Source organism: Euprymna scolopes, chromosome 5, assembly GCF_053919585.1.
Source record: "Euprymna scolopes isolate OS-2025 chromosome 5, ASM5391958v1, whole genome shotgun sequence".
In the NCBI taxonomy this organism is placed as follows: Eukaryota; Metazoa; Mollusca; class Cephalopoda; order Sepiida; family Sepiolidae; genus Euprymna; species Euprymna scolopes.
The window spans coordinates 38,071,461-38,347,774 of NC_136486.1; the positions used below are offsets into that span (position 1 = coordinate 38,071,461).

General features: G+C 34.1%; 1 protein-coding gene and 1 pseudogene across 1 annotated transcript; one reads left to right on the forward strand and one right to left on the reverse strand.

The window, feature by feature from the left end:
* Positions 1-44,547: 44,547 nt before the first annotated feature.
* On the forward strand, positions 44,548-225,579 carry LOC145276771 (uncharacterized). Its single transcript, XM_080128027.1, has 17 exons — positions 44,548-45,469; positions 170,595-170,726; positions 176,011-176,079; positions 177,782-177,811; positions 180,465-180,650; positions 182,548-182,643; positions 187,398-187,518; positions 189,456-189,564; positions 191,064-191,157; positions 196,673-196,777; positions 200,581-200,695; positions 204,380-204,504; positions 210,623-210,710; positions 211,610-211,679; positions 215,005-215,072; positions 216,937-217,106; positions 224,172-225,579. Exons 1-17 carry the CDS (start codon positions 44,990-44,992, stop codon positions 224,208-224,210), a joined length of 2,097 nt encoding a protein of 698 aa, XP_079984153.1. The 5' UTR covers positions 44,548-44,989; the 3' UTR covers positions 224,211-225,579.
* Positions 225,580-246,741: 21,162 nt separating this feature from the next.
* Positions 246,742-246,906, reverse strand: LOC145277194 (U2 spliceosomal RNA; annotated as a pseudogene).
* Positions 246,907-276,314: the final 29,408 nt, after the last annotated feature.

Here is a 276,314-nt window from a genome sequence, read left to right on the forward strand (position 1 = left end):
AGATTCTATTGCTGGCATTGGTTTTCCCGATATTTTTCTAGTCAAAATTCTTTCTAGAAAGACATCAGGTACTTGGGGGAGGGACCACATGAAGGTTGCGAACATCCTAAGTGAAAATGATTTTTATGGAACGGACTGGATTTGAACTTGGGACACCCAGGTCATCAGTCTGTGCCGTTAACCACTGAACCACCTTCATCTTCATTATTATTAGTGTAATTGCAAGAGGTCAGAATGGATGAAATAAGTTCAGGAACTTCTGCCATTTCTAACCAATTTCTGTTCATCGTAAAAGTTATATTCACTCTATCTGTCGGTTTATATACACTAACATTTATTTATCAATAATTTAATACCCAACTATCCAACACTGCTATTAATGCTGCTGCTGCTGCTGCTGCTGCTGCTGATGATGATGATGATGATGATGATGATGATGATGATGATACCATCATCATTATCATGACAACAATGTTTTTGTTTCTTTTCTTTAGTTTGCGTATTTTGTAGCAATTGATTTAATTTTTTTTTTTCTAAATATAACATTTTTCTCCATCATTATTAACAGAACATGCATTTATACAAAAAAGGAGACTTAGTTGCTCTGGTAATTTCCACAAAATACTCATTCTCTGGAATGCAATATCTATTATTATATGAAAGCTGAGTTCATGAACATTTGTTTTCTTAAGGCTTTTTTCGATGTGTTTTAATGACACAAAATGCATGCTAAAAGATGCTTTAGTTCTGGAATTGAGTTATGTTTGCACCTTATCATAATAAAGGTCCATACAAAATTTAAGCCAGATCGGTCGAGTAGTTTCCAAGAAAACTTTTAGAGTAAATGTGGTATTGTGGTGGCTAATCCCTATTAATCCCTAACTGTGCATCAAACAGGTACCACAATACTTAGTATGTTGCACTTTATCATAAAAAAGGTCCATACAAAATTTCAGCCAGATCAGTTCAGTAGTTTCTGAGAAAAAGTGAAATAGACGGACAGACAGACAGAATGTCTGATAGAAGGAATGACAAGATTTCTGAACCCAAGATTTATTATTTATTGTAAGAATCGTAGAGTTTTACAGAGAAAAATGGAATTAGAGTGATTTTATTTCTTGTTGATTGATGCAAAACGGTGGAAACAGTCTCTCCCCCTCCACCTCTCCAAAATCTGACTCTTTCTCACTGTGGCTAGTTGGTAAAAATCCACAAGAAGTCAAGATCAAGCTCTTTTGAATTGAAAACCATGTTTAATTTTAGAAGAGCTTCCGATGAGTAGCTAATCTGCATAAGATCTGAGACGAAGATTAGAGTTTTTTGTTGGGTAGGTAATCTGTATAAGTCTTGAACTGTAAAAGTTTGCAGATGAGGAGCAAAATCATTTCTTGTATGGACACGAAATATGATTTGTGGGCATTCTAAAATATCCAATATGGTTTATTGAGTGATTCCGGTTTCTGATTCGTTGCTAGCAGAGCATGGCTCCATTTGATTTTGTCAGTTCCTATCGCTAGTGTCTATAAATAGAACCTTCCATTTTTCTTTAATCATACTCTTCCATTATAAAAAAAATATTGCAAGAGGATCCATCAGCCTCTTGTGACACAAGGTCGGGAAAGTGGGATTTGAAAATCCAGTGTGAGAAAGAGCATGCTAATGCAGAAAAAAATGCCTGGACAGACCCATCAGCATTCTCCGGTAGGAATGCCTCAGGCAATTTGATGCCTCCGTTTGGTCTCGAAAGACAAAGGATATCCCTTGTAGGGGCAACTGCACGTGTAACTGTGTGGTAAGAGTTGCACAATCCTCAACCATACCTCACCTAAATCGGTACTGCTTGAGTCTAGTGGCAAGGAGAAGTCCAGGATGACTGAAAACAATGCCGAGATAAGCAGAGAGAACATACACCACCTGGAAGTCCCAAATAGTCACCCGTCTGGTACTGGCCCGGCTCATCGGTGCTTAACTTTGGTGATCTGATGGTAACTGGTGTGTCAAACCTGATTATATTGTATACGCAGGCAATTAGCAATAAACTAATTCTTCTCAAAGAGTAAAAAGGTAAAGTTTAGGAGAGTGAAGCTCCTAGAACTGCACAGGATGCAGAAGCATACATCTCAACCAATAGAGAACAAACCATATTGATAATGGTCTAGATTTTGTTGGTTTGGAGGCTGAGGAGATCTTTGACTGGACTCCGCGTGTGGTAAATAATGATGTGTTAGATATAGAACCACAAATCTACACAAGGGAGATAACTTTTTCGCATGTACAACAGCCTTTCTTTTGTGTGTTCTGGGCAAAGCCTTTCTCAACTTTGTATGTAATGTATTGTATTGCAGCTCTGAATGTTGAGTAAAACAGCCTGCAACCTTGCAGATATATTGAACTAGGAGAGAAATGCGACATTGTAAAGGATTGAATTAGCATCAACAAGCGTTCCACTCTTCCAATACTTTTATTGTCATTAACATCAGTCAAATTGCCCATTTTTCAATCTAATCAATTGATTGCTTGCTCTAGTCAGGGACCCACCATGGTGCACCAAGAGGAAACTTCATCTTCCTCCTTGCAGTGACTTAGTCCATTATACACTCTAGTCTACATTGCACTGTAAAGAACTCGATGTTAATTTTATAAAATTATTTTTATATAATAGCTTGAAGTAAAGTTTAAAATGCAAAAGTCAATGGTTCAATTGTGCTCTAAACAGTAACATTTTTTTCGAACACGCTCCTGTCTTATCAAAGAACCAACTGTTGATTATATATTCCAAGCCCTTCTGCTTGTGTAGTGACAAAATTTTTCACATACATTTATGATGTTAGACTGTATAAAAGTGTTAACTTTGATCAAAATCGAACTGTTCATTCTTTAGTCAGATTTTTTTATTATCAATTTTTTATACTTATCAGGAGCATTCCGATACAAAACAAATCTAAAAAAACTGCCAGACACATAAAGTATATTTGTGTGAAATTTCATAAAAATAGGCTCAGCTGTTTCTGAGTACCTAGGGAACGATCACACACACACACACACACACACACACACACACACAGTGCCTTTTATATATAAGGAGAGATAACTATGACCAATGTAGAGAACTTCATGTAGACCAAATAACTCTTAGGCATGATTTTCATGAGCTCTATGCAGAAGTTTGATTGGCTCAATAATAACAACAACAGCACCAACAGTGGTATTTCATGCATCTGTTGATAAAATAAGTTATGATATATGTAGCAGAAACAAATGGAACCTTTTTTCTTCCACGAATCAATGCCCCCCCCCCCGTGCTATTTGGCCACATACTGACCAATCAGGGGTACGGCGCATTGATCCTTCCTATCCCCTAAGGAAATCGGCCAGCATCCGGTTTGAAGAAGAACAACTCGTCCTTACTGAGAGAGACACACCAAACAGAACGGACCTCCCTTTTCTTCTCTCTCTCCACCTCGGTGATTTCTAACGGTATCGACGATTCCACAGGGAATAACTACAGGTGGCCGGAGTCCAGCTTTTGACAAAGAACATATCTCCTTAATAAACCTTTTCTGTGTTACATTTTATGAAGTTGTTGCGTTTGTCATTTCAGAAGCTTGTATTGAATTATTTATTTTATTAGGTTGTGCCCTAAAAGCATTAAAAAACCCAAAATGATATACAAGCAATTCTGAATGGTGAGCCTTTTTCTTCATTTTTTGTAAAACCTGACACAAAATCAGCGAGCTAAAATTTGGCCCCAAAAAGCGAACTTTTCAATTGAAAAAACAAGTGAACTACTACTGACAAGTAACTCAACAAGCAACAATGGAATTAAAACCTCCTTTTTTCCTCTTCACGCTAACGGACCTCGTTTTTCCAGAACTCTTTTCCTTTACAGACAACCGACACATCACCCCATTATTTGACTAAAGACAAGCAACGTTGGGTATACAGATGGCGAGGAAAAAGAGAATTTTGCTGGCAGCGGACTAAGAACAATGACAAAACCCCTCGTCAGACTTGGCAAAGAAAAATAAACACGGAGCTGTTGACTTCATATCGAATTTTTAAAAAATTCAAGCTCAACAAGAAAAAAAAAAAAAAGAAAAAGGCGCTATTTCTTTTTTACGCTATTTCCTTGTATTGCTGTTTTCTTAAACCGAGAATAAATATATACATAAAAATATTTCAAGGGGTTAGCGCAACATCTTTTGACGCATGTGGTCGATATATTCTCTCAGGAAAAAATGCGCGCTCACATTAGCATTACAAGCGTATGTTGTATAGCTAGAGTCCAGCTTTTACCCAGGGATAATATCTCCCTATGAACATTCGCCTGAATAAACCTTTTCTTTGTTACATTTAATGAAGTTGTCGCGTTCGTCATTTCAGAAGCTTGTGTTGAATTATTTATTTTATTAGGTTGTGCCCTAAAAGCATTTCTAAACCCTAAATATACATTCATCTCATATAGGGGAGAGGTGATGGTGGTCTAGTGGTTAACGACACAGACTGACAACCTGGGTGTCCCAATTTTGAATCCAGTTCATTCCACAAAATTCAGTTCCATTTAGGATGTTGGCAACCTTCACATAGTCCCTCCCATAATCCCAATGTCTTTCTAAAAAAAATTCTGATAAGAAAAATATCGGAGAAACCAATACCAGCAATAGAATCTTTGGATCCATACGATATGATGATGATGATGATGATGATGATGATGATTAGCTGTAATCACTTATTCAAATATTGGATATTAGTGGCTATCTGAGCTAGTAGATATATAAGTTAAAAATATACTATGCAGGTTCCAGCCATAAACAGGATGTATAATAGATAGAGTCAGCAGCAGTCAAGCAGGCAAGGTTTCAAGCAATGGGCTCTGCATTACAACCACAAACTTAGCAGAACTTATGTAAAACTGTTAAGTTATATATTTTTATTCTTTTGAAAATTTACAACCGAAACAAGAATAAACTAAAATTAGGCACAAGACCACTCAAAAATTGGGGAGGGGTGTCTATGGTCATCGTCGTCACTGTACCTTTGCTAGGCTATGCTTGATCCTAGCTAAAGTTATTATTCACCACAATACCTCAAACACACCGGGGGGAGGGGTCCTACTTAAAATCTATCTATCTATATATCTATAAAAGTGAACGTGTCTGTGTCTGTCTGTCTACATTTCCCTACGAATAACTCTGTCAATTTTTAGTCTACAGACTCGAAATTTGATATACAGGGTACTGAGATTTGGGAAAATCAATGTGATCAGTTTTCGGCCAGAAATTTAGCTGTTAAGGGGTCAAAGTTCAACGATTTGATCTTTGAGAACTCTACCAAACTCCTTCGAGAAAAGGAACAAAAATTAAAATTGTTTCAGTCGTGGAGGATTTCTCCTTCACTGGCAGAGAACAAGAAATTGAAGTGCAGCATCTGAAAAACAGATACTACACTTTGAGTTATATATTTTTTTAATTTACTCTGAAGAGTCTACAACAAAACAGTAATAAACAAAAAATTAGGCACAAGGCCAATCAAAAATTGGGGAGGGTGTGTCTAAATGGTTGATATTAGTAAGGTTGCACGCAATCATATTGCTTCTTACATGCTGAAGCCAGTTTTTCTTCAGTCTATCTTGCACCGTAGTGTCTGGGATATCCACACACATTATGACATTGATGCAACAAGTGATATATTGTTTGTTGCAATGTTTTTGATTAATAATAGGGTATGGTCCTGTAGCAGCCGCTCCAATAGGCAGAAGCTACTTCAAGATTTGAAATTCAATTCCTCTTGGCTTGTCCAATCACAAGTCAGCTCTCTATCACGTGACAGAGTATATAAAAGGCGAAACCTGAAACCATTAACTCTCTTTGATCCTGACCTTGCCTGGGAGCAGACTTCGCCTGGGCTGCTGCCCCAGGCAGGACGTGAGTACAACGAGCTAGCTATATATTTCTTCAAACTTACATTTATTTCCATGTGCATTCTTTGTCATGCTAAAGAACTGTCCTCGTTGAGACGACTCACACACACTCATGACAACACGACAACACACTGAAGTCTTTGCCTTTTCTTTCTCTTTTAACCGGTTTCCTTTGTTCCAGCAACTACTAACTATGAACATGTGCGCGCCGAACACTAAACTATCGTCTCCCTCAACACGCCGGCAAATATATTAATTCTATCTTTAAATACATGGAACACTTTTCTCTCTATCAACGAACTCTTCACGACTACTATAAATACACGTGTGTGTACGAACAATGAAATCTCTTACTAACATGTTTCTCTCTTGTACGCTTCTGCTAAACGCCGCTAACGAAAGTAACAAATAAAGTTTATTAATATAGAATGAAACATCCATTTTGTCGTGGTTTCATTTCTATAGTCCCTCACAGTTGGGAGATTCTATTTATAAATGATGCTGCTAGGAACTGACAAATCAAATTAATTAATGTTTTGCTACCAACCAATCAGAAATCAAAATTACTCCATAAAAATTAAACCTTTTCTTTCGCAAGCTTGCATATGTTTTCTTTGTGTCAACATGGGAAGAATCTTTTGCTCCATGGCTACAAAAATTATAAAGTCAGGAACCTGAACAAAAGAACTGTCTACTGAGAACCAGTCACCTCTAGGACTTGTATAGAACAACTAACCATCGGAAACTGCTCTGAAACTAAACATGGCTTCCAACTCAAGATTATTCATGGCCGAATCTGTAATTCATAAAACGCTAAAAAACAAATAGCTATAATTTCTACACTTTCTTTCCCTGCTTCATTAGAATTCGCTATCTTCCTCACTCCCCAAAGCAAGGAAGTTTTCACAGAAACATATGAACCAATAAAAATCGTTCCAAACCCCAAAAATGTAACATGTACAGGTGAAAGTAGTAAATCAGTGCTAACTTAAAATATCCTACAAATCCTGATCAACAAAATCAGTTTTTCTCCAGATTTCACCAGCTGCACCTGCATGAACGGAACTCCAGAACGTTTGCACAGAAAGGACTCAATGACTCACGTACAAGCCTTATTTGTTTCACAGACACATGTTTACACATTAACAAGAGTCAGGCAAATAGGAAAAAGTTACTACCTACTTACATCCACAAACAAGAATAAGGTAAACCAATGCATACACATACATAATGCCACGCTGCCAAATACTTGTATACTTATATCACTTACATAGGTATATAGTCACACAATGAACATTTTGACTTGTGACTCAACTTTCTTCAGCAAGTACCTGTTTTATGTTGACTGAAAATAACTTTTATATTCTTATCGCTTGTATAAAAATATTTTGTTATAAAATTTCGTTTGCTCAAATTTCTCTTTTACAAAGCTCTATTTATGTTTTAGGTAGCATTTGCTACCTGGTGACCCTTCTATTTCTTTAATGTTTCATTTTATTTCCATTTTATTATGCACACTCGTCAATATCTAAGCTTCCTTTTATTTCTATGCTAAAACATAGCATTTATACCAAAATTATATTACTTGTCAGAGGGTTCTTGGGCATACTCAAAGATGCTATCATTGCCCAAAATGACCCTATCAAAGCTAAGGGCGATGCCACAAACTGTTAGATATTGATCAGGCAATACCGAAGGGGTGCTGGTCGATGATTATTATGATTGTTCAGGCCAAAAAGTTTTGTCAGCTGAAATATGTTTTAGAATAATCAAAATCTAATTTATAAAACTCAATATATCTGTCTGCCTGTCTGTCTGTCTCCATATTTTTAAACTCTATCTCTTCCGAAACTGAAAGTCAAAGAGCGGTGCTAGGGGCCTCAAATGATTGGATTTTTTATGGACTGTTATTTTATGGGTCTTTAGTTGGTTAAAATAGTTTTTAAGGGGTCAAAATTGAAAAAAATCGTTAAACATTTTGTAAATCCATCTTAGTTTAGTTTTAATCAATTCATATGCATGTCATGTTGGTACAGTGGTAATGTCACCAGTTTTGAATGCTACAGTTTTGCTTCCGGTTTCAATTCTTGCTGATAGCACCCAAATACCATACATACTTATGTATAAGTCGATTTTTTTCAGTTTTTATTTCTGTTTTCCCTTTTGCTTTTTTTTTTCCTTTTTCTTTTCGTTTTTAATCACTCCGAATCTTCTCACAAAGAAGAGAAACAAAAAGTAAAAAAGAAAAGAAAAAGAAAAGAAAAATATATACACAAGTATATACAGTACTTTTTTTTTGCTTTTGAAATCACAACTCCATAATAATATACACGAAATCTGGACAAGTTAAAATATCATATTTAAGTGTATTTTATGGGTGGGCAAAGCTGAGCACACCCTACCCCACTAGTATATATATATATATATATATATATATATATATATATATATATATATATATGTATATATATATATATATATATATATATATATATATATATATATATTTACATTTAATACTTATTAGGAATGTAACTTAAAAATGTCATCAAAACAATTTAGTTGACAACTTAGAAATAATGACATGTAAAAACATCAGGTATCTTAGTAATGTATACTAATGACGTCGTTTAGAGGGGGAGATGGTCTTTTTGAGATACATGGAAATGGATTAGTGTTTAGAGCTTGAAAGAGACAGGTAGAGAGTTGAAGAGCTGACCGGTCATAATGGCTTGAAGTACTCCGGGGGGAAAACAAAGGGTTCAACACCTATCAAATGTAATAATAAATGTAAGGGGAAAAAACACTCTGGAATAAAACATTGCTGAAAATAAAACCTGGGGCTCTGTTGTTATTTGGAGAGAATCTTGTTTGCAACTTCCTGACAAACAAGACCAAAGATAGACCAAATATGGTCCTGATTAGCCAGATGGTGGGATCCTTCTACCGCTCCAGAAGATATCTCACTACTGATGCAATTCTCTATCTATATAAAAGCCAAGTACGTCAAAGGATGGAGTACTGCTGCCATATCTGGGCAGGAGCTGCTAAAAACAGCCTATCCTGCCTTGACAGAGTACAAAATAGACTTCGTGGCTTAGTGGGGGATGCCCTTTTCTCTTCCCTGCAACCTCTCTCCCACAGAAGAGACGTTGCGAGCCTATCTTTGTTTTATCGTTATTTCCATGGCAGGTGCTCATCTGAACTCCAATCTCTGGTCCCTCTTCGCCAATCTTTTACGAAAAACACCCGTCTAGCTGAATCCACGGTCAAAAATTTTCCCCACTCTTTATTTGTGCCAAAATCAAAACGTACATTCCATGAACAAAGCTTCTTTCTTAGAACTGCACGCCTGTGGAACTCTGTTCCGTCTGCCTGCTTCCCACCTGGCTACAACCTGGATGTCTCCAAGTTCAACATAACCAAAATCATATGAACCGCCCCCTTAAGTAGACACTTTATTAAATCTCCACACTAACGTACTGTACTTGCAATAACCCTTATCCCTGAGTGGCTTCCGGGCCTTGATAAGTGGTGACCACCTTGTAAAAAAAAAAATAAATAAATGTTGAAACCCTAAATAATCGTTATTTGTCATTTATATTATGAAGTTATTCATGTATATTATTGTCCTGTCATGAACTGTATTTAAATGTACATACACACATAATGAACTTTAGCTAGACGGTCACTGGTCACACGTATATACACATGTATATACACTCACATATTCTCACGGCATTTTGATACAAAGAGAATCTCTGTTATTTTCATCAAAATCAGAAATATTTTCAATTTTCCACCAACTAGAGGCAAATAATTCCACTGCCTTGTAAATGTGTGGGTAAAGACAAAGGCTAAGAGAGTAAACCCTGACAAAAAATCCAGTTTGGCTTTTTGGTGTTCTTCCACCCTTACTTTAAGGGGGCGGCATGTTTCACCCTTGTAACGGAAGAACACCAAAAAGCGGTAACTAAAGGGGAGATGGAAAAATCGAGTATAGCCAACCCTGTCTGGATGGAGAGGGGGGACCATCGCCCCCTATGGGATGAAGTAAAAATAATAAACAGAGAGACCCACTGGAAAGTGAGAAAACTTAAAAAAACAGCTCACATGCTCGGACATAGCAACCTACTGAGCAAACCAAGCATAGAGCTGAATGCAATTTGGACACCTCTGATAGAGAGAGAAAACCTTGAATAACAACATAGGTTTAACATTAACAAAAACCAACTAAGAATTGTCCTAGTGACATATGGCCGAGTGGTCCAGACGTTGTATCAAAGTTTACAGTTACCCAAAGGTGCTGAGTTTAATCCTGAACGAAGGCAGTGAAAAAGTAACATTCAAAACAGAGAATCAGCAACTATGTCCCAAAGCCTAGATGGAGTCCAAACACGGTACCCCCGTAATAATAATAAAGGGTTGGGTTCAAGACTCCTAACAAACGGTTCCCCAGTTCGATACAAAACATCTGACGAAGGCTGACTGGGATGCCATTAGAGATCACATCAGAGATGCTCAATTTTCTCTTCCTGCAGAACAGTGCAAAAATGAGACCACTGAATGGTTCAAAGCAGCAATTGAAGCATATGTTCCCACATGGAAGTTCTATAGCAAATCCTACTCTCCCCAATGGTTTACTTCTACTTGCACAGTTATTATTGCTCAGAGACAACAAGCATGCCACAGATTTATACGGCATAAGTCCGGTACAAACAGACAAAAGTTTATAGAAGCTAGAAGTAATTGTAAGAAAGAAGTAGCGACAGCTAAGAGAGAATATATCGAAACCAGCAGAAATTGCATTGAAGTGCAGAAATTAGGAACTCGTGATTTTTGGAAAATCTACAACAGTGTAGTAAATAATGGGCAAGCAACAATTCCCCCACTATCTAGCAATCATGAGGTTGTTTGCATAGCAACCGAGAAAGCTAGCATGTTTGCCTGTCAGTTTGCCTCAAACTCTACTTTGGACCCAGCAAACCACTACCTCCCTGATTTTCCTTTGTGGACAGAAACCACACTAGATGATCTGAAAATCACCCCTTCTCAAGTGCATGATATCATAAAAATCCTGGACACCTCAAAAACATGTGAACCTGATCTCATCTCGGCTGTACTATTAAAAAAAATGCTCCGCTCAGGTTACTTCAGTTCTCTCCAAACTCTTCAACAAATACCTTAACAAATCATACTTTCCTGACTACTGGAAAATTGATTCTGTGGTACTAGTTTACAAGAATTCTGATGAAAGAACTAACCCATTAAATTATCACCCCATTAGCCTTCTCCCTCTTTACACCAAAATATTTGAGTCCATAATTAATCAAACTTTAGTCCACCACCTTACAGTTGGTAAACTTCTGTCAGACCATCAATATGGATTTAGGCAAGCCCGTTCTACTGCAGATATTTTACCTATGTAATCTCTGAACGTGTATACCATGCAGTGGATAAGGTAGGAGGGCAGTAGTCCTAGATATATCTAAGGCTTTTGACAGGGTCTGGCATGATAGTCTTCTCATGAAAATGAAATCCTATGGTATTATTGGACGAATACTTAACATAATTAAATCCTTTTTAAATAAGAGAAGAATCCAGGTTGTCCTCCATGGTTATACGTCTAAACAATAGGGGTCGATCCTTGGACCTTTATTATTCCTGATATCCATAAATTACCTCCCTGCTAAAATAATCTCTGAGATGGGTATATTTGCCGATGACACCACACCCTATAACAGGCACGAGGGGAAAACGAATGAACACATATCGCAATGTCGGCAACTCTAGAGAATGACTTCCAGTCTGTAGTGGAATGGGATCTAATATGGATGGTAACGTTCAATACTGTCCAAACTAAGCTCGTTTCCTTTAATAATTACAAGAAACCATCTCAACCACCAATAGCTATGGTTAAAGATACATTACCTGAAAGTACTTTGTTCAAACTCCGCGGCTTAACGTCCATGGGGAACATGAGTTGGAACAGATACATCAAGAGCATCGCCAAGGGTGCTGCGAAGAAGGTGGGCTCTCTCTACCATGTTGAAATATCCTGTACCTCTACAAAGCCATCATTTGCACATGTATGGAGTATTATTGTCACATTTGGGCTGGTGCATCTGTTGCTAGTTTTTCACTTCTGGACAGGGTTCAAAAGAGAGTCGCCAACCTAATAGGTCCTGAACTGTAATCTAAGCTTCAACCTCTGTCTCATCGACGAAATGTTGCATTCCTCTGCCTGTTTTACCAGTATTTTAATCGTGGATGCTCTGATGAACTACAAGTCCTTGTACCCCCTTGATGTAAATACCCCCGACAAACCTGACAAGCAGCAAAGTCTCACCCTTACACAATAGAGATCCCTAGATGTAACAAAGCTTTCTACTTTAATAGTTTCTTCCCCAGAACTGCTAGATTTTGGAATTCCCTTCCGGGTTCCTGCTTTCCCAACTGTACTGACATGCAGAAGTTCAAGTGTAATGTGAACAGACATATTGCTGCTAATTCCCTATGTAGTATCCTTGCAACTTATGTCCCTGATAGTAGCCCCCTACATCAAAGTGGCACTGTGCCTTGTTTGGGGTGAAAATGGAATTAAGAAAAAAGAAAAAATCATTGTCTGCTACAGAAAAGTTTGCTTGTCTGTAGCAGACAATGATTTTAAATAACTTTTTTTTAAAAATAACTTCATAATAACCAGCAACTTTCTTTAAGCTAAAAATTATATCAAAATGATTTACTAGTGCTTGTGCAATATAATGGAATTTCAAATAAATGCATTTTATGTAGTAGAGATTTAGAAGGCTATCACAATGCGAGGAATGAAATATAGTCGTTGTTGGTAAAAGAAGACGAGAACAAGTGGCGATTTACAAATCAACAAGTATATACATATATGTCTTAAAAACACAAGTAGTTGCGTGTCATTTTGAAATTATTTAAAAAATTCAAAAATATTATGAAAAATGATCAAGTAGAAAAATAATTACATGTAAAAATAAAAGTTATTGAATTATAAGAGTTTTATCATATAATGTTGAAAGCTACTACTTAAAATCCAGGGGCGGTAACTGCAGTCTATGATTTTTTTTCAAAATAATTGGAATCTGCTATTTTACAATAGAAAATGGTGTACTGTTAATATATACATTTTTTTTTTTTTTTGTAAAAAAAATAGTTCTAGCTGATCTTCTACTCAATCATTTTTCGTAATTGTTGGAATCTCTGATTATTTTTTAATATAAAAGGCACTGTGTGTGTGTGTGTGTGTGTGTGTGTGTGTGTGTGTGTGTGTGTGTGTGTGTGTGTGTGTGAAAGAGAGAGAGAGAGTTAGAGTTTGTTCCCTATGGACTCTGAAATGGCTGGATCGATTGTTTGGAAATTTCACACAAATGTTATGTGTCTGGGAGTGTCCATAGATAGGTTTTGTGTCAAAATGCCTCCGATAGTTAGCGAAAATCAATGATCAAAAAAATTTGAAGATGGAAGAGTCTGATTTTATCACAGTTGTTAATGTTGAAGACTTTTTAAAATCTAAGGGAAATAACTGCAGTCTATGATTTTGACAAAATAATTGTGATCTACAATTTCAAAATAGAAAATGGCAACTGCTAATATGTATGTTTTTTTTTGTTGTTGTTTTTTGTTTTTTGTAAAAAAATAGTTCTCAGAGATCTTTTTGGAATTTTTGGAATTTTTACTAATTTCCACATGACATAATAGTGGCTTCACCTAAAATGCATTTTTTGAAATTCCATTAAACTGTGCAAGCACCGATTTACTTCTTACAAATAAATTTTTATTTCAATCGAAACCAAGATTTTTTTTTTAAATTTGTAAGTCTTTTTTTTTTTTTTTTGTCTCTGAATTTCTGTATTTTGAAATATAAGATCACCATGGCTTTAAATATTTTTCAGAATCATATCCGAACGACAGTTTAACACTTGGACTACCTAATTTACAGCATTGAGCATTCACAAGGTCACCCAAGTACTGACCAAGTTCTACATTCCTTAACCTGGTTACAGTATTACGCATAAGGAGAGACAAATTACTTATACATTTTGCTTTAGGAAGCAAATTTAGTTACCTCCCCTTGATTAACAATTGGTCAATATTATTCATTCTATAATAAAGACAAATGTGTATTTATTTGTATATTTTTATATAAATAAATATAATACATATACAAAAGTTAGCAAGAAAAAAGTGCCTTTTACTAGCTGCCAGACGAAACCATATCAAGTGTTGATAGACAGTAAAAAAGCAAATACCAAGTCAGACACCCCCTGCCATCTAAAATGAATTTGAAAAGAAATCCTTCATATTATTTGGATTATTCTCACTACTGTTTTGATCTTGAGTGTTATTTTTACAATGTTTCAGCTGATGTAACCTCTGACCTTCTTCAAGTGTATCGTGTCAAACTTGTGGAATCTTTCGGTTGAACTTGGGAGGGATTGTGGCATAATAAATAAAGTACTTGGTAAAATTCAGCTGTGAGTGACACTCTTCTGAAGGTTGATGGTTCTATTTTCAGTAGGGATGATACTCAGAATACAATTGTCAATTACTTAGGACTTCTAATCAGTCATGGTTGCCATAATGAGAGCATGCTGCCCTTGTGGATTAAATAAAGGGTTTGTTTAAAATTCCGTACAGATTCCCGAGCTCAACAAGATACATGTGGCCTTCAATCATACCTGCTCTGTACAAAATATTGAGTACTTTCTGTTGTCTAACATACACCACTCAGACAATACGATACTGTACTATTATTACTATGTCTTCCAGACAAATTTGAATAGATCACCTGCTCTATCCTGGATACTGAGCACTTTGGATTGACTAACTTAGTAATAGTAAGAGTAATTACTATTACTGAAACCACTCAATTAAAATTAAGTAGGTCTCCAGAGCACTTCTAAATTCAACATTACTGTGTTTCTTCCTCCTCCCTTTGCCCAACCATAATTTGAAAACAAAATAAATAAAAATACGATCATACTATGATGGGTGTTCACTGCAATTTTTCCAAAGAAAAGACAAATTCAAACGAGGTCAATAAAATCGATACTTAGATACATCTTTCTTTCTCATATTGTAACACATGCGATAAAAGGTGGGGATTTAAGCAACAACTAAGCATAGGGGTATGATAAGAAATTTTCGAGAAGAATGAAAATTGTTTATTTTTGTGACACATTACCAGAAGGGGAGGGGTACAAGGGAATTTTCGGGAAAGCAAGATCCCAGTATCTTATCGCACATGTGACACAGACAAAAATAAAGGCATGAGACCCGGGACCTGAACACGACAAAAATGCGAGAAGGAACGAAACAAAAACACCAGGGGTAATATTTTCGAAATTAAATCTTATTATAAAACAATGAACTAACTATGGTAGGAGAGGAATAATGTAAATAAGTGAAAATAAAAAAAAGGACAAATTATGAAGATGGGGAGGAGTATTTTGTCTACTATTCGAAGATGCCAACGAGAAATATATCAAAACAGAAAGTGTATCTTGAGTGTAAACAAATGATGGCAAAATGAATTCAATGTCTTAATATATGAAAGAGGGAAATATTCACAGAGATGACTTACTGAGTTTATTCTTTTTTTTTTATCTTTTCTTTCTTTTTGTTCCAAGCAGTTGGTCAAAATGTCTTTAATATCCGTTCCTCCTGATTAAGATGCATGTATGTAAAGTTCGCCGTTTACTGCCGTCAAGGTCGCATCCTTTCGCCGTTGGCATGGAGTTTCTCCCAGGTGTTATCTCCTTTTGCTCTTGGTATGGAATTTCTCCCAGGCATTACTTCGTTTCTTTCGCTGTTGGTGGAGTTTCTCCCAGGCGTTATCTCCTTTCACTGTTGATGGAGGGGGGGGGATCGATGCCTCCTATCTCAACAGCATCGCTACCTCTGTCGCTGGGGTGGGACTTTTGCACATCCGTCTGTCAGCGGCGACTGTTTTACCAAAAAGGCCTCTTTTCTTTTTTCTTTCTCTCTCTCTCTCTCTCTCTCCTTCTTCTCAGTATCTTTCTTAGCCCATATCTTTCCTTTATTCTTCGTTGCCTAGCAACCCGTACGGGTCGATAGGTTTCTGGTCAAATGACTCGGTGATCTCGCTAGCTTGTGTGTCAAAAGGCTTTTCTCACCTCTCTCTCCTTCTTTCCTATACTCATTGCCTCTTTCTCTCTCTTTTTAGGTTTAGCCTCTCCCTCTTTTTTCCTATACTCTCTTTTTCTCTCTCTCTTTTATTTGCCTCGGTGATAAGATAAAATAAAATAACAAAAACGATACATTTTTCGTTGGCCCGAAATTAAATATTTCAATTTTTAATTAATTACGTAATCCAAGTCATGGATTACGTCACATCATCCCACCAGAAAAAATGAAAAAGCGTGGTATGACCCGTTTTTTCATAAAGTTTAGGACAAGTGGCACAGGCGATTATCACAATCCTCCTGGTTTTCACCGCCTTGCAAAACGCTAACTTGAGTGGGAGTGCCTCCAAGTATTTATCTGACGAATGGCCTTTATACCAATTTTTATGTCGATGTAAATTATCTCGCTTAGCTTTATTCTCATAACTGTCAAGGTCTTCATCATTGTCATCACTTGGTATATCTTTATTAATATCACATACATAGTTGCCGTCATTATTCTCTTCCCTGTCATCCTCACTATCATCGTATACCACATCTTCGTTTCTCATCTTGTCTTCATGATTATCACCGTCTTTGTTAAACTCATCATTGTCGTAATCATTATTACTGTCACCTTCACCGTCAACATTATCGTCATTGTCCTCGCTACTACTATCGTCGTTTATGTGGACTTCATCAGCCTTCTTTCCAACACAGGAAAGTTTAGTCTCCTTGGCTTCCTCAATTAATTTCTCCCCCTCAGATATTCTTTTACTACCGCCGTCCTCATAATCATTTTCATCTAGCTTATAACTGTCGTCCTCCTTGTATTTTGATATATTATCGTGGTCCTTATCACCTTTATCATCTAATTTCTCCTTAATGTCGTTCTTAGCTTTTTCTTTCAAATTATTCCCACTAATATCACCGTCTAGTTTATTTTGTTTATTCCATCCTCGCTATTGCTTGACTAAACTGGGTTAGGACAAACTAGTCGGGGTGGAAAGTTTGTAGAGCTATTTGCAAACATGGCTATTGCCCCAATATGTTCGTCTACTATCTCGTTTATTTCTTCGGTACTCGTCGCTTATTTTAATATTAGTTTTCTCTGTCTCTATGCGAATCTTCTCTTCAGCTGTCGGTACTAATTTTAACGCGGCTTTATCGAATATTTTATTTTGCACTAAGTATATTGTTGTTATTCGTTCCAACTGCATCTTCCGCATACTGGGCATGACAGCTAGGTTATAACGTTTTCCTATGACTATAATATCGTCCTTTTTCAAGCTAAGTAGTCCTTCGAATGTCGGAGATTCTATGAAGCTATCTACTCCTGTCATAACGTTTTTATTTTGACTATTAAGATACTTCTCTATTATAGGAATTAATTGTGCTCTATGAAGAGCGGGTCTAACATTTAGTCCATAATGTCTTCCTATTGTAACGATATCATCCTTGGGTAATTTTTGAAGGCATTCGCATGAAGGCGACTTTAAAAATACTTCTACACTAGTAATTTTTCTATCCCCTAATCCTATCACTTTCATTATTTCTCGCTTGTGTTCCTCTATCCTGCATGTCTCATTCACAAACAGATTATATGGCTCATAGCCCCCAGTCATTTAACTCACAACTAGATTCAAATCCCGGACGAGCCCCCATTTGTAACACATGCAATAAAAGGTGGGGATTTAAGCAACAACTAAGCATAGGGGTATGATAAGAAATTTTCGAGAAGAATGAAAATTGTTTATCTTTGTGACACGTTACTGGAAGGGGAGGGCTTCGTTTCCGGGCTTCAGGTTAGTGGACGGGGAGCACCCATCGTTAGTACAAATTGCCAAGCGTTGTGAGGAGAGGGTCCCTATTTATGTTCACCCCTCCTTCTATAGGGCTATTAAGCTGACGTTCCCCTTGGACGTGGGGGGGTCTAGTCAGAAATGGATGGCTTATGTCCGACCTGCTCACGGGCAGTCTCGGCCAGGCCTTCGACGTCCTTACTCCCGAGGATTTCAGACCCTTAGTTGACGAATACTACTAGTTAGGGAAACATGGCCACAGGCTTGAACCTATCTAGTTTGAATGCGAGGGGCATGAGATCCCGAAGCAAGGCTGCTCACAAGCTGAGGGATCTCGTGGCCCTTGAGGTAGACATAGCAGCACTGCAGGAGACCCACTTTGTTGGGGCTGGGGACTGCGATGTGCTGGTAAGCGATTTTGACGTTTACTCAGCATATGGCAGCCCCCAGAGGCGGGGGTTTCTGTACTAGTGAGTCGCACCCTGTATGCGAGGGTTACCATTGTCCACATGGACGCTCATGGGAGGCTGGTCGTAGTCGATGTTGCCGTTAAAAGCGGCGCGTTCCGGATCGTGGCAGTTTATGCGCCTAACATCCACAGCGAGAGGCTTTCCTTTTTCCGGTGGGTGGAGGTGTTTCTCTCTTCGGGTCCGGATCGGGTAGTTTTAATGGGGCACTGGAATGCCATCCCGGACCCCAATATAGATAAGGTCGGGGGGTTTAAAGGGTCGGATCAGTGTGATAGCAGCCTGTCTGACCTGATGGCCTTATGTGATCTGGTCGACAGGTTCCATTTGAATCACCCCGGGAGGGAGATGTGGACATGGCATGGTACTTCGGCCATCTGTCCGAGCACATACTTGGACAGAATGTTAATTAGAAGGGGCGACGTAGATTTCCTATCTTGTCCCACGTTCCACTGGCTAGGTCATTCGGACCACAAACTTGTGTTGGCCCGTTTGAAATTAGGTAATAGGCCTAGGTTGGCTGGCTACTGAAAGTTAAACGTCTCCTTGTTGGAGTCGAATGACTTCCGGGAGCAGCTGACGTCACTAATTCAAAGGGAGTTTGTGGGGGCGGTTACTGGGAGTAGCTGGTGGGTTAAGCTTCAGCCTACCATTAGGCTCTTTTGTGTCCAATATAGCCAATGCCTCGCATTAACTAGGGCATGGACCAAAAGGCAGCTAGATGATGGACTGACCCGGGCGATGGCAGGGGGGGATTCCCTAGAGCTAGCTCTACTTAAGGGGGACCTGAATCGCTTGGCTAGCGAGCAATATGCAGGTTAAGTAGTTAGAGCTAGGTTAAAAAGAGTCTCCAATGAAGCCGTAAATGTTGACGCTGTTGAGCGTAAGGCCGCCCTAAGACGCGGCTCGGATGGGTACATTCGGGAGGTGAAAAACCTGGAAGGGCGCTCTCTTGTGTCGGCACGGGAGATCTGCAATGGGTTTCGGCAACATTTGATGGAACGCTTCACCCAACTACCCAGATGCCGCGGCCAGGAGTTTGGCAGCTATTTAGCTGGCTCACCCCGCCTTACTGCGGTCCGGGTGGCTTGCTGCAAGGGCATAGTTATGAAGCGTGGGGTCATTACTGTATTGAAGCAGGTTGGCCACAACAAATCTCCAGGGCTCTATGGTTTGCCCTACGAACTGTTCTTTAGGCTGTCGCCCATGTTTGTGCCCCTTCTGACGGGCGTGTTTAACCACTGGTTTGCCCAGGACTTGATCCCGAGGCAGGTTACCAAAGGAGTGGTCAAGCTTCTGAAGAAGGGGGATCGACATGGAGGGGGGAATCTAGACAATTATAGACCCATAACTTTGCTCAACGCAGATTTCAAGATTTTATCCCGTGTTCTTGCGAACTGACTGCAGGTTGTTATCGGTGACTTGGTCGAGCCGGATCAGAACTACGCTGTGAAGGATCGATCGATTCAGAACAATTTGCACTTGGTGCACATGATCATAGAGGGTTTAGAAGCTGACACAGAAGCTGTGCTGATCAATTTAGATCAGTCCAAGGCGTTCGATAGGGTTGCCCATGGGTTCTTGAGATCTGTTGTGGAAACCACCGGCTTTGGTCCGGACTTCCGCAAGTGGGTTTCTGCTCTGTATTGTGATCACGAGGTAGTGGTGCAAGTCAATGGTAGGTTGTCAGAGTCCTTTGGGGTCTCTCGGTCGGTGCGGCAGGGTTGCCCGCTGTTGCCTCTGTTATATGTCCTGGCGTTGGAGCCCTTCCTTCGCAAATTAAGGGACGAGGCGGCAAGACCAGTCCTGCGCGGCATAGCTCTACCTGGCAGCAAATTTACCAGGGTGTCCACATACATCGATGACGTCACTGTGTTTGCTGCATGGCGTAGCGACATTGAAGCGGTGATAGAGGCGATTGCTGAGTACGAAGTTGTCACAGGGGATGTGATCAATCATAGCAAGTCCGTTGGCCTGCGGTTGGGCGCCTGGACTGGGGTAAACTCGCTTCCAGGTGCGTTCGGCTGGACTGATGGCCCAGTTAAGATCATCGGAGTGTGATTCGGGCCGGACTTCCAGCTGGACAAGAACTGATAGGAGGTACAGACGAAGGTTGAGTCGTCAGTAGGGACTTGGATTCGGAGGAAATTGTCCTTGAAGGGTCGTGTGGAGGCAAGTGCAACGTACATGTTTGCGCTGATCCTTTACTGCTTGTCTGTTCTTCCCCTGCCTGTGGATCGCTGTAAGGCTTTAGAGCACCTCCTGTTCAAATTTCTTTGGATGGGAGGAAAGCCGTATGTCCGCAGACAGGTCTGTATGCAGAAACTCAGTGAGGAGGCTTAGGAATGCCTGACTTACAAAGCCATAAGCACGCTGAAAGATTGGTGTTCCTGAGTTGGACACTGATGGAGGAAATGCACTGGGTACCAGTCGTGTAGCAAGCCTTTCCACGGCTCATATCCGACCCCACCGCTGAAGGTTGCAGAAGTCCGGTGGGAGAACAGCGTTTCCTGACCGAATGCCGAGTCGCCCTTAGGGCATTGCCAGGGTCCAGTGACCTTGCACGGCCTAGGTGGAGGCTATATGAGGAGTTAGTGGCGGGTACCGCGAAAGATCCGCTGGTGGAGCGGCTGCATCTGTCAGGCGGGGGGGGGGGGGGATCTCTCTTGCTGTGGAGTTGGGCGCCTGCCAATAGTTACATAAATAATGCAGAGTTTTCCGTCACATAGATGCTAGTTCGGGACGCGCTGCCACTCTTCGGCAGACTAGTCGGAGATTTCAGGGATAGTGATTATTATTATCCCCCATGCCCATGCTGCAATGACGAAGAGGAGGATGAAATAAAAGAATATGCATTCTTTCATTGCAGCAGGGTTCAGAGTCTCGCATCAACCCAAGCGGTCGGTGCCACTTGATTTAACATACGTCGTTGACAATGTCGACCCACCGTTTACCAGGGAGAAACGGGAGGTGTTTCTAGCAATCCTAGCTGTAGCTAGATTAGTGACATGGGTTTCATGTCTGGGCATTGTCTATGAGGGGCGATCTGATTTGGATCAGGATCTGGTCGTTTATTTTAAGTATCAACTTAAAATAAAGATCAGATGTGATTGGAAAAGATTGCACCGCATAGACTTTGATAGGAGATGGGTGCACAACACTAGCTTATGCATCCGACGAGGCGCTAGGTTCAAGTTCGTGTTTCCACCCTAGTGGTATTGGTCCTGAGGTGCTCGGTTTTTGTTTTTCTCAGAATCCAGCCCTTTGGTTAATACAAAGTTTTATTTGTACTATGGGTAGAAGCTAGTTAATTAGGCATGGTAACCACCAAGAGTGGAAGATGAATTCTTTATTAGGGCCTAGACTAGAGAAGTAAGTGTGTCAATCCTGTCCCCGAGTCTTTATTTTTCATTGGAACTAGGAGAGCTCCAAAGATGCCCAATCCACCTGTTTGTTTTGTCCCCCGGTCTGTGTTTACCCATTATGTATTATATCTTGGAAGACGCCGTCCATCCCTGATGACCCCAACCCTAAGTTATTTCCGCGGAAGTGCTGTCCTTTAGATCCTCCACTCCCCATTAGGGAACGACCTGCTTGCTTTCATCTCTCCCCTTGGGGAGGGGACCGAAAGACAGTGGGCATTCCACTGGATGATTAGCAATATAGGAAGGGAGGGTCCCCTTACTAACCCGCCCCCTAGGCATTTTTTTTAGTTGTTTTATTTTTTCTTTCTTTTTGGGTGTTTATTAGTTTGCCCCCCCTCCCCATCATCCCTCCCCATCATCCCCATTTATAAAAATAAAAAATAAATAAATAAGAAATAAAAATATACTTTTGTTTGTAAATATATATTTTATTTTGTTTGCATGTAAATATTATTTTTTCAACAGAATGTATGAAGTCGCCTGCCATCCCGTAAGGTGGGGAGATGATTTTAAAGTAGGTCCTGGTAAGAATGAAGGTGTATTTAGCATGATAGATCGCTAGTGTATAAAAACTAATAAAGTACTTGTCTTTCGTACAAGTCTGGCATAGCTTTAGCAAAGACCCGGTTTTTTCCCCAACCCCTCTTACTGGCCCTGGTGTCTAAGCTCTTTCGGACCCTAAATGAGGCCTTGGCAGTAGATAATGCCAAGGCCGGGGCCGAAAGGCTAAATAACTCGGCTTTCGCCAAGATCAAAGTGAAGTATCTGTTCTCAGTATACTAACTTTGCTTAGCTCAAAGACCGGCAACGACCACCCACTTGACCAATCTTTGGTCAAGTTCAAGGATTTATATTGTTTGGCCTCAAAGGGCCGACCCCATTCTTTGGGTGAGTGGTCCTTAAGGCATTGTTTTGTTTTTTGTTATTGTTATTCACTAATTGTTTCGTTTTCTATTTTATTGCAGATAGTCTAGTGTCTGGATCCGACTTTAGCAGCCAGCCGGGCTAGGGGAAACTGATGTGCCTTTTTAGGCGAAGGTCCCCCCTAGTTTCCAAATCGGCAGGTCGGAGAAAGGCACTGGGCCAACAACTAGAGGGGGCAGGCCTCTGCCTCTGCCACCATGGAGGACGCCCCTGGTCTAGGGACCGTGTCAGGGTGTGATACCCCCCGATGATACCCCGATGCCAAGCTCAGCTTCAGGGTCCGAGTCGGGAGATATTGAGGGGGAGTTTTTTCAGTTCGCATCTTCAAGCGACATTCCGTTGTCAAATAAAGTGGCAGCAATGGCAGAAAGCTTAAAGAGCTGGCTGGAGGAATCTTCTGGAGAGATATGGCAGTTTCCAAGGAGCTTTAGAGACAGTGGTATGTATCCATCGGCTGAAAGAGAGGCACGGACGATGGTGAGGTTAGCAGGATGCAGCTCATAGAAGAGGCAAGATCTCAGGAGGTGGCAGTCCATACGGCGACAATAAGAGCGGAGGCAGGTTCATCAGCATCAGAGAGGGATGCTAGTAAAAGTGAGGTAAAAAAGGCACTGGAGGAGGAGAAGTGGACTAGCCTGGTACAGGAAAGTAGTCCTGGCAAAACTCTGTGGGGCCCAAAGGCACAGAGGACCCCAGAGGAATATAGAGAATTATTCCATACCAAGTACCAAGCCCTGACAGAGGGAAATGTGATAAGACCAGAGCCAGGCACATTAGAAATCTTGCGCAGCAGGATTGTGTCATTTGGACAACTTCATCAAGATGTTGGTAGATCAGAACGTTCTGGCCTTATACTTTGTCAGGCACAGTTATGCAATGTGGGACGTTCTGGTGAATACCAAAGAAGAAGCGGAGAGGCTCGCAAAAGGGGACCTCATCTGGAAAGGAATTAAATTCAAACCAGAATATTTGGAGAAAAGAAGGATGCTAGTGTCAGTGCTAGGGGTCCCATGCGGTGCGATATTGTCACAGCATGGAGACGTTGAGGCGGTTACCTCAGTCCGTGGCCCGAGGAATATCAAGACCGGGGACTACCACATAATGATGAAAGTCGACAGAAAAAGCTTTAACTCCATCCCTGTGCAGCTGAAGTGTGAAAGTTGGATGATATCCTTAATAGTGGAAGGGCGATGACCACATTGCTGACACTGCCAGAAGCCAGGCCATATGGCAAAGGCATGCCCGCTAAAAGCGCCAGCAGAGTCCAGCAAGACGAACCTCCAGGCTGCTGTTCCTGCAACAACCTCGGCGCCAAATGTGGCGACCATAGCAGATAAGGAGGAGAAACCTCAATCCGACTGGAAAACAGTGGAAATTGGTGGTTCCTTCCTCAGAATTGGAGGAAGAGAAAGAGAAAAAAGACCAAAAGAGAACGCAGAAAAAGGCGAATGAAGATAACACCCCTGCTCCTGAGAACACCCCTAACCTCACACCCCGGTGGAGCAGAATACCCCTCCCCTCTTAAACACCCCCGTAGTAGTAGAAATGCAGAAGCCACAGGAGGAGGAAGCTGAGGAGGAGGTAGCCTCTCTGAAACTGACAAGAACTGAGAAGACAAGAAAGCTGCCCTTTCTGCCGGGGGTGAGGATCTGCGAGGCGGACAAGGCGGACGTACAGGCAGAGTTGAACGGGAGGCAGAAAAAGCAGCTAAAGCAGTTGGCAAACCTCTTGTATGTAGATAGAAAAAGAATCCAAGACCCAAGAAACTTCCCTGAGGCGCCACTGTGTGTCACCTTTGTCAGAAAAGACAAGGGCACACGGGTCAAAGCGTTATGGAAAATGCTTAGGGAGGCCAAAGAGGCAATGCAGGACTGAAGATAATTGAGGAATAGCATCCCTCTCTGAATCAGATTATGGCGAAATGCAAAGGGAGGGTCCCGATATATTTTCACCCATCCCTGTATAGAGCATTGAAAATAACATTTCCCCTGGACGTAGGAGGCCTGGCTCGGGATTCTCAGCCTGCAGTGGTGCTGTTGACTGGCAGTCTCAGCCAGACCTTCAAGGTCCTTACCCCCGAGGACTTTAGACCCGTGATAGACGAATATTACTAGTTAGGGACACAATGAACTTGAACCTAGCTAGTTTGAATGCGAGGGGCATGAGATTCCAAAGCAAGGCTGCTTGCGTGCTGAGGGATCTCGTGGCCCTTGAGGTAGATATAGTTACAATTCAGGAGACCCACTTTGTTGGGCCCAGGGATTGCGATGTGCTGGTGGACAACTTTGACATTTACTCAGGATATGGCAATTCTTATAGCCGTGGGGTTTCTGTACTAGTGAGTCACACCCTAGCTGCGACGGTTACTGTAGTTCACACGGACGCTAATGGAAGGTTGGTCGTGGTCGATGTTGCAGTTAAAAGCGGTAAGTTCCGGATTTTGGCTGTTTACATACCCAATATCGCTGGGGAGAGGGTTTCCTTTTTTCGGCAGGTGGAGGTGTTCCTTTTGGCGGGTCCGGAGCGGGTAGTTTTAATGCCATCCTGGACCCCAAGATAGAAAAAGTCGTGAGGAATAGAGGGTCGGAGAGGTGTGAAAGCAGCCTGTCTGACCTGAAGGCTTTGTGCGATCTTGTCGACAGGTTCCATCTGGATCACCCAGGGAGGGAGATGTGGACATGGCAAAATAACGTGGCCTCTGGTCCAAGTACTTACTTGGACAGGATGTTAGTTAGAAGAGGCGACAAAGATTTCTTATCTTGTCCCACGTTCCACTGGTTAGGTCATTCAAACCATAAATTAGTAATGGCCCATTTGAGAGTAGGTAATAGGCCTAGGTTGGCTGACTACTGGAAGTTGAACGCCTCCCTACTGGAGATGAACGACTTCCAGGAACAGCTACTATTAGGCTCTTTTGTGTCCAATATAGCCAACACCTCGCGTTAACTAGGGCACAGACCAAAAGGCACCTAGATGATAGGCTGACCCGGGCGGTGGCTGGTGGGGATCCCCTAGAGATAGCAGTAGTTAAGGGGGACCTCCAGTGCTTGGCTAGCGAGCGTTACAAAGGTCAAGTAGAGCCAGGTTAAAAAGAGTCTCTAATGAAGCTGTGAACATTGACGCTGTTGAGCGTAAGGCTGCCTTAAGACGTGGCTCGGATAGGTACATTCGGAAAGTGAAAAACCTGGAAGGACATACCCTCATATCGACTCGAGAAATTTGCAATGGGTTTTGTCAACATTTGGAGGAGTGCTTTACCGTACTACACAGACTCCGCAGCCAGGAGTTTGGCAGCTATTTAGCCAGCTCACCGCGACTTACTCCGGTCCGAGTAGCTAGCTGTGATGGGATGGTTACGGAACGTGAAGTCATTACTGTGTTGAAGCAGGTTGGCCATAACAAATCTCCAGGGCTCGATGGTCTTCCCTACAAACTGTTTGTTTCTCTTTTGACAGGTGTGTTTAACCACTGGTTTGCTCAGGGATCCATCCCTGGGCAGGTAACCAAAGGAGTGGTCATACTACTGAAGAAGAGAGAGCGGCATGGTGGGGAGGACTTAGATGATTATAGACCCATCACTCTGCTAAACACAGAGTTGAAGATTTTGTCCTGCATTCTTGCAAACCGACTGCAGATTGTTATTGGCGATTTGGTCGAACCAGATCAGACTTGTTCTGTGAAAGGGAGATCGATTCAAAACAACTTGCACTTGGTGCGCTTGATCATAGAGGGGTTAGAAGATGATACAGGAGCCGCGCTGATCAATTTAGATCAGTCCAAAGTGTTCGATAGGGTTGACCATGGTTTCTTGGAATCTGTATCATAATCCTGCGATAGCGGTACAAGTAAATGGTAGGTTGTCGAAGTCCTTTCGGGTCTCTCGGTCGGTGTTCCAGGGTTGTCTGCTGTCGCCTTTGTTGTATGTCCTGGCGTTGGAGGCCTTCCTTCGCAAATTAAGGGACAAGGCGACTAGACCAGTCTTGCGCAGCATAGCTTTACCTGGCGGCAAATTTGCCAGGGTGTCCGCGTACGCTGATGATGTCACCGTTTTCGTAGGGTAAAGGATCTATATTAAAGCGGTGATGGAGGCGGTCGCTGAGTGTCACAAGAGCCGTAGTCAATCGCAGCAAGTCCGTTGGCCTGCGGTTGAGCGCCTGGACCGGGGTAAACTCGCTTTTAGGCGGGTCCGGCTGGACAGATGGCCCGGTAAAGATTCTTGGAGTGTGGTTCGGGCCTGGACTCCAGCTGGACAAATAAAAAAAGAAAAAACAAAATTGGTCGGAAATACAGACGAAGGTCGAATCATCAGTAAGGACTTGGATTCGCAGGGGCTTATCCCTGAAGGGTCGTGTGGAGCGTGTCAAACTTACGTCTTTCCGTTGATCCTTTACCACTTGTCAGTACTTTCACTGCCTGTGGACTGCTGTAAGGCTTTGGAGCAACTCCTTTTCAAACTTTTTTGGAAACGGGGAAAGCCGTATGTCCGTAGACAAGTCTGTACACAGAAACTCAGCGAGGGAGGCTTAGGAATGCCTGACTTGTTAAGTCATAAGTACGCCGAAAGATTGGCATTACTGAGTCAGACACTGCTTGAGGAATTGCACTGGGTACCAGTTGTGGAGCAAGCTTTTCCACAGCTCTTATCCTCCTCTGCTGCTGAAGGTTGCAGAAGACCGGTGGGGGAATGGCAATTCCTCTCCGAATGCCGAGCCGCCCTTAGGTCATTGCCAGGGTCTAGTGACCTTGCACTACCTACTAAGGAGGCTATATTGGGATTTAGTGGTGGGGACCACAAAAGATCCGCTGGTTGAGCAGCTGCACATGTCGAGGGAGGAGGTCCTCTCTCAGTGGAATTGGGCGCCAGCCAGAAGCTTTTTAAACAATTCAGAGTTTTCCATAACATGGAGGCTTGTCCGGAATGCGCTGCTAGTTTTTGGCATGCTTGCCAGGGACTGCAAAAGGGATAAATACGTTCCCTTTTTCCCCCACTGCGAGGATGACGAGGATGAAACAATGGATCATGCCTTTTTTCTTTGCAGTGGAGTTCGGAGGCTCTGGAAGTACATCAGAGAGGTAACAGCTTGCATTGACCCCGAGCGGTTGGTGCCACTTGATTTGGCGTATGTCATCGACAACATGAACCTGCCGTATACTGGGGAGAAACGATTGTTGTTTCTCGTGATCCTAGCTGCAGCTAGATTAGTGACGTGGTTTACACGTCTTAACATTGTCTATGGGGTGTAATCTGTTTCGGATCGGGATCTGGTCACTTACTTTAAGCATCAGCTTAAAGTAAAGATCAGATGCGATTGGAAAAGATTACATCGCATAGACTTTGATGGGAGACGGGTGCACAACACTAGTTTGTGCATCCGACGAGGCGTTAGGTTTAAGTTTGTTTTCCCACCCTAGTGGTATTGGTCAGGCGGTGCTAAGGTTCTACAGAACTCAGCCCCGAACAAAGATTTTTAGAGCAGGAGTAGTTAGGTTGTAACCACTGAGTGAAAAATACTTTATTAGGTGCTAGACTAGGGCAAGTATGATAGTTGATCCTGTCCCCGATTTTATTTTTCATCAGCACTAGGAGAACTTCCAAAGATGCCCAGTCCACCCTTTGTTTTGTCCCCAGTCTGTTGCCCCTATATGTACATTTATCTTGGAAGATGCCGTCCATTCCCTATATCGCTCATCCCTATCTAATTTGTTTTTCGAGATATCGTCCCTAGGTCCTCCACTCCCCACTAGGGAACGACCTGCTTGCTTTTGACCTTCGGGACCGGAAGACAGTGGGCGCTCCATATTTAGAAGTAGGTTGAGAGGATCCCTTACTAACCCGCCCCCATAGGCATTTTGTTTAGTTGTTTTTCTTTTGCTTTCTTTTTGGGTATATCTTAGATTGCCCCCTCCCCATCATCTCATCCCTCATTTAGTTTTATATTTTTTATAAAAAAAAAAAAAAGATCCTTTTGTTTGTACATATGATTTCATTTTTGTTAACATGTAAATATTAATTTTTCTGAGTGTATGTAAAGCCGACTCATACGCTTGGGAGATTTTAAGTAGATAAACCTCATGGTAAGAATGAGGTATTATGGTGATAGTGTTGGGAACTTAATAAAGTCTTCTCAAAGACCTAGCTCTTAGCTTAGAATGACCCTCGACCCCCACTTCTTCCTACCGGCTCCATGCCTAAGTGTTTTGGACCCCAAATGAGGGCCTGGCAGTAGATAATGCCAGGCCCGGGGCCAAGCAGTAAATAACGCATGTGTTCTCGGCTTTCGCGCCGGAACGTCCAGAAAACAAATAAGGTTTTGATCAATGCAGTGAAAACCGTCATATCAGACAATTGCTTTCATTTGGACACCCCCATTTTTTATGGGGAGCTGGTTTTCCACCCAATATCTTGGGGAAACAAAACCAAAGCAAACTTAACTGCGGGATTGATGTTTGACCTAATTCACTTTTTAGTGAAGTTATCAGGCTTCTTTTTTTTTTTTCGTTTTCCCCTCAAGTATTAGGGTTCGAGCCTACCTCCCTCTCCAAAACTTTTTTTTTTCAAACACCCTGGCACCGTTGGACCATTCGTATTGCATCATGTTCATTTTTGTAATAGTTTTTTTTTTTTTTCCCGATTTTTTATAGAAGTTTTAAAATTGTTTTTTTTATAATATTTAAACAGGGTTATTACTTTGCTTAGTTTTGATTTTACACCCTCACACACAGACACCTCTAAACCCTCGCTAGTCTATTAGTGCATTTCTTTAGCTTACATTATAAAAAAGCGAAACTGAAAGAAATTGATCGTTCTCGGCCTTGCGTGGGATTAGTGTAGTATCTGTTCTGACAGTATACATAGGGTCTTTTTTTTTGTATATATCTCTAAATATAAAAGCGAAAATGTTTGTGTGTGTGTGTGCGTTTTCGTGTATGTACAAGAAAGGCTTTTTTCCAAGAATCGATCGGTCACCTCACAACTTCTTAAAACTTTTTATATCGTGCCTAAATGATAATATCTACGACTTAACAACTGGGGTCGCCTGTCTATTTAATTTGCCTGACTTTCAAAAGATAAATATTCAACAATTTTTCGATCGCCGCATGTGCATTAAGCTTTTTCATATGAAAAAAAGAAGTGAACAGACTCGCGGTAGTTGACGTCATTAACTCATCAAAAACGGGCACCTGCCAAGTCGCACGTTTTTTTCACACTTTATTATTTTCCAACTGTGCGTCAAGGCTTCATTTTTTTTAAAACAACCAACGATTTTTGTTTTCATTTACCCAAAAACACACATACCTCCAAACACCCGGGTAACGCCGGGTACCCCCCGCTAGTATATGTATAAAGGGCAAAATGTGTGTGTGTTTGTATGTTTTGTAAAAACTTTCAACACAGGTGACAGATCCTGACCATTTCAGTATCACTTTGAAGCTTGTCTTGGACGACAAATATCAAACAATTGGCCCAAAACATTAATGCCTTCACCCTATACTCGGACGTTTTTTCACCGACATTTTAGCAAGTCATCGTCTTCTTTTCGATTGACTATGCTTTTTGGTCAGACGATGGAGACATCGGCTAAGATGTCACGTTCTTTTTAATCTTTTTTTTTCTCCTTCGCGTTCGCCTGCCTACTACCACATTTTTTTTAACACCTCTGCCTACTGTTATTTTGATCCCCACTCCCTCCACTACCACTTTTTTACCCCCCCCCGTCCCCCGGGGTTCCTTACTACACCACCTACACACACCCAGGCACCTCTCCTACTATTGTTTTGACTCCCCCACCCCCATGGGTCCTTACTACACTACCAACGCTTGGCACTCCCACTAGTATATAGATAAAATAACACTTCAATCAGTGAAGTTAAAGCAGAAATAAAAGAAAGAAAAGAAAACGTCTCAATCCGGAAAGTTTTTAAAAAGTAAAAAGAAATAACAGTATCAATTTATCTAAAAAGAAGAAAGGAAAAAAGACAGAACAGTCTCATTATAAAACTAGTATGAAAGATTTATTTCTGAATTCACTGGCAGTAAGAGAGATCCAAATTTACTCCTTGCTTTCACCCTTCCCCTAAACACTTGAAGTTTTTTACTAATTTATATTTGTGTGACATGACAGATATATATTCATTAAGGGTCATTCCAAAAGTAAAGCCTCCTATTTTTTTTTTTTAAATAAAAAAAATTGAAGAGCTACGAAGACGGGAGTGGTACCATTAAAATGAGCAACCTTTTGAGCACCAGAATTTATTTTTCTACATAGTCATCAGTATTGTCAATGCACTTTTGCCAAGAATTCAATGGTGTACCTCTGCTTCTGATGCACATCCATGATAGTGGTTGCTTTCTTAGAGTCTAACACCATCACTATCTGCAACAGAGAGACGAAACTTTCAGGTCATGAAACTTTTCAGTCATCATAACCATGCAATTTGCAATTCCGTCTGATCCATTTTGGCACGCTTCTCGTATATAAAAGCATTGGTCTTATTAAAGAGTGAAGGATGTTCAGTGAACATTGTTGTGTGCACCCCCTCCCTCTCTATTTTACTTCTTACAAACCATCGTCAGTGTATGTTTATTATTTCTTGCTAATTTCAGTGTTATGTGACCAGTAGTTTAAAGGGTTTATTGGTTAAATATTTACAGACACACACATTTAGCAGGTATTTAAAAAATATGAGAAAAAGAAAACAGATCCTCTATTGAATATTTATGTACAGAGAGTACTGATTTCAAAAGTTGGGAAAAAAATGATTTAGGTACCATCAGCTAGAATCAAAGCCAAAACATTTAGCGCTTGTTGTGAGTTTAGAGCGCTAGTGCGCATGCGCACCAGATGTTTACAAATAGAATGAAATTGGCGCCTTTTCCCAGCTTAGTCGTTTGTTACCGACCATGTTGTTGTACCTGCTGAATTTTATGTTGAATAAAACCTTTCTAATATCTTAAAAGGTCTTTATTTTTTATTACAATTTATTCAACATAAAATTAAAAATTAACAGCAACAATGGATGCTATACTGAGACCTGGTAAATTCGAAGGATCATCAGATACAACCGCTGACGAATGGAATCATTGGTATCGTACCCTCATCAACTGCATCGACTCTCTCACAGTCACTCATCCTCAAAATCCTCCGAATAAGTTAAGTATTCTGATTAATTTCATCTCACCGGAGGTCTATTCTCTTATATCTCACTGTTCAACATTCGAGAGGGCTATTAGCATCCTTCAAGCAACTGATGTAAAACCGGTAAATTCTGTGTTTGCTCGTCACCTTCTCGCCACTAGGAAACAAAATCAAGGTGAATCTATTGATCAGTTTCTCCTAAAGCTAAAGAATCTTTCTAAGGATTGTAAATTTGAAGATGTTACTGCCTCTCAACATGCGGAGCTAGCGATACGTGACGCATTTATCACAGGTCTCACTTCCTCAACTATTAGGCAGAGATTACTTGAAAGTTTTGAAATTAACCTAGATCATGCCGTAGCAACTGCACGAAGTCTAGAAATGGCCCAACATAATGCAGCAGCTTATGACACATCAACTGTAGCAAAGGCATCTATTCATGCAGATGAATCTGAAAATAACTCTAGTTTGGAACTAACTAATGAATGTGCTGCTGTTTCCAGAAATAATCAGGCGACTCACTTCGCCAGATGCCAATTCTGTGGACGAGAAAATCATCCTCGAAATATTTGCCCAGCTCGGAATGCTGACTGCCTTAAATGTGGAAAGAGGGGCCACTTCTCTAAAGTCTGCCGATCTAAAATAAAACAAACAACTTATAATACCAGGACTAGTTCTGCATATATTGCCCTCACTGCGTCATCCCAATGCACTCCATGCACACAATATTCTGTAGTAAATGCAACAATTAATAGTACCTGTTTGAAAGCTATGGTAGACAGTGGAAGCACTCATAACTTTATACGAATGAATATCGTGAGATCACTCGGCCTTAGTATATTACCTTCTAATGATACGGTAAGCATGGCTTCCTCGAATCTCACGAGCAAAACCTTAGGACACTGTGTTGCGTCCATCGCTGTTAATGGACAAATTTACACTAATATGCGTCTATCTATCCTTCCCAACTTGTGTTCTCCAATTATACTAGGACAAGAGTTCATGCAATTGCATAACTGGGTGGAATTCCGTTATAACGGAAAGATACCATCTTTATAGATTTGTAACGTCACTCAGATGAAAATCGAGTCACCGTCTCTTTTTGCTAATTTAGCAAAGAATTGTAAACCCATCGCAACAAAAAGCAGAAACTACTCAGCATCGGACTGCGAATTTATCCGGAATGAGATACAAAAATTATTAAAAGAAGGTATCATAATCAAATCGAATTCCCCATGGAGAGCCCAAGTATTAGTAACTAGAAATGAAAGACATAAGCGTCGCATGGTCGTTGACTATTCTGCAACTATAAATCGGTTTACACTTTTGGATGCTTTTTCACTTCCCAAAATTTCGGATATCATACACCAACTATCACAGTACAAAATTTTCAATAAGTTGGACCTGAAGTCTGCATATTATCAGTGCCCTATACGTAGAGACGAGAGAATTTACACAGCATTTGAAGCTGACGGAGGACTATACGAGTTTTCTAGGTTACCTTTTGGGCTAACGAACTCAGTAGCTGTGTTTCAACGTATTATGCATAATCTGATTCAAGAACATGAACTCCAAGGTAAATTTGCCTACATTGATGACATTGTCATCGGAGGAAAAACTAATAAAGAATTAAACGAAAATATGGAAGCTTTTAGAAAGGTTATCAACCGTCTTAACTTGCAACTAAACCCTGTAAAATGTGAATATGGTATGATCAAACTAAAGTTTCTAGGACACTTATTGGAAAATGGAGCAATCAGTCCTGATCTAGACAGACTTACACCACTAAAAGAATTACCGATTCCGAACTGCAGTCAGTCACTCAGGCGGGCTCTAGGTCTCTTCTCATACTATTCACTATGAATAGAGAATTTCTCAGATCGGATTTCACCTTTATTAAACATTACGTCCTTTCCTATCACTGAGAAACTCAAAAATCAATTTCAAGCCATGAAAGATGAAATTTGCAAGGCTTCGGTTGCAGCCATTGAGGATGAAGTTCCTTTTACGATAGAAACTGATGCATCTGCGACAGCATTAGCAGCCTGCCTTTCCCAGAATGGACGTCCAGTCGCATATTTTTCCAGAACCCTAACGCAGTCAGAGTGTCGACATTCAGCAGTGGAACGTGAATCGGCAGCCATTGTAGAATCTGTGCGTAAATGGCGTGACCTCTTACTCGGTCGACACTTTACCATTATTACTGACCAACAGGCTGCATCATTTATGTTCAACACACAGACACCAAATCGTATTAAAAACGATAAGCTGCTTCGGTGGAGACTTGAACTATCAAACTATTTTTATGAGATAGTATATAGACCAGGTTCTCTTAATAACTCTGCAGATACCCTTTCTCGATCATGCTCTGCTTCGCGCTTATTATCACTAAAGGACCTGCACGCAGCACTTTGTCATCCTGGAGTAGCGAGACTCTATCACTTTGTGAGGCAGAAGAATCTACCATTCTCCATGGAAGATGCTAAGCGCACCTGCGCTGAATGTCAAATATGTGCTGAACTAAAACCAAGGTTCTTCAAACCTCCATCAGGTCGATTAATCCATTCCCGATCCCCCTTTGAACGTCTTTCAATAGATTTCATGGGACCAAAACCATCTACGAATAATCTCAAATACCTACTCGTGATTGTAGATGAATATTCACGCTATCCTTTTGTCTATCCATGTCAGGACATATCAACAAAAACTGTTATAAATTGTCTCCAGAATTTATTTACCTTTTTTGGCTGCCCAGATTCCATCCATAGTGATCGAGGAAGTCAGTTTATTTCATGTGAACTAAAAGAGTTTCTCTGGCAACATGGAGTTGAGTTTACCCACTCAACTCCATACCATCTAATCGGCAATGGACAATGCGAGAGAGTAAATGGCACAATCTGGAAAACGATCAAACTTGCACTCAAAACCAGGCAATTGGACGAACGTCACTGGCATGAAGTACTCGACATAGCTTTGCACTCTATTCGATCGCTACTTTGTACAGCAAGTAACTCAACCCCACACGAGAGAATGTTTAACTTTTCCAGAAGGTCGGGTACCGGATATACCTTACCCGAGTGGTTGCAAGGAGGACCGGCCCTCCTTAGGAAGTTTGTCCGCCAACACAAGTCAGATCCCCTAGTGGAACCAGTAGCTATAATATCTGCAACTCCCAACTTTGCCAGAATTCGTTTCCCTGACGGCCATCAGTCAACAGTCTCAACAGAAGACCTAGCCCCCACTCCTGTCACTGACCCCTCCTCTACAAACTTGGAATCTCCTGTCTCCCCTGATCATGGTACATCACCAGATTCTACTACTCCATCAAACATCCGCGAACCAGAGTGGATTGATCAACAGGAGACCCCAAAGAATAATACCTCACCAAATGGAGAGTCTTTCTCTTCAGTCGACAAAACAAAGTGTTTAGAAATAGAAGAGCAGCAGCAACAGTCTGACTCGAAGAAGGGCGTTTTCAAATTTCTTCCAGAAGCTACAAAAAGGGGAAGGAAGATCACCTGCAACCCGAAATATAAATAAAATGTGGTGGAGAGTGTTGTGAGTTTAGAGCGCTAGTGCGCATGCGCACCAGATGTTTACAAATAGAACGAAATTGGCGCCTTTTCCCAGCTTAGTCGTTCGTTACCGACCATGTTGTTGTACCTGCTGAATTTTATGTTGAATAAAACCTTTCTAATATCTTAAAAGGTCTTTATTTTTCATTACAGCAGCATTCCCTAATTTAGTGCTCCAGTCATGTTCGCCACCGTTTAAGCTAAACTGACAGATAGATAAGAAATTTATAAAATTAAACCACTTTTAGCCATGATTAGTTTACATATGTGCAAGCTAATAGAAATGTCAGCAAGTTCAAATCAACATTTTGCATTTCAACTTGCCGACTTCTGTACGTGTTATTCATCCATCCAACAAAAGATTTTATTCATTATAAACCATCTTTCGTGTATGATTACTATTTCCTATTAAATTCGGTGTTATGTGCTCAGTAATTTAATAGTTTAATGGTTAAATATTTACACACAGACAGACACACATACATCTACTGTTTTATTAATATAGATATATATTTAAAGACTAGTTTAAAAAAGTCAAACAAACTATAACTTAAACGGTTAAACTTTTTATTTGAATTTGTTTAATAAAAATATGTTTATGGAACGAAGTTTAATAAATCAAATGTCTTTAAAAAAACGTATATTATACAAAATATTACCAAAATAGTTATCTTTGGAAAACCTGTTGTGGTTTGCCAGCTAACCACTCCTCTGTTTGTAAACAAAAACATGCTGTCAGCTGAAACTCGACACTCCCAGAAATACGCCACGACCACATGTGCTAAAAGCAGCAACGACAAACACAAAAACTTAATCTTTAACAAACTTAACAAAAACAAATTATTATTTCGAATCTAGATTAAAATAAATACAGTTAATAAACACAGAAGACACTTTTAACTGTAGGTAATATGGTGTGAAATTAATCATAGTCATTCATTGTTTAGTGGCATCATCACTGGCCATGGAGCCTATATCAAGAACAACTTTCCATAAAGCTAGCAGCTTTCATAGCAAATACTTCGGTTCAGCTTGGGAGATAGGAGCACTCCCATCTCGACTTGACTTTTGTCAAGTTGGTATTCTTGGCATGGGAATCAGGATTAGAAGAACGCAATGCATACTTCACTCTCCACTGCTGCCTGCCTCTTGGGTCTCCCTCTCACAGCCGACCACTCCAATTCCTGAATTCCTGAACCTGCTACAACTCTGGCTCATTTCCAGCGATTCTAGATTACTCCTGTAGCTTTCAGCTCACTTCTGCAGCTTTGACTCCATCTTACTTCTTCAGTGACTCCAGCTCACTCTTGCATCCCACTGACATCCAATTACCTGTACCTGTGTCCACTGATGTCTAGCTACCCGTACCAGTGCCCACTGACGTCCAGCTACCTGTTCCCATGCCTATTAATTTCAAGCTACCTGTTATAATGCCCACTGACGTTCAGCTATCCATTTCAGTACCCACTGACGTCCAGCTAAGGACCCCAAAATTTTAACCTTGCAACTGATCTGTAATCCATTGCTGTACATTTTACTTTTATTCTGAATAAAAAATACAACACAATACATGTCGTCTTTAACCGATCATCTGTGTTTGCCATCTTTCTTTGCCATTACATTTTTGCCTTGTGTCTACTTTCTGTTTTGTATGGTTGATTGCCACTTTCACACTGCCTTTCTGATAATTAAAAAAACAGAAGGGTCTTCACTGCTTTCAGGAACAGACTCGCAGAAAGCATTTGGTGACTTTACTTAACTATAACCATATATCTTCTATATATATAAAAGGCAAACTGTGTGTTAGTGTGTGCACATTTTTTGTATGTCTGGCAAGGGCTTTTGGAGGGGGTGGCGCTCGGGGGTAGTCACTATTTCTTAGAACTTTATATACTACTTAGATTATAATATCTCCGATTTATGAAAGGAGGTCGTGGGTATCTTTTATTTGAGCGACTTTTACACGCTATTTTTGCAATATTTCTTATTCTCTGCGTCTTTGTTTTGTTTTTCAGAATAAAATGGAAACTAAATACGAACAAAGGAGTGTACCTGGCACTTGTGCCAGGAGGTCCAGAAAAGCAATGAACCCGTCATATCAGACAATTGCTATTCATTTGGACACTCCCCTTTTTATGGTTTTCCCCAACATCTTGGGCCCTGTCGGTGGGGCATTAGAATACACCGACTGCCCTCCTGCAGAGGGTAAAAGTCCCTCAATGGGGGTCCTGGATATGACCTTAAACTATATCCAGTGATGAGGCCCCAGCTTGCGGGCTTTGGGGAGTGTGAAGCCACCCTTTAATTACCATTGCTCATAGTTCCACTCTGACTCAGAGTGGTAGTACCTGTTAGGGTTCCAGCTATGGGTTAAATAGAAACCGACTTGAAAACAACAAATATATTCTATTAAAAATTTTTTCTTCAAAATCTTTGGATTCGGCATTAAATAACCCGAAAAGGGTTAATATGCCGTAAAACAAAAACAACCAACCAACCAACCCAACATCTTGTGGGGAAACAAACAAATATGCAGAAACTGGCTTGCAGCCAAAGTTAAGTACGTGATTTCATTCCCGTATGAGTTGATGTTTGATCTCATTAAATTTATGCACCTGTCACTTAACTTTTTAATTGTTAAATTAGAATGCTTTTCAGCTCCTGTCCTGTTGTGGCCGAGTGGTAAGATGTCAGTTTTTTTCACACTTTCTTTTCCCCCTTTGTGTCAAGGGTTCGGGTTCGAGCCTACCTTCCTACTAAAACTATTTTTTTCTCAATACACCTACAAACGCCCGGGTGATGCCAGGCACCCACACTAGTCTAATATATAAAAGGCAAAATCGGTGCGAGTGTTTGTGTATGTCCATATGTCCATGAAAGGCTTTTTGGGTGAGGGTTCTCGCGTCGGTTAGATTCCGCGAAAAGTGTTTGCATACTTCCTAGATCACAATACCTCAGATTCGCAAATGGACATCGTCTCTATCTTTTTTTTGATTGAGTTAAACAAAATTCTCACCATGTCTGTGTTCGTTACAACTCTACTTTCAACCGAGTCGTTGTTTGTTTCATTCACCACACTCTTTTCTTCTACCTCTTCTTTTACACACGTCCGTTCGCTTTAGTGACTAAAACTCGTCTGTCCTCCCGCTTTCCTTTCCTCGTTATTTATGGAATCAGGGTACGAGATTCTCCGAGATTCCCCAAGATTCCACGAGATTTTTTTCCACATAAACGCATGCGGGCACCATCTTGATTCTCAATTTGTGCTTTTCATGCACAAACGTGCAGCCGCTTTGACGGTAAGCCACTTCTTTCTCCACAATGTCATCGTGTCGTTTGTTTGTTTGTCTTTTTCGTATAAATAAAGTGAAACTATTTGAACGCCAATGCCAATGCCTGTCCTCGGTTAATGTAGGGGAAACCCTTCATACTGAGACAATTACTATTTATTTGGATACTGTCAGAGCGTCCCCTTTTTGGGGGAGCTGGTTTTCCCCCACATTAAAAATGACCTTGTGTCTAATTTGCTGTCGTGGACGGTTTAAAAGCAACGCCATCTTTTATTTTTGATTGACTACGTTAATTTTGAATGCTTTACACTTCTGGTAGCGTCATGGAGTAGAGGTAAGACATCAGACTTTCTTTTCCGCCTTCATATTACGGGTTCGAGCCTGCCTGCCTGCTACCACTTTTTTTTATGCTCTCAACACACATCTCCAAACGCTGGGGCTAATCTATATATATAAAAGGCAAAATGTGTGTGACCATTTCGTGTATGTCTCGCAAAGGCTTTTCTCGCACACGCTCCTGTGGGGGGGGGTCCGATCGCTTAGAAGTATTTATATAGGCCGTAGATAATAATATCTAGGATTTGAGAAGGCATGTAGCGTATAGTTTTATTTATGTCGATTTTTACAAAATTATTGCTATTTCATCCCGTCTTGTGTTTGTTCAGCTTTTTCGTATAAAAAGCGAAACTAATTCAAAGCTAAACACAGTTCTCGGTATCGTGCCGGGAAACGTCCAGAAGCAATCAGCTTTGATCAATGTGGGGGCAAAACTTCTCTCATATCAGACAATTGCTATTCAATCTGGACAATGGGGCCCCCTCCCCAACATCTTGGGGAAAAAAACAGTCAAAGTTGGGTAAACAAACCCAAACGCTACCCCGCAGCAAAAGTGAACTGCGTGACTTCTAACTGACCTCATTAATTAGGTCAAATGGAAGCAGCAGAGTTAACTTTTATTGCGTCCACATGTAGTTAAATAAATAAATTCAAACTTGTTTCAGTTGTATGTTGCAGTGGCCCAATGGTTAACGTCGCACGTTTTTGTTTCACACTTTTATTTCCAACTTTGCCTCAAGGGTTCAGCTTCTATCCTCATACTCACCTACCAAAACTTTTTTTTTTATTTTAACCCCCTCCCCCTCCCCGGAGTTTTGATTTACTCAAAACCACACACACCTCCAAACACCCGGGCAACGCCAGGTAACCCCCCCCCACTAGTATATATATTAAGAGTAATGACAATATTTAATGATTTCAATAATTTTCAAAACTCGTCTGTGTCCCGCTTTCCTTTCCTCGTTATTTATGGAATCAGGGTACAAGATTCTCCGAGATTCCCCAAGATTCCACGAGACTTTTTTCCACATAAACGCATGCGGGCGACAAAATATTGTTAGAAATTCGCTCAATATATGTTACCATGACATAAATTGACATATATTCGGTGGTTTTTTAATAGTATTTTGTCTAGTTTATTATTTATAAAACCTTTTCCCAAACATACCGTGTCAAAGAGAGAGTCGGGCGGCATTTTGAATTTTCCAATACATCGATAAACACTGCATGTTTTTCGAACTGAATAAACATGTTACATTGAATAAAAACACAAAAAATATATCCAGTTTGGTAGAAAAATAACTTATCTTGCCTTTGATAACATTTATTTGTTATATATTTGTTTTTTGACAACTTTTTTGAATCTATGTGTACAGTAATACAAACCCAAAAAATTACACAATGGCTTGAATTAAAGTTTATCTGGCAGAAAGAGGGAGAAGAAATGCGAAAACGTCTTTACCCACTAGATTTCGAAGACGTTTTTGTACCCTGCCAATTCAAGAAAGGGTACTCATATCAGGTCCTCTCCAAATGTTGTGATAAAAGATCTTATCAATTTCGTATCGTTTTCGCACTCACTTTGGATGAATTGATTGTTTAGCTTAAATTCTATTTTCAGTCATGAAATAATATTCTAATTTTCTTGTAAAAGTGTCGAAATTTTAACTTTTGTCAATATTTTAGTCGATGGTGACAACTTTTTTTTTCTTTCTTACAACAAAAATATTTCTAATTAAAAAAAATGTCATCACACAGCAAATAAATTTATTGACACTAAATAAACTTTAAACATTTTTTTATATATACAAAATTACGTTTTACCGGAGTTTAACGAAATAAAAAAAAAATTGTTCCCTGTCCTTCAACTATAAAATTATTAATTTGAGTTATGTGCCCTTAGCCTCGTTCTTCACATGTTATAAATATGGCAATTTCATTTTCGGTGTTTCATATGTATAATTAAGCTTACTATAACTTACGGTTAAATTTTTAAACCTAAAACTAGAGTTATCTTTACGATTACTGTTTCCCCATCATTTCCGGTCGCTTGGTTTTTAATTGTTTTTCACGGTATCTTTTCTTAAATAAATTGTTAGGTGAACGTGCAGAATACATATAGAAAGCCTCGCTTTCTCCGTATTACGAAAAAATATTAAAAAAAAAAAAAAAAACACCAAAAAACGTTGTTATTAAAAAAAAAAAATGACCATAACATGAGAAGGAGCAACCGGAAGTGAAGTGGAAACAGTAATCGTAAAGATGACCAAAACATTCAATTAAAATAAATTTGTTTTGGTGAATAATACCAAAAACCCCATTTCATACTTTATGTGACTAAAATTGAATTTTATGTAATAATTTAATAACAATTGTCAAAATAAATAAAAAATACGGTATTTATGCAGAATACGGACCGTGCTGAAATAATAACGTTATTCTTTAAAAACCCATTCTTAACATTGGGATGAGGTGGGCCTTCCGTTTGGTAACTATTCTGTAACAATTTAATAAACAAAAGATAACGTAAAACTTTAATTTAATTTGAAAAAAAGATTTTTAAAAATAGCGCTGTCTGTATTGGTCATAGGAAACAAAACGTACATAGGAGTCAATAAAAATAAATAAATCAAATTTCAAATTTAAGGCGTTTAAAAGCAAAGTAAAATTTTATTTTAAACCTAAATCAGTTTTATTCAAAACGTATGCAAGACCGAAATAGATGCGATTTTAAGGGTCCCTATTCTATAATTGAACCATGCCATAGTTTTATATCGAATGTGGATGCTAAAGTTAAAACCGGTTTTAAATAATATCTTATTACAACAGGTTTTCGTTTACGTCAATTTGGTCAATTTCTTCCTAATGAATGGCACACACTGACTGACACACGCTACTTAAAAAATATTTCCTACAGACCTAAAATAGTAGTGTCACACTGTTATGCAATAATCTACTTACACTTTCTGACTAAAAAAAACAACTACTCATTACAAACATCAAATTAAGCCTTATATTTCTTTTTGATGTTATTGCAAGCACTAGGAATTGTTTAGTTCAATCAAGTTTGTGCCCGTTGCGGGCCTCCATAGTTTTTTCCCTATGTTAAACTACTTTATTTGACGTCACTTCCTGTTGCTTTGTGCGCACAAACATTCTGCGCATTTTGAGTAGACCACCGACAGTTAGCTCGTGTGTGGCTCCCTGTCGGCCTTAAAACCAGCTTGCCACTGCTGTTGTTTTTTTTTTTTTTTTAAAATCAACTTCACACGTTGATTTGCTTGCAAAGTCGTCCATGTCGGCTATTATGAGAGCTACTTGAACGTCGTGCATGGATGCATTCGGTCGCCGAGCGGGCGCAAACAACCGACCAGACCCTCGGAATTAGTGGTTGAGGAAAAGGAGTCGAACGGCAGTAGGATTGCAGTGGTAACAGCAGCAGGATTACAGTAGTGGTGGCAGGAGGAGTCAAAGAGGAGGAAGGAGGAGGAAAAGATGTGAATGTATGTCATTGCCTCGTTATGGTGACAGACAGACAGACTGACCAGAGAATCCTTATTCATTATGTATTACTGCTACTACGATCGGATAATATTTAAATAGCGGAGTGTACAGGTCTTCTTACTTTAGCGGAGAAGCCTAAACCAAAATTATAAAAGGGGCTGGCTGCCCCCTTCCCCCCACTTTTTTTTTTTTTTTTTTTTTTTTTTTTGACACCAAGATTCTTCATCCACGGGGAATAAAATAATAGGTTACCGTGGTCTGGTTTCTCTATCTCTCCCTCCCTCTGTCTATCTGTCTATTCTATTTTTCCAGTTCAGTACTCTTTCTTTTTCCTCTAGTGCAGGAAGCTGGATTGTTTTTGTTTTTTGTTAAATTTTGCTGTGTGACACCCCCATCCCCCCAAAAAAAACATGACCGTTATATAGGGAAAGTGATATTACTACAATTGCTCGTTTTTTTTTTTTTATTTGCCTCCCCTCTTTCAGTACTGACCGTACCAACGCCTTTTTTTCATCAACACCGCCGATAACAGCATCCAACTTGCCACTATTTACTATCACTACCGTTTATTATTATATACTACTACTATTACTACTACTATAATCACCATCACTACGAGCATCATCATTATTACCCCCCCCCCAAAAAAAAAATAATAATAAATAAACGACCACTACTGACAACAGCAACAACACCAGCATCTTTTAAAAAAGAAGAGAAAAGGTATACCCTTACTACAACACAACCTCAGTTCTTGGATGCCCGGATGTTTTCACTATAAAACCCAGGAAATAATAATTTTACAAAAAAAAAAAAAAAAATTACGAAATCGGATTAAAAAATATTTTAATGCTGTCATCACCACCGATTAGGAAAACATACCCCCACTTAAATTGAAAGTTTGAGGTAAAACAAAACCATATATGTCATTTATATTTAGATTTATTTAGATATACACAAAGGAAACTCATGTATATATAATACCTTTGTATTATACACATATACTTTTGTTTGTAAAAAAAAAAATAAATAATTATGTAAATGGTTAGTTGTGTGAGTAAAAAGAAGTCGTTCGGTTTTAAAAACAATAAGGGAATCGTTATTTAAAAGAGCGATTTCATTGTAAGTTTTCGGATTTATTACGATCGATTCGAATATCTAAAGATATGTAATTGCAATTTTATTATTTAGAAGAAAATCTCTATGTAATCTTGATTATATTCTCTTCCTTTCTCTCTCTCTCTCTCTCTCTCTCTCTCTCTCTCTCTCTCTCTCTCTCTCTTTGTCGACTTTTCTTTCTCTTTGCTTGTCCGTGTTGGTCCGTCTGCGTATAAAAACCGGAACGGAACTCTTAATATCGTCATCATCATTGTCAACATCATCTATAAAACCAGCAACCGTCATCAGTATCAGCAGCAGCAACTGCCGCTCTGTCTATCTCGTGTAGTATATATATATACAAATATATACATACATATATTATATATTCCTTTTTCTCTGTTAATCGCTTTCTTTTTCTAGCATCATCGTCATCAGTAACAATACTGGTACATTTTTTTTTTTTTAATCACTTACATTAATGTAGGTACTTTCAGAGCCGGTGGTGAAAACAAAAAAAATTCTAGTCCTTCCCCTCCCCCAAAAGAAAGGCTTTGTTTTATTACGTATGTCAAGAAAAACTGATCTTTCTACTTAGAAATATATACACATATATAAAGCTGTTTTTAGTTTGTGTACGCATTTTAAACGTAAAACGAACGTGCTGAGAGAATTCTCATGTATTTTTTAGTTACTCTCGTATATTGTAGAGAATAATAACCGATAATATATATATATATGTATATATATATATATATATATATATATATATATATATATATATATAACATATCTAGTCATTCATTCCTGTCAATCACCGATTTTTCTAATTATCGTTTTCTTACTACGACGTAACGTATGGTTATTTCATTTATTATTATTATAATTCTTAATTAATACTTCTTATTATTGATAGAGCTGCCTTCGTTCAAAACCCCCACGTTGTATCACACGGATTCCCGAGTTGGTACGCACTGAAGGCCCATCCTCACACACAACCTCAGAATCACCATCTCTTACTACTACTTAAGTTAAAAGAAGCTAGTCCTCATCCTCCTACTACAATCACGACGACTACTATTACTACCACCACCATCACCACTACTGTTATAAGTAGCCCTCCCTCCCTTCTCCAACCCACAGTGACAACGGAGTTTACTATTAGAACTACTGCCAGAAGTAGTAGTATCACGCTGAGTAGGTTGTCTATTATTTGTTGTCCCCACCTTATTCTACTACTACAACTATCAGAATCAGCATCATCGATTATCATCATCATCGTCATCGTAACATTGAAACGTCGTTCTGTTCGGATATTATCCTCCTTCCCGCCCGTTTGAATGAGGCTAATAACACAATGAGTTCGAGGAAAGGAAAAACGCGAGACGGAAGTAAATCCCGTGAAAACTCTGCCGCCGCCGAGAGGTTAGCCGACTACACCGGTGTCAGCTCCATGCCCCTGGCTGGGCACGGGAGCAGCAGCACCTCCTCCTCCGCCGGGAGCAGTAGTAGCAACAACACAGCCACCACCACTAACAACAACAACAGCAGCAATTTCGCCAACACCACAACCTCTTCTACACCCTTTTCTCCTTCCTCCTCCTCTTGTACGACCGCCAACACCATTAGTACCACCACGACCACCACTATTGGTGGCACCGCCACCGGTGCTGCTGGTGTCACCTGTGGCACGACTAGCAACCTGACCACTACGGCGCCGACGGGGTCACCCACCAGTTTGAACCCGAGCCCCTCTGGTCTTGAGACCAGCAGGGAGGAGCTCCCAACCAGCCTGGCGTCGGCTACACTTAAGGACAATCAAAAGGAACTCGTTAAGGTACGTGTCTACATTTAATGATTGATGTTTTGTATAATTTAGGGACATTGATAAATGTATCTTTACTAATTTCTGTATGAAGTAAGGCGAGATTTCCCCTATTTCATAGACCGATATAGCTTCCTGTCCAGAAGATCTGCTTTGGCACCAATATAAGCCAATTATTGAGGAGTATTTTCAGAAACTGCTTGTTTCGTCCACTCTTAAGTGATTATTTCGAATTCAAGATAATTAAAAAAAAATACAGCGCTAAAGAAAAATTTTATGTACGTATCCATAACAGAACGGAAATGTCATACTCCCAAAATCACGTAAATAGATCAAGTAGTTAAAAAAAAATCAGTTTTAAATGGTTTAAAGCGATTAATATGACATTTGTAACATTACAAGGCTGATCTCGCAAGTTTTAATTATAAATTTAATACCCCTTTTTTTTCTTTCAAGAGAAGCAGTCCCTTTTTTGCTTACTCATAAAATGTTATTATTTTTAGTCATAAAAACTTGATTTACATTATTTTTGGAATCTGGCAACTCCGTTTCGTGACGGATACATAATTTATTTTTTAATTAGGTTGAATAAGAACCATATATTAGTTTCTGCTTGAAGTAAACGATTTTTCCATATTTCACAGACCACTATAGCTTCCTGTCCAGAAGTTTGCATCGATTTAAGCCAATTAGTTGTTTTCAGAAACTATTTCAATGAAGTTTTATATTTAGTCTTATTTTCTCTTTAGATGGTCATCCATACAGGAAGTCGAATTTTTCAATCTCACAATCAGATCTATCACTCTCATCCACATACACCGGTAAGACTTTTTAGTGGACATGTTGATAGAAATATGGAATAATAACAGTACTATCTTGCTATTGTAATATTACATTGTGGAGGTCAACCTGACCTTACCCGTGGTGGTGCTGTTCAAACCTCCTCGATAATCAGTCCGACTGTCCGACATTTGATTGTTTTTCTGCCAAGCTGTGCTATGGTTCTGTGCAATTCTAGGAGGTCCAACCTTCCGGGCTTTATGTTCTCTTTTTGAGAACTTTACTGCTAATTGTCTAAGGCGTCCTTAATAGGGAATTTTGACAAGGCTGCTTAGTTTAATTTTTATTTATTTTTTTACCAGAATGTTCTTCCTGTTAATCTCCATCTTCTGACCTGGTGTCATGTTTTCTTGTATGGGAGATTGGGAGACTAGATACTCTACATTTTTAACCTAAACAAGGGATGTTCCCTCTATCTACTTAATTTTTTTTTTCATGTCTCAGAAGCGTATTGATTTGATACTCCTAATAAATGTTTACATTCTCACTTACTCGATTAAGAGATGAATAGAATTACATTTGCAGAACACGACTGGCTTCTGATCAATTTGATTGCTTCCAAATTTCTTTCAAATGTTTGCACTAAATATTGAATTTCTTTCGAAAACTTACCTGCAAGTTGAAATAATTCAGTAACAAATTTCCTTTCAAGAAATGTTAAGTGATTTCATTTCGTTGTCTTTTAACGCATGAATCTATTCATCCTATTTACTTTGATATGTACATTACAAAGAAGCACTTAACTGTTCATCATTTTTTTAAACAATTAATCACACTAAATCATAGTTAAAAAAAGTTAATATACTTTTTTGCATATAGTGGTAAAAAAGAAAATCATATTTGCATGTACTAAATATTGTCAAAAATTTAATTCCGACCAGAGTTGGGCTGGATGGTCCAAGATGGGGCCGGTATAAAGGTTGCAAAATGATATTTCACGATCCCCAACTCGGGAGTCGGTTAATAGCTAGATGAAGAAATATGACGCATTGACTCTATGGTGAGTTGTTGGACAAGCTCTGAAAAAGAACCAACTACACCTGCATTCAGCAGAGTCCACAGCATACCTCATTATCACGCCCAGACTTGGAATGGTGCATGTACGTCGGCAACCAACTGAGGTACTGTTAGCAACCTACCGTGTCACGTAACATGAATGGATGCAATATAAGAAACTACTGGGCAGACAGGGAACACTGCAGAACACGGACGACGTCGGCACCCCTTAGAACTCTATCTATGAAGTGGCATGCACCAATGGCCAACACCACCTGCCCCAAGTCATGTTCAATATATGTCCAAGGGCCAGCGCCTCCCAGTAACAACGTAAAATGGCAGTCAAAGACACCTTAGGGTAGAACCTACCTTCTCGGACCTCCATCCTCCCTCCTTAGCATTGGTCCTTCCTTTATTTTTTCCACAATATAAGCATTCATCAGCTGCATTTTTTGACTTACATGTTCATAAATTTAGTTCCTGACAACTTTTTCCAATATAGTGTTTATCGGTTGTCATTTTCCATACCGTTACTTTTACTGGATTAACTGTCTGTGATGCTTCCATTAGCAATGGAACTTATCAAAGCGGCAAGCTTTCTGTTTTGCATAAGACATCATTGATTTGCGGAAATTTTATGGCTAGAAACAAATTACATCAACAATATTAGTTGTGTAGATGAGAAATTAGTTTGCCATTAACAAAAAATATTTGCTACTTATTAGTCCAGCACATGAATAAACCAATGCTTTTTTTCTTTTTTTTTTATCACATCTGAATCCAATGAATTTACTAGCTATATATCAATCAACTGTTTGTTGACATTACCAAATTTATTTTTCTGTATCCATTCTCTCTCTTCATTATATATTTGCTTCGGTCAAAACATTTACGCACCTGTGTGGCCAGAAATGTGTATATAAATAAAAAATGTATATTATATATGAAGCATTACTCTAATGATCAGGTTGGGTCACGGTGCTACAACTTGGAAGAGTTCATCCACAACGCAATAGCTTTAAAACCACTTTAAAGTTAGCAAAGACACCCGGGAGGCTGACTGAAGATGTGATTACACACCGCCGAAACCCAACATCGAACCCAGTTCTATCTACAGGTGTACGATATTCACTGCTGGTCCCAGGATTGGCTGCCCCTCATTATCTTAACTGTTGTGCATGGTTTGTGTTCATCCAGGATGCTGTGTGTTCTATGGGAGGGGCCGGTTTAACCTATTCTGGGTGAATATTGTCTTAAGTCAAATGGATGTGTAGCAGCAAATTGGAGGAAAAGATACATGCATACAACCTCTCTTGCATTAACTTCATAACACACTTGAATATTCTACTGAACATGGTAAACCAAGAAAGACCTGACTTGGGTGCATAGGAGATAATTTGACAGCTTGTGATGTGACTGATATTGGTCCTTTAGATCGGACTGCATCGAGAGTAAGAATGAGATGTTGCTCAATTCAGACAGAGACTATTGTAACACTTTAATTATCAAAACTGGATGATGACATGAATTCTCTACAGACAGCTATTTTGCTGCATTATGACTCATCATTGTGGCTAGACATAGTTTCAAACTAAGATTTAATGTCTAACTACTTGTACAGTAGCCAACAATCTTATATATATATATATATATATATATATATATATATATATATAAATAATTGTCCATATATATGTCACACTTCGTTTTTTTTGTTTTTTTTTCTAAAGTGCATGTTAGTAACTGCTAAAAGCTACCAAATGTTGCCGAAAAGTGAGATGTAAACCTTGTATAGACAAGATCACCGCTGGACATGCCTGCATCATCGAACAGTATTACACTCCTTCACAAAAGGCCAATACAACTAGACATAGCTGCAAAACTTTATTCCGCACTAGAGTTTGATAGATAAGAAAACACCATATTAACACAATGTCAATCTTATTTGCTATTCTTGGTCATGACATGTAGTTAATATTAGCTACCCTATCTACAGCATTTTTAAATCTAAAGGCTGCCATCATGGAGGCATTCACATCTAGGGACACTTAAGTCTTGGAAGTTTTTTCAACCTTTAAAACTACATAAAAAAAATTTTTTAGTCTTTTGCTGGAAAATTATTTTGCTCCCCTGTAGTTGCTATATGCTTTTGCTTTTATGCATTCACACTCTAGTCCTAATCAGTTGTTTATCATGAGACACGTTTCAGGGATATATATTAGACTAACCTGCTTGCCTGGGTGTTAGGCAGTGCGTGTTGAGCAAAAAAAAAAAAAAAAAAAAAAAAGTGGTAGTAGGTAGGCAGGCTACCGCAAAGGAGGAAAAGAACGTGGAAAAAAAAGTGACATCTTTGCTGTTGCACCTATCGCTAAACCGGAACTGACGAATGTTTAAATTAAGACTAGTCAATCGAAAATTTTTGAAATTTTTGAAAATATTGGCAAAAAAAAAAAAAAAAAGCCCCCCCCTCTCTCTCTGTAGAAAAGTGCCCAGTTGAGAGTGAAGTAATTTATGTTTTTAGCCAATTTTTCGATATTTGTCGTCTGAAGGGTCGAGCTCCAAAACAATACTGATCTCGTGAAAATCGGTTGCTGTTGAAAGTTTTAGGCAGTCGTACAAACATACATACATGCATACAAACATACATACATTTAAACAGACAGGTGAGATTTATATTATAGATTTTTGAATGCGAGATGATATATATATATATATAATTATTTCCACAAGCAAACAATGCTACAACTCTCACAAACCATGAAAGCTACAGACCAGAAGTCCTAGACTAGAGTTTCATCTTCCTTTGGGCTTATCAATAAAACATATCCAAACTAAGGTTTTCAAACCAGAGTACCCTGCCAGTTGTAGATGGCAGGGCATTTGCCTTGCAAATGACTTTGGTTTCAAATTTTGAGTTTGGATATGTTTTATTGATGAGCCCAAAGGAGGCCAAAACTTGAGCCTAGAACTTTCTGGTTTCATGGTTTGTGTGAGCTATGGAGCTGTTTATGGACATTATTACATATACATACACACACATTTATATATAAAACATTAATTTCTCAAAAGTGGAATTGAATCAAGAAAGCTTTATATTACAGATTCATGGATCTTCTAATCTTCAGAATTTTCTTAATTAAACCTTAAATGATTTTACATATCAAAACTGAACAGAGGAGTGTTTTCTAATCCGCGTTAGTTTGAATTTGTTTGGAATTTTATTAAAACGCATCTAGTTGAATAATCCGTGATCCTAATAACTTAGGATAAGCCACAATTTATTATTGTTACATATTTATTTGTAGAAGATTTACTAAGTGTAGTTTGATTTGCATATCAATGAAGCTTTGCTCTCAAGAAAACATTATGAAAATACGAAAGTCGAGAGAGCAGAGAAGTTGAGTTCTTGGAAATGAACTGAACAGGTCGAATGTAGAAAATCATACAAATGCTGACAACAATCATTTTTTTTTTTTTTTTTTTTTTTTTTTTTAAATTACAAGCTATTTCGGCATGAAATATAAAGTCTATGCAACCAAGACGGAAATTAGACTTTATGAAAATTGAAAGCATTGAGAAATGGAATGTAGTGGTGTTTGAGAGACAATTAGATTATTTGAGATGATCTTTAAGAATGTAGTTTTGATATGCATTGATTTGCATATCAAAGCTTCAACTCCAAGAAAACGTTATAAAAAGACTAAAATCGAGAGGGCAGGGGAGTCTAGTTCTTGGAACCAACCTGAACAGGTTGGAACCTAGAAAGTTGTATGAATGCTGACAAGTCTTTTTTTTTTTTTTATTTTAATCACACTAAGAAGCCAGCAAAGTATATACCACAAACTGCTGACCAAATAACTGACTCCAATAGTTTCAGGTGGCTAATTACTTTTTGCTGTATAGTATCACATACAAATAATTTTTTCTTTGCCTTTTGCAAAACTCAATCATGTTTTGCAAAGTCAAAAACAAAAGCAACAATTTTCCTCTATAAAATAATCAAACCAAACACCATGAATAAATATTTGAAGATATAAAGCATGAAACTCTTACCAGAATTACTGGATTCAGCACCAAGTAACCTGAAAAAGTTGATATGATGTAAAACAAAACAACCAAACATCTATTTGACTATATAAAGAACTTGAAGCATAAAACCTTTTTCCAAAATAACTGGATTTGGCATTAAATAATTGGAAAAGGGTTGATATGCCATTAAACAAGCAAAGCAATAATAAATATTGCTCTTACAAACATAACTGTGCCCTTTCCTGTGTTCATGTTTATTACTCCTTAGAGAAAGTAATTGAAGGAGCATGTACAGATGTTCATCACTGTATATTAATTGGCCATGGTAGCTAAAAAAAAAAAGTAATTGGAAGGAGGTGGAGGATTACTATTTACCTCCTTCTACTAAGTGACATAAAGGTCAGATTCATATATTTCTTGGAGTCATCCCTTTCTTTCTATTTCAACTGTACATTTAATAAACTATTAATGTGCATTAGTTTTTCATCAGTATCCATCCCTATAATTTATTCCAATTTTAACTAAACTAGCAGGGATACCCGATGTTGTCCAGGATTGAATTAGGATCAACACTTCCTATATATCGAAATTGGTGAAATTGTTCATTTTTCAATCAAATCAAATTGATTGCCTGCTATAGTTGTGGACTCACTGAGAGGAAGCTTCACATGCCTCCTCACAGTGACTTGTAGTCTACATTGCACTGTAGAGAACTTACTGTTGATTTTATAAGATTGTTTTCTATAATGGCTTAAATTTAATCTGTTCCTTCTTTAATCAGAGTTTTTGCAATTATCAACTTTTGATATTTACTGGGGGGGGGGGGGCATTACAATACAAAACCTAGCTAAAAATACTCCGACACGTAAAGTACATTTGTGTGAAATTTATTTTTAAAAAAATCGGCCAACCGTTTTGGAGTCCAGAGGGAAAGCACTCTAATATGGGCTGTATTTCATTTAGTTTTATAAAAAAAAACAGTTTCCGATGGTTCGTTGTTCTACACAATTTCTGGGAGGTGACTGGTTTGCAGTAGACAGTTCTCGAGTTGGAATCCACAGAGCAAAAGATTCTTCCCGTGTTGACACAAAGAAGAAAAACATATGCGAAATTGCTACAGAAAGGTTTAATATTTATGGAGCAATTCTGGTTTCTGATTGGTTGGTAGCAGGACATGAATTAATTCAATTCGTCAGTTCCTAGCAGCATCGTTTTATAAATAGAATCTCCTGACTGTGCGAGATCATACCCCATTATAGTAAAAAATATTGTAACAGGAGTGGAAACCCTTTGTGGAAATTCAGATGTCTTTGATGTGTGTAAAATTTTAACAATATAGGATTCTTCGAATTTCAGTTTCTTCGGAATATTTTTCTAGAATGAAAACTGATGGATTTTGATGAAAATTTGAATAAGAATTCTAGACATAAGGTTTGGCATCTTGATTTATCTTATATCTTGATTTATCTTATATCTTGATTTTAATGTTTACTAGCAGATGTACCTGGCGTTGCCCAGTATTAAACATTACGTTAAATTCTTTTAAAAAAAAAAACTGAGACATGTGTATGCGAATATATTTTTTCTAAATGGTTCCTAAAGATAGTGAGTCAAATACAATAACCACTAGGCCAGTTTGCCACGATCTTTAACATAAGGAAGCTGTCTTGTGAATGATTCGCGCATGCGCAGTCATGAAACAGTTGACTGATAAAAATCTGATGATCCCCCAAGTACAAATTTTTCAATTTAAACCCCTTAGCAGCTTTTTTTTTTTTTTTTTTTTTTTTTTTTTTTCGGATGAAAACTGATTACAAAGTTTCCACATGTCTGAATACCCTATATACCAAATTTAAACTCTATAGATCAAAAATTTGTTGAGTACGTAGGTTGATAGTTGTCCTCACACACACATTCTCACATATCAACAAAAACGGTCCTCTCGTGACGACGACCGGTTCTACACATGCGTTAGATGACGTCATGACCTGATTTACTTTAAATAGTTGAAGAACTGACTAAATTTCATGTACGTCCTGTTAGCTCAGTTGGTTAGCGCGTTGGGTCGTTATCTAAACGTTTGTGGTTCGAATCGTGGTGTGAGATGTCTTTTTTTTTTCTTTTTCGATTTTTTTAAATTTAAATATTGAACCAGTGTTATTTAAGCCATTTTTCAGGTAATGTTCGTTTTTCTGTTTTTTTTTTGTTTTTTTTTTACTTCGCTTATTCTTAGGTTTTCATTAACACCCCCACACACCCAAAAACCCACCGATTTTAAAAAAATTTTCATATCAAAATTTAAGCCATTTTTCACGTTTTTTTTTTTGTTTTTAGTTTTAACGTTCGTTTTTCTGTTTTCTTTTTTGTTTTTTCGATTTTTACATTTAACATCGTTCTTTTTCCTTACGTTATTTTTTTTTGTGTTTTTTTTTTTCCGATGTTTTGATCCCCCCCCCCCCGCTTTATTTTTCAGATAAGTTTTAACGTTCGTTTTTCTGTTTTCTTTTTTTACTTCGCTTATAACAAACAAACCTAGTCATTCCGCAGAAAATGTTAACTGCTGAATAGCTATTGCTTACGTTGTCGTCGTCGTAATGCTCGCACAAAATCTTAACTCTACGACTTCCGTGCGGGCACCTGTCAATTTTGTTCTTACTTAAATAAATTCAAACATCTTTCAGTAACTCATTCTGGCTGGCCAAACGGTTCATGTTTTTTTCACATTTTATTTTCAAACTTCGCCTCAGGGCTTCGGGTTCGATCCTACCAACTTACCAAAACTTTTTACCCCCCCCCCCCTCCTCTTATTTAAAAGCACACACACCTCGAAACACCCGAGCAACGCCGGGTACCCCCACTAGTAGATATATAGATAAGATGCTAACAGGTGGTGTCATCAGGTTTCTACCCCCCTAGAAATAGCTTACTTTGCGGCAGATTTGACAGCATCTTCTATGTACTTATTCCACTTCACGTTATTTAAGAATGTTAGGCTGAAGAGTTTAAATGGTGGACTCTTGAAAAGGGTGCAATCAGCCATAAGCGTTGGCTGGGGACGGTTTCTTATGGTTATTACAGGAACAGAACTTTGGTGATATGATATCCAGTCCCATTCTACTACAAACTGGAGGTCCTTTTCTAAGGACTAAACCATTACCTTGATTGTATGTTTGCCCTCATGTTCTTATTTTGTTCTATCTGAAGATGGTGAATACGTTTGCTCCTATAATTACTGGAATGATGGAGATCTTCCTAAGATTCCAGTTTCTTTTCATATTATACATAAAACTTTGATATTTCCTTATCTTTTCCATCTCGGCTCTGTTTAACTCAGCATCATTAGGGACACTTCTACTAAGATTGTTACTTTTTTCTTGCCCCATATCACTATGTCAGATTTAATAGTTCTATTTTCTAAGTACATAGCTGTAGGAATTGCATAGTCATAATGGATGGTGTATGACTTATTTCCAACTGCTCTTTCTGGTATATACTCCCAAGATTTGCTGCTACATTCGATGTTCCAACTTTAGTGGAGATATTGACATACTCCATTTGTGTTGCATTGAGTAACCCTAGAACTGAATATCGGGTGACTCATGCTCTCTACTTCTGTATGGCAGAACTTGTACTTGTCATTGCTAAGACCACTTATCTTAAAAGTGCTCGTCATCAAGCCTTGATCTTAAGCAACCATTATAAAACTCTCATGATCACAGCAGGAATAGAGCATGGTGTCATCTGCAAATACACCCATCTCAGACACTATTGTATCAGAGAGGTTGTTTATTGAAGATCAAGAATAATGTAGATCAAAGTATCGACCCCTGACGCAGACCCACATTGATGCGGTGTTTAGATGTATGACTGTCATGAATGACCTGGATCTTTCTTTTAGCTAAGAAAGATCTAATTATATTAAATACTAGCAGTTTAGCCCGCCTTTGCTCGGGCCCTATGTACTGTCCATAACTTTATGTGCATATATATATATATATATTAAAAAGTTTGACTCGTGTCCAGGTAACTTACATCTTCATGTATTTAGACCCAAAATTGCGGAGGAGTTTGGTAGAATCTGCAAAGGTCAGTTCTTTCAACCTTGGTCTCTTGGCAGCCAAATTTTCGTCCAAAAACTGATTAAAAAGCTTGCCCTATGCCTGAATACACTTTATGTAAAATTTCAAATGTTTAGACCAAAAATTGGCTGAGTAATTTGGTAGAGTCCACAGAGGTCAATGTTTTTTAACTTTAACATTTATTGTTTTGAGCTCAAATCAAATTAAAAAGTTTGATCCATGTCCAAGTAACCTACATCTAAAATTTCAAGTGTTTAGACCCAAAATTGGTGGAGGAGTTTGGTAGAGCTTTTAAAGGTCAAATCATCGAACTTTGACTCCTTGACAGCCAAATTTCTGGCCGAAAGAAAACTGATTAAAAAGATTTTCCCAAATCTCAATACCCCTTATATCAAATCTCGAGTCTGTAGACTGAAAATTTACAGAGTAGTTTGTTATGGAAAATGTACACACACACAATTTCACTTTTATAGATATACTAACATGGGTGCCTGGCCTTGCCCGGGTATTTAGAGGTGTATGTTGAGGAAAAAAAAAAAAAAGCGGTCAATTTAAACTTTGACCCTGATTATGACCCTTTAAAATTTATTCTTTTGGGCTCAAATCGAGTTATTAAGTTAGATCCATGTCCAAGGAACCTATATCTAAAATTTCAAGTGTTTAGACCCAAAATTGTCGGAGGAGTTTGGTAGAGCTTTCAAAGGTCAAATCGTTGAACTTTGACCCCTTAACAGCCAAATTTCTGGTCGAAAACCGATCACATCGATTTTCCCAAATCTCAGTACCCTGTATATCAAATTTCGAGTCTGTAGACTGAAAATTGACAAAGTTATTGCGTAGAGAAATGTACACACACACACAGACACATTCACTTTTGTATATATAATAGATAGATTATATTGGACGCAATATATAGTAATGATTTAAAAAGTTATAAAAAAAAAATAAAGACTCGTGCGTTACCACCGAGAATCAAAACTAAAACCTTCAACTTACAACTTATGTTTGCCTCTGCCGCCAATGACTGGACCATGAAGACATATTTACTGTAATGCTAAAAATTAAAACATGAACCAATAGCTACTACATTATGAGTTCGTAATGGCGGCGTTCGACCTTCTTCACCTGGCAAATTTCATTTTTTTTTTTTTTTAAATTTTCACACTTTTGCACTGATTTTTTTCCAGGCTAAAACCCAAATATAAAGTTTTGCATGGATTCAAATACGTTATATATGAAGTTTCATGTTTGTAGACCAAAACCTCTAGGAGGAGTTTGGTAGGCAAAAGTTTTTTTAATAAAAATATATATGTATGCATAAATATATATGGAAACAATTTTTTGTTTACTATAAACTTTTTATGCAAATATTATGCAAGTATAAATCATGTAGAATATCTGCATGAATATAATCACATGTAATAGTTAACTAAAGATGATCATCCCATAAGAAAACCGAAGAAAATAATAGGGAATTAATTAAAAGGAATGTTTAAAAGAATATGTAAATTAGTTAGATCTTCTTCTATTAGATGCAATTTCATACCCCATACATAACAAAATTGTATTTTCTTTTAAAATAAATAGAGAAAGGGATTTTAATATAAATATCAATACACACGCTTGAAAAACGAATTTATAGGAGTATAGATAGATTCATTTAATAATAGCATGCAAGTTGATATTCCTGAGAAGATTTCATGTCAAAATTTGTCAAAGATCTTGGAGATATCTGATGCTACCATCCTAGTTACTTCTAATATACCTAGTGTGTGATATATGCAGTCGGAGATGAGTATTAGGGTATTCACAATAAAATGAGATAAACCTGTACTCTTGTTAGTGAAAAAATTTAGCATTTTCAGTTGCTGAACTATTACTAAATTGATCAATGATTCAAAAGATCAGTAGCGAAGAGCGAAAGGAAACTTTTGCAAAGCATTACCATAAATGCAATTTTCCAGTGACTGGGATGAAAATGAGTTTTAGCAAGGCATTGTTTGGAGGGTTAATTTTACCCAGTCTGGATCAGTGTTCTAGTATGTGTATATGTGTGATATGATGATGATTGCTGCATCTTTCCAGATGATCGCCGTCACATTGAGTTCTCCCAATCTTATCATCCATGCCCTCTCAGATGACTGCACTTCCGCCTCAGATTTGCACATCTTAAAGCAGATGTGACATACAAGTTGAGCAATTTCCATCGAGTTGACTTCCTCTGGAGGTTGAAGGGTATTCCTATGAACAATCACATGTCCTCTCAAACCAGCAATAGACTTGCAAACTTTGCTGCATATTAAACAGATCGTTTGGTTTGGACCAATACGTGCAAAATTGACTTGAACCTTGTGTGACATACATATATATATATGTATATATATCTCAAGAAGTTAAATTTTTCTTTCATGGCTCTCGTCTTGGGAAGGCTCCTTTTTTTTTTTTTTTTTTTTTTTTTTTTTTTTTTTTTTGTGACAAGCTTCTGGGTCTGACCTTTAATCCTGATTTGAAATGGAATGCATATATCAAATCCAAGGTCACTGGAAAAATGGTTGGATCATTCTACCGCTTCTGTTTATTGAGCATTATTTTATGAACACTAGTTTCATTTATTTTTTTGTTCATTGTGAAGATTCAATTCAATTAGATTGCTTTTCTGAAAGAAATTGCAGCAGAAAAATGCATGCACATATGTACTGCTTGACTTGTTATTTAGCACTTTTTAATATTCACCAGAATTCAGTGCATTTACATCGAAGAAACTACAGTAATACAATCATATACATATATACACTAGCGAGGCCGTCCAGCCTTGCCCAGTTGTAAAATATGCTTAAATATATTTTAATCCATGCAGATTTTGTTTATTATTACAGAATGAATTCTCTATTGTATGTTATATTGTACTTAGTATATAATACTGATTTCAAAAGTTAAAGACTTGAGTACCATCAGCTAAAGTCGAAACCAAAACATTTAGTGCTCCAACTATGTTCCCTACCGTTTGAACATCTCTTGCATACGAGGCAAGTACTCTGCCACTTAATAACTGCGCCACACACAAAATAGTCTTTTAAACTAACACAGATCAAGAAAACCGTGGTGAAATAAAACTCTGTCAAGGGGTAAACTATATCCGATGGTGAGGCCCCACCTTGCGGGCCTTAGGGAGTGTGGAGCCACCTTTTAATTGCCATTGCTCCCAGTTCCACTCTGACCCGGAGTGGTAGTACCTGTTAGGGTCCCAACTATGGGTTAAATAGAATCTGACTTAAAAAAAATAAATATACTCCATTAAAAATCGTTCCTCAAAATAACTAGATTCGGCATTAAATAACCTGAAAAAGGTTGATATGCCGTAAAACAACCAACCAACCAAACAAGGAGTGTGGTCATCCAACCAATAAATACCTAAGCCGATGTCTCGCAAGTAGGAATTTTACAGTTGCTAGGTGAATGGCATCCAACATGCTAACCCAGCGAGCAATTGGTCAAATAGATAAAAAAAAAAAAAATTTTTTAATTAAATTATTTGAAGCTATGAATGAATTTGCGCATGCGCAAAAGTAATAGAAATATGGCGTAAGTTGAAATGAATATTTTTGCATTTCCACTTGCAGACATATTTTTGTACACGTTATTCATCCATCCAAAGATTTTACTTGTTATAAACCATCCTTTGTGTATGATTACTATTTCCTATTAATTTCAGTGTTATGTGACCAGTAGTTTTAGAGTTTATCAGTTAAATATTTATTATATATATATATTTATATATATATATATATATATATATATAGGGTAAGCTAAAAGTAGAAAATGTTTATCAGAACTTAAGAGGCAGATTGCAAAGCTGTGTAAATCAAGAAGGATATCAGTTTGAGCACTTGCGTTGATAAATAACATTTAATTTTCATTAATATAATTGTCTTATTACATATAGTTGTAGGTATACGTGATCTAAATGTTTTTTACTATCCACCTACTTTTGGCTCACAGCGAACATTTCTGTAAAAGTCTGAGAACGCTACAGATGGCCAAAAAAACGGCCGTGTAGCCGAAACAATAATGTAACTTAACAGAAAGATAGGGTAATAAAAAATAAAACGCATATTTGCTCTACAACAGTATTGAGCATTTTCTTCAGTTTTTATTAATTACCATCTCCACTATATATATATATAAATATATATATATGGACTGGAGGATCGGTCGAAAATTATGTAATTGTAAAAAAAAGTTTTTTTAATTCTTTTTTCATAATATTATTTTGTATTCCTGCACGTCACCAATAGAAAATAAAGAAAAGTTATAAACTTATATTTTTCGTATTCTTTTTTTTTTTTTTTATACATTTTCATATATATATATATATATATATATATATATATATATATATATATATATAGTAATATTATACATTAAAGCTTTATTTTTAAGCTTGATGTTAACCATTGCTAAAAATAAATATAATAGCTATTTGAATTTATAAAAGTATAAATTCTCATTATTATTATTAATCATTAAGGAAAAAGCGATTTTTTTTTTTTCATCACATACTTAAGTATTGCTTTTCTTTAAAAGACAAAGATACTAGAGTTATTCAAGAGTGAAAACGGTGTTAGTTTAAATATGACAACTATTTCTTCTCTTGTTAATAAACATGTAAAACCTGTCCTGTATGTCCATGAAGGCCCACATTATGTTGAAATGTTCATCAGCCTATGAACATTTCTATTGATGCAATACTTTCTCATTAGGTCAATATGAAGGTGAAAGGTATAAAGATGCTATTATTGCTTCTATTATTTTTTATTTTTTTAATTATTTTTTAGTCTTTTTATCAAATACTAGCAGACCGCCTGGCGTTGCCCGGTCGTACAATACACATAAATATTATATTTTAATTCACACAGAAACTGAGACCTGCATGCGAGTATTGTTTTTTCTAAATAGTTCACTTCTTGTAAGTAAAAGACAATACTCAAGCTGAGATCGAAACCAAAAAACCTCAAGACAGTGAATTAAGTATAATAACCATTAGGCCAGCTTGACACGATCTTTAAAAAGTGTTTTCAAACCTATTTATTCTTAACATAAGGAATGTGTCATGTGAATGATTCACACATTTGTGAAGAATCCGATGACCCCCCCCCCCCCACGTTCCAATTTTTCAATTTTGACCCTCTAGCAGCCTGTTTTTTCTGGATGAAAACTGATTAAAAAGTTTTCCACGTAGTTTGAATACCCTATATACCAAATTTTAAGTTTGTAGATAAAAAATTCATTGAGTATATAGGTTGAGAAGTGTCCTCACACATATTCTCACTTTTAGAGATATATTATTATATTATGGAATCCCAAAGTCTAACAGTCCAAGGGAAGAATCTATTAGAGTGAAAGGTTTTCTAGCATCTAGGGACCTTTACAGTGAAAGGGTGGGAGTTTGCTGCTAGACAAATTTGTCCTGTGTATGTTCATTGAGGAGGTACAGACTTTTTTTTTTTTTTTTTTATTATTCATTTAAAATTTTATCATTTATTAGGATGAGTCCCAAGGATATGCATAGCATTGATGAGACAAATAGAGGGTTATAAGGTGACATAAATTGAAATAAATGTGAGTACTTTCTGTGAATCAATGAGGATTCATTGTCTGCTTCTGCTCGAAACCCCCTCCCCCTTAACATTCCGATTATGTTTTTAGTTGCTATAATTTTCAAGTTTCAAATAAGATAAAGTAAATCTTTGTATTCCTTTTTATGAATATCAAGTGCAATAATGTTATCCCTCCCTTTGATCTAAATTAAATATACTTATCCAAGTACCCTGGATGATGTTTCCGAATGAATTTCTCTCTCATATATATATATGATGATGATTGCTGCATCTTTCCAGATGATTGCCGTCACATTGAATTCTCCCAATCTTGTCGTCCATGCCATCTCAGATGACTCTGCACTCCCGCCGCAGATTTGCACACCTTGAAGCAGATGTGACATACAAATTGAGCAATTTCCATTGAGTTGATTTCCTCTGGAGGTTGAAGGGTATTCCTATGAACAATCACATGTCCTCTCAAACCAGCAGTAAACTTGCAAACTTTGCTTGTCGGTGGAAATATATATATAAATGGTCAAGCAACAACACAGCTTGCAAGAGCCATGACAGCCAACAAACCAGAAGTCCAAGACTCAAGTTATGACTCCATTTGGGCTCATCTTTTAAACTTATTTTTCAACAAGATGCTCACCATTGCTAAAAATAAATATAATAGTAATTTAAATTTATAAAATTATTATAAATTCTCCTCATTATTATTATTATTATTATTATTATTATTATCTATATAGTGCGTGTGTTATTTTCTGTGTCACGCTTACATCTGGGTCGTGTAATTGTTATGGACTTCCATTTCTTGTCATAAATAATTTTGCCAAGAATTCTTCATAAGTTTTGGTTTTGATTATGGCTGAAGGAACTCAAGTTATATATATATATATATATATATATATATATATATATATTTGTGTGTGTTTTTATTTCGGTTTCGATTCAAGCTAATGCACCCATGTCATATGGATAAATATTTTATTTTTGAAATCGCAACTTTATAAGATATAAAAATCGATAGAACATTAACTCTATAATAATATACTTAAGCGTACTTTACGACCGGGCTTTGCCGGGCGTTGATGCAGGCTTAGATAAATACTTTTTCAGTTTTAACAAAAAAGCTACAATAATATCAGAGCATCTCCATTTACACTGAACATCTACAAAATGCCAACATCATTATATTACACATGAATGAGTGCCTTGTGGAATTTTCACAGGTCCCGCTAGTTATTATTAAAGGAAAAGTGATTTTTTTTTTTTTAATCACGTACTTAAGTATTGCTTTTCTTTAAAAGACAAAGATAATGGAGTTATTCAAGAGTGAAAACTGTGTTAGTTTAAATATGACAACTATTTCTTCTCTTGTTAACAAATATTACTTTAACAGTGAATTCTCTGACGAACTGCAAGCACTTGTACCCTCTCGACGTAAATACCCCCAACAAATCCAACAAGCAGCTAAATCCCACCCCTATACAGTAGCGATCCCTAGATGTAAGAGAGCCTTCTACTCCAGTAGTTTCTTCCCCAGAATCGCTAGACTTTGGAATTCCCTTCCGGGTTCCTGCTTCCCCAACTGTACTGACATGCAGAAGTTCAAGTGTAACGTGAATCGACATTTTGCTGCCCAACTTCCTACATAGTACCCCTGTAGCTTATGTCCCTGATAGTAGCCCCCCCCCCCCTACATCAAAGTGGCAATGTGCTTGTTTGGGGTGAAAATGTAATAAACAAAAAAAATGTAAAACCTGATAACATCTGAACTCTGAATTCAAAACTAAAGTCTCTTGCATATGGGGCGAGTACTGTGCCACCTGAGCAACCGCACCACACACAAAATCTATTAACTAACACAGATCAAGCAAACAGCAGCGATATCAGACTTTGTCTCAAACAAGGGGATGGTCATCCAACCAAAGAGTACCCAAGTAGGAATTGTACACTCACTAGGATGATGTCATCCAACATGCTAACCTAACAAGCAATTGGTAATAGAATTTTCAGAATGTGAGAGATAATATAATTATTTCCACAGTCAAGCAATGTCACAGCTCACAAGAGCCATGACAGCCAACAAGCTTAAGTTTTGGACTTCCAGTTTGTTGGCTGTCATCGCTCTTGTGAGCTGCGATGTTGCTTGACTGGAAATAATTAGATCATCTTTCACATTCTGAAAATTATGTGTGTTAGGATGATTAATTGGCAAAATCTAAACTTTTGGGGGTGTCTGGGTCTGAAAAATTTGTGTCTATTTTCTGATGCCAAAAATGATTCCTTTAATTATTATTTTTTTTTATTCGATTTTCTTTAAAACAATAGTAGTAATAAATATTTACTGATTTTAAACTACCAATAAAACTTAAATGTATGGAATCCCTCCCCCCCCCACACACACAAGTGTTTTTATGTTTGAGAAAGCATGCAGATTTAACATGTTTTTATGGTAATCGGGGAGGGGAAAATAACAACTTTATAGTCAAATATTTAGAGATTTATAAAGAATGGGAATCTGATTGTATCGGAATCAGGATTTTAGTATGGAATTGGTAATTGTATTGGCATCAGGAAAAATATTGGAATCATTCCATCACTAATATATATAGTTTATTGGTTAAATATTTTCATACAAACACACATATCTACAGTTTTTATTTATATATATATATATATATATATATATATATATATATATATATATATATATACACACTAGCACGGACACCCGTTGTTGCCCAGGATTGAATGATGATCAAAAAATGTTTCACACTCCCCTATTTTTATTGTCATCCAAATCGGTGAAATCAACCAATTTTCAATTAAATCAATTAGTTGCCTACTCTAGTTGGGGACCCATCATGGTGCACCGGTAGGAAGCTTCACATGCTTCCCTGCAGTGATTTTGTCTACAATACACTGTAGAGAATCTACTGTTGATTTTATAAAATTTTTATATATAATGGTTTGATTTAATTAAAGTACATAATGACTTGAATAATCAAAGTTTAAAATAAAAAAGTCAATTATGGTGCAATAATGCTTTAAACAGAAACAGTTATTTCAAACTTGCTCATCTCATATCAAAGAAAATACTGTTGATTTTATGCCTTTTGACTTGTGTTGTAATAAAACTTCTCAAATGCACTTGCGATGTTAGGTTGTATAAAGTGTTAACTTTGGTTAAAATCGCCTGTTCCTTCTGTCATCGGGTTATTCCGATTATCGATAGTTATCGAAGACATTCTGATACAAAATCTATCTAAGAACACTGCTAGGCACATAAAGTACCTTTGTGTGAAATTTCATATAAATCCACCCAGCCATTTTCGAGCCATTGGCAAATGAACTCACACAGAATGTTTCGTTTATATAATAGTAGATAGATAGTACATAGAGGGATAGATAGATTTATATGCTATATCTACATATATATATATATATATATATATATATATATATATATGCATAAAAGTGAACGTGTCTGTGTGTCTACATTTCCCTACGCAATAACTCTGTCAATTTTAAGTCTACAGACTCGAAATTTGATATACAGGGTACTGAGATCTGGGAAAACCTTTGTAATCCATTTTCGGCCAGAAATTTGGCCATTAAGGGGTCAAAGTTAACGATTTAACCTTTGAGAACTCTACCAAACTCCTCTGCCAATTTTGGGTCTAAACACTTGAAATTTTAGATATAGATTCCTTGGAAATGGATCTAACTTAATAACTTGATTTGAGCCCCAAACAATAAATGTTAAGGGATCATAATAGAGGTCAAAGTTAAAAAAATTGACCGCTTTTTTTTGTTTGTTTTGTTTTTCTCAACAGACACCTCCAAACACCCGGGCAATGCCGGGCTGAAATGCTAGTATATATATAATTGATTGATTTCTTATATTTTAGTGAATTTTTAAGTGAAGAGAGGGGCCAAAATGTTTATACCTTTTGGTCATCAGCCATTCATTTTGCATGTACCTAGAACTAATACATTTTCTTTTTTTTTATATATATATATATATATATATATATATCATATTTATACCATTTTTAGTAGATTTACTTTTCATTCTGAAAAAAAAACAAAACTTCCAGTCTAAAAAAAAAAAAAATTTTTTTTTCCTTTCACTCCCGATTATGGTGCAGTTACATCAACTGTACTTAAATTATTCTTTTTTTATATTTTCAAATAACATGTAGGAATCAAATTAGAATTAATAGGTAAAAGAAAGAAAAGAGAATAATACTGAAACAAGTGTCAGACTCCTCACTATTTTTTTTTTCTTTTTTAAATTATTTTTTTTATCACTTTTTAGACTTATTATCATGTCTGATATTTTTCAAGATAAAAAAAACACCAAACCTTTGTTATAAAAATATTTTTCTTTTTTATTAAGTCTTAGATAGCTGCTTCTACCAACCAATTGATTACTTTTCTGAAATTGCAAGGATATTGATTAAGCAGGGCTTACATATACCTCACTCTCTCCGCATCATAATAAAGTGTGTGCGTGTGCACAATCTATTGCACGCTTGTCAATGACACTATATTTGCATCTCCCCTTTACAAATGTGCATATGCACTATTTGCAGATGCCAATTAAGACGCTGCTATTTTGTATGCACAGTTGATAGATTCTCAATACGTTGACTCTGCTATTATCTTTTTAACTAGCAGGACCTATGAAAATTTCAGTTGTATCCTTCATCTATTGTATACTGCTGTTAAGCTTGGAAGGAGTCTGTGATATGTTTCCATTCTATGTTCAGTGTGAACGCAAACCGCATAATATTTTACTGTCTTTGTTCAAACTGAAATGTACTTATCTAACTATTCCAGTTAATGTAGATTTAGAAAATATCTTGTTATGAGGACCAATCTCAAAAATCCTTGTACGATTTGGGACACATTTCCATACTATTGGCGTCCAGCGGTAAACACAAACCCCATGATATTATTGTACCATTTTCTCTTGGATAGAACAGATATTATAGTTTGATTTTGACCTCAAAACCAAGATGGTGTAATTACTTCTTTCTCCGCTGTAGAAAGATGTGACACAAGGTTGGAAGAAGGGGAAATAATCAAGCCAGCACCCCTAAAATAGGAGCATTCTGACCAATTACAGAATTACATGGACAGTCCCAGCTGCATTTCCTGATAGTTTGCCTCAAGCAGTAAGCAATAAATAATTAACTCTACCCAAAAGATAGAAAGCAATGGTCTTGGAGGGTGGGCTTCCTAGAACTACATAGAACCAGCAAAAACTTTGGTCAACAGAGAAAAGGCCATTTCAATAATGGCTCCTATGTTGGCTTTGGTGCCAAAGGAAAACCATCGGCTAGACTCTGAAAACCAGAGATGGTTTAATTTGGATGCAACAGTGACATCAGATGAAATTTTTTAAATTATTTTTTTTTTGCATTGTATCTTTGGTGATTGGGTCATTCCATCTTTTAAAAACTGGGGTGGAAGGTGATAATGTACGTACGAACATGAAAATTGTAATTGGATAAGTATATTTCATTTTGCTCAAAGGAGGGTACAGCATTATATTAATGTCTGATTTTGCACTTGATAGCCAAAAAAATAAAAAGGAAATACAATGTTTTACTTTATTTTATTTATAACTTGAAAATTGTCAAACGAAAAAAAGTAAGACTAGAAATGGTAATGTGGGAGAGGTACAGGACTTCAAGCAGTAGTACACAAAGGTGTTCATTGATTCCTGGGGCATGCCAAGTGGTTAAAGACTAAATTTACTGGAAATTATTTCAATTAACGATACCTTACTTAACCCACACCCCTTTCATCCATCGAAATTGAATATTATAAAGCGTAAAATATGAATAAAAATGGTAATATTTATGATGAGTTTAGAATAAAAAAAAACAAAAGCATAAGGTTCTGAATTCAATCCCAGGCAACGGCAGGTTGTCTTGCTAGTGTGTTATGAATTAGGTTATTTTTAAAATTAGACAATACAGTATTTAAATTTTTTTTTTTCCATTGTTGCTGCAAGCCAAGGTTATGATATTAAGATTATGAAGTTTTTTTTTTTTTCTTATTTTATTGTTAAGGAATCTCTCATTTCTTATTCATATTCATTGTTTGGCCTTTTTCTTCCATCCACAATAAGATCCTTGAATAACAAATAGCTGCATTGTTAGAACAAATATTCTTCCATTGTCTTTGAATTCTACTTAAGAACCTCAGACCCAGTTCATTTGCTCGTCTGTATTTTTTTGGTCTACGGCAGGAAAATTTGTTTAATTTGAACCCTCCTCCCCCTCCCTTTCGAGTGGGTGGGTAGAAAATGGCTTAGTCTCTCTATTTAGTGTGTAATTTTCTTGCTGCCATTATTCTATGAGACAATTTTTTTTTTTTTTTTTTGTTTGTTTGTTTGTTGATTTGAGAGAAAATTCAAGTTGTTTACACTAAAAATGTCCTTATATGGCACGGACACAAGAACGGATTTCGCCCATGAAGATTGCACGACAATAATATAACTAATCGGCTACACCTTATCAAGTGATTTTTATTTTGTCAACATGGTTGGTTTCAATTTAATCATATCAACAATTATATACATCCTCATGCGTTTCCCATTTAGATCTAAATGGAAACCTGGCGTTATCCAGGATCGAATGAAGAACCCTATATCTTTTTATGCCCAACTCATGACATCATCATCATCATATTTATTTAACATCTGTTTTATTTGCTGGCATGTGTTGGATGGCTTTTAGAAATTGACTTCCAAACTAACCTATCTCTTATCTGGTATTTATTTATCCCACTTTCTCTAAAGTTCATTATTCATACTTCCTTCCATTTTTTTTCTTTGTCCCCCCCCCCCATGAATTGAACCTACAACCGCAACTGTTCTGCACCTACTAACTCAACAACTCTCATCTGTTCTTTCAACATGGTCATAATACCATCAACACAAATTTCCTATACTATCCAGATTTTAATCCTCCTTTGAGATCATCAGATCTAAGCTTATCTTTAAAACTCCCATCACACATCCCTATATTCTTTTGTTTATTAGTTTTTTTATATTTCATATCATTCAATTTTTGGAGTAGAGTCAAAATATAATTCTCAGCATTGATTGGTTGCGACAGTATTAGTGACATTTATTAGAATATTCTTTGGTAAATTAGTAGTCTTTAACCGTATATTATTGAAGAACCCTGTGTATGTATGCTCTTAACCCTGAACTGCATATTACCATTTCTATTATTATTTATTTATTTTAATTTCTATCATTTTCAAACTATAAAGCAAACAGAATAAAGTAAAATCTATTTCTTTTTATAGATGTCTGGCACAAATGCAGATTCCACAATATTGTTTTACCCCCTCTAATTAAAGTGAGTTATATTTATCCAGATACTCTAGGTAATGAAGTTACAGAATATATACAGATGTGTCGGAATACCTCTAAAACTCTGAGTTTTTAGAACAGACAAACAAGAACTATGACTTTGTATGTGAATTTCTTAGATTCTATAAAAAAATATTTTTAAGGTATGTAGCCTTTATATATTTTTCCTATATGTCCACAACTGCAAATTCTAAGTTTTTATACGGTTCCAGAAATGTTTTTGGTCCCCTGATTTATTGGAGAGGGGCCTATGTTTTCAGTAGCGTCTGTCCGTCCGTGTCCGTTAGTCCAGACGATTGCTAGATAACCGTCCATTAGTTTTTCCTGAAATTTTGCCATAAATTATATTTCATTAAATAGATGTGCATAGTAAAAAAATCTTTTTTGCGAAAATTCCCGTTGCGTCCCTAGGGGCTGAAAAGAGGTAAAAAAAATGCCCCAAAATAACGTTTTGCCCCATAACTTTTGATCCATCCATTAGATTTTTCTGAAACTTGGCCAAAATGTGGAGACCATTGTTCTTAATATAAATTCAGTATGGGTGACCCTGGCAAAATTATGGTTCGTGTCCCTTTGGGGCTTTTAGGGCTAAAAAAATATTCCTTTTTGGGGCTCTTTTTTTCATATTACTCAAAAACTTGATATGTATGTATATATAGTGGTTTTCCATGGTGCTGAATTCAAATATACATGTCTTAAGGCATAGAACTGCACCGTTTGTCCATTTTCACTGGGATTCGGCATTCCCAGGAGCTCAAAAGGGATCACAAATGCTCCAAAATTGTAAAAAATGACACTTTTTACCCCATAACTTTTGCCCCATCCATTAGATTTTTCTGAAACTTCGCAAAAATGTGAAGGCAACGTTGGCCCTTCACACTTCTCACAATCATCATTTCTTCACTATTTTTTGTGGCGTCATTTCACATGCAGCACCAGAGTGGGACCACACATGGGTAGCTTGTTTACATTACTAAACTATTTATTTCCTTTAATGAGAAAAATCTATATTTTCTAAACTCTGTGGATTAATGTATTCGTCCTTGAACATTTGATTAAGTAATGTTAATTTTGTTATATAAATATATGTACCATGTATATATAATTAGTGACAGCAAAGTCTATATCAAGCATTGCCATCACTTGCTTATTCAATTAATGTGTGAACATATCGAACATGATTTTTCAATCCCGACAGACTCTTATATTCTCTAGCATAGTAATTACAAGCATGTTGCCCTATGCAAATTGCTGATTTGGTTTTTTCTTTTTTTTCTCTTTCTCTCTCTCTGTCAGTCTTACCTTTTTATTTTAATTGGGGATGGAGCATCTTGCCAGATGTCAGATATTTACTCACTATTTTAGAGACCTCAATTGAGAGAGCTTTTTAAGATTCTAACCATCCCTTTAAGCACAATTTTGAATCTCTTTTACGTTTGATTCACTGGGTATATTTGCAAGGCAGTTTTTTAAATTCTTTTTCATGAACTCTGTAGCTCCTATGATTACTGGAATCTTTGTAGATTCTTGTATGTTGTTGCAGATTCGCACTTATTACTGCATAAGTTTCAGGTTGCTGTTTGAAGTTCCAAGTAGATAGTTTACAAGTTGTTTTTTTTCTTTTCTATTTTATCTCCTTTTTTTTTTTTTTTTTTTTTTTTTTTAAATTTTCTTTGGTTTTAGCTGGGAATGGGGCATCCTACCAGATGCCAGACATTCACCCACTATCTCATACATTCCAACCAAGAGATCTTTATAAGATTCAAACTGTCCCTTTAAGTGAAGTCGTTTGTATTTCTCTTGCACTTGGTTCACTGAGTATATTCGCCAGGTAGATTTTGAAATTCATTTTCATGAGTCCTATAATTACTGGAATTATGGAGATCTTCCCAAGATTCCAGTTTCTTTTCATGTTGTACATAAGACTTTTGTATTTCTTCATCTCCTTTCAGCTGTTTAACCCAGCATCATTGAGGACACTAACTTCTACTAAGGTTGCTTCTTTCTCCTTGTCTTAGATCATTATGTCAGATTTAATATCTCTTGTTTTCTAGGCATGTAACTGTAGAAATTGCATAGTCATAGTGGATGGTATATAACTTATTTCCAACTGTTTTCACTTTTTGGGTAAACTGACTACTTTGCTTGGAAATATTTTACCATAATCTCTACAGACGCAGTCACAGGAAATCTCAGCCATTTTGAGTCTCCTTTCCTAGCTAATCTCTGAAATCTCTATAATCTAAATGAATATATGTGAAAGTTGAGCCAATTTTTTGCAAAACTCCCTATTTCATGTTAATTCTTTACAATAAACGCACCATCTTTTTGTATACTTATGTTTGATTGCGGTCATAAGGTTAACTATTTGCATGTTTGTTTTGAAAAGAGATGATTTATTGACTATTATTAGGTTTCTGAATTTTTGAGATGAGGAATGGTTATTTGTATTATTTGGACTACTGTTCTCATCTTGAGTATCATTTTCTCAACGTTTTGGTAAATGTAACTTCCAACCTTTTTCAGGTGTATCTTGTCGGACTCGGGAATCTGCACAGAATTTTGAACGGAACCTTTTATTTACTTCATGGGGGGTAAAATGCTCTTGTTCTGTCAGCCATGACTGGACAGAGGTCGTAAGTGACATTCTCCTGATGACTGAAAGTTCAATCCTCAGTGTAAGCAACCAGAAAAGTACAATTGCAAATTACTTGAGACTTTTATCCAGTCATCATGATGGAACGCAAGCATGCTATCCTCTTTGTTGTGCATTTATAAGAATATTAAGATGCTTTGAATGGAAGACTTATTTTGGAGAGAAATATTCAGTGTTTTACAAATACAATTTTACTTAAATTTTAAAGGAGAGAGAGTTATTTCACTGTCATTAGCTATTGGATAGATGGATAGGCAGATACTTAGATATGACGAACATAATGACAAACAGACAGATCAATGATGAGCAATAATTTTGTCATTTTGAGATATGATTTCCAGTGACTGTTCATTTCTAATTTTCACAATGGACTGATCTTAAATTTAATATTTTCTTGCCCTATTCTCCACGACATTGTTTTCCAGAGGTTATGAAATGATATACAAAGGTTCAAGTTCAAGCATCTCTGTTTCTTAGATGATAGGGATGGATGTGTTGTTGTCTAAGGATGAGTTCTGATAGGTTCTTATTGAGCATTATATCAGCGTGTGAAGTTTCACAAGGTTCTTCAGATGCACCCGATTCAAACAAGGCATCTGGTTGTAGAGATGCAGTCTCCGATGAGATAAATCATCTATAATATAAATCTTACCTGTCTGTTTAAATGTATGTATGTATGTATGTCTCTCAAAAACTTTTGACAAAGGTGACGAATCCTGACAAGATCGATATCATTTTGAAGCTTATCATCTCGGACGATAAATATCGAAAAATTGTCTGAAAAACATTAATTCCTTCACCCTATACTCGGCCGTTTTGTACAAAGAGGGTTTGATGTTTTTTGGCTGACATTTTAGCAAGTCATCGTCACCATTGGATTGACTTCAGTTAATTCCAACGCTTTTGACTTCCAGTTGTATCATGGAGACATCGGCTAAGACATCAGATTTTTTTTTTTTTCACTTTCTTTTCCGCCTTCGCGGCACAAGTTTGAGCCTGCCTGTCTGCCTACTACACTTTTTTTTTTCTTGCTCAACACACACCTCCAAACACTTGGGCAACGCTGGGCACCCAGGCTAATTAGTATTAGGTGCTAAATTGTGTTGTTTTGGGGCAAGTTGATGCAATGACACATTTTCCTCCCTTCCAGTTGGAAGTCTAACATGGGCGTATTGAGAATTGCACTCCAGCAATTCAACTTTGTCGACATCCTCAATGGTGTAAGGGAGGTTATGCAGATGTACAAAATGAGATATTCGTGTGATGCCTGGATGACACAATAAAACATGTACGTCTTATAGACTGGTTGAATTAATCGAGGAGCAAACTGCTTGAGAAAGTGTGTCTGCAGCTGCATTATCTTTCCCTGGACAGTATATTACATGAAATGTAAGTATATTACATGAAATGTAAGGGCTGATAGTTTGATTCTCCAGTGTTCTACCTCCTCATTTTTTATTTTGCTTGAGTGTTTCAGGTTATACATGAAAGCTACAGAGCTTTGGTCTGTAATGAGTTTAAAGGTGGAATTGATAAGGTAGTGACGTCATTTACACACTGCTTCGATGATGGCATGTGCTTCTTTTTCGACCAAAGAGCCAAAGAGTAATGTTGCTCGCTGACTGAAAGATCAGGAGAAGAAAGCAACTGGGCGGTCCTTCTGATTGAAAGTGGCACCCAGGGCAATGTTCGATGCATTGTTTTCTACGGTAAGGGGTATGTTGGAATCAATTGTCGTAAGTGAAGCATACTCTAGCTCTTCTTTGAGGTTGGTAAAATCTGCTAAGCATGATTCAGGTAAAGAGAAGACTTGGTTCCGTTGTAGCCATCGAATTTTATCTGAGAAACAATGAATCTATTGAGTATAATATGTAAACATTTTGACAACCCGCTGTTGTGATTTAGCATCTTGTGGTAGAGGTAGATATCTCAAAGCACGGAAGCATTCACGATCTGATTTTACAACTCCAAATGACACAACATACCCTAAGAGGGTGTCTCTCCCAGTTCGCATAATGCTCTTGTTCTCATTGAAACTTATGCTGTACTTCCTGGCAACATCTAAGAAACGATTAAGGTTTTCATCATGTTCCATAATGATGTTATCAACATATGCGAAAGTGTTTGCAACCTTCTCGTGTTTTATTAGATTGTCTATCCACTGTTGGAAACCTGATACACCATTTGTTATGCCAAATGGAATACACAGGCCTTGGGGAGTGTGGAGCCACCCTTTAATTGCCATTGCTCCCAGGTCCACTCTGACCCGGAATGGTAGTACCTGTTAGGGTCCCAACTATGGGTTAAATAGAATCCGACTTAAAAAACAAATATACTCCATTAAAAATCGTTCTTCAAAATAACTAGATTCAGCATTAAATAACCTGAAAAAGGTTGATATGCTGTAAAACAAAAACAACCAACCAACCAAATGGAATACAACAGAATTGATATAGATTTTCACAGGTTTCGAAAGGTGTGAATTTCTTCTTGTATTGGTATTTGATGATATGGATTCTGCAAGTCCAGGGTAGTAAAAACGGATTTGCGAGAAATTTTTTTTTTTTATACAAGTTCATCAATTCTTCAACTATGGTCTAACTATAATCGGTGCTAATGCAGAGGGTGATCCGCGCTATTTTTTAAATCTTATTTCCATGTTTAAAGTTTTATGATGTGTTTTTTTTATTCAATTGTAAGGTTAAAAGTACAGAATAGGTACAAAACACCCTCCTCTCCCCATCTTAAGAATGGCTTTTTAAATAATAACGTTATTATTTCAGCACAGCTCACTCTCTGCATGAGTACCCTATAATCAATGACAAGATGCTTATTGTGTCGACCGTTAGTGGTTATTAGAACCCGTGCTCTCCAAGGAGAGTGAGAGGGTTCGATAACACCATCTTTTAGAAGGTCATGAATTTTGGATTGTATAAACTGCTGATGAATCGGTATGGTATATGTCTTCTGGATTTTGTAGCAATAAGCTTGCAACCAGGTGATAAATGTTCAAATAGTGGTGGAGAAACAAGATGGGATGCCATTACGGCGCATACAGAAAAGTGACCCCCAAAGGCTATTTCTACCTTTGAGTGTAGTTTGAGAAAGTTGTGGCCAAGTAAGATGTCTGAGCAAAGAGAAGAAAATACTGAAAGTTTGAAACACAGGTAGGTAAACCCTTTATATGCTAATGTCTCATAGCAGTGACCTAATGTACTGCTTGATAAGGCTATGGACGCCATCGATATCTTCCAGCGAGAAGTTTGTATTAGCCAGTTGTACTTATGAATGATGTTCGATGATATATAGCTTTCTGAACTACCAGTATCCACCAGTGCCTCCAGGATTATTTCATTCATTGAAAGTCTAATTATGGCTTTCGACAGACAATCAGGTGATGCAGCGGTTATTATAATAGATGCGATAGATGATTCACAAGCAGAAGTCACCTTCTTAGGGTAGCGATTTGATCGGCAGACTAGTTGGAAATGTCCCCTCTTGCCACAGCTTCTATAGACCATATCATGGACAGGGCATTTAATTTGTAGATGTCATTGATTACCACAGAAGAAAGATTTTTCCCTCACTACAGCCTAAACATTTTCGGAAGTACAAAAAACCCGTCACTGATGGTGGTGCCACATGGTGTGAGGTTTATATGAGATTTGGCTTGTTTCTGGCTTGTTTCTAGAGAACGAGCTGTCAGAAACGTCTTTCAAATTGAGTGTCCTTTCTAAGAGTTGTTATCGAACTGTATGAGAGCGAATGCCTGTTAGGACATCACAAACTGCTTGGTCATGATCTTCGGCCGTTACTGCCCTGAAGCGACAATCTGCAGTAAGCGAATCTAAATTCTGAAAAAAAAAACATCTATCGTTTCACCAGGCTCTTTCCTAAAGGTTGCCAAAAGATGTCTAGAATGAACAATGTTAGAGGGCTTTATGAAAAGAAACTGGAGTTTAGCAATGACTGATTTATATGAGTCACAATTTGCTATTAATTTGTGCGCTGGATAGGAGATGTAATTGGTAAGAAAGTCTAGTTTGCTAGTTAGTGGACAGTCAATTGACCTCAGGAAGTTGTTGAATGTACACAGCCAATGTGTCCAATGGTCTGCAGAATCAGGCGCTGAAGAGTTACCATCAAAACACTGGCTTCAGAAATTGGTCCATTTTGGATTAGATTCTATATGAATAAATTGTAATGATTCAGAACATGGAAAACGAATGAAAACCAGTTAATAAGGCTTTATTCATCTTGAATCACAGGTATGCTGAAATAGAAGAAGGATGAATTACTAAGATTTTACACAAAGTAACAATGCTAATAAGACAATCTGTTTAGGTCGTTATCTTTGCCATTTACTTCCTATATTTTATATTTATATTTATTGTCTAAAATCAATGTTATGGGAAGATTGGTATTTGTTTGATATTGAGAAATCATATGTAAAGTTTTACTGTTCTTTAAATCCCAATATAGCTTAATTGCATTAGTTGTCTTTTTTAAATAATTTCAGTGTCAGAATTTACCTAATTAAACACTGATTTTCTTGTAGGAAAATCATTAAGTTTAATGTTCATTTTAAATGTTGGCATGTGTTGGATGGCTTTTAGAAATTAATTTTCAAGCCAACCTAATCTGGCCAGGTCTTTATTTATTCCTCTTTCTCTCTATCATTCTTATCATTTCCTCTCATTTTTCCCCTGTTATCTTGTGAACCTACTACATTTAACTCAAGAGTTATCATTTATTCTTTCAACATGGGCACACAATTAAGATCTTTTGTTTTGCACTTATCTCTTTATAATGTCCATATTTAATATTCCTCTGAGGTCATCAGATCTAAGCCAGTCTTTATTACTTGTCTCACATATCCATTGTATTAATATCATATTTCTCTCCATGCAATGCATGTCCTCAATGGCTTGTCAGGTTTTACTTCCATACATCATCACATTGTATGCACGATAGACTCTTGGGCAATAGTGGTAAAAGCTTTGCTGGCTGGTAATATGAGTTCTGAACTTAACTACATCAACTCCTAACCTTTGCAATCATGCTAGCACCTGTGTTCTAATAGTATCACCAAGGTAACAAAACTACTGAATAACCTTCACCATTCAGATGTGAAACAGACCATCAGAAAATCACTGGACATCAGTAAATATTAGAAAGTGACAGTTTTACTTATTTGTTTATTTATTTATTTATTTAGATCACTAAATCTAAAACAAGCTGAATCAGCTCATGTCTTTCAATTGTAAGCGTGTCCCTTTTCTTCCTGAGATTCTCATCGATAGCAGTAAAACTTCTTGGTCTTTCTTTCTCATCAAATCTTTCTTGGGTTACATATATTAGATCCATTGCTCTTTCTGCTTCTTGTAAAATCGGTTCTATCTATCGTCCTAAAAACTTTCTCACGCCTGAAGCTATTCACTATCTCTACAAGTCTACTATCAAACCATGTATGTAGTACTGTTGTCCTATTTGGCTGGTGAATCTCTCTCATTTGAGAGTTCTTGATAAGATGCAGAAACATATCTGCAATTTAATTAGCCCCACTAATTATCTTCTCTGCAACCTCTCTCTCTCACACAGATGTGATGTGATAGTCTCAGTCTTTTCTACAAATACTATTATGGCATGTGTTGAGAATTGTCTGATCTGGTCTCTGCTGCCTTTGTTCCAGCTCGTTTGATTTGTTGGTCTAGTGGTTTCCATCAATTTGTTGTTTTGATACCTCATTGTAATGCAGCTTCTTATTCCAGTAGCTTCTTTCCAGCTTGTGGAACTCTCTTCCTGCTCACTGTTTTCCTCCTACCAACAGCCTTGGTCCTTTCAAAACTAAGATCAATAAGCATCTGCTGTCTTTGTAATAATCATTTTTCGTTCTTGTAAGCTCCTTATATCAAGTGGCTTCATCTTGCCTGAGACGATTTCCATTAAAACATTGGACAAGACAGCATGCTACTTATTCTGAAACCTGATTTAAAAAAAAAATTTTTTTTATTTTTTTCTTTTTTTGTTTTGGCAACAGTTTTCTTATTGAAGAAGTACAGCATACCTAATTTTAATGAGCGTTTGAACTTGTTGGTCAGCCTTTTTTTTTTTTTGACAGAAAATTGTCCTTTTCTTTTATCTTGTGTGAACTGTAATCAATGTCCTTATGCACCACCAGCCAAATGAATTTTTTTTTTTTCTGGTCCCCCGACAAAGGAGGGATTAAACCTAGTAATTCACTCCCGTTCGTCCATTCATACTTTTCTCAATAACCACATCTTGGATTTTTTTAAATTTTGCACAAACATTAGTCATAGTGAAAGCAAATTTTTGCCAGAATGGATTTTCCAGGATAACTCTGGTTCTCCCCACCCACCCCTCCCAGAGGCCATTATAGGAGTAAAATTGCCTCAAAATTGTTCATCCATTCATTTGTTTGCACTTTTTTTCAATAATCACTCCTTGAATTTTTTTTTACATTTTGCACAAGCAAATTTTTGCCAGAACGGACCCCTCCCTCCCTCAGGAGGCATTGTAGGGGTAAAATTGCCCCAAATCATTCATTTGTTTGCACACTTTTCTCAATAACCTTGCCTTAGATTTTTTTTTTTTTTTTTTTTTTTTTTAAATTTTGCACAAACATTAGTCTTGGTGAAAGTAAACTTTTCATTCATGGAAGGGCACTCTGCATGCTCGCCTTGTTTTATCGAGTCTTTCTCCATTGCAATGACACACACAGATTTACTAATTTTATTTGTCAGATAAAGTATGATGGACAAAATTGTCCGGCAGTCAGACCTGTGTTTTCTGGTTGGCATGGCAAAGTGGTGAGTCCTGCTGCCACACATATGGCCTACTTGCAGTTAACATGACGTCACCTTAGAGACAACACTAAACTAAAACTTTTAGCTGAACAACTCTGGAGCCACCCGTTGTTTAGAGAGATGATCTGGTATTAGCTGAAGTTTTTCTCGTGGAAGAACCACAATTTGCCTGACTCGAATGGTTGTTTCAATTTGTTAATCAGTTTCTTTACATCACCTTTGACAGAAATTGTCTTTTGTTTTATCTCGTATTGAAACCACAGACGTCCTCATGCAGTATGATAGCATTTTTATCTCTGCCTGTTGGCTTAGTGTTGGTTATCTCCTAAATTTTAGTGTTCTGACGAGATGGATTTTATTTTTAAAAATTTAACTTTTTTTCTGATTTTTTTTTTTTCACTTAATTCAAACAATCTGACCATAACCCAATGGGCCATGTTTTGTTTTTTCTAGTATTTAATTACAAATAATAATAATCGATAAAATGATAATTTCTTAACTGTAAAAAAAAAAAGAAAAAAAAAAGGAGACTTTGCCGATTCAATCATGATTTGCATGTCACAACCTAGGAGAGTTCATCCACAAAGCAATAGCTCCAGGACCTCTCCAAATTTGACAAAAACACCGGGGAGGCCAATTAAAGGCATAGTTACACAGTATCAAAGTCAACATCAAATCTAACCGCAGTTTAGAGGTCTACAGCGTTCCATGCTAGCCCGGAACTGGTTACCCATGACTATCCTGGTCACTGTGGACCATCATGCGTGGCCTGAGTTTATCCAGCACGTTGTGTGTTTTATGGGAGGAGCCGACTCCATCCATCCTGGATGAATGTCCCTTTAAGTCAATTAACTGTAGACTTTCGAGACAGAATCCATTGAAGTGCCAAGATGGATTCATAGATATGTTCAGCTGTCTCATTATTAGCAACAGTTCAATGGAAAAAAATTGACATCATGTGTATCCTCACATGTCCGAGATTATATTTAAGATTAAAATGGCATTTTTAGATGCTGTATACATTTATAAAAGATTGAAAATCCATCTGAAGTTTGATATGACTTTTTCATTGTTAAATGGATGAATTGAGTGGCCACGTCTTAAGAATGGGCCTGTTTTTATTTAATAACAATGAAGAATGAAATAAACGATTCTTCATTTCACTTTTGTTAATGGAAGTAAATCAAAAATAGGTGAAACAAATACCAAATAATACAAGGTCAAAGTACAAAAGCTGCTCTGATAACTATCATAAAATACATCAGCATGATGTATATCTTTACAAAAAGTGTCTATCCTGATGTCCGTTATAATAGTTAAAGTATATCTTGCTCTATTCATTATTGAGCACTTTTATATAAACCTCGTTAAATTCATTGCTTTTTTTTTTTTTTTTTATCTCTGAATAAATTTAACCTGGAATTATATACTAGCCTGATTGCCCGGGTGTTTTGGCGGCGTGTGTTGAGCAGAAAAAAAAAGTTGTAGTAGGCAGGCAGGCAGGCAGGCTCGAACCCATGACGCAAAGGCGGTAAAGAAAGTGGAGATGTGTGTTAGGCGGTGGAAATAATGGCTTTTATGTGACATCGTTTACGCGAGCTTTGAATGACTTGCAAAAAATATCAGCGAAAAAACCGACCCTCCCTGTAGAAAAGTGCCCAGTTGTGGGTGAAGGAATTAATGTTTTTGGCCAAGTTTTCGATATTTGTCGTCCGAAGGGTCGAGCTTCAAAATTATACCAATCTCGTGAAAATCTGTCGTCTCTGTTGAAAGTTTTTGCGAGACATACATACATACATACATAAATACATTTAAACAGACAGGTGAGATTTGTATAATATATGTATATGTTGTCTGCATATTTTTCTTTTGAGCCTTTCTAATTTCTGTGTTTTCTGGCTTAGTCGAAACTGGACGATATATCTGCTCTATTTACTTATGTCCCTAGTACTTTCTGATCTGCCTGGATCCATCTTCAGTTATAGTTATCGAATAAAGAATATAGTGCATGGATATTTATTAGTTTTTGCAAGAATCACATGTTATATTAGGTACTTGTGTTAGTATTATAAGCATTTTAGTATGTTTTGACTATTATTAAAAGTACTAGGATATTAATGAAATACTAGTGGAACCTGTGGAAATATGTAATATATTGATGTTGGCATTCTGTGGATGTTCAGTGTAAATGGAGACGCTCTGATATTATTGTAGCTTTGTTGTTGAAACTACAAAAGTATTTATCTAACAGGGATGCCCGGCATAGCCCAGTTATAAAATAGGCTTAAATATGATATTTTAATTTATGCAAATCTTGTATATATTATAATCAATTTTCTATTGATTCTTATATATTATAAAGTTGTGGTTAAAAAGATATATATATATCTATATGACTTGGGTGCATCAGCTTGAATGGAAACCGAAACCACAACTTATGAAGAAAAAACAAATATATGTATATAGTTTGAGTTCCTTCAGCTATAATCAAAACCAAAACTTATGAAGAATTCTTGGTAAAATTATTTATTACAAGAAATGGAAGGTCATAACAATTAAACGAAGGTCACTCAGAAGAAAAAAGATGTAAGCGTAACACACAAAATAACACACAATATTGTATTATTATAGATGATAGATACATCAGCCAGTTCTTGCTGAAAACCAAAAAACATACAGAAATTAGAAAGAATCAAAACAAAAATATGCAGACAAACTGTCATATTTGATGACATGTTTCATCGAGAGAAAAAAATGCTCCATATGTGTGCATGTGCTATTATTATTATTATTGGTTACATATGTGCACACAGGTTTCTATTGCTTTTCCTTTAGAGAAGCAGAGTCCTTAGGCTAGATTTTTTACGATGAAACCAGATTCTAAAAATGCTTGTACGAATTAAGTACTATAATTGCACTCTGTTATTAAACACTTTTTGATAAACATTGGAGCTTCAGTGGATTTACATCTAGGAAATTGAAAGTATACAGCCAAGTGTGTGTAAATGATATTATAAAGCAAGGATGAATTAAAAGATGGTATACATTTGAAATGCTTTTTTAGTTTATTAACTTAACTATTAGCTTAACTGCCTGTTCTATGTTTAGGCTGGTTTGATCTAATAGTTATTGCTTTTGTTATGATTAATTTTCATTTAACACAAGATTTGTAAAGATATTTCACTTGTTCAAATCCTCCATTTTTTTTTTTTTTTTTTTGTTACACCCTATGAAAATTGCCTTCTGGGATGATAACACAAAATGGCAAATTTTCTAATTTTCATCAGAATTTGGACGGTCATAATTTAGTGGTTAATTGAACTACCAAAATAAGTGTGACATCATTGTTTATGTTGTATCTACATTGAGTTTTTTTTTTTATACATAGAAGTAATCAAAATAAAATTTCAGTTTAGGATAGCTACTTACATATGCATTGAAGTCGGAGTGGGGGGGGATGAACCAAATAGCCTGTATTTCTTTTTATTGCATTTTTGTTTGCAATAGCAATGATATTCTCAATTTAGATGTAGAAACTTATATAGAAAATATTTACTTATTAACCGTTTTTCCAAATAAATACTATTTAAATAATAAAAGCTATTGAATAATGTAATTCAATATGGGTTATGTTAATAATGTTGAGTCAAAATGTACTTTATTTGAGGCAGTTTTTTAATTTGTTTTGATAATGCACTTGTAGAGTGACAGTATTTCTTAAATGCATTTTTGGTTCCAATTTTCATGTTTTTAAAGACTGGTGAATAAATAAATTAAAATATATATATTTGGCTTGGGTTAAACAGTTTACATTAAATGTATAACTCCAGACATAGTAAACTTTTCTATACAAAATATACCATTTATTTTATAAAAAAATAAAAATAAAAACAACTAGAATAGCTGTCTCAGGTCGTGTAAACAGAACAATTCTGCACAATTTTTATATCTCCTGATGATGATTAAAATCAGCATATAATGATAAACCTAATGTCTAGAATCCTTATTCTGATTTTCATGATTCATTACATTATTTTAATTTTAGAAAATAGTGTCTAGAATCCTTATTCTGATTTTCATGATTCATTACATTATTTTAATTTTAGAAAATAGTGTCTAGAATCCTTATTCTGATTTTCATGATTCATTACATTATTTTAATTTTAGAAAATATCTCAAATTTCAGGTTTAAGCTTAAGGAGACCTTAAGAAATTGAAATTCAGGGAAGTAGCAATGAAAGTTAAAATTAAAAACAAAAAAAAGAAACCCAAAAAGCAGAAAAACTCCCGGGCAATGCCAGGTAGGGACACGTAATAAGTCAAAGAATACTATTCTTTTTCACCTAAGCATGGATCTGGAATCCATAGCACAAATGCTGGATGCTAATTCCTTAAATTTAAAAATGTCCAGCTCTCATCTAAAATTGTTCACAAGTAAAAGTATGTACATATTTCTATTTATATAAAGCTAAATATGTTTATATAGTTCTATTAGTATTGGGATGATTGATTTGAATCGGGGAATCAAAAAGGTTGGAGCTTTTTTTGGGATATCAGAATATAAAAAAAAAAGTGTGCCTATTTTCTGAGCCCCCCCCCCCCCCAAACAATTTTTTTGTTTTTATTTCTTTGCTTTCGTTTAAAACTTAATTTTCCGCAGTACATATTAATGATGAAACGATAAATATTTATTGATTTTAAACTACCAGTAAAACTAAAACCTATAGGTTGTACCCGTAAGTGTATTTTTGCGTTTACGAAAATATATGTTCATATTACATGGGTTTTGCCATAATACGACCCCCACACACAACATGCACAGAAAATAACTTTATATTTAGAAATTTAAAAAGAATCAGAATTGGTAATTTAGAACAGAATTGGTAATTGTATCTGATTTGGGGAAAATATTGGAATCATTCCCATCACTAATTTGTATGTACAAACATTGCTCCTAAACTAATTAACTGATTATCATGAATTTTGGAACATGGCTGCTAGATGTAAGGGTGGATAAAGTGGGCTATATTCAGTTTAATTTAGTTTTGTGCAAAGAGGAAATGGAAGCCCTTTATGAAAATTCAGATATCTCTGATTTTTGTGCAATTTATTTTAGCAATAGGTAATTATATTTGCCAAATTTAATTTTCTTTCAAGTATTTTTTATTTTCAACGAGTTTTAGGGGGGGGGGGCATAATATGGGCACAATCTTGCGGTTGAGGGAAGGCCAAAAAAAAAATGTGAGGAAATGATAGGAATAAGCTTGAGAAAGACGGATAAATAAAGACCTGGTGGAAGATTTGGCTGTTTGGGAGCCAATTTCTAAAAGCTGATTAATTCAACACAGAGGGAGTGTCTTACTAGCTCAGATGCGACAATAATACTCCATGCATGGATGAATGATGGCTTTGTAGAGATAAATGATACTGGCAGATGTGAGAAGTTTTCTAGCATGGTAGAGGGAGCTCACTTGGATTTCTTTCAACTGAACCTTTTTTTATCAGTTTTTAGAAAAAAATTATTCATTCTCTGTGGATCAACTGGGCAATTTTTCGCCAGGGAGGATCGAATTTTCAGTGTTGTTGGTATTTAATTGCTTTCTCACAAGAGCAAAATATGACACAAGGTAGTTTTTAATGTAGGGGGAAAACCAGCTCCCTAAAAAGGAACACTCTGACAGTAGGCAGAAATAAAAATTGCCTTAGTATAAAAGGGGTTCCCCTACACTAAGGACAAATTAAATAAGTGTCGCATCAAAACAGATACTACACTTGAATCAGCCTGAAGGCCAGATCCTACTTGGAAATAAAATGCTTACTCGTTCCTAGAGGAATCTTATGTGAAGGAGAGTTTTTTTTGTGTGTGGGTGTCCAGTTAAAGAAATAGACTAGGCAGGGTAGAAAGAAGGGATTAGGTGGATGGAGAAAAAGAAAAATAGATGAATAAAGAGATAAAGTGATAAAGGTTTTAATAGAAATGTGTCACACATTTACCCAGGGCAATGCCAAGTAGCCTTGCTAATTCAAACATAAAAATAAAGCTTCAGGTCATGTTTTGAAAACTAACCAATGATAGTTTTATTTATTGTCTCTGTTAACATCTCCTATATTGGCATAACATTTTTAAATGCGCTTCAGAGGAAGAAATTCCGATTTATTGATTTTTATAGTATTTGAATTTCAGAATTGATATTGATGGATGCTTTTTAAATCGGATCACCTAAAGTATTATTGCTACAATTGTCATTTCAAGATTTTCAACCTCTTATGCTCATCTTTAAGAATTATAATAACGGGACCCATGGAAATTCCACAGTTGTATCTTTCATCTGTTGTATAATGCAGGCACAGAAACTACTCTTTAAGTTATATTATTTTTTTTTTTATTCTGTAGAAATTATACAAAACAAAAAATAAAGCACAAGGCCACTCACAAAAATTGAGGAGGGAAGGAGGATTCTATGGCCATCCTCGTCACTGTACCTTTTGTTGGTCTATGTTAATTCTAGTTCTCATTCACCATAATACTTCAAAAATGCCATGGGTCATCGTACTTGAGATTCCCAAATCAAATCCTTTTTGAATAAAATATATTACATGATGGGGGGGGGGGGCAAAACGTTAGTAGGACCCTCCCAACCCTCTCTAGATGGTAGACCGCCTACTGTACTCCGTGATCCTAGTCTGAGGGCCAAGAAAATGTATTTACACAACAGCAACATCAGACAGAATTTTTTAAAAAATTTCTTTTGCATTGCATCTTTGGCGATCAAGCGATTCATCTTTTAAAAAAAAGGGGTGGAAGGTGATAACGTACAAACATGAAATTACCTGAGCATGTTATTTTATAGATAATAATGATGATAAAATCATTGTGCACAGTGCTTGAGTGCATTAACTTTTGCTTACCCGCTGGGGTTTTCAGAATATATAGAAATATATTTATATTACAAAATATTTTTAATTTTGAAGTAAACACAATCTTTTATGCAAACTTTTAAAATATTACTATATAAAACTACTCTGAAAAAAAATTTTTCAAGCAAAATCTAAAAACTTTGATTGTAACATTTTATTAAACAGGGCTCTACGGGCAAAGTTATTTTTAGTTGACTTTTGACAACTAAATATTTTCGTTTACTAGCAAAATAGAAAAGTTACTAACCAAACCCACATGATTTTTGGAATATGACATCTTCATTCCGTGATGAATACATACATTATAAAGATTTTTCTGTATATTTTTTTTAAATAAGTGTAATTCTAAATATACACCAAATTTTATGTTGAGACTTGAAAGTATAAATGTTCGAATTTCTTCAGATATTTTTTTTAAACATCATTTGTTTAAAAAAAAAAAAAAAAAAAAAAAAAGAGTATATTGTTTAAATAATTTGATTTTGCTTGTTTGATTTTAAAAAATAAAAGTTGAAAAGACATTTTTCACTCAGTAATAAGATTTGGAAGATGGTCGGTGAAAAACACAATTGCCAAAAGATGAGCGTTTTATTATTTCTAGTCACTCTTGAAAAATCATTCACAAATGCGACCGTTTCACTTGCAACATAAAGCCCTGTTAAAAATAAAACCATTCTGAAAGAGAAGCATTTCAAAGTAAAGACTAATGTAAATTTTTAAAATTGAACTCGAATTACGTAAATATGACTTCCACTAAACAAAATGTGGAGCTCAAGATTACATAAATTATTTTGTATTTAACCAAATTAGTATAATATTAATAGAAGCAATAACATAATTTCAGTTTCAGACAGATGCCAAATCTCCATTAAGTAATAGTTTTGCTTCTGAATCAACGAAAAACCATAATTTACTTGTGTGCCCCTATTGTATATAAGAACCAATTCATTTTTGTTCCCGATCCACTCCGCAAGTACACGGTGCATTTGTGAGCGTTTTATCCAAGTGACACAGATAGTTACTTGGTGTAAAAAGTGAGACGCATATATAATTTCTATAGTCATAAATATTAGCTATCATTCAGGCTAAAGTCATTCAGATTTTGAATGTATGTCTCTGCTGTATTTAGTTCATTCATGCATATGTAATACTAGCGGAAGTACCTGTCAGGTTTCTGAAATGTTCCTTAATTTGAAAGCCACACCATGAAAGTCCCTCAGTCATTAGGTGCAGGTTTTAAAAATCCCCATAAAAAATAACTTTTGTATATCAGCGACACAGTCTGCATGCATTATTTATTAACTAGATTTTTTAGCAAAAGTTATAGCGCATTGATTTAAAATGATTGCTTTATGGTTGAATATGGCTACATGTGTACTCTTTTTGCATTAAATATTAATCCCTGTCGAATGGATACCATAATACTTAAGCCATTGTACCTTATTATAAAAAAATATTTATACAAAATTTTAGAAAGAGTGACCCAGTAGTTTCCAAGAAAAAAAATGAAATTTACAAGTTTATAATTAAAAGAAGACAAACAGTTTGTTATCTTGAATTGGAAGCCATGTTTAATTTCAGAAAAGTTTCCAATGGGTAGTTATTCTATACAAGTCCTGGAGATGAAGAATTCTCAGTGGGCAGCTGTTCTGTACAGGTTCTGGACTTGTGCAGCCAAAGAGCAAAAGATCCTTCTCGTGTTGACATGAAAAAATTATATGCTGGAATGCTAAAAGATTTCATTTTTATGAACAATTCTGGTTTCTGATTGGTTGATAGCAGAATGTGAATTAATTTGATTCGTCAGTTCCTATTAGCAGCGTTTATAAATAGAATCTCTCAACTCTGAGGAGTATACCCCATTTAATATAAAAAAAAATATTGCAACATATAGATTATAAATTGTTTTATCAAGCTTAGAAAATGTGATTATTTTTGTGCCCCCCCCCCCAAAGAAAAGCAGTGATTTGAATAATTTATTTTTCATCCAGTCGTGATTCAGTTGTATCAGTATAATGGCTTCAGATTTAAACCATCTTTTAAATTATTTAGCTAATTTACTATTCTTTGCAACCTGTTACTTGGCATTTTGCCTCATCTCACTCTCTTTTGTGCAAACAAATCAGAATTATTTTTAAATTGAGCTTATATACAGGGTGTCTTCAATAAGTTTCCAGACTTTTTCGTACAGGCATCTAAATTTGTTGTAGACTCTTGAAAATTCTGTATGTTATTGCTATACATCTTATGAGATGACTGATCAATTTTTATGGTTTCAGTTTCAAATGAATAGCTACAGCAGGAATTGGAATACACCCTGCGAAAGCCTGATTGAATTGATGAATTTCAAAAATACAATCTGGACATGAAAACACTTTAGAAGAACGATATGCAATAAAAATTTGTTTTAAACTTGGAAAAAATGCTACAGAAATGTATGGAATGCTTCAGACTGTTTTTGGACCATCTTGCATGAATCGTGCATCAGTTCTTGAGTGGCAGAAGAGATTCAAGGAAGGCAGGGAGTATGTGATGGATGATGAGAGGTGGAGGAGTAATGAAGTCAGAAAACCAGAATTGATTGGCAAAATAAAGAATTTAATGGATAAGGATTATCGTGTGTCTCTAGAGACAATAAGTTCACAATTTGATGTCAGTGTGGGGACTGTACACACAATTATTTGCAAGGAACTGAAGATGCACAAGATTTGCGCAAAGTTTGTCTCCATGGTGCTCAAAGAAGATCAGAAAGAAAAACATTATAATCATCATCAAGATAGTTCTTCACCCTCCCTATAGTCCAGACTTTGCTTCCTGTGACTTTTGGTTATTCCCTAAGCTCATGAAAACCTCTGAGGTGGTTGTTATGAAGCAGTTGAGATGAAAGAGGCTGTGACGAGGGTCATTGACATGCTCACACAAGTGGACTTCCATGGAGCCTTCCAGAAGTGCATTGTAGCCAGAGGAGATTACTTCAAAGGGACTAGAGTTTCATGTGTCTACTATCAATAAAAGTACCCATATGAAAAAAAGTCTCAAACTTATTAACGGCACCTCATATTTACTTCATTCTTTTATTTCTTTATAGGTTTTTATTGTTTCTATTGCAACAATTAAAACTCCCCACCACCTTTTTTTTTTTTTTTATTAATTAGTAATTAATTCTAAAACAAAACAATTTTATAATTAAATTTGAAGGAATTTGGCCCATAGTCACCCATTGAGCTCTGGTTAAATTGTTTGAATGGGTAGGTTTTGCAAAACCAGTTGAATTATAAATTAATTTTTTTTTAAACAGATAAAATTACAAATTAATTTTTTTTTTTCTGTTTGCTATATTCTTTCTCTTATCTCTTCATACTTATTATTACTTACATCAACCAAAGCCAAAGAGAACCCCCATCCACTCCCGAACGCATGCATACTCAGCATAAAATGACCACAAGGATTGATCCCCCCCCCCACCACCACCATAAAAAAAAAAAATCTCATCTCTTTAGCTGCTGGTTAAATGAAATGGTATTACTACATGTGGTGATATTTTCCTTTGTTTTTAATGGATTATTCCAATGTTCAGTTTTATGTTTAGCTTTATTTTCATTGACTTTTTAAACAATGATAGAAGCAAGTGATATACATCATATTGAATAAGTGTTCAATTCAGCAACATAGGAGAGAGGATGAGTGATAGACTGAAACTTAAGAGACTAGCATGGGTGCCTGGCATTGCCCGGGTGTTTGTCGGTGTAAAAGAAGAAAAAAAAAGTTTTGGTAGCTAAGTAGGCTTGAACCCAAACCCTTGACGCGAAGGCGAAAAAGAAAGTCTGAAAAAACCTGACATCTTACCACTCAGCCATGACAGGACAGGAACTGAAAAGCATTTTAATTTAACGATTAAAAAGTAAAGTGAGGTCAAACATCATGCGATAGAGGAAATTTAACTTTCACTGCAAGCCAGTTTCCTCCAAGATATTGAGGAAAACTAGCTTCCCATAAAAAGAGGAGTGTCCAACTGAACAGCAATTGTCTGATATGACTGGTTTTGGCCGCATTGATCAAAGGTCATTGCTTTCTGGACGTCTCCGGCATGAGTGCCAGGGGCCTTCCTTTTGCTATGGGTTTAGCTTCGCTTTTTTATACGGAAAAGCCAAAGAAACACGCGGAGACCAAGAAATATCGCGAAAATAGCATGTAAAAGTCGCCCAAATAAGATGCATGCAGCCTCGTTTTGTGAATCGTAGATATTATAATCAAGGTAGCATATAAAAAGTTCTAAGAAACAGTGTCCCCCCCCCCGAGTACCCCCCCCCCCCCCATAAAAGCCTTTGCCGGACATACACAAATGTGCACACACTAACAAATTTTGCCTTTTTATTTATTTATATATATATATATATATATATATATATATAGATGGGTCGATTTGGTGAGTTAATTGCAAATCACGGCTGATCAGAACAATTAAAATGGAAATTTTTTTGCTTCTTGTTTAGAATTCTCTCTGTATTTAAAAAATCCAAAATAAAGAAAAATCTGTATGATGACGTGATTAAACGGAAATATCATACTCCAAAATCGATCAAGTAGTTTTATCTTTATAAAGAAAATCATTTTTAAGTGATTTACTAGAATTCGTAGACATTGCAGCATAAATCTTGCAATTTTGAATTATCAAGTTATCTTCTTTTCAAAATGCCAGACAAGACGAACATTCTACAGTTACTCTCATGAAATTTGATTTTCTTATTCAGAAATAAAACTACATGATCAGTTAACATGATTTTTGGCGTATAATATTTTCGTTTCGCTACTGCTACATACATGAGTCAGATTTTTTTTTTTTTTAATATAGGAATAATTTTGGACAACAACCTCTTTTTCAAACATAACTCAATCCAAAAACTAATATTTTAGCATGATTTAAAATGTATAGAATAAAAGATTTGAGTAAACAAACCTTGATTAATTCAGCTGCAATATTAATAATAGTTTTTACTGTTATTTTTTTTTTTTTTGGGGGGGGGGGTTAGAGAAAATTATTTTTATCTATTCTTTATATGCATATTTTATGCATTACATAAATTTGTAAGATAAATATCACATGATAATTTACACTACAAATACCTATGTATAAAAAAAATATTTAGAAAATATGAAAATTGTATGTAGTTTTTTTTTAATAAAAGTCCAATAAATCAGATGTATATAGAGAATATTTTGATTTTGCTGCAAGATTTCCATATTGGCACAGGGCCTTCTTAACCTAGTACAGGAAAAAAAATACCATTCTCATTGTATTAGAGCCAACAAGGTAGGACCATCACATGACACACAAGGTTGAAAAGTAAGAAACATTAGTCATGCTTTTAAAACTCTTCAAATGAGCTGTTTTGATGTAAGTTTCTTTTAATGCAATTTTCTTTTTATTTTTAAGAATGGTTAACAACACCAACTCGTGTTTTTGGTTAGAATCACAAGAACATGAAGTTGATATTTTTAGATGTGTCGTCTGTCACGCTCAAGTTTGAAATGGAATTTTCATTTGCTAAAAACAAGTTTTTCTTTTAAAAACTGTCTCTGTATTTTTAAGAGACTAATGTACACCTTTTCTCAAACTTTGTTGGAACAAACTAATCCGATAAAATCATAGAATTACAACAGTAATGTAAATTTTCATATACAAATTATCAAATCTGATGATATAAAAAAAATATTTAACATTGACGTTTTTGAGTGGAGAAGGTGAATTTTTTTCTTTTGAATTAACTTCAAATGATAGTGGTTATCTGATATACTATTTTGCTTTCTGATGTAAGTTTACCTAATGCATTAAAAAAAAATTATTTCAATAGGATAGGACTGAACTATTGCGAGTTTTAAAAAAATGCAAGTTATGTCTGATCTGAACCCCCAAACACCAACTTAGCCTTTTGTTTTATTTTCTTCTTTAATTATTGGCAGTTAGGAGTCCAGCTAGATATTAAAAAAATGATGCTGAATGTTTAAAAAATGTTTTAAAAAACTCAAAGACATGAGTAATTGAAACTGAAAACAACAAACAATTGTAGCTCACCTAAGGAAATAAAGAAAATGTCTCAAACTTAAGAATTTAAAGAAAAGAAAAATAGCAAGAATGCATAAATCAGTATATAAAGTAGGAAGGGGGAAACTTTTGATTCTAGAAATGTTCGCTCTTTGTCAGACAAACTTTTGTGTGATGAGATGGATATATGTAGGTTAATCATTTACTTGAAACTTCAGTTTATAGCAATTGCAATGGATAAAAAAAAACCTTTCTAATAAAGATTGTTATAAAAAAAAAAATTTAAATAATTTAAACTCAATGCATGCTTTTTATTGGTTCCAGAGCATATATAGTGTAATATAATAATTTTTCAAGTTCCAAATATCAAGTTTTCTCAATTGGTTATTTATTACTTTTGAAAAGGTAGCCATTACAAAGTTATAATGGCTACCTTTTCAAAAGTAATAAATGACCAAGAAAACTTGATATTTGGAACATCTCATTCTTTATTAAAATTTAATAATGAACCTAAAACTTGGTGGTTTGAAAGTGATAATAATTATACCTGATACATATATAATATTAATATATATTCATGTATGGTTTTAAGTTGTCTTTCACAAAAACAAATCCAAGTTGAAAACTATAGTGAATTAAATTTTAACCCTATTATAAAATTGTTTGAATCTTTGATTCTTGTCCAGAATTTCCCCTATATTAAAAATAAAGAAAAATCTGTGTATGTGTAGTCGTGACGAAACAAAAAATATTGTATTCCAGAAATCGCTTAAATTGATAGAATAGTTTTATTTTTAAATAAGAAAATCAAATTTTATGAGTATCCAAGGAATGATTGTCTCGCCCACCGTCTTGAAAACAATTTCAAAAGACAAAGAAAGGTAACTCAACAATAATTCATAGATTTATGTTGTAATGTCTACAAGTTCCCATTAATCGCTTAAAAATGATTTTATGTATGAAAATAAAACTACTAGATCAACGTATATGATTTTTGGAATATATTTTAGTTTTGTCAGAGGTACATCATACAGATTTTACTTTTTGTTTTTGAATATAGCAGGGAAAGGAGTCTGGACCAGAACTGGATAAATCTGTTGTTGTTTTTTTTTTTGTTTTGTTTTTTCTTTCTATTATTGATTTCCTATTAAAACAAAAAGCTAGTTTGATCTCAGCTATGCTATGGATCACCTTTAGAAGATCCAGTGGGTTAGCTGTTGAAATGAATTCCAAGAGGTAAAAAGATTTGGCCTCATGTTTAGGCTGACTTGATCTATAAATTATTGCTTCCATCTCTAATATAAATGACAGTTGTTTTTATGCATATTTGTATGCACAGTTAAAACTCCAGAACGCTAAAACAAATACTTATATTGGTATTTTTCTTGGCTATTTTTGCCCCAGATGAATTATATCTAAAATTTTAGAGAGAAAAAGAGAAAATTCATTGTTTGACCGTAAACTGGCACAGTTTTTTTTTTCTTTTTTTTCTTTTGGTCTTATAAATCCATGTTTTTTTTTTGTTTTTGTTTTTTAGGCAGGGGATCAGTTAAAAAATAAGTCAGTTACTTTTCTATAGATTATGTACTAAATATAGAAAAGTAACTCTGACTTTTTTAATCAAGGAATTATTTCCCTTATTCCGATTCATTCTTCGGGGAGTTGTCTGTGTGTGTGTGTCCAGAGAGAGATTGGATGAGGCGGGGGAAGGTACTGATGGAAAGATAGATGTTCTAATAGAAATATTACCATTTTACTCCGGGCAACGCCAGGTAGCCTTGCTTCTTACAATTTTCACTTACCACAGGATGACATTACATTTGTAAGGAGCTTTCACTTGTTTAAAACATTTTTCTTTTTTAGTTATACACTGAAAATTGGCTTCTGAAACAAGAGTACACAAAATTTTCTAATTTTGAACAATTTTTGAACAATCATAATTCCGGGGGGGGGGGGTACTAATTGTGCTACCAAAAAAAAAGTCAGTATCATAGTTTTTGCAAAGATTTATTTGCACACAGTAAAAGTTTTTTGATGTGAAAATAAAATTTAGGTTTGAGATAACTATTAAGAGAAAGTCAATTTAAAAAAAGAAGCCAATTGAACGTTTGCTTAAGAGTTTGCTTATTACTAGCCTGAGTGCCCGGCGTTGCCCAGGTGTTTAGAGGTGTTTTAAGCAAAAAAAAAAAAAAAAATGTGGTAGTAGACAGGCAGGTTCAAACCCGTACCGCGAAGGAGGAAAAGAATGTGAAAAAACAAAAAAAAAACGTGACGCATTAGTTGTTGCACCCATCGCCAAACCAGAAGTGACGTAGGTTTAAATTAAGACTAGGCAATCAAAAAGAGGCGATGACTTTAGAAAATATCATTGAAAAAAAGCGACCCCTCCCTGTAGAAAAGTGCCCATTTTGAGGGTAAAGGAATTAATGTTTTTTGCCATTTTTTTTTAATATTTGTCATCCAAAGGGTCGAGCTTCAAAATGATAACAATCTCGTAAAAATCCGTCGCCTCTGTTGAAAGTTTTTGCGAAACATACATACAAATATACATTCAAACATACATTTAAAGAGACAGGTGAGATTTATATTATAGATTACATTCCTGGGTGTTTGTGTAGATTGATTATCTTTTAAACCTTACGCATTTCAGGTGAAAACATTATTACATACTTACGTATCAGGTCTAAATTGATATCAATTAAAAAAAAAAAATTACAAGAAATGATCCAGTAGATATACTAGATGTATTAAAAAAATGATCTACAATTAAATTGTTTAAAAATGACAGATCTTGATTCAAATCAATTGAGATAAGCCAGTTTACCATACAGAATTGCTTGCACAATTCTTCCATATTAGAAAACTCGATAATTTGATAAATTCTATTTTTACTTGTAATGATTTTTCTACTGGACCATTTTTCATAATTTTTGGAATTTATACAAGTTTGGACATGACCCATAAATGTGTAATGTTTTCACCTGAAATGTGTTAGTTTAAGAGATCACCATTCCACACAAGCGCTTATTTCTGTGATAAATATTCACTTATAGCACTTGAATGTATGAAGGATTTTTACTTGTATGAAAGCTGACCTCTCATAGTTAAGAGGAGAGATCTGTTTCACTTAGAGTTGACATCAATCTTTTTGCAAACAGTAAGTGGCGCTAATGAATTGGACAGAACTTCTGACTTTGTTGGCCTATTTTTGTTCTTTTTTTTTTTGTTCTTTTTTTCTTTTCTTTTCATTTTTTCTTTTTCTTTTTTTTTCTTTTTTTTCTTTTTTCTTTTTTTCTTTCTTTTTCTTTTTTTTTCTTTTTCTTTCTTTCTTTCTTTTTCTTTCTTTTTTCTTTTTCTTATTTTTTTTCTTATTTCTTTTTCTTTTTCCTTTTCTTTTCTTTTTCCTTTTCTTTTTCTTTTTCCTTTTCTTTTTCCTTTTCTTTTTCCTTTTTTCTTTTTCCTTTTTCTTTTTTCTTTTTCCTTTTTCTTTCCTTTTTTTTCTTTCTTTTTTTAAGTTCTCCTTAGCTCTACCACTGAACTTATGACGGCGAGTTCAAATGAGATCTACGTTGCTTAAGTATCAAGATACGTTGGTCTAACCACTAAGCAAAAAAGGACTTTTCCTCTTTCAACTTATCTTTTCTGTTTTTGATTATATGTGTGATAATAATTAGTTTAGGATGAAACTTTAGATCTGAAAAAAAAAAAAAAAAAAAAAAAAATAATAATTCTAAGTTGTCGCCAAAAAAGAAAAGACAATAGAATCTGTTAATAAAAGGGACTATAATCTGCTGACTACTTTCATTTAGGCCATTAGACCCAAGAACATGAAATTTATTTACATTTATCTTACTATGCAGATTGCCATAAGTCACAGCAATTATCCAGTTTTACCTCAATATTCCAAACTGCTCATAAAAAGTAAAATAAAATAGCACAAAAATGTTATGTACTTAATGTTAGCTTAAAAAAGGCAGTACACCAAAATATTTTTGTTGGAGGAGGTTGACTGTCAAATTCTCTCATCCAGTTTTCGCATTAAAGTCAATGTTAAAGGGTCATAACTCAAGCTTTGAGTCAACAAAGCCCCACCCCCTTTTCCTCTCTGTTAAGAATGACCGGGTAGGAGTAAGTAATTCACAATTATATTTTGACCATCACCCATACAGGGGATTGAACTTTCAACCGCCAGAAGAGTGTAATTTACAACTGAATTTTACCAAGTACTTTGTCAATTATGTCATGGCTGACGGAATGAGCGCATGCTATTTCTGTAGATTAAATAAAGAGTTCTGTTTGAAATTCTGTGCAGATTTGGGAGTTTTACACTATACACATGTTGGAAATTACATCAACAAACGTGAAAATAACACTCAAGATGAAAACAGTAGTTCTAGGATCCAAATATGAATTCTGAATCCTTATCTCAAAAATTCAGAAACATAATGGATGCAATTTTTTTTTTTTTTTTTTTTTTTTTACTCCTTTGAGATGAGATTTCATATTTTGTGTATTCATTCTTTTGTGGACTGCTATCCTCATCTTCATAGTTGTTGTTTTGCCAGGTTTCAGCTATCACCTGAAGAAGGCCAGAGGATAAGTTGGCCGAAACGTGAAGGAACATCAACTATGAAGATGAGGATAACAGTTTGCAAAAAATGAATACATATAATGGATTAAGTATAAGTGATTAAAGTTGCTATCAACCACATGTTACACACTGAACAAGAAGCAGAATGTGTTATGTGGGCGATGGACTTTTTTGCTGATTGACAAAAACACCAAAGGCATAGAATTGTAGATGCTTTACATCAAAATTAGACAAACAACAGTTTTTTTTTGTTTCAGTTTGTTTCGTGTTCTTTTTTGTTTTACTACCAAACAATGATTATCTTTTTTTTATATAGCTTTGTTCATTAATATTAGTGAAATGATAACGTTTTCCCCATTCCTAAACTTTCTGACAATTTTATTCTCTATATCAAATTAAATAGTTTTGCAAGTGATAGAAACAAATTCTTTACTTTTTTTTTTTTGCATCATTGTAATATTTGATATCAAATTCAGAAAACAACAGTCAACAATTTCCTTCATTCGCTATCTGTGCCTAAAACTAAACGGAAATTCCATGAACAAAGTTTCTTTCCTAAAATTGTCAGTCTGTGGAGCACAATATCATGGGGCTGCTTTCCAACATGGTAGTTTTCAAGTCTAATACATATAAGTCCTTGCTGAGCCGTCTTACATAATTACAGCCAAGTTCCATCATTACTGATCATCACGATGTTGCCTAATGCTCGTTAACCCTTATCTTAGAGTGGTCTGTGGGTCTGGATAAGCTGTGAGCCCCAAGTAAACAAAAACACAATTGAAATGAACGTAATAGTATTACTAACAGATATACCAGTCCTAGGAAGATACATTTGGAAATTGAGCAACACTTTACAGTAAACTCCCCAAACATCTCAAATATATATATATATATATATATATATAATATATATATATATATATATATATAATTATTTTTAATACCTACAGACACTAGTGTTCTATCCTTCCGGTATCATTAGTGCAGGAAATATTATTGGTTGATTTGAACCCTCACAACAAAGCTTTCTCTGTCTCCATTAGTGAGGAACAAACCTCAAGACCACTGTCAACCGCAATGATATTCAAATAAAATTAAACATTATACAAGGATGGTCTACAGTGATCAAGCAAGTAAGCTGTCCAGATCTTGCACGCAATCCAAATGATCGATTTTTTCATTTAAACAGATAGTGCTCAACTGTTAAGAAACTTACTTCTTAAAGGAGCGGAAATAATTATAAATAATTATTTTTAATACCTGCAGACACTAGTGTTTCATAATATAAAATGACCATAGCATAGTCTGTAGAGAAGCAGTACTGTGCTAATGTGTTCCACAGGTGATATTTCTTGGAAATAAACTCTGTTTATGGAAGTTCTGTTAAGAGGAAGAAAACCACGTTTTACAAATCATCTGTTATGAATTGTCCATTTTATTATTGGCTATGGTTCACCAATGGGCTGGGGTTTTCCTTGGCATTCCTTATTGATTTCCACGCCGCCAGATGTAAATGATAAATCATAAAAAAGGAAAAAAATTTTTTTGCTTTTCTGACTTAAATTACTAACATCTGTTGACTGATTTATTAAGTTTATGTAAATATCTGAAATAGTTTTACTTTAACGCACACCAAATTACATGGGAATATCTGTTTGCACTTAAATCTCTATTTACATTGGCTGAACAAGAAGTAGTAGTTTATGTCTATATTTAGTACCTTCAGCCCAGATCAGAGATGCTTTCTCACCATGCAACGCATGCACTCAACTATTATGTGACCACATATTACCCCATTCAACACAAACACTGCCCTCAACGTTACTTCTGTGGTCGTAGTTTTCTTTGTTTTCTCTTTTGACAGTGTCATTGTTTCTCATATTAGCATTTTCCTACAGGGGCACGCACAGCTTTACAAGTATAAAAAACATTAAAAAAAAACACAGACACATTCTACAAATATCAGTATCATGCTGGGTGTGTGACACCATCGACACTCTACATGCTAACATCTACAGCTAGATAGTCGTCTGCTGAAGCAGTGTTTATCAGTTCATGTAAGCTCATGTCAATCTGCTCCGAACCACAATTTGCATTCAACTGTGTACTATCCTCAATTATTGCGAATCCAAGACTGTCCGTAAAATGCTCCCAAACTCATTGCCATTCCTAAAACTAACTCTAAAATATGTTCACTGATCGTTTGTTCCTGTGACTGCTACACCTTGATTAATGGTCCTATTTTAGTTTCCTTCGTGCGCGTTAATGAACAACTTCCTATACTCTTGATCTGCTGATAAACTTATTTTATTTTTTTCTTAATTCCTAACGCTTTTGAGGGGGAGGAGGCTTGATGGTATCACACCATCACTGGCTAGGTTTTGCGTTTTACTAAATAAATTAACGTCTTCATCACAAAATGTTGTTGAGGATGGGAAGCTCGTAATCTCTGTATCAATAAACAATACATTAATATGTATTAATAAGCCAGCATGCATGCAATACCGTCCATCCATGCATGGAGTAGTGTTGCCACATCTGGGATAGTGCACCTTGCACCAACCATTAGGCTCTCCCATTTAGACAGGGTCCACTCTGGGTAAAAACATTGTGTTTGGTGAAACCGTCATAATTTGCAATAAAATTTGTTTATAGCAAAAATAAAAAAAAACACACACACACAAAAAAAATAACAAAGGTGTGTGTGGGTGGGGTGGGGGGGGATATGACCTCTTCCCCACCCCTCCCCACCACAAATTTATTAATTTCCTTTCCGCTTAACTTCAGTTGAAAACCCACAAATAGTATCCAAAGTTATTTTCTGTTACTAACTTGTCACTTTCGGCTGTGGAACACAATATCATGGGGCTGCTTTTCAGCTGACTATAATATGGTCGTTTTCAAGTGTAATAATGTAAATGAGTTTTTTTTTGTTTTTGTTTTTCCATTATTATTATTGAGCCGTCTTGTATAATTAAGCCATACCTAAGTTCCACCATTACTGATCATCAGTGTTATCTCAGTGTTATACTTAACAACCTTATTAAGCTCAGAGGCCACTATAGAATAAGTGGTGATCTCCCCCCCCCTCTTCAGCTGAAAATATTTTACCTGTTACGCACTCAACTTCATTACAATATTTATGCTAAAATAAATTACATTCATCTTATTTTTTATTAATTATTTTGACCAAAATGAACATGTACTTTCTCAGTCTTATTTATTTTCACAACAGAAAAGATGATTTTAAATTTGAAAACATCTGGTCAGTATTGTTCACGTGGCTGCAGTCAGTTTCCTAAGCCCCCCCCCTACGAATGAACTTTGAAGTAAATTATAATTTGAAACCATCAATAAATTTTATATAAAAAATGTATGCAAAAATAAGCCCATTTCGAGAAAAAGTTCTAAAAATGAAAAATGCAACCATAATATATCTGGAACAATGTAAACAAGATCCAGTCATTTTGAAAAATGGCTTCTTACGGTTAGTTAAACAGTTAGAATATTGTTTAGTTTTAAAGTTAATGTTATTAAATATTATTACTATGATCGGTTTAATTTTAAATTTTCTTTTATCTCCGTTATAGTAACATTGGTCGTATTTTATTGATAACCGATTTTTTAAAGTTATCTTTTTGATTACTATTTCCACTTCATTTCCGATTTTCCCTTCTCATGTTAAGAACATTTTTTTTTTTTTCTAAATAACGTTGTTTAGAAAATCCCTTTTTAACGAAGGGAGGGGGGGGGTCTTCCTTTATCTATTCTGTACTTTCACCTAACAATTTAATAAACAAAAGATACAGACGAATGAGCCACCGGAAGTGAAGTCGAAACAGTAATCGTAAAGATAATACAATCATTTGAATTAAGGTGATTTTTTATTTTATTTTTTTTTTAAACACTAATAATTAAAAAAAAATATTTAATGACTCGACTACAACTTGCTGTAAATTAAACCCTAGTAGTGACACTCACCTCTCCCTCAATTTTTCGGGTCGTATCAATAGGCGAGTTTATAACTGGTTTATTGATATGACCTGAACATTTGTACTGATTCAATGAAAGTGACTGGAACGATCGAGCCGTTTGAGTAGGAATTCTCACTTCCTGCTTTCGCTATTGACAGTCGCCGTTGCCTACATCGCCTTCACTCTAAACAGCAGCAGCTGCCTGGTCCCCTCTCCTTCCGTCTCTCTCCATGTGTCACACATACACACACACACACACACACACACACACACGCAATATTCATCCTATCTCATGCTGCATGTAGTCTTTGCTCATTCTCTTCCAGGTTTAAATATTCTGCCTTTTTACTTAGTGGCTTTGCATAAAAACTAAGTCGTGAAGCGAGAGTAAAGTAATCACTCTAGTTACTGCCACTATATATTAATGATGACGCTAATAATAATACCAACCAGTTCGCCTTTGACCTACATAGGTCTAGTAGTACTAATAATAACTCTCTCCCCCACCCTCTTTTTCCCTCTCTCTCCCCCACCCTCTTTTTCCCTCTCTCTCCCCCACCCTCTTTTTCCCTCTCTCTCCCCCACCCTCTTTTTCCCTCTCTCTCCCCCACCCTCTTTTTCCCTCTCTCTCCCCCACCCTCTTTTTCCCTCTCTCTCCCCCACCCTCTTTTTCCCTCTCTCTCTCCCCACCCTCTTTTTCCCTCTCTCTCTCTCCCCACCCTCTTTTTCCCTCTCTCTCTCTCCCCACCCTCTTTTTCCCTCTCTCTCTCTCCCCACCCTCTTTTTCCCTCTCTCTCTCTCCCCACCCTCTTTTTCCCTCTCTCTCTCTCCCCACCCTCTTTTTCCCTCTCTCTCTCTCCCCACCCTCTTTTTCCCTCTCTCTCTCTCCCCACCCTCTTTTTCCCTCTCTCTCTCTCCCCACCCTCTTTTTCCCTCTCTCTCTCTCCCCACCCTCTTTTTCCCTCTCTCTCTCTCCCCACCCTCTTTTTCCCTCTCTCTCTCCCCACCCTCTTTTTCCCTCTCTCTCCCCCACCCTCTTTCCCCTCCCTCTCTATTTTTCCCTCCTCCCTTTCTATTTTTCCTTCCCCCTCTCTCTTTCCTCCCCCCTCTCTCTTTCCTCCCCCCTCTCTCTTTCCTTCACTCTCTCTCTCTCTCTTTCCTTCACTCTCTCTCTCTCTCTTTCCTTCACTCTCTCTCTCTCTCTCTTTCCTTCACTCTCTCTTTCCTTCACTCTCTCTTTCCCTCTTTCTCTTCCCCCCCCCTCTCTTTCCTCTCTCCCCTCTCTCTTTCCTCTCTCCCCTCTCTCTCTCTCTTTCCTCTCCCCTCTCTCTCTCTTTCCTCCCCCCTCTCTCTCTCTTTCCTCCCCCCTCTCTCTCTCTTTCCTCCCCCCTCTCTCTCTCTTTCCTCCCCCCTCTCTCTTTCCCCCCCCCCTCTCTCTTTCCTCCCCCCTCTCTCTCTTTCCTCCCCCCTCTCTCTCTCTTTCCTCCCCCCCCCTCTCTCTCTCCTTCCCCCCCTCTCTCTCTCTCCTTCCCCCCTCTCTCTCTCTCTCCTTCCCCCTCTCTCTCTCTCTCCTTCCCCCCTCCCTCTCTCTCCTTCCCCCTCTCTCTCTCTCCTTCCCCCTCTTTCTCTCTCTCCTTCCCCCTCTCTCTTTCCTTCCCCCTCTCTCTCTCTCTTTCCTTCCTCCCTACCATGCCGAATTTATACAGAACTCAGCATTGCGACTAAACACAGATGATTCAAACACCCCAATACCCCAAATAAAAATATAGCTTATTGCTAGAGATCCTTGGGATTGGATTTTTTTTTTTTTCCAACTTAACTCATTTTTTTCTGTACTGGAACCTTTAATTTTTTTTAAAATAATAATAACAATAATAAAAACAAATTGACTTTAAAACTTTATATTTATCCCCCCCTCTCTCTCTCTCTCTCTCTCTCTCTCTCTCTCTCTCTCTTTCTCTCATCCCCCCTCACTCTCTCACGCAAAATCAGAATCTTAAAATATTAAACACGATTCTATTATGGACTTTCACTTTAGGAATGTCCTTTCTTTTGATGAAAATATTTTTTTAAATTCAATTTCTATGCAATAAGAAATTTACAACGTCCTTGCGTCTTGATGTACTTTGGCAATTGAGAAAATATCGTGATCATTTTCTCGCGTGTCTATTTCTCCCCCTCTCTTTATTTACGTTATTATTTTTAAAATCTACAATTGAACGACTTATTGGTGAAAATGCAGTAGCTTTTAGTTACTTACCTCTCCCGCCCTTAAAAAAATGAATTACGAAATTAAATCCACCGGAATGCGTTTCCATTTCTTTGTAAACAACTCGGCCATTTTAATCTTTTGTTAATAGTTGGAGAAGAAAAATTACTTGTCATGGATTCAAGGTTTCGAAGCCATTTATATCCAACAATTTTTTTTTTATAAATACCAATTAAAACATTATAATAACAAAATTAGTTACAGCTTTATAAAAATTTGGTTCAATTAAGACATTTTTGAAGCTATCTTTACGGTTATTGTGTCGACTTCACTTCCAGTTGTTCATTCGTTTTTAATTAATTTTGGGGTTTTTTTTTCGCTATCCTTTGTTCGCTATCTTTTGTTTATTAAATTGTTAAATGAAAGTATAGATTAGGTAAAAGAAGCACCCCCTCTAATCCCCTATGTTAAGGGTTTTTCTAAATAACGCTATTATTTTTGAAAAGTCCTTAACATGGCGAGGGGGCAACCGGAAGTGAGGTGGAAACAGTAATCGTAAAGATAATCATTTTTTTTTTTTTTTAAGAAAGAATATCGTTATAATTAAATTTAGCTTTCAAAATCTTTTTTTTTTAAATTGTGCGCATGCATGATTAACAATAGATTATTTATACTTAAGTTAACACTTCATCTAAAAATATAATCATAAGAATTTTTTCCCTGGATATTCGTTTCTTTGAGAAGAAATTGACGTTTGAAGAAAGCCTTTTAGTATGCTTTTATTATATATATGTGTGTGTGTATGTGTGTTTATTTTATTAATAAAATTATATTCCAGAATGTTGAGAAATTATTTAAAACTATTTATCAGACGTTGATCAAATGAATGGTTTAAAACGAATTGAAAATAATGAGTTTTACAATTGAAAAATAATAATATAAAGAATTTTAAAAAATCGTTTGCCCTTATTTTATTTTTTATTTCAATAAATATTCGATTACTAGTAGGTAATAAAAATATTTATTTAATGTGTATTTATCAAAGGTAGACAACACACTCACACGATCTTTTCTCGTTTTAACCAAAAACAATATTATATACTTAATTATCACTCCGAAGATAGTAAAAATCATAGAGTAGAAATCTATTTATACTTAAAAGTAATTTTTACGGAAAATTGAGTAAAATCGCATTGTTCTTAGACCTTATAAAGTAGGCAGTGGAAGGCTAAACACAGGGGACATAACTCCGAAAGGAATATTTTAGATTACTGTGTCATGGCGGCAATATTTGTTGTCTATAGCGATAGACTTTTTTTCTTTTTCTTTTTTTTCACTAAACACAATAGCAGTTATTCTAGTCAATGAATCTTCGTAATTTTTTTTTTTAGATATATTACTATTTTCGACATGACAATTAAGTACTTAATATTGTTTATGCTGAAAACGATACATTAAAAAAATCGATTTGTCGACTATATCTTAAACAAGCACGATTAGTTTATTTCAGTATAGGAAGTTACACTGATTTTTATCGTTTTTAAAGTAAAATAATAATAATTTGAGCATTTTATTATTTATTTGTAACTTTGTGTAAAAAAAAAAAAATAAATAAATAAAAGGTATAAAATAGTCCTACTAGCTAATTTCGAAATAAATTTTTTTCGCTATATATTAATGCAGAGCAGAGCACGCACGGCGGAGCCGGAGCAGGTAGTTAGTTAAGTAAGTGCTATATTTCTAACTCGTGTCTTTTATTGTTCGTAAATATTTTGCGTTTTTTAATAATAGAAATTAAATGTTTCCATTTTTAATAATAGAAATTAAAATTCAGTAGATAAAGATAAACTATGGTTAATATTCACTTTAATTCGAATCTTACTGAATCAATAGAATTTGAATTCAGCATCGTTGATTATGACAGCATCTATAAAGTCAATCGTGGTCCCCCTCTCTCTACGGAATATATATATATATATATATATATAATGTGTGTGTGTGTGTCTGTGTGTGTCACTTGTTATCTTTACGATTACTGCTTCTACTTCACTTTCGATTCATTATGGTTTCATTTTTAATTGATTTTTTTATGGAATCTTATTAAGTTGTTAGATGAAAATTCAGTATCGGTAAAAAAAAAAAATAAATAAATAAATAAAATAAAAAAACAAAAAAATAATAACAATGCCCTCCCTATGTTAAAAAGAGCCTTTCTAATTAATAACGCTATTTAGAAAAAAAAAAAAAGCGTAACATTAGGAGAGGCAATCGGAAGTGAAACAGAAACCGATTGATTATTAATCGAAATTAAAAGTACTTTAGAACGAACTTTTTTTAAATCCTATTAAAACACATTTATAAAAATTTATCAATTTTCCCGTAAACAAGTCGAACATTTAAATGCCCTCCCACTCTTATTTAATAGTTACCCCCCCCCCCAAGAAAAAATTTAATTACTTCGTGACTCTTTGAAATCTTAGAGAAATTTGGAAGTATTTATGCTGTCAAATAGAAATTCATTTCCAACTTTAGAATTCTTAGTAAATCCTCATGCATTAAATAATTGGAAGTTTTTGAAAGCATTTGCATCAATTTATTTTATACTAAAACATTACTGTAAAATCATTAATTATGGTTGTATGTAATTTTGGTCCAATTAATAATTTATTAATCAAACAATTCCTTAATAATTAAATCTAATTTTCTAATCGTTTATCTTTTTAAGTAATAGTGTTTTTGTTTATAATTTAAAAAAGAAAGGGCGTATTTTTATTTTTATTTTTTTATTATTTAGAACATATACAAAACCGAAATTCTTAACCGGAAACATTTGATTCCCATTCTCGATATATAAGATAAATAGTATTAATACTTGTTATGATATTACCTATTTTTGATTGACTAAACAATGTTTTATTTCAGTTTTATTATCTTTGTTAATAAAATAGTGAAGAAAGCGAGTGATAGAACTGCATAAAATAAACGTGAGTGTCAAGTAAAGTACGATGAGAGAGGGTGAAAGTGATTGAAGCTTTGGCAAGCATGTATTTGCAATAATAAATTACGGTACTAGTGCATCCTTTGAACCAGACCAGGACTCTACATTGCGAGTGAAACAGTCGCAGATAAGCGTAATAAAACGCTTATCTTTTAGCGATTCTTTTTTTACCGACAATTATCCAAAGCTCATTACTGAGTGAAAAATTTTTTTAAAAACTTTTTTTTTATTAATAAATCGAGGAAAGTCAAATTATTTAAACAATAAAAGGGTTAATAGAACAATCTACTCTTTTTTTTTTTTTTTAAATGAAGGTTGTTCAAAAAAGCGTCTGAAAAAATATAAATGTTTATACCTTCCAATCTCAACATAAAATTCAATGCATATTTAGAATTACAGTTATTAAAAAAATACATGAAAAATCTTTATGATGTACGTACTCGTCACGGAACAAAGATATCATATTCCAAAATTCAAGTGGATTTGGCTAGTAACTTTTCTATTCATGTATTAAACAAAAATATTTAGTTGTCAAAGGTCAACTTAAGATAGATTTATCCATAGAGCTCTGCAGACGTAACTCTGTGTTCGCTCGGCTTTCCACTGAACATGACGTCGACAGCTCAGGTTTAGCTGCTGTCTGACGATGGCGATCACAACGCTGCACGATTAGTTTCAACTCTATGTATGTGCTACTCATGAGCAGAAGATGAGAAATTGGATAAATATTGGAAGAGAAAAAAAAACATGCCATTTCTCACATGCATGTCAATCAGGAAGAGAAAAGCAAAACATGAATTTGACCGTCTTGGGCCAACAACAGCTGTAGACACTGGACGCCGTAATTGACTTGTCAACAGCAGAAACTACTGACAAAAACAATACAATGTGCAACATGCAGCCACAAGTGCAGCCTATCAAAAAGAGGGAGCATTACTGATGGCTATGGCTTGAGATGTGAGAATATGAAGTGTCGACAGTGGACAGCAATCAAGACTGAGACCTTCTTCGCTAACTCTTGGCAAAAAAACAAAAAAAAAAAAAAAAACTAACCCACCCACTTTTGTTTTAGTATTTTTACCAAAAAATATGCGAAAAAAGATCCTAACCATAACCCGAATACCCCTAAAAAGCAAGTAGGACTTTTTTTTTTTTTTTTTTTTTTTTTTTTTAAAGAAAAGTTTGTTCAAATCTCCTTCACAAAAAAAAAAAATATTTGCAAACAAAAAGTTTTTTTTTTTTTTTTTTTTTTTTTTTCTAATTTTCCTTCAAAAAAGTTTGTTTGTTTAAAAATGTTTATAATTTAAATTATAACATTTTTAAACAAAAACATTTAAAAAAAAAATACTTGCTCCTTTGGACCTTTTCTTAAAGACATTTGCTTCAAATTATTTATTTGACAAAAAAACAAAGACACTTATAACCTTTTCTTCACACAATTAATAAAAAACTAAATATTACGTTTTTGATGTTTCTACTTTTAACATTTTGCTATTTTCTTTTACCTAGCGTTGTTATTTCATAGGCAATGCTTGGCATAATCCGGCCTGTTGATGTCATGTTCCATGGAAAGCAGAGCAAACGCTAAGTTATGTCTGGTTCAAAGGATGCACTAGTACCTAAATTACATATGATAAAATGTTCTTAGTTATATCAACTTCTCTGCTCAGTTAATGCCACAAACCATTTTACTAATTTTATTTTGTAAACAACTTATTACGAAGAGCAGTATTTGTGTTATTTTACTCATAAATGAGAGGGTGATTCATACCTTTCTCAAGTTTTATATTCAGTATATTTGATACTCGGGCAACACTGGATAACTCTGCTACTAAATATTTATATAAAAGAAAAGAATGTTAATAAAAGAAAATTCTAGAATTGTAATGTCAGTCTTGAAGGCAGGCTTAAATCTGATGACCTCGGAGAAAAATTAAATCTGGACAGTACAGAGAGATGTGGACAGAAAGGTAAGAGGTTCAGTTGGCAGAGAAAAGCCAAGGAAAACATTGCAGGAAGTGATACAAATGGGCTTAAGAGGTAAAGATCTAGAGATAGGTTAGTTTAGAAGTCAATTGCTAAAAGCTGTCTGACGAATGCCAGCATGTAAAATGAACGTTAAATCGAATATGATGCATTAGGCATTCTTTTTGAAATCCTATTTCAATTGAGAAAGCATTTAATAATAATATCTGTCTCTCTGTCTCTCTCTCAGAGCTCTATGGACAAATTTATCTTGAGTTGACTTTTGACAACTAAATATTTTCGTTTACAAGCTAAACCATGTAATTTTCAGAATAACATCTTCATTCCATGACAAGTGCATACATCATAAAGATTTTTTTTTAGTGTAATTCTAAATATGTGCCAAATTTTATGCTGAGACTTGAAGTTACAAATATTCAAATTTCTTCAGATGTTTTTTTTTTTTTTTTTTTTTTTTTTTTTTAACAGCCTTCTTTAAAAATAAAAGGCATATTGTTCTATTAAACTGTTATTGTTTAAATAATTTGACTTTGCTTGTTTTATTTTAAAAAAAAATGGTTGAAAAGACATTTTTCACCCAGTAATAAGCTTTGGAAGATTGTTGGTGAAAAAACATAATTGCCAAAAGATAAGCATTTTATTTTAGTTGCCATTTTGAAAAAATCACTTGCAAATACGACCGTTTCACTCGCAACGTAAAGCCCTGCTCTCACACACATGCACACACAGATTGTATATTTTAATACTATTTCAAAGTAAGATAGCATGCTGCTTATTAAATAGGTTGAATAATAGGAATAGCAACTTTGTTAATAAATTGGATAAATTAAAATAAAAGAAGCAATAGAGGGTCACGCAGATGAGGTTTTTGATATGGTTTATCAAACCCCTCCCCCTCTTTAAGAATGATAAGTTTACCATAGATTTTTAAATTTGTTAAACACCTGCCAGCATATAAAATGAATATTAAAACAAATATGATGGTGATGGTAACGAAGTCACACATTTCACAAATTATATATAACTATCTGTACTCTCCTGGTATTGCTCAGCATTATTTAATTTAGTTTCTAATTTTTTTAAATTGCTTATTGAAAATTTCGTTCAGATACCAGTTAAAAATTAAAACGCAACTGTATTTATGTTGACACTAATGTCTTATGACCTCATTCATATTGTGAATGTAACTTTTCTTTTTAATATTCTAATCAAGGTACTGTACTTGAAAGTACACATGTATGAATAATTTTTTAACGCTTTTACAATATCTTAAATTAAAATTGTGTTGATTTAAATGAGGGTGATTGCTTCTTTTAATTTCTTATAAAGGTAATCTATCCTTTCTACTTAAGGATGTGACTCTGCCAACGTTAAATACAAATAAAATTGCATTGCTTTTTTCGCTTTTATTACTTTATAGGGGATTAAGTTTCAGTATAATCATAATTTTGATTAAAAAGCCAAAGGAGATAAATATGTGCAAACTAATCCATAATTTAATTGCTTTATTTTCCACTATATTTCTAAGATAATTGTTAAATTTTTAGCGTTTAAATAAAAAAAAAAAAAAATTTTTTTTTTTTTTTTTATATAGACGTAACCACTTATCAAGGTCAGATACCACTCGAGGATACAGGTTAAAAGCGCACAGTAGTCAATTGGACAATATAGTAATCGTTAATAATGGAAATTCGGTAAATTTGTTAATTTAAGTGGAATGGCTCAACAAGAACTTATTTACGTTGGACTTGAAGACAACCATATTGTAGTTAGCTGGAAAGCAGGAAAACGGGAGACAATTCCACTGGCGTGCAATTCTAAGAAAGAAGCTTTGTTCATGGAATTTACGTTTAAGTTTAGGCACAGATAAAGAGTGGGGGGAATTATTGATAGTGTTTTCAGCTAAATGAGTGTTTCTTGTGAAAGTTTGGCAAGGGGGTCCATAGATTGAAGCTCAGTCGAGCACTTGCCATGAAAATAACAATAAAGCAGAGACAAACTCACAACATCTCTTCTGTGAGATAGAGATTGCAGGGAAGAGAAAAGAACATCTCCTACGAGGCTATGAAGTCTATTTTAAACTTTATCAAGGCAGGACATGTCCTTTCTAGCAGCTCTTGCCCAGATGTGGCAACAGTACTCCATCTTTGGATGTACGTAATTTTATGTAACCATGAACAAATGATAGCCTCATTATAGAAAAAATATTATTTTAAATAGTTGCTATAAGCAAAATTTTTTCCCTACTATCATGATAGTTAAGTCTATCTGCTAACTAAAGTAAATCACCAATGAATTTTATTTTTGAATTATGGCATGAGTGGATTTTTAATTTTTATTTATTTATATTTCTTTATCATAATTGAAAAATATTTTCATGTTGCTAGTTTCCCGGCGAGATCACATCATTTTATAAACTACATCAAAGTACATTATTATGGTGCCAATAATAACAAATGAAAATTGGCTAGTCAGAATGCTTAAATGCTATATAGGTCCAACTTTTAAAATCTGACAAGATATCTTTGTTAGATTAACTCCTGTCAAGGTGTAACCCACATTTATACTGTTAAGCTAATCCAGTTGTATTCTGTAGTAATAAAAATGTTAAATGCAGAAAAGAATTTCTGACAGTTTTGAGTTTTGTTTGAGGTGTGGCAAACTTTGGAAATGGATTATGACTTGTTAGAAAATTCAATCATTGTTAAAAAGATCTCAGTTTATGAATTTAATTTTTATATAAATTTTATTAGAAAGGACACAATAGAAGTCAAATTCTGAAAAATATCTCAACAAAAAGTTAATACCTTTGTGGAAAAAGCTAAAATAAAAATCAATATCAACATCTAATAATTGCAAATCTCTTAGTGAAGAAGCAATTTTTTATGCAATGTTTTTAGTGTAAAAAATCCCCGAAATATGGACGTCTCGTCATTAAATTATTTATGAATATATTTGTACTTTGTTGTGAGATTTTAAATAAAGTAAATTTGAAATATTGAATTAAAGTTTCAGTTACAACTGTTTCAACATTGCTCACAACAGAACAGGTTCTGAGTCATCTGTAATTTTAACTATTCATAACAAATTCAACCATTTAAATGGCTAAGGCACATAATTAGCCCATAAAAATTACAGTGTATATATTTTTTCTAAAGGAAATAACAGCTAGGATAGAATATGTAATCAATGAAATCCATTGGCATTTATTTTTATTTCAACAACATGGGCTGAAAATTTATGTATATGACTGGTTAATTAGAATCAAACATTAATTTTTCCAATGTAATGCCGTTTAGGTCTAACTTTTTTTATTATTTTATTTTATTTTTTATTACATTTTCACCCCAAACAAGGCACATTGCCACTTTGGTGTAGGGGGCTATTATCAGGGGCAACAACTACTGGGGTACTATGTTGGGATTTGGGCAGCAAGATGTTGGTTCACGTTACACTTGAACTTCTGCATGTCAGTACAGTTGGGGAAGCAGTGGCCTGGAATGGAATTCCAGAGTTTAGCGGTTCTGGGGAAGAAACTACTGGATAGAAAGATCTTTTACATTTAGATTATCTCTTTTCCAGCCTCGAGTACATAGTGCAATAGGCAAAAAGGTGTCTGGTTCATTGCCAAGGTCTCTTGAATTGTTTTACTGCTCCAGGTGTCTCACTCCTGATGCAATATTCTGCTTGTATAAGAATCAAATGCACTCTGGGATGGAACGTTGTTGCCATGTCTGGGGAGGTGCCCTTTCCTACTTTTATAGAATACGAAGGTGCCCTTTTCTGGCTTTATAGAATATGAAGGAGATGTTGTTAGTCTTTTTCTGCTCTGTTGTTTCCATAGTGGGTGTTTGGCTGGGTTTCAATCTACACCCCCTCCTCACACTCCCTGTGAGGCATTCACGGCAGCAAGTTATCTAGCTACAACCATTATAAATAATTTTCATTTCTATCTCTGTGTGCCTGGAACTGAGCGAAATTTTCATAGGCAATGTTTCTTTCCTAGAACTGCTTGTTCTTGGCTGACTACAATATTGCTGTTTTCAGGTTCAGTGTGAGCAGATTCTTATTGAATCTCTTAGGTAATCCATTTCTGACAAACATCGTTACTAATTCCCTATGTTTCACTGTCCACCTATCAAACTCAATAATCCTTATCGTAAAGTGGTCTTTGGACCTTGATAAACGGTGACTTTATTGTAAAAAAAAAAAAAAGTTTATAAAATAAACAAAAAATACTAATCTATATTACTTGGATTCGCCGGACAATTGTTCTCATTTTGAGTGTTATTTTTATGTTTTGGTTGATGTAACCTCCGACCTTCTTTCGGTGTATTGTTCCAAGCTCTGGAATTTACATGGAATTTCAAACAGAACCCTTCATTTAATCCACAGGAGTAGCATGCTCTCATTACATCGGCCATAGAAGCCCTAAATTATTTTTAATTGTATTTTGAATGTCGGCTGCACTGAGGATTGGACCTTCAACCTCTAGAAGAGTGTAACTTATAACTGAATTTTACCAAGTACTTTATCAATTATGCCATAAATAATCAATCCTCATCTAAAAATAAATTCAGAAACAAAAAAAATACTAATCTAAAGAAATCCTTTATTAAATTACGAAGAAGCACAGAAGATCAGTATTGTCGCTATGAGGTTGGCTTCATTGTTTCCACAGACAATGAATCCCCATTTTAATGCTGTCTACATAATGAGGAAGATTGTATAACCTTCAATTGAAATGCTGAGATAAGCCAACACTAGTTGCTCTATCAAGGCTTGGGTGTATTCTACATTCTTACTTTATTGGATTGGGGTCTTCTGACCAGGTCATTTCAGAGTTTGGTTTACACAAAATTGAAATGAATTGGGGACCTTTTTAAATATTTAGGAATCAACGTGAGGAACAAAAAAATAAAGTGGGAAGTATAAACAAAAGGCCAGAAGAAAATTGCCAGTAGTTATACTTGTTCCAGCATTCACCTGGGAGTATTTGAGCTAGCTTCATTCAGAGAATTTGCCACATTCCGAATGAATACTGACCAACCATGGCAGTCCACTGCAGTACCAGATACAAGTGTTAGTCAATCACAGTTCCAATGGCGAACTTCATAGTCGAGAGCTGAAGATCAGCTCTGTATCATGTTTCACTATTCTGAGCCAGATTTTCAGCTGATCGCCCCCCCCCCCAACCTTGACAACCTGACATAAGCAGAACAAAATAGACGACTGATGAGCAAGTAATTTCGCCTGCCTATATTGTGTAAATGTCATCAGCGATTGGCTGGCGAAACAACTTATCTGCGAAGCCTGTGGCACAAATTAGTCAATTGACCCAACTATTTGTTTACAAGAAAGTTCTCTCAATGATGTTTTTCATTTGTTAAAAACCATCCCCCCCATTAATGCAACACACAAGGCAACGTGTTGCCCAATGAGGATGGACGTCAGCAGACAGAGAGCAATTCATCATGCGTATCAGTTTCTCTAGATTCACCCATAGCTGTCGTACTTGTAATGGTTATCACCCTGATTGGGTTGAACCTGACTATCGTAGGCCACTGTTTCACTGCTTCTGAGCTAGGTCATATAATATCATATTCGAAAATCAGTTACTTGTAGGTCTGATGTGTGCTGCTAAGTTACTTTTAATTGTTGACATTCGGGTTTTTAACTGTTCACCAACACATTTGGTGGCAAGCAGGTGGAGAAATACAACCATCTCAGTGTAGTTGTGTTACTTGTATCATTGGGAAGTTTGGTTCTTGGTAAGGGTCATCCATGGTAAATTGGGTTTGACTGCAACTTGATTAAAGAGACTCTGATGAAAATCTGGAAAACAACTATTCTAGCGAGGTCAGGTCGACCTGACTCTGCATTAATGGAGAATTAAACAGAATTTTTTGTAGAGTAGAAGTTGGAACAAAGTTCCCAAGAAATTTTCTCCATGAATAAAAGCTGCAGTGAAAAAGAGATGCATTCATACCTTTCTGAAGAGTAATTGATGAATGTGATACAGTGGTAGCCCCGACAGAATTCTTACCATGTCTAGGCTGCACTCCTCATTAATAACCATTTAACTGCCAGTAATTTTTGCTATTAAAATACTTGAAACATGTATGAGATAAAAATTTTCTTTAATTCTCAACTCGACTACTTTCTAATGCAAGCTGTATTACTGCAGTATTAAAGTGCATCATATAATGTTGCATATGTATAGACATGCACCTTTTTTGTATATATGAAACTTTTGTGTGCTGTTTACAATTACATACTTGTATTGTCTGTTCTTTTTAGTACTTAAGATTAGCATATTTTGTTTTTGTCTAATGCGCTACAAATAGTATTGATTACAATTACAGTTGTACATATTTTACTCCTTCAGCAAAATGGCTGTTTTATTTTGTTTTTTGTAGAAAAGAGTATCACTTATCATAGACTTTCATGAAGATTTGTGTGTGTGTGTGTGTGTGGTAATAAATAATCTATATATTTTCTTATCACTTTGTTTTTCCTTGCGATGGGGCATTCTACCGGATGCCAAACATTCTCCCATTAGTTTAGTCAATCTTAATTATCTCCCGTTGCATTACCAACCCGACAACACAAGTGTCTCAATCTTTTTCTTTTTTTTTTAAATTTTCTTATCACTTTGTTTTCCCATTCTACCGGATGCCAAACATTCTCCCATTAGTTTAGTTACTCCAACCGAGAGATCTTTTTAAGATTCTAACTGTCCCTTTAACTGCTTTGTATTTCTTCTGCACTTGGTTCACCGGGTATATTTGCCAGATAGTTTTTGAAATTCTTTTTCATTAGCCCGGTTGCTCTTATAATGACTGGTATGATTCCAGTTTCTTTTCATGTCGTATATAAGTCATTGGTATTTTGTTATTTTCTCCCTCTCTGCTCTTTTAAGGCCAGCATCATTAGGAACGCTTACTTCTACGGGGGTTGTCACATTCTCCTTCTTGTCTCCTATCACTATATCAGGCTTAATGGCCCCATTTTCTAGGTATGTAGCTGTAGGAATTTTGTAGTCATAGTGGATGGTGTATGACTTATTTCCAACTGTTTTTTCTGGTACATGTTCCCAGGATTTGCTACTATATGGGATATTCAGGTTGTTACAGATTTTCCAGTGGAGATATTTACACACTTTGTGTCGCATTGTATAATAGCTGTCCCCGAATAGGACTTTACAACTGGATGTCAGGTGGCTCACATTCTCTACTTCTGTGTGACAAAACCTGCACTATGTGTATCAGAATTTTGGGACAAGTCGCCATTGAAAATTTCATTAAATAGACTCTGCATGTATACAAACTTCTAACAATATGAAAATGTAATTTCAAACCATAATTTTTATTTCAATAAAATGAGGAAAGACCAAAATTTAATATCATAAAAGGTTTCACCAAAAAAAATATACAATTTTTTTTTTTTTATCAGTTTTATTAAAAAAAAAAAAAAGTTCACAAAAAACAAAAAACGTAACTCGTGTGGATGTAATAGATATATATATATCTAACTGAAAAAATCACTTACCTGTTTCAAATTATTAATAATTTATTGCTTCTAATGTCCCGGTAGGAGAATTTAATTATATTTATATATTATATTCCATGTATTTTTTAAATGAAAGGATTTTTCAACCAAGTACTGTGTCTCCGACGTTTGTTTATCAGCCATTAAAATACCCGTATGTAAAAAGAATTCTCACTTTGATATGTACGGAAGTATGGAAAGGGGAGAAAAAAAAACCCGTTTCAATGATGCGTCGAAGCGAAGCAAGCATGCCGGTTTAGAAGGATATTCAATTAGGTGCTTAATTATTGTGCTACCATACTTGCAAAGTGTATATTTTTCATTTATAGATTTTGACCATTTACACATTGACCGAGCGACTTATTTTCGATTTTTTTTTTTTTATTATCTTAGAGAAATACCAGAACTTTCTTTTTAATATATTGTCAGTCTTTTACTGAGATAATTTTTTTTTAAACATCGAAAAAAACAAAACAATGACTAAAATAGAATAAAATATCCTCAGCGTCCACTATTGAATGGAAAATTATAAGCATAAAATAAACTCCAACTTAAAAAAAAAAAAATAAAAAATCCACCTGGTTTTCGAAAAAAAAAAAAAAGGATTTACACTTTGAACTTTACAGGTAAATTGGCAAAAAACTATTCTTTTTTTTTTGTTTTAAATTTGAATATTTTATTTATTGACCTTTTATGTTCAATTTGTGATATATAAAACTTTGTTACATTAATTAATTATGTAAATTTAAATAGACATTTCAAAATGGGGGGGGGTTAAAAAAAAACGTTTGTCTAAAATATTATATTCAGTTTATTGGAAAGAGCATAAAATTTCCCATTGACCATGAAAATATCGTAAAAATTGAATCAATAGATAAATTTTGATAGATTTTTAAAGTTAAAAAATTGAAAAATATTGAACTCGTAAAAATCAATTGATTTCATTACGTAAAAAAAATGGCTGCCTAGAAGTGTGCCGGCACTTTGTAAACACTGGTTTTTGAAAGATAAAAAATAATATTTTATTACTTTTTATACAACTTTAATAGCTTATTTTGGAAGTATAATCCATCAAGAAAATAAACAAACCACTTTTAAATGAGAAATTGCGAGTTTTTTTATATGTTATTCACGGTTTCGTGTTGGGGGTGTCAAAAATTCCCCCAAAATTCTGATACACCTAAACCTGCACTTGTTATTGCTGAGACCACTCATCTTTTTAAAAGCTGCTAAGAACACTCATCTTTTTAAAAGCATATATGTATATAATATATATATAATGTGTGTGTAGTAATAGTTAAGTAGTAAAATTGTACATCTAAAAAAACATTAATAGGTTTAAGGTTTTTAAAATTCATACTAGAATTGTGTACAAGGATCTGTGACAGTGGATCAAGTTCTTAGTAAGTTACTCTTTTGTGGGTTGATGGTTCAATCCTCAATGTAGGCGACATGCAAAATACAATTGCAGATTATTTAGGACTTCTACCCACTCAAGGCTGATGGAACAAGAGCATTTTACTCCTGTGGATTAAATAAAGAGTTGACAGAAAGATTCCCAAATTAAACAAGATACTCAATTAAGGTCATTGTGAAAATAACGCTCAACATGAAAAAAGTAATCCAAAGAATTCAAATATATATTTGATGGATTGGTTTATCAGAAAAAGGAAAAGTTTTTATATAGTATGTTTATTTTTATAATTCTTATCACTTTGTTTTCTGCTTTTCAATGACAGCCGAGTCAAACACAAGGTCGATTTTTAATGGGGGGGAAATCCAACTCCCCAAAATTAGATTAGGACGAAAATAAAAACAAATCGTCTCAGTTTAGAAGGATTTCTCCTTTACTGATTGAGGACAGAAAAAATGAAGTGTGGTATCAAAATAAATACTACACTTTGCTTTTAGTCAAAAGATAAAGAAATTTTAATTTTTTTGTGGAGGGAGGTGGATGGGTCTCCTAATTTAATTCTTAGTTAATGGTTTTAATTAATATTGGAAACTTTTTTGATCCAATTTCACTTTCAGATTTTTTGGAGCTGTCTTCACACTTTTGATCTGAAGAAAATATTCCCTACTCCAACCAAACTTTAAAAAATAAACAAATTTAAAAATAGAATTATATAGTAATCTTTTACTTGGATATTTTAAAGATAAATGCATGAAATCTTATATAATTAATCTGTCTGAGCTATAGCTCAAATAAAATAAAATAAAATCTCATGGATCCATTTAAAATTTTAAAAATTCATTTTCACTTATTAGATTTTCACATAATTTATTTTAAGTTAAATAACTTCTGTTATATTCATCAATTTAAAATTAGTTATTCCTTTGCTGATTTAAAAATATATATATATATATAGGTGATAATTTTAAAAAGTTTAACATTAGTGCTGAGCTGAACTAAGCAACAATTATTTTTAAAGTTAAGTATATCATATTGCCAATAACATGGTACAACAATTACAAATGAGAATTGGCTAGTCAGAATGATTTGCCAGTTTAAATGCTATTTAAGTTTGCTTTTGAAAATCCAGCAAAATAAGAGCTAGTCAGTCAATCATTAATTTCTCTTGGAAAGGTGTAAAATAAAATTTCTAACTTCGCACTATTTTCCAAGCACCAACCTCTGTCACATCACTGCAGTGTTGCATCCCTGTGCTTGTTTTACTAGTATTTCCTTAGAATATGCTCCAGTGCACTTACTATGCTTATAAACTTCCTCCAATATAAATACTCCCAACCCACTCAACTAATAAAATCTCAGCCCTTTCACCGTGGGCATTGCTGGATGTCGGTAGATTTTCTACTTTAATAGTTTAATTCCCCTGATGACTTGCCTTTGAAATTTCTTCCCTGCTCCCTGTTTGTGCATTTAAATTTAATCTAAATAAAATGTCTTGCTGCCTCAGTCCATACCTTTATGTTTCTTGTTTGTGATGAATAAAAGAAAAACAAATAACTTTGTTATATGTGTGTGTGTGTGTGTGTGTGTGTGTGTGTGTGTGTGTGTGCGCGCGCGCGGATGCTGCAGTTTGGTTGACAATCATGTTTACATAAGTAATATCATGATGAAATAATTCAATTCATAGTTAGAAACAGAAAATTCACAAAAAACAAGGAGACTTTGTTTCTTTTTCTCTTTTTCAACCTCAAACAAGGCTTATTTCCACTTGAATGTAAGGTTACTATTCAAGATCATATCTACAGTGAACTGTGGAGAGTTGAGCAGCAAGATGTTTATTCACATTACATTTAAACTTCTGTATGTTAATACAGTTAGGGAAGCAGGAAACATAAAGGGAATTCCAAAGAGTATCAGTCTGAGGACAGAAACAATTAGTGTAGGTTTTCTGGCATCTAGAGATCTCCACAGTGAAGGGGTGGGATTTTGATGCTTGCTGGTTTAGTCGGGAGTTTGTACGTCGAGAGGGTACAGGTGCTATCAGTTCATCAGAGCACATTCAATTAAAATACTTGTAAGACAGACGCAGGGATGTAACATTGTGGTGATGGGACAGAAGTTGAGGCTTGGCCGATAGTGCAAGACCTATTAGATTTGAGACTCTTTTTATAACCCTGCTTAAAAGGGAGAACCTAGTGGTAGATGCACCAGCCCAGATGTGGCAACAATACTACATGCATGAGCAAATAGTGACTTTGTAGAGATATAGGATACTCTTAGGTGCAAGTAATTTTCTAGCATGGTAGAGGAAGTCTACCTTCTTTGCAGAATGTATTTGTTCCAATTCATGTTAAAGGAAAGAAATTTAGTTTTAGTAGCATTAAATGTTACCATTAATTTACGTCCCCCCATTCCTCTACAGACTGAAGCTCATTTTCTATGGTTCTGCCATTGCCTTGGATATGTGTACATACGCTTTTCGCTCATGTCTTGTAGAGCATAGCATCATCAACAAGTATATCCATCTTGGACACAATTTTATCAAGGAAGTCGTTTATAAATATCAGGAATAATAAAAGTCCAACCTGATCGATCTGAGGGACATCTGCATTAATATCATGTTGAGATGCATGATCATTGAGGACAACCTAGGTTTTTCTCTTGTCTAAGAAGGATCTAATTATGAACATGTTTGTCCAGAAATACTGTAGGATTTAATTTTCATGAGAAGCCCTTCATGCCAGCCAAAGGCTTTGGATAGATCAAGGGATACCACCCTAGCTACCCCTGCCTTATCTAGTGTATATTATTTTGTTTCATTTTCTTTCAGTCAAGTTCTTAGAAATCAAGGGCCCCCTTTACTTGGGGCTAATACTTGAACTCTGAGATACATAGATCTCTTAAACACTGACTTCGTAAAGAAGTTGAGATCATAATTTTCCTCTCTCCAATTGACCATTTTTATATGTTAGTTATTTACAGAATTCTTTTTCATCTCTTCGTCTTACTTCCAGGACAAGAACTCGTCTAATCTGATGGAGTATCCAGCTTCGTGTTGCTACTTGAGGAAGCATTGTGGAGGACAGGGTAGCCTGTTTATGTAATTGGCAATCCCATCCTCCATGTTGTAAAGTAGGTGAAAGAAGCAAAGGTTGCGTAATGAAGACACGTCGTGTGTCATTATGTGATTAAAACAAAAGTAAATTCATTTACAGCAGAATACAAGAATAATAGCAAGAATAGAGATAGTAAAAGTTCAGTGAGAAGAGACCATAAGCAACGTTACTTGCAATTATAGTCTTTGGAGAAAGGCTAATGGCGAAGTTAGGAAACGGACTCGCCATGCCAGACCAGAGTGCGTTATTGTCACATCTTCACCTGTTGAGAGTTTGAGTGAAAAGAGGAAGAAAGATATAAAACAGGAGTGTATATAGCTGTATCGCCTCCTCGTGGCATGGTGTTACCAGAGTTGAAGGGCGATAACCGTGTTTAGTTTAAGGTCGTCCATTTGTGTCTGCGTGTAGAGAACTAAGCTCCCATAACATCACGTGGAGACAGTGCACCATTCCTCGTGTGACCATTAAAATATCTGCAGTAGAACAGGCATTTCTAAATCCATAGTGTTGGCATTATCTACACAAACAAGAGTGCCACCCAAAAAGCAGCATGATATGTACATAACATATTGCTGCAAATATATACCTTTTTTTTTTTGCGTGTGTGTGTGTAAACCTTGGCTACTTCACTTGGTCTATTCTATCCTCAATCAGTTAAGTAGAAATCTTTCTAGATTGAGGTAAGTTTTATTTTTGTTCCAACCCAGAATGCCTGTTTTTGAGGAGTTGGATTTTCCCCACATTAAAAACTGGTCTTGTGTCTAACTTTGCCCTCATGGGGAAAACAATAAATAGAAGTTCTCTCTGGAATTGTCAAAGTTTCAAGCCAACATCAACATAATTGATTCATTGAATGTATACTCAAGTTGGTGTATCAGATTAAAAAAAATATTGACATCTTACCAGGAGAACTATATCACTTATATTATTCTACTTAAACATTCCAAAAGTAATGCCTCCTATTTTTTTTTTTTTTTTTCATCCGAATGGATCAGAGGGGATTGTAAATTGCATTGTTATGGTGACGGCATTTATGCATTCGTGATCTGAAAGTTTCATTTCTCTGGTGTGAGATTCCTAAGAAATAACCCCTGTCATGGATATATGTCAGGAACAGATATGCATCATTGAATTCCTAACAAAAGTGCATTGAGAATGATGGTAACTTATGTAGAGAAATAAATTCTGGAGCACAAAAGGTCTCTCATTTTAATGGTACCACTCCTGTCTTTGTAGCTCTTCAACTTTTTTAGTTTAGTTTACTTTTGTAACGGCCCTCATATTTTAATTAACACTGTATATGAGAATACACCTATTTATCTATGCTGGAGGTCCATAATCTTGCTTCCATATCTCTTTGCACATGTTTTCCAGGATATTTCTCTGATAGCCTAATCTGGTAGCGGTATAATCTCAAGGTCTGCTTATCTCTTTTCATGACCTACCATGAGTGATAAGGCAAGTCAGTGTGACCTTCTTAGCATTAAGTCCCTAAATATTTGTTACAAGTCTTGTTTCTATTTTAGTCTAAACTAGTTTGAGTCATTCAAATTCTATCCACTTAGAAAAAAAAAAAAAATTAAATTAAAGAATATTGATTGGTTACTGCGATTAGCAAGCAATGTAAAATCTATTACAAGAAACCTTTTTATTTTTCTATGTTCCTCTTTACTTGTCTCCCTACCAGGACAGTTAGACACAAAGTTGGTTTTTAGTGTTGCGAAGCTCCCCAAAATGAGACACTTTGGCTTGAAACAAAAGTAGAAAAAAAAAATTTCTAAAAAAACTGTCTAAAATGATTTCCCCTACATTAATTTAGCACAGAATAGATGAGGTGTAGTATCAAAACAGATACTACACTTTGCTCTGAGCCAAGAACATTATTGTTTTAGATGTGTTTAAAACAAAAAGATCACAATTTCAATAATTTCGGATTACTATTCTCATCTATAGTGCTATTCACACAAGAGTATAATTGCAAATTGTTGGAGACTTATACCTATTCATGCCTGACAGAACGAGAACATGCTACCTCCATAAATTAAAGCTTTATGTTCAAACTTCTGTGCAGATTCCAGAGTTCAATAGAATGATTCCCAAGTTCAACAAGATACATCTGAAGAAGGTCGGCGGTTACATTGTCCGAAACATTATACGAATAGCACTTAAGATAATAAAAGTAGTGTGAATAATCCAAATAATTATTCCTCATCTTAGAAATGTAAAAAGACCATTCTTTTATTTTACATGCAAATCTCAAATATTCGAATCTTCAAATGGGAGATGGTGTTCATATTATGCCCCCTAAAAACCCTTCAAATTATAACAAAATTAAGTTAAACATAGTCCACATTTGTACTGCTTATGCCTAACAGCTATGTTCCAAAATTCATAATGATTGGTTAATTAATTTAGGAATGGATCCTGTTCATACAAATATATGTACTAGCATTGAGATGATTGATCGAAATCAGGAATCAGAAAAATTTGAACTTTTTGGGGTATCTGAATCAGAAAACTTTGTGCCTATTTTCCGATGCCAAAAACAATTTTTTTCATTGTCTTTTTTGTTTGATTTTGTTTAAAACAAAATTTTCTACTCCTATTAGTAATAAAATAATAAATATTTATTGATTTTAAATTAACACAAAAACTAAAATCTATAGACCCCCCCCCTCCCCAAGTATATTTTTACATTTGAAAAAATATCTGCACATTTAACACGTTTTTACGGTGATCAGGAATAAATAACAACTCTGTTAAATATTTTAGTGGGGCAGGTTATCTCAATATTCCATAAGAATCTTTCACTTAGTGATACAAGCACCAAGCGAAAGATTGTTTCAGCAATCTGTCCCACTATTTAAGGATTTATAAAGAATTGGAATCGGGGAATTTAGTATAGAATCGGTAATTGTATCAGAATTGGGGGGGAAAAAGTAGGAATCGTCCCATCACTAAAACGAAAGCTTTAGGTGTTTCATCAGTGTTGTTGCATCGCATCCTTCCGGTTCGTGTTGTTGCATCGCATCCTTCCGGTTCGTGTTGTTGCATTGCATCCTTCCGGTTCGTTAGTAGCAGTTCATCTCAAATGTTGTTTATTTTCGCTGTAACATACCCTCTTTGCAACAAACCCTCCACTCAAAACGTCTTCACTGGTTTGGTCATGTTCTTCGTCGTCACTTAGATGATTTCATCTACAAAGTCATTGAACCAGCCCCTCCTCACAGTTGACAAAGATGATACAGAGGTCAGCTGAAAACCTAGCTCAGAATAGTGAAACATTATACTAAACTGATCCTGTATCCTTGCTTTTATGGGCATTGCAGTTGGAACCGTGATTCGCTAACTCTTGTATTTTCTGCTGCAGTGAACCACTGAACCATTGCACCTGGTTAGCTTTCATTTGAGACGTAACAAATTCTCTGGATGGAGCCGCTCAACTGTTCCAGGGTAAATGCTGAAATGAGTATACAAATATTTAAACCTGCACACAGCTTACTTTGTATAGAAATAGATGAAACTATTCATTTGCAAAAGATATTCAAATGACGCAGAAAATAAGGTATTTTCTAGTACTAAAGTGTTAAATTTTTAGAATTTTTTCAAAGAAACGAAATTTCAGTAATTTTGAGATTTTACTTATTAAATGAATTTGTACTATCAAGAACAACTTTTTTGCAATACTTGAAAAAGGTAAATCTCTTCTCCAAAATATAAATCTGCCTAAAAAAAAAAAAAAAATTTCAGCCTAAATCTTTTCTTAAACTTCCTCTAAACTCACCTCGACATACTAAAAAATAAAGAATACCTATTCTACTAAGACCCCCCCCAAGAAAAACAAGACCCCCCCCCCCACTTATTAGGCCTTAAATGACCATGCAGCTGTTGATAGGCCAATAAACCAAACAACCAAACAACAGCTTTTTTACGTTAAAAAAAAATTAAATTTGGTATTTTGACATTCATAATTTTAAAGTAGTTTTTTTATGCATCTTAGTTGAATTCTTCGAACTACTGTGCTTTCACGTTTTGGTCGGTGTCACCTTCGACTTTCTTCAGATGTATCTTGTTGAATTATATATTTTATTTTTATTTTTTGTAATCCTTTGAGATGAGGCTTTATAATTTGTGTAATCCATTTTTGCTTTGTTTTTTTAATGCAAACTTTTATCCTCATCTTCATAGTTGTTGTTTCACCACGTTTCGGCCAACTATTCCTCTGGCCTTCTTCAAACACAATTATGAAGATTTTTTTTTTTTTTTTTTTACATAGGCATCACCACATTATCAAGGCCCAGAGGCCACTCAAGGATAAGGGTTAAAGAGTGTACAGTAGAAATTGGACAATATAGTAATCATTAGTAATGAAAATTTGGTAAATTTGATAACTTATATGGAACGGCTCATCAAGAACTTATTTACTTTAGACTTGAACACAACCATATTGTAGTCAGCCGGAAAGCAGGAAAACGGAAGACAATTCCACAGGCGTGCAGTTCTAAGAAAGAAGCTTTGTTCATGGAATCTACGTATCTTGTCAAACTTGGAATGTTTGTCGAACTCTAAAATATTCATATTTTCATATAGAACCTTTTATTTAATCCACAGAGTGGGGTGGGGACGTGCTCTTATTCCATCAGCCATGACTGAGTAGAAGTTCTAAGTAATTTGCAGTTGTATTTTGAGTGTTACCCACACTGAGGATTACCTCCAAGTGTGTAACTTTTTTTTTTTATTTAAAATTTTTTTTTTACCCCAAACAATGGACAGTGATAGGGGACTACTATCGGGGACATAAGTTGCAGTGATACTATGTAGGGAGTTGAGCAGCAAGATGTCTGTTCACATTACACTTGAACTTCTGTATGTCAGTACAGTTGGGGAAGCAGGAACCCAGAAGGGAATTCCAGTCTAGCAGTTCTGGGGAAGAAACTATTAGAAGGCTTTCTGGCATCTAGGGATCTCTGCTGTGTAGGGGTGGGACTTTGCTGCTTGTCGGGTTTGTTGGGCGTATTTATGTCGAGGGGGGGGGGTCCAAGGGCTTGTAGTTCATCGGAGCATCCACCATTAAACTACTTGTAAAACAGGCAGAGAAATGCAACATTTTATCAATACGACAGAGATTGAAACTTAGATGACTGTTTAGGACCTATCAAGTTGGCCACTCTCTTTTGGACCCTGTTAAAGAGGGAGAGACTAGTAGCAGATGCACCAGCCCAAATGTGAAAACAATACTCCATACATGGGTGAATGGTGGCCTTGTAGAAGTACAGGATACTGTCAGGTGTAAGTAACTTTCTAGCATGGTAGAGAGAGCCCGCCTTCTTCGCCCTAACTTGCAACTGAATTTTACTGAGTACTATATCCACTACACTAATTATATATATATCAAGTTTATTGTATTTGGATATTTTCCAGCTGGCATTTCTTCTTGTTGATTAGACATTGTTTTCTATTCTATATAACTGTGATTGAAAATGTCTTTAATTAATGTGAAACTAAACATTTTCAGTTGAATAAAACAACATTTATCTAAATTTATTCGCTTTCCAAGATTTAGTGCAATTTTTTTGTCACTCTCATTTACAAGTAACAAAATTGTCTGTCTTGGAGTCAAAGACATTGTCGTCAAATTTACACCTTTCAAACTATCGCTAACATAAAACAGTTCGTCTGTCAAAATGACAAAGTCCATCTGATCACACTAGGGATGATGGATAGCATGCACTGGGAATTTGTTTCAAACGAAACTGGTTTGTGCAGAGCCAGCTTCACTCTCTCGTCCCAACCAGCTGGTATTCCCAAATAGTTACCCATTAATGCTGCTTAACTTTGGTGATCTAACAAGAACCCATCTGTCAATATGATTATTCCATATATATATATATATATATATATATATATCACTAAATGCATGCAAAAAAGCAATTATCATTGTTTGTGTGCGTGTGTGTGTGTGTGTGTGGCATTGATCAGTTTGGTTCTACTTGTCATGATTTTCTTTGTAAAATTTTAAATTTAAAGAGTGGATTTTTATGCTAGACAATTTTATGGCAACTGAAACTAAAATTGCTTGTGTGTATGGCTGGATGATACGCAAGAAATAATACTTAACATTATTTGTTGTCTCTTAACTTTATCTATAAATATAAAAGCGAAAATGTATGTATGTATGTGTGTTCGCTTTTTTTGTATGTCTACAAAAGGCTTCTTTCAGAGAAGCGGTCGTTCGCTTCACAACTTTTTAAAACTTTTTATATCACATATAAATCATAATATCTCACCGCCTGTCTATTTAATTTGCTTGATTTTAGGAAGATTATTCAACATTTGTCGCTCGCCACATGTGGGTTAGTCTTTTTCCTATAACATCTTGGGAAAATAAAAATCCCGCTGTCAAACTTGATCTCATTAACTCATTAAAACAGGCACCTGCCAAATCCAAGTAATTAAATAAATTCAAACGTGTTTCCGTTAGCATCTCGCGGTGGGGCAATGGTTAACGTCGCACATTTTTTTTTTTTTTTTTCACACTTTTTATTTATAACTTTGCCTCAACGGTTCGGGTTCGATCCTCATACTTAGTTTTTTTTTTTTTTTTTTTTTTTTTTTCCCCACACCTCCAAACACCCGGGCAACGCCAGGTATCCCTCGCTAGTCTATATATAGGCAAAATGTGTGTGACCATTTCGTGTATGTCTGGCAAAGGCTTTTCTCGCACACGGTCCCGGGTTCGTTACTATCGCTTACAACTGTTTATATAGGTCCTAGATAATAATATCTAGGATTTGGGAAAGCGTGTCGCGTATAGATTTATTTACGTCGACTTTTACAAAATTATTCCTATTTTGGCTTCTCACGTGTTGATTGGGCTTTTTCGTATAAAAAGCGAAACTAATTCAGAGATAAGGCACCGTTCCCGGCAATCGCACTGGGAAACATCCAGAAGCAATCAGCTTTGATCAATCCTGTATATCAGACAATTGCTATTCAATCTGGACAATTGGGAGCTGGTTTTCTCCTCCTGACCATCTGTTGGGGGAAAAAAAGCAGTCAAATTTGGGTAAACAAACCCAAACGCTCCCTCGCAGCAAAAGTTAACTGCGTGACTTCTATTTGACCTTCTTAATTAGGTCAAATGGAAACTTTTATTGCGGACACCTGTTTTTAATAGTTAAATAAATAAATTCAAACGTGTCTGCGTTGTATGTCACAGTGGCTCAATGGTTAACGTCGCACGTTTTTTTGTTTTTTTTTTTTCACACTTTAATTTCCAACTTTGCCTCAAGGGTTCGGGTTCGATACTCATCTACCAAAACTTTTATTTTTATTATTATAGAAAACTAAGCCGTAAAACATACAAACCAAACCTTACGAGCTGAGTATATATCATCTTTTTTACGTCGAGAGGGTACAAGTGCTTGCAGTTCTTCCGAGCATTCACAAGGGGGGTACAAGTTCTCTGCAGTTCTAGAAGGTCCACTCTCCCAAGCTTTGCCTTCTCTCTCTGAGAAGAGGTTAGTTTATTATTCATCACCTAAAATGCTGCTACCATGGAATGCCAATACTTCTCTGGGGCGCTGGCTCTTTGACCGGATTTTGCAACTTTTGTGTCGCATCTTCCTGCTGTAGAAGGGAGAAGAATAAGTTATGTCCACAAGTGCAAGTGAAGCACTCTTTAGCATTGGTAGGCAATCACCTATAGGTGGTGTCTCTATAAAATAAAAATACTGGTTTCCATCACTCTACTAGGTTGGTGTCAGAAAAGGCATTCAATTTATAAAAACCTTTTCTCAACTAAGGAAATGACTTTGAAAGAGAATCTATCACATTTCAGGCTATGTAATTTTAAGACTTGATCAACGAAAGAAAAACAATTCTGTTTTCTTCTATGAGATATGTTGTTTCAACAATCAGTTTCAGAATAAAGAAAAATTGATTTCAATCATTACAAAAATTGTATAACATTTGGTTTTGTAAATTTTCAAATTAGAGACTGGTTAGTCCATTTCTAAAAGCCATCCAACACATGCCAGCAGGATGTTAAACCAAATATGAACTTCACGTGTGTTCATCTATCACATTGACGTAACTTTCATTTTTTTTTATACTGAGTAGTCACTAGTCACTACTTATCAAGGCTAAAAGCCACTCAAAGATAAATGTTAATTTGATTGATGGATTGTCAGTTGATTGATGGATTGTCAGTTGATTGATGACAATTTTTTGTTGTGAATTCTCTTTGTTTTTATTCAAGTATCTAGTTTGACATTTTGCTGGATAAGGATGTTTATTTTTTGTTGTGGAATCCATTTTTATTGTAAAATATCTGATAACTTGTGAGACTGTTTTCTTTTTTACTATTTGACTTTGACTTTCTAAAATATGAATTTTATCTAATGAATGGTTGCCAACTTCATCTCACATACTCAAACCTGGTTGCTTCCCCTAATAAGGTATTTCTGCAGTCCCCAAGAACTTCATCCGAACAAGGATTTTCTTTTTATTCAAGTATCTGATCACTTTAAGACTGTTTTTTACCTTTTGCAATTTAACTTTTAAAAATTTATTTCAATATGAATTTATATAAATATAGATGGTCTCCCCAACTTCATCTTGCATACCAAAACTTAGTTGCTTCCCCTAAACCTTCAGAAACAAGACTTAATTTTGAATAGACATTGTGATTGAACGAACCAAGAATCTTTTACCATTTTGGGTCTAGAGATATTTCATGGTGTCTGTATGAATATCCAAAAGAAAAAAAAAAACAATTACCATATCAGCCATATCATTTCTTTTGCCCCTACTTTTACACATGTGAAAATATATAATTATTAAAATATTGCTTAAGTGACATCTCATACAATTTACGCAAAGCAGAAAATGTTCTAAATCTGAAACCATTTGGAGTTACGTGCTCAAATTTTTAGGATTTATTTTTTTAGTTTTGTGACGTCCATCTGTGATACAAGTTAAAATAAAATTTGAGGATATGGGTTTCAAGCCCTACATGATTCGACATGGAATTAGTTCCTTCCACTTGCTAATTATGGTATTAATAATCAAAATAAAAACTGTTGATCGGATTAAATATGAAATTCATCAAAATAGATTAGAAATTAAATTTTTGTTTTTAAGAACACAAACCTATGTTTGTAAAACTTACTAAATAGTTTTAAATAATATACTTTTGCTAACAAACATTAATATCACAGAAATAAGCAGGGAAAAAACTGATTTTATTTTCCCCGTTGCATATCCAGGATATCAACAAAAAAAAAATTAAAATAAATGAAAATTCTGTCAAGATGACTATATTTTTAATTTTTTTTTTTTTTTTTTTTTTTCTCTAGGCCCTCTACTGGGCAACACCGAATTGGAAAGTCAGTATTTTATAGTTTCGAATGTTAACACCTTTGTCCTAATTCTATTCTGTGTGTATTATGTATTTATGACTCTAAAACTGCTTGCATTCAAGCAAGTGGCTACAACATCCTTGTTTTGTGAGTAACTTCCACCACAAGCCCTTAGTAATGATACTGGTTGGATGTCCTCCTCAGTACTAACTGATGCCAGTCTCCTAAAGCATGACTAACTGAAAATGGCAAAGAGTGGGGAAGGGCGGGGGGGGGGTCCAACACAGCAGTAGCAGCCAGCAGCAGTAACATACTTAGCAAGGGTCATTTTATATTGTGACCATTCCTGCTTGAGAGTGGGAGGGGGTTACTGAGACTTGTATGTTATAGAGAGCCCTACTTCATAACATCCTTTTTGCTGCTCCTGCTGATGTATCACCACATAGCTTTTTTTTTTTTTTTCCTCTCCCACATTTTTGTTTCCTTCTCCTAAATCGACCATGTTATTCTATTCTTTTTTTTGTTTTGTTTTTTTTTATATATACTTAGCATGATACAAGTGAACTAATTCCTATTCCACCCAGTTTTATGTCCAATTACTTACCTTGGACCCATCCCCAGTCCCCTCCAAGTCTCTTAAATAATGGAATAGTTTAATTTCATTTTTATTTTCTTTTACTACTATTTATTTACTAGCCTGGATGCCCGGTGTTGCCCGGGTGTTTGGAAGTGTGTTGAGCAAAAAAAAAAAAAAAAAAAAAGTGGTAGTAGACAGGCAAGCTCGAACCTGTACTGCGAAGGAGGAAAAGAATGTGAAAAAAAATGACGTCTTTGCTGTTGAGTCCATCGCCAAGCTGGAAGTAGCAAAAGTTTAAATTAAGGCTAGCCAATCAAAAAGAGGGGATGTCTTTCAAAAATATGGGGGGGGGGCTCCTTGTAGAAAAGTTCCCAGTTGAGGGTGAAGGAAATTAATGTTTTTATCCAATTTTTCGATATTTGTCGTTCGATGGGTTGAGCTTCAAAACAATACCGATCTCGTGAAAATCCGTCGCTTTTGTTGAAAGTTTTAGGCAGACATACAAATATACATACATTTAAACAGACAGGTGAGATTTATATTATAGATGTGCATATGTGAGCATAAATGAATATTTATACAGATATGTACAGGTTTTGCTACACTTGCATGACAATGTTTCGATTGGTAACTAAGATCTCATCAGGCAAAAAGTCTGGCTTTTCTTTAGGTGTTCATATTGAGAAGCCCTTTCACTATGAACACCTTTTTTTTAGTCTAATGAAATCCTTTTAATGGTGAATGCTCTGACGAACTGCAAGCACTTGTGCCCCTATGACGTAAACACCCTCGAAAAACCTGACAGGCAGCAAAATCCCACCCCCACACAGTAGAGATCCCTAGATGTAAAAGAGCTTTCTACTCCAGTAGTTTCTTCCCCAGAACCGCTAGACTTTGGAATTCCATTTCAGGTCCCTGCTTCCCCAACTGTACTGACATGCAGAAGTTTAAGTGTAACATGAACGGACATCTTGCTGCCCAACTCCCTACATAGTACCTCAGTAGCTATTGCCCCTGATATAGCTCCCTACACCAAAGTGGCAATGTGCCTTGTTTGGGGTGAAAATGTAATAATAAAAAAAATAAAAATAAATCCTTAATTATTAATAACTACAAATCGAAACATGAGTGTAGCGAAGCCTGTATAAATATCGGTATATATTTTTAAGTACTATTATATAAACTCAGTGGATATTCTCTGGATTTTTATCTTACGAATACATTCTTATATATATTTATTTCCCCTAAACCTCTGGCCTTGATGGAGAGGAGACTAAAACCTGCTGCCATGATTTCAAATGATCTGAAATAAAAGCAAGAGAACTGATTTCAAATATTTCTCATATGTTATATCTCCCCTTTTTTCGAAATAGGGTACGATTATAAATATCTCCAGTATCAAATAATCTTGAGACCCTGAAATTTACTTTATGTATAAAAACCAAAGAGGGGAGAGATAATATGAGAAATATTTGGAATCAGTTCTCTTGCTGTTATTTCAGATCATTTGAAATCATGGCAGCAGGTTTTAGTCTCCTCTCCATCAAGGCCAGGGGTTTTGGGGAAATATCAGATATTTTGTAATTCATCTGCAAAACTAGGAAAACATGACTGATTCAAACATTTTATGGTTTTAAAAAATTGCCAAAAGTAGGCTCTGGGTGATGGATGATCCCCTTAATATGCAAATTTAAAAGACAAATGTCACATAGGTTACTACACAATTCAGGTTATTACTTTCCCAACAAGCCTTCATTTGTTAAATTCTGATCATTAGTTGCTGAGATTTCAAATTTATAAAGTTGCCAAAAAAGGTGGGGTGGGGGTGTATATATATATATATATATATATATATATATATATATATAGTAATTTATAAAATATATATGACGATTAAGCTACACTGAATATTCAGCGTTTCATCCACTCTAGGATTCGTCAGGCTTATGCGCGAATTCTATGGTTGTTTCTTGTTTTTATATGGTCCTCTTCTGTTGAGGATTTTAGTTAGCCAATCAGCTTTCTAGTATCCACCGCGCCCCTTCCTATCATCCAATGGGCATGCATTTTATCGAACAAAAGATCTATTTTAGAATTAGGTTAGTGGTTTAAGGCAGCCATTTTCCTTTTTTTTTTTTATATATATATATATATATAAATACACGTGTACATACATATATGTACATATATATACATACATATATGTGTGATCGTTTATGTATATTCATGTTTATTGAAATTTATTTATTTGTTTATTTTCTATTGTTTTTGTTAGTTTTAAAGCTATTTTGTATCGCTATCCTAGAGTAAGTTTTTATTTTGTGAACACAGTTATTTGCTATTTCTCTTCTACAGTTTAATAGATTTTGGGGTTCTTTAAAGTACAGGATAGCAAATTTTTCATGAAGGCATAATTTGTCTTCTAAGTAGTCTATTGTGTCTGGTTTATCAGCATAAATATAGGACTTTACATATCCCCCAAAGACAATCTACTGAAGTTAAGTCACACAAATGAAGTAGCCAGTTGATAGGCCTATTTTGTGAATTTACTTGTTCATCAAATGTTTTTTCAGTAAATTGATCGTATCATTCATAATTTGCAAACATTGCTTGGGTGTCAGTCTCTTCTTGATGAATTCCCAAACTAATCTGAATTCAAAATAACCGATAGTTGCCAAATCTGCAATTAAAGAAAATAGTTAATTTAAAGTTTCGCCACCTTTTAAAAAGAAAAAACAAACAAAACAATTTATATGTATATCACAGCCAAGCAGCATGCAGTCACTTTTTGAACAATAATGAATATATGTAAACAAGAAAACAAACCTCTCCAAATTGGAACAGAAACGAATTTAGACAGCGAATCTTGGACAGATAATGAGTTCAATATCTTATCAGAGCAATATCAATAATTTATAATATAAATCCCACCTGTCTGTTTAAGTGTATGTATGTATGTTTACCTAAAACTTTCAACAGAGGCAAATTTTCACGATCGGTATCGTTTTGAAGTTCGATCCTTCAGACCACAAATATCGAAAAATTAGCTAAAAACATTAATTCCTTCACTCTCAACCGGGCACTTTTCTACAAGTAGGGGTCGCTTTTTTTCACTGACATTTTCAAAAGTCATCCCCTCTTTTCAATCGACTAATTTTAATTTAAACCTTTACCACTTCCAGTTTGGTGATGGACACAACGGCAAAGACGTCACTTTTTTCAATGTTCTTTTCCTCATTCGCAGTACAGGTTCGAGCCTGCCTACCTACTACCACATTTTTTTTTGCTCAACACACACTTGCAAACACCCGGGCAACACCAGGCACCCAGGCTAGTAATAAATAAAATGTATTTAAGACGTCAGTTTTACAGTTTCACCGATTATCAGAAGTGTCTCTGTCTCTATTAATCCTAGTCAGCAACATTTCGGAGATACTGTGAAACTGCAATAAAGTGTTAAGCGAAGTACATTTTCATTGCATTATCATATAAGTATATAATTATCTTTTTTAATAAAGTAGTAATTTTTATATCCATAGACATGTTTCGTGTTCTTTACGCTTCTAAGTATGAATGACATAACCATATCACTGGTTGAATGATTCAAACCCTGGAACCAAGTGTATTATTCGGTTTAATGTGAATTTTAGATGCATCTGCTTGATAACTTTTACAAATTGACTGTTAAAGTAACTTATCTCTGACTAGCTATTTTTCTTTCTCTCAAATCTAAATCCTCTTATATATATATATTTTATTTTATTTTTTATTTTATTTTTTTTTTCCTTTCCCTGCCAAGATATTGTGTACACACACACACACACACACACACACACACACACAGGTGCATTAAATAAGTTTCCAGACTTTTTTGGTACAGACATTTAAAATTGTCATAGACTTGAAAATTCAGTATGTTATTGCTATACATTATAAGATGACTGACCCATTTTTATGATTTTAGATTCAAATGAACAGCTACTACAGGAATTGGAATACGTCCTACTAAAGCCTGATTGTCAAAAATGGTGAATTTCAAAAATGCAATTTGGATGTGAGGACACTTTAGAAGAACGATTTTATTTTAAACTTGGAAAAGATGCCACAAACATGGCATGAATTGCTCCTCAGTTGTTGAATGGCATAAGAAATTCAAGGAAGTCTGTGAGGGATGAGAGGTGTGGGAAGGATAAGGAAGTCAGAACACCAGAGTTAATTGATGAAATGATTTCATGAATAAGGACCGTTGTGTGTCTATAAAGACAGTAAGTGCACAATTTGATGTCAGTGTGGGAACTCTACACACAATTATTTAAGAGGAACTGAAAATGTGGAAGATTTGCACAAATACACCAGTCTACAACTCCATCCTTTCACAGACTATTTTGACCAAGATAGGCATCAAGGCAGTTCCTAACTCTCCCTATAGTTCAGACCTTGCTCCCTGTGACTTTTGGTTATTCCCTAAGCTCAGGGAAAACCTTAGAGGCTGTCGTTATGAGACAATTGAGGAGATGAAAGAGGCTGTGACGAGGGTCATTGACATGCTGAAACAAGAGGACTTTCATGGGATCTTCCAGAAGTTATTGGAACAGTAAAACAAATGTATTGCAGCTGGAGGAGATTACTTTGAATAGAACTAGAGTTTCATGTGTGTACTGTCAATAAAAGTGCCCATACAAAAAAGTCTGGAAACTTATTAAAGGTACCTTGTGTATATAATGTTTACTTTAAATGGTGTATAAATAGAGTATATTACTATAAAAATATACTTATAACAAGCAAACTGCATAAACTTATGTTTTAATCTAAAACATCTACCAGGCTGAACTGCCGTGTATATATATATATATATATATATATATATATATATATATATATATATAATATGCATGAATGAATACACACACGTACACATGCATGCATCTATTATTACATTAGGTAATTTAAAACTTGCAGTACTATTTTTAGCTTAAGCTTACAAGTATGTTATGAAAAAAAAAATCAATCTAGAGATTATATTTCTTCTGTACTTAATACAATGGAGTGAGGGGTATCACTTAGTGTAAATTTTATATTACAAAAAAAAAATGTCTGGCTTTTAAGATGGAAGTATATAAAGAATTTGAATTCCATAGCATTACAAAATACAATCTGAGCATTCTGATCAGTGAAAATAAAATTAGGTTAAAATCGTTTTAAAATTTGGTTGGAAGTATTTTATTTTTTTTTTTTTTTTACATAGGAGTCATCACTTATCAAGGCCCAAAGGCCACTTGAGGGTTAAAGAGTGTACAGTAGTCAATGGGACAATGTCATAGTAATCGTTAGTTGTGTAAATTTGGTAAATTGGATTACTTTAGGGGAACAGCTCCTCAAGGACTTGTTTACATTGGACTTGAAGACGACCATATTGTAGTCAGCTGGAAAGCAGGCAAACAGATGTGCAGTTCTAAGAAAGAAGCTTTGTTCATGGAATTTACGTTTAGATTTAGGCATAGATAAAGAGTGGGGGAAATTATTGATTGTGTTTTCAATCAGACGAGTGTTTTTCGTAAAAGTTTGGCAAGAGGGGACCATGGATTGGAACTCAGATGAGCACTTGCCATGAAAATAACGATAAAGCAGAGACGGGCTCACAATGTCTCTTCTGTAAGAAAGAGGTTGCAGGGAAGAGAAAAGGGCATCCTTTACTAGGTTTCAAAATCTATTTTGAACTCTGTCAAGGCAGGATAAAGTTTTTGGCCTCCCGATTTATCAGAGAGGGACCTATGTTTTCAGTGGCATCCGTGTGTCAGTTAGCCCGGACGATTGCCAGATAATCGTCCGTTAGTTTTTCCTGAAAATTTGCCACAAATTGTATTTTATTAAATAGATGTACACAGTAAAAAAATTTTTTTGTAAAAATTCCCATTGCATCCCCAGGTGCTCAAGAAGTCAAAAATGCCCTAAAATGGCCCAAAATGACATGTTTTGCTCCATAACTTTTGATCCATCCATTAGATTTTTCTGAAACTTGGCCAAAATGTAGAACCCATTGGTCTTAATTTAAATCCAGTATGGGTGACCCTGGCAAAATTCTGGTTCGCGTTCCTGGGGACTTTGTGCTAAAAACGCCCCTTTTTGTGGCTCTTTTTTCATATTTCTCAACAAAAACTTGAAATATCTAACTATATAGTGGTTTTTCATGGGGATCAACTCAAATATACATGTGTTAAAGCTTGAAACTGCACCGTTATCCATTTACACTGGGATTCAGCATCCCCAGGAACTCAAAAGAGGTTCAAAATGGCCCAAAATGACACTTTTGCCCCATGGCATTTGATCCATCCATTAAATTTTCCTGAAACTTGACCAAAATGTGGAGGTCATTGTTTTTGAGGCTGGCAAAATTCTGGGTCGCATCCCTCTGGGATTTTAGGGCTAAAAAAACATGCCTTTTTGGAGCTTTTTTTCATATTACTCAAAAAGTTTATGTGTATGTCTATATAGTGGGTTTTCATGGTGCTGAATTCAAATATATATGTCTTAAGGCATGAAACTGCACCGTTTGTCCGTTTTTACTGGGATTCGGTTTTCCCAGGAGCTCAAAAAGGGTTACAAATGCCCCCAAATTGCAAAAAATTACACTTTTTACCCCATAACTTTTGCCCCATCCATTAGATTTTTCTGAAATTGCGAAAATGTGAAGACAACATTGGCCCTTCACACTTCTCACATTCATCATTTCTTCACTATTTTTGTGACGTCATCTCACATGCAGCACCAGAGAGGGACCATGCACGCACGGCTTGTTCTAGCAGCTCCTGCCCAGATGTGACAACAATGATCCATTCTTGGACGTACCTGGCTCTTATATAGGTAGAGAATTGCATCAGCAGTGAGATGTCTACTGGATCGATAGATATTTATTTTGTATTGTAGTTTTTCTTCCCTTTGCATAAAACATTGTTGATATGTGATATTATGTTCGTAGCTTTAATTATTGGAACTAAATTTGATTTGACTTTTCCACTGTTATATGAAGATTCTTTTTTTGTGTAATTTATGTAACGAAGGTTGATTCTTGAAACTTTTTGTCTTGACGTGGAAGTCACTACTTATTAAGACTCAAAGATCACTCGAAGATAAGGATTTATGATTGTCAGATGGTTGGTGAGACAGCACTCTAATGATCAGCAGTGGGGAAAATCTGGTAGAATTTGATTATTTAAGGTGATGGCTAAACAAGAATTTATTTGCATTAAACTTAAAAACAGTTTTATTGTAGTCAATTGGAAAGCAACCCACAATATGGAGTTCCACAAGCAGGCAGTTTTAGGAGAGAAACTTAGTTCATGGAATTTGTGCTTAGTTCTAGGCACAGATAGAGAGTAAGGGAAATTGTTGACAATTGTTGAAGCTAAGTGTTTGTTGTAAATGTCCTGCAGAGGTTGGGGGAAAAGATTGAAGCTCAGTTGAGCTCTTACCATGAAAATAGCAATAGAGCAGACTCTCCTACGAGTATCCTTTCCTGCCTTGGCAGTGTTCAAAACTGGCTTCGAAATCTAGTAAGTGATGTCCCTTTCTCTTCCTTGCAACCTCTTTCTTACAGAAGAGACATAAGGAGAAAAGGATATTGCTTACTAGGTTTTGAACTCTATCAAGGCAGAAAAGCCTGCTCTGAGCAATTCCTTAGATGTGGCCACAGCACTTCATTTTAAGATGCATTTAGTTCTTAGGGCTGATTCTTGAAACTTGTTGATAGGGAAGATAACGAATATGAATATTCTACTTTTTAATCAGATTCTGTTTTTTTTTGTTTTTTTTCAACAGTTAAAACTGTTTTAGAAGCTGTTAAAAGAAAAAACAGATTTCTCTTTAAATGGCTAAAGCTTCCCATGGATATAAATTTTCACTTTTTGTTGTAATTTATTTTATTTTATTTTTTTAAACAAGAAAATGCTGATTTTTGTGTTCGATAATAACTAAAGCATGTCAAGGACTCACCCGCGAATCCGTGGAAAACAATCTTGATGAAAGATGTACTGAGCTCAACTAACCCCAGGTCAATATCATTAGTTATAAATGTTCATAAAAATAATATCTAAATCATGATTTCATCAAATTTAAATGATAATGTTTGTCTATCGCCTGCGAAGGTAACTATGTTCATGCAGGTGTTCTGTGTGTTCGGAGATGGGTCGTCAGTCAGATCCAAACTCTGAAATATCTCCTGCATGTAGTATACTTATGGGATGATCCTGTAGCAGAGATGTTGGCTGCTCTTTTCTGATTGTACGTTTCCTCTTGCATTCTTCAATGTGTACAGGTTCAGCAGTCATAGCCACTTTATAGCTTGCAATATGCCAGAAACATCTGTTTTGGGCTAAGTATTCCCACAATTTGGAATACAAATGAAACTGTTTGAGGGACACTTTCAGGCTGTCCTTGAACCATTTCTGTTGCTCTGTTTTTTTTTTTGCCTTTGGACAGCTCACTGTAAAGGAACTGTTTTAGGAGTCTTGAATCTAACATACAGCATATATGATCTACCCAACGAATCTGACACTGCTGCAGCATGATATGAATTGACCGGAGGCTTGACCGGGCTAAATCTTTGTCTTGTCACTTGATTTTCATTAATATACGTAATAAACATCAGTATATGCAAACGATAAAAAATTTAAATGAGAAAAGTAACCCATGTTTTGTGAATTGCTTCATTATCATTCATTTTAAATTGTTACTCTAGGTTAAGTTTACAACTATGTCCATAGTACCATCTTGCATATGAGTGAATGTTGAGTTCCAACTAATTCTGTCTTTCTGAGGATGCAAAGAAATGACAGGGCTATGGTTCAATTGATTTGTGGTATACATCTTGACAAGTTTTGACCCATTGTTATTCAGGCTTAAATTGCTCGAACTGAAGTCAGCTCTGTTACAACCGCCTACGGTGGTATGGATATATTGAATAAAATACATGTATATACGTTATGTTTGAGGGTAATAGAAGAAAAAAAGACAGATTGAGAAAAACTTGGAATGACTTTGTTAAAGATGACTTCAAGTAATGGCACATCAAAACCAGTATAAATAACAGGGTTGTGTAGAGAAAATCACTTCATACCGTCATGGCTAACATGCAACCCATATAGGATGTGGAAAAGACACATCAAATGAAGGAAACAACAATACACCCGAAAACGGCTTGAGGGTGTATCCTCCTATTATATTAAAACTTCTATCTCCCCCTCCCTCACTCTTTCTCTCTCTCGCTCTCTCTCTCTCTCTCTCTCTAGTTGTCTCTTCATCTTTTTTCTTTCACTTTCCTCCTCTTTTTCTATCCTCCCCAACCCTCTTTTTATCATCCACCCAATCCATTCTTATGAGTTGAAAAAAAATAATGTAATTCTTTACTGCAGCTATTTCTTTTAAATGTAATACTGTAATCTTATATTTGTTGCTTCTGGGCAACTCCAAGTACAAACAAAACACAATGACATCTTGACCTCGAGTAATTCCATTCCTCCCATATGTTTATAAGTTAATATTTAAAAAATTCAGCATGAAACAAATTATTCAGAATTTATGTACATCATGACAAGGTCTAGGACAACAGCATATTCTTTTCATTGTTTTGACTCTCGAGTGTGTATCCATTGATATCTTATGTTTTTATATAGAGTGATGTGGTTCTCGGTTGATTAACTGTCGGATACATACTCGAGAGGCAAAACAATAAGAATATTCTGTTGTCATAGCCCTAATCATTACTAAAGTTATGAGTTATATTGACTTGGAAGATGCAAGTAAAGTCATGGTCACCAATGCATACTCTTGGTTCAGCATGTTGTGTTCTAGTTTCATCAAAATCATTGAATCACATCTCCCTTTCAGAAAGGTTTAACCTACACCCTCTTCCTATCCATAAGTGGACTCTCAAAACTTTGGTTACTTATATTTACAAAATAGTTGATCTGTGTTTGTGCCCCTTCCCCCAATATATTTAAAATTACAAGGCGCCTTCAATAGGTTTCCAAACTTTTTGTGTAGGCCTTTAAAATTGTCATAGACTTTTGAAAATTCAGTATGCTATTGCTATACATGTTATGAGATGACTGACCAATTTTTATGATTTCAGGTTCAAATGAACAGCTATAGCAGGGATTAGAATACATCCTACTAAAGCCTAATTGTCACAGCTGGTGAATTTCAAAAATGCAATCTGGGCGTGAGAACACTTTAGAAGAACGATATGTAATAAAATTCTGTTTTAAACTTGAAAAAAATGCCACAGAAACGTATGGAATGGTTCAGGCTGCTTTCGGACCATCTTGCATGAATCGCTTATCAGTTTTTGAGTGGCTTAAGAGATTCAAGGAAGGCAGAAAGTCTGTGAGGGATGATAAGTGTGGTGAGAGTAAGGAAGTCAGAAAACCAGACGAAATAAAGAATTTAATGGATAAAGACCGTCGTGTGTCTATAGAGATAAGTGCACAGTTTGATGTCAGTTTAGGAACTGTACATGCAATTATTTGTGAGGAACTGAAGATGCGGGAGATTTGTATGAAGTTTGCCCCAAGAATGCTCAGAAGATCAGTTGACAACTCCATCTTTGTTACAGATTATTTGACCAAGATAGGCATCAAGACAGTTCCTCACCCTCCCTATAGTACAGACCTTGCTCCCTGTGACTTGTGGTTATTTTATAAGCTCAAGGAAAACCTTCAAAAAGGTAACCATGTTAATAATATACATGGGCATAGGCAGAACATAGCAGATCTAGAGGAGTAAACCTTGAAAAACAATCCTGTTATTACCATGAGTAGCAGTAGTTCCTGTGGCACCCAACAGGAGTAAGGTAAACAGCATGGTTATGTGAATGATCATATTGACAACAGCCAAGCACAATGCCTCCGTTAGTGAAGAACTATGGCAAGATCATGTCTTAACAAAATACTCGTCCCTTTGGACAGAAGAGTATCCAGTCATAAATATTTTGCTTCAAACTATAGCTGTTCTAAGTAAGTTTGTAAACAGATGTTCAAGCAGCCACCAAAAAGCAGACTGTGCAAGTCTATAGAAGCCTGTTTACAACTACATTGTCAGTCACTCACTCTAATTAGAGTAGTAGTACGTTTCCAAGATGATATTCTATAGTGTACTCAACTAGTCTCCATGCATTCAACACTATGTAATGCATAAAACAATCCATTTTGCAGTTACAGTTTGCAGCAGCTTCACCATAGTGAATGACCATCCATGCATGGTGAAGAGTGACATCCTTCAAAAGGCAACCCTGCATGGGAATACAGAACACGGTAAATCTAGAGGAGTAAACCTCTATAAATAATCTTGGGTCACAGTAGTTCCTGTGGCATTGAACAAGTGTGATAGTGAGTCAGAGAACAACATTGTTGTGTGGATGATCATATTCTTGACAGACAAGCACAATGCCTTAGCGGGGAACAAGCGCAAGATGGTGTCTGGACAAAATACTCCTACTTTTAGAGGGGTTGATACTATGGCTGTTCTAAATAATTTTGTGAATAAATCTCCAAGCAGTCACCAAAAGGCAGGTCTGTGCAAGCTATGGAAATCTCTCTACGATTGGATAGTGAATAAGTGTTTGATATCAGGGCTAACATATATCAAGGCTCTACATTGTGAGTGAAACAGTTGCATTTGCGAGTGATTTTTCAAAATGGCGACTAGAAATAATGAAATGCTTATCTTTTAGCGATTGTATTTCTTTCACCGACAATCTTCCAAAGCTCACTACTGAGTGAAAAATATTTTCAACTTTTTTTTTTTATGAAACGGACAAAGTTAAATTATTTAAACAATAAAAGTTTAATCGAACAATATACCCTTTTTTTTCTTTTTTTTTTTTTTTACGAAGGCTATTTAAAAAAACACCTGAAGAAATTAGAATGATTATACCTCCAAGCATCGACATAAAATTTGTTGTATATTTAGAATTACACTTATTTAAAAATATACAGAAAAAAAACTTTATGATGTACATAATAGTCAAAGAACAAAGATGTCATATTCCAAAAATCACGTAGGTTTGGCTAGTAACTTTTCTATTTGGCTAGTAAATGAAAATATTTAGTTGTTAAAGGTCAACTAAAGATAAATTTATCCATAGAGCCCTGTGTATATATATATATATGATATATAAATCAAATTGGTGAGCATGGTAATCAAATTTCTATGATATCAAGTAGTTTCATGTCCGTGTGATCATCAGATAATATGTACATAAATTGATGATCATCTGCGAGTGAAAATATCGATTATGATGGCAATTTGATTTCTGTGTCTATTCTCTCTCTCTGTATGTTATAACTAGGGCTGTGACAACAGCATATTCTTTTCATTGTTTTGACTCTTGATTATATATCCATTAATATCTGATATGTTTTTATATAGACGGATGTGATTCTCGGTTGATTAAGTGTGTCTGTGTCGGATGTATACTCGAGAGTCAAAAGAATGAAAAGAATATTCTTTTGTCATAGCCCTAGTTATTACAGAGAAAAACAAAATATTTAAATGGTTGAGTCTTTTGACTCTTCCTTAAACAATGTTTTAATCAGTGAAGCCTTCTTTGAGAGTATATTTTGAGGAGTGATGTGAGCCTTCACCTTTCCATACACGCACACTAAATCATAAATTCATTCTACGAATTATACACCGAAGAAAATCTCATTGACAGAAGTAGTGGTGGATTCCAAGATTTTCAAATGAGACAGAATCTGCTCCATGTAAGACCTTAAACTACTATATTTTATACTTATTGGCACAGCAAGCATTGTTAGCTAAATGCTAGCCATTAGAAGATTCCAAACTTGGAGATATGGCATGAAGAACCAGGTTTACCCTGTATAATTTTAGATGGTATATGCTGGTTGATTCAGGTTTCCAAATGTAATTTTGTTTGTCCAATATAAACAGCATCAACTATTTTTTTTTAACAAGAAAAAAAAAAAAAACATTTTAATGGCAAAATGTCATCTTTACCATTTTCTTAAAATTATTGCTGGTTATCTCCCCCCATAATTAGCTCTTTGTAAAAATATTTTAAATCTGTCATCATAATAATACAAACTAGAAATTGTTTACCGATTAAATTTTATTTTATAGAAATGTAAATACTGGGTGAATTTGTATAAATTTTGATGTAAAACCTTTTTTAAGCCTAATTGATGCATACATAGAAAATTTTATTGTGCAATTATATTTATTATTAGGGGTCAAACTGGATAAGCCTCACAAAATCTAATGCTGTGAGAACAAATCTAAAAACTCCAAAATACTATAAGTAATATATTATTCCTTAATTGGAATTCATTTTTGAGATGAACATTATATATATTAATTTATTTTTATTTCGGATTATTATTCTCATCTTTATTAGTTGTTGTTTTTCATCTTTTATTGGTGTGTTTATTCACAACGTTACCACCTGACGAAGGCCAGAAGAATAGTTGGCCGAAACGTTGTGAATAAACACACCAATAAAAGATGAAAAACAACAACTAATAAAGATGAGAATAATAGTCCGAAATAAAAATAAATTAATGTACTATAAGTAATTTTGGACAGATATTCTAGATGTAATTCTTTCTTTTAGAATTGAATCTTCATGCTAAATAGGATTCTGTATTCTGGCAGACTGGCACTTTTTGGATTATTTAATACCAAAAATTACTGAATGACCTAGTAGCATTGCAATAGTTATCTATGCTTGCTGTGTTTGATTTCTATCAGGTGTACTGTCTCACTTTCACAAATACCCTTGGAAAAGGTATGAACCCATCACCTCCATTTAAAATTAACTCTCATTTCCCTTAATTTGTCTTTTAGTTCTCATATCTCACGAGCAGTGTTTCTGACAAAGGGTGGATTACTGTTCTCTGGGTCATAATCTATCCATATAACACTTATTGTTAGCTGGTTTTGACCTTGAAGGAATATTTATTTACTTATTTATTTTAAAAAGCTCCTAGCTCCTTTAATTAAGTGGCTTCATGCCTTGTCTGGAGAAATTTCCATTTAAAAAAAAAATAGGTACTATCACTATGAGAGGATGTACCATTCCTCACATCAGCCAGTACATAGCCATTTGGGCTTCAAATACCATGTTTACAGTAAACATGGTATAAGGATACAAGTAAACTTTACTTGTATCCTTATGTCAGAATATCTTAAACTCGTGTACAGAGAGACTGAAGACGTTCTCATGTTTTACTTAGCCTTCCCCTCTTAACTGAACCTGCTACCTCAACTGGTCTACATGATCAAACACCTATTATTTCAAGCATATCATTTATTAAAGTCTCCTGTTCTGTACACATCTACCTATATTGTACAGATTTAATCTTGTGAGGTCATCAGATAAGCCTATTTCACATTATTTTTCTCCATGCAACACATGTCCTCAAGCCCTCATTGGCCAGGTTTCACTGCCTTGCATCATTAAATTGTGATCATTAAATTGATTTAATTAACCCTAACATCTACTAACCCAACAACTCCATCCATATCATTTTTTGTTCGTTTTCTTTTGTGAACTAAACCTGCTATCTCAACTGTTCTACATCTACTAATCCAACAATTTATCTATTCTTTCAAATACCATGTTTACTTGTATCCTTATGTCAGAATATCTTAAACTCTTATACAGAGAGACTGAAGACGCTCCTATGGTTTACTTAAGCCTTCCCCTCTTAACTGAACCTGTTACCTCAACTGTTCTACATTTACTAACCCAAGAACTCTCATCCATTCTTTCAATATGGCCATACTTGTGCAATAAATGTACTTTTTAAACCAAATTTTTTTCACCTTAAAACGAACCCGTTGCATAAGACTTCTTAAAGTTTCTTTCAAAAACATCATGTAAAGAACAACTTATTTTTAGCTGAAAATATGGTCGTCAAATAAGACCTAATATGCATGGCATAATCACATTGACACACCGGTTCTTGTTAGACTATTGAAGTTAAGTAATGTTGAGCCTGGTCAGTACCAGGTGGGTGACTATTTTGGAAAACCTGACACTGTATGTTGGAGGATGGTGAAACCTCCCTACAAGAATTACAAAAATCCTGACAGGGATACACAACCAACTGGGAACCGCTTGTGAATTTGATATTCCCATGACATTTCCTCCTCTAGAGGAAGCTGGTTCAACCTGCCTAGGGTGAGTTCCACTTTGGTATGGGTACTGTATCTAATACGCAACTGGTTAATAAGATTACTATCTTATGGTAATATTGGATTAAATTGTGCCAAGATTTTTTTTTTTAGTATCCGCATTAACTGTCTTCTGGCAGTATCCGACTATGAATGTTTAAATCAATAACAAGCCAGCATCACTCAGCCATGATGGCTAATGAATAAACAATTACCTGTGGATCAGGTCATGTGGCAGTTATAGATTTTTTTTTTTTATTGCTTGTCATTTTACCAAAATAAAAGGACCATAAGAAGCAGATTGTACATATAACTTTGTAAATCAGTTTTCAGCTTGTCAAAATTTAGATGAATTATTTGCAGAAGCATCATTCTTTATCATTAGATCTGGTTTGACATTTGTTTTACATGCTGGCATGTGTTGGACAACTTTAAGAAATCGACTTCTGAATTTTTTAAATAACCATCGATAATTTAAATTATTCGGACTACTATTCTCATCTTGAGTTTTATTCGCATAACATTTCGGATGATATATAACCTCCGACCTTCTTCAGGTGTCTCCTGTTGAATGTTACAATCTGCACGGAATTTCGAACAGAACCCTTCATTTAATTCACAGGGCTACCGTGCTGTTGTTTTATTAGCCGTGACCACGTAGAAGTCTTATCAATTGTATTCTTCATATCATCCACATCGAGGATTGAACCTTCAACCTCCAGAAGGGTGTCACTTGGATCTGATTATTACTTAGCGCTTACATCTGTTAAATTTGTTCAAACAAAAAACCGTCCTCTCATGACGACGATCGGTTCTATGCATGTGTCAGATGACGTCATGACCTGATTTAGTTTAAATAGTTGAAGAACTGACTAAATTTCATGTACGTCGCGCTAGGTTCGAATCGTGGTGTAAGATGTCTTCTTTTTTTTTTTTTTTTTTTTTTTTTTTCGATTTTTTTAATTTAAATATTGAACCAGTGTTATTTAAGCCATTTTTCACGTAACGTTCGTTTTTCTGGGTTTTTTTTTTACTTCGCTTATTCTTAGGTTTTCATAAACACGCCCACCCCCAACCACACACCCAAAAACACCCAGGTACCCACCGATTTTTTTTTTAATTTTAATATTGAAACAGGCTTATTTAAGCCATTTTTCACATGTTTTCTTTTTTGTTTGTTTTTAGTTTTAACGTTCGTTTTTCTGTTTTCTTTTTTGTTTTTTCGATTTTTACATTTAACATCGTTCGTTTGCCTTGTGTTAGTTTTTTTTGTGTTTTTTTTTACTTCACTTTAATTTACCTGACTTTTACAAGCTATTTTCGAGATATTTTTTGATCGTCGCGTAGCGGGGAAAACAGAAACTGGCTTTCAGCGCCAAACTAGGTCAAACATCACGCAACTTGACATTGTCGCACCTGCTAATTTCGGTTTATAAACGTCAACTTAACACACTTATCAATTCATCTGTTCCCGTGGTCGAGATGGTTAGGTTGCAGGGTTTTTTTTTTTTCCATTTCCTTTCCACCTCCGCGTCAAAGGTTCAGGGTTCAAGCCTACCTTTCTACTAAAACTATTTTTTTTTCTTTTACGCCTCCAAACAACCGGCCAACGTTTTTTTTTTTTTTTTTTTTTTTTTTAACAGGGTTGTTTTAATCTACCCCCCCCCTTCCCACCAACACATACCTCCAAACACCCGGGCAACACTGGGTACCCCCACTAGTATATATATAAAAGCGAAAATGTATGTATTTATGTATGTATGTGTGTATGTTTCGCAAAAACTTTCAACACGGGTCACGGATTTTCACGAGATCGGTATCATTTTAAAGTTCCAACCTTCGCCCGACAAATATCGAAAAATTGGTCAAAAACATTAATTTCTTCACTCTAAGATCATCAGTTTTCTACAGGGAGGGGTCAGCAAAAACCGTCCTCATGACAAGTTCACGTCTACGCATGCGTCATACGATGTCGGAACCTGATTTACTTATTTGAAAAACCAACACAATTTCATCAACTTCGTCTTAGCTCAGTTGCTTAGAGCGCGGGGTCATTATCTAAAGGTTCGAATTGTGGTGTGAGATGTCTTTTTTCGATTTTTAAAAATTTTAATATTAAAACGGTTATTTAAGCCATTTTTCACGTTTTTTTTTGGGGGGGGGGTTCATTTTTCAGATTTTTTAACAAAGTTTTAATGTTCGTTTTTCTGTTTCGCGTTTTCTTTTTTTGTTTTTCCAATTTTTACATTTAATATCGTTTGTTTGCCTTACGTTATTTTTTTTTGTGTTTTTTTTTTTAAATATTTACTTTGCTTATTTTTATGTTTCGATTAACACCCCCCTCACACCCTCGAAACACCCGGGCAGCGCCGGGTACCCCCCGCTAGTATAAATATAAAGGACAAAATGTGTGTGTGTGTTTGTACGTCTTGCAAAAACTTTTGACAGAGGCAACGGATCCTGATGAGATCTGTATCATTTTAAAGTTTGACCCTTCAGACAATAAATATCGAAAAATTGGCCAAAAAAATTAATTCCTTCACCTTAAACTTGGCCGTTTTGTACAAGGAGGGGTCGCTTTTTTCGCCGACATGTTAGCAAGTCATCGTCACTGTTGGATTGGCTTCGCTTAATTTCAACACTCTCCACTTCCGATTTGGTGATGGAGACATCGGCAAAGACCTCACATTTTTTTTTTTTTTTTCGTCCTTCACATTACTGGTTTCAGCCTGCCTGCCTGCCTACTACAACTTTTTTTTTTAACACCTCTGTCTACTGTTGTTTTGATTTCTCTCCCCCCCCCTCCCGGTGGGTGGTCCTTACTACACCATCCACATACACCTGCCCCTCCCCGGTTCTGTTGTTTTGAGCCCCCCACCCCCGGGTCCTTACTAACACCACCTAAACACCCGAGCCACGCTGGGCACCCCTGCTAGTTCCTCTTTAAAATTAAAAGGCTAAAATAATGTATCTCTACATAAATTATCTCTATTACTATATAAAACGAACATTTTGTGTGTGAATGCATTCCTTACAGACTCTGCAACGGCTGTGCCGAATTTTATGAAATTTCACACAAACGTACTTTGTGTTTGGCAGTGTTCTTAGATAGGTTTTGTAATGGAATGCCTTTGATAATTATTGATAATCAAAAAATCCAGTGGAAGAAGGAACAGGCGATTTTGACCAAAATGTACAATAAATGAATAAACGTTTATTTAAAGCATAATTGAACCATGGTACTTGATTTTTTTCATTTTAAACTTTAATCAAGCCTTTATATATAAAAATAATTTTATAAAATAAACAATAGGTTCTCTACAGTGCAATATAATCTACAACGTATTGTGGACTAAATCACTGCGGGGAGGCATGTAAAGCTTCCTTTTTTTCCCCCCGCCCTTTGTACCTCTCACAGAGTAGCTTTTTAAATACAAGTTACATACTTAAAACTGTTGAGTCAGTTTTCGTAAAAAATCATAGTCTATTTTGTTCAAATACAAAAAAAATTATTTCCAATCGATTTCATCAGATTTCCTATTTAATCCAATCAACAGATTTTGTTTTACTATCATCATAGAGGAAACTGGAGGAACTTTTTTGGACAAGATGCATCTGAAGATGGTCAGAGATTACATCAGCCGAAATGTTATGAGAAGATGAGGACTGTAGTTGAAATCGTATCTGCGCAGAATTTGAACCAGACGTAACTGCGTGTTTGTCTTTGCTCGGAACATGCTGGCTTTTGCCGAAAGTCACCGATTATCAAAGTGTAACAATGCTACTTAAGAAAAATACTGAAGAAAACATTTAAAAATAATAAAATCACTTTGTAAAAAAAAATATAGAGCTTTCTGATATATGGTTTAAGTTGGAGACAAAAGGATCATTACCAAATTTCTGTCTCCATATAAATTCAAAAAGATAAATCGTCTGGTCCCGTTGAGATATATATATATATATATATATATATATATATATTTTCCACAATATTTTCCCCAAAGATTGTTTGCTCTTTGCTGCACATTGATCGGCATCTTAACGTCAGATTACAATGGAACCTGAGCACATGACGTCATGTTCCGAGCAAAGCCGAGCGGATGGTGAGTTACGTCAGGTCCAAATTCTACACAAGTACCGTTCGAATAATTCAAATGACATAAATTCAACCCTGGCTCCTGAAATATTTATGGTCTTGGAAATATTTATGGTGTAATGGTTATCATTATACCAGCTTAATATGAATATTAAATCGTGTTTTCAAACCAACTCATACTTAACATAAGGAAGCTGTCATATTTCATGACTGAAAACAGATAAAAATTTGGTGACCTCCCATGTACCAATTTTTCAATTTTGACCCCCTTAGCAGCTTTTTTCCAGATGAAAACAGATTAAAAAGTTTTCCACACGTCTGAATATTCTATATACCAAATTTTAAGTTTATAGATAAAAACTTGTGGAGTATATAGGTTGAGAAGTGTCCCCCCTCACACACACACACACACATTCTCACTTTTATAGATATATAGATAGATTAAAGTTTTGATTATAAATTTTTTCTAAAAATAAAATGAATAAATGTTTTTAATGTCTAATGCTGTTTTCAATTTGGTGCTACTGGCAATGTAATAGATATGGTCTTGTATTCTAACCCTGCTGAAGAAGAAAAAAGGGCAAAAAAAAAAAAAGAAAAAAAAGTGCCTTGATTTTTTTTTTTTTAGATGAGCAATGTCAGCCTATTAGACTGACAGACAGACATGCAGGCTGGTTGTTCTTAAAAAGCAGTGGTGAGAATAAACAGAGTTGTTAAAATGGGAGCCGCTGCTATAAATTCAACTGGATGACAAAACAAGATTAAAAAAAAAAAAAGTGTTATTAGGATGGTAAGTTTCTAGTTAACTTTGGCTTGGGTGTAGTATTATTGTCCAAGCAGTCACAAGTGGACCACTTCCTTCCTTTCTCTCTCCTCCTCCATTCCAATGTTAGAGAAGAGTGAGTGGGCAAAATGGTGAAGAATGGTCTTTGCTATTTGCAAATAATTAACGCTATTTCTCTACATATAAACAAAAGAACAAACTGTAATGGATATCTGTACGTTCCACTCTATTATAAAGACCAATGTGTATTTATTTGTTTTTTTTTTTCTCCCTCTTTAAAAAAGGTGATTTTGCTAGTCTCAATCTTTTTTGGTATATGTTCTTCAGAATTGTCTGATCTGTTCCCTGCTTCCTTTGTTTCAGCTTGTTTGACTCGTTGATCTAGTGGTCTCCATCAATTGGTTGTTCATGAAAAACATTAAAACTATCATTTGCCAATCAAAACCATTTCTTTTTTTTCCTTTTTTTTTTCTTTAAAATATGTCAAATCCAATTTAATTTTTAATGTTCTAATGTAAAAATTAAAAAAATAAAATTTTAATACAGTCAAATATTAAAACCTTTTGCCTCTTAAAAACAAGAAAAAAGTTATAACCCGTTGATTTAGAGTGAGTGCTTTATGCCAAATTAATGGTTGAATATGATTAAATTTGTGCATTCACTGTTACATTAAATACTAATCCTTATCAATCCCTAACTATGTATCAAACTGATACCAATAATACTTAGTTCACTGTCCTTTATAGCAAAGGATCCACACCAAATTTCAGCCAAATTAACTCAGTAGTTTCTTAAAAGACATCTAGAGTAAAATGTGGTATTGTGGGGAGTAATCCCTATTAATTGCCAACTGTGTATCAAAATGCTACTTTAATGATTTTAGGCATTGCTAAAACCTTGGGAATTTTTCTTATTTGGATTGTTCAATTTACTGTTCTCATCTTGAGTGCGATTCACACAACGTTTCAGTCGATGTAAACTCGGACCTTCTTCAAGTGTATTTTATCAAACTTTGGAATCGTTCTGTTGAATTCTAGAATCTGCACAGAATTTTGAACAAAATCCTTTTTTTTCTTTTTTTTTAATTCCTGGGCATAGCATGTGCTCTTGTTCCTTCAGCCATGATTGGGTAAAAGTCTTAAATAATTTTCAGTTGTATTTTTGAGTGTCGCCTGTACTAAGGGATTGAAACTTCAACCTCCAAAAGAGTAACTTACAACTGAATTTTGCTAAGTACTTTGGAATTTAACTAATTAAACCAAGCTACTTGAGATGATTAGCATAATGGATACCATTTGAGGACTATGGGGTCTGTAGCAAGTCCAAATCTTAGCAGCTCTATTGTTCGATTAGGTAATAATACAGTTAGGAAAGGTACGAACCTGTATATTCTTTCAGCTTTAGTTATAATCTAATTTGTGTTAAAGAATTCATATACAATTAATAACTGACAATTGTTACTGTATTTTTACTTTGAACTAGCCTGCTGAAATTGCTGAAAAGATCTTGATGCCATAGATAAAGAGCTTGATGATGTAAGAAGGAATCTTGTCAGATTTTTTTAAAATCTAACTAAAAATAAGGAAGTCATGACTATTTTTGTGCCTTGCACGTTTGTATATTTTTCCCCTCTTCATGACCATATGTGTTTTGTCTCATTTTTTACACTACTTTTTTTAATAAAAATGTTATATTGTATTTGGATTCTTTGGATTACTGCTCTGATCTTGAGGTGTCCTGTTTCGGTCGATGTAACCTCCAACCCTCTTCAGGTGTATCTTGTCGACCTCTGAAATGTTTCTATCCAGCTTAGCAATCGGGACTGAATTTCAAACAGAATCTTTTTACTTCATGGGGGTAGCATGCTCTCGTTCTGTCAGCCATGACTGGATAGAAGTCCTAAGTAATTCACAATTGTATTTTTTGGTCACTCGCACTGAGAATTGAACCTTCAATCTTTAGGAGAATATCACTTTTACAATTGATTTTTTTTTTTTTTTTTTTTTTTTTTTTCAAGTACTCTATTCACTGCCACATGGGTCATAACCAATCCTCACTTCAAAAATTCAGAAACGTAAAATGTTATATCTTTGTTAAAACACCACAAGATAAAGTAATGAAATTGCCATATAAGTGTGCTTATGTGCAAGGAATTCAAATATGACACTGAAAATCTCGAGAAATTAATTGCTTAGTAAGATTGCTTTTCACATTAGTCTTTCAAAAATGTTTTCCTTGTTTAATTTAGACAAGGAAAACATTTTCGTAATCAGTTTGAATTATAACCATTTCTAACCACCCAGACATTCTTCACTCTAAGGTTTAAGCAAGAGATTAGTTCAATCAACAGTCGACGCTGGCATTTTGCCGAGCTTTACTTGCAATAACAATTTACTTTGTTCTTCACACACTATTCTTCTTGACTAAAATTGACATTGTTTTCATGACACTTGACTTTCAAATGCTATCATCTCCATTGTAAAGTCTGAGATGTTAAACTAATTTAAGTACAGTTTAATTTCTTTGTTTCTTTTAATGAAACCTATTTTTTGTTTAACAGACAGGTTTGTGAATGATAAAATGTCTGGTTTTGATCTTAAAGTTCAATTGTTAACATAAAGACATTTTTTTTTCTGTTTCTTCATCTTAGTTATCCAATTTTGGTTTATCATTGTTTTTTTTTTTTTGTTTTTTTTCAGTGCTATGTATACTATTCTAAAAAAGAGCCTGAAGTTTGATACCAGGTCTAAGAGACTTGATACATATATTTTAATGATGGAATGATTTCAATACACTTACCGATTTTGTTAAAATCTCTAAATATTTAGTTATGAAGTTATTTTTAGTTTTCGGATATGAGCATGCATTTTTGTAAAAATAAGTTTGCTTGTGTTGATGGCATAGACATCCATTACAAAAATAGTTTTTCTATTTTTCTCTAAGCTTCTCCTTTCCAATTATTGACACTAGTAATTTGATTAACTTGTAAGATTTTCATCTATATCTTTCTGTTGTACCATTTTTTTTTTTATTTATCCACTTGTGCCATTTTAGCTGTGACATTTTTATCAGTGCTATTTTTACCTAAATTCATTACGATGGTGTATATGTATGGATATATATATATATATATATATATATATTTTTATTTTTTATTTTTTTTACACTGATCACCACTTATCAAGGCCCGGAAGCCACTCAGGGATAAGGGTTATTGCAAGTACATTACGTTAGTGTGGATATTTGATGAAGTGTTTACTTAAGGGGGCAGTTCATTAGGAATTTGTTAACATTGGACTTGAAGACATCCAAGTTGTAGTCCGGTGGGAAGCAGGCAGACGAAACAGAGTTCCACAGGCGTGCAGTTCTAAGAAAGAAGCTTTGTTCATGGAATCCGCGTTTTGATTTAGGCACAAATATAGCAAGGGGGGAAATTTTTCACAGTGGATTCAGCTAGACGGGTGTTTTTCGTGAAAGATTGGCGAGGGGGGGGGACCAGAGATTGGAGTTCATACGAGCACCTGCCATGGAAATAACGATAAAACAAGGATAGGCTCGCAACGTCTCTTCTGTGGGAGAGAGGTTGCAGGGTAGAGAAAAGGGCATCCCCCACTAAGCCACGAAGTCTATTCTGTACTCTGTCAAGGCAGGATAGGCTGTTTTTAGCAGCTCCTACCCAGATATGGCAACAGTATTCCATCCTTGGACGTACTTGGCTTTTATATAGATAGAGAATTGCATCAGTAGTGAGATATCTTCTGGAGCGGTAGAAGAATCCCACCATCTTTCCAGCGACCTTGGCAACAGACTTGATGTATGTGTTCCATTTCAGATCAGGAGTAAAGGTCAAACCCAGAAGCTTGTCAAAACACGGGGCCTCACCCAGACGAGAGCCATCCATCACAATTGATGCCAGATGGGGATCAGAGCATTGATGATGTAAGGATAGGAGTTTGGTTTTGGATGCATTAAAGGTAACCAGCCACATCTTCCCCCACTGAACCACGCGCTCGAGATCAGAGGAGAGAGAATCAGAGAGAACTTTGTCATTTACAGCCTTTGATGTATTGCCGTAGATGGTCGTGTCATCAGCATAGATGTCAACGAATGATTTAAGTATGTGTTTAGGAAGGTCATTGATGTAGATCAGGAAGAGAGTTGGGCCCAGGATTGACCCCTGAGGGACTCCAGCATTTATATTGCAGGCCTCCGATTTTTGTCCATCTACCACTACTCTTATGAGCCTATCGGAGAGAAATGATTTAATGATTGAGAAAACATTTCCAGTTATACCGTAGCTGGAAATCTTGTGAAGTAGACCCTTATGCCATACCTTGTCGAATGCCTTTGATATGTCAAGAGCAATTGCCCTAGAAAGGAAGCCTTTGTCAAGAGATTCACTAATCCTGTGAGATATAACCGTCAGCACATCTGTGGTAGATCTTGCAGAGCGGAAACCATATTGTGTGTCACTAAGAAGGTTATTCCTGCTGAGGTGGTTGACTATTTCTCTATTTAATATGGATTCCAGCAACTTACTCATAACACACAGGAGATATCTATATATATGTATATATATATAGATATCTTTTTCATCTTATCAAAGGGAAGATTAAGATTTAAACAAACACAAAAAAATTGAAGAATCGTTTTTGGGATCTGAAATTAGTCCCAAATTTTTCTAATTCCAATACCCTAAAATGTTCTGATTTTATTTCTGATTTTGATTAATCGTCTCAACACTGATATGTTTGGTTGAAAACATGTAGAGCAAGAAAAAGTTAAATTTTCAACACTAAATAATCTCAAAAAGGTTGATCTCTGTTTTGGCATTAAATGATTAGAAAAGGGGTTGATCTTTCAGTGTTTCAACACTAAATCCAAAAATGTCAAAAATCTGTCATAAAAACCATCCAAACTCCCTTTTCTGAGCTGTAATTTATTGCTGAACATCATCTTTAGTTTTTGAATTGAATTCTATAACTAAATAACACCATAATATATTTCTACCTAGACTTTTAATAAAAAAAAGGAAAGATCAAGCCTATCCATTTCTGGTCTAATCTTAGCTGAGCTACTTATTGTTAGAGCTATTATATTTAACTTGTGTGCTCCTAGAATTTGGTGAATTTCAGTTATTAATAAAAATTATTGTTACTCTTCAATTCAGAATAAATATTATTTCAACATTATATGACACACAGAAGTGTCGATATGTTGTAAAACAAACCAATTTAATCATACATTTTGCATTGATCAGTATTTTTTTTTTTAATAACCAGTTCTGTAGATTGTTTTTGAGTCATGCTACCAGATGAGCCTGTCTGAAGATACTGGCTTCCTAACTTAAAATGAACAAAACATTGATATTATCGGTATATTTCCTTTCTCTTTGTAAAATTCAATCATGTTCTGCAAAGTCAAAAAGAACAATTTTCCTCTACAAAACAGACAAACCAAACTTCATGAATAAATACTTGAAGATGTAAAAAAAAAAAAAAAAAAATTTTTTTTTACTTGAAGCATACCATTTTTTATCCAAAATTACTAGATTTGACATTAAATAATCTGAAAAGTTATATCATAAAACAAAGCAGCTAAACTGTTATGGAAAAATAAACTTTTCTGTTGGTTGCTTTTAGCTAAGTTCTGAAATTAATATTGTCTAGCTTCTTTTAATAGTTAAAAATAACTTTTTTTTTTTTTTTTTTCAAATTCTGTCATTTGTTGTTTTTATTACAAAAATAACAAACTTGATTGTGTGTGCGTGCACACGTGCAATATACTTATGACTGTATCTGTATTTTGGCTGGCTTTACATTTGTATACACTGCTATACAGCTCAATCATGTTGAAACACTGATTTTGTTAGATTACCAAATTTAAGCAACAGTGAGCCTGGTCAGTATCAGATGGGTAACCAGTTCAAAATACCAAGAAAATATACGGGGAGAAAGCTGATAAAAATGGACTTCAAGAAAATAGGGGGGGGGGAACAAGTTAGTTTAGAAGTTGTTTTTAAAAGCTGTTTAATGCTTGCCATTATGTAAAATGGATGTTAAACCGAATATGATACATATATATATATATATATATATATATATATATATATATATATATGAGAGAGAGGGGCTGTTGCAACAAAATCCGATATTTGACAAAAAGAAAACAAAATAGGCAATAAAAACAGGTCGTATATGCAGAGATCTGACAATTTATTTAGCAACAGTTAGTTACATATTACATTATTTTTTAATGTAACTGCTGCCACTGAAGATGACCATTTTGAGACAAATGCGAAATGACTTTCATGCCTATAGTGACAAACTCTTCTACAATAGCAGCCTTCAGAGAGTCAACCCTGTTTTAGATGTGCTTATTGATCTTAACCTCTATCATGCCCCAGAAGAAATAGTCAAGGGGTTCACAGTTGAGCAACCCAATGGTGAGGAATACTGTTGAGCATCCATGCCTAAGTCATCTTGACCTTACGTGCAGGACAAGAGTTCTGCTGAAAAATGTAAGAGAATCTGGTTGTGATGTCATCCATCCAGACTTTCACCACCGTCCTCAGCATCTACTAGTAGTTTGTTTACTTTTTGTTAAGTGTTGGATTTTGCTGTCGCATCCTCTGTGTGTGTAAATTGGTTTTAATTTAGGAGAAATGTGAATCGTGTCTTAATGTAACACATACTAAAGTAAATATTTAGAAGGTAAGTTTCAATTGTTTTAGTCAAACCGATTACAATTGGTTTTTATAACCTACAACCTATAACCTACAAAATTTTAGCAAATAAGATATTAACATCGTTACATTTCACAAAGGAACATTTTTTTTTTTTTTTTTTTTTTTTTTTTCAGTTTTATTATTTTGTTCTAGTTGGGAATGGGGCATCCTACCAGATGCCAGACATTCACCTGCTATTTTGCACATTTTAACCGAGAGTTCTTTTTAAGATTCTAACTGTTCCTTGAAGTACAATTGTTTCAGTCTCTCTTACACTTGGTTCACTCGTATATTTGCCAGGAAGGTTTTGAAATTCTTTTTCACAAGTTCGGTTGCTCCTATAATTACTAGAATGGTGATTTAAAGATTCCAGTTTCTTTTCATATCACACATAAGACCTTTTTCTTATCTTCCGCTTCTCAATTCTGTTTAACCCAGCATCATTGGGACACTAACTTCTACTAAGGTTGCTTCTTTCTCCTTTTTGCCCGATATCATTATGTCAGGTTTAATAGCTCTGTTTTCTAGGTACGTAGTTGTAGGAATTTCATAGTCATAATGGATGGTGTATGACTTGTTTCCGACTGTTTTTTCTGGTACATGTTCCCAGGATTTGCTACTATATGGGATATTCAGCTTTTTACAGCTGGTCCAGTGGAGATGCTTACGCACTCCATTATGTTGCATTGTGTAGTAGCCGTCCCTCAGCAGAACCTTACAGCTGGATGTCAGGTGGTTCACATTCTCTATTTCTGTGTAGCAGAACCTGCGGTGCTTGTTAAGCTATGATCGACAAATCGATTTTTTATTTTTTTTATTTTTAAAGCTATCATTTTAAGCAAAAACAATATTACGTACTTAATTGCCATGTCAGAAAATGTAAAGCGTGCGTGCACGTTCTTCGTTTTTATTATTAAAAACAATAAAAACATTCTTTTGCTATCGGGAGGGAGAAAAATGGGGGAGGGGGATCAGGCATCCATTAGAAGGAAAACTCAAAAATAACACTATCCTTTCTCTGCTTATCCCAACATTGCTTCTAATATTTTGTTTTATCACCACTTACCAAGGCTAAAAGCCATTCAAGGATAAGATTTAATAAGATTATCAGTTGGACACTGAACAATATAATGAACAAAAGTTTTTAGCCTATTAAAAACGAGCAAAAGTTTAATAGCTCGTTGACTTAGAATGAGTGCTTTATGTCAAATTGGTGGTTGAATATGGTTAAATTTGTGCTCATTTTTGCATTAAATACTAATCCTTATTAATCCCTAACTGTACATTGAATGAATACTATAATGCTTAGTTCGCTACACTATATTCTAATAAAGATTAATACAAAATTTCAGTCAGATCGGCCCAATAATTTCCAAGAAAATTAAAGTAAATGTGGTTTTGTGGTGACTAATCCCGAGCTGTGCATCAAACGGGTACCATAATACTTAGTTTGCTGCACCGTATAATAGCAAAGTTCCATACAAAAGTTTAGCCAGATCGGCCCTGTATTTGTTAAGAAAGGTAGAATGAACGGACAGATACAAAGAAATATGATATAGATCGGAAACGGAGGGGTGAGGACACAGAATTTGATTACCCATGAGGATCACTTGTAGACTTCTTTCTGCTAATAAATTGAAGCAATGCCAGGCCAGAAATAGCATGGTTGAGATTGAGCAACTCTTGTTCACTATAAGCTCCTCATGCACAGGTACTCTTTAAGAAGGTATGCATTGTATTGTGAAACAGGAGGAGGCTAATCATCCAGTGTTTTTATCTTTACAAACTACAATATCTGTCACAATGGTATTTTAGTAAACTGTTTTAAATATCAAAGATATTTTGATAATGTTTTTTTTTGTTTGTTTTTTTTTAAATTGATTTTTAATGCATAACATATATATATATATATATATATATATATATATATATATAAGGAACTTTGTGTGTGTGTTTGTTCTCTATGAACTTGAAGATGACTGGATCAATTTTTATGACATTTCACACAAAGGTACTTTATGTGCCTGTCAGTGTTCTTAGATAGGTTTTGTAGTGGAATGTCTTCGATAAGTATCAATAATCGAAATAATCCGATGAAAGAAAGAACAGACAATTTTAACCAAACTTTACACCTTACACAGGCTAACAGCACAAGTGCATTTGAAAAGTTTTATTACAATACAAGCCGAAAGGCCTGACGCATAAAATCAACAGGAGGTTGACAATATGACAGGAGCGTGTTCAAAATGAATGTTTCTGTTTAGAGCACAATTGAAGCATGATACTTTTGTATTTTAAACTTTAATTCAAACAATTCTATATACAAAAATAATTTTATAAAATCAACAGTAGGTTCTCTACAGTGCAATGTAGACTAAAAATTAATTATGGACTAAGTCACTGGGGAGGCATGTGAAACTTCCTTCTGATGTGCCACAGTTGATCTCCAACTAGAGCAAGCAATCAATTGATTTGATTGAAAAATCAGCGATTTTACAAATTTCGACGACAATAAAAATATGGAAGTGTGAAACATTCGTTGATCATCATTCAATCCCGGGCAACGTCAGATCTCCCTGCTAGTATTTATGTACATAATGTAGCGCTAAAAAAGAAGTTTACACTTGTCATTTTTTTCAAAAACCGCAAATTTAATCTACTGTTTAAACAACCATATACCTCATTTGATTCGCCTTTTATTCCTCTATAATTTTACCTGTTCATATTTGACTTATAATTGAAGTATCCTAGTGTTCATGTCAATTTTAAAAAAATTAACTTTAAACAGTTACATAACATTTAGCTTAAAGTTCCTGTTTTTAAAAAATGACAAGTGCAGACTTTCATTTTGGCACCACTATATATATATATATATATATATATATATATATATATATATATATATATATATATAGTATGTTATGAATTCGTCAGGCTTATGCCAGGTGAATTCTCACAAGAGTGAAATGCGGAATATTCTGTGTAGTTTAATTGCCATATATATTTTCATAACTTACTACCTAGCTCTACCTATGTATTGAGCACTGTTGAAGTAAATACTGACAAATTTACGCATAAAATTATATCTTCGTATATTAATTTATGTGAAGTAATCATTATATATATATATATATATATATATATATATATATATATATATATCTCATTTATCCAATTGTTAGAGGATAAATGTATTTTTCTTTCACATATTTGTGTGACTATATCATTCCTAAATCTTTACAACCAGAAAATAATATCAGCAGGATATGACATTTTTTAAATATTTTTACTTGTTCAATTGTATTTGTGGGACTATCAAAAGTTGCGTTTGACTAGATTTCTTTTTTATGCTAACAACATGACTTGCCAGAGATGTGATATAAATAGATCCCCCCCCCTTCAAATTTTTGCATTTGTTAACACATTCTTGCTTTTTTTACTTTTCATTTTTTTAAAAACTTTTTTTATAAAATTATAAGTGTTTAATTCCAAAAGTTTGAGATACTGGGTGGAACGATAAAAGAACACACGCTACAGCTTTATTTTAAAACTTTTGTTGAAAAAATCAATTCAGGTAGCTTGACATCTATTCAATGTAGCCGCCTTCAACCTCAATCACCTCCTTGGTGCAGGTCTGGAACTGGGAGCATAACTTTTCCACATACTCGGCAGATGGCAGCAATCAGGCTGGCTTCGGTGTTGTAAGAGGTAATATTTGTGATGTTCTCGACGTATGACCAAACAAAGTAGTCCAGCAAGTTCAGGACGGGGAAGGAGGGAGGGCCAGTGAGAGAAGGGTACAAAGTCGTAGCACTCCTTCTGAAGACAAGCTTGGGTCTCTTTGGACTTGTGGGATGGCACTGAGTCCTGCTGCCACACCCAGAGTGTGTCGGTGGCCACCTGATTGCACCAGAGGATCACCACGCTCTTCAGCACATCCAGGTACACTTTGGTGTTAACTTTCAAGCCGACTTCGAAGATGTGAGGTGGCATGATGTGGCCCGCACTTGAAACCACACCAGAGACAATAATCGTAGCTGGAAACTTTTTCATCACCCTTGATACATCCCTGTTATTTGTGGCAATCCAGCAATGCATTTTGAAGGTGCTGGCAATGGTCCTGTTGTCATAACTTGGATCGGTAGAGAGCATGAGTTGTATAGCGCGCATCTCTGATCTCTCGTTGAACATTGTCACTTTTAGAGGTGATAGAAGGCTCTTATCGCCCGCGGGATTTGTACACAACTTGCTAACTAGTAGATGATCTGCAACAAAATAAAAGAAAACCTGTTTTCATCAATCAGAAATGGAATCCTGTCGTTTTTTCTTATGGCGACAATTTCATCATTCCACCTTGTATATAGTTAATGAGCACTTAGAAACGTGACCTACAGATTATTTACTGTTAAATATTTATTGAAAAGTAAAACAAGAAACTACTTTTTTAAAAGTTTATTAAAAAAGAAAAATTAATTACAAAATTAAATCTACAAGAATGCATTTTCTTCAGACATTTTAATCCTTTTGTTAATAGTTGGAAAAAAATGGTACTACGACTTGTTATCTACAAAGAAAAGTATCTACACCACCATACAGGTGATATTTTCGCTGCTGTGTGATTCCCATTTTTTTGTTCTCCTGTAGGAGATGTCTTTCTGAACAACTTTTGCTTTTTCTTGCTTACAGGCTCCTATACCAAATTTGTAGTAGCAGGTCGATATCAGTAGACTTTTTTTCTTTTTTTTTGTCATTAACAATGTTTTTTGTTTTTTTGTTGTTTAGCATACTTCAAACTGATATAAATTATTGCAGAATAAAATTAAATTAAAACAATAATTTTCTTATTTTGAATTATTTAATCAAGTAAAAATTCTACTTTTTTTTTTTTAAACTTGATTACTAAATTTAAAAAGTTATTCTAGCAAATTACGGTACCTAATAATTTAATAAACAAAAATATCCTAAAAAACTGAATTTAACTTGAAAATACTTGCAAAAATTTCAGTGTTTAGCATTAAAAAGAACAAAAAAACCCATTAAAAACAGTTTTGGTAGAAAAAATGTTTGATATCAGCCTGCTGCTACGAATTCAGAATAGAGGCATGTGAGTGAGAAAAAGGGAAAGTAATTCAGGGAGACGTCTCCTACAGGAGAACCCTTTTTTTTTTTCTTTTTTTTTTTTGCATCAAGTCATGATCTTTCAATTCTTTGCGTATGTGCTTCTGTGTTTGTATTAGCAAAATTTTACTGATTTATGGAAAATGACAAAAATTGTTTAGATTAGTATATGCTCTCCATTTGTCAGCAAATTATTGAGCTTTCAGTGACTTCTGAGTCAATGATTGGCTTAAGTTGGCATTATTTGGATTATTCAGACTACCGTTCTCATTTTGAGTGTTATTTTCACAACGTTTCAGCCGATGTAACCTCCGACCTTTTTTAGGTGTATCTTATCGAACCTGGTATGCAAGATGCACCTGAAGTAGTTCAAATGATTCAAATGGTACGAATTATCAGTCTTCATCTCATAAATTCAGAAACATAATTGGCTGAAGTGTCGCTTGGTCTCTTCTTTGAACATAAGGGTTCTAGGCTTGGTAACCACACATTATTTCAAAACCAATTAGTAAAAGTGTTTTCCTTTCTCTTGTACCGTGTTGATGGCAAAATGAGGTGTAGATCGCATAACAAAGTATAGATATGAAACCAAAGTAAATTCATGACACGTAAGCCAAAGTGGCATTGAAAAAATGACTTTATCACCCTCTGAAGTTCAAAACGAATTTGGAAACATTTAAAATAATTATTTCTAGATTTGAAATGCTTAGCAAATCCTCATGTAATCAAAGATTAAAAGTTTTTTTTGTGGGGGGGGGATTAGTTCAACAGCCTCATAACATTCGCTTCTCTTATGTTGTGCTTTAGGCTTCATATTCCATGATCAATGTTTCTGACAAAGAAGAAAGAATTGCTGTTTTCTGGGTCAGAATCTATCTATCTATCTATCTATCCTAGCACTTATCATTGGTTGATTTTGGACTTTAAAGTATTTTTTAAGCTCCTTACATCAACTGGCTTCATGCTTTGTCTGAAGCGATTTCTATTATATATATATATATATATATATATATATATATATATATATAGATATATATATAGTGAGAGAGAGATATAAAAACTACAAAAGAAAAATACTTTCAGATTTAATCTTCACCTTCCTTCACTGTTCTCTTGACAAACTCCTTAACTTTTATTCTCGAATGACCTATGGGTCTTGGTAAGTGGTGACTCATTAGTAGGGCTATGGCAACAGAATATTTTCATTGTTTTGACTCTCGAGTATATATCTGTTGATATCTTAGATGCTTAGATGTGGTTTTCGGTTGATTAACTGTGTCAGATGTATACTCAAGTCCAAACAATGATAAGAATATTCTGTTGTCAGAGCTCTACTCATTAGTACATGAAATAAATTAATTTTGAACTGCTTTCCTAACCCAAGTTGTTTTTATCACAACGTTTTGACTGTTTCATCCTCTAACCTTCTTCAAGGTACTTGTGTTAAATTTTAGAACTGTCATAGAATTTTTCAGAGATCTGCACATTCCACTTTTCAGTTAACCTTGCTGCCTTTGCTCATAATTGAACTTAAAATCTCAAGATAACATGCTCTACCTCTTGCAGCCATGTGTTTTTGAGACAGGTTGGAGTGAAAGTTTTGCAACTATTAATAACCTTATTAATAGATAAATATATAGTGTAAATTCCCTTTGATTTCAACTTTCATTTATCTTTTTTTTTTTTTTTTTTTTTTTTTTCTTGATTCCCCGACAAAAGGAGGGACTTGTAAATTCACCCTCATCCGTTCATCTGTCCATACTTTTCTCAATAACTACACCTTGGAATTTTTTGAAATTTTAAACAAACATTAAACATGATATAAGTAAAATAGTAACAGAACGGATTGGGGGTGCCTTTCGAGTTAAAATGACTAAAATTATAACTTTTGTGCTTATTAAAAAAAAATTGATGCCTTAGATTTTTATAAAACTTTCTGAAAAGTTGTAACTAATTGATTTCTGTATAATTTTGTTTGTTTATACTTCGCAATAATTCTTGGGTGTGCCCTAGGGGCTCTTTTAGGGCTAATAAAAACACTCCATTTTTAAAACTATTTTACCATATTTGTCCAAAATTTTGTGTCCGTCTATTTAGCAGTTTTGCATGGTGATGAACTCAAATTTAAATATGTTAAGGCCTTGGGAACTTTTGGGGCCAAATGCGGGTGGGGATGGACTTAGTCATTGCTTTTTTTGCATGGTGCAGGACTCAAATTTACATATGTTTAGGCCTAAAACTGCACCGTTTGTTCATTTTTCATCAGGATTTGACGTCCCCTGGGGATTTTGGGGGCTAAATGGGGGTGGGGCAAATGCTCAACTTAGTCATTTTTTTATGCCTCGTTCATTATGCACTCACGGGGGACCATGCATGCTTCACTTTTATTATATTTTTTTTTAAGGTTATTTTGATAAACTTTAAATCAAAACAAAATTTAATCTTTTCTCTTTATAAATGCTTTTCAACTTTATGCACACGATATTGTGTATCTCTATCCCACCTTAAAGAAAAAGAGCCACTCATCAATATGGTGAACTTAATATAAAGCTTTGTTTGTTTGTTTTTTTTTTTTTTAATATATAAATCCAAGTGAAAACTTCAGTGAGTGGAGTCTAACTTTATCTACTGTACTAGTGTAAATATGCACATGTTCTCTCACTGCATCATGTGCATTCACTAAACGTGATCATCTTCTACACGTTCCTCAGTCCTGGATATGATCATAAACTACATCCAATGGTGAGGCCCCAGTTTGCGGGCTTTGGGGAGTGTGGAGCTACCCTTTAATTGCCATTGCTTCCAGGTCCACTGACCTGGAGTAGTAGTACCTGTTAGGGTCCCAACTATGGGTTAAATAGAAACCGACTTGTAAAAAAAAATATATTCTATTAAAAAAATTTTCTTCAAAATAACTGGATTTGGCATTAAATAACCTAAAAAAGGGTTGATATGCTGTAAAACAAAAACAACTGAACCAATCCACGCATTCCAGACTAAGGTTGCCTGTTGATCCAGTTAGCGCTGCTGTGAAGAATCCTCACACCAAGCAAAGCCAGAAGTTCAGTTTATAAGCAAATAATAGATATTTATTTTTATGAATTTACAAGTGGTACCCGTCTGATTAGGTGAATGACAGACTTGCAGCATTGAATCTTTGTTTGAGAAGACTGAGGCACCCAAGCCTCATTAACAAAGTCTCTTGGAGGAGAGCTCCAAAGGGACTTAACCTGGTTGAAGAAGCTGCCAAACTGATTTATAGCTCTCTCAAAAATAAACTGTCCTGCTCTCTAAACATTCAACTCTTTCTTTTTTTTGGTGGTGGGAGGATGGCTATAACCACCTTTTATTTCTATTTTCCTGAGATCTCTTCGCCATTGCTGGTTTGGCTATTTGACATCTACTGAAGATGACATCTAAGATTGTCTCCACTTTTCCAAACAAAGAGGATATATTTTTGGGTGGTCTTGGCTGATCAGACATTTTCTACCTTCTGCACTCCCCCTCTTCCTCTGGCCAAGCAACGTTCGCCATATGCTGCACAGCACATGTTCACATTGAATCATATGAAGAAGATTCAATGTGTTAGCTGTTGAATTAAATCTTACAAGAACAGTGAAAGTTGTGCCATTGTCATTTATTGTACTTTAAAAAAATTTATAGGTAATGAGATTTTACCCAATGTTTAAATTTTAAGCTAACTTAATCTCCTAGTTGTTTCCATTCTAATTTGATTTTCATATACCACAAAATAACATTACATTTGTAAGAATTTTTCACTTGTTCAAAGCTTGCATTTTTAGTTGAGCACTTAAAATTTCCTCCTGGTCCAATAGCAAGATCTCATAAATTTGGTATTGTTTATTTTGCAAAAATCTATCAGTACACAGAAGTTTTTAGATATAATGAAAATAAAATTTTCGTTTCAGATTCCTACTACTATTAAAGTTTTTACTTTGCTAGAGGCTTCCATATTGTGTTCATCTCAAATCCATCCCTATATCAGATCAAGAGATCTAACATTTGGGGTCTCTTATTGGAGGTACAACAATTACCAGTCAGTCAGTACATATATTTTTTCTTCAAGAAAATCTCATTCTGAAAGGGATTTTTTTTTAAATAATTAATTTGGGTTGTTTCGGGGGGGGGGATTTAATGTTGAAACATTGTATATAATTAGTTGAACACATGTCAGTGTTTTATCTATAACACTGGTTATGGGTTCATATTTTTTCCACTTATTTTAGTTCATAAATTAACCCATCATGTTACCCTGTCCTATAAATAGGACATCAAATAATTTATTTTTAAAATCTATAAGATTTGATATAATATTAATGCTTACTGCATAATTTATCTGAAGAAAGAATAAAATTTGTCTATATTCATCAACTTCTCTCTGAGAATTGTTAAAACCCTCTTAAAATTTGTGAAATTAGCTCAAATTTTATTTGTTCAGTGATGTATGAATGAATAAGTCATGCAATAGTAAGTCACTAATTTATTGCTGAAAGTGCAATGCAACTTTGTGTATACCGCTTTGCCTCTTATTATGTGTAAATGTTATCTTGAATGTATAGCCTCTTTATTTCTAAAATATATCACATGTACTTAGTGTCCTATTAATAAGAGTCAATATTTCGCTTTCTAAATAAAATCAATTTTTTCCTTTCAACTTGTGTATTCTAACCCATTTTAGTCATTACACGAAACTTCAAATGTATAGTAAAAATATTTTGATACAACCAGACTGAATGGGTTAAACATTATTCAAACTCTTTATAATCAATCCCATAGTCTGCTACAGTATGCATTAGGCCAATCACATAGTCTTCATAATTCAAGTTTGTGTTTGATGTGTGCATTGTGCCACAGGAAATTGAGGAATACGGCTGTTGTCCATTATCATAAGGAATGTCCTCCGTTGGTCAATACTTGTTTTCATTCTACAAACTGATTCAAATTTTAAAATCCCTTACTCAGATCTAAAAAAAAAAAAACATATCAGTACAAACACAATGAAAAAATGGAAAACTTACCGGAATAAATTTCCCAACAATAAATTATATGAAATAACACCAAAAATTAAAAAGTAGGAACAAAACACCAAACTAAACAAAACAAGTCACACTAGCAAGAGTAAAAATGCGACATACTCATTTAACTCACTTGTATCTTTTGAGAAAAGAAAATCAAGCCATTTGTATACCATGTCAAACTCCACTCACAAGTAAACACATTCTACTTAAGTGCACTGACTTTATAACAACGAGCAATAGTTTATATAAAGAAGAAAAAACATTAAAGATCTATTCGAGAAAAACAAACCCACACACCATACTTTCATACCTTAAAAAAAGTAGCCTTTATCAAAAACTTTCAAATTCATATGTCAGCTAGAGAAGGGAGTAAAGGCTTCCTAAACTCATAGACAATCGGCATAAAATTACCCAAAGGGTTGACATGCTGTAAAATCCAACAAAACAAACAAGCGATCTAATGTCCATAAAAATTTGCTGTGTCAAAAACATGTCTATAACAGGTAGAGAGATTTGAACATTTGGGTTTTTTTTTTTTATATATACTAGAGGCAGGATCTCCAGTTAATGAACAAATCTTTTTAGCTGCTAACATTTTTACTCCTATTTGTCTGAGAAAATCTTTATTTTGAAAGGGGATTCTCATTCATCCAATGTTATTTCAGCTGCGATTCTGCATTTATATCAAATTATTTTGGGATTATAAGTTTGTGATTACATTATGAAAAGTTGAAGATAAATTTGATTTTAAAAAAAGTCTTATTAATTAAAAAACTTAAAGCAGTTGTTCATGCTGCTTTAATTTTTGGAGCCAAATTTGCTAATTAATTTTATATATCTTATGAAAGTTCCATATCATAATTTTTAATTTTTTAATTTTTTTTTTCATATTAAGTGTTGTTTATTCAAAGTTAGCTGTTTCTTAAATTATAAGAATTTGCCAATAATTGCCAAATTTATCAATTCACTCATTGTAGTTATTTAGTATGTAAAATGCATAAAAATATTCAACTATGTTTCTGAATTTTTGAGATGAGGATTGATTTATTCATAGTATTTGGATTTTCTGGATTACTGCTCTCATCTTGAGTGTTAATTTCACAATGTTTCAGTTCTTGTAACCTCCAACCTTCTTCAGGTGTATTTTGTTGAACTCATGAGAAATCAACGGTAAGAGGTTGTTGGGATTATGCAAAGTCATTTGCAAAGGTTATCAAGAGATGGAAACCATCGGAAATCTAGGTGTACTTTGTCAGCACTCAAAATACAATTGTGAATTATTTAGGACTTCTTGGGAGTGAAACAGTCACATTTGAGAGTGATTTTTCAAAGTGGTGACTAGAAATAATGAAACGCTTATCTTTTGGCGATTGTATTTCTTTCACCGACAATCTTCCAAAGCTCACTACTGAATGAAAAATATCTTTTCAACTTTTTTTTTTATATATAAAACGAACAAAGTTAAATTATTTAAACAACAAAAGTTTAATAGAACAATATATATATATATCTATGGTCCCCCCTCGCCAAACTTTCACAAGAAACACTCGTCTAGCTGTAAACACTATCAATAATTTCCCCCACTCTTTATCTGTGCCTAAACCTAAACGTAGATTCCATGAACAAAGCTTCTTTCTTAGAACTGCACGCCTGTGGAATTGTCTTCCGTTTTCCTGCTTTCCGGCTGACTACAATATGGTTTTGTTCAAGTCTAAAGTAAATAAGTTCTTGATGAGCCGTTCCATATAAGTTATTAAATTTACCAAATTTTCATTACTAATGATTACTATATTGACCAACTTCTACTGTACACTCTTTAACCCTTATCCTTGAGTGGCCTCTGGGCCTTGATAATGTGGTGATGCCTTTGTAAAAAAAAAAAAAAAAAAAAAAAAAAAAAATATATATATATATATATATATATATATATATATATATATATATATATATATATATTTTTATTTTTTTTTTTTTTTAAACAAAGGCTGTTTAAAAAAATATCTGAAGTACTTAGAATATTTATACCTTCAACTATCAATATAAAATTTGTTGTATATTTAGAATTACACTTATAAAAAAAACACACACACACACAGAAAAATCTTTATGATGTACATACTTGTCACAAAACTAAGATGTCATATTCTAAAAATCATATGGGTTTGGCTAGTAACTTTTCTATTTTGCTAGTAAACGAAAATATTTAGTTGTCAAAGGTCAACTAAAGATAAGTTTGTCCGTAGAGCCCTGCAAGATGAAAACAGTATTCCGACGAATCCAAAAGGAAGTTTTCCATCCGTTTTTATTGATATCAATTATCTAAGAAAATTCGGTGTTGCCAATAAGACATGATTGCCTGGCCTGTTATAGGAATGACCTTGATTTATTTCTGTACTTGTCCTGCTGATGAGATTGGCATGTGAGCTGTTTTGTCAGCTTCCTCATGATACAATGATGCTGTCTATTATCTCTTTATCTCACAAGATACAATGGCTTCTCTTTTCCTTACACACATGATAGGCTGTACCTGCTGGGGGGGGGATGGCTACTGTACAATGGAGTGCATAAATATCTCCACTTGACCATCTATACAAAGTTGAATTTTGAACATAGCAGTTCTGGGAACATATACCAGAAAGAACAGTTGGAAATAAGTAATATACCATTCACTATGACTACGCAATTCCCACAGCTGTGTACCTAGAAAACCGAGCTATTAAACTTGACATAGTGAGGTGGGACAAGGAGAAAGAAGCAACCTTAGTGGAAGTTAGTGTCCCAATGATGCTGGATTCAACAAAGCTGAGAAGATAATGAAAAAAAAAGTGGAATCTTAGAAAGGTCTCTATTGTTCCAGTAATTATAGGAGCAACTGGATTCCTGAAAAAGAATTTCAATATCTACCTAGAAAATACACCCATAAAACCCAGTGCAACATAGACACAAACAATTTCTCTTAAAGGAACGGTTAGAATCTTAGAGAGATCTCTCGGTTGGAATGTTTGAGGCAGTGGGTGAATGTCTGCTAGAACAAAATGATAAAATTGAAAAAAAGCAAGAAGACTTTTCTGTCTCTTGAAGTATTGCTTTCTGATATTCTTACTTTCAGGAGGGCATCTCTTACTTTCAGGAGGGCAGCATACTTCACCCTTGTAAACCTACCCATAATTACAAGGAATAAATTATATACAGTTTTCGATCATTATATCCTCCTCCTCCTCCTCCTCCTCCTCCATAGGTGGCTATGCTCAGATGAAAAGTCTGTAGAATCATTTTTGACCACATAGTTTCTGAATCTTTTGCAAAAGCCGTCTTATGCAGGGTAGATGGACCATGGAAGGTGTTTCTATTTTGCTGGGTTTTTTCTTCGGCTTTTGTTAGTTGGGATGAAGAGTATCTTATAAGAGTAATCATTAAACAGATGAGTTTTTTTTGTTTTTTTAAGCCTCATCATTTCTTAGTGGTTGTATATGAATTGAATAATAGTAGGTTAGTGCAAAAAAAGTTTCTGATTTTAAAATTTCATTTTGGAAAACAGATTTTTGAAAATTTTTATTCATAACAATCTCTATAACTTGATTCCATCTGTCAATGGGCTTGTAAGTGTCTCTTGTAAAATTCATTAGGTTTTGATGTGAAATCGGAATATAACTAGTGTTCAATAGCTTTGTGAACCTTCTAAATGGTTTTTTAATCCTCGAAATAAGTGATAATCCAAAAGAACTAGGTCAAGACAATATGCAGGATGGTGAAAGATTTCCGAAATAAATTCTCCAAGATCTTTGGTCGGTAGTGCATTTTCTAATCAAAAGTATTTATACTGAATTTATATCTCCACTGAGTTGATTGATCTTTTTAAAAAAAACTTCTGTATGGGCAGATTATTTCAAATATCTTATTCTCAAGTAATTTTTTATTTGATATAATTTTTTTTAAGTATTTATATTTTATAAGGATAAAACTTTGTCAATTTGCAACCTGACCACAACAAAGTTGGTACTTATGGAAAATAAGGACCATTCTACCATCAGAATTTTCCGTACAGTTTATATATAATGCTAGAAGGTGCCAAAATGCTGAGCCAATGAAATCGCAGCAGTCAATGTCATTTAAGAGAACATTATTTGCTATCATTGGTTTATTTAAAAAAAAAAAAGAAAAAAAAAAAAGAATTGAATATTTATCTTGATTTGAAAAAAAAAATCATAAAAATTTTTTGTTTGCTACCAGTTTCTTATTAAAAAATTAAATGTTTATTTATGAAACTTACTTTACAATGAGTATTGCTTTTTTTACGTTTCTGAATTCTTGAGATGAGGTTTGGTTATTCGTATTATTTGGATTCTTCAGACTACTATTCTCATCCTTAATGCTATTTTTACAATGTTTCAATGTAACATCCAACCTTCTTCAGGTGTATATCGTCAAAGACAGGATTTTGAATGGAACCCTTTATTTACTTCACAGGGTTAGTATGCTATCATTCCATCAGCCATAACTGGATAGAGGTCCTAAGTAATTCACAATTGTATCCTCCCCACCCTCGAGTTCGACAGAATACACCTGAAGAAGGTTAAAATGTTACATCAATGTAAAAATGACTCAAGATGAGAACAGTAGTCTGAAGAATCCAAATAATACATTGATTTTTTATTTTTATTTTTTTTTTATTGAAGTTTCGTAAAAATTGTCCAATAATTGATAGTAATTTCTTCATAACCACAAAAAGAATATTTTTATTTTTTTACACTAATTTTCCATTGAATTATTTTCTGAATAACAGAAATGCATTTTTTATAAAAAAAAAAAAAATTGGCCAACTTTATATAAAAAAAAATCATGTACCTTACGTTTAGCATCTTTTTATGTAAACTAGCATTTTATGTAAACTACCTCCAAAATTCTGATGATAGCACAGTCCTTATTGTGTGTAAGTATCACACAGTTTTTATATAGTGTATGTTATATTGAAACATTTAATCAATGTTATTTTTTTTTTCTTTTCCGCAGGAGAAAAAAGGCAGCTCTTCTTCTTTAGCTGGTGATCCTACTCGCCCACGTCAGGTGACTGTAACAACCCCTGGTCAGAAAGGAGCTAAACCTACAGTTCCATCCAAACGACCATCAGTGAAAGCGGATTTGGTAAGTCCCAATTTTCACAATTTTTCTTTAATAAAATATGAATTTAAATAAGTGACAGTAAGCTAAACGTGCGTAAATATGTTGGAAAGATGATAAAGTGAGAAATTGAATGAGTGAAAATAGCACCATGTCGCAGAAGTCTTTTGAATAGCACCATGTCGCAGAAGTCTTTTGAATAGCACCATGTCGCAGAAGTCTTTTGAATAGCACCATGTCGCAGAAGTCTTTTGAATAGCACCATGCCGCAGAAATCTTTTGAATAGCACCATGCCGCAGAAGTCTTTTGAATAGCACCATGCCGCAGAACTATACATTTTACAAATCACTAGAGCTTTACTTCCTTATTTTTCCCCATTTGGCTCAATTTTAATTTTGTTTTTTTCCTCCATCACATTTTTTCTTGCCTTGTTTCACTTCCCTTTGCTTCCTCTCCCCTTCTCTGAAAATGTTAATTTTGCTATATTTCAAATGATTCAGAGGTAAAGAGTAGAAGATTTATGTTTCATCAATGAATGCTGTCCTGTTTCATGTAAAACACATCGGTTGATACTTTCAATATGAAAAACAAAAGGTATTGTAGATAAACATTCTTCGCTAAATCACACACAAAAAAAAAAAAAAAAAAATGAAATAAATAAAATAAGATTCTACTTTTTCACACCAATTATGAGTGAATATTCTAGCTCATGAGGTTGGGAAACTAGTAGGGACCATGGCTTCTCATGTTGAGAAATTCATTTTAATTTCGGACTTTTCATTATCCACTTTAAAAAAAATTAAAAGAACTTGACAGAAAAAAAGACTACACTACACTAACCCTAAATCCATGTGGCAACATACTCCTCCTCCTTTGCAATTTCAAATGGTTTGTTTTCAGATTATCATTTGACTGGTTAATTTGAGTTACGTGAGAGAAACTCCTGATTGTGATGGGTGGCGGGCACAAAAACTGGATCTCAGTTTTTAGAACTCCTGGAACTTTGCCATGAACTAACTAGTACTGTCATCTTGCTATCACTTTACCAAACTTGTCTACTTGAAACATTAATCTAAAATAAAAGTAAATGAAGGAGTCCGAGTAGCTTTAATAATCCCGTGTACAAATTTTATGAGCAACGAGAGGGAGGCTATTGTTAATGACAAATAATAGTAAAGAAAAAGTATAGATGCCGTATATACAACATAATCACGTTGACACACCAGTTTTTGTTAGATTATCGAAGTTAAGCAATGTTGGGCCTGGCAAATACAAGATGGGTGACCATTTGGGAATACCAGGTGCTGTATGTAAGAGGATGTTTATACCTCCCTGTAAAAACCTAACGGCGTCATCTCCCCTGACCAGGATATACATGCATTGATATTCCCATGAAACTTCCTACTTCAGGGAAAGTTGCTTGCTTACTAAATTTGGCCAGTGACATCCTTGCCAGAAGAACCTTGTCAGATTTCTTTTTACCAACAGAATTCAATCGTCTGAAATGCAGGCATGAAATATTTTTAAAATTTTATTCTTTGAATTAATCCCCCCAATCCATTCAGGTTTTATTTGTTTTAACTTTGTATATCCATTTATTTTTCAAGGCAATCACAATACAAATCACCCCTCAATATGAATTAATTCTGAAGACTAGGACCAAATCAAGCAACATAAGTAAAAAATCTGAAGAAATCTGTAAGAACCTGAAGGTTTTATTCCCCCCAAAGGAGTCGGCATTAAATAACCGAAAAGGGTTGATATGCCGTAAAACAAAACAACCAACCAACAATACAAATCAGTAAATATGAACTTACTGTTTGATATAACTGAGATGGTGAAGGTCTTAATATTTAGAGAATATTATCTCTTTTTCAAAAGAAAAGGGATCAAAGAATTTCCTTGTTTTTCTTTTTTAAGGACATTCTTTGGTCATCTTTTCTTTTGAAAAAGAGATGATATTCTGTAAATATTAAGACCTCCATCATCCCAGTTATATTAAACAATAAGTTCATATTTACTGATTTTTATTGTGATTGTCTTGAAAAATAAATGGATATACAAAGTTAAATACAATAACAAAACAAATGTCCTTTCTTTTGTTCATACGTCACGCCAATACAACAGCTGATTCTTTGCATTGCCTTTTTATACTCTTCCATATGATGTGTAGTTTTCTGGATGTAAATCCACTGAAACTCCTCAGAAATTGCTTGATGAACAGCATAATTAAAGCATATTTATTTATACAAACAAAACTCGGCTTCATAATACTTTTTCTCTGAAAAAGGTCACAGCAGAAACATCTATGCACATATGTAGCTAATAATTTTTGTATAAATATACTATATATAATGTGTGCACACAGAAACTTATAACGCGAGGTCTACCCAATCAACAGAACAATCTAACTGGAACCCCTTTTCAGATTATTTATCTCCCCTTTGTAACTTTCTTCATATCCATAATTTTTAATATTTAATATTTGAAATATCTACACTATCTTTTTTACTTGTCAATTGAAGTGTCAATTTTGTGGTAAGATTCCTCGATTTACAATTTAATTTGACTTTCTAAGGATTTTTGAACTCTGGTCTATTTGGCTTTATTTACATCAATAGTACAGTACTTTTTATTTTTCTAGTTATTTCCTCTGAAATAAAAAAATAAAATAAGCCTAATAATTTTCTATATGGTACAGATATTTTAACTTGTATTTTATTATCTGTATTTCATTAAAATTAGTTTATGGAAATATGGGGTGGGGTAAAACATGATTTCTATTTGAGAGTAACATTATGACACAAAATCTATCTACTGCTTTTCTTTTGTTTATGCATATTCTTTTTTTATATTGCAATGTCTTAAGGAAATGTTTATATACAGTGTATCACAAAAGTGAGTACACTCTTCACATTTCTGCAGATACTTAAGTATATCTCTTCATGCGACAATACTAACAAAATCTGTGTGCAGTTTATATAACAATTTATTTTCCCCTCAAAATCATTCAAAGATAAAGACCTGCCAATAAAAGTAAGTGCACCCCTAAGAAATTCTGGCCCTAAATGTCCAAATTGAGTACTGCTTGTCATTTTCCCTTCAAAATGTCATGTGACTCAGTGTTACTAGGCCTGTGTGCATAGGTGTGTTCAAATTCGTTGTGCCGCTCTCACTCTCTCTCATACTGGTCACTGAAAGTTCCAACATAGCACCACATGGCAAAGAACTCTCAGTGGATCTTAAAAAACGTATTGTTGCACTACATGAAGATGGCCAAGGCTACAAGAAGATTGCCAACACCTGAGAACTGAGCTGTAGCACAGTGGCTAAAATCACCCTATGTTTTAAAAAAAGCAGGATCCACTCAGAACAGTCTTCTGATAGGTCGTCCAAATAAGCTGAGTGCACATACTGAGTGTCCCATCCAAATGGTTTTCTTTGAAACATCAGTATAAGGTGATGAGATGAAGATTAATTTGTTTGGTTCTGATGGCTTCAAGTATGTATGGCGGAGACCAGATGAGGAGTACAAAGATAAGTGTGTCATGCCTACACTCAAGCATGGTGGTGGGAATCTCATGGTCTGGGGCTGCATAAGTGCTGCAGGTGTTGGAGAGTTAAATTTCATTGAGGGAAACATGTACTGTGAAATACTACAAGAAAGCATGATTCCCTCCCTCTGGAAACCAAGTCGTAGGGCAATTTTCCAGCTTGACAATGACTCTAAACACACCTCCAAGGTGACCACTGCTTTACTGAAGATGGTTGGATGTTTGGTTGTTTTTGTTTTACGGTATATCAATCCTTTTCGGGTTATTTAATGCCGAATCCAGTTATTTTGAAGAAAATTTTTTAATAGAATATATATTTTTTTTCAAGTCGGTTTCTATTTAACCCATAGTTGGAATCCTAACAGGTACTACCACTCTGGGTCACAGTGGACCTTGGAGCAATGGCAATTAAAGGGTAGCTTCACACTCCCCAAAACCTGCAAGCTGGAGCCTCACCATTGGATATAGTAAGGTCATATCCAGGACCATTTACTGAAGAGGCTGAGGGTAAAGGTGATGGACTGGCCAAGCATCTCTCCAGACTTGAACCCCCGTAAAACATCTTTGGAGGATCCTCAAGCAGAAGGTGGAGATACGCAAAGTCTCAAATATTCACCAGCCTAGCAACGTCGTCATAGAGGAGTGGAAGAGCATTCCAGTGACTACCTGTGAAGCTCTGGTAAACTTCATGCCCAAGAAAGTAAAGGAAGTTCTGGATAATGATGGTGGCCACACAAAATATTGACATACTATATGTTAATATTAACAATATTCTTTAAGGGGGGTGTACTCACGTTTGTTGGCAGGTGCTTTTAATGGTTATATTTTGAGTTAATTTATTTTCCCCTGAAAATAACTCTCTTATATAAACTGCACACAGACTATTTTCATTATGTCATTTTGTCAGTGTTGTCCCATCAAGAAATATACATAAATATCTGCAGAAATGTGGGGGGTGTACTCACTTTTGTGATACACTGTATATAAAACATCTTAAGATAAATAAAGCCATGGATCTTGGAATATAGCTATATTGTTATTCATTTATATATGCTCCGTTGTTATATTAAACAAGCGTAGCGCTTCTAATTAAAAAAGGATTCTTATATAGAAAGAGTAAAATATAATCACAAAATGCAGATTTTCCTAAAACATATTTTATATTTATATTTTTTCTCTTATAATATTGTATTTTGTCTTACACGTGTTTTATTGAATAGTGTACGGACACCAGACAACTCATCAGAGACAGTTAATATTTTGCTTGGTAACAACAAATAGTTCCAAAGTTATTTGTTTTGTGCCCCCCCCCCCAGAATAAAAAGAATGAAAGCTGGTGAAAATGAATGGAAATTGTTAGGCGTCATAGGATTCATAATATATCCAGTCAGTCAATGTCGCAGCTCACACAAGCCATGAACGCCAACAAGTGGAAGTCAAAAACTCGAGTTTCTCCCTCATTTGAACTCCTCAGTTGAACACATCTGAATTCAGGATTCAAATTCAGAGTTCGGATATGTTCAACTGATAAGCCCAAATGAGGCCAAAGCTCGAGTCTTGAACTTTTGGCTTTCATGGCTTGTATGAGCTGCAACATTGTTTGACTGTAGCAATAATTATATCATCTCTCATATTCTGGAAATTCTAGTGTGTGTGTGTGTGTTTTTTTTTTTGTTTTTTTTTTTTATCCATTGGAAATGACTGAAAATAAAAAAATGTTTAAACTTTTTTAAATCGTCTTTTTATCTAACAGGATGTAAGTAAAGAATTTAATAAATGCAAAGAAGAAGGTGCCAAACGGTTAGATCTCAGCAAGTCTCAAGTGAGTATCTTCAGTATTTCTTGTTATTAGATTATTTTCACAATTTGAATTTATAAATCGATAAATTTTGTAAGTACAGGAATGTAGCATGCAGTTCAATAATATTGGTAAAGTAGACATAATTACCAAGAAAGAAGTAAATTTTTTTTTTTTTTTTTACTAAACAATAAAATAAAGGGGGGGGGGGGCAAATAATTTATTTCTTCAGATTTAAAAAAACAAAAAAAAAACTTTTTTTTGTTTTCTTTCTTTTAGCAACCATAAAAGAAAAAATATAAATTATTGAATAGAAGAAGAAACTTATTTCCACTAAAACATCTTTCAAACGACCCGTGTCGATGTAGTCGTAACCAATATAAAGGAGTTGAAATCACACATAAAAGCAGTGAATGAAAAAGATTTCTGAATGTAGTTTTTTTTTTTCTTTTTAATGAATAGCAAAAAAAAAAAAAAAAAAAAAAAATGAGTAGGTATTTCAACATATACCCGTAAGCTCTCAATTGTGAGTGTACCCCTGTTTACACAAGGATAGTTGACACCCATTAATGGCAACTGCTCTAAGAATCTTGAGATGATTTCTTGAACATACCCTGTGCAAAACAGAAAAACCCTCCTCAAACTTTGCACTTCAATAAATAGTCACCAATGGTATTGTAGAGCATGGGTGTCAAAAATTGTTTGATATTGAACTGGAAACATGTTGGGAAATTTTTATTTTGTCATTTTATTTTTATTGTAATAATGGCTTACCTTGTTCTTGGTAATTATGGCTATTACACTAAAATTATTGAATTATATGTTAACTTATCGCCGTTTACGTTTTAGTTTTCCCTTTAAATTCTCATTTTACTTAAACACCTGATGATGATGATTTGTGGACGAATCAAAAGGCCTCATGACAGCAACAACTATGGAACTTTTATTAATAATTTTGATTTTGATACAAAAAAGATTATATGGAAAATTGAAAAATTAAAAAAGAATCATAAAGCAAAGTGTCTCCATTGTATTTAATATTTGCTTGAATAAAAAAATGCTGCCTAAATATACCAATTTCAAATATATATATATATATATATATATATATATATATTTTGTAGTGCAGCAACATTTGTTCATTCAAATATATTTCATCAAATATGATTTTGATCAGTTGGTCATTTTTAAGAAACTTAAGCAAGTGAGATTCTATAAGGTAAATGGAAGAAAAATCAGAAAATTATATCAACTTTTTGTTTTTATTCCTTTAAGTTCAGAAGTTGTGCTGGAGCACAGGGGGGAGCTGGTGTTAGCGTGATTGCAAGCATTAAGAGTTGATAGAATGAATTAAGGAAATTCTGGAATTACTAACTAGCTCTGCACTACTACAGATTTTCAAATTGCTAATTATACCGATACTTCTAAAATTGATCTTGATATTTGTACACGTGTATCAGACATTAAAAAAAAAGTTTCTTTTATATTAAAAAAAAAAAAAGTGATTTTTCAGCTATGCTGCAACATCTCAATAAAATAAATTGTCTGTATCATCCTGAAGAAGGCTCATGGAGCCAAAAATTTGGAATTTAAAAAAAAAAAAAAAAAATTATTTGGCAAAAAATATATCTGGTTTCTTAACAGATTTTTAAATTAGCCTAAATTCTGTTTACAATTCTCTTGTGAATAAATTCTTCCATTTTTATTTTCTCTTTTTTTATTTCAGATTACAGTCATACCAAGCTCTGTAAAAGAGGTAGGTATTTTTAAAAGGCCATATTTTTCTATGAGAAATTCTTACAGCTAAGGATAAATTTAACAAACAAAAAAGAAAAAAAATTGAATTAAGACATGTGGTTTGACATAATTATTTCTTGATTTAAATCTTTGAAAGGGGATATAAAAGTGGTGCAAAACTCTTCCCTTCAATAAATTTTATTCATCCTGGGTTGGTATTATTATGTCTTTATATGGCTTATATAAAAATGGTGCCAAACTGGTATTCTTATGTCTTTTATGGTTTGCTACTAAAATAGATTTACTCTCTTGTCTCATCATAAAAGAAACCATATTTAAACGTTTGGGTTAGTGATGGGACGATTCCAAAATTTTCCCTGATTCTAATACAATTATCAATTCAGATTCTTAAAAATCACTAAATATTTATCTACTAGCTGTACCCGGCCACACGTTTATGTGGCTCAGTTTATGTAAATGGAAACCCACCACTACCACCAAAAAAAAAGACAAAATTCAATTTTTTTTTTCTTTTTTAAGAAGGAATTAGTGTGGCAAACTTTTTTATTTTCATTATAGAAAAATATCTGTAAGTTAATTAATAAAGGATAATAGTAACGGCTATCCTTTATCTCCTGTAGTTGTTTCACAACAATCTGAATATGTAAGCAAAGGCAGAATGAAAAGTAGGTAGATGAAATTTTTTTTTTTTTTTTTTTTTTTTGTGATAGAACGAACACACGGATACAGAAACACGCAAGAGAAATAATAATTGGAGGGAGAGGAGAGTTGGGAAGAATATATACAGAAGGAAAGGGGTAGATTCCGGAATAATCAAATTGTCAGTTCTCAGCCAATGAGAATGGGTGGAATTTGAGAAGGGAGAATTTATTATTTTTGAATCGGTAAATGGAAAGATTATGTTTATGAATTTATGATCGAGTTACGAAGGGTGCAAGCACAATATCTGTAAAATGTGCATATTTCCTCCCGGTCTTGACTGAGGGCAGTAGGAGGATTAATATTTAGGGGAAAAATAGGAAGTACTTCCTCTGTGATGGTGTTGCTCCTAGGATGAAATGTAAGATTTTATTATAATGACTAAATGCATTTAAAATGTCATTCTAAAGTTACATAAGATAGGGGCTAATAGTCTAATAATAAATTTGTATGTGGCATCTGTTGTTGCAAACCTACGGTACTTTGATCCATAGGGGAATTTCTGCAATCAAAATATTATATACGGAGATAGTTTTTATCGTTTTACTTTTTGGATTACCTTAAGAACTCATAATATGATCATATATTTTTGTAAATGTAAAAATGCACTCATGTAGGGATATATAGATTTAGTTTTTCCGATAGTTTAAAATCAATAAATATGTATTATTTTATTAGCAGTACCAGCAAAAGAAAATTAAGTTTTAAAAAAAAACAAAAAAAAAAACAACAATGATTTGTTTTTAACATCGGAAAATAGTCACTAAATTTTTAGATTCTGATGCCACAAAAAGTTCCAATATTTCTAATTCAGATTAATTGTCCCAACACTAATTTGGGTACTATGCAGTATAAAGACACTGTAATTATTTGGGCAGTTTATAGAGAACATCACAAGGTGTTGAAACACTGAGCTGAGGATTTTTTTTTCTTTTGCTATCAGTTGTTTCATTATTCAAAGAAAAAAAAAAATATTTATTCATGAAACTTACCTTACAATGATTTTTTCTTTTTTTTTAATTTAAATTTTGATTTTCTTCAAGTTTTGTAAAAATTGTCCAATAATTATTCGAGAATATTGTTTTCATTTTCTTAATTTTTCATTTAATTTGCTTCATACTGAGAGAAATAATATATTTTTCATTGATGAAATTTACTAGCATTTGTGCAAAAAAAAAAAAAAGTCATAAAACTAGCATTTCACCAGCGTTTTCTGATGGCAGGAAAAACGAAGTATGAAAATTGGGGTAAAAGAATCAAATATATCTAAATTTAGTAAGGCATGCCATGAGACCGAAGATACCTCCATTGCAAATTGCACTGAAAGAAGCTTTAAGACTACTTTTCTCATCTTGAGTGTTATTCGCACAATCTAACCTTCTTCAGGTGTATCTTGTCAAACTCAGGAATCTTCCTCTCGACCTTTGGAATCTGCATGGAATTTCAAATGGAATTCTCTATTTAATCTACTGGAGTAGCACATTCTCGTTTCATCATGACTGAGAAGTCCTAATTAATTTGCAATTGTATTTTAAGTGTCCGCAAGGACTGATGATGTAGTGGTTAAAGTACTTCGTAAGATACAGTTGTAAGTTGCACTATTTTGGAAGTTGAAGGTTCAATCCTCAGAGTAGGCAACGTTAAAAATACAACTGTGAATTACTTAGTTTTGATCCTACATAAATATCAATATTTGAATTAAGATTATGTTATTGTTGTTTTTTCAAGCGATACATATGGTTAATATTGGCTCCACCTCGAATCTCATTTTTTTTATTTACTTAGAAAGTCGCCCTTTTAATTTGTTTGGACGTATATAACATTTTTTTTATTTATTTATTTTTAAAACAGTAATCTACGTACACGCGTGTTTCGAGGTCGTTACCTGAATTAAGATTGTCGCAATTAATATGGACATATTTATTTATTTTATTTTTTTATTTTTTTTTCAGCTGAGCCAGCTCAATGAGCTTTACCTGTATGGCAACCGATTGTTATCACTCCCCACAGAGATTGGCTGTCTAAGCCATCTCCAAACGCTGGCGTTAAGTGAGAATAGCCTGACAACCCTCCCAGAATCATTGGTCAAATTAACACAACTCAAAGTCTTGGATCTCAGGCACAACAAATTAAATGAGGTTAGTTGAAAAACATTTTTTCTTCCTATTTTTATTTATTTTTGTTAGCACATTTTCCATAATGGTAATACTTGATTGATGCCATTGGAAAAAAAATTGTTGTGCATTTATTTTTATTTTTTAAATAAATTTTTTTAAAATAGATTTGAAATATTTTTTTAGAAATTAGATTAAAAATGATGAAATTGAAGCTTAAAAGAAATTAAGGAAAATTTGATTTAAAATTCTATTTTCAAGATTTTTAAAATATCTATTTTAAAACTTAAAAAATCTATTAGCAGGAAGACCCGATATTGCTTGGGATTAAATGAGGATCAACAAATGTTCTTTACTTCGAATATTTTTATTGTCATCGAAATCGGTGAAATCACCCATTTTTCAATCAAATTGATTGATTGCCTGCTCTAGTCAAAGATTCACCACAGTACACTGGGAGGAAGCTCCATATTCCTCCCTGGAGTGACTTGGTTTATAATACATGGTAGTTTACATTACACTGTAGAGAACCTACTGTTGAGTTTATAAAATTATTTTCATATAATGGCTTTAATTAGATTTTAAAATGCAAAAGTCAAGTATCGTAGTTCAGTTGTACCCTAAACAGAAATATTCATTTCGAAACATTCACCAATGTCTTATTAAAGAACTCCGGATACACAAAGTACACTTGTGTGAAATTTTAAAGAAATTGGCCCAGCCATTTCAGAATCCATAAGAAACAGACCCACACACACACAAAGTGCTTTATATATATATAAGTTGATATTATTGGATACAACAATGAATTATTATGACAATCTGCTCCAAATGTGCTCACAAACTAAAAGTGAATTTTTAACTGCAAGACTAAATGAAATTGTAAATGAACCAAATTCATTTGAACTGAATAAATTTGAGTTCATCTTTTTAATAATGGTTTACATTCTTGTCTAGAATTCTTCTTTAGGCAATACAACAAAAATAAAGAAATCTGTATAACCTGTTCACGGTAAAACAACAAAAACATGAAACATGTGTATACGAAATTTATCTAGTTTTTATTTCTTTTCTTCAACAATGAAAAAAAAGGAACATTTTTAACTAGTAACAGCAATAATTTAAACTTTTACATAATTTTTCAACAGTAAAAACAATTATTGTTTTTTTTATTAGATATTTTTCCTCAATGTAAATGTGTTTTGGAATTTGTAGATTTAAGAAGCCAGTACAACAGAATTTTTTTTTAATAACTATTTATTTAAAAATTAACTTAATTTTACAACAAAAAATATCATATTCCAAAAATCACATAAATTGATCAAGTAGTTTTTCTTTTTATAAAGAAAATCATTTTTAAGCAATTAATGAGAAATTGTAGCCATTAAAACAAAAATCTTGCAAGTTTTTTTTTTTATTGTTGACCCCCCCCCCCCCCGTTCTTTTTTAAGATTGTTTTCAAAATGACGAATAAGACAACCACTCTTCTGTTACTCAGAAAATTTGATTTTCTTATTTAAAAATAAAACTACTTGATCAATTTGTGATTTTTTTGGAATTTGATTGTTTTATCAATGGTATGAACATCATACTGATTTTTATATTTTTGTTGTTTTTAATATAGGGAGAATTTTAGACAATAATCCTATATTCTTTGTAAAGAAAATATCAACTCCTTAAGAAAATAGTTGTGTGTATGTTCAAGAGAATTTTTATCTTGGCAGAAAAAAAGATAGAAATAGAGATAGAGAAATAGAAGCTTTTAGAAGTATCTTGCACTTTTGCATCGGGTAGCGCTGCTGGTAGAATATAAAACTGACTAGTGTACCTAGTCGAATATATTGAAAGTATTCAAAATGACTTACAGAGTGTAGTTTATAGCATTACATGGGCTACATTGATAAATTCTTTTTACTTCCAGATTCCAGATGTTGTATACAAACTCACATCATTGACAACCTTATTCTTACGGTTCAACAGAATACGACAAGTAGACGAAGCTATAAGCAATCTCACAGTAAGATTATGCTTGTTTCTATTTTGTTCCCCCCCCCCCAAAAAAAAACTAAGAAGAAATTAATGCCTAAAATAAACTGAAAATATCTAATATTGACTATACTACGACTACCCTATTCTATAAACTTGCATGTCATCTGTCGAATCAAGGTAAGCCAGTGCAGTTATAATTTACACAAGAATTATAACATTAGGAAACTTCTAATATTAAAGTTCTTTGTAAATCATCTCATATTAAAAGATCAAAAAACATTTTAAAGCAATTCGTATCCACTTAAAATTAACTTTGATGTTTATACAGATAAAGACTGATGAAAATTGCATTCTGAATAAAAATTCTTTGATATACTTATGTATCGGGCAAAAATAAGTATCTTCACCGGAAATGAAGAAAAATTGTTGAGTAAAAGTTCAATTAAAAGTAAAAATAATTTTTACTGCGCTTTTCATGAGGTGTCCATTTTAAGAGAAATGTTAACATTTGTTAAATGACATACTGAATTATTTCCCCTATTTTCATATAACTCTTCAAAATTACTTAAAACTGCAGTTTACTTTTAATCAAACTTCTACTTGATAATTTTTTTCTTTTTTTAGGGGAGAGGGTACTTATTTTTGTTTGGTGCATAATCGGTTTTTACTAAATATGTATGACTAAAACTTATGTATGATCAATGTACGACTAATTGCCTCTGATGATGATTAAAGCAACTTCGACATAGGTGATCGACTGGGTCCGTCAGCATAAAAATATCGTAAAACAATCTTGTAATAAACAATAAAACGAATTTACTCAAAAGTTTTGAAAGGTTATTTTTCAGCAAATACCTTTTCAAGTCCCTACCTAAAAAGATATTTACTAAAGAAAACTCCCGATTTTTATTAAATATTTCCTCTTACATGGGCGACCTACTGAGTCTGTTAGCACAAAAAATGTTATTAAAATAAACAAAACGATTTAGTTGTGATTATTTTTTGGCAAATTCTTAATGAGTGAGAATTTTTTTTTTTTTCAACCCAGTGTGCCACTTTTTTATTTTTTGATCTTTGTAAAAAAATAATAATAATAATAAACAAGTTTATTTCTTTATTATCGAAATAAAAAAACAAAATGAATTTAGTCAGTCACAACTTTCAGCTGAGTGGGGTTTTTTTTGGGGGGGGGGGGTCTTCTTTTTTTTTTGTAAATTAAATTTTACAATTTTACAAGTGCCCTTTTTCTTTAAAGTTTGAATTTTGTAACACGATGACATCTTTGTAAAAAGTAGAAGAAATCATTATTATTGACTATTACTTGCTTGGTTGTTTTTTAAATTAAACTTGAAACTGTTGAAATTGCGTTGTCTAACTTAACGACTGAGACCATTATTTTTTTCCAATATAATGTTGCAAATAATTGTCTCCGTCTTTTAGGATTTAGACGTACATAAAATCATGTTTAATTTTTAGGCATACATAATTAGTAAAATCAAGGCACAACTAATTTAAAAAATAAACTTGTTTATTTTCTACAAAGATTTTTAACAAAAAAAAAACAAAAAAAGTGGCATACAAAATTGAAAAAAATAATTTTCAGTTTTTAAGGATTTCATTATGTAAATAAATACTTATGTATCTATTTACTATCTGCCTTAAGAGAGAATATTTAAAAAAATAATTTGTTTAGTAAATACTTTTTATATGAATTTAAAAATATATTTGCCAAAAAAATAACCTCTTGACTGAAACTTAAAACCCAGTAACAAATTTTGGTGCTTTTTTGTTAGCAGATTGACAATCGAAATATTGAATTTCAATGGTATCTACTTGATTCTCATGTCAAATTAGTAACATATCCAAAAATTATGAAAAGGTAATGAACTAGAAAATTATTAATGAAAATATTTTCAAGTCTAATATATAAAAGGCTATATGTCTGTCTCTTCCGAAACAAAAAGCTGCAGAGCAGCGCTAGGGGCCACAAATGATTGGATTTTTTTACGGACCGTTTTTTTTTTTTGTGGGGCTTTAGCCATTTAAAATAATTTTTAAGGGGTCAAAAATGGGTCAAAATTGAAAAAAAATAGTTATACAATTTGTACATTCATCTTAGTTTATTTAAAATTTTTAATCAGTTCATATGTGTGTTACGTTGGTACAGTGGTAACTTCACCAGCTTTAAATGCTGCAGTTTTGGTTTTGATTCTAGCTGATGGCACCCAAAATTTTTTTTTTTTGGGGGGGGAATCACAGCTCTATAATAATATCTACAAAATCTGGAAAAATTAAAATATCATATTTAAGTGTATTTTAAGCACAGGCAAAGCCCCCCCCCCCCCAATTATACGTAAAGAAACAGCATGAAGTCAAGGGAAGTAACTGCAGTCTGTCTTGTTACAATTAATGGCAGATATCAATAAATCATGGAATCATGAAATACATGTTTTATGTAATAATTCACAAGTCGCAATTAGTTAAGTATTACTGCATTAACTAGGTAACATTGCTTTTAGTTGAAATTGACATAAAATTTAAGTAGATTGTTTTTTAATAAAAAAAATTTTTTCCTCTTCGATTTTAACTCTAATAACGAAAAAGCACCTAAATTTTTGTTTTTTTGTAAATTTTAATCCCTTAAAGCCTCATTTCTATAATCTTTTCTATTTTGAAGTATTTTTTAAAGAATTTTTGATTTGATGCTATTTTTAGATAACATACATATATATATATAATGATTGCAACGTATTGTCAAACGAGTGCCACTCCCTCAGACACCATGAGCCCAAAAATGACTTCCATCGCCACAGGACCATTTTTATAGACAAATGCCTGAGGGAGTATCTATACACTGATGATGTTACAGAGTCTTAGCTTTGTACAACAGCCAAGTCTCTCTCACTCGGTTCAAAATGTTGAGATCCAGCAACAAGCAAGAGCAAGATAGCCAGCAACAAGTTAAACTACAGACCCGCTTAATGCGGGTACTGGTCTCCCGCTTTATGGTTTTTTAAATCAGATTTGCTTCTCATAGAAAGGTTGCCTTCTCCACTTCAGCACACACATACATACACACAAACACATGGTGCTAGTTGGCCGTTGATTCCGAAAAAGGGTTCATTCGCCCTTTGAAAGGTCTTGTTTTTAATCCTTCAGAGAGACTAGCTGCCCTCCTCACCAAACGAGTCTGGCGGGGGAACCAGTTTAGTCGCCGGTGGCCCGACCATGAGGCAGGTAGTACTGTGTTACATGGTACCAGTAGCATATGACATGACCTGACACACACACACACATGACCTTGTCTTCTAAGGAACGGTTCTACCAAACTCCTGTCAATTCAATTTTTGGTTCACAGAACTGAAACTTAATAAATAGGAGATTTGGACCTGTGGAAGAAATTTGATTTTTTTTTTTTTTTTTTTTTTTTTTTTTTTTTTAGCTGGTAAAAATAGCTGCTAAAGAGGTTAAAATTTAAAAAAATATTGGAACTTAGCAGGTGTAAGTTGATTAAATGTATTATTTCTACATATGTGCAACTATACATTTATATCTTTATTTATTTTTAAAGTTTTTTGTATCGGTATGGATTTAGGTTAGATTAACAAAGCTGGAGAGCTAGACGTTTTAATTTCGATTCTGATAGCATCCAATTCATTTTGTTTTTTGTTTTTTTACTTTCAAAATAACCACTATATATTGGGTACAATTTAATAATCAACAGAGTATTAGCTCTATAATAATAAATATGAAATCTGTATGAATTAAAATATATTTAAGCATTTTTTATAAGTAGGCAATGCTGTGAATGCCCTCCTAAGTATATTTATAAATAGGGTTTAATCTCTATATTTGTTTTATTAAAAATTGCCTTTTCTATACTTTCATAATATGTACAATTATGAAAATTCTCTGTATTTTAAAAAATTCTTTCCACCTTTTCTTTTTTTTGACATTGTTAATTTGAATAAGCAAAATGACCAATTTTTACAAAATATGTTGGCCAGGTTTTAGACAAGATCAAAGTGTAGTATCTGTTTCGGCAGATGCTGCAAGCAAAGACCATATGTGCCCCCCCCCCCCTCCACATATAAGACCTTGATCAATGTAGGGATCACCCTACAGACCCACTCTCACTGTCCAGCTCCCATTTCCCCACCCATCGGGAGCTGGCTCCTCTTTCCCTCCCCTCTTCCTCCACATTAAAAAACGGCCTTGTGCCTAATTTGCTCAGTGGGGAAGCAAATAAATACATTGTCTAAGTGATGGTACTGTTAACTAGCAGGTATTCCAAATTTGCATTTTTTTTTTTTTTTTTTTTTTTTTTTTTTAAGCTTTATAATAAATAAGTTTAATGTTTCAGAAAATTCATTTGTTGAACTTTGAGAAATTAGAAGCTCAAGCACATAACGTAAAAAAAAACTATCCTGAACTATATAAGTGCTAAGAAAAAAACAAGAAGATTACAAATTTCTGAAATTGCCCATATTTTTCAAATGTCTGAAAAATTTATTTCAAAACACGTTATACAAAGAGGTAATGAAATTTGAGTCAAGAACCTTCAGGGAAGATTCCTATTATTGAACATGGTTTGAATGACCCGATTCTTTTAAATTATTACAAGTGATAAGAGAATAATTTCATTTAAAACAAAAAAAAATTGAGTAACATTTGTTTCAAAATGAAATTAACGTACCATAAATTATTTAGATTCATGTTTTTACAAACCATAATTTTTTTTTATTCGAATACTAAATATAATTTGTAATTTTTGTATTTCAGAATTTAACAATGTTTAGTTTAAGAGAAAATAAAATCAAAGACCTTCCCAAAGGTATTGGAAATTTGGTGAACCTAAATACATTTGATATTTCCCATAACCACCTGGAGCACTTACCTGAAGGTAAGATATATTTTTTTCATGTTTTATTCAAATAGATCTTTTAGTTTCAAACTTTTTTTTTTTTTTTTTTTAAATTTTATTTTTTAATTATGCACATTTTAATGCATTGTCTCTGCCATTTAAACATATCTTATGTAATGATAAAAAATTGTAATTGTAAGTATTGAACTATTTATAAATTATTTGATAAGCGTCAATGTTGTATAAGGAAAATATATCAAGGTATGATTTGGAAAACTTCAGTACTGGTCTGACTTACTAAGTAAGAACATTGGTATGTACGATGATTTAAATGCTTTGCCATTTTTTCGAACAGTTTCACTTCATATGAAAAAACCAAACAAACACCTAAGACAACGCCACAGTGGGAATTTTGTTTAACTCCATCAAAAAAAGATAGTGTCCGTTTGTGTATCTGAGATATTATGATCCGGGAAGTATGCAAAAACTTCTCGCTGAATCTAACCGCCGTGAGAACCCCAATCTGAAAAGCCGTTCGCAGACATACACAAACGCTCATGCCTATTTTGCCTTTTATATATATATATATATATATATATACTAGTAGGGATACCCAGCGTTGCCCGGGTGTTTGGAGGTGTGAGTATAAAAAAATAAAACATTGAGCAGGTGTTTGGAGGTGTAAAAGAAAAAAAAAGGTTTTGGTCGGAAGGTAAAATTGAACCCCAAAGCCTTGACACGAAGGTGGAAACGAAAGGGAAAAAAAGCCAAACACCTAACCATCTCGACCACGAGGGGAGAGGAGTTGATAAGTGTGTTCAGTTAAGGTTTATAAAGCGAAATATACAGATGCGAGGAAGTGGCGTGATGTTTGACCTAGATTTGCGCTGCAAGCCAGTTACTGTTTGCCCCGCTTTTCGAAGACGCGGCAAGCTGGTAAAAGTCAGGCAAATTAAATACATACGCGCCCCCTGTTCTTAAGTCTTAGATATTATGATTTAGACGTGATATAAAGTTTTAAGGAGTGAGCCAAGCGAGAAAGCCGATGAAAAAAGCCTTTTGCAGACATACACAAAAGGCGAACATACATAAATACATACATACACACACACACACACATTTTCGCTGTTATATATACTAGCAGGGGGTACTCGGCGTTGCCTGTGTGTTTTTAGGTGTGGGGGGGATAGATCAAAGAAGAAAAAAAGAAAAGTTTTGGTAGGAAGGTAAGCTGGAAAACAAATATTAAAAAAAAAAACGAACAAATACAAAAAGAAAAACAGCGAAAAAGTGTTTTGTGTGTGTTGAGGTGGGCAGGGGAGATCCAAACCCTATGTTAAACTTCTTTTAAAAAATCAGAAAAAAAAAAAAACATGAACATGATGCAAAAAGAAGAAAAAGTAAAATAAAAAAAAAAGTTTTGGTAGGTAGGTAGGATCAAACCCGGAACGTTGAAGCGAAAAACTTGATACGTAACCGCTCGGTCACGAAAGTACTGAAATGAATTTCAATTCAACATTTTAAACGCACAAGGGCCAGGTGCACACTGAATTTAATTAGGTCAAAGGAAATTAAATTCCGCACTTAATTTTAACTGTTCTTTTGGTTTGTTTTTTTACCCAACTTTGTCTGGTTTTGTTTCCCCAACATTTATACATTTATTTTCTATTTTGAATAGAATTTACAATACAAATACAAAACTCAGGACTTTTTGACATGCAAGTAGTTTTCTTTCCTTTTTGAAGAGACTGGTCTTTTTAACTATTTATCTGCCCCCTCTTACTGCAGGAAATTAGATGTGGCAACAGTAGGGAATCCTTATGATTTGGCGAATAATAACTTTAAAAGCATTTTACCCTAAGTAATATGTAACATCTATATTATTTTATAACTTTTATTCTTTTGATTTTTTTTTTTTTTTAAGTTGATGTCCAAACAATTATTTTACCCCCCACACACACTTTTTTTCCTTTCAGAAATCGGCCATTGTGTGATGCTGAATTCGTTGGATCTTCAACATAATGAATTGTTGGATATCCCTGCATCTATAGGTAATCTTCGATCACTTACCAGGCTAGGTTTAAGGTAAGAAGAATTTGTTCTACATTTATTAATCGTATTAATTTAATTAAATGGTTCTTGTCCAAAATTCTCCCTATATTAAAAAGCATGAAGAAAGATCTGTATGATATATATGACCGTGACGAAACAAAAATATTATATTCCAAAAATGATGTAAATTGATCAAGTAGTGTTATTTTAAAAAAAAAAAAATCCACCATTTTAAAAACAATCTGGTGCTTTTATATTTAAATAATGAAAAAGTATTGAATTTCAAGTAAAACAAATGGTACCTACGTAATTGTCATGTCGCAAATAGTAACATATCCAAAAATTACAGAAAACGATAAGGTAAATAATCATGAAAAATGATATTTGTAAAATCTAATGGTTTGATTTCAAAATCTTCCGGTTTGAATTAGTTAACAAGGAGAGGTAATTAATTTTTCAATTTCTTCCCCAATTTAATTGTTTATTCAATCAGTTATTTTTTTTATAAAATAAAAATTAAAAATTCAGACAGTTAAATAAATTATTTTAAAAACAATTATATATATATATATATTATGTTTTTTTTTTGTTTTCTGAATAAATTCTGCCTGCTATACATGGTAATACAACTGAGTTACTTCCCCTTTATGTCTAACTCAGCATGTAACCTTATCGAAGTATTTTTACCCTTATCGGGATAGTTTTTCACGAATAATTAATTTTTTACCTTATCGTTTGTCGTAATTTTTGAATATGTTACTATTTGCGGCATGACAATTACGTAGGTACTATTTGTTTTATGTGAAATTCAATATTTTTTCTCGTTATTCAAATAAAGAAGCACCAACAATCTAAACAAAAAAAGGGAGATAACTCGATAATTCAAACTTACAAGATCTATGTTGTAATGCGTATGAATTCCCATTAACCGCTTAAAAATGATTTTCTTATTTTAAAAAGAAAACTACTTGATCAATTTACATGATTTTTGGAATATATTTTTATCATGAGTATGTACATCATACAGGTTTTTCTTTTATTTTTGTTTTTATTATGTGGAGGAATTCTGGACACATATCAATAAAATTATATAAGAACTTCACATGTGTGTGTTCTATTATCATGTGACTATAAGTATTAAATTATTGTTTTATTTTGTCTTTTATTTTAATCAAATATTTATTGAACTGCAGAAAAGAGTGTCAAATTCGAATCCAGTTCATTCCATAGAAACACTTCTATCAAACCCTTGTGTTTAACCTCCTCAAAAGGTGATAAATAAAATAGATATTAAATTTCAAAAAGAAAAAAAAAAGTTTGATTTTCATGAATAAATGCTTGTAGGTTATAGAAGTAGATATGACACAATTAGGACTTGGCTCTTTTATCAAAAGCCAAAAGACTTAATAATTATGGAAAACTCATTTGGATATTACATAAATGTTATCTTTTAAAAAGTATTATCAATTATAGTTTATGACTTGTAATTTTCTTTCCTTGTTGTTTATAATGTATTCTACTTCAAATTTTAGATATAATAGGTTGTCTGCGATCCCTAAATCACTGGAGAACTGTGTGAATATGGATGAATTTAATGTTGAAGGAAACAACATATCATCTTTGCCTGTAAGTATAAGTGTTGTATATTGTAGGAGATTATATAAACAGATATATTAAAACGTGTCATGTGTTATCTAGTGGATGTAAGATATTGTTCTTTTAACAGACAGATAATAAACGTATAAATCGTATGTATGTTGTTTAGCCAGGTGGATATGATATTGACGTGTAAACTGAGTCATGTTGTATCAGACTTATCACACAGGATATTTTTACAGTTCATATATAAGAAGAATAATATATGCTTCATACCTTTTTTCTTGAAGAGTTCTATCTTCCCGCTGCTCCATGATGAACCATGAAACGATCAGCACCATCCAATTGAGACATCTGTTCTTACTTGTGAAACCATAAAACAACTCTTTATATTTTTATAATATAAATTTATTACAGTTGTCTCAAATGGTTTTCACAGGATCTGCAGTTCGTCTACATTTTCTATTCTTACAGCCCGCTCCTGGCTGTCTGTCCACCCCTGTCTAGACCGTCTGTCCGCTTTGGTGGTCAAATCTCAACTCTCTGAATCTCTCTAAAACTAACTACTTCACGTGTTCTCTTATGTCACCTAATTACATGTGTCACACCAACCTAATGTCCATATCTAGTTATTTGTTTATTCAAACCCCAAAATAATGTTTACATCTATTTTCTATTTTCAAATTCCTTTTGCGATTCACACGTCAATTATTTCTTCCCCAATTTAATTGTTTATTCTTCTACTCATAATAACTGATCCAGCGACCATCCGTCGCTCAAATCAATAATAATAATAATAACAATAATGTTTTGACCCTTTACCCCGCTTGCCACAGTTAACAGATACTACGCTATGATCACAGCCTAAAAGGGTCATAACATTACATAAGTACTACTTTGACTTGAATTTGCTCTGTTTAATCCCGTAAACCTAATTCATCTTCAATAACAATGATCAGTGACAAATCTCAGCTTTAATGTTCTCTTTGGCTGTCAAAAATTCAACTACCTGTCTTCATCAATTCATCCTTAAGATAGTTGTTCTCCTCATATGCAAATGAATGCTATCTATAAGAAACCTAAATATGAACACAAGTTGAACTGAAAATCAAATGTCCAACATGCGAAACAGTCCACACGCTTCAAAGTTGGTAACCCTTTATTTTCTTATCTATTGTTCAAGCAGTTAACGTTAAATTCACTACAGCAACAAAGCCATTGTCAAAGTGAGTGTCAAAAATATATTGGTACGAACTCTGATGTTCTTGCAGAATTACAGCAATAATACGAAGGACTGCATAAAAAGAAGTAGGAAATGGTTGTATAATCACACACTTTAAAGACACGAAAAAACAACTTGTAAATAGGAAATTCTTACATGAATACCTATTCATTTGATTAAAAATAAATATATCCAACTTTTGTTTTGTAAAGAAATTTGCCGAATTCATCTTCAATAACATCACCACAATGACCAACGATAAATCTCGGCTCCAATGTTCTCTCTAAGCTGTCAAAAATTCAACTGCCTGTCTCCCTGAATTCATCCTTAAAATAATCGTTCTTCTCGTATGTAAATGAATGCTGCTTATAAAAAATTTAATTACAAACACAAGTTCTTGTTAAGACTGAAAATTGAATGTCCAACATGTGAAACAGTTCACACACTTCAATGCTAGCAACCCTTCATTTTCTTGTTAGTTATTCAAGTTTTAAAAAGAAATATGGCTTTTATGCTATCAGCTAGAATTAAAACCGAAACAGCACTCTAGCGTTATTCATGATCATCTGAGCTCACAACAGATGGATATCATAATTTTAAAAATTAACCGACTTTAACACAAGTGTATCTTTGTGCATGCGTAGAAGTAACATATTCAGTCGACTTACACCTTATTTTTCTTTCTATTTTTTCAGTTTTGACCCCTTAGCAGTTATTTTTCATAGCTAAAAAGCAAATCGAATTTATTAATTTTTATTTATTGCAGACTATTATCCTAATCTTTTCTTAGTTGTTTCACAACGTTTCGGTCACCTGACAAAGGCCAGAGGAATAGTTGGCCGAAACGTCGTGAAACAACTAAGAAAAGATGAGGATAATAGTTCCCAATAAATAGAAATTAATAAATAATACTCATCTCAATAATGAATTCCAATTAAAAATCGAATTTGTTCTACAAATCCAAATTTCCTAGATATCATGTTTCAAGTCTGTAGACCAAGAATCGACAATAGTTTGGTAGCGATCATTCTGCACACAGACATGTCACTTATATATATTTGTACCAAATCATATTTTATGCAGTAAAGCATCTTAATCTAAGGCATTTTATGTACATTATCACCGTTTACATACATTTAAAAAATGAGATTGTCTAGTTAGCAAAGATTAATCTGATTTCATTAATATAAAGAATTATAACTTTATCCATTTGAAAATGAATTGCTCCAAAATTAAATTGTCACCTCATCAACTGAAACAGTATAATTTTAAATAAATACATTTCTAAAAGTGACATTTGTGTTGTTGATTTGAAAAATATTTAAATGACTTTTCTTTTTTTTTTTTACAGTAAAAAAACTATTTCTTGTTTTGCAAAGAATTAAATTGTTACAATTTTAAATAAATAAAGGGATATAATTAAGTCATTTATTTAAGGAATATTTAGCTGATAATTATTTTTATGACAGAAGAATCATTTTTTTTTTCTTAATAATGTTGATCCAGGCAGGTTATTTAATATTTCAAAAGAAATATTATTACTAAATAGTGAATTTTGCAGATTAATTACCAGTATAGCATATTCTACATTATTTCCAAAAAAATATTATTACCAGTAAATTATACAGATTGATGTAGAAAGCATTTCCTTGGGATTTTGCTTATTTTTAATAACGATAAAGTATATCTTAATTTATATATATATTTAAAGCCAAATATCTTTGTAAACTAGTAAATATGATTAAATTTGCCATCAAAATGCTAATTTTTTTATGCACTAAATCATTTATTAACCCATTAAGTTCCAGGGTATTTAAAAAGTTTTTACTATTGAATCGAAATTGTTGCAATCACTAAAATGGGTTAGAATTCACAAATTGAAACAAATACGTTATTTATTTTATTTAGAAAGCGAAATATTGACTCTTATAAATAGGACACTGAGTACATGCAATGTATTTTAGAAATAAAGAGGTTATACATTCAAGATAAAATTTACACATTATGGTAAGGAGCAAAGTTACATTGCACTTTTAGCATTAAATTAGTAAGTTACTATTAGTGACTTACTCTTGCAAGATTAATTTAAATAAGTTCATACATCATCAAACAGAATTTTAGCAAATTTCACAAGAATTTTTAAGAGGGTTCCAACAAGAAACAAGTTGATCAATATACATTAATTTCATCCTTTCTTCAGAGTAATTACATAGTAAGCAATATTATCTATATATCTATAAAAGTGAAATTGTTTGTGTGTACAGTTCCCTACCAAATTACTCTGTCAATTTTCAGTATACAGATTCGAGATTTGACATAAGTGATATTGAGATTTGGGAAAATCTTTTTAATTGGTTTTTGGCCAGAAATTTGGCTGTCATCGGGTCAAAGTTCAACGATTTGACCTTTGAAAACTCTACCAAACTCCTCCGCCAATTTTGGGTCTAAACACTTGAAATTTTAGATGCCCGTTACTTGGACATGGATCAAACTTTTTAATTTGATTTGAGCTCAAAACATTAAATGTTAAGCAGGGTCAAAATTGGGGTCAAAGTTAAAATAAATTTGACCTCTCAGCCAATTTTTGGTCTAAACATTTGAAATTTTACATAAAGTGTATTCAGACATAGGGTAAGCTTTTTAATCAGTTTTTGGGCGAAAATTTGACTGCTAAGAGGTCAAAGTTGGAAGAGTTGACCTTTGCAGACTCTACTAAACTCCTCCACCAAGTTTGGGTCTGAACACTTTAAATTTTAGATCTAGGTTACCTTGACATGAGTCATATATATATATATATGCACATATATATATATATATATATATATATATATATATATATATATGCACATAAAGTTATGAACAGTACATAGGGACTGAGCTGGGCTGAACTGTGAGTTATCTATACTCCTATAAATTTTGGGGTTTTGTGTATGGATATTCATATTAAAAACTCTTTCTATTTAAAAAGAAAAAACAACTTTGTTATAAATGGGTCATGGAAGTGCATTCATCTACAAAAGATCTAGCTAATTTGCATATTCTTTTAAACATGCATAAAGCTCATTGCTTTCTGGATGTTCCTGGGATGAAAGCCGGGAACAACTCACTTTTCAACTTAGTTTCACTTTATTTATACTAAAAAGCCGAACGCACTCAAGAGAATATAAAATAGCAAGAAATTTGTCAAAGCTGATGTAAATAAATCTAGACACAACGCACGTTCGCAAATCCTAGATATTATTATTTAGACGGTATATAAAAAGTTCTAAGATAGTAACAGGGAGGGGTTGCTTTTTCCGCCGATATTTTCAAAAGTCATCCCCTCTTTTCGATGGACTAGCCTTGAAACTTCTGGTTTGGTGATGGGCGCAACAGCAAAGACATGTTTTTTTTGTTTTTTTTTTCACATTCTTTTCCTCCTTCACGGTACAGGTTCGAGCCTGCCTACTACCACATTTTTTTCTTTTTGTTCAACACACATCTCCAAACAACCGGGTAATGCCGGTTTTTAATATAGAGCAAATTCTGAACAAAAAAAAAACAACTTTTTTTTTTTTAAATTTGTAAACCTGACTACATTTCCACTTATTTATTTTTTCTCTAATCCTCCTGCCACCCAATATCTTTACCTGAAAAGTAGACAGACCTTGTTTGCTTTCGGCAACCCCATAACTTTAGTTGTCCTCCTCCCCTTGTGTTTTTGTTCTCACATTTAATGATTAATATTTCTGACAAAGGGTGGGAGGAGTCTTCGGAGGGAGGTTACCTGGGCTTAGGGTTAGTAGTAGGATTCTAGTGTGTGTTTTTGTGTAGAGAAAGGAAGAGTGTGAATAGAAGACAGATACATAAATTGAAATGAGGCATATTATTTTCCAAATATTAGATGAAGGTAAAAAGTTGTAGAAATCGAAAAAAGACTAATAAAGTGGGTGAGATCACTGCCACCGTAAATTAAAATTTTCAACTTTTTCAGCAAAAGTTTACTTCTTTTTTTTCTTTCAGATCCTTATAAGAAAATATACACTTAAAAGAAAAATAATTCAACATAGTATTTGCTGTATTATCAAGAAGAAAGATTGCAAAAAAGAAAAATGTCATTTAAAAATTTATTTGAAAATGGATGCATTTTTAACCTATAATCAAAATGGCATGTAAATTAATAATTAAATACACTTTTGAAAAATATAAAATGCACAGTATTTTCCCAGTAAAAAAAAAATACTTTTAATTGCACAAGTCTATATGTGAAAACTTTGCTGTATTCTGTGATAATTTATATTTTGCTGATTGACTATTTTCTTTTTGTCTTTTAATAACTTGCAGGAAGGCTTGCTGTCCAGCTTAACTCACCTTTCCAGTATCACGCTATCCAGGAATGCCTTTCAGTCATATCCCACAGGGGGACCCTCCCAATTTTGCTCAGCATATGTAAGTACCCCTTTCACATAAACATGAAATTTTCAGTTCATATAAGTATTTTATTCAAGCAATATACAATCGATATAATGCTAAAAAGATAATGAGTCTAAACCTCTAGAAGTTTGAATAATTGTGGGTTGGAAAACAAACATGTTAAACAATGAAAAATATTTCAAGGATTTACATTTTCAGGGATGTTAGTGTAGAAGATTAATTATATTAACATTTAAAAATGTGTCACTACAGATGGCATCCAAAATGAGGACTTTTTTCCCCCCTTTGAATGGAAAATGACATTTGGGCACTTTCAATATGTTCATTCAAGACCAAATGGTTCCAATTAGTTTGTGAATCTGATTGAGACAAGCAGACTTTTTGTTTTTTCTTCATTATTGTAGCGAAATTCAAAAATTGAAATATTCGATTTCAAGTGTAGCGCAGTAACGAAAATATTAAAAAAAAAAAAAATGTGAAAAGAAAAAGATAAGGTAGAAAATGAATTATTAATGAAAAGTTTTTGAAAACAATTGGCGAAAATTAAGTTTTGCTAAATTGGCTAAAGATTTTCAGTTTTCAGAAAATCCTTACCTCCTTTTTGTTACAATTAGGACTCTCCGGTTTCTGTTCTTTATGCAAAATTCAATTTTCGCTAATTTAAAACTATTTTCATTAATAATTAATTTTCTACCTTATCGTTTTTCATAATTTTTTAATACGTTCATTATTGTGATATGACAATTCAGTCAATACCATTGGTCTAATTTGAAATTCAATATTTCAATTTTTGAATTTCACTACAATAATGAAGAACCTACTTTTTACTTTCTCTCGCTCTCTCTAAGTCAAGGGCAGATAATCAAATTAAATGTGATAAATGAAGCAACTTAATTCAACAGTATGCATTTACTGAAAAGCCTAGATCTGCATATGATTATAGAATTCCTTCTATATTAAAAAACAAAATAAAGAAAAACGTATATGATGTATGTACCTGTGACAGAAAGCAAATATTGTACTCCAAAAATCAGGTAAATTGATCAAGCAGTTTTATTTTTATAAAGAAAATGCATTTTTAAACAAATTTGAGTAAGAATGGCTTTCTAAAATTTTGCAAGTTTGAATTAGTTATTTCCCTTTTTCCTTCATGTTTATAAGATGACATTTCGATATTGTCACTGTTTAGCTGCGAAATTTGATTTTCTTATTCAACAATAAAACTACTTGATCAATTTACTTGATTTTTTTTTTTTTTTTTTTTTTTTTTTTTTTTTTTTTTACATAGGCATCACCACATTATCAAGGCCAAGAGGCCACTCAAGGATAAGGGTTAAAGCGTGTACATCAGAAATTGGACAATATAGTAATCATTAGCAATGAAAACTCGGCAAATTTGATAACCTATATGGAACGGCTCATCAAGAACTTATTTACGTTAGACTTAAAGACAACCATATTGTAGTCAGCCGGAAAGCAGGAAAACGGAAGACAATTCCACAGGCGTGCAGTTCTAAGAAAGAAGCTTTGTTCATGGAATCTACGTTTAGGTTTAGGCACAGATAAAGAGTAGGGGGAATTATTGATAGTGTTTACAGCTAGACGGGTGTTTCTTGTGAAAGTTTGACGAGGGGGGACCATAGATTGAAGCTCAGTCGAACACTTTCCATGAAAATAACAATACATCAGAGACAAACTCGCAACATCTCTTCTGTGAGATAGAGGTTGCAAGGAAGAGAAAAGGACATCTCCTACGAGGCTACGAAGTCTATTTTGAACTCTATCAAGGCAGGCCAAGTCCTTTCTAGCAGCTCCTGCCCAGATGTGGCAACAGTATTCCATCCTTGGACGTACCTGGCTCTTATATAGATAGAGAATAGCATCAGCAGTGAGATATCTACCGGATCGATAGAAAGATCCCACCATTTTTCCAGCGGCCTTGGCAATAGATTTGATGTACGTGTTCCATTTAAGATCAGGACTAATGGTCAAGCCAAGAAGCTTGTCAAAACTTGAGGCCTCCTGAAGACGAGAGCCATTCATTTCAATTGATGCCAGATGTGGATCAGAATGTTGATGATGTAAAGAGAGAAGCTTGGTTTTAGATGCATTAAAAGTAACCAGCCACTCCTTACCCCATTGTACTACGTGCTCAAGATCAGAGGAGAGAGAATTGGAGAGAACTTGGTCGTTTACTGTCTTAGATGTGCTACCATAAATGGTAGTGTCGTCAGCATAGATGTCTACAAATGATGTAAGGATGTGATTTGGAAGATCATTAATATAGATCAGGAAAAGAGTTGGGCCCAGGATGGATCCCTGAGGGACACCGGCATTAATACTGTGAGCTTCTGATTTTTGCCCCTCAACTACTACTCTTATGAACCTATCAGAAAGAAATGATTTAATAATTAAGAAGACATTTCCAGCAATACCATAGCTAGAGATCTTATGAAGTAAACCTTTATGCCATACCCTATCAAAGGCCTTAGATATGTCAAGAGCAATTGCCCTAGAAAGGTTGCCTCTGTCGAGAGATTTGCTAATCCTATAAGATATAACTGTAAGCACATCTGCTGTAGATCTAGCAGAACGGAAACCATATTGAGTGTCACTAAGAAGGTTATTTTTGTTGAGATGGTTGATTACTTCTGTATTTAACACAGATTCCAGCAACTTACTCATAACGCACAGGAGACTTATTGGCCTGTACTGAGAGGGGGATGAGCGATCACCTGAATTCTTAAATACAGGGCATACTGATGAAATTTTCCAGAGAGATGGGAAACTATTCTCCTTAAGACAATGTTTAAACAGTTTTGTAAGTATGGGCGGTAGTTCAGGTTGAAGTTTTTTGAGTACTATAATTGGAATACCGTCAGGGCCAGTTGCTTTACTCGAATCAAGGTTTTTGATTAGCTTGGCAACATCACGTACAGATATACGTATATCACATAGCATGTTTTCTGATACAGGAGGAAATATTGGGGGTTGGCAGCCTTGATCGCAAAGGGTAGAATTAGTTGCAAAGTTCTTGACAAAGAGTTTGGCTTTGTCTGATGCTGACGAGATTACCTCAGGTCCATTGATAATAGTTGGGATGGAGCACACGCTGTTCAGGATTCTGTTTGCTATTTGCCAAAACTGGTGGGAACTTGATTTTAGAAATACGCTATTTTCTTTCTGTCACAGATACGTACGTCATAAAGATTTTTCTTTTTTTAATATGGGGGAATTCTGGACAAATACGATTTTGACTTATCTTGATCCATTTTATTTTAAATGTATAAGAAACACAATCATGATTTTTTTTTTTTTTTTTTTTTTCAAAATCTATAATTTCAAAATATAAATATTTTGAACAACTGTACAAACCGATATTCCTCTTAAATCCTGTGCATTACCAGACGCAGCTCATTTTGTTCTCTCTGATGTTTATACAATCTGAAGGTTGTAGATTCGATCACAGTAACAGGTAGTGGATTTTTTTTTCCTTTTGTATCCATTTTTCTATACACTAAACATATAAATTTATTTTATTATCTAATGCAGAGAAAGTGATACATTTTTAAATAAATTCTAAATGTTGTCCGAGTTTTAATGTTAATGCTCCATCCATTAGATTTTTCTGAAACTTGGCGAAAATGTGAAGGCAACGTTGGCCCTTCACACTTCTGACATTCATCATTTCTTCGCTATTTTTTGTGGCATCATCTCACATGCAGCACAAGAGGGGGATCATGCACACACAACTTTTTTTGTATATTTTTTTAATCTTTTTTTTAATCTTTTTTTTTAATTTGTCTTTTTCCTTTCAGTCCATTAACATGGAACAAAATCAGATAAACAAGATTCCATATGGCATATTCTCTCGGGCACAATGTTTGACAAAATTAAATATGAAAGACAATCAATTAACATCTTTACCTTTGGGTAAGTAATTTGCATTTTCTAGTTTTAAATATTTATTTGCACAAAATATAAAAAATTTCATTTACAACAAATTAGGTACAAGTCCATCCAAAGAAGCGGGAAAATGTGTGTCATTTGGTTATCTTTTCTCACCATGACTAGAATCATCAGTCACCATAATACCACATTTACTTCAGGATCTGTTCTACTTAAAATTTCACAAATCATTAAAAAAGATTTTTTATAGTAAATAAATAAATATATCTATATTCAATAGATATATTGTGGAATGGGTAGGAAAAAAAAAATTGTTAGTAAGACCCTTTAAACCCTTTCCAAATAGACTGCCCACCGTTTACCATTTTGTTTTGAACTGCAAACAAGCAGGCCAGTGAGGGTGAGATCTAAATGGGAGAGAAAAAGAAAAAAATAAGGCGTGGAGTTTAGAAAGTGGGTGATGTCCTTAGTTTGATAATTAACATTTTTACTATTCCCACTGTCTCTCATAACCTACAGAGTGAAAAATTACCCTCCTCCTCCACTCCAAGTGTTAAATCAATGATTGTTTTATCTAAAATATGATTAATTTGATTTTAAGTAATCTTGTATAAGTAAATTTTGTGCGTTAGTCACAATTTTTTGTTTTAAATGTAATAAATACATTGGAGAATTTGTCTCATTTGAAAATGTCAGATTTTAACTACTTTAAGAAATGGAGAATATTGTATAATTAGTAAATAATAAATCCTCAACTGATCTGTTTCACGAAAGGAATATATTCGCTTGATAAAGCTGAGTGGTATTGACGGTCTTATATATATTGACACACCGGTTCTCGTCAGATCACTGAAGTTAACCAACGTTGAGCCTGGCCAGTGCCAGATGGATGACCATTTTGGAAGGCGAGGCATTGTATGTACTGCAAGGTAAAATACCAGGTTAGGAAACTAGCGTGGTCTATCCTTCTCTTGAGGGTAGATGGTACTCTCTTAAGCCATGGTAGGCACCTCATAATGATGGCGTCACAGTAAAAATATCCTTGATAGCCTTGGCTAGGCATCAAGTATTCAGCTACCGACAAGATTTGAATTGCACTACAAACTCAAGTAGTGAGTTCAATCTCGGCTGCAACCACGCTGGATAGATGGTCTTGACTAAAGTATTCAAATAATAATTTAGTAAGTCTCCTTACAGAACGAGGGTTTGTGATCGGAGTTGATAGTGAGGCTTTCAGCCTATTGTTCAACATCTTTTCCAAGCTGCTCTACCAGTCAGTATATATAGTTCAAGCAGCCAATCATTATTTTTTTTTTTTTTTTACTTTTGACGTCACAACTCAGATGTACTCATATTCATTACATCACCAACAAATAAAGTTGACATGTCCGCAAATCGAAACCTTCAGATTTGAAGTCTGAAATTTTAACAACTGAATTATTTAGACTTATAAACTTTAATAAAATATTCGTGTGACGTCATACATTTATGATTTATGTCATGTTTCCAAACATGAATTGAAACATAATTGGACATATAGTAAATATAATTAGATCCTTTTTAGACAATAGGGCCATGCAGATTGTCGTTGATAGACGTACATCCAAGCAGTATAGCATTAATGCAGGAATGACTCAAAGGTCGATCCTTGGACTACTATTATTCCTGATATTCATAAACGACCTCCCTGATAATATTGTGTCTGAGATGAGCATATTTGCTGATGATACAATACTCTATAACATGCACAAGGGAAGAACTGATATACATAAATCTAAGACAATAGCAGAATAGTTAAAAAAATGACCTCCAGACCCTAGTAGAATAGGGTCGTAAATGGATGGTAACATTTAAGATAGTAAGACTAAGCTGCTCTTCTTTAACAATTACAAGACGCCTCTCCAACCACTGATATCTATGACAAATAACACCCTACCTGAGAATTTTTCCTTCAAACTCCTTGGTTTAACACTCACAGGAAGTATGAACTGAAGCAAGTACATTGAGGACATTGCGAAGGCTGCTGCAAAGAAGGTGGGTTCCCTCTATCATGCTAGAAGACTATTCACACCTGAGAGTATCCTGTACCTCTACAAAGCTACCATTCATCTATGCATGGAGTATTGTTGCTACATCTGGGCTGGTGCATCTACCATCAGTCTCTCCCTCTTGAATAGGATCCAAAAAAGAGTTTGGGATCTAATAAATCCCACTTTGTTAATTAAGCTCCAATTCCTGTCCCATCGGTACAATGTTGCATCCCTGTGCCTGTTTTACAAATATTTTAATGAAATGTGATCTGATGAACTCGTTGCACTTGTGCCTCCCCAACGTACACGTCCCCAACAAACCCACTTAGCAACAAAATTACACCCCTTCACTGTTGAGGTTCCTAAATGCCAGAAAGTCTTCTACTATAATAGTTTCTTGCTTTGAACAGCTAGACTTTGGAATTCCCTTCCGCTGCCTGCTCCCTGAATGTACTGATATGCAGAAGTTTAAACGTAACGTAAACCAACATCTTGTTAATCTTTTCTTAGGTACAGTCCCAAATAATAGCCCCTTACGTCCAAGTTGCGATAATAAAAAAGTAAATTGATTAAATAGACATTCGCCCTTATTTATTTACAAACAGCAAGCCTCGCATTAATGTCCATCAAGCAGCGGGTGAGATACATTTACAACAGTACCCTACTAAAGAAGGGGGGGGTGAATATATACATATATAATATAATATATATATATATGTATATATGTATACACACACTTTTAACATTGCATTGTGTTCTTGTATGGTCAGATACAAGTTCTGTATCATAATTTATATTTGATGTTGCTAAGAAAAATTTTTTTTTAATTCAATATTTTCTGTTCAAATTTTTTTGTTTTAGAAACTTCCTTCTTTAATTATTATGTTACAGCATAAATTTAAACTAAATATATATCAGAAAAATCTAAAATATTAAGAGGGAAATATCTATTCTCTCTCCATGAAAATATAGGCATATTCATGTCAGACAATATCACTAAGTTGACAATGAGTAAAAAAGAATTTGTAAAATAAGTATAATTCTGACACAAATGAAATGCAAATAATAATCCTGTATAATTTACACAAGTCGAGCTTGTACATAATTTTAAAAAAAAAAAAATTTATATTTATTTTTTATATATTCATACATTATCTAAATTAAATTTAATGAAGAAATTTCAGTTTCTAATTTAAAATCTTGGTTTTCGCCAGAATTCCTTTTATATTAAAAAACAAAATAAATAAAAAAAAAAAATCTGAGTTATGTACCTGTGACAAAAGAAAAATATCAGATTCTAAAAATCACATAAATCGATCAAGTATTATTTTTTTAATAAAACATCAAATTTTATGAATAACTGAAAAGGATCTGTCTTGCCCACAATTTTGGAAAAAAAAAAAAATAAATAAATAAAAAAAATAATATCTCAAACAAGGGAGGTAAGTCAACGATTTCAAAACTTGTGAGATTTGTGTTGTAATGCCTATGAATTCATATTAATTAAATGGTGTACATGATTTTTGGAATATATTTTCAGTTCGTCATGATCATACAGATTTTTCTTTATCTTTGTTTTTTTAATTTAGGAGGAATTCCCAACAAGAACCCAAACTTTCTTTAATATGAATTTCTTTATCTTCCTTGTTATCATCTTAAAATTTTCTTTGATTTTCAGATATTGGAACCTGGTCCAACATGGTAGAATTGAATCTAGGCACTAATCAACTAAGTAAAATTCCTGAAGACATTCAGGATCTACAGAAACTTGAAGTTCTTACACTTAGTAACAATCTTCTTCGGGTTAGTTATCAAATATCTTATTTTTCTATTTTTTTTTTATTTTGCTTTGGATATTTTTTTCTTTTTTTGTTCTTTTATAAAAAAGATATAATGTAATTTATACATTAACATGATTTTACTTTTGTAATGCAATATTTGCTGATACATGGGCCATCATTTTGATGAGCCATTATACTGTTAGTATCACTCTAAATTTATGAATAAAGTTTAACAAACTTGTATACCTTCTATGCAATGTATATCTATTATAAAGGCTATATCATGATTATAGTCTCTCTCTCCCCTATATATAAGAATGTGTGTATATATGTATATGCTTTTATTTATATTCCAATAAATATTTTTTTTAATGTCGCAACATGATCATGACAATGTTTTGGTCAGTTAGTTGTAGATAACTAATGACTTCGTTAGGTAATGCAAGACCTTTCTTTTATAAATTCAAGTCCTCATATATATATATATATATATATATATATATATATATATATAAAATACATTTTTGTTGCCATCGACACCTTGTCTTGAAGTCTTGATTTTGCACACACACAGTGTATATATATATATATATATATATATATATATATATATATATATATATATATATATATATATATATATATATATAACCTAGACAACCCATGTGGATTATGCCTTCATGAAAAATTTGCTATCTTGTACTTTGAAGAACCCCAACATCTATTAAACTGCAGAAGAGAAATAGCAAATAACTATGTTCACAAGATAAAATTTACTCTAGGATAGCGATACAAAATAGTTTTAAAACGAACAAAAACAATACAAAATAAACAAATAAATTAAATAAACATGAATATACATAAACGATCACACATATATGTATGTGTATATATATATGTATGTACACATATATTTATATATAAACTAACAATTAAAAAAAAAACACTAACCTAGTTTTAAAACAGATCCTTTGTCCGATAAAATGCATGTCCATTGGCTGATAGGAAGGGTGCGGTGGATACTAGAAAGCTGATTGGCTAACTATAATCTCAATAGAAGAGGAGCATATAAAAACGATAAACAACCACAGAATTCGCGCATAAGCCTGAGGAGTCCTAGAGTGGATGAAACACCGAATATTCAGTGTAGCTTAATCGCCATATATATTTTATAAATTACTACTATATATATATATATATATATATATTTTAAATGTTTGGTGGAAAAACAATGTTTGAATAAGTGATTAAAAATATCATAGAGGGAAGTTGAGCAATGAAATACATAAATCTAAATATTCAAATGTTGACACCATGCATATTTCAACTGTACATGTATGTTTTAGATGGTGGGAGGAAAAGTGAATGGTGAGGAGCAGTGAGAGATATTGAAAGGTAGATAATTAAAGGAAAGAAAGCATTTTTTTTTTTTTAAGGACATCACAATGTGTTCTGAAATCCTTTGGCTTTGTGAAAAGCAGACATGTCAAAAAATAATTCTGTTGGTAAAAGTAAAGTTTTTATCATCAGAAAAGAGTAATTTAAGTGACAAATTTATTGGGCTTTCAATAAAATAAAATAAAATTGTATGGCAGACACTAACATAATGAAAACAGCTGAAATCTTTACCGTATAAAGAAGTTAGGTCTTGGAAGTAATGACGGTTTGAAAGAGGAAAAATTTTCTTGCCTGACCGCTAATGGCGATATAAACGGATAAATTCACAAAAATGTCAACATGCGTCTCATGCTCCAATATTATCTACGAAGGGATAACAAACCAAATGGATGATCCAATTAGATACTCGAATGAATGAACGAAGGAGTATATCTGATAAGTAAAGGAATAAACAAGCTTAATGAAAGGGTCACATAGAGTTAATTTTAAACTGCACCTGACGAGATGAATTCCGATACTTAAAAGAACTAACAAACATTAAAGAGACACATATCCTCTTGTGAATTGACAAATGGATTACTGGAAGATAACATCAATTTGCATTGAAGTAGAGAAAGAGTGCCACGAGGGAGAATGATGCAAATTGAAAAAACTGCAACTTTCAGATAGGGATCCTTGAGCTCTTGCACAAATTTTTAGAAAGGATCACAGAAAGTGCAACTCTTAAAGCTTCTGCATAGCTTAATAACCACCTTGAGGACCCAGTTTTTATAAAATCTGTTTGCTAGGAGATGCACAAAACAGGATTTCATGGAAGAACTGCAATAAGAAACGTGTGTGTATATATATATGTATATATTTGTAGTCATCGACATACAGTCCTGTTTCGTTGTATCATAACTCATCAGTGCCGCTAGACTAGCACCTCTCCCAAGCCGAGGACTGAACCTAGAACCATCGCATTGAGTCAGCAGTTCTACCGATCGACCCACGGGAGCGGCGCCCATAAATTATTTAGCCAAATGTCTTTTTAAACAAACAGCCCTGTTGGTGGGGCATTAGAATACGCAGACTGGCCCCTTGCAGATGGTAAAAGTCCTTCAATGGGCTACCTGTTGGCCATAGGTGACAACCCGTGATGCCTGGGAAAAGGATCCTGGTGGCTGAGCAACTGATGCCTAGAAAAAATAAAGGTATTAGTTGCAAGACTCCACTTTGGCCTTGTACTAGGCTAAATGAGCGGTTGGAGAGGCCTGATCCGATCAATCGGCTAGTCATGCCAAGCCCTAACACTTACATGGCAAATCTATAAAGCTAACTGGACTGAATTTAGCAAATTTTGTACAAACTTAATTAACCAAGAAATAGTTAACAAACCAGATCCTATGTTAGCTTTCACCAACATGCTAAATGAAATAGCAATCAAGACAATCCCAAAATCTTCCACTAAACCACACCCAAAATCAACGCCATGGTTCACAGCAGAATGTAAAGAAGCAATAACCAACAGGAAAAAAATGCTAAAACACTTCAAAAAACATCCTACAAAACCCAACCTCCAAAAATACCTACAAGCATGAGCAAAAGCACGCTATACTATAAAAAAAGCAAAAAAAGAAACCTGGCAAAACTATATTTCCAAATTGAACAACAACACGCCATCAAAAAAAACATGAAATAATAAGAAAAATAACTGGAAAAAAATTGGAACACAAATAAATAATATAAGTACACCAAATGGTAGAAAAATTATAGACAAAAAAGAAATAGCAAACATAATCGCAAATGAATTCAGCCAAAACTCTTCATCCGACCACTAAAAAGAAAAACTCAACTTCACATCCAATAACAAAGAATACTATAACATCTCTTTCACTATAACAGAACTAAAAAATGCAATTCATAAAAGTAAAGATACAGCTACCGGTCCAGACGACATCCACTATCAATTTCTAAAACAGATGCCAGACACATCTCTCAGCATTCTCTTACAGATAATTAACAAAATATGGTGGACTAACAATTTTCCAAAACACTGGCTCGAATCCAATATCATCCCAATTCCTAAAACAGGAAAAGATCACTCCAACCCTACCAATTATCGTCCCATCACCCTAACAAGCTGTATATGCAAAACAACAGAAAGGATGGTCAATACAAGACTAATGTGGCATTTAGAAAAATATAACCTCATCTCTACACACCAAAGCGGATTTAGACAAAATCAAGTTACTAACGATCAACTTATTTGACTAGAAACATATTCGTAACGGTCTAATAAGAAACCTTCACGTGGTCTCAATCTTTTTTGATATCGAAAAAGCGTATGACACCATGTGGAGGTACGGAATCTTGAAAGATATTCACAATATGGGAATCAGAGGAAACCTAGCAAAATTCATCCAAGAATTCCTATCCCACAGAACATTTAAAGTATGCTTAGGAAATATAACATCAGATCAATACACACAAGAAACAGGGGTACTACAGGGTAGTGTACTATCTGCCACCCTTTTTCTAATTAAAATCAACGGTATAATCGAAAATGTTAACATGGGATTCGAAAAAATATTATTTGTTGATGACTTTTCAATAACTTGCTCATCACCAAATATGCCAACTATCAAAAAACAGATGCAACATTGCCTAATCAAAATAGATCTTTGGGTTAACCAAAATATCTTTGGGTTAACCAAAATGGATTCAAAATGTCCAAAAGCAAAACCACATGTATCCACTTTTGTAAGAAACAAAAATACCACCTTGACCCACAGCTCAAACTAGATGGGCAACTAATACCAGTAGTACAACATACCAAATTTCTAGGGATCATTTTTGATAAACTTCAAGGAGCACATTAACAAATTGAAACAAAAATGCTGAAAAGCAATAAATATCTTAAAAATAGTATCAAAACTAGACTGAGGAGCAGATCAAGCTACAATGCTCAAAATATACCGCTCACATATCAGATCCAAACTGGACTATGGTTGTGCCATATACAGCTCTACTTACAAATCCTACAAAAACAAACTACTAACAATACAGAATCAAAGTTTAAGACTTAGCCTGGGAGCCTATCAAACTTCACCAATGGAAAGCCTGCATGTAGAAGCCCAAGAACTACCCCTGCAAGATGGGAAAAACTAGCGTTACAACATGCAACAAAACTACAAAGCAACGCCGAAAACCCAACATACAAAACTACCTTCAACCCACATTGTACAAACTTTTATTCAGGGAAACCAAAAAGTATACCCTCCTTTGGACACAATTAAAGAAATAATACATCAAATCAATAAAAACCTTGACAATATAATTACTCAAAAATAAACGACAGACCACCATGGAAATTACACAAACCAAAAACCGACCTAACACTTACTGCTTACAAGAAAAACATTACAAATAATGTAACAAACAGAAGCAACTTCGGAGAATTAAGAGAAAAATACGCAGAATACATAGAAATATACACCGATGGTTCTAAAACTATAAACGAAACAAGTGCAGCATGCACAGATGGACAAAATCAATATCAAATACGACTGCCCAACGAGGCTTCAATATATACAGCCGAGCTGCAGGCCATCAAAATATCTCTCAAACACATCAAAAACATCAATGAACAAAAATTCATAATATATACAGACTCCCTATCCTGTATAATGGCCCTTGAAGAAAAATCTAAATACCCTTTTATCACAGAAATTATACAAGAATACAACGAAATAACCCAAAAAAAAAAAAATTATAATAGCCTAGATACGAAGCCATGTCAGCATCCCAGGAAATGAAAAGGCAGACAGACTGGCTAAAGAAGCCACAAACCACCAAATGAAAAAAATTAAAATACCACACACAGACCTAAAAAGAAAAATCAACGAATATATAGAAAACAAGTGGTAAGAGGAATGGAACAAATGCACTGCAAACTAATTGCATGAACATCAACCAATAATTAAAAATGTAAAACAAAAAATTTTTAAGGGAAGAAGAGAAGAAATTGTACTAAACCAAATACGAATTGGACATACAAAATTAAGTCATTCCTACCTAATCAAAGTGGAGGAAACACCAAATTGCACACTCTGCAACCAACAACTAACAATTAAACATCTACTGACAGAATGTAGAAAACACAAACACACTCGGGAGAAATATTTTAAGACGAGAAACATTAGAAAAGTGTTCCAAGAAGTGGAGCCCCAACAAATCGTAAACTATTTAAAAGAAACAAATGTATTCAAACTCCTATAAAGTAAACAAGTAAAATTCAGTTTAGAAAAACAAACCTCTTACAACTAAAACAATTTTTCGAAAAACCTAAAGCATCTTGCTTCAAAAGATAAGCTTTTTAAGAAACTTGAAATATTTTTACAAGAAACTGAAAACCTATTATATCAACAAAACTTTTTTGGCATTAAATGACCCTTGGAGGTTGAAATGCCGTTAAACAAACACACTCACTCACTCACTCACTCACTATTTAAACAAACATTTGTCCACCACTTTTACAGTGCTCTAACCGCTTGTTTACAAACAAAGAGAGAGCGTCGCATTTTTCAGCCAATTAAGTAGCGGGTGAGATTACTTACGACAGTGCTCTACTGCATGTTAACATGCACATAAATATATATATAACATGCACATAATGTTAATATATTTCATTGAATGCTTTACATTTTATGTATTTTATTTTCTTAGAAAATTCCCTACAATGCCATTTTTCTTCATTACAGAGACTTCCTGCCAAAATAGGAAATTTGAAGAAGTTACGGGTGCTAGATTTGGAAGAAAACCGACTTGAAACTTTACCTCAGGAGATTGGTAAGTTGTTTTTTCTTCATTTTTACATGAATATTTGCTCCTGAATTAAACTGGAGTTTTTTTTGTTTTTTTTTAACATAACTCAGTCTTGAACTTAGAGAATATTTGTGCATATATTTTGTGTGACTTTGCAAATGAACATTGGTTAACTCGGTTTCAATATAATAATCACAATATTATATTTATATATGTATTATTATATATTGTACGGTATAATCATGTTGACATTCTGGTTCCCATTAGACCGAAGTTAAGTTGAGCTTGGTCAGTACTAAAGAATCCTAGGTGCTGTATGTGCTCTCCACTTATCTTGGCATTGTTTCCAGTTATCCTGGACTTCTCCTTGTCACTGAACTCAATTCAGGAGAGATGTGGATAGGGATTCCATAACCCTTTCCATACAATTTCACATGCAGCTACCCTTACAGGGTGTATCTATTGTCTTTTGAAATTGAACAAAGGCTTCCATATATATATATACACATACACATAATGTGTATGTGTGTGTATATAGTATAATTCTTTATTTTTGGAGAAATAAATGTTCAGTTATGTTTATACAAGCCTGTGAAAATATTTATTAATTGATGTCTAATACCTATGATTAAAATTCCATCATAATCAGAGTTATCTGAAATTTTACAATAGGCTTCCATCTCTCTTTTCATTAAACTATGTTCAACTAAATATAGCTCACATTATTTATCCTTACACCTAGCATCTACATTTCAAAATTCATAATGATCAGTTGATTAGTTTTAGTTTACCTCTTACAAACATATACACATGTAACTTTATATAAAGATTGGAAATTGCGCTTTATTTATTTTTAAAGCCAATAAAAACCCTATAAATATGGATATTCTTTATTGAATCTGATAATGTTTCTTCTATATCAGGACAACTTCGGAAGCTCCAGCGTCTTGTTGTGCAGTCTAATTTGTTAACCAGTTTACCTAGAGCAATTGGGTAAGTTTATGGCATTATTTATATATTCTGTTTGTTCCTTTTTTTTTTTTTAGTTAGTCTGTATGTTGCGCTTTGAAATAGGCCAAATACAATTTTTGACGGCCAGATTTGCAAGATTTGGCCTTAAAAAAAGTCAATCTATCAACCCTGGAGTGACCTCTTTGATATAGCCTCATTTTCGAATATCATTATAATAATATCAGGGCAAAAAAAAAAAAACTTTGTCTGCCGAAAGGTGCTGGACTGAAGGAATACATTAAAGATTGTCTCTTACAATGTGATTTTATTATTTGTATTGAACTATGTAGCACAATATTACTCTCTAGGTATTTCTTAGTACTTATTAATTTATCTCATTTGGGTCAATTTCATATTTTAAATACATTGGACACTGTTTTCATAGAAATGTTAATAAACTTATATTTGCTGCATGTTAATTAGTTTTCTGTCCAAAAAAACTAATTGTTTGCAGAATCCAGAAAAAATATCAGCTTTATCGAAACATATTTTTTGATTAAATAAATTTCTCATTCTGTGAAATTTCCATGGGTCCTGCTAGTTAGATATTGATTTGCAAAGGTTTTCTTTCTTTTTTATTTTTTTTTTATTTTTTTTTTTTATGGTATTTATCATACATGTACATGAATTTTCTTTATAACTTTTTTATCATAACAACAACATGTCAGTCGTAAGACTGCATATCTCCATCTGACAACCTTAGATGAGCGAAAATTTTATCCAATATGGGGTATCAGAATTAGAAAAAAAATTTTATCCAATATGGGGTATCAGAATTAGAAAAAAAATTTTTATCCAATATGGGGTATCAGAATTAGAAAAAATTTTATCCAATATGGCGTATCAGAATTAGAAAAAAAATTGTGCCTGCTTTCCGATACCAAAACGATTCTTTTTATTTATTTATTTATTTATTTTTCTTTAAAACTTAATTTTCCATTACTGGTACTAATGATAAATATTAATTGATTTTAAACTAGCAATAAAATTAAAATCTACAGATCACCTCCATGGGTGTATTTTTTACATTTGCAAATCTTTTTTTTTTTTTTACAGTAATTTGAAACATTAAAAAACAAAACAAGTCTAAGGATAAATATTTAGAGATTTAAACAATCAGTAATCATACTGGAATCATCTCATCACTAATTTACATACAGTCTGAATGTTTGTCCAAGGCCTTATTAAACTTAGGTTTGGTAGTTATCGTCATGATCCTGTGTAACTCTGGTTTCATCTACAAAGAGGACATCTTCGAAATCTGTCTTAATATCAAATAAAATCCAAAGGGCAACAAGCAATGCAGATAACATATTTACATCCACATACAGTTTGAATATTTGTCCACAGCTACTTTAAACCTAAATGTGGTAGTCATTGTCATAGCCTCAGCTGATAAGTTGTTCCTCGGAACAGAAACATGGAGGATACAGCAAAGGTACTGAGGTATTTGACGCATCTTCTGTGTCCTCTGGTAACAGGTGATTACCAGCAATACAATTGCAGGATCCACTTTCTCCAAAAATCTCTCCTTCCCAGATGCCTTTGCTGGTTCGTCCATGCCCTTTGACGACACCCAGGTGACTTCATTCATGAAGTCATCAATCCACCTCCACTACCAGGCTGGAAGAAATGTTGCGGTGGTCAACTCAAAACCTGGCTCAGGTCAGTGAAACAGAACGCTGAACTGATTCTGGGCATCTACCTTTATGGGATCCATCATTGGAACCACAAATGGCTTGCATTCATAATGGAAGCAGTCTTAAATTGGAAAGAACCAGCCGAACCAACCCAAACTGCAACTATGACCATGAGTAAACATGGATATAGAAATTGGCATTTCTTCTATTAAAATGAAAGTGACAATTGTGCATCTTATGTAAGTGTCTGCTGAAACTGCTTTTCTTTGTGAATCTTGTTTAGGATGAGTCCGGTAATGGGTTAAGCACATTCTACCGCCTTTAAAGAATCGTATACAGAATGCTTTCAGACAAAGGCACAATACCTCAAATAGGAAAGTACTTGTGCTATTAAGGCATTTTCTCACATGTCTATGTATTTTTCAAAAGTCATGCTATATATATAATAATTGGTTTACAAGCAAAAAAAAAAAAAATGGTAGTAATCAAACTTGCATTGGTGCATAAAATATGGATGCACAAGAATTGGCTACAAAGTTTTATTAACCCTCTAGGGCTGCCCGTGTCATATATGGCACAATCCTAATCAGGAATATTAGAGCCCAAGGTGACAGATATGGCAGATTTCAAAATTTTAAATCAATTCACTTTTTTTGTTCGGATTCTTGATCCAATAAAATCTATAATTTCAATTTTTCAGAATTTTTGTTCAAGTATTAATGTTCAGGCCCTAGAGGGTTAATATACTAGCAGGGGTGCCCAACCTTGCTGGTTGTAAAATACGCTTAATGTATTTTATTTCATGCAGATTTCATATTTATTATTACAGAGCTAATTCTTTATTGAATATTTGGTTATAGCCAGCTAACGTACTTCCTAACTTCTGGCATGCCTGCTACCGGAAGCGGTGACAAGGCAAATCAGTCAGTTTGCTTTTTTTCTGTCATGCCTATATCTCCCATGTACTATTTTTTTTTATTACATTTTTCCAGTCTTTTTTTTTTTATTTAATAATCATTAAAAAGTTTTTCAGTCTTATTTTAATTAAGAATTATTAAAATTAGTTTTATTTTATTTTATTTTTACGAATCATTGAAAACACTTTGTGCACTCGTTTTTTTTTTTTTTGTTTTTAAAGAATGATTGAAAGCACTTTTAAAATTCTTTTTATACTATTTTGTGAATATTATGTATTGGATATGTTTTTTTTTTTATTTTGATTTCAATTTTATTTTTATACTTTCATAAACATATTTATTATATAAATTCAAATTAAAAAAAAAACTTATTTTTAAAATTTCAAAAAACATAAAAAAAGGTCTACGTTGTTGCGGACCTATCCAGTGTTTTGGAGGCCTTCATCATCACTTTCGATTTACATGCTGGCATGTTTTGGATGGCTTTAAAAAATTTACTTCCAATGTATCTCTAGCTAGGTCTTTAATTCAAGTCTCTGAGGTCCCTAAAACTGTTTTTAAGACTCGCTCTATTCATTCATCGTATCATTCTAATATCATTTCTCTCCATGCAATACATGTCCTCAACTCTTACTGGTCATGTTTTACTTCCATACATCATCACATGCCTAAAATATATTTTTCCTTCTGTCACTCTATTTGCATTTTTATTTGTTTTTAAATTTAACTTTTTGTTGTTTGTTTTTACAGTTCACTGACAGAATTGACGTATTTGGGTGCGGGAGAAAATAATTTGGCTACATTGCCATCAGAAATAGGTAAAAAGAAAATGTTTTTTATTTGCAATTTTTGTCTTTTCAGAATGTTTCAACAGTTTACTAATGATTAAACAGTTCACAATTATCAAAATAAAATTTTAAATAACTTATGACGGAGTAAGGGAGAGGTGTAACCCAAATGTTTGCTGAAGAAAGTGTCTTGGTTTGTCCACGCTAAGGAGACATCTTTGAAATGGCAGTTAAATCCTGGGTATGGCAAACACCTCCCCAGGTTTTAAATACAATATAAAACGATAAGAACATCCCCTTTAGATCAAGGAGTTTATATGACGTTGGCTATGTTTGCTTGGGGGGGGGGGGGCTTCTCTGAGAGTTCTATGTCAGCGTCATTACTGGCAGGACTGCTGTGCTGGAATTGAACACAGTATGAAATGAGCAACAGACACAATTCATTTATTTTAATAATTGAAGAAGCATTTTAACTTAAGAGTTGGGGGCACATAGCCAATCTGTGCATCGCTGACTAAGATCAGATTTCAACTGAATTAAAATTCTTCCCTCATGGCAAAAACACAAGAGATAAAAAGAGAAAGTAAGATGGAGAGAGATAGATAGTGTCAACTAAGTAGATTCCAATTTGTCATGAGCTAGAGGTAGTAATTGTCATGAGAATGCGCATCTTAGTGTGCAATCTGATCTAACCAAAATAGCCAAAAAAAAAAAAAAAATTCCTCTGTGGTGAAGTCAGCTTGACACAGTCATTCTAATTATGGATAATGAAATCTCTAAAGCGAGTTCAAAATTCAGCTGGAATCGTTACATTCACTTTCTGGCTAATACGCATAGGAAAGGGATGGACCTCCTTCATCTTAACTATGAATTAAATAGTGTTAGGAATTATGTTCTCCTAACATAGCTTGAAATGGACAAGCTTCATTTGGTGTAACTACCCAATACACAGCATAACGATGTTGATACATTAGTTTTTATTAAATCGCAGAAGTTAAGCAACATCTGAAAAACGAAAAATAACCATACAACATTTTGTTTGTTGCATGTTAAGCTTTATTCGTATTACTTGGATTCATTGGACTACTGTTCTTATCTTGAGTTTTATTCGCACAATGTTTCAGTCGATGTAACCTCCGACTTTCTTCCGGTGTATCCTATCAATCTTTCTGTCAAACTCGGAGGAATCTTTCTATCAAATTTGTAGTATGCTCTCATTCCATCAGCCATGGCTGGGTAGTAATCTTGAATAATTCGCAATTGTATTTTTAGTGTCACCCACATTTCTACCCAGTCATGGCTGACGGAACTACTCCTGTGCAGATTCTAGAGTTCGAGATACACCTGAAGAAGGTCGGAGGTTACATTGACCAAAAGATTGTGCAAATAATACAACGATCCTCATCTCCAAAATTCAGAAACATAACGTTAAGATTTACTTAAAGATTCATATTAATATATCAACAGCTTTTATTTACCTTTGATTTTCTTCCATCCTTGCTGATGTTACCAGATCATGCTGTCCGAAGATACTGGCTTCCTGAACTAAAATGTACCAAGCATTGATGTTGTTGTTTTTTTTTGTTTTGTTTTGTTTTTTACTTTCCTTTCACAAAACTCAATCCTCTACAAAAACAACATTTTTTCTCTACAAAACTATCAAACATCATTAATAAATATTTGAAGATATAAAGAACTTGAGGCACAAAATCTTTTACTAAAATGACCAGATTCTGCATTAAATAACCCGAAAATGATTTGCCATAAAATTAAACAACCCATCTTCCATCTTTTATACTTGTAAAATCAATCGGTTTTTGTTTGCTGAAAAAAGGCCAATAAACAATGACAGGTAATTGTAATAAAATGCTGAAATCTTTTTATTATTTTTCAGGTTTTCTAGAGAATTTAGAATCCTTGTATATTAACGACAACCAAGAACTGCACAGTCTACCTTATGAATTGGCCTTGTGCGGCAACTTACAAATCATGAGCATTGAAAATTGTCCTCTTAGTCAGATTCCAGCGGAAATTGTTAATAAGGGTCCGTCCCTTGTCATTCAGGTATCTTTCTATTTTATACACATGATATAATGTGGTCTTATTTTTTTAACATTATTATCCAATGTTTTATTTTGAAATTAGTAGGATCTCTGTTATGCGCACAATACGATTTGATCTTATTTTGTAAAAATTATTATCCAATGTTTTATTTTGAAACTAGTAGGATCTCTGTTATTTGGTCTTATTTTTTTAACATTATTATCCAATTATTTATTGAAATTTCACAGTTGTATCCTCCATCTATTGTATAATCGTGTTGTGCTTAAAAATATTTCAGTACTTGTGCAGTTTAAAGACTGAGCTTTTTTCCCCCAAGTTTAAATTCAATTATTACGGTATCTTATTTTGTTTATTAAATTGTTAGATGAAAGTATAAAATAGTTATAAAAAAAAAAAAATTATATGTAAAGAATGAATTTTTAAATAATGTTATTATTTCGGCACGGTCCATAAAATGCACAAGTACCAGTATTTTCGTTCTTGGGATATCCTACACAAACACAAACCCCATCATATTATTGTATCACTTCTGTTCAAACTGAAACATACTCGTCTAACTACTCTGGTTAATGTAGTTTACGAATATATTCCAGTTATGACGCTCTTTCCCCAAAACTCTTGTTTGTAACATATTTCTATTCTATGAACATCAATCACGAATGTAGACACCATAATATTATTAACAGAACATGGAATATGGACAGAACAGGTATTACACTTTGATCCTAGCCTGAAGATCAAGAAAGTGTATTTAATTTCATGTCTTATACAATATGAACATCAAATTAAATTTTTTAATATTCTTTTCTTTTTCCATTTTTGGTGATCAAGCGATCCTATCCTTTAAAAAAAGCGTGTGATAACATAGTACGAACCTGAAATTGCCTTAGAGTATTAAATATTTGAAACAGTTTCTAAACTAATCATCTAAATTGATAGGGTAGTTTTATTTTTATAAATAAAATCATTTTTAAGGAATTAATGAGAATTTGTAGGCGAATTCTTGCAAGTTTTGAATTATTGTTGAATTATCTCCCTTTATTTATTTTTTTTTTTGTTTTTAAAGATTTTTCTAAAAATAACAGGCAAGATGGCTGTTTTTCAGTCATTCATAAAATTTGAACAAGAACGGGTTATATATATATATATATATATTGTTTCATATTTAATTTTCATATTATTTCTTCTGTGTCAATTGAGAAAGAATCATTGGAAAATTTCAAAGATTTTTTTTATTAAAGCATAAATAGTTATTTTGAGTCAAATATTTACTTTGGGTCGCTAGGTTATTCTCAAATAGGATTTCATGGTGGTTTTGGTGATCAGTGTTTTTAAGTAGATGAGTAGTTTCAATAATAACAAGAAGCACAAGTTCTGCCATACAGAAGTAGATGGAGTATGTAAGTACCACCACTGGACCATCTATAAAAAATTAAACATCCAGTGTAGCAGCAACCTGAAAGAACAGTTAGAAATGATTTATATACCATACATTACGACCACTGAATCCCTACAGCCACCTACCTTGAAAATGCTGCTGTGAAACCTGACTTAGTTATATGGCATAAGTCAGAGTGGCAACCTCTGTAGAACTAAGTGTCCCTAATGATGGAGGTCTGAACAGAGCTGAAAAGGAGAAATTGCTCTCTTGAAGGCATTGCTAGCTCTTCTGTAAGATTGTTTAGAACCATCCTAACGATACTGATTGTAGTAATGATTACGATGGTCAATGGCAGAAGCACGACCGGATGAAAACCAGGGAGGAGAATGAGGTTTGGTTTGAAACTGACAATGAAGAATGATGGCGTCAATTCCAACAAGAAACCAGTCAGTAACCTTTTTAGCAGCAGCGTTCGGAGACATAAATAAAATAGGATCCTATGGAACATCACATAGGAAGCTGCAAAGCCCATCCCAATCAGCCCTCTTGCCGTTAATTGAAGACTTAACAAAAAATCAATCTGAACATCAACAACAGCATAATCAGAGGAACCCAATGGAGAAGGAGAAGAAGAAATAGAATATGATTCACGAACAGAAGTGAGAAAAAGATGAACTAAAGACGGTTGATGAAGGTCATTTTAAAGGGATGGTTGGAACCTTAAAAAGATTTGAAATGTCTGAGATAGTGAGTGAATATCTGGCATTTGGTAGAATGCCCCATTCTCTGCAAAAACAAAATGATTGCCAGGCAAAAGAGTTATATAATAACTAGTAGGCCGCCTGGCATTGCTCGGTCGTAAAATACTCGCAATTAATTAATTAATGCAGAATTTTTATTTATTATAAACAATAATACTTTAGGTATTAAAAGTAACATTAAATTTCTTTAAAAAAAAAAAAAACTAAGACACGTGCATATGAGCATTGTCTTTATTCTAAACAGTTCACTTCTTGTAAGTAAAAAAAAAAAAAAAATTCTCCAACCGAGATTGAAACTAAAACCTAAAGACAGTAAGTCAAGTGTGATAACCATTAGGCCAGGTTTACACTATCTTTAAAAAATGTTTTAAAACTTATTTTTAACATAATAATCTGTCATGTGAATGATTCACACATGCACGGTTGTGAAACAAACGGATACCCCCCCCCCCCCACATACAATTTTTTTTTTTTTTTTTTTTTTTTTTTTTCCAATTTTGACCCCTTAGCAGCCCTTTTTTCCGGATGAAAACTGATTAAAAGTTTTCCGCGTGTCTGAATACCTTATATACCAAATTTCAAGTTTGTAGATCAAAAATTTGTTGAGTATGTAGGTTGAGAAGTGTCCACACACGTTCTCACTTTTCTAGATATATATATATATATATATATATATATATATATATATATATATATAGATAATATTATGAAAATGAAATGGCTACCCATATGATTTAATATTTCATCATATTCTAGTAAAATAAAAACATTTTTATAACCTTACTAGCAAAAGTACCCGTCGTTGACTGGGTTCAAAAACAGCCTACAGAAAATGGACTCTGATTTATGAAAGTATGATAGGTTATGAAAAGGAGGGGGTGGTAAATTTGGGTTGAATTTGGGGGTATCAAAACCAAAGCAAAATATGATGAAAGTAAAAATGAAATAGATAAACCCCATAATTTATTATACCATACCTGTTCACACTGAAACACTTATCACAATATTCTGTGGATCTATATTAAAAAACCTTGTTAAACTTTGTAACATATTTTTATTCTATGGAGGTCAGGCGCGAACAAACACCCAATAATTTTATTATACCATATCTCTTCAAACTGAAACATAATTATCAAAGTATACTTACGCAGATAGATATGAAAAGTCTTTATTAAAGTTTGTGCCTATTTCCATTCTATGGAGGCCAGGCACAAACGCAGACCCCATAATTTTATTATACCATCCCTATTTAAGTTAAAACATACTTATCAAAGTATTCTTATGTACATCTATATCAAAAACACTTGTAAACGTTTATTTTTTAATTTATTTCCATACTTTGTGGACCAGGCGTGAATGCAGACCACACAATTTTAATGAACCACCATTCTTCCAGATCAAACATACCCATTCCTGTGTCTCAATACATCTTCTATCATATGTAATCAGTTTTTTTAAATAGTCAACCATATAGGAGTCTATTTGTGACCACACACACACACACACACACACACACACACACACACACACACATTCAGCTTTATATAATAGATTTTATTATTGCCCTCCAAAATTGTACTGAGTTTGGACTACGCTGACGAAATTACGATTCTAGGAAACAGTTCATTGATATTCCAATTAATAATCAATGAATTGCAGCTTTTTGCCTCCCAACTTCGCATGGTAAAAAAAAACTGCTGACAGTTGGATTTTTTTCTTTCTAAAAGATGAAGGTATTGTTGAAGACATTAACTGCTTCAAAAATCTGATTTATAAACACTGCAACAGACCCATGTGGCAGCAGTATGCAAATGACCAAGCCCTGTGAGCAAAGAAGGAAAGAAAAAAATATGAAAAAAGAAAAAAAACGTGACCTGGAGAAGGACAGAGAAAAGAGAGAAATGCATGGCCTGAGAACGACAGGCAAAGATGTGTTCTAAACCTGACCAGACAAAGACAGAGTATCATGTGTTTGACACAGCAGAGTCTTAAGCACATAGGAGTATAAGAAGACTTTTGAACAAGAGACAAGGAGTTATTTTGGAAGTACCTGTAAATAAATGCCTGTTATTTCAACTGGAAATGAAGGGAGTTGAATTCTTTCCTTGTCTTTATTTCCTTGCGACTAACTTTACATGTAACATGTAACGCTACACCCGGAGAGAGGATATAACTGAGTACATCAGAAATACCTACCTTGATTTCTGTCACCTACAATCTTCATTGTGGTTTGACAAGAAATTAAGCTCGCTATAAAAATCTGTGTTTATCACACTCTCATGGATACCATTTTCTAGTATATGAGTGTGAGTTCTGGCTACTGAGAACTGCAAACTGGAAGTCTTTCACCATTACTGCCTGCATTGCATTCTTAGAGTTTGTTGGCAGCAGGTTATCTGGTTTCAAATCTCTTCCCTTCTGAAACATCTTCGCTGGTTTGATCTTACTCTTCGACATCAACATGGCAAATCCATCAGAAGAGCTATCAGTCAGAGCTGGAAGAAGTGGCGTAGTTGTCAGCTCAAAGCGATGAAGTCAGATGCAGAACTGTTTTTCCATCCACATGTTTGACGTTCGCTGATAGAATCAAGATAGGCTGTCACTTATCTGAACATTAGCAATGGGTCAGCTAGTCAGGATTTTTTTAATTTATTAGGAGCTGACTCAACCAACCCAGGGTTAATGCCATTATAAATTCGAGTTCAATTTGTTTTCCATGCGTCATTTGTGATATATATATATATATATATATATATAACATATTTAATTTTAAAAAGGAAGCACAAAATAAATGGATAGTCCTTAATCCGTGGAGTTTCAAAGAAATACTTTCCTTCTCATCAGAGGGTAGGATTTAGATGATGAGAAGGAAAGTATTTCTTTGAAACTCCATGGATTAAGGACTATCCACTTGTGCTTCCTTTTTAGAATTAAATATGTTTTTAACTCTTCTTCAAAGTGTTTTTTTAAAGATGTTTTATTAACTACTTGTTTTTATTATAAGCTCTATTTCCTATTTGGTTTTATTGAGCTTTTACATCTGGTTGAGATTACTTTATAAATATTAACTCTCCAATATTTATAATATACTTTAGTTTTGCCATCTTGGATTATTTTGGTAAACTTAACTGTAATTCTTATTTCATTTTATTTATATATATATATATATATATATATATATGAATTGCAAAATACATGATAATAGGATACAAAATTGACTGAGGAGGGAGTTGTTTGTTTCATCTCATTATTAAAAATCACATTTTATATTATAGTTTTCAGATGTGCTAATAGATTATTCGTATTATTTGACTTCTTTAGACTACTATTCTCATGAGTCTTATTTTCACAATGTTCCCGTCGATGTGACCTCCAATCTTCAAAGACCCATGGCATAATGGATAAAGTATTTCTTAAAATTCAGTTGTAAGTTACACTCTTCTGGAGGTTGAAGTTTCAATCCTCAGTGCTGGTGATACTCAAAATGCAATTGTAAATTAAGACTTCTACCCAGTCATGGCTAACAGAACAAGAACATGCTACTCCCGTGCGTTAAATGAAGGGTTCCATTCGAAATTGTGTAGATTCTAGAGTTCAATAGAAAGATTAGCGAGTTCAACAAGATACGCCTGAAGAATATCAGAGGTTACATTTCACGACACATTGCGAAAATGATACTTAAGATGAGAACAGTAGTCTGAAGAATCTAAATAATGCGAATAATCAATCCTCATCTTAAAAATTCAGAAGTCTGGTGCTAATAGATATTGTAAATTTACGAGATTTATTAAGCATAATAGTTGGAAGAGATTTTTTTTTTTTTTTTTTTTATGAAAATTGCTCAAGACAAGGCATGAAGCCACTTGATGTAAGGAGCTAACAAGAACAAAAAATGATTATTGCAAAGACACGGGATGCCTATCGACTTTAGTCTTGAAAAGATCCAGACTATAAGTAGGAGGAAAACAGTGAGCAGGAAGAGTTCCACAACCTTGCAAGTCTTGGAAAGATGTTACTTGAATAGTAAGCTGCATTACAATGAGGTATTAAAACAACGAATTGATGGAGATCTGTTGCCCAACGAGTCAAACGTGCTGGAACAAAGGAAGCAAAGAATAGATCAGACAATTCTGAGAAACACATGTCTTAATAGTATTTGTAGAAAAGACTAAGTCTAGCAACGTGAGAGAGAGAGGGGTTGCAGTGAAGAAGGGGGTGGGGCAATTAAACTTAGTGGTTATTTCATGAACAACCTCAACAATACGTGCTGACTGGGGAATTTAATTCTTATGTGCTAGCAGGACCTGTGGAAATTTCACGGTGGAATCTTTCATATGTCATATATTGATGTTGGCATTCTGTGGATGTTCAGCATAAATGGAGACACCTTGATATTATTGTAGCTCTTTTGTTAAAACTGCAAACATATCTATCTAAGCTAGCAGGGACGTCTGGGGTAGCCTAGTTATAAAATACGCTTAAATATGATATTTTTATTTATGCAGATTTTGTGTGTGTGTGTGTGTGTATAGAGAGAAAGAGAGAAAATCAATTTTCTATCGATTCTTATATTATAAAGTTGATTTCAAAAATAAAATATATATCCATATGACTTGAATGCATCAGCTTAAACCAAAACTTATGAAGAAACAAAAATGTGTATGTATATATACTTGGGTTTCTTCAGCTATAATCGAAACCAAAACTTATGAAGAATTTCTGATAAAATTATTTATTACAAGAAATGGAAGGTCATAATTAAACGACAATCACTCTGAAGAAAAGAAAATGTAAATGACATGCACACTATCGTGTATGTATATATATATATATATATATATATAATTTTTTTTTTTTAACTTTATTTTATTTGAATTTTTTTTTTCTGATTGAAAAACTGATGTTTTGCTTTGTTACTTACAGTTCCTGAAGCTTCGAGGTCCCTATTACTGCCAGATGTGAGAATGACAGATGACACAGACATTTTCGCCTTTCCTGGCTCATCAGCTGCTGCTGCTCATCATCATCATTCTCCTGCTGCTGCTACCGCTGCTGAGCTGCTGCTGCTACTAAATATAATAATGATAATAATGATATAAATCTGCTTGTCTGGACAGCCAGCCAGTCATCTCTGTGATGCGTCTGCCTCTCTGCACTCTTTCACTTTTACCCCCTTCTATTAAAAAAAAACAAAACAAAACAAACAAAAAAAAACTAGTGCTCCTCCTGCTACTCCTCTCGCCCTCCCCCTTTCTATATGAACACTTTTGTCATCTAATGGCAGTTGCAGCGGCTTAGGTAGACCATCAAAAGCAAATGGTGGGGGTATCCAGATTGGACCACCCTAACCATTACTACTACTACTACTACTACCACCACCCCTTGCTACTTTATAAAAAGTACTATTAGCTACTACTACTTCTACAAAACACCAATGCGACCTCTTCCCAAAATCTGGAAGTGTTGAAGGCCCTAGGCTGACACATGGACCTTTCTCATCTCTCCCTGCCTGTATCCCCACCCCTTCCACCTTTGTCCCTTCTCCTTTTCTTTCTCTACCAATGCCACTCAGTAGAGCATTTTAGGCTTGGCTGAAATGTTCAAATACAATTATATACAAACATGAAATTAAAAAAAAAAAGGGGAAATAATCCAGAAGATAAAATATACAAGAGAAAGAAAAAAAGATTGACAACCTTGTGAATTATATTTTGGATTGTGACTGTACAATCATTTCTTTTAATGGAGATGTCAAAAAGATGTGGACTTCTCTGCGGAAGATGTCAGCCTAGGGAAAGGTGGAAAGTAGGAGGAAGGGGAGGAGGAGCTGCTGCTAGTGGCGCTATTCGGTGTTGTCACCAACATCACTGCTGATGTCTCTTCGTCTTTTTCCCTGCTGCACTCAACGGGTGCTGAACTTTGACCTATCTACTTATTTTCAAACTTTATAATAAGGGAACTGACTGATATATAGTTATTATGAAAAAGAAAAACTTTTTTTTTTCTTTTTTTTTTTAAACTCCCCCTCCCCCTATTACTTCTGTGATGGACTCTACAAATTAGTGCTCACCTCCTCCTCCTCCTCTCCCTCCAAAGTAAGACATTTTTTTCTTAATCTGTTTAATAACTACATCAGGAATTTTTTCTTTTTTTTTTTTTTTTAAATTAAAAGAAGAAAAAAAATTTTTTCTATATGAAATTATCTTATTTAGCAATGAGATTTTTTTTTTTTTTTTTTCCTATCAATCTATTTTCTTTTTGCAACAATCTTTTCAGATAATTTACGATAAAATAAAGGGAACGATGAAGAAACAGTTTCCCCACCCCCATTCCATCCCACCCCCTTTCTACCCAGAAGAAAAAAGAAGAAACAAACAAAAAAACAATTTTCAATCGATAAATATAGATGCTCTTTCAGTGCATTATTTAACAAAAGAAAAAAAATAACACGTGTCTCCCTGTAACTTTTGAAGAAGAGCAAAGAAAAGAGAAGAGAAAAAAAAAACATGCCTCCCTTTCTTCTGACTCTTAAAGTTTATTTATTTATTTATTTGTTTATTTCTCCTGTTATTTTTTTTGTTCTAATATGATTGCATCTTGCAAAAAATGTGCAGCACCTTGTTGCTTTTTGTAAGTATGCGATCTGATATGACATTGCAGTCAACGCTGACCGTCACAAGTCAAAATCTTACGTCACATTTCACTCACAAAACTACTTTCTCTCTCTCTCTCTCTACCTCTGTCTCTCTGTATCTATCTAACTTTTATGAGTTTTACTATAAAAAAAAAGAAACCATAATACAGCAATACTACAACTACTATTATTGGGTGGGGGGTGGGGGGAGGTACAATCCACCCTTAACGTCAATTCTGAACTTGATCTTGTAAATGTCTAAGGAAGGACATTTATCCAGTGATAAAGTTTTAAAAAATAAAAATTTAAAAAAAAAAAAAATATTAAAATTTTACTTCAATCAATAAATCATGCCTGAAATACGAAATAGTTTGTTCCTATTGCCTTCAGGCGTTTGCGTTTGCTTTTTTTTTTCTTTTTTTTTTTTTTTGTCTGTTGGAAGAAGCAAAACTGTATTTTTTGTGATTTGTTTTTCTACTTGAATGAAAATAAGGAAAAAGAAAAAGGCTCTCCATCTGCCAAAAAAGGGGTCAAACATTGACTGAAATAAATCAAAGATGATGAAAATTGTATGCATGCACAAATATTTATAGTCTTTGCCTAGAATTTATTTGATGTTAAATAAACAAAAAACATTTTTAAATCTGTATGATGTATGTATCTGTGACAAAATGAAAATGTCATATTCCAAATGTCATGCAAATTTATGAAGTAGTTTTATTTTTATAAAGAAAATCATTTTTAAGCGATTAATGAGAATGTCACAATTTTTTTTTTTTAGATTGTTTCCAAAATGGTGGACAAGACGGCTACTCTTTGATTACTCATAAAATTTGATTTTCTTATTCAAAAATAAAACTACTTGATAAATTTACAAGAGTTTTGGAATATGTTATTTTTGTTTAATCACAGCTCCATACATCATACAGATTTTTCTTTATTTTAATTTTTCAGTATAAAGGGGATTCTAGACAATAACCATATTTACTTATTTATGACAATAAAGGCAGAGATATTAGTGTTTTAATGTAGAAATCAGCTTGTTACTGATATTTTGAGCTATTTTGTTCAGCCTAGGAGATCTATTGCTAATCGCCTAAGGCATCTCTTCCTCAAGAATGTCGTAGGGGTTGCTCAGGTATTTTTCATATGTCAGAGTGCATTTGTTCTAGTGTGCCGACTTCTCAAAACCACACCTGACCTTGTGTCAAACATTTTGGCATGGAGATAAATAATATGCATTAAGCTGCATTTTTTAAATTTTATTTATTTATTTACTTTTTTTATGTGATTGTTCGTGTGGATAATATTACTAAACAAGCAATTATTTAGTCTGTGAGCCTGGAAATAAATAAGCAGACATTACCACAATTGAAACTTGTGCAGGATTTAAACCTGTGACGAGGAAGAGGAACCGTCTGAAATGGATGTTGTCTTGGACATTGTGACTAACAAGTTATACATCAGAGAAAGCTAAGATTATAGAAATGACTCTTCTCTTCATAATTTTGTGTTTCTCTGAATGTATGTATCCTTAGTCAAGTGGTTCAAAATAACGCCTGTGTGAAGTGTTATTTTGATTTTGACTCTCGTACAAGTCTTATTTTTCAAAAGAAGCAGATTACATAACATACTGTATAACATTGTTGGAAATAAATTTTAATATTTTATATATAAATGGAAATTCTGAATTAAATAATGTAGATTCACAACAAAATTTATTGCTTGACAAGGAGTTTTGTTAATAACATTTTCTCTGATTATATGAGCCATTCATTGAAAATTCATGCATTCAGAAAAAAAAAAACTTTAAAATTTTTTAAACTCCTTATCAAAGAACAAATTTTGTTGCAAATCTACATGATTTAATTTAGAATTTCCATTTATATTATTGCTCTATCTGGCATATTGAGCTTTCTTTATCTGGTTGGGATTATCTTATAAATATTGATACTAATATTTATTTGGATTTTAGGTTTACTGCATATTATACAATCTGTAAGCCTACAGCATTTCAGAATTTCATATATATATATATATATATATATATATATATATATAAGTACTCGTACAAAATTAAGACCGTGCTATTATCAGAATTTCCCGAGTAGTTTATGTAAAACATCAGAAGGTGCCGAACAAAAGTTTAATGATTTTTTTTCTTGTTACCATGCAAACACTGGGCAATTTTTTTTTTTAATGGAAAAATATTATTTTTATTATGAAAATAATTCAATGAAAAATTAATTGAAAAATGCAAACAATATTTTTTTGTTGTTAGTAAGAAAATACAATGAGCAATTATTAGACAATTTTTACGGAAATTTAAGAAAATTAAAATTTAAATCAAGAAAAATATTGTTTGAAATTATAAAAAAATAATAGCAAAGAATTTTTTTTTTCTTTCATGATTTGCTTCTTTGATTTTTTTTTCTTCAAATCAAGAAAGTTATATATATATATAATTAACCTATATTAGCAAGTGTTTTTGTAAATGGTAGATATTAGCTGCTGTAATTTCATTGGCTCAGCATTTCAGCATCTTTGTGCTTTTTGTAAATAGCCGGGAAAATTCCAACACAAGCACGGCCATTATTCTGCATAAGATGCATATTATTATTGCAGGTAAGAGGCTTTTATGTACAAATTGTCTACAGAATGACCTATAGATATGTGTAATTATTTTCTTTATTTTATTTTTTTTTCTTTCTTCTCTGATTATCATTTCATTTTAATTAATCAGTATTTTTTTTTTTTTGTTGATTTTTTTTGCTTTGAAATCTGATTACCATTTAATTTCATTTTAACCAATCAATGTTTTTTTTTTCTGTCGTCAGTGTTTGGAGAATGGTCTTTAATCACTGTTGACTTTAACAAAAAAAATAACTTTTGATCCTGAATTCGTAACAGAATCTATTTTGCAATGTGGAACCACCTGATGGTTACAGGTATGGAATTATTGTATTTCAGTTAATCGAATCATGGATAAAATTCTGAAGTTTTAAGTTAGACTTCCAAATGTGATATCATTTACTTATGTAGAGATTTTAGATATATGAAACTTTTTTTTTTTTTAAATGGATACTTTTTAATCAACAGGCAGTTTTGTTATATTTCTCTTTGTCTGACTGTCCATTCCACTTTTTCTCAGAAACTACTGGTCCGATCTGACTGAAATTTTGGATGGACCTTTAAGATGCAGCAAACTAAGTATTATGATATCCGTTGGATGCACAATTATGGATTAATATTTAATGCAAAAATGAGCACAAATTTAACCATATTCAATCATCAATTTGGCATAAAGCATTCATTCTATGTCAATCGACTATCTTTTGCACATTTTCAACTAGCTAAAAAGTCTAGTGTGTGTGTGTAAAAAAAGTCAATTTCTCAAAATTGGAACCAAGCCAAATTAAAATAGTAAATTTTACACACATAAATAGTTCAATAACTTTTACCCATTCTTAACAGGTTAAAATGTCTTGTGTGTGTGTGTGTGTGTGTGTGTGTGTGTGTGTGTGTGTGTGTGTGTGTGTGTGTGTGTGAGTGAGAGAGAAATAATAACAAAAATATCAATTTCACAAAACCGGAACTAAGCTAAATTTAAAGAACAGCATACTTTACATACATGGGGGAGGATAAATATATTGAAAACATTAACTAAAAAGCATTTTTTCAAAATTTATCAATACATGAGTAGAGCTTTTATATATGAAATTATATAAACATTAGAAAAAAATCTATTTGGATTGACCATCGTTTTAGGAAGGCTCTAAACTAATATATATATATATATATATATATATAATTTTTTTTTTTTTTTTTTTTTCAGGTAAACATTTTAGAGTCACTACAAAATTTTAATATTTCGGTCAGTCAGTTATAAATAACCAATGACCTCGTCAGGTGATGCAAGTTCGTTCTTTTTGAAAGATTAGCGTGCCATGAGGTGACAAAAAAAAATCACATATATTCTCATGAGTTGTCAATAATCCAAGTAGTATAAGCTCATATTAATTTGAGTGTTCATATTTTAAGATTTAATATATTCAAAACATCCTAAAATAGGTTTTAAAATATAATAAATTTTATAGAAAAGTAGTCTGATACTAAATAAACTAGGAGTTCTCTGTGATATAAGCGTTGTTTAAATTTTAAAATATGTATGTCATACATTTATAAGCTAAATTACAATGTAAAGATGTAAAATAAGCCAACATTTATTTATGTAAAATAAGTATCGCGACGTGATACATCTTTCTCTGAATATATATATATATATATATATATATATATATATATGTGTGTGTGTGTGTATGAAAGATAAAACCCAACAGAATGTATAGATAAAATGAAAACCGGAGAAAACTAGAAATTATAAAAATTAAAATCATTAGCAATATCATAAGAGACATCGCTTTTAACTACAAAGAAGTTCTTAAAAATGTAGTCATGAACAATAAAGTGTTGAAGCTTTTAATAATTAAGAATAGGCACAATATACATTGCATTGTCCTTCTATCCATTATAAGTGAATTTTATTATTGATATAGCTCTATCCAGTAGGATGTTGGGCCTTTTAATTGTCCAAGATCTGATGTTTTAGTTTTGTGCTGTTCCAATTTTGAGAAATTTGGTATTCTTGCCAATATAGATATTATAATGACTGCCTGTTAAATGCAAAGTATTTTCCAAGAAAGTTTCCATAAATATGTGTCTGTGTGCATATGTATGCACCTATGTGTACAGTTGTATGCATATACTTTAATTAAATATCTTGGTTTCCTTTTTATTAGACACAAATTGCTTAGGTAATGTTGAGACAGAGTGGCCTAGAAAGGAAATGGCTGCTGATTTCAAAGTTTTATGTAAAAGCTATTGTTGGGATGATTAATTGGAATCAAAAGTCAGAACTTTTGCAGAAATCTGAAAGATTTTTATCTACTTTCTTATGCCAAAAACAATTCCTTTAATTATCATTTTTTATTTGGTTTTGTTTAAAACAAAATCTTCCATAGTTAGTAGTAATAATAATAATGAATATTTATTGATTTTAAATGACCAGTAAAACTAAAATCTATAGACCACCCTCCACACACAAGTGTGTTCTTATGTTTGTGAAAATATCTGCATATTTAACATGTGTTTTTATGGTAATTGGAAAAAAATAACAATTTTATAGTTAAGTATATAGAGATTTATAAAGAATCGGAAATTTAGTATGGAATCTGTAATTGTATTGGAATCACTATTAAAAACTGAACTGAACATTATTTCCAGTCGATTGTTTGAGATAGAAATGTTCAAAAGATGGATTTCATCGTGTAATATGAAGAAGTAAATTTAAATTATACTTCAATTACAGACTTAAATTTTGAATAATAATTATAATTGTTTTTTATTAATAAAATAATTTTCTTTTGAATACAATAGTTTTTTAGACTAAAAATTTTCTTTTCAATAATTTTGTCCAATAATTACAAAGCAGTTTCACTTATTTTTTTTATTTTTTTTTAAATTTAATTTCAGTTTCTTTCAGTTTTTACATAAAACTAACTTGGTCGCCATTTTCTTTCTTGGCCACTCTCTCAATATTACTGTCTCTTAGTTTGGTTTACTTTAAAGTATTTCATAAATTACTCTCAAGATAAATCCATTGTTTTGTTCTTTCAAGTGATTTTGCTTAAGATTTGTCCTGCAACTGAAATTTATAAAAAAAAAAAAAAATGTTTAATTCCTATCAATTATTTTATTTTGATTAAAGCATTAAAAACAAAAGTTCTCATATATTTCGGCATATAAGGTGACCATGAGATAAGATCATTTGGAGCAAATTTTCATAAGTTTATCATATATCAGTTGTATATGACTACTGCTCAATCACAAAACTGTTTAGTCTAGGCTAGAGATTACAACATTCAGTATCTTATGAAATATTGTTTTTTAAAGATGATTTTTTAACTTAAAGGGTTGTCTTATATGCCGAAATATGTGGTTATTATGATTTAATGGTGAGTGGTGAAATAACACTTCTTTTTAGAAACTAGTTTTGCTTTAAATCCTGTATATAGTACATTGAGAAACGTTCTTGCTTTTCTTAAAAATTCTTTTTTCAACAGGGAAATGCACACACCTACTATTAGATTTGTTACAACTTGATGAAAAATGATCACTTTGAGGAAACCAAGGTTTATGTTCTTAGTTAAAGAACCAAGGCATATTATAAATGGAGCCGGTGCAAGACAATTTTCTGTTTTAAGCCAGCTCTTTAATGTGCACTCTTTTTGCTCCCTTGAAAGTTTTGATAAGTTTATGTAAAGGGAGTTGGCTATTATTACCTAATTTCTAACTCTTGAAGCAGAACTGATAATGTAATTCTCATCTTGTGGCTTTATTGCTACGAATGTAAGAGCCCGGATTAGAAAAGAAAAATCTGTTAATGTTTATATAACCTTGCCTCTCTTCGACCCACTCTTTCTAACTTCCTGCTCTGACTCTCAACCACACTGTCCATCAGAGATTTTCCTCTATATTTAATGTTATCCAAGTTTGTGGCATTCCTAGATGTTGGCCCTCTAAGCAGCAACCACATTGTTTGTCCAGTGTGTAGCACCAGTCCTGATTATAGGCAACTTTATAGCTGGAATTATTTTCCTAAAAAGTATTGGTAAATGTTTAACTTAAAAAATTCCCCCCCCCCTTTTTTTTTTTAAAGATACGGTGTTTCTTTACAATCACCCAACCATGAATAAAAACCTCTTATCTTTTAAATAGACAATTGTTCATAGAATCTCTGCCTTTCTATAAATAGCTTCTTTTTTTTCTTCCCCCCCCCCCCCCAAATTATACTTACTATATGATAGCACTATGTTCCTTGTCATTTTGATTAGATGATTTTTGGAGCGTCTCTTAATTTTGAAAATGAGAAAACTATCATAAAAAGCAAATAAGAAAATTTAAAATAAATTTATAAAAATTATTTGTATATTAATAAATTACTTGTATTCACAGTTAATATGTGAAATATATTTAAATTTTAACAGTTCAATATTGAATGTTTGTTAATAAAATTGCAAACAAATTCACTAAAACTGACAATGTTATCGAAACGCATCAAGATTCTAGGAGTTTGTTAGTATTGAAATGTCCACACCAAAAATTAGATGCTTTAAACAATAATAAGGCGTCTTTGTTCATGGAGTGGTCGTAACGAAACACCAACGATGCTGGTTAGAATGCGCACACATTTGTCTTGTTTGCAAGTTCATTGGAGCAACAAAAAAGGCAAATCTTTCACTAAATATTCTTAAAAAAAAAAAAAAAAAAAAAAAAACTAATAAAAGATGGTGAGGGGTGGGGGGGCATTTTCCAGCCAATTGTTCAAGATTTTCTTTCAACAAGCATTCATCAGACAAGCACGGTTAGAATCCAATTGAAATTGTAAGAATATTGGATGAATTTTGCATAATTTCTGGAGAACTTCATCACATGATTAAGAACTGAACTTCTGCCCAGAGAGTGGTTGTTATAATGAAGTACTTGCTAAAGGCATCTTCAGGACTGTATTTTTTATTTTATTTATTTATTTTTTTTATTTTATTTATTTATTTTTATTTATTTATTTTTTTTTGCAAGGATGTTTTTCTTATCCTCTCACCAATTTCTGGTATTACCAAACGGTTGTCCACTTGATACTGGCCAGGTTCAGTATTGCTTAACTTTATTTATAAATGTGTAGAGTGACACGATCTTCGTTGCATGTGTTTATAAAATGTATTATACACACACACACACAAAAAAAAAAAAAAAAAACTAATTGCATACTCTCTCCAGGAAGCTTTGCAGTTTTTCTGTTTTGTCAATGCAGACATCTTCAGAGCTGTATTTTTGGGAATTTTACTGTCCTCCTACATACGCCTTATATTCCCAAATGATCACTAACTTGGTACTGACCAAGCTCAATGTTGCTAAATAACTTATGAGAGATCTTCAACAAGGTTGATCCAGATAAAATTTATAGGTTAACAAAATATGATGAAAATGTTCCAGAAGCATTAATAACATTGAACTTGTATCTATGATACTACAACTAATGTTTCAGCATTAAATGACCTGAAAATGGTTGATATAACCTCCGACCTTCTTCGGGTGTGTTATCGACTGATTTGTTTAAAAAGTGCCTCGTTATATCGAATGCATGTCTCGACAAACGATTGAATCAAACGCTGCATTGCATGCATGTAAATGCAGTAATTTTTAATTCCAACTGCAAATTCTTGGATTCAAAAATCGGTCACTATCTGCTTGATGATCCTGATTGCTACAACTGACACCTCTTTTAAAATTAGAGTAGTGCTTGGTCACGTTGCACTGAAAAAGTTTTGATGATAGTTTACATTTCTTGTTATGAGTTAAATAGTATTAATATTTGTGGTGATATTTTCTATTGTTTATAATGGACAATTCCAACTTTGTTTTATAGTTTTATTATATTAATAAACAGAAAGCGGTTGTATAAAGCAAGAGAGGGAGGGGGAAGGTAAAACAAGATACATGCAAATGAGAGAGAATCGGTGAGAGTAAGATTTTCCTAACCCCAAAGCCACCAGAGTTTAAGCCATTGTTGAGATGGCTTGTTCTATGTTGGCTAAGCTATATCTCTGGTCGTGTGCAGTTCTAGAAGGTCCACCTCCCTGGTATTACCTTCTCCCTTTAACATGTTAGTGTATTGCGGATTGCTTGAGGTGCCCCTACAGGGAATGCCGAGGTTAGTTCAAAAGCTGGCAGAGTATTTCTGTATTCATTATATGCAGCTTCTATCTACTTGTATATTATGTCGTCTCATTTCTGTTCAAATTTTGATTCTCTGAAATTTAATAGTGAGGAGGAAATGTCGATAGCACGCTCTCTCTCTCTCTCCCTCCAGAGAGCTTCGCCATATGATTAAGAACAGAACTTCTGCCTAAGGGTGGTTGTTGCATTGTATCAATACATGTGTGGATTAGTAGGTTATACTTAAGTACTTCAGGAATGTATTTGTAATTTTTTTTTTCTGCATGGAAGTTTTTCTATTCTCTCACATACAGCGTCTGAGAGTAAGTTTTCCTCAGCCCCAAGAGTGCAATTGTAGGAGGTCCACTCTCCCTGGCCTTGTCTTCCCCATCCTTCCAGAGCGTAGTTAGTTTATTACTGATCGTCTGAGGAGCCCCTACCAGGGAATGCTCATGAGACTCCAGGCTTTTTTTTGCAGGCCAGGGTAGTCTTACTCTAGAGCATAAGCTTTTCGAATCTCACTTCCCCCAAATTTGTGTCACATCTTCCATCTGTGAGAGGGAGATAAACATTGAAAGTGGCATTGGGTTCTAACAACATGCAATGAGGAAGGGTGAGAGTAATAGCCAGATGACTTTGTGAGTAAATCGCAATTTACCAATAATTAGAACAATTAAAATCGATTTTTTTATTTTTTTTTATTTTTTTTTATCATAAATCATGTATACCGAGGAATATTTGAACATGTATTTTAATATGTAATATGTAAGAAAAAAATCTTTAAGGAAGCCCAGCTTTAGTATTAGAAATCAATTATTGAATTATAACGTGTTCTTTTAAATGTTGTAAGAAAAGTTAAGAAAAGAGGATTTAATTGGCCAATCGAATGCGTATTCAATTATGTTTCACTTTTTATTTATACCAATCCTTTAATTTATGAAGCTTGAGGTAACTACAGAGCATATACAAATAAATGACAGTCTATATTCCAAATCTAAAATCAAGATGGCGTAACTATCACAAAATATAATTGCAACTACTTTTCCGATTTTAAAATTTTTTTTTCATTTTTGTAATCATGCCCATATTCCTTTTAATTTCTTTTAAAGTTGATGAGTTCCTATTCTTCTAATGAGTCAGGGTGGAAAAGATTTTTAAAATTTAGCATAATAATTATATGAATGATTCCGTGCTATGAAACAGGTGATGTCAGGAATTGAACATCCTGAAAGAAATAAACGGTAAGATAGACAACATCGTGGAATTTGGAACATATATTTTGTCATATATATATATATATATATATATATATATATGTAATAGAGAAAGGTAGTTTGCTTAAAGCATTACTGGTAAATAGATATGGGGAAGTATAAGAAAGCTATATCAACCAATAAGTTCGTATTTACTGATTCATGTTGTGATTATCTTGAAAAATAAATGGGTATACGAAGATTAATATGATAACAAAGCAAATAAGACCTTTGTTTGCCCATTCTTGTTCATACGTCATACCAATACAACAGGCGGTTCCCTGCATTGCTATAGCCTTCTTATACTCCTCCGTATCTATCTATCTAATATATATATATATATATATATATATATATATGGCTGGGGAGGGGGGGGCGCCAATTCCATTTGGATTCCAATTTCTTTACTGATGAATGTCTGATGAAATAAAAAAAATCTTTTCAGGAGATAATTTACTAAGAATGAACCCTCGGATTTTTTATTAGTTATTTTTAATATTTGTACTCATTAACGTTTATTTTGTTAATATTAATTATGATATTGGCATTGTTCCCGGCTTCACATTGAAGACTGTGAGTCAATGGTTTATGGTTTGTTTTTTTAATTTATTTTTTAACATTTTTTTATTTTTTATTTTTTTTGCTGATTCAGCAAAATATTAGATGCTTACCCATATCCTTTTACTTTCATGATGAGAATGCAAATAAGAGTTTAACCTCTTTCCTTGTCTATAAATTAATAAAAAGTGTTAAAAAATCAATCTTGTTCATTATATATATATATATATATATATATATATATATATATATATATATATATACGTATATTTTTAATGATTGCTCATGCCTCTGTTAGAAAATTAATTTCTTTATTTTTTAATTTGTTAAAAAAATATTTTTTACAAGGGGTTCACCACATTATCAAGACCCAAAGGCCTCTCGAGGATAAGGGTTCATGGATGTATGGTAGTCATCAGGACAACACTAGTAATCATTAGTAGCGGGAATTTGGTATAATTTGATTATCTAAGAGAGCAGCTCAGTAAAAACTTGTTAACATTGGACTTGAAGGCTACTATATTGTAGTAAGCTGGAAAGCAGGCCAGTGGAACTGAGTTCTACAGGTGGACAGTTTTGGGAAAGAAACTTAGTTCATGGAATCCATGTTTAGATTGAGACAGAATTGGGGAAATTTTTGATAGTGGTTGTAGCTAGATGAGTATTTTTGTTTGACGAGGGAGGACCATATATTAGAGCTCAGACGAGCAGTCACTATGAAAATAACAATAAAGCAGAAACAGGCTAGCAACATCTCTTCTGTGAGAAAGAGGTTAAATCTCTTCTGTGAGAAAGAGGTTGCTGGGAAGAGAACAGAGCATAATCTACAAGGTTTTGAAACCAGCCTTGAACTCTGTCAAGGCAGGAGAGGGTGGTCCAAACATATCCGTCCCAGATATGACAACAGTATTCCATTCTAGAATGTACTTTGCTCTTATACAGGTAGAGGATTGAATCAGAAGTGAGATATCCAATGATCCAACTATTTTTCCAGCAACTTCTGCAACGGATTTTATATACGTGCTCCATTTCAGATCAGGGGTGAATGTCAGACCCAGAAGCTTGTCAAAGCATGATGCTTCCCTAAGAGAAGAGTTATTCATTTCAATTGGGGCCAGATGAGGATCAGAGCATTGATGGTGAAAAGAGAGAAGCTTGGTTTTGAATACATTAAAATTAACCAGCCACCTCTTTTCCCATTGCATTTTTTAAGTGGGACAACGTTTTTTAATTGCCTTTTATATGTGGATATATTTAGCAGTTATTCAAAATATTCTAAGATGCAGTAGAATTTTGAGAGAGGAGAACTATTTTATATGCAAGAAGTGTAAAACAATGGCGACAAATGAGAACGCAGATCTGGAAAATGTATATCAAGATGGCAAAGCTATTGTTCACAGGATGGAGCAGGTGCAAGATTAAGAGTTGATGAAGTTCAGGGAACTTCTGTCATTACTAAACAGCAGAGTCGATTGACTCTAATAAGCATGTGTGCACAATACAATGATGTATGGCAGTGAAACCTGGCCAATGAGGGTTGAGGACATGTGTTGCATGAGAGAGATAATATGAGATAGGCTTAGATATTATGACCTCGGGAAAGATTAAATCTGGACAATATAGGTAGATGTGTACAGAACAGGAGATTTTAATAAATAATAACCAGTTTGAAAGTATAGATGAGTTGTTGGGTTAGTAGATGTAAACCAGTTCAGGTAGCAGGTTCTGTTAATAAGGGAAGACTAAGTAAAATATGGGAGCGTCTTCAGTCTCTCTGTACAAGAGTTTAAGATATTCTGACATAAGGATACAAGTAAACATGGTATTTGAAAGAATAGATGAATTGTTGGGTTAGTAGATGTAGAACAGTTGAGGTAGCAGGTTCAGTCCACAAAGGAAAACATGGAAAAAAATTATATGGATGGATTTGAGTAACAAGAGAAAGAGATTAGTTTAGAAATTTATTTCTAAAAGCCGTCCAACACATGCTAACAGATATTAAACCAATGATTGTTGTTGATGATAATGATTGCGAGATTTGGTCTGTTTTTTTCCAAGTCTACATTCTTCTTAACGCTATTCAAGAATGGACAGCAAATCACGTCTTGAAGGAATCCCTGATGTCAAGATTGTTGAGCATTATTCATTCATTTTTCTATAAATCAAATAATTACTGTTAGCATTCATTTTTCCCAATATCTTTCAAGTTAGAATTCTTCCTCAAAAGACATTGGGTACTTACAGGAGGGACCATGTGAAGGTTGCCAACATTCCTAAACTACATATAGTTCACATTTGAATCTCTTATGCTTAACAGCTGTATTCCAAAATTCATAATGACTAATTAGTTTAGGAGTGAATACTCTACATACAAATATATAAACATAGCTTATATGTATATATAATGGTTGTATCGATTGGTTTCCTAGATGTAAATCCGATGGCATTGTGTGATTATTAAAGAGTGCTCAATGCAGGACAGAGCTGGTATATATTTGTTTATTATACAAACATTAGTTACATATGTGTATACATGTTTCAGTGGAATCCCAATTCAAGGATAACACTTCATCAGACAAAAAAGAATCAATATTGAAATGGGAGTCAAAATTACATTAGTTTTTATAAGATATTCGGGTGTAGTTTATGTTCTGGAAGAAAGTGGGGTATATACTTTGTGAATGTTAGCAGTAGGGGTTTTGGAGGGAGGTGTGGTGAATGAAGAGAGTGGGAGAAGTATAATTTCATGTGATTAAGCTGTCACAGTGGGGAGGTGTTAGTATTCTTTTAACTTGGCGGTTGTTTATTGGTCTAAGTTTTGACTTTAATCTGAAGTAATATTATACTCTTATGTCGCTACTTCCTTATCTTAGGTTTTTATGGTTGTTTTTCTTTTCTGGTGGCGACTTATATATATAAAAATTCAGGTTTGAGATACTCAAAAGTAGGGACTACACCGAGGTTGTTAGATAGTGCTTGATAACAAGAACAAAATATTTTTTATTATTTTTTCAAGGATAAACAGTTACATATGGTTGCTACAAATAGCCATCTGTTTCAGTCAATGAGACTTCATCAGCTGACCCTGAATCATTTGACGCTATAGAAAAAAGAAAAGACCTTTTCTTTTTTCTATAGCGTTGAATGCTTCAGGGTCGCCTGACAAAGTTTCATTGACTGAAACAGATGGCTGTTTGTAGCGACCATATGTAACTGTTTACCCTTGAAAAAATAATAAAAAATATATATTTCACTCATAACGATATTTTAAAAAATAGTGCTACCTTATTTTAATACATTATTATGTGTGTCATTTGAAAACTTAAAACTGTCCATTTAACACCCACCAAACTTATAACGCAGAGAAAGACTTTTACATTTCTAAGAAAAGAGAAAAAAAAAACGATTGAGAATACTCTTATACGAGCAAAAGCTAGCATGTCTTTAAAAGGTAAACAAACCTCTTTTTTAAAGAAAAAAAAATCTGATATCATTTGGCTTTTTAAAGAAATTTTAATGTAAATAACGAGCAGGTATCTTTGTTATATTCATAAAGGCATTTTAAAAATATCTTTAAAAAAAATTGGCACTTCTTCAAAATAAGAATGAAAAATTGAAAGCCACAAAATTGAATTTCGATTAAAGAAAACAATGTCATCCACTTAATTTTTATGCCAATTTCAACTAAAAGCAATGTTATCTATTAAATTATCATGTTGTAATTAGCAGCATTATTATTACATAAAATTATTACATAAAACGTATTTTCACAATTTTACGAGCCATTGACCATCATTTTTTAGGGAGCTGTAACAAACAGGCTTCAGTTAACTCCCCTGTATATTTTGTTTATTATTTAAGTACTAGCAGGGCCCGTGTACTGGCGTTGTCCGGTGGAAATATGTCTCCCAGCTCACCTGTCAAAAAAAAAAAAAAAAAAAAAAAAAATTTGAAGTACGGTTGTGAGTTGGATCCACTGTCTGCCCATTATAATGTCAGGCACTGGTGCCCGTGGCCAAAATAAATGTACCCTGGCAATGTACAGATGCATTTCGTATATATTTATATATTGAAGTGTATATCTTCCAAGTAATAGCGTATTTGTTAATATGATTTTTTGCCAAAAGAAAAACTGGAATTTTCAGAAAAGAAATCTATTGAGGAGGCCAAGATCACAGTGTAATATCTGTTCTGATACTACATCTCATTTTTTTCTGATCTCGATCAGTGTAGGAGAAATCCTTTTAGACTGAGGCATCATCATCATATCTTATAGCAATAGAAATTAATCCATCGCATGACGGTGTTGTTTGCCTCCTTAAGGTCTTGGTCTGAGCAATGAGGACCCAATCGGCAATTTTCCCTAAGGTGGTGCATCGTTTGTACCTCTCCACATGAACATAAAGGTGAGGTGTCTAGGCCCCACTTGTGGAGATTGTCTTTTGTTTTGCCTACTTTGGCTCTGGCTCTATTTAGAGTCGCACAGTTTTTTCTACCAAGGTTTGATTTCCTCTATATTGATGAAGCTACTGCGAGATTTTAGTCTTTGTCTCACTGATTGGTGGCCAAACAGTGAGTGCCTGTGGTCGTTAAGCTGTTTGTACCGTTCTATTCTGGTGATGACATCTTGCCTGATATGTGGTGGTGGTGGAATACCAGTTAGGCAGTATAGAGCTGGCAAGGGAGTTGGTCTTAGGGCACCAGTTATGGTCCGGTATGTCTTGTTTAGCTCTACATCAATTTTATGAGGCAATTTGTATTTTTGTTCCTATCCAGTATGCAATGCAACTAAAGGGAGCTAACGTTTGTATAGTAGTCATGTGTCAAACTGTAATTTGTAATATGTTTTGTCGTGCGATCGGCAGCGTGATAAAATAATGAAAAAATACAGTTTCGTATTTTGTTAATTGTTTAATGTTTTAAACATATTTTCTATTTTGGCATAATAATTGAAAGAAAATGCAACTAATCGATAGTTAAGCTTTCAATTTAGTCACATGTTAAACTGTAAGTTTGATTATGTTTTGAAGTCATTGTTATCGTCATTGTCATGCTAAAATATTAAAAAGAATACACTTTAGTAGTTCGTGAATTTTGCTGTCTTTTTTTTTTTTTTTTTTTTTTTTTTTTTTGATAAATCCTAATGGTCATGTTGATCGAGTACTCAGGTAATAAGCCCAAAAAATAAAATTAAATGGAGAAATGTTTTATGTAAAAATGGGAGGAGTGCATGCATAAAAAAATATTAAAAGTAGCAAGTATCTGTTTTGGATTAGTTTTGCGTTGCAATGTATTCTAATGCTTTTATTAGGTTCGGAAAACAAAAATCATTATTGTATTTTTTATGGAAACATGGAACCGTTCTCTATGGAAATGTAACAAATTTGTTTATTTTTAAATCATCGAATTTCATAATATAGTTTTTTGCTGAAAAACCCCCCCTGGAATTTTAAGAAAATAAATATGTTGGAGAGACCGAGATCACAGTGTAGTATCTGTTCTGATACTGCATCTTACTTTTTCTGACCACCATCAGTGGAGGAGAAATCCTTCTAGACTTAGTCAATTTGTATTTTTTGTGCCCTTCCAGAATGCAACGCACCTTTTCAATTTAGTCACGTGTTAAAATGTAAGTTTAATTATGTGTTAAAGTTGTCGTCGTGGTGCTGCAATTAAAGAAAAATACATCTTCGTGTTTTGTGAAGTGTCAAATTTTTTGTGCTGTATTTATTATCTTTTGTGATGATAAATCCTGATGATCTTGTTGACTGATTACTTAGGTAATACTTGTATTACCTAAGTTACCTTATTAATAATAATCCAACAAAAATAAGTTGAAAAATGTAATTAAAATAAAAAAAAAAGGAGTGCATCCCCCAAAAAAGTACAAGTAGCAAATAATTGTTCTGGATTAGTTTTGCAATGCAATGAATTTTAATGCTTTTATTAGAATTGAACAACAATAATTGTTGATGTATTTTGTATAACAGAGACATGGAGCCCTTCCGTACCACTTAGTTCGTTTAAAAAGTACTGGGCTGTAAGATAATAATTGATGCTAAATATGTGACTTATGTTGATTATCGTTTTCTTGTTGGCAATTTTTATAATTTAATCTATGTAAATCTTTCATAATATTTATTTTTCGCCGCTTCTTTCATTCCTAACAGAATAAATCTGAAAAGTGCATGTAAAATTTTGTTTATGTGCAATAAGGAGAACGCAGTCTTGCAGTTGTAGTGCTGAACAAATGCGTAAATAAACTTACATATTGGATAGGAGTGTAAAAAAAAGTAGGAATGCAATAAGGTCTAATTGGATGCAACATTGTTGTTGGCAAATCTTTTTTAAGAACAGAAGCCTTTTTTCTTTTTCTTTTTTTTTGTATCGTATGCATTAACTGGCAAATAAGTAGTAATCCCGATAAGCTAAGTTTATTTATGTATTTGACGAAGAGCTCTTTATGTACGTCACTATGACTGCGACAATGTATAAGTAGTTATCTAGCGTTTTTTTTTTTTTTTTTTTTTTTTTTTTACACAGTGATCACCACTTATCAAGGCCCGGAAGCCACTCAGGGATAAGGGTTATTGCAAGTACATTACGTTAGTGTGGAGATTTGATGGAGTGTTTACTTAAGGGGGCGGTTCATTAGGAATTTGTTAACATTAGACTTGAAGACATCCAAGTTGTAGTCCGGAGGAAAGCAGGCAGACGGAACAGAGTTCCACAGGCGTGCAGTTCTAAGAAAGAAGCTTTGTTCATGGAATCCGCGTTTTGATTTAGGCACAGATATAGAGTGGGGGAAATTTTTCACAGTGGATTCAGCTAGACGGGTGTTTTTCGTGAAAGATTGGTGAGGGGGGACCAGGGATTGGAGTTCAGACGAGCACCTGCCATGAAAATAACGATAAAACAAGGATAGGCTCGCAACGTCTCTTCTGTGAGAGAGGGGTTGCAGGGTAGAGAAAAGAGCATCCCCCACTAAGCCACAAAGTCTATTTTGTACTCTGTCAAGGCATGATAGGCTGTTTTTGGCAGCTCCTGCCCAGATATGGCAACAGTATTCCATCCTTAGACGTACTTGGCTTTTATATAGATAGATATATAGCGTAAGGCAACGAACTAAAAAAAAAAGTGTCACAGGCTAGATATTATACTGTAATAGGTTTGGCAATTTCACTGAGAACAGAAGTTGTGTTGTCTGTAAAGGACATCTTGAAGGGCCATAGAATATGTTTGTAAGTGACGCCATACTAAACATTCATTTATAAAGGGGAAGAATTGTTATTTCAGAATACAGGAATAATCAGAGCTCAGCCAAGTCAAGTAATCAGAATTATGTTGGGGAGAATTCATTAATTAGGTAGTGTAAAATGGGAAGATTGTTATGTATATGTATGTATTCACCAATTAATGGCAGTTCAAGCACAGTAGGGTAAGAAAATATAGAATTTGCTCTGGTGTCAATGGTAGCAGTGAGAGGACTAAATAATGAAAGAGAAAAAAAGGAACTCCTTCCTCCGTAGATGTGGCAATTGTGATGGTGTTTCTCAGAGGATACATTGTAACATTTTATTAGCATGAGTGAATGTGGCAGAAATGGTGGTTTTAAGCTACATAAGATAGTGGCTATCAGAGTAGAAATATTGAATTTGTAGGTGGCATGTGTTGTTGAAAACCTACGCTACTTTAGTCTAGAGGGGAATTTCTGCAATCATTTTATTATATATATATATATATAAGTAGATAGATAAATAACTTGCAATTTATTCCGAAAACTATTTTCATTAATAATAAAGTTTCTACTTTATCATTTTTCATAATTTTGGGATATGTTACTAATTTCTATATGAAAATTAAGTAGAAACCATTGGTTTGAATTGAAATTCAATATTTATATGTTCGTCCTAATACTGAGGAAGACCCCAAAATCATACAACTTCACGTGTAGCTGTGTGATGTGTTTCTTTCTGTGCATTTTTTTTTTTAATTTTGACAAGTATATAACTTATACAGAATTATTATTTTTTTTATACCATTAAATATTTATTGTAATCCAAAATGCAATAGCATAAAATGAAAGAAAATTTAAAAAATACACTTTAAAAAGAAAAATTCATCAGTATGTATTTTGGTTCATTCATAAACAAGTAAAATATTTTAATCTTTTGTTAATAGTTGAAAAAAAAAAAAAAAGAATGAATTATGGCATGGTTGCTGGCCTTGATAGGGCAATTTTGAATGACGATAGCATCTTTGAATATTGTCAGGAACCACACCAACAATTAATATAAAGTGGGTATATAAGTTGTTTTTGCAAAGGAAGAAAATGGAGGATATATACAAAACATGGATGCATAATAAAATGGAAATAAAAAAAAAAAACATAAGAGAATAGAAGGGTCACCAGGTAACAACTGCTACTTTTTTTCTTATGAGTCACCACTTGGTAAGGCCAGAACCCACTCGAGGATAAGGGTTAAAGAGTGTACAGTAGTCAATGGGACAATGTCATTGGAATCGTTAGTAGTGCTAATTTGGTAAATTGGATTACTTAAGGGGAACAGCTCATCAAGAACTTGTTTACATTGGACTTGGAGATGACCATGTTGTAATCAGCTGGAAAGCAGGCAAACAGAAGACAGTAAGAAAGAAGCTTTGTTCATGGAATCTATGTTTCGGTTTAGACACAGATAAAGAGTTGGGAAATTATTGATAGTGTTTTCAGCTAGACGAGTGTTTCTCGTGAAAGTTTGGCGGGGGGAGGCATAGATTGGAGCTCAGACAAGCACTTGCTATGAAAATAATGATAAAGCAGAGACAGGCTCACACCGTCTCTTCTGTGGTAAAGAGGTTGCAGGGAAGAAAAAAGGGCATCCCCTACTAAGCTACAAAGTCTATTTTGAACTCAGTCAAAGCAGGATACGGTCTTTCTAGCAGCTCCTGCCCAGATGTGACAGCAATACTCCATCCTTGGATGTACCTGGCTCTTATATAGGTAGAGAATTGCATTAGCAGTGAGATATCTACTGGATTGATAAAACCTAAAGCATAAAAAGTTTTATAAATGAAAAATTGAGAAAAACGAAATTTTATAACATTTTTCTACAAAAAAAAAAAAAGAATAATATAAAAGTTATTTATTTATATACAAACACATTTGGAGAAAGTTGAGTTAGTAGTAGGTTTAATATATACGTATGTAAATAGTATAAGTATGTGAGTATTTGGCAGCATGATACTGTGTATGTGTGTTGGTTTACCTTGTTCTTGTTACTGCATGTATAGCAATTTGTTGTGTAAGAATGTGTGCGCTAAAGAATAGGGCTTGTATGCGAGTCATTGAGTTCTTTCCTTTTGTGAATTGCCTTCTTCGACCCAAAGGCATGAAGGGAAGGAGGGTGATGTTCTGGTGTTCTTCAGCTGGTGTGATCTTGAAAAAAAACAAGGCTGATAGCCATTAGTCGCATGCTCTCGTGTAATGAATGAATGCATGAATGTAGGATTGACATGAAATTCTTAAAGATAAACTAAAATGACCGAAAAATGGGCTAAAATGACTTAAATAAAAAGTAAATGACTTTAATGAACTTAAGGATGAATTGAATGACCTTAAGAATGACTTGAATGCTTAAAAAATAACTGGAATCCTTCAAAAACAACTTGAATGATTTGGAGAATGACTTGAATGGCTTTGAGACTGACTGGTTGTAAAGTGGGTGATCATTTTACATTAAATTAAAACAGAAAAATGGTCCCCCACTTTATATCACAAAGTTACAAACATAAGTACAGCATGTAGTAAGAACAGATGGTATTTATTTGCTCCCCCACTGAGCAAATTAGGCACAAGGCCGTTTTTAATGTGAGGTAAAAACCAGCTCCCCTTAAAGTAGGCAAAAAGGGGGCACTCTGGTTATCAAAAATAATAATTGTCCCAGTATAGAGGGTTTCCCCTCCATTGACTGGTACAAATTATCTTAAGTGCAGTATCTGCCGGAACAGATGGTATTTATTTGCTCCCCCACTGAGCAAATTAGGCACAAGGCCGTTTTTAATGTGAGGTAAAAACCAGCTCCCCTAAAAGGGGTCACTCTGGTTACCAAAAATAATAATTGTCCCAGTATAGAGGGTTTCCCCTCCATTGACTGGTACAAATTATCTTAAGTGCAGTATCTGCCGGAACAGATGGTATTTATTTGCTCCCCCACCGAGCAAATTAGGCACAAGGCCAATTTTTAATGTGAGGAGTGAAGGGAGGGGGAAGGGAAAAGGGGACCAGCTCCCGAGAGATGGGAAATGGGAGCTGGTTAAAGGTCAGGCATGTGGGGTTGCCCCCACATCTGGTCCTTGCTAGTCATAGCTAGTCATAGCTTGCAGCATCTGCCGGAACAGATACTACACTTTGATCTTGGCCAAAAGGCCAAGAAAAGGTTTTATTTATTTGCTCCCCCACCAAGCAAATTAGGCACAAGGCCGATTTTTGATGTGAGGAGTGAAGGGAAAATGGGGACCAACTCCCCAGGGAGTAGGGGAGCTGGATAGTGACAATTGGTATGAAGGGTTGCCCCTACATTGGCATCTTAGCCAAAAGGCCAAGAAAAGCTTAAAAAGATAAGAACAGCATCTATTAACAACAGACCTTTGATCTTAACCAAAAAGACCAAGCACGAAAGTGTTACGAACAGACTGATGGACTGATTTATAGAGTAACTTGCACACGACTAATGATTTTGTTAACCAGGTCTTCAAGGATTTTTTAAATTAGCACCTGTTTAATACTTTCATATATATATATATATATATATATATATAGTGTTCTTTTTTGGGATTTAGGGCGGTTTTGATTGGTTGACAATATTCTGGGTTCACGCGTTTCTGTGAAAACTTCCTTGCTTTGTGAAGTGAAAAGGAAAGTGAATCCAAACGAAGCGGGAAAGGAAAGAGGGTAAGCAATTAGAGCCATTTGTTTTTTAGCGGTTGTAGGAATCATTTCATGATTAAGTCGCTATTAATTTGTGACCCTTCAAACTCTGAAAGAAATTTGTAAGCGTTTAAGTTGTTAAATAGAAAGTAATTTCTGTTTATAAAATTCTCAGCAAACTCTCATGTTTCTGAATTTTTGAGGTGAGGATTGGTTATTCGTATTATTTGGAATCATTGGACTACTCTTCTCGTCTTGAGTGTCATTTTCATAACGTTTCGGTTGATGTAACATCCGACCTTCAGATGTATCTTGTCGAACTCGGGAATTTGGACAGAATTTGGCAAGGGTCTATGGTGCAGTGGTTAGAGTATTTGGAAAGATCAATGGTAAAAGTGACCTCCTGAAGGTTTAATTCTCAGTGTAAGTGACCGAAAGATACAATTGTAAATTACTTAGGACTTCTATCCAGTCATAGCTAATGGAACAAGAGCATGCTACCCCTGTGAAGTAAATAAAGGGTCTGTTCAAAATTTTGTCCAAATTCCAAAGTTCTGCAGAAACATTCCCGAGTTCGACAAGATACATCTGAAGAAGGCCAGAGGTTACATCGACCAAAGCATTGTGAAAATTACTCTCAAAATGAGAACAACAGTCTGAAACAACAAAATGGTCACATCTTGGATGCGTATAAAATTTGATTTTCTTATTTAAAAAAACAACTACTTGATGAATTTACATGATTTTTGGAATATAACATTTTCGTTTTGTCACGAGTACATACATATTACAGATTTTTTCTTTATTTTTATTTTTTATATAAAGGACAATGAATTAGTTTTATTGGATGCCCTATTTTACTTTGTTTTTGTATACATTTTGGCGCTTATCTAGTTTCACCTCAATATTTAAAACTGCTTGTAAAAAGAAAATAAACAGAATAGCACAAAAAAGCTTATTATACACTGCTGATCAAAAATTTAAGACCACTTAAAAATCTTAAAAAAAAACAACTTTTTTTTAAGGATGGATTTTAAACTCTTCCGACTTAAGGTTACCAATACTACAATCTAAAAGATTATGGAAACAAAAAGCTACATTCCAAAGATTTATTTTTAAAATTTACATTTTTATTCAATTAGGCTTTTTACACATGATTAAAATTATAAGACCAGAGACAAAAATTCTATTAAATTGTACAGAAAGTGCATGAAAAGTGTATGAAAACAATCAACAATCAAACTTAATAATGAGTTCTTCCTCCACTGCATTTGATGACTTCAAAAATTCTTTGGGCCATGCTAGAAATAAGGGTTTCCATTAAGGTGCGAGGGATCCTGCTCCAGTTTCTGTAGATGGCTTCACGAAGTTCATTTTTTGTTGAATATTGTTTGCCATTTCGATAAACCTCTCTTGTCATCCATCTGGAAACGTTTTCAATTGGGTTTAAGTCCGGTGAGCTGGCAGGATGTCCCAAGAGATAGACTCCATTCTCTTGTAGAAAGCTCAAGGTCCATCTTGCAGTGTGAATTGCAGCATTATCCTGTTGGAATAACCATCCATCCCCCACACAAACGATGACCCTCCATCATCAAAGATGCTTTTTGTAGCATGCTAACATAACCAGCTGCTGTCTGACGACCCTGTACTACCTGGAACTCCATCGTCCCTCTGTAAGAAAAGGCACCCCATACCATTACGGACCCTCCACCACTATGACGTGTGGAAAAAATTTCAAGGGGCATGTTTTTGTCATGCCAATATCGCTGGAAGCCATCAGGATCATCTAAATTGAATTTTTTCTCATCAGAAAACAGGACTTTCTTTCACTTCTCAACGTCCCAGGTTCGGTATTCACAACCAAATCTTAAGCGGCCCACTTTGTGACATGGAAGCAATCAAGGAATTTGTTTACGCTTTTTATTTACTATGCCTTTTTTTTTTTGTAAGTGTCGTCTGATGGTTATTGGACTGCAATCAGCATCTGTAACCACCTCAATTTGATTAAAAGAAAGTCCTCTGTCATTCATAACAACCCGTCTGATTCTCCTACTCAGTGCAGGAGAATTTTTTTTGGGGGGTGGGGCTACCAAAGAATTTTGCTTTTCCATCATTCTCAGTGTTCTTTCGAAAGTTGCAAATAACAGTTTTACTGCGATTTACCTTAGCTGCTATCGCTCGCTGTGACAAACCTTGCTTATGGAATTCTAGAATTAGAGAGTACTCAACTTCCGTTAGTTTTTTTGCTTTGGGCATAGTAACACCTTTACACAGTGATTGCTAATCTCTAATTGAACTAAAAACATTAGAATGATCATAAATCTAACAATTTATACCCTTGGTCTTATAATTTTGATCATGTGTAAAAAGCCTAATTTAATAAAAATGCAAATTTTTCACTAAATTTTTTTTTTCCATAATTTTTTAGATTGTAGTATTAGTAACCTTAAGTCGGAAGAATTTAAAATCTATCCTTAAAAAAAGGTTTCTTTTTAAGGATTTTAAAATTTTGGATCAGCAGTGTATAATTACATGTTAGATTTTAAAAGAAAAACAATACACCAAAAATTATGCAAATTCATCGGTCACTTCATTAAGGTCAATGCCAATAACTCAAACTTTATGAGTCAATAAAGTCTACCTCCTAATCTCCATGTTAAGAATGGATTCCAAAAATTAACTTCCAGACTAACTTCTACCATTTATAACCAGTAGATCATTACGACTGTTGAAAGAATCTATTAAGCATTTGTACACAGTGTAACCATTTATGGAAATGGAACATGGTCAGTGAGGGTTGAGGATATGTGCTGCATGGAGAGAAATGATTTGAAAATGACATAATGGATGTGCAATGTGAGTCGTAAAGGTAGGCTTAGTTCTGATGACCTTAAAGAAAAATAAAAGACGGACAGTATACGGAGATGTATGCAGCACAGGAGATTTTTGTTTTCATAAGTAATCAGACGCAGTTCATATCATTGTTCAATATTAGTACTTCAATAGTGTTCCTCATCTTTTAGCTGACAATTATTCTATCTCATTCATCCGTACTTGTACTTGGTTCGGCTATCACTGTGGATCGGTTGAATCGGCTCCACCCACTGAGTTGACCACATCTCAAATTGAGACTGTCCCCACCTGCCGATTTGATGCTGCTGTAGCCATGTGCGGTTCTAATGGAGTAGCTCGAGTGTCTTTTTACCTTGATAAATGATAACCCAATAATAAATTTTTTTTTTTATCTGTAAGTGTATGAGAAGGCTGTTAGCAATGTAGAATACTGGGATGTTGACGTGACGTATGAACAAAAACAGACAAATGAACAAAGGTTGTATCTATATATCTATAAAAGTGAACATGTTTGTGTGTCTGTGTACATTTCCCTATGCAATAACTCTGTCAATTTTAAGTCTACAGACTCAAAATTTGATATACAGGGCACTGAGATTTGGGAAAATCTGTGATCAGTTTTCGGCCAGAAATTTGGCTGGTAAGGGGTCAAAGTTCAATGAGTTGACCTTTGAGAACTCTACCAAACTCTTCCGCCAATTTTGAGTCTAAACACTTGAAATTTTAGATATAGGTTCCTTGAACATGGATCTAACTTAATAATTTGATTTGAGCCCAAAACAATAAATGTTAAGGGGTCATAATAGGGGTCAAAGTTTAAAAAAATTAACCTCTGCAGTCTCTACCAAATTACTCAGACAATTTCTGGTTTAAACATTTGAAATTTTACATAAAGGGTATTCAGAGATAGAGCAAGCTTTTTAATTGGTTTGGGTCGAAAATTTTTAGTTACCAATATATAAATGTATGTATATTTGCATGTCTGCCTAAAACTTTCGACAGAGGCAATGGATTTTACCAAGATCAGTATCATTTCGAAGTTCGACCTTTCAGACAACAAATATCGAAAAATTGGCTAAAAACATTAATATATTCACCTTCAACTGGGCACTTTTCTACAGGTGGGGGGGTCGCTTTTTTCGCCAATATTTTTGAAAGTCATCTTCTACTTTTGACTGTCTAGCCTTAATTTAAACATAAGTCACTTCCGGTTTGGCAGTGGTCATAACAGCAAAGACTTCAGGGTTTTTTTTTCCTGTTATTTTCCTCCTTCGCGGTACGGGCTCGAACCTGCCTTCCTACTACCACTTTTTTGCTAAACATACACATCCAAACGCTGGGCTGAAATTCTAGTTTAGATTATAAATCTATTTATTTTTCAAAATTTTTCACATATATAAATCAGTAAATGTAGCTGGGATGGTAAATGGTTTTAATCATTTCGAGAGGTATCTCTGTTTTTTAAAAAGAAAACAAAAGTATGCCGTAAAAATGGAACAAGGAATACAAAATCAGGCCAGCTGTGAAACAGAAAAAATAACGGGAGCAGTAAAAAATATTCATTATCATCTTCTTTTGCAAAGAAAATGCTAAAGGTTGGTATGATTGACCCCAATGGATATCATGGTCAATGAAATCGGTTATGCTGAGTTGAAATGTTATCAAATCTATTTTCAATTATATACCAATGCTTTTGGAAAATCTATGAACCCTCACCTATCCATCCATCCGGCCACCAACCAGTGTGTTCTTGATGAAGGCAGCTTTTTCATCATTATCATCCATTTTATCATTTTATTTCCCTCAGCCAGATGTCTGACGTTTTCTGACTACAATCCCATGTCTTACATCCTTGTTGATAGTCTGTATCTAAGTTTTCTTGGGTTGCCCAACTTTTCCGCTTCAAAATGTTTGCATTTTCTTATCCAAAAGCCATTCCCCTCAACATAGCCAAACCAGCATAACCAACTGGTTTCACAGCTGTACAATAGAATGATGTGGTTGAGGGCTTGATATATGAACATTTTATTTCCAAGTTTGATTTGAGGTCTGGACAAAAGCCAAGATCGAAGACGGCAGAAAGTGAAATGGACATTGTTGATATTCTTCTCTACTTGACCTGTTGCGGTGATGATATAGCCAAGGTATTTGAAACGAATCAACTTCTTCAGGGTTGATTCGTTTCATGTTCATGGCGTAGTTGTATAGAATAAATAATCCATTTTATCATCTTATTTACCTTGGTCAAGGATTTCTCGCAGATTTCTGTAATCTCCAAGCTTGATGGTTCTGAGGATCGATTCCATTCAAATTCCACTAAGATTCTTGATAATTTGGATACAAATTTTCTGCTGGCCTTCCACCTGAAGATTTTGCATTAATCCAAAAGTCACTCTTCTTAACATTGCCAAACCAATATAACTGGCTGATCTTCAGAAGTTCATCACGCTTTGGCATCCTCAGCTTTACCAACAATGTATTAGAGCTGATATGCTGGATCAGGATCAGGGTTAGGATTAGATCTGATCTGACCTGACATTGCATAGTCATCTGATCACTGCTCTGTCATAACACTGAGGACAAGAACAATCTATCCCTCATGAATTAAATAAATGGTTTAGTTTGAATTTCCATAAAGGTTCTCGGGTTCTTCAAGACGTACCCAAAGAAGATTGGAGGTTATATTGACCAAAACGTTGTGAGAAAAAAATGAGAACAATAGTTTGAACAATCCAGAAAAACGAATTATGAATCCTTATCTCAAAAATTCTGAAATGTGACACTTTTCTTGTTGTTAGTTTATTTTTTGTTTAAAACGTATTTTTATTGCTTAGCATGTAGATATGAAAAGAAACTGAGATCTTAGAAAGATCTCTATTATGCCAGTAATTATAGGAGCAACTGGATTTCTGAAAAAGAATTTCAAAAACTACTTTGAAAATATACCTGATGAACCAAGTGCAAGAGAGATTCAAACAATTGCACTTAAATGAACAGTTGGAATCTTTAAAAGATATCTCGGTTAGAATACATGAGATAGCAGGTGAATGTCTAGCAGAATGCCCCATCCCCAGTTTGAACAAACTAAGAAAATTGAAAAAAAAAAACAGATTGGACAGACACATTTTAAGAAAAATATTTGTTCTTGTTTTTATTTTTCATAAAGAATTCAGCATTTCAGCATTTTTACTTTGATACTAACTTTTCTCTCTTTTTTGTCACACTCTCTCTCCTTTGATATCTCTCTCTTATCACCCTGTTTCTTCTTCCATCTCCTGTCTTTCTCTCATCTATCATCTCTCTCCCTCTCTTATTTTTTCTTTTATCTTTCTCTCTCTTCTCTTCCATCTTATTCTCTTCTTTCCTTTCATCTCTCTCTCTCTCATCTCTAACCTCCCTCTTCTCTCATCTTTCTATCAGTCTTTTATATCTCCCCCTTTCTTCTTTCATCTCTCTCTCTTTCGTTTTTTCTCATTTCTCTTTCTTTTCTTTCATATTTCTCTTTTTCATCTCTCTCTTCTCTCTCTTTCATCTCTCTTTCTCTCTCCTCTGCAAATATAGGAATGTAGATTTAAAGTTTCTCTCTCTCTCTCTCTCTCTCTCTCTCTCTCTCTCTCTCTCTCTCTTGCAGTAGTATTACTCAGAATTGATCTTGACTCAAGAGAACAATTTGGTATTATTTATCATTAGGGCTAGGACAACAGCATATTCTTTTCATTGTTTTAATTCTCGAGTATGTATTCGTTGATTTCTTATATACTTTTATATAGAGTGATGTGGTTCTCAGTTGATTAACTGTGTCAGATATATACTTGAGAGTCAAAAAAAAAATTCCTAGCATTTTGTCAACTTTCTCATTATGGATTAGCAGACGATAACAGTCATTCAAATTGTAAAATGGTTTCAGTAATTACAGTTTGATTTTAAAACTCCATATAAAAAAAAATGTGCAAAATCATGATGGATGTAGTTCCAGCCTCCAAACTCTGCTGTACTAACATAAGCCTACATAATTTAACAATAGAGACGCACGATGATTCGGGTGTAATTACATGGTTGGTATGGGCTAATTGCTAATAAATGAATGTGCATGAAATGTCCTCGTCCATGGTGAATGAACCTGTGGTGTAGGAAAAGCAAAAAAAAATGCATAAAAAATTTCTGTAAATGTAAAAAAAGAAAAAATGTACGCACAGATTCATTTTTTTTAAAGGCAGCCAAATTAGGTTGCAGCAATTGTTGCAAATAATTTATTGGTTATCGTTGGAAGAATACATCGTTCACATGTCCCCGAAAATGGGCGTCGCCAATAGAATCTTGGTGGACTGGTATAATTTTATTCTCGATGTGCCCGATGGAACATCTAGTACAAATAATCGCACAGTGGAAATAGACAAAAGTAAAGTTATGCACCTCAAATATCTCAGAAGAATGTATCATGAAGAACAATGGTTCTTGATATGGTTGAGTGTTATATCACACAGAAAACAACGATAAGACAGAGAAAATGTTAGGTACGTGCAAAATGAATGTCGATGTTCAAAATGTATAAACATTTTGACCTCCCCCTTTAGTTCAAAATTCACCAAAAATCAGAAAATTAACCAATTTTAATGAAATTTTCAGTATTTATCAAATAATTTTCACGGAATATATTGAACCCATTATTTTTATTGAAATCTTAGTGGAAATGTATTATTTTGTTTAAACAAAAAATACATTTGCTAAAGTTATGGTTTTCTGTAGTAAAAAAAATGAATGAATTTATTTTTGCTTTTTTTTTGGGGGGGGGGAAATAAAGCATCGTAAATTATAACAATTTTTTAAAAATAATTTAATTTTTACTGGAACATTACGAAAAAAGCTCCTAAAGTTTGTATTAATGAATTTGATATAACTCGAAGAAAAATTAATTTCTCGAACTACCATATTGCCATTGAATTAAGCATTGTTTATTTAATATTTTCACACAAAAAAATTATAATAGCAAAAATATTTCTACTTTTTTTTTTTAAATTAAAGATTTCGCATAATTTTTATAATGCAAGATTTTAATAATTTCCTTGCTTGCATGAATGTGAAACTTTCGGCGTAACATAATTTTTATATAATCTTAAACAATAATTAAAAAAAAAAATTAATTTAAAAACAGGAACATAAAAAATAATTAAATTAAAAAAAATGATAAAAATGACACAAACGTTCAGGAGAGGAATGTATGGATGCACGTCTGGGGAGGGAGGTAAAAAAAAAAAGAAAACTGGCACCCCTTCCTCCTTTTAATATCATGACTTCATTTTGAAACAGTGTTTCGATTAGCGGTAATTTTGGACTTTCGTATAATCATGTTTACAAACCTTTATTTGTTGCGTTTTGGTGAATGATAGAATTACTTGCTTTTTGGGGGCTAATTAAGCTATTTTTTTTTTGCACAAACAAGGTGTTTATTATTATTATTATTATTATTATTATTATTTAATTCGATATCTTAGGACTTTACTAATTATCTTTGAAATAGACCCAGAAAACTAATACTTGTCTTTTAAAGGATTTTTATAATGAATTTATTTAACTTCAAAATTTAGCTGAATTGGTTAGCTCGTCATGAAAACATTTTTCATAACTTTTTTTTTCACGTGTACAAATATTTTTTTCAAATACAATCAAAAAGTAATCAGAAACCTATAAAAATATTATGATAAATCGGTTTTCAAAACTAGCCCCCCCCCCATCTTTATTTGTCCATTTTTGTCCGTACCTAGAAAATATAGATATCCACTTTATTAAAAAGTGGAACAAGAACAAGACAGATTTTTTTATGGGAATCGCCTCAGACAAGACATGAAGTCACTTGAGCTAAAAAAAAAAATGTTTCTACATCAAGATTAAAAATTTGCCAATAATAAACGTTAGATGGAATAGATTCTGACCCATAAAACAGCAATTCTTTCCTCTTTGTCAGAAACATCATTGCTGGAATGTGAGGACTAAAGGACAAAATAAAGGTTTAATAATAAAGGTGTGGAAGGTAGCTGGAAGCTGTGTAAAGTTAAATTCAGGGCCATGAGAGGGACAAGCATATCATAGTCATCTACAAGCTACTCCTTTTCTTTCTTTCTTTCGAGATGCAATTCAGATGAATATTAAAAAGCAAATATCTTGAATTGCTACCCTTGGTTTCATTATCACTTCAAAGCAAGTTAGTTTTCATAAGAACGTGTGAAGTATTTTTAACCAATAAAAACCTATTAATATATTTATTGCAGACTATTATCCTCATCTTTCTTAGTAGTTGTTTCACGACGTTTCGGCCAACTATTCCTCCGTCCTTCATCAGGTGGTAACAACAACAAGATAGGAACTCTCAGCAATTACTGCTATCCACCTGACAAAGGCCAGAGGAATAGTTGGCTGAAACGTCGTGAAACAATAACTAAGAAAGATCAGGATAATAGTCCACAATTAATAAATAATACTCATCTCAATGAATGCAAATTAAATAATATACAATAAAAATCTGTTTCAAACTCTAAAAGTAACAATTTTGTGTGAAATTAACCTAGCCTATATATAAAAAAAACAAACTGAATTGGTCAGAGTTTTCAGATGACACCTGCAATGTGACTTGACTCTCAACTCCAACAATGTCCATCTTAGAAGACTGAAATGGCCTACACTGAAATTCCTTTAAACCTGCTACTCTATCTCCTGTGAACACAGCCACCTACAGGGTGTCCAGTCCAAAAAGTCACTGAAGGCTTTTGAACTTAGATAGATTCTTTATTTTTGATGATATCTTTCTTTAATTTTAACACAATCTGACTCAGACATTGGGAATTTTATTTTTAAAACAATGCAAAATTCAAACAATCTTTATTTATGAAAAATGTCTTTTAAATGTTGCCCATCTTCAGCTTCTCATATTTGTGCTCTTTCCAAAACATTATTCATGACAGATTGCAGAATCTCTGGATTGTGATTTTACTCCCTTATTTTGTTTCTGATGCTTTCTTTCAATTCTTTCAGGGTTTGGCGTTTGTTAACAGACTCTTTCTTTAAGATATCCTCCACAAGAAAAAGTCAGGGTTAGTTAAGTCTGAGGAACCTGGTGGCCATTTGACATTGCCATAGCGAAAGATAATGTTGTCGCCAAAGCATTGCTTGATTTTGGTAAAACAATTTTACAACTTGCGTAGGTTGTTCGATACTATACTTATCCATAATTATTTTCCAAAATATTATCTGTAAAATATCTGAAATAAAGAAAAAAATAATCATTAATGATAAAATAGCAAAAGATTTTCAACCCTTCAGTAACTTTTTGGACACCTATTAGAAGGTAAACTTACATACATACACAACGGAACTTTGTAACAAATTTTCTGATGCTCTTGTCTATTTCTTATTCAAGAACTTTAAAACTTTTACAAACTTTGGTCTTTTAAAGTATATTTTACATCTCTTTAAAAATGTTGATATAAATATATTTGACGCTTCTACACTATCAGAACGAAATTTTGTAGTCAATAAATGGAATTTGCAGATAAAAAACAATGGTTTCTACTGATTTTTTTTTTTTTTTTGCTAATTCTAATAAATTACAATGTTAGCTTCAATTAATTATGCAGTCGAAATTACCTGAATATTACTAAATTATTAAACAAAACAACTTTAATCGTGTTAGCTGGCGAAAAATTGCGGCCATCTTGTTTTCATAAAATAAATCAAAACGGAAAATTCCCTCCTTTTTGAACTCTCCTGTGTCTTACATAAGCAAATACGATCGTTTTCTTCAAATTCTATTTTCTATTTTTCTTTAATAAATAATTTTCTACCAAATCGATTTTTGTAATTTTTAGATATAATCATCTAAAAAATATGAGGAACATGTAGATTGCATTGTTTTCATGTGAAATTCAGTATTACGATTTCCGAAATTTCGTTCTGATAGTGTAGAACCACCATATATTTTGTTCGTTGATCCATGTTTTCTCGGTTTCATTCCTAAATTCCGGTTGTTGAGTTAGCACTTGTTAATTGGTGACTGATTCATAGCTTTCATGTTCTATTTTTTTTCATTCGCCAATTTAACTACATGTATTTAATTTTTAGTGCTGTTCATGGCACTTTTCAAAAACGTTACTATCCCCAAAATATACTTTCTGTAGCCAAGAGTGACACAACAAGTGGTATTGAAGAAGAAGGTGGGTGCTGTTCTTTATCCAAAAACAGGTACAAATCAGAAGAGGAAAAAGTAAGAATTATCTCAAGGTTTATTACTGTTATGTTGTTGGTTCCGCCAGGCAATGCTGGAAAATAAAGTAGTCGATTATTATTATGATTGTGTTTTGTAAATCTAAATGGAATGTCACCTAAAAGAGGAATTTTAGAATGAAATATTTATAAACAATAACTTAGGCATGTTAACTTGATAGAATGGAATTTTATTCTGACAATTATGTTTTCAGTTGAAAGAGAAATTTGGAATATAGGAATAATAACAAATAGATTATGTGAAAACCATCAGGTGATGATGTAATATATTAGAAAGATAGTTTTAGATATAGACATGGAGTTTTATTAATAGTTAGGAGTTAAACAGTCAAGTATCGGCCTTTGGGCAAACTGGACATGGAATGAGGTAATCTATTCGATATAAGTTGGGGGGGGGGCGTTAAGAGTAGACAGCGGTGAAATTGCAACCCCGACAGAATAATTGAAGGAATGAAGAATAAAAGATTATGAAATCACCGATATTGTCCGGCATTGTTAAAAACGATGACACGATGACAAAAGGTATGCTGCTTGTTGCATATGTAACCCCCCCCCAACACACACACAAACAAGACGTTATATTCACCAAACGTTTTGTAAAGATACTGCAGAATATTTTATATATATATATACACGATTTACATTCTCCCATGTTATACAGACTCACTGTTAAGTGTTGAGACATTATGTTGAACAAAGACGGCGGCAGTAAATCAAATCGGCGAAGAATCAATGCAGCATGATTTCGAGTGTTGAATAGTTCTTAGTAACAAAGATGGCGGCAAAGAATTAATGCAGTTACGACGGCGAACTGATTAAATCCAAAATTCAACATTTTTTATAATAATTTTTAGAGCTTCTGATTGGTTGATTGTTATAATTGTGGTTATAAAAACGATCGTCGAAATCATTGGAGTCATACCCTCATTGAAGTCAAAAACATTTTCACATCAACAATATTACATTATGTTCATCACTTTTAAGCACTTGTGTAGAATTGACATTTTAATTTATATCAATCAATTTATCGTCAATCAATTTATTGTTTGCATATTTTGGTCAAGTCAAGAATTTGTCATCAAAATTTGAGAATCTTCATTAAATTGTTGAACCTTTATTTTTCACAAGTATTATCCATACTTTGGGGTAATTCTCCGAAACTCATCTACTATATTAATAAAATGAAGTTGATTTTAAAGCTCGGGCTCTCAACAACAAATATAAAAAAAATTGGCCAAAAACATTAATTCCTTCACCCTCAACTGGGCAGTTTTCTACAAGGAGGGGTCGGTTTTTTCATCGACATTTCTGCTAGTCATCGTCTCCTTTCGATTGACTACTCTTACTTCCAATGCTTGCGACTTCCAATTTTGCAATGGATGCATCAGCCAAAATGTTAGGGTTTTTTTTATCTTCTTTTCCTCCATCACATTATGGGTTCGAGCCTGCCAGCCTACTACAACGTTTTTTTTTTAAACATCTCTCTTCACCTGGGCTGCCTACTGTTGCTTTGATTCCCCCACCCACCTCTCCACACCCAGGTGCCCCCACTACTTTTTTAACACCTCTCTCCACCTGGGTAGCCTACCGGGGTTCCTTACTACACCATCTCTCCACACCTGGTCAATGCCAGGTACCCCCGCTAGTGAAACTATAAACACAGTAACTACATATAATTCCAATTTAAGTACGCTTCTTGCCAATAACTAAAGCATGGTTATAGAAATTAACTTTCATTCATTTTTAGAATTTCCTATATTGATTCCAACCTACCTGACTTTCAAAAAGCAGACATACTTAGAGGAAGTAAGCTTAACTTTCACTAACCTAGAAAAATCTACTGCAAATCTCCAATCAATCACTGTGCTTCTCTTTCATTGGCTATATTTTCCAGCTTGGTTCATTGTTGTTATGTCATAAAATGATCATTTTGATCAGTTACTACCTTTCTTTTTCTTTGAGCAAACATCAGAGTTGATCATCTGATTTGTTCTGATTCCAACAGTTGAATATTTGATTTTGATGCAATTTCGTCCACTCTTGATTATTGGGTTGAATTGGGTTTAATGGTAAAAGCCAAATGTTATGTTCGGTTTGTCATCCTAAACCCAATTATTTTCATATGTGTCCCTATTGTATTAAAGAACCAACGTTTCTTTTGAAAAAAATCAATGGCTACAGTGAAAAATTGATTGAAATGTTCACTAATGGGAATTTATGTAATCATTAATCAAAAAATATGTTATGAATGACTACATGGTTAGCAGTAATGATGCTTCTGACCTGAAACTAATCTGGAAACCACACTAGGTGTGAATTCTTACTTTCATTTGTGTATCTTTTATTTATTTATTTTTTTAAATATGCCGTTTCTTAAAAAACTATTTAAAAAAACATTTTGGAAGTTAAATTTTAATGCCTGATTAAATCAAATTTATTATTACAGTAGTTTTAATTATTGAACCAAATTGTTATAAAACTATAAGTAATTTTTTAAAGATAATGTTTTTTTAATTTCTATTTATAAAAATATTACATGGCAATAGATCCCAAAAAATTGAATCTTAATTAAAGGAGAATTTGCTAAAAATTTTAAAACCGGAAATGACTATATTTGACGGTTTAAATACTTTCACATTTCTTTAAAATTTTGAAAGGTCAGAAAGTAATTAAATTTTTTTTTTTTTAACTATTAACAAATGATGGACTTGGCTGACTTGTTTGTGAATGTCTGTATTTTATTCTTTTCTCGAATTTTCTTGTGTGTTAACTGAGGTCCACACAATTGGACAGACGTTCCCAGTCTGTTAAAATCTGTCCTTGTATTAACTTGTGTCTGCCTTTGATCAACAGAAAAAAATATTCTTCTTTTTTAAGTGAACAAGTTAATGTGATTGCAAGAGTTAATGAAGTAAGTTCAGGAAATTTCTGCCACTATTAACCAGCAGAACCATTACTATCTACCAAGGGAAGAGTTTATCAGGCATTTGTATGAAGGGTGACGATGTTTAGAAGTGAAAACTGGCCAATCACAGTTGAGAACATTCGTTGTATATAGAGAAATGATACAAGAATGATACAGTGGGTGTGTAATGTGAGTCTTAAAGACAAACTTAAATCAAATGATTTCAGAGAAAGATTATATCTGGACAACATAGGGAGGTGTGTGCAGAACAGGAGACTTTGATGATATGGCCACATTGAAAGAATGGAAGAGAGTTTTTTTGGTTTGAAAATGGAAAATATTTGAGGTAGCAAATTCAGTTCACAGAGAAAAGGCAAGAAAAATATGGGAAAGAGTGATCAAAATGGATTTGAGAGGAAAGAGGGATAAATTAAGACCTGACCAGAAATAGTTTAGTTTGAAAGTAAATTTATTAAAACCGTCCAACACATGTCAGTGTATAGAATGGATGCTAAATTGGATATTATGATGAAGGAACGGATGAGAGTTCTTTATCACTCCATTCCATGTTTTCCTTTGCCATTCCCTGCCAACTAACCCTGCTACATCAACTGTTCTACATGTACTATCCTAAGAACTAATAGTGAACTATTACTACAACTAAAGGGAATGGCAAAGGAAAACATGGAACGGAGTGATAAAGATGAATTTAAGAGAAAGAGGAATAAAGACCTGGTCAAAGATAGATTAGTTTGGAAGTCGATTTCTGAAAGCTGTCCAACACATGCTTGTATCTAGTCGGACGTTACACCTGAAGTGATGATGCTGATGATAATTATGATCGATGTCAAACCTTATATGATGATGATGATGATGATGAGATGATGAAAATACATGTGAAATCGATGATGATGATGAAAATAGATGTTAAACTGTTTATAATGATGATGATCTACAAGAGTTTCAGTTACATACAGATACAACATCTCTGTTATGATTAGATGATGATGATAATGAGAAATGGACGTTAAACTGATGATCATGATGATCATGATGATCATGATGATCTACAATAGTTTCAGTTACATACAGCTGCAACATCTCCATTATAATAAGATAATAATGCCGATGATAATGAGATAATGAAAATGGACATTATGATGATGATGATGATGATGAACAATAGTTTCGGTTACATACAGATGCAACATCTCCAATATAATAAGACTTATTAAATATAAATTTTCTCCTCCCCCAAGCTCCTCCTCCCATCACACACTTTAATGAAATAATTACTGTTTCTTTTTTTTTTTGTATATCCTGACTGATCGTTGTAACACCTCCGCCATTGTTTGGCCTCAGTCATTCATTCAATCTAGAAGGCAGGTGGCATCCTTGTGTCTGCAACCTACGCGTCCTTACAACTATTTGTGTCGCTGATTCAATACTGCAGCAGTTTCTTTTTCAATCTTCACTAATTTTTTTTTTCTTCACGTTTATGAGACGAATTGTTGATATTGTTAACACTATTCTGGTGTTGTTTCTTGCATATCTCCCTTGGATCAGTTGAAAATATGGAGCTAATTTACAAATTGACCTAGGTTCAGTTAGGGATTGGGATTTAAAAAAAAAAATGGTTCGTTTCGTTTAACTCTGTTAAGACTCAGTCTTGTCTTTCAATCGTAAGCGTGCCCCTTTTCTTTCTGAGATTCTCATGTACGACTCTGCTTCTAATGAGAAACTGATTCTGAAACTTCTGAGTTTTCTTTTCTCATCAAATCTTTTTATAGAGACTCATATATTAGATCCGTTGCTCTGTCCGCTTCTCATAAAATCGGTTTGCTCCACCACTCTAAACAGTTTCTTACATCTGAGGTTCATCCGTATCTCTAAAAATTTATTATCAGGCCATGGAGTACGGCTGTCATGTTTGGGCTGGTGAATCTTTATCCCATTTAAGGGTTTTGGATAAGGTGCAGAAACACATCTGCAATTTAATTGACCCCCATCTTTCATACTTCTCTGCACCCCTCTCTCCACAGACGTGCTGTTGCTAATCTCAGTCTTTTCTATAAATACTATTATGGCATGTATTCTTCAACATTGTCTGATCTATTCCTTGCTTCCTTTGTTCCAGCTCGTTTGACTCATTGATCTAGTGGTCTTCATCAATTCACTGTTTTGATATTCCATTGTAATACAGCTTCCTATTCTGGGAGATTCTTTCCAAGAACTGCAAACTTGTGAAACTGTATTCCTGCTGATTGTTTTCCACCTACCTATAATCTTTGGTGTTTTCAAGACTAAGGTCAATAAGCATCTCCTGTCTTTGCGATAATCATCTTTCGTTCTTGTTAACTCCTCACATCAAATGGCTTCACGTCTTGTCTGGAGCAATTTCCATTAAAAACAAGTGAAGCATGCATGGTCCTCCGTGAGTGCACAGTGAACAAGGCATAAAAAAATGACCAAGTTGAGCACTTGCCTACCCCCACCTCATTTAGCCCCAAAAGTTCCCAGGGGACGTCAAATCCTGGTGAAAATGAACAAACGGTGCAGTTTTAAGTCTTAACATATGCAAATTTGAGTTCTGCACCTTGCACAAAAAGAAATGACTAAGTCCATCATTTGCCCACCCCCATTTAGCCCTAAAAGTCCCCTAAGGCCTTAACATATTTAAATTTGAGTTCAACACCATGCAAAGCTGCTAAATAAACATACACAGAAAATTTTGGACAAATATGGTAAAATAGTCCCAAAAATGGAGTGACACCCAAGAGTTATCGTGAAGTATAGACAAACAAAATTATATAGAAATCAGTAAGTTACAACTTTTCAGAAAGTTTTATAAAAATTCAAGGCATCAATATTTTTTATAAGCCCAAAAGTATCAATTTTAGCCATTTTAACCTGAAAGGCACCCCTAGAGGAGCAACTGGAGTTTTCTCAGAGAATCCGTTCCATTACTTTTTTTACTGATATCATGTTTAATGTTTGTAAAAAATTTCCAAAAATTCCAAGGCGTAGTTAGTGAGAAAAGTGCGGACAGACAAATGGACGAGGGTAAATTTACAGGTCCACCCTGCTTTTGTTGGGGGACTAATAAAATCTATTCAAACTATTATACACAATGGATTTTGCAAATTTACTATATCTATTCTGAATTTTTGAGACGAGGATTGATTATTCGTATTATTTGGTTTATAAGCATATCCTGTTTTTGTGATAATTATCTTTTGTTCTTCTTAGCTCGTTACATAAGAGAAGAAGAAAGAGTGAAGCAAATCAAATTATAGATACATTTAGTAGTGATCGTGTCATTTGCTCTTATAATTTAAGAGACAGGAATTTGATCTGGTTGTTTCCAGAAGTAGAAGTTCAAAACGTATTATTAGAGATGTCAATAAGAACATCAAGATTTCTGGCCACCGACATGAACGTGGAAACCCCGTCTGAATAGGTGTACACAATTCTTTTCCTCCATTGACAAAGAGATTTATCTTGAAAATTTGTGAAATTCACAACACCTACCATCTTGTACTACACATGATGTTGGTAAATTAACATATTATAACTGAAAATTATTGAAATTCTTTTGATACTTTTATCATGCTTTTACACAAACTGCATTGGCGTAGCCTTCAAACACAACTCCTTACACACTACGCATAATGCTTCAAGCAAACTACATTCTCCTCCTCAGGATTTTAGTATTTACATTTAGTTTATCAGTGAATTTAAGAACAGAGTTTTCTTGGAAAAGCGCTTGTAGTTTGTGTATTTGGTCATTTGGACTTCATTATCAGCTAAAATAAACATATCATCAACATAGTGTACATAAATAGAGGGTTTTATAATGATATTAAATATTTTGCTTTCTGGGTTTATCATATAGAATTTACTAAAAGTATCGACAATGGAACCCATTAAAATTTAATCAATTTCAGTGTAAATGTTATAGGATTGTTGTTAATTCTTTTGAATTTTGAGCAATCATCAAAAATTGGTTGTAGTTTAGTGTGATAGTTGGATTTATTAAGTACTATAAATATGTTTGTTTTGTCTGCTTTATAATGATATTGGATGGTTGTGGAGTTCATTAGCGGTTTTTGTTTTTTTAGATTAGAACTTATTAATGAATTGGATTGTTATCAAACTGCTGCTTTTGAGAGATCACATAAGCCCAGATTTATAGTAATACTATTTTCTGGTTCTAGTTTAGCTATGTTTTCATATAATAATTCTATTTCTACATTAATCAAGAAAGTAGAAGGTGAACCTCTCACTCCCCTTATTTTCTTCTCTAGTCTTCACATTCCATGAGCGATGTTTCTGACAAAGAGGGAAGAATTGCTGTTTTCTGAGCCAGAATCTGTTTTATCTCACACGTATCTTTGGCTTTTGACTTTGAAATTGTATCGACTTTGTTTTTGGCCTTAAAGTAGTATTTTCTTTATACCTTGAAGTGATATTTTTTAAATCCTTATATCAAGTGGCTGCATAGCTTTTCTGGAGCGATTTCTATAAAAAATCTATTTGACCACGTACTTGCAAAACACCAAAAAGAATTTCTAAATCTCAAACTTAACTTTAATCAGTTCAAAAAAGTAGAATCAGATGACAAAAATGTCGAAAGCTTTGGATTTATCACAGTGCTTTATTCCATTTTGAGATCCATCATTGGGCAGTTTCTATTAATCAGCTATGGTAGTGACTAAGACAACCAACCAGAGTGGATTTCCGATTTTGAGTCAATAAATTTAGGGGTCAGAGCTACTTTTATAGGCAGTTTTCTTTTTATCAGATGAGATGAACTGATTTAATCTGCCAACAGTGATAGCCTTAACAGACAACTAAGATGTGGATGTTAGCATTTGGAGGGTCGTTTTCTGCAATAGTATCCCACACACACCCAATGTGTTGGAGTTGGGGTTTTTTTTTTTTTTTGGTGAATTTTCTTGTTTTATATTTTTATATTTGAAGGCCAGTGTTTGCACCCTCTGGAAATTGCCAGTGAGAGATGACAATATGGTCAGAACACAAAGAGAAGATAAAGAAGAAGAAAACCATGGCACACAAGCATTGAGGCAGCGGTTGTCAAAAGAGAAACATACATGTCTTCATAATTTTACAGAGTCGAAAAATATCCATTTTTTCATAAATGTTTCACCTTTATTCAATTTTTATAGAAAAATACATATTTTGATAAAGAACAGAGGACTGTTGGAAATATTAAAATTAAAATTAGGTACAGAGTTCAAATTAATTTTAAAAAACAAAAATATAGGAAAATCTTTATAGTCACAGAACGAAAATGTTATATACCAAAATTCACGTGAATTGATCAAGTATTTTTTTTTATCTAGAAAATCATTTTTTTAAGAGTTTTAGCGATTTTAATACTAAATTGTAGCTATTTCGTGACTGATTTCGATATCTTGTTAGTTCGAATTGAGTTGTCCTTCTTTATTTATTAAACACGGCGGATAAAGACACAACAACTCCCTTCCTCATGAAATTTGATATTTTATTTACCCTTTTTCAAGGTTACACACAAGGTCAACTATGGGTTTACTGAAAGTGTTTTTGGATTCGAACTTGGCATGTCAAGGTTTCTAGTCCATGTTGTTAACCATTTAGCCACCATCATCCCATATTTGTAAGGATCTTTGTTACAATAAGGTGCAGTGAACTAATTGATATGATATCTGTTTGATGCATAGTTAGGGATCATGCCAAAATGAGCACAAATTTAACTATATTCAATCATCAATTTGGCATAAAGCACTCATTCTAAGTTAATGGCATGTAACTTTTGCAGGTTTTTAACAGGACAAAACGCCTAGTAAATATATAATGTTGATAAACCTTATGTCTAGAATCCTTATTCTAATTTGAATCAAAGTCTATTACATGATCTGGATTCTAGAAAATATCTAAAGTTTAAGTCTTAAGCTTAAGGGATCTTAAGAAGAAATTAGAATTCAGGGAATCTAGCCGAATTGGTGTAGAATTACTATGGGTCAAATTTAATGTAAATCAGAAATATTTGAATTTTCAAATGGGAGGTTGTGTTCATAAAAAAAACTTTAAAGGAACTTCAATTTAGAAAATGTTTATTAATCCATATGTAATATCTATTATCAAAATTTCACAAAAAGGTGAAGTCGTCCGACTTTTCACGGGAGTCTTCCATCTTCTCTTTGCTCTCTGTGTTCCAAACTAAATTAAACTAAAAATAGCATAAATTACACACCCTTATGCTTATCAGCTGTGTTCCAAAATTCATAATGATCAGTTAATTAGTTTAGGAGTGAATAGTATACTTAGAAATATATAAACATATACACATGCGTATTTTTATATAGAAACAAGCAGGGAGATCTGACGTTGCCCGGGATTGGATGAGGATCAATGAATGTTCCACGCAATACTTTTATTGTCATTGAAATCGGTGAAATTGCCCATTTTTCAATCAAATCGATCGTCTGCTCTAGTTGGGGACCCACTGCAGTGCACTGGGAGGAAGCTTCACATGCCTTTCCGCAGTGACTTAGTGCATAATAAATTGTAGACTACATTGCACTGTAGAGAATCTACTGTTGATTTTATAAAATATTTTTATATAATGGCTTGAATTAAAGTTTAAAATTCAAAAGTAAACTATTATGGTTCAAATGTGCTCTAAACAGAAACATTCATTTCGAACGTGCCCCTGTCTTATCAAAGAATCTAGTGTTGATTTTATATGCCTGGCCCTTCTGTTTGTGCAGTGATGAAACTTTTCAAATGCACTTGAGATGTTTGGTTGTATTAGGTGTTAACTTTGTTCAAAATCGGACTCTTCCTTTTTTAATCAACATATTTCGACTTTCAATTAGAGATTTTTGATACTTATCAGAGGCATTTCAATTCAAAACTTATTGAAGAACATTCCCAGACACATAATTTTGTGTGAAATTTCATTAAGATCAGCCCAAGCATGTCAGAGTCCTTGGGGAACAAACTCTCACACACACGCATACACAGCCAAAGTGTATTTTATATATAAGTAGTTATATATACCATATAACATGATATATATTAGAGCGTCTAGAAGGTTCTTGCAAAATTTTAATTTTGATTTCAAATGATGTATTTTCAAATAAATTTTCGTTATAATACCTTTACTTTATATGTCATTTTAAAGAGCGTTTTTCGCTCTATCTAAGCGTTTAAATTACAATCGTTTTAAAACGATTATGTTGTCTTTTCAGAATGTTGAATGCAAGATGGAAAAAAAAGCAAATTCGTACAATTTTCTGATTTCAATTCAAGCTAGGCTGAAAAGCTGCTGAAACAGTTTGCAATATTAACAAAGAAATTGGCCCAGGAACCACTACTGAATGCACAGCACAATGATGGCTTAAGAAATTTTGTGACAGTTACAGGAGTCTTGAAGATGATAAGCATAGTGGTTGGCCATCGGATGTTGACAACAATCAATTAAGGGCCTTAGTCGAAGCCAATTCACGCACAATTGTTCTAGAACTTGCTTCTAAATTAGATACAACGTATACAACGATTTCCAACCATTTGAGAGAGATTGGAAAGAAAAAAAACTTGATAAATGGCTGCCTCAAGAATTCGGGACAAGATCAAAGTGTAGTATCTGTTCTTCAGATGCTGCACTTCAATTTCTTGTTCTCTGTCAGTGGAGGAGAAATCCTTCACGACTGAGACAATTTTTATTTTTGTTCCTTTTCATCCACGTTAAAAAAAACGACCCTGGCGTCTAACTCTGTCCCGTGGGGAGGCATTGTAAATAGGAACAACCAAAAGAAATGACGTTAGGACGTGTCATCTTCGCATCTTTTATGCAATAAGAATAACCCGTTTCTCGACGGAGTTGTAACTTGCCATGAAAAGTGGGTTCTTTACGACAACCGGCAATGCTTAGTTCGGTGGTTAAATGCTGATGAAGCTCTACAACACTTCCCGAGCTGCACCAAAAGAAGGTCACGCTGACTGTTTGGTAGTCATGGACTGGCCTCATTCATTACAGCTTTTTGAATGCAGGTGAAACCATTACGAGGGAAAAGTATTCTCAACAAATGGATTAAATGCATCAGAAACTTCAACAAAAACACCCAGAATTAGTCAACAGAAAAGGCACAATTCTCCTCCACAACAATGTGACCGCATATTGCTAAAACGACTTTGCAGAAATTGAATGAATTGGGTTAAGAAACTCTGCCTCATCCGCCATACTCTCCATACCTCTCACCTACTGACTACCACTTATTCAAGCATCTCGACAACTGTCTGCATGAGGAATGCTTCAAAAACCTAAGTGATATTGAAAATACATTCAGCGACTTCATCACCACCAGAACACAAGATTTTGTACGTTACTGGCATAAATACACTTGTTTTGCATTGATAAAAGTATGTTGATTCTGATGGTGCCCATTTTGATCAATAAATTTTTGTTTGAGCCGAGATATGTTCATCTGAATTTAAAAGTTAAAAACTACAAGGACTTTCTTGTCAACCTGGTAGATATAAAATGCATATTATGCATATATATATATAAAAGCAGATAGTTAATAAAACATGTTAAAAAACACTTTGAAAACGAGTTAAAAATATATTTAATCTGAAAAGTAAACACTTAATAATTGGATAGTCCTTAATCTGCGGAGTTTTGAAGAAATACTTTCCTTCTCATCAGAGGGTAGGAATTAGCAAAATGCGGGATCGGATTTTGCATACAAAAGTATTTGATGAAACTGCAAGTAAGTCAAAGATGTTACTTGATAACAAAAAGTGAAGCAGAGGTAGTAGGGTGAAGAAAAAGATGATTTCACGTGAATGGATAGTCTAGTGAAAGGTAAAGTATCCATAAGCTCTATCTCTTATTTGGTTTTATCGAGCTTTTACGTCTGGTTGAGATTACTTTATAAATATTAATTCTTTAATATTTATAATATACTTTAGTTTTACCATCTTGGATCATTTTGGTAAATTTAATTGTAATTTTAATTTTAATTTTATTATATATATATATATATATATATATATATATATACACACACATATATATATATATATAACATTATATACCTATGTAAATTAGTGGGAAAGTCGCACTTCTGTAACACAAATAAAAATAAATATAACATTATATAATTATATACATAACATTATATATTAATATATACATATATATATATATATATATATATATATATATATATATATATATATATATATATATATATATATTGATAGATAGATATACAGATAGATATATATTATTCCAGGTTAATATTGCTCAAAGGTGAAAACATCCAATAAGTTTAATGAGGCTAATACAAAAGTGCTCGATACCAAAGAAGAGCAAGATATACTTTTTATTTATTTTTTACATAAATATTTAGGTATCGCTACACATTCATAAAATGTTTCAGTAAACTAGTTATAAATGTTGCTTTTACAAAGCCATATCCTCAAAGGTTGACTGAAACATATTCATAACTGTGTAGAGACACCTAAATGCTTATGTACAAAATAAATAAAAAGTGTACGCATATATATATATATATATATATATATATATATATATATATATATATATATATATTCGTGTTGGGACACTTCATCAGAATTGGAATCGGGAGTTACAAGTATTGGAACTACTGGGGTATCAGAATCTGCATCAAAATCGGACAAATTTGAGCCTTATTTCTGATTCCAAAAACGATTCCTTTAATTTTTTTCCTGATACAAAAATTTAAACAAACGTAATGAATTAGATAGAATACATAAAGAGAAAACATTTAGAAATGTGTTGCATTGAAAAAGAAATTATATTAACATTTAAAAATATCCCCCAAAAGTAGATTCTACATTTTTAGGCGATTATATGTGAAGATATTGAAAGACAATAATTTTTAGTGTTTACAGTGGGGTTAGTTGTGCATATAAAATAATTTTCCCTATCTCTGGGCCATTTAGAACAAGCTAACTAAATTTTTTACCACAGATCTTGCAGTGAATTTATAAAATCATACTTAATTGTTTTATTGTTCATATTACCACCCAGACTTAGGGTTATTAGTAGGAAGGAGGATGTCTTTTATGATTTGTTAATAATGACATATTTTATACTAAAGTTTGATCAAGAACATGTGTAAGAAATTTCTTCCTCACACAACTCAATTTCCTCCCTGCAGAAATGAATTCCACAAACAAAACCCATACCTTTAAACTCAAAATTTATTCACAAGTAACAGCAATGAAAGTTCTTTGGTTCTGGTATAGTCCTTTTGCAAAACGGTGGCCCGATTTGCCCCCATACGCATGGAGCCTTTAGTTCAAATTCCTATTGGAATGTTAGTTTGTTATTCCTTTGGAAGGATCCATGCATGTTTCATGGTAAACTCGATGGGAATGATGGCGCCTATAATCAGGAATAATGTGAGCCCCACGGGACTCACGATGAAATGAGATAAGATCCAATATTTGGAAATAAACAGGCAGAACAGTTCTTGAATGTCATCCTCAATTAGGATAAATTCAGCAATATAAGTTGTCTCTGCTTTTAGAGATGTGTCCTTCATTCACAGACTGTTTAGTGTCCATGAAGGAATTGTCTTGACTCCCTGGAGAGTGAACCGCTGAGTTGAGTCTATCCCAATGCTGTGTTTCTGTTAGACTGAAAAATAATAGCATGATACAAAAAGCGCACCAAGTCAAATCACCTGACACATTCAAATTTAAACCAATCACAGACCGGCTACTAGAACTGTGTGGCCGGCTAAAAGAAAGATGGTGGTTGTATACAGTATTTCTCACACATGTCTAAGATTTAAAAATTGGTTAAATGTACAGAATACAAGTCACGAGGTCACCAATCTATAGAATCAAGTTTTGGAAATGTATTTTAGAGGGACTATTAAAGGTAAATTTAACGGGGTCGTCAATCCACAGAAAGGGTTATCAACTTACATCCCAAAATAAAGAAATAAAAATAAATTCAGGAAGAAAACGACACTTGACAAAGAAAACGAAATCGCAGTATTAACATGAAATAAACAACATTTATTTACGTGTTGGGAATATTAATTTATATGGGTTTGTATTACTGTACACATAGATTCGAAAAAGTTGTCAAAAAGCAAATACATAACAAATAAATGTTATCAAAGGCAAGATAGCACATCTAAGACCTAACTGCATATGTTTTTAGTGTTTTTATTTAATGTAACATGTTTATTCAGCTCGAAAAACATAGTGTTTACCGATGTATTGGAAAATTTAAAAGGGCGGCCGACTCTCTCTTTGATAAGGTAAGTTTGAGAAAAGTAGTTATAAATAAAAAAAATAGACAAAATACGGTTAAAAACTCGCTCAATATATGTTACCGTGATATAGGCTGACATATATTCGGTGAGGTTTTAACAGTATTTTGCATATTTTTTTATTTATAACTCCTTTTCCCAAACTTACTGTGTCAAAGAGAGTCGGCCGCCATTTTAAATTTTCCAATACATCGGTAAACACTGTATGTTTTTTCGAGCTGAATAAACATGTTACATTGAATAAAAACACTAAAACATATGCAGTTAGGTAGAAAAGTAACTTATCTTGCCTTTGATAACATTTATTTGTTATATATTTGTTTTTTGACAACTTTTTCGAATCTATGTGTACAGTAATACAAACCCATTTATATTGTTCCAAGATAAATGTTTTCCTGTGTTGAATATCTATAATGAAGGATTACTGGTGTGAGGATTTTGTAAGTATGGCATGAGGCTTAAAATTACAGATTTTTTTATGATAAGAGTGCCGTATGAGGGCTTAAAGTCCATGTGGCTATTTTTGAGAGAAACAATCCATAAATCTTATAAGCGACTACATGTGTGCATGTGTGTGTACATATCAAAAGAACAGTATTTTGAAATAAAGATATTCAAAAGAAGGTTTGAGTTCTCGCTGAATGTGATGAATTTCCACACTGGATATCGGCCCACGTAAAAACCATGATGGGTGTTTTAACGTCTTCCGAAGACAGAGTTTTCTCGACATGTGATGCACTTGAGAAATCTGGAGAGGAACTGATTTGATTTTGACGGGTAAAACCTTATATACAGGCTTTCTCGAACGTTCCAGTCTACTGTATTACTGCAAGGGAGCATAACATAGTTCTTTTCTTTAATATGTGTAGTTATTGCATCACAACGCCATGTTCCTACGCGTTTTTCATATGTGTGGATATTTCAAAGCCGTAATCACTGTGAAATGTCCCTGCCAGGCATTTATTCTGGCATAGCAGTTGCTACAAATGTCTTTAAAACATTGTCTGATCCAAAAGAGATGATCATTTGACATTAAATTTATATGTAAAACTGATTTTTGTTGTTTTAATATATTGTTACTAGTAGGTCTTTCGGGCTGTTTACATGTAGTCGCCTAAAAAATGGAGAATCTCGTTTTTCTATTTAGGTGAAATAGCATAGAGTGCAGAGCTATTATAAAAATACATTTTCTGTTTTTTTTTTTAACAAGGGAGTCACCATTCATCAAAGCCCGAAGGCCTCTTGAAGATAAGGGGTCAATGAATGTAAAGTGGTAATGCAGTAATCGTTGATGGTGTAAGTTGGGTTTCACAGCAAGTAGTTATTGTGAATTGACAAAAATTTCATAAAATAATTTCATAAGCATTCACTGAATTTTTATGAAATTATTGGCTAATAGTAATATTTACACCTTCAATCTTTTTTTTCCTTTGTGAACCTTTTCAAGGCACAATTAATAAGCCAATACACCCTTCATGAATTTTCTCAAGTTTACTGATGGATATTCAACCACTTGGATTACTATATATATATACAATTGGATTTTCGCTTACCTTTCAACCTCTAACTAACCCATATATTTTGGATTTTACAATGTTTTCTATCTTTCTTCTTCTTACATGGACTTCATGCAGAATATCACTTTGATTTATATATTTCTACATTATATAAAAAAAAAAAAAATGACAACTCTCACATTTTGAAGTGCTAACCAGCAAAATTATAGCCAGCATATAAATATTATATTGCTATTTTTCCTCTGAGCATAAGAGTCATACTTGAAACTCCAGGTAATAAGGAAATTTTAACTTACAACTTATATTCCTTGTAAATGTTGTAAATTCTAATTTACAAAATTTTAATTTTCCTTTTCATATCAATACTCTATCGTAAATATTGAGCATTTTTATCTGTTTTTTAAATTTTTTTTGAATTATATTTTCATCCCAAATAAGGCACATTGTCACTTTGGTGTATGGAGCTACTATCAGGGGCAACAACTACTGGGGTACTATGTAGGGATTTGGGCAGCAAGATGTCGATTCACGTTACACTTGAACTTCTGCACGTCAGTACAGTTGGGGAAGCAGGGACCTGGAATGGAATTCCAAAGTCTAGCGGTTCTGGGGAAGAAACTACTGGAGTAGAAACTCTTTTACATCTAGGGATCTCTACAGTGTAGGGGCGGGATTTAGTTGCCTGTCGGGTTTGTCGAGGGTGTTAACGTCGTGGAGGCACAAGTGCTTGCAGTTCGTCAGAGCATTCACCATTAAAATATTTGTAGAACAGGTAGAGGGATGTAACATTTTGTCGATGGGACAGAGGCTGAAGCTTTTATGCCAGTTCAGGGCCTATCAGATTGGTGACTCTCTTTTGAACCTTGTCTAGGAGCGAGAGACTAGTAGCAGATGCACCAGCCCAAATATAACAGCAGTCCTCCATACATGGGCGAATGGTGGCTTTATAGAGGTACAGGATACTTTCGGGCGTTAGTAGTTTTCTAGCACGGTAGAGAGAGCCTACCTTCTTCGCAGCGGCCCTAGCAATGTTAAGATTGTCTTATAAATATTAGTATTAATATTTATGTAACCACTTTAAGTTTCCAAAATGATTCATTTTGTATACTTTAATTTCTGAACTATATATATATGCATGTGTGTATGTACATGTATATATATCTATGTATAGATACATACATATATGTGTGCATATATGTATGTAGGTATATATATATATATATATATGTTTTTTTTTAGCGATACTTTTTGAATGAATTCAATTTTTTATATGAAAGTGCATTTTTACCTAAATGCGAATTGGGAATAATTTTCCCTTTGACCAATTTGGTACCCCCTAAATGGGGAGCGGCATATATATTATTTTTAAAATATAATTATCCACTGACACGTGTTTCGTCGTCTACGACTCATCAGAGTGGCTGAATCTAGCGATATATATATATATATATATATATATATATATATATATATATATATATATATATATATATATATAATGCTCCCTAACTTAGGTTATATATATATATATAATGCTCCCTAACTTAGGTTGAGCATATTGGGAAGTGATATACAAATTATCATTAGCATATAAAGCGATGCTCTTTGTGTAAACAAATTGAGCTTAGGTATTTGGACAGCGTCAAAACATTGTTAATTCACTGCCAGCATAGCAGCAGCCAAATAGCACAACGGTTAAAAGCTCTGACTGTTATTTGGGCAATTGGAATTCGATCCTGGCTTGAGGTAGTTACTTATCTAGCCACACTGATGAGCTGTGAAACAGCGAAACAGTACTGTATGTGGATGACGATATATATATATATACATGTGTGGGTGTATATATATATGTGTGTGTGTATATATGTGTGTGTGTATATATATGTGTGTGTGTGTGTATGTGTGTGTGTTTTGTGTAGTGCATTAATTATATTTATTTCATTAAACATTTTCCTTTTGATCAATAAATGTACTATAGTATACTCAATTACTTTTTTTATTCTTACCTTTTTATAATAAAGTTGA

Excerpts from the sequence above, each read along its gene's own strand:
- LOC145276771 (XM_080128027.1), top strand. The coding sequence starts at position 44,990 with ATGAGTTCGAGGAAAGGAAAAACGCGAGACGGAAGTAAATCCCGTGAA. Across the intron at positions 191,158-196,672 it reads ACAACATATCATCTTTGCCT|GAAGGCTTGCTGTCCAGCTT; the intron begins GTAAGTATAAGT and ends AATAACTTGCAG. Across the intron at positions 196,778-200,580 it reads CCCAATTTTGCTCAGCATAT|TCCATTAACATGGAACAAAA; the intron begins GTAAGTACCCCT and ends TTTTCCTTTCAG.